The sequence below is a fragment of the Amblyraja radiata genome, chromosome 5 (assembly GCF_010909765.2).
Source record: "Amblyraja radiata isolate CabotCenter1 chromosome 5, sAmbRad1.1.pri, whole genome shotgun sequence".
Classification (NCBI taxonomy): domain Eukaryota; kingdom Metazoa; phylum Chordata; class Chondrichthyes; order Rajiformes; family Rajidae; genus Amblyraja; species Amblyraja radiata.
Window position 1 is genome coordinate 88,132,014 of NC_045960.1, and position 288,358 is coordinate 88,420,371.

A 288,358-nucleotide genomic window follows, 5' to 3' on the forward strand; every position below is an offset into this window, starting at 1 on the left:
ATTGTGTCTACCAGCCGTTCAGATGATAATCTGCCTCTTGTTCTTGTGGATAAAAAAAACATTTATCCAGATTATACTGCATCTGCCATGCATCTTCCCACTCACCCAACCTATCCAAGTCATCCTGCATCCTCATAGCATCCCCTTCACAGTTGTAACTTCACACTGCCATCCAGCTTTGTGTCATCTGCAAATTTGCTAATGTTTCTTTTAATTCCTTCATCTAAATCTAAATCATCTGTAGCCTCCCTTTGATATCTGTAGCCTCCCTTTGATCTGGTATTTTGTTGATTCACATGCTTGATCAATGGTGTCTTATCATTAATGTTTTATTATTATTAATGTTTAGTGTTTTCTGAGTCATTCGTAACTGTCACTGTATGTCATGTTGTTACTTGTAGGCGGAGCACCAAGGCAAATTCCTTGTGTGTGAATACTTGGCCAATAAACTTACTTACTTACTTAATATATATTGTGAATAGCTGCGGTCCCAGCACCAAGTCTTGAGGCACCCCACTAGTCACTACCTGCCATTCTGAAAGGGAACCGTTAATTCTTACTTTGTTTCCTGTCTGCCAACCAATTTTCTATCCATGTCAATACCCTACCCCCAATACCATGTGCTCTGATTTGCCCACTAATCTCCTGTGTGAGACCTTATCAAAGGCTTTCTGAAAGTCCAGGTACACTACATCCACTGGCTCCCCCTTATCCATGTTACTGTCTACCTGAACATAATTGTTAGGGATAACATTCATTTATTTTCATTCATTTTTGAATGACAAATAATTTCAATTCAATTCAAACTGTACACGTCTATTGCCAAGAAGATCTTGGAAAATTGTCAATGTTTGTCAATGCTCTGCATAGTCTACTCTTCTGCCTCACTTTCCCAAAGTTTACCTAAATTTAGAGCCTTGTTTTCTGACTCATCCTTCTCATTCTTAACTAGTATATCGAATACTATTCAATGGTGACTACTAGCCAAGCATTACTGCACCATTAACTAATTGACTAACTCAGACTATTTATTCATTATTTTTGTTAGCTGAAGGACATATCGTTCCGGAAAAATTGAACACAATATTCTAACTATGGAACAACCAATGATTTATACAAGCGGGCAGAGCGGGGAAGAGAGCGGAGAGCGGGCTGAGTGGGGGAGGGAGCGGAGAGCGGCAGAGGTAGGAGAGCGGGCAGAGTGGCGGAGAGCAGGCAGAGTGGCGGAGAGCGGGCAGAGCAGGGGGGAGAGAGCAGGCAGAGCGTGGGGAGAGAGCGGGCAGAGTAGGAGGGGGGAGAGCGAACAGAGCGGGGGGGGAGAGCGCGGGCAGAGCGGGGAGGGAGAGAGCGGACAGAGCGGGGAGGGAGTGAGCGGACAGAGCGGGGGAGAGAGCGCGGAGAGAGCGGAGAGCAGCACAGAGGCAGGGAGGCAAATAAAATAACGTGGAAAATAAAATAACGTGACTTTACCTGAGCCCGTGCTCGCGGTCCGGTAGCGTTGACCGTGAGTTCTCCCTTAAATTTTATTCAAAGGAACACAATAAAACACAATTACATTTACTGAGGAATGTGGATCAATGTATTGATGACACATTGTATAACTACTGTTAACTACTGGCGGTTAACAAGTGCTGACAGTGGCAGTTAACACATCGTTTTTGTCTGTGTTGAATAAAGTGAGAAACAGCTCGAATCTTTCTGCAGTAGTCATTAAACCCAAGCTGAAAATTAAAAACTAGGGGAACATCGTACCCCTGCGTACCCCCCCCCCCCCCCCCCCCATTTCCATCACTGGTCCAACCATAATAAACGCTGGCCAAGTGCTTTGTTTCGTTTTTATTTTGGATTTCCAGCATCCGCAATGTTTTCTCTTATTTTCATAATAAGCTCCCTTCCTCTTGATTCTCTTTCAATGCTTCTCTGGGGAAATACTCTAGAAAGGGGAGTTGCAGCCAGGTCTCATTTTATGCAGAGAGTCGTTGACATTGGACACATGGCAACAAAATTAAACAAGGACTTCTGTTCTATGAATACTTTTTTCACACAGAGAGTGGTGAATCTCTGGAACTCCCTGCCACAGAGGGTAGTCGAGGCCAGTTCTTTGGCTATATTTAAGAGGGAGTTAGATGTGGCCCTTGTGGCTAAGGGGATCAGAGGGTATGGAGAGAAGGCAGGTACGGGATACTGAGTTGGATGATCAGCCATGATCATATTGAATGGCGGTGCAGGCTCGAAGGGCCGAATGGCCTACTCCTGCACCTAATTTCTATGTTTCTATGTTTCTAATACCACATCGGTTTTGTATACATTACATTATTTCTTGGGGTGGACATTACTGATAGTCACACACACACACACTTGGCATTGTGCAAACCTTGATGTCTGAAACTAATTGTGTAACAGAGAAAGCTGGGAAGAATCAAGGAATAGGAGCCACAGAGGGAACTGAAAATATAGAAATCAGGAAGAGATATGAAATAGCCAAAAAATAGCCAGTATAGGAGTAAAGAGGTTCTTCTGCAGTTGTATAGAGCTCTGGTAAGACCACGTCTGGAGTATTGTGTACAGTTTTGGTCTCCTAATTTGAGGAAGGACATCCTTGTGATTGAGGCAGTGCAGCGTAGGTTCACGAGATTGATCCCTGTGATAGTGGGACCGTCATATGGGGAAAGATTGAAAAGACTAGGCTTGTATTCACTGGAGTTTAGAAGGATGAGGGGGTATCTTAGAGAAACATGGAAAATTATAAAAGGACTGGACAAGCTAGATGCCGGAAAAATGTTCCCAATGTTGGGCAAGCCCAGAACCAGGGGGCACAGTCTTAGAATAAAGGGGAGGCCATTTAAGACTGAGGTGAGAAAAAATGTTTTAACTCAGACAGTTGTGAATTTGTGGAATTCCCTGTCACAGAGGGCAATGGAGGCCAAATCACCAAATGGATGTAAGAGAGAGTTAGATAGAGCTCTAGGGGCTAGTGGAATCAAGGGATATGGGGAGAAAGCAGGCACTGGTTATTGATTTGGGACGATCAGCCATGATCACAATGAATGGCGGTGCTGGTTCGAAGGGCCGAATGACCTCCTACTGCATCTATTTTCTATGTTTCTATGTTTCTATGTTTATAAAGTAGTACCAGGATACCAAATCATTAGAGGGGAGAAATCTATATAATTAAAGGTCTAAACTAGACCACTTCCTGTTTAGAAACATAGAAACATAGAAACATAGAAATTAGGTGCAGGAGTAGGCCATTCGGCCCTTCGAGCCTGCACCGCCATTCAATAGGATCATGGCTGATCATCCAACTCAGTATCCCGTACCTGCCTTCTCTCCATACCCTCTGATCCCCTTAGCCACAAGGGCCACATCTAACTCCCTCTTAAATATAGCCAATGAACTGGCCTCGACTACCCTCTGTGGCAGAGAGTTCCAGAGATTCACCACTCTCTGTGTGAAAAAAGTTCTTCTCATCTCGGTTTTAAAGGATTTCCCCCTTATTCTTAAGCTGTGACCCCTTGTCCTGGACTTCCCCAACATCGGGAGCAATCTTCCTGCATCTAGCCTGTCCAACCCCTTAAGAATTTTGTAAGTTTCTATAAGATCCCCTCTCAATCTCCTAAATTCTAGAGAGTATAAACCAAGTCTATCCAGTCTTTCTTCATAAGACAGTCCTGACATCCCAGGAATCAGTCTGGTGAACCTTCTCTGCACTCCCTCTATGGCAATAATGTCCTTCCTCAGATTTGGAGACCAAAACTGTACGCAATACTCCAGGTGTGGTCTCACCAAGACCCTGTACAACTGCAGTAGAACCTCCCTGCTCCTATACTCAAATCCTTTTGCTATGAAAGCTAACATACCATTCGCTTTCTTCACTGCCTGCTGCACCTGCATGCCCACTTTCAATGACTGGTGTACCATGACACCCAGGTCTCGCTGCATCTCCCCTTTTCCTAGTCGGCCACCATTGAGATAATAGTCTGCTTTCCTGTTTTTGCCACCAAAATGGATAACCTCACATTTATCCACATTATACTGCATCTGCCAAACATTTGCCCACTCACCCAGCCTATCCAAGTCACCTTGCAGTCTCCTAGCATCCTCCTCACAGCTAACACTGCCCCCCAGCTCAGTGTCATCCGCAAACTTGGAGATATTGCCTTCAATTCCCTCATCCAGATCATTAATATATATTGTAAATAGCTGGGGTCCCAGCACTGAGCCTTGCGGTACCCCACTAGTCACTGCCTGCCATTGTGAAAAGGACCCGTTTACTCCTACTCTTTGCTTCCTGTTTGCCAGCCAGTTCTCTATCCACATGTTTGGGTGTTATATTGTTTTTAGAAAAAAACCCTGCCACTTACGGCTGTGATTTTTGGCCATCTTACTCACAGTCCCCCTCCGCTCATCAGGTGCAGAGGATTTTTCCCATCAATGAAAAATAAAAGACTTATTAATGTTTAAAAAATGTTGAGATTCTCTCTCTTGTCAATCACGCCATGAAGGCCACGTCCCTTCCGGTGGGAGGGGGAAGGACTATAAAACCCTGAAGTGTGGATGTGGTTCAGTCGCTGCAAGATGAGGAGGGAGAGGCCACGACTCTCAGTCTGAGCTGTGAATCAACTGAACACTGAACACATGTCGATTAAACTGTGAGTGTGGTTTTATGTGGTTTATTTGCACTTGTGTTAGGAAGGAATAAATGTTTTTATGTGCCTTTTAACTGTGCCTTTTAGCTGTGCCTTTTAACTCTGCGTTTTATCTGTGCCCTTAAACTGTGCCTTTAAACTATGTGGCTATTGGAAACGTGTGGATATTGGAAATGTGTGGCTAATTGAAAATGTGTGGCTAATTGAGAATGTGTGGCTAATTGAGAATGTGTGGTTATTGGAAAATGTGTGGTTATTGGAAAATGTGTGGTTATTGGAAAATGTGTGGTTATTGGAAAATGTGTGGCTATTGGAACTGTGGCTATTGAAATGCGTGGCTATTGAAATGGGTGGTTATTGAAATGCGTGGCTATTGAAATGCGTGGCTATTGAATTGTGTGCCTTTTACAACTGTGCCTATTGGAATGCATGGCTGTTGGAAATATGTGGCTGATGGAAATGTGTGCCTGTTGGAAATGTGTGCCTATTTGAATTGTGTGCCTTTTGCAACAGTGGCCATTGAAATGTGCGGCCATTGAAATGTGTGGCCATTGAATTGTGTGGCCATTAGATTGTGTGGCCATTGAATTGTGTGGCCATTGAATTGTGTGGCTATTGCAACTGTGCCTTTTGCAACTGTTTGGAAGGAATAAACGCTTTATTAGGTCCAACCGTGTTTACTGCAAAAGTCCCGCTCATTTCGTGATTTCCGCTTAGTGGACAGGTCACGCTGATTGCATCATTTCCGGTGAGTGCAGAAGTCGTGCTGAATGCGGAAGTGTTGCTGAGTGCAGAAGGCCCAAAGTACAGACGCCGTGCTCAGCCGTTTGAGTATTCAAAAAAGTTTACTTTTGGTGTGTGTGTGTGAATGTGTCTTTGTGTGTGTGTGTCTGTGTATGTGTGTGTGTGTGTGTGTGTGTGTGTGTGTGTGTGTGTGTGTGTGTGTGTGTGTGTGTGTGTGTGTGTGTGTGTGTGTGTCTATGTGTGTGTGTGTGTGTGTGTGTGTGTGTGTGTGTGTGTGTGTGTGTGTGTGTGTGTGTGTGTGTGTGTGTGTGTGTGTGTGTGTCTGTGTGTGTCTCTGTGTGTGTGTCTCTGTGTGTGAGTGTCTGGCTGTGTGTCTGTGTGTCTGTCTGTCTGTCTGTGTCAGTCTGTGTCTGTCTGTGTCTGTCTGTCTGTGTCAGTCTGTGTCTGTCTGTGTCTGTCTGTGTCTGTCTGTGAGAGTATCTGTCTGTGGATGTCTGTGTCCGTCTGTGTCTGTCTGTGAGAGTATCTGTCTGTGTATGTCTGTGAGAGTGTCTGTCTGTGTCTGTGCGTGTGTGTTTGTGTGATGTGTTGGCGTGAGTGTGTTGGTCTGTGTGTGTCTGTGTGTGAGTGTCTGTGTGAGTGTCTGTGTGTGTGTGTGAGTGTATGTGTGTGCACTCTGCTCAAAATGCTGTGAAATTGGACTTGCTGCCTGCACTCTGCTTGGAGTGCTGTGAGGTTGGACTTGCTGCCTGCACACTTGGGGGGGGGGGGAGGTTGAGGTGAGATGGACTGAATGCGTGGGGGGGAGAGGAATGGCAAGGAGCAGAGTGGGGGGTGAAGGGAGGAGGGGTGACTGAGTGAACTGCCACCACACCAGCCGTGAGTGACTGGACTGCCAGCCCACCAGCCAGGAGTAAGTGAACTGCCAGCCCACCAGCTTTAAGTGACTGAAGTGCCAGCCCACCAGCCATGACTTAGTGAACTGCCAGCCCACCAGCCATGACTCACTGAACTGCAAGTCCAATAATTCATTCAGTCCACAATGTCCATACTAGCCCTCTGTAAACCAGTCCCTTCAGTGCACAACACCCATACTAGCACCCCAGGGATCCATGCAAGGTTAGACCTTCCTCCTTCATTGCTGTGATTTGTAAAAAAAGATGAAAATGTCTAAAATTGATTGTCCACCCTCTCCCCCTTCTCTTTCACACAGTCTGTCACCTGTTTTTGGCAGAATATCTGGCAGTTTCTCAGCTGCCAGCCCACCAGGCACGGGTTACTGAGCTGCCAGCTTGCCTTGCTGAGTGATTGAGCTGCCTGGTGTCAGTGACTGAGCTGCCAGCCCAAGAATCCATTTGGCCCACAATGGCCATACTAGCCCCCCCCCCCCCCCCCCCCCCCCCCCCCCCACTCCACTGGCCAGCAATATTGGAATTGGTGGAGAGGTGGAATATTGCATTGGGGGACCAGCCCTCCCGTGTGAAGCTGGGACCCAACGGGTCCCACTTAGTCTAGTAATATTTTAAAAGTGCAACAAAAGTTGTGAAGTTATTTCTTAATTTGTTCTTATGGCAGATTCTGAACCAGCTTCAGAAATTGCAGCCACGATGTGCCCTTTCTAAAGTTATATTCGTTCTTGGGGTAATGGCAAGTTCTACCCATCCTTTCTCCACTCTGTCAATAATGTGCCAAGGCAATTTAAAGGCTTGAATTGATTACTTTGTACAGACTGGAGAGAAATGTCAATTGGCACATGATATATGGAGCTAGTTCAGCAAAAGCGAAACTAAGCCATTGCATCTTATCAGGTTACAAGTGAGGCAGGAACACATTCCTTTTATTAATACCAGGTCCTGTAACCTGGCCACCAGTGAATCACACATCTGCAGCAACACAGAGCAGGATATTTCATCTCTTTAATTTTCCCAACATCTGATTTATTGAATGCCAGTCTGACCATAACCAAATGAACATCCCAGAAATACCCATGTTCTTACTCTATGACACCAATCAGGAATACTTGTTCTTTGTGCAAATAAGCTTTGTTTCTAACCATTCATATTTAATAGTGTTTCCATGTATTTTGTTTAATAATGTATCTTACACTTATGACTGCACAGAAGTAGGTAATTTGGCCCATTGGATCTGTACTAGTCCCCATGAGAGCAATGCAATTAGTCTCAGACGGACGCATTAGTTTCCATTAGTCTCATTATTTCTCTCGTATCCTTTTAACTTATCTTCTCCCACATACATGCTCATCAAATCAACTTTGATTTTTTTTGCCATTAACTTACACCGAACAATAGTTGTTTATAGGAGCTAATTAATCTTTCCCTAGGAAACTGTAACACCCACACGGAGGTGGGAGAGAAAGGCAAGCTTCATGCTGACTACATTTGAAGTAGAATCAAAGCTGATTCCCTGGAGTTGTGAGCCAGTAGAACTAATCACGGTATCATTTATGCTTAAACACGATCTTAAGCCTTTGATCGAAAGAACAAATAGTGACTGGGGAAAGCATAGAGACTTGGCATTTCACCCCTCAGCCATGGCATGGGTGAGTTATTTAGCATTGTCAAAAGACATCCATGGCCCAACCATCCAGTGTCCCGCCCCACAGAGAGCCCAGGGCAGAAGTGAATTAATCAAGGATAGTCAATGCCTTCTGGAAGAAATGTCCTGGAGACCTTCTCCACCATGACTCTGTCCTTGATGTGAGCTCCTGGACTCTCTCCCTCAGCAGCCCATTCGGGGCCTGTGGTTGCCACACTTGACCAATAAGAAGTTGAGAAGACTACATCTCAACTCAAAAATAACAAGCCTCAGATGCAGTCAGTATCTCTGCTAAAGTTTTAACATTTTACAATTCCACAATCCCACCGTCTACATTGGGGAAAAGGAGCCTATATCAAAGGACCTCAGAGATTCAATATTCAAAACATGTTTGATTGTGATAAACATGAAGACATCTCCTTATTGTTGATAGTAGATAAATAGGAGTCTTTTTGTTTGGTTCTGTTGTTGACCAGCTGCCCATAAGCTGCTGTTAACTGGCTGGCCTCTAGTTTAGTTTAGAGATACGGTGCAGTTACAGGCCATTTGGCTCACCGAGTTTGCGCCGACCAGCGATCCCCGCACAATTACACTATCCTACACACACTAGGGACAATTTACAATGTTACCAAAACCAATTAACCCACAAATCTGTACATCTTTGGACTGTCAGAGGAAACCAAAGATCCCGGAGAAAACCCACACTGGACATGGGGAGATTGTACAATTTCTGTACAGACAGCACCCATAATCAGGATTGAACCCGGGTCTCTGGTGCTGTAAGTTAGGTGCTCTACCCCTGCGCCACTGTGCTGCCACAAATGATCACCACAGTGTGGAATATAGTCATAACTACAGCAATAATACATTCAATACTACACATGTTAAAGAGGCCAGATGACCATGTGGTAAAAGAGGTTCAGTGGCCTCCATACACATGTAAATCTTCAAAGCTTTTTATCCCACCATGCTGTGAGGTACTGGAATGATCTTCTAAAGCAAAAGTTGTAAGTTGAAGGAAATTCTGAGGAGCTGTTTGTACATGCAAACAGGATACAGTTGGCATTAACCATCTGTTTCCTTGTATAAACTCCTGTGGCGTGACTACCAATACAATTTACGCAAAGGTTGCACCCTGGGTTCCATCGAGTCTGGTTCTGATCCAGCAGCCTTCTGAAGTGTTAAATGTCACAATCATCACTAGGTTAAAACTCAGAGTTTTTCCCCATCAAAGCATTGAAACAAAATGAGCGGGTTCATTAAAACAACCAACTCATGGCCTTGAAAGAAATAAACAGAGTGAAGATGATTGCAGAATGACACGCAGTCATTTGTACCTATTCCTACCTCTAGCCACTCTCTCCCTTACTTTCAGTCTGAAGAAGGGTCTCGACCCGAAACGGCACCTTTTTCTTTTCTCCAGAAATGCTGCCTGACCCGCTGAGTTACTCCAGCATTTTGTGTCTATCTGTGGTCTCCTGATATAGTTCATGACATAATATGTAACTTATTGATTGATCTGTGATCTACTGAAGGTGTATGAAAACACACGTAAAGATGACATGAGATAAACAAGATCCTAGTGAATAGCTGAGTGAATCTCTTCCCCTTTCCAATTTAATGGCATCCTTCCTTTAGTTGGGTGATCAGAACTGCAAACAGTACTCCCGATGTAGTCTCACAAACTTGTACAGTTTCATCATGATGTGCTAACTTACATACTCAATATCCTTCCCAATGAAGGCAAGCATGCTAAAGGCTTTCTTCACCACCCTGTCCACATATACTCCCAGATCTCTGTCCTGCAACACTCTCCAGGGCTCCATCATTTATGTCACAATTCCTGCCCTGGTTTGACATTCCACAGTGAAAAACCTCACAGTTGTGAGAGTTAAATTCCATCTGCCATTTCTTGACCCACATGGTCTAGATCCTGTTCTTCATTTAGAGATCCTTCCTCACTGTCCACTACACCACCAATGTTTGTACCATCTTCAAATTTACCAACAATGTTAACTACAAATCATCTGCTTCTCTAATCACTTTGATTATTGGGAGGCCTCTAATAGAGTCTCATCAAAATTATCATTCCCTTAAGCCTCATTTGGACTATACCTCAAGAATTTCCTCTGTAGTTATGTCCTCCCTGATTATCAAGACAACTCCACCCTCTCTCTTACCCTCATCTGTATCACACTGGTAGCATCTATACCGTGGCACATTGAGATATCAGTCCTGACCTTAGGTTGGATTAAAGAAAAGGCCAGCATTGACATGGTGGGCCAAAGTACCTGTTTCTATGCTATACCACTGCATCACCCTATTACTCATTCTGAGTTTGGCATTTCCATTGTAGAGAAGACTACATTGTGAATGCAGAATGCAGTAAATAAGAAGGAGTGCAGGTGAATCACTGCCTCATCTGAAAGGACTGTTTAGATCCTTTGATGATGGGATGTGAAGAGGTGAAAAGACGGGTGTCATACCTCCTGTGGTTGAATGGAAACGTGCCTTCAGAAGGGGAGAGTGTGGTGGAGATGGAAGAGCAGGCAAGGCTGTCACAAAATAAATTGTCTTTTCAGAATATTGAAAGGTGAAAAGGAAAGATTTGTCCTGTGATGTTATCTTACTGAAAATTGTATAAACCTGTTGACTCTAAAGGGTGGTGAGTAAGAAAGTGAGTAGAGGAGATTTATATCCTTCCTCTGGCTGGGAACGGAGGCGTGGGTGGTGTGGATCTCCTGACTTTCAGAAAATAATTTCCAGCAAATCGTGTCTCTTCAGAACGAAACCTCAGTTAAATGATACAGAAGAAGACATGGGCTTTGTAATTGGTTTAGAGTAATAATCATAGGACCACATGGCATAGGAGCAGAATTAATCCATTCAACCCATCGTGTCTGCTCTGCCATTCAATCATGACCAATCCATCTTTCCCTCTCAACCCATTTTCCTGCCTTCTCTCTGAAACCTTTGACACCCTCACTAATCAAGAATGATGGTTTAATTTATCACATTGTAATGCGTAGCTAACGCTGTTAAAAAATATGGAATAACAGCTTAATAAATCTGTTTGTAATTGTGATTTGCCTTATGACAGGTAATACTTGTCATGTGACAGGACATCGTTTGATCATGTGTGTAAAAAGAGATTTTGCTTTAGTTTGAACTTCTTCGAACTGGAGTTAGAATGTTTCTAGGAACCAATAATGAAGGGAAGTGCCTACATTTGCAGTTGCCACGGTTTGGAAGAGCAGAAGCATGTGAGTGTTGTTTGGTTTTCTCTTAAGGACTGTTTGGTTCTCGGATTGGTTGAAGAAGCCTTGCCTGATACTGTACTTGTGGCTGACTGCTGTCAAGGCCTATTGAAGACTCATGCATTTGCTGTTTGCCAGGAATAGTAAAATGTAACGGGACTGCTTGATTGAATCGTTACCGAGTGCATTGAGTTCAATGATGTCAGTTGTGCAGGCTTTGTTGTTGAGCCCAAGTGTAGCTGGCAAGAGCAGCCCTGGAGGCACACGCTCACCAACACTGGCAGCATAGGAAAGATGCAGTGGTATATACAGATGCTGGGGCCTTTCTATGTTCTCTGGCTAAGGTGACTCAGTCCTCTTGGTAGCCTTCAAACTTGAGAAAGGCACTTTTGACTGTAGCACATCAACCTGTTCTACCCTGGACACCTAAGGTCATTGAGTTATACAGTCATACAATGTGGAAGCAGGCCCTTTGGTCCATTTTGCCCACACCGACCTACATATCCCACCTACCTGCCTGTGTTTGGCCCATATCCTTCAAACTTGTCCTATACATGTACCTGTCTAAATGTTTCTTATACGTTGCGATAGTGCCTGTCCCAGCTATCTCCTTCGGCAGTTCGATCCATACACCATTTGTGTGAAAAAGTTATGACTCGAGTTCCCATTAAATATTTCCCTCCTCACCTTAAGCCCATTCCTCTGGTTCCTGATTCCCCTACTCCTGGCAAGAGACTCTGTGCATCTAACCAATCTATTCTACTCATGAATTTGAACACCTCCATAAGATCATCCCTCAACCTCCTGCGCTCCAAGGAATAGAGTACTAGCCTGTTCCACCTCTCACTATAGTTCAGGCCCTCGAGTCCTAGAAATATCCTTGTAAATCCTTGTAAATCTGCTCTGCACCCTTTCCAGCTAGACTACAGCTCTCTTGGAGGAATGCCACTGTGTCTGAGGTTGTTTTCAATACAATCTCTTTCTTGGACATGACCTGTTACAAGACCTTTGTGGGCCGAAGGGCTTGTTTCCACTCTGTATCTCTAAAGTTTAAAGTATAAAGTCATTCACGTTGCACAGCCGTACAGTATGCAATGTGTATTGTATTGTACAACTGCATTGTACACCTTGATCTTCATCTTGAAGACCACCCTGGCCTGATGCCTTGTCAAAGCTGGTCTGACTAATTGCTTTCTTAACCTTGTGCAGATTTGGGAGTAGGTCAAGGTCATCCAGAGTTAACATCTGTGGCATGTCCAGCTCTGCAGAGTTAACAGTCAAGGGCCTATTTATGAGTCACAAGTGTTTTATTTGTCATATGTCTCAAAATGGAAGATCATGGAAATATACATCAATGATTTGGATGAAGGGATTCAAAGTAACATTAGCAAATTTGCAGATGACACAAAGCTGGGTGGCAGTGTGAACTGTGAGAAGGATGCTACTAGAATGCAGGGTGACTTGGCCAGGTTGGGGGAAGGGCAGATGCATGGCAGATGAAGTTTAATGCGGATAAATGTGAAGTTATCCACTTTGGTAGCAAAAACAGGAAGGCAGATTACTATCTAAATGGCGTTAAGTTGGGAAAAGAGGAAGTACTACGGGATCTGGGGGTCCTTGTACATCAGTCTATGAAAGTAAGCATGCAGGTACAGCAGGCAGTGAAGAAAGCGAATGGTATGGTGGCCTTTATAACAAGAGCAGTCGAATATAGGAGCAAAGAGGTCCTTCTGCAGTTGTACAGAGCCCTAGTGAAACCACAGCTGGAGTATTCTGTGCAGTTTTGGTCCCCTAATTTGAGGAAGGACATTCTTGCTATTGAGGGAGTGCAGCGTAGGTTTACATGGTTATTTGCCGGGATGGTGGGACTGTCACATGCTGAGAGAATGGAGCAGCTGGGCTTGTACACTCTGGAGTTTAGAAGGATGAGGGGGCATCTCATTGAAAGATATAAGATTGTTAAGGGTTTGGACACGCTAGCGGCAGGAAACATGTTCCCAATGTTGGGGGAGTCCAGAACCAGGGGCCACAGTTTAAGAATAAGGAGTAAGCCATTTAGAACGGAGACGAGGAAACACTTTTCTCACAGAGAGTGGTGAGTCTGTGGAATTCTCTGCCTCAGAGGGCGGTGGAGGCAGGTTCTCTGGATGCTTTCAAGAGAGAGCTAGATAGGGCTCTTAAAAATAGCAGAGTCAGGGGATATGGGGAGAAGGCAGGAACAGGGTACTGATTGTGGATGATCAGCCATGATCACATTGAATGGCGGTGCTGGCTACTCCTGCACCTTTTGTCTATTGTCTATTGTCCAATTAAATTCTGACTGGCAGCAGCACAACCGATATGTAAACATAGTTGTAAAACCCATAATGAACAACAAAATTTGGTAAATAAAAAAACAGACCTTTCCTCGTCTATTCCCTTATCTAGGATTCCCTAAAGAGTGATGATCCTCTCGGATGTCTGGGATGCTTGGATGCCCAGCATGCTGCCAAATCTCTTGGTGCCCTGAATTCAAAGAAAGTATAACCACTGGTCCTTGGGCCACCTGGATGCAGGTTCACAGCCATTCTCCCAGTAGTAACCTCTACCTGCACAAAACGCTGCTGGAGGAACTCAGCGGCTCATGCAAGATAAGTGGAGGTAATGGACAGATGACATTCCAGGTCGCGACCTTTCTCCATTTTGCTCGAGAGTCCAGCATCTACACTCTCGTGTTTCCTGTAACATCAACCTATCACTTTGCCCTTTCCCCATTGCTTGAGTAGTGTAAACTGTGTTCCTTTCATGAACTATGTAATGAAATGGCTTTCTTGTGCACATTAATTTCATCAGAACAATATTGTAATAAAAATGGTGTTTTGCAACAACTAGTTATTCCATTTGACAGTATAAAGGTTGCTTCAATGTTGTTGGGTGTGGCAGCACCTACAAATAGATTAGTTTAGTATATTGTCACGTGCACCAATGTGCGGTGAAAAGCTTTTTTGTTCTGATGAGCTATCCCGTCAACAGAAAGACTGTACATGATTACAATCAAGTCGTCTAGCGTGTACAGACACAGGATGAAGGGAATAATGTTAAGTGCAAGATGAAACATAGAAACATAGACATAGAAAATAGGTGCAGGAGTAGGCCATTCGGCCCATCGAGCCTGCACCGCCATTCAATATGATCATGGCTGATCATCCAACCCAGTATCCCATACCTGCCTTCTCTCCATACCCCCTGATCCCCGTAGCCACAAGGGCCACATCTAACTCCCTCTTAAATATTGCCAATGAACTGGCCTCAACTACCTTCTGTGGCAGAGAATTCCACAGATTCACCACTCTCTGTGTAAAAAATGATTTTCTCATCTCGGTCCCAAAAGACTTCCCTCTTATCCTTAAACTGTGACACCTGGATGATCAGCCATGATCATATTGAATGGCGGTGCAGACTCGAAGGGCCGAATGGCCTACTCCTGCACCTATTTTCTATGTTTCTATGTCTACTGCACATAATTTCATATCATTTAGCTACCGTACTATAAAAATATCAGCTTTGATGTGTTTCTCCTTCGATACAAAAGATGTGACCCTTTTAGAAGGGGAGGAAATTATTTTGGCATGATGAAAATGTTTCATTAGCAATCTCATGACCAAGCTAGCAACTGGGGTGTAGTTGGAACTGTTGCGTATGTTTCAGTTGTACATTTGAAAATTGCTGAAAGTAATCATCATTTTATTGCACATAGAAAAATATCATACAAGTGCCCTGAGGAAGGAAATAGAATGAAACTGTACTTTATAATCAATCTTTCCTTGTATTCCTGTAAAAGATATTACAAGTTTATCCTGTTGAGCGGGATAATGATGTCATAATTCTTCAGAAAAATGATATAATGACGTTAATAATTCTCATTCAAACTTGCTTGTTGCACTGCTTGCTGTTCCATCCACGATATATCTTTTCTCAAAACTTCACGCCAACTTCTGTCCATTGGGTCCTTGCTTAGGGACACAAACCTCTATCATATACTCGGTATTCATTGAACCAATGGGATATGATTCCCTGTATATTTTGTTGCAGGATAAACATGGTCATCAACTGTGAAACAAACCCCACATAATCACAGAGTCGCAGTACAATGTAGAACAGAAACTGGTCCTTCATTCCACTATGTCTATGCCGACCATCATGAAGGAAATCTATTGGAGAGGAATCTTTGGAATAGGATTTACTCGCATTTGGAAGTGAATGGGATAAGTAGGGACAGACAGGATGATTTTGCCCGTTACAGGTCATGTGTACTAACTTGTCTGAGTTTTTTGAGGAAGTGGCACGAGTGATTCATGATAGCGCGGTGGATGTTATCTGCACAGACTTTAGAAGGCATTTGATGAATTCCCTCATGATAGGCAGATACAGTGCATTCAGAAAGTATTCAGACCCCTTCACTTTTTCCATATTTTGTTACGTTACAGCCTTAGTCTAAAATTGATTAAATTCATTTGTTTTATCATCAATCTACACAGAGTTCCCCATAATAAAAAAGCGAAAACAGGTGTGAAGAAAATTTTGCAAAGTAATTAAAAAGAAATAACTGAAATATCACATTTACATAAGTATTCAGACCCTTTACTCAGTACTTTGTTGAGGCACCATTGGCAGCGATTACAGCCTCAAGTCTTCTTAGGTATGACACTACAAGCTTGGCACACCTGTATTTGGGTAATTTCTCCCATTCTTCTCTACAGATCCTCTCAAGCTCTGTCAGCTTGGATGGGGAGCGTCGATGCACTGCTATTTTCAGGTCCCTCCAGAGATGTTCGATCGGGTTCAAGTCCAGGCTCTGGCTGGGCCACTCAAGGACATTCATAGGGATTGGACAGGCTTTGATCTAAGATGGCGCCTACCTGCGTCAACATTTTGCCAGTGGCACAACAGAAAAACTTCAAATATAGTATTTCTGAGCTCACCTGTATCAAACCATCTGCAGAAATCAACGATGTAGGTAGCTGCTAATGCATTTAAATGCAATAGCGTTACTGCGAACTCCCGAAGATAGCGACGGTAAGGGAATCCCCGTTCGGAGGGGAATCCCCGACCTCGCGGAGGTGCGCAGGTATAGCAAGTACTGTACCTGTATACACCAGGGAGGCCTTCATGAAGTCCGGAATCATGGCCGTCAGGCAGGATCTCCCAGCAGCAAAGGAGCTGGAGGTGCCGACAGTATGGGAATCCCCGATCACAGGGGAATCCACAACCTCGCGGAGACTCGCAAGTACTGTACCTTTAAACACCGAGGAGGGCTTCATTGAGTACGGAAACGTGGCCGTCGGGCAGGACTACAAGTAAGACTGAAGACACATGACTTTGCCCCCTCTCCCTACCATCCTACTGGCCAATGTACAGTTACTAGAAAACAAAGTGGAGGTCTTATGGTCAAGGCTGCTTTACCAAAGGGAGCTGAGGGAATGCTCTGTGTTCTGTTTCACAGAGACATGGCTCACCCCCAGCTCCCCAGACTCAGCGGTCCAGCCTGAAGGGTTCTCCATCCACCGTATGGACCGTACGCAGGCATCTGGGAAAGGGAGAGGAGAGGCGTCTGCCTCATGGTCAACTCTGCGTGGTGCTCAGACGTGGCAGTCCTGTCCAACTCCTGCTCTTCACACCTCGAACATCTGGCGGTGAAGTGCCGTCATTTCTACCTACCGAGGGAATTCTCCTCCATCATCCTGACCGCGGTCTACATCCCACCCCAGGCAGATGTCCGTCTGGCACTGGAGGAGCTGCACGCCATGGTCAACAAGCACCAGACGGCTTACCCCGAGGCGTTTACCACCATAGCCGGGGACTTCAACAGAGCCAACCTAAAGAAATCACTCCCTAACTTCCACCAACATGTCTCCTGCAGCACCAGAGGATCAAACACCCTCGACCACTGCGACACGACCATCAAAGACACCTATCGCTCTATCCCTCGCCCTCACTTCGGAAAATCCGACCATACTGCAGTGCTCCTTCTTCCTGCCTACAGGCAGCAATTGAAGAACGTACCCCCAGAGGTGAGGACTGTACAGAGCTGGTCGGGAGGCAGAGGAACAACTCCAGGACTGCTTGGAGTCTGTAGACTGGGCAATGTTCAAGGATTTGGCAACAGACCTGAATGAATACGCCACAGTCGTTACAGACTTCATAAAGAAATGTGTGAAGGACTGCGTTCCAACAAAAACCTTCAGAGTGTTTCCTAACCAGAAGCCTTGGATGAACCATAAGATCCGCATTCTTCTGAAGGCAAGATCCCGGGCATTCAGGTCTGGCGATGCAGAGGTCTATAAGAAGTCCAGATAGGACCTTGGTAAGGCCATCAAAAAGGCCAAAAGGGACTCCTGCTCTAAGCTGGAGGATGAGACAGATGTACAGCAACTGCGGCAAGGCTTGGATGCCATCACCTCCTACAAGGCAAAATCAGGAGGCGGCTCAAACGACAGCGAAGCATCACTCCTTGACGACCTCAATGCGATCTCCGCACGGTTTGATAGGGAGAACACTGATGTGCCTCCCTGAGCCCCTATTCGCACTGACGATGTTACAGTCATCGTCACAGTGGCCGACGTCAGAAGATCCTTCAGGGGGTGAACCCTCGGAAAGCACCTGGACCTGATGGTATACCCGGGTGTGTTCTAAAAATCTGTACGGACCAACTCGCTGGAGTTTTTACGGACATTTTCAACCTCTCACTTCTGAGGTCTTAGGTTCCCACTTGCTTTAAGAGCAAGGTGATGTGCCTCAATGACTATCGATCAGTAGCACTAACATCTGTGGTGATGAAGTGCTCTGAGAGGTTGGTTATGGTGTATATCAACTCCTACCTCGACAAGAACCTCGATCAACTACAGTTCGCATACCGCCACAACAGGTCAACGGTAGATGCAATTACGCTGGCTCTCCACTCTGCACTGGACCATTTGGACAATAAAAACACCTATGTCAGCCTGTTGTTTATAAACTAAAGCTCGGAGTTTAATACCATCATCCGTTCCAAGCTGTTTACCAAGCTCTCGGAACTGGGCCTCTGCGCATCCCTCTGCAATTGGATCGTGAGATCGACCGACTGACCAAATGGTGCCAGCACAACAACCTGGGTCTCAACACCAGCAAAAGCAAGGAACTGATTGTGGACTTTATTAGGGGAAGGATGAGGACCCACAATCCTGTTTATATCAACGGGAAGATGGTGTAGAGGCTCAATAACTTCAAATTCCTGGGCGTGCATATATCAGAAGATCGTTCCTGGACCCAGCACACCGATGCAATTGTAAAGAAGGCACATCAGCGACTACTTCCTGAGAAGATTGTGGAGATTCGGCATGTCGAAGAGGATTCTCCTAAACTTCTACAGGTGCACGGTAGAGAGCATTCTGATTGGTTGCATCATGGCCTGGTTCGGCAACCTGAACGTCCTGGTGTGAAAAAGACTACAAAAAGTTGTGATCACTGCCCAGTCCATCACCGGCTTTGACCTCCCCACCATCGAAGGGAACTATCGTAGTCACTGCCTCGAAAGGGCAGCCAAAATCATCATCCTGGCCACACACTTATCTCACCACTGCCATCAGGAAGAAGGTACTCGAGCCTGAAGACTCTAACATCCAGGTTCAGGAACAGCTCCTTCCCCACAGCCATCAGGCTATTAAACACAACGAATAGCTATGAGCTCTGTACTGCAAAAGACTATATTATTATTTGTTATTTGCACTATATTCGTTATTTATTGAACTTTTTCTTTTTTTTCCCCGTTACATACAATGTTTAAATATTCACATATTCTGTTGTGCTGCAGCAAGTAAGAATGTCATTGTCCCGTCTGGGACATATGACAATAAAACACTCTTGACTCTTGACTTGACTTATCACGAGGCCACTCCTGCGTTGTTTGACTCTGTGCTTAGGGTCGTTGTCCTGTGGGAAGGTGAACCTCCGCCCAGTCCAGAACACTCTGGAGCAGGCATTCATCAAGGATCTTTCTGTACTTTGCTCCGTTTAACTTTCCCTCGATCCTGACTAGTCTCCCAGTTCCTGCCGCTGAAAAACATCCCCACAGCATGATGCTGCCACCAACATGCTTCACCATAGGTATGGCATTGACCAGGTGATGAGCGGTGCCTGGTTCCCTCCAGACGTGACGCTTGGCATTCCGGCCAAAGAGTTCAATCTTGGTTCCAACAGACCAGAGAATCTTTTTTGTCATGCCTTTTGGCAAACTCCAAGCGGGCTGTCATGTGCCATTTACTGAGGAGTGGCTTCCATCTGGCCACTCTACCACAAAGGCCTGATTGGTGGAGTGCTGCAGATATACTTGTCCTTCTGGAAGGTTCTCCCATCTCCACAGAGGAACTCTGGAGCTCTGTCAGAGTGACCATCAGTTTCTTGGCCACCTCCCTGACGAAGGCCCTTCTCCCCCGATTGCTCAGTTTGGCTGGGCAGCCAGCTCTATGAAGAGTCCTGGTGGTTCCAAAGTTTTTCCATTTAAGAATGACAGAGGCCACTATGCTCTTTGGGACCTGCAATGCTGCAGAGGTTGTTTTATACCCTTCCCCAGGTCTGTGTCTCGACACAATCCTGTTTCAGAAATCTACAGACAATTCCTTCGTCTTCATGGCTTGGTTTTTGGTCTGACTTGCACTGTCAACTGTGGGACCTTATATAGACAGGTGTGTGCCTTTCCAAATCATGCCCAATCAATTTGATTTATCACTGGTGGACTCCAATCAAGTTGTAGAAACATCTCAAGGATAATTAATGGGAGCAGCGGGGAGCTTTATAAAGCAGCCCTGAATATCCGGGAGTGACTAGTTGGTTCTTGTTGTGCATAAAAGGAAAGAAGTTGCGGAGTGGCTTTTTGGGAGAAACTGTGCGTTGAGGCGAAGAGCTGAATTCTGTCTGATTCATAAGTTCATAAGTTATAGGAGCAAAGTTAGGCCATTCGGCCCATCAAGTCTACTCTGCCATTCAATCAAGGCTGACCCATCTCTCCCTCTCAGCTCATTCTCCTGACTTCTCCCCATAACCCCTGACACTCGTACTAATCAAGAACCTGTCAATCTCTGCCTTTAAAATATCCATTGACAGTCAATCAGAAGTTTTAAATGTATGGTCACTCAATGCAATTTAGTGATTTATCGATTCCGCAAATATAAGGTCTCTTGTCCCTTTACATATGATGTAATAGCAGAATCTGTTTGCTAACAGCCTTATAGGCCTGACTCTTAACTCCAAACAATTGAATTAGGGTGAGGCTTGAGAGGATAATGAGGGAAAAAAAGTCTGTAATAGGAATCAAAACTTCCTTGAATCCACCATTCCTGCTTTGTGAACATGTAACAAGGTCTTCATAAGTTAGTATGTCACTTCCGGTGGCGCCATGCTGGACTAGCAGTCGCAACTTTTAGCTCCGCTGCTGTAAAATCGCGATTTTTCGCGTTAAAATCGGGTCTGGAGGTCGGGACCAATTCAAAAAACTCACCGGAGCCCCGGGACGTCGCACTGATGATGTCATCAGTAAGCGCTGTGATTTAAACGGAGGATAAAGGATTTTAAATGAAAAAAACCGTCTTCAGCTCAGAGCCCTCAGAGAACAATCTCAAAACTGCTGAAAACCCAGAAAACTGAAGAACAGACCTCTGAAGTGGATTCTGGAATGGCTACAAGAGCCAAGACTGAGATGGCTACTAAGGAGAAAAATGAAATGGAGGAGATAAAGAACTCGGTAAGAGAACTGAGAAAGGATATTGAGGCTGGAAACTCAAAAATGATGGAAAATATTAATGTTAAATTGATGGAAAATATGTCGAACATCAATGCTGGTAATCAAAAAGTTATAGACTGCATTGGCATTATACAAAAACGAATTGAGGATGTGCATGAAGAGCTAATGGGGAGAATTAATAAAGGGGAAGAGGTATCTAAGAAGAAGTTTGAGGCTGTGCATGTAATTGTTTCTTTACATGTAACTGAAATGAAAGACATGGAAACAATTGTTGATCAAATGGCTGAAGATATGCAGGGAATGAAGCTAGAACAAGACAGCCTCAAGAGTCAACTGGCGAAAGTCTCGGATAAATGTCTTGATCTCGAAAATCACTCATGACGCCAAAATTTACAAATACTGGGAGTAACAGAAGGGGCAGAGGGGAACAACGCTCGTGAGTTCACTGCCAACTTAATCAAAGATGTACTCAATTTACCTGTGGAACCGGAAATTGAAGTGGCACATCGAATACCTAGATTTAAGCCAAGATCACAAGCAGATCCAGCCCACCCACGACAGATCATAGACAAACTTCGGGACATTTCAGCACTTGAAGAGCTGATGAAAAAAATCAAATACGGAGTGAAGATGACGTTTGGAAATGACTCTATCAAACTCCTCCGGGATTATCCCAATGAGATCGTGCAAAAGAGAAGAAAGTTCTCACAGACAAGACAGATTCTCCATGGAGTTAAAGATGTCAGATGTGGCGTTTTTTATCCGGCCAGGATGCGCATTACTTTCAAGGGAAAAGAGAAAACTTTCACTAATTCGGACGCATCTTATAAATATGCCCAAGAGATTGTGACAGAAACAGAAGATTAATCAAGGCAGCGGGACGATATGGCCAATTTCTTTCCTTTTATTACTTCACAGAGAACACCTGAAGATAAGGGAAGAAACACCATTTTCTAAAAGTTTTAAATGGAAGAGCATTTCCACGTGCGCTGGTCTAGACACCTTATCTTCTTTGGACGCTTTGGAATTCAACTCAAGGACGTTCTTTGTTCAGAATGAAGGAAAGACTGATAAGCAACGCAGAGACGAACAGCAGAGCCGAATGTGGAAAACATCACAAGGACAAATGGCGGTTTAAGATCTTAAAACAGCTTTACAAAATATAGAGAATTAACAATAATTAACAATACTAATATAGAAATATAAATGGAAACTAACCTGAACTATATAATGGGCAAAATGTAATAATGTGCTAAAAAGACTGACTTGCTCGTGTATAGAGATAACAAATTTTAGAATTAAAGTAGATAATACTGAAAGTTTAAGTGTTATGAAGTTCGTGTGGAGAAGGGAGGAGACTCAGGCACCTGGCATAATTCCAGGAGCCTGTTTCTGGTTAACCCTTACAGCTAACAGCTTACTATTATCAAAGGTATAACTAATTATAAATAATTAGTAGATGAAAATGTTAGATAAATACATTTCACAGTAGCTGAACACAGATCTGATAAGTCTGAATGAAATATATATATATAAAGGTCAAAAAGGTCAAAAACTTTATTTGCCATTTGTGCTTACACACATAGGAACTCTTGTGCGGCTATTCAGAGAGTCAAGTCAAGTTAAAAATTAAAATTAAAAATTAAAAAAATTAAAAAGACACACAGAAGACACATAATCCATAAAAAACACATACCACTCCATAAATAAAAAAAAGAAAATGCCTAAAACCCTGTACAAAGGGGAAAGTGAGAGCATTGTAACTTGCACAAACCCTATATCAGGACATCAGTTCATTTTGTTTTGTTTTGGCCAAGAGTCTCACTGTTGCAGGGAAGAAGCTCTTAAAAAAGCATGTTCTGTTTACATATATATATATAATGTAATTGGGTGAAATATAATTGATTTTGAAATGGTACCGCCCTCCTAGGTTTAGAGTAATAAAGGGAGCGGAGCTAATTGTACAACATCAACTTCGGAAGTCGAATCGATGTCGAATCCCACAGTCGCGTGGGACACGCACTACAGTGTCGAATACTTCAGACACTGTAATTTTACTTGTTCAATTTTTTAAAATCACAATATGTCACTACTATGTGTTTTTTTTCAAGGACAATCGCAAAAGGGATCTACCAAGGAAGTTAGTAATATAAACGCCCCCCATATATCCAGAGTCCTGAGGTATGGATGCACCGTAATAAATAAGGGTATTAAAATCAGAGAAAATGCAAGATAATAAACAAAAGAAAATGGGAGGAATCACACTGTGTAGCTGGAATATAAGGGATATTAATGAACCAATTAAAAGGGGCAAAATACTAACTCAGTTGAAATCATATAACACGGACATTACTTTTTTACAAGAAACGCACCTTAAACATCAAGATCAGATGAGATTGAGGGCGAATTGGATAGGCCAAACATTTCACTCCTCATATACTTCGAAATCCAGAGGCACCGCAATTATTATTCGCAAAGGAATACCATTCAAATCAAAGAATATTATATCAGATAAGGAAGGGAGATATCTTATAGTTACAGGAGAGATCCATGCTACGCCAATCACTTTGGTAAACATATATGCGCCCAATTTTGATAAACCTCAATTTTTTAATAAAATCCTGAATACAATCGCAGAATTTAACTACCAAAATGTTATATTTGGAGGAGACTTCAACTGTGTTTTAGATCCGTACTTAGATAAATCGATGCAAAAACAAAGAGGTAATATGAAATCTAAAACTAGTGAACTCTTAAATACATATATAAAAAATACAAATATAGCAGACGTCTGGAGGATCGCGAATCCGACTGGAAGGGAATACTCGTTTTATTCAATGGTACACAAAACATACTCACGTATAGACTACTTCCTAGTGGATACAAAACTAATCCTTTATACTATGAACCCTAAATATCACACCAATACGATTTCAGATCACTCCCCGCTAACTTTTGTTTGCTCAATTTTACAAGAATTTATACACATCGAAAACGCTAATAGACAATAATAAAGTTTCAGAATTTTTGGACAATTGTAACCTTCCAAAACTAGAACAGAAGGAACAAGAGGAACTGGGAGCACAAATTACATCTAAGGAAATAGAAGACACAATAAACACACTTAAGAATGGAAAAACACCAGGACCAGACGGATTCAGTAATGAATTTTATAAATGTTTTTACGACATAGTTACACCACGTCTACAGAAAATGTATACATACGCTTTTAAAGAACAAATCTTACCTGAAACACTAGCAGAATCAACGATCACATTAATACTTAAAAAAGATAAAGATATAGAAGAACCAGGCTCATATAGAGCTATTGCTTTGTTAAATACGGATCAAAAAATATTAGCGAAAACACTAGCTAGAAGACTAAGTCAATATGTTAGTAAATTAATAAATGAGGATCAAACAGGATTTATACCTAAGAGACATTCATTTAATAACCTGAGACGTCTGCTTAACATAATGCACTCTCACAAACCTCAAGAACAGGAGTTATCTATCATTTTATTGGACGCAGAAAAAGCGTTTGATCAAGTAAAATGGGATTATATGATTAAAGTATTGCAAAAATTTCAAATGGGAGAGAACTTCATCGCATGGATAAAATTATTATATAACAAACCCATGGCTAGAATATTAACTAATAATATACTATCTACAAAATTCCAATTAACAAGGGGCAATAGACAAGGATGTTCATTATCACCGCTGTTATTTGCTCTGGTAATTGAACCTTTAGCTGAAAAAATTAGAACACACCCGGATATTTACGGTTATAATACAAAATATTCAAATAACGAAATATCCTTATACGCAGACGATGTATTACTGTATATCACAAAACCCCAAATCAGTATACCAAAGATATTAAATCTAATTGAGGACTTTGGATCTTTCTCAGGATACAGAATAAACTGGAACAAAAGTGAAATTATGCCGATAAAACCGAAAGACTCAACACATCTCTTGAAATTCCCCTTTAAAATAGCCACAGAAAAATTTAAATATTTAGGAATTGAAATCACTAGAAACTATCACGCTATGTTTAATGCCAATTATAGCCCCTTACTTAAGAAACTAAATAATCTAATCAAATTCTGGAAAATGCTCCCGATGCCTTTAATAGGTCGAATAAATGCTATAAAAATTATCTTTTTACCACAAATCCTATATTTATTTCAATCAATTCCAATATATCTTCCAAAAAAGTTTTTCAAAAAACTACTCAGACATTACAAATTTTATATGGGATTACAAATCCCACAGAATACAAAGAGCACACCTTAGTAAACCAAAAGAGATGGGTGGTCTAGCGCTCCCTAACTTTATGTACTATAATTGGGCAGTAAATATTAAAAATATGATTCACCTGCTGGACAACTCTGCCCAGCAAGTGGACTGGATTGTAATGGAGAGAGAGGAATGCTCTCCGTGTAATACAGGAGCGACTCTCCTCTCACCAATGAATCTGAATAACAAAAATTATAATAAAAATCCAATGATACATAGCATAATTAGAATTTGGAAACAAATAAAACCAAATCTAAAATTAAGAAATCTATCTCTTTTAATGTCAATAGTCAATAACCCGTCGTTTAAACCTTCAATTATAGATAAATCATTTACACAATGGGAAAGAATGGGAATCAAAACGCTCGGAGACTTGTATGAATTAGGAAAATTATTATCATTTCAACAATTACAACTGAAATATAATTTGAAAAATAATCAATATTTTAAATATCTTCAAATCCGTGACTATCTGATAAAATACACAAAAGACTATCATAACATGCCCCCAGACTTATTGGATGAAGCCATGAAGACAAAGGCTGAATCAGCAAATCTAATATCATACTTATACAACATTATTTTAAATATAGAAATACCTACAACCGATGGTATTAGAAGAGACTGGGAACAAGAACTAGCTATAAAAATTTCAAAAGATAGCTGGGATAAACACTTATTATATGTGCATAAATGCTCGATCAACGTACGACAAACTCTAATTCAATATAAAACATTACATAGACTATATTATTCAAAAAACTAAAATAAATAAACTTTTCCCCAATGTCTCACCCATTTGTGATAAATGTCAGTCACAAGAAGCTACCATAGCGCACTCTTTTGTTTTCTATATAAAAATCCAAAAATTCTGGAACGAAATATTTGAAATCTTCACAAAATTATTTAAAATAAAACTTGTACCAAAAGCAGAATGGATCATTTTTGGAATATCGGAAGGTAACCCCGAATTAAACGTGTTTCAAAAGAACTTACTTAATTACGGGCTAATAATGGGAAAAAAGCTTATACTCAAATTTTGGAAAAATGCTCCAATACCAACAATAAAAATGTGGATTTCAAACATGTTCGAAACACTACACCTGGAAGAGATGAGACTCCTCCTAGCAGGCAAAGCAGACCACTTCCAAAAGACGTGGTCTGCATTTACGGAACTATTACAAGCATAAGGTGCAATAGTAATTTAAAATATAAATGGTACCAGGATCTGGTAACGGGAGGTAAAATAAAACAAAACACGGTTGGTATATCCTTTTTTGCGGAGTTTTGTGTTACAATAGAGCGATTGTTTTTCCTTTTTTTTGCTTTTCTTTCTAGGGTCTTATTTCCTTTCTTTACTTCCTTCTCTAACTTCTTCCCTAAGGGGCTTTCTTTTCCCAACACTTTCCTGCACCTTCACGATTCTTGCTCACTTTCCTTACTTCTTTTATTTCTACCTTTTTTAAAGCTCGAAAAACGAAGTGGTACAACAAATGTAATAAGATATATGTGATGTGTATTACTGTAATTTACTGTACTTCTAATAAAAATAAGTTAGTATAACCATATAACCATATAACAATTACAGCACGGAAACAGGCCATATCGACCCTTCTAGTCCGTGCCGAACACGTATTCTCCTCTAGTCCCATATACCTGCGCTCAGACCATAACCCTCCATTCCTTTCCTGTCCATATAACTATCCAATTTATTTTTAAATGATAAAAACAAACCTGCCTCCACCACCTTCACTGGAAGCTCATTCCACACAGCCACCACTCTCTGAGTAAAGAAGTTCCCCCTCATGTTACCCCTAAACGTCTGTCCCTTAATTCTCAAGTCATGTCCCCTTGTTTGAATCTTCCCTACTCTCAGTGGGAAAAGCTTATCCACGTCAACTCTGTCTATCCCTCTCATAATTTTAAAGACCTCTATCAAGTCCCCCATTAACCTTCTGCGCTCCAAAGAATAAAGCCCTAACTTGTTCAACCTTTCTCTGTAACTTAGTTGCTGAAACCCAGGCAACGTTCTAGTAAATCTCCTCTGTACTCTCTCTATTTTGTTGACATCCTTCCTATAATTAGGCGACCAAAATTGTACCCCATACTCCAGAATTGGCCTCACCAATGCCTTGTACAATTTTAACATTACATCCCAACTTCTATACTCAATGCTCTGATTTATAAAGGCCAGCACACCAAAAGCTTTCTTTACCACCCTATCTACATGAGATTCCACTTTCAGGGAACTGTGCACAGTTATTCCCAGATCCCTCTGTTCACCTGCATTCTTCAATTCCCTACCATTTACCATGTACGTCCTATTTTGATTTGTCCTGCCAAGATGTAGCACCTCACACTTATCAGCATTAAACTCCATCTGCCATCTTTCAGTCCACTCTTCCAACTGGCATAAATCTCTCTGTAGACTTTGAAAATCTACTTCATTATCCACAACCCCACCTATCTTAGTATCATCTGCATACTTACTAATCCAATTTACCACACCATCATCCAGATCATTGATGTGCATGACAAACAACAGTGGACCCAACACAGCTCCCTGTGGCACCCCACTAGTCACTGGCCTCCAACCTGACAAACAACCATCCACCATTACTCTCTGGCATCTCCCATTCAGCCACTGTTGAATCCATCTTGCTACTCCACCATTAATACCCAACCATTGAACCTTCTTAACCAACCTTCCATGAGGAACCTTGTCAAAGGCCTTACTGAAGTCCATATATACAACATCCACTGCTTTACCCTCATCAATTTCCCGAGTTACCTCTTCAAAAAATTCAAGAAGATTAGTCAAACATGACCTTCCAGGCACAAATCCATGTTGATTGTTCCTAATCAGACCCTTTTTATCCAGATGCTTATATATATTATCTCTAAGTATCCTTTCCATTAATTTGCCCACCACTGACGTCAAACTAACAGGTCTATAATTTCTAGGTTTACTCTTAGACCCCTTTTTAAACAATGGAATAACATGCGCAGTACGCCAATCCTCCGGCACTATTCCCGTTTCTAATGACATTTGAAATATTTCTGTCATAGCCCCTGCAATGTATGTGTGGGATGCTCTTTATCAATTTAAATTTAAGAAGGCTTCCTTCACTTTAACACTTTAAGCTTTTACTTCTCTCATGTCAGCATAGTTTCCCATGCTTGGAAAAACTAATTAGACAAGAAGAGATGAATTCCTTTGTATGGACCTTGTATTGATGCTCATCCAGAACTAAGAAGTTACAAAGTAACATTTTTTCAATTATGAAATGTAACTAGAAATAATCACATTTCCAAAAATAGAATCATGGCTGTAGAAACACAAATTCAATTCAATTCAACTTTAATGTCATTGCACAAATACTGAGTATCGGTACAACGAAATGCAGTTTTGCGTCAGTCCGTAGTAGTGCAATATAGAAATTTAAAAAAAAAAAAAAAAAAAGAGGATACAGAACAATAGAAAATGCAGAATAATTAAACAATGGGGACGGAGGGACCGGAGGAATCTATCGGCGGGACTCCGAGTTCAGCTAAATACTCCTATTACCCATTATGTAGATTTGTATAGGTGGCATCATGAAGGAAGAAATTATTAACTTTACAGTGAATTTGTGTCACATCACCTGGACACACTAAAATCCATCAGTTGTCCAAGTATAAGCAATTTCTAAATTTCTACTGAAACCATTGAAGAACCTCTCATGGCAGTGGTCACACTGTATCTGACCCAGCCAGGTTATATATTGTTGTAGATAGACACAAAAAGCTGGAGTAACTCAGCAGGACAGGCAGCATCTCTGGAGAGAAGGAATGGGTGACGATTCGGGTTGAGACCCTTCTTTTTTTCACTTTAGTCTCTAAAGTAACGACGATGAAGGAAACAGGCTTCAGTCTGTTAGCTTCAAATCTTTCCTTCAGTGTCATTGACAATTGCAAATAAATGAGTGATGTGTACTTGACAAAATGCTCACAGAATAATTCACAGCAGTTGCACATGTGAATTGGATTTTCCTTACTGTCTAGTCAATGCACATTTGGCTATTGTATTGTAATGTAATGCATGTAAATAGATTTATTTATTGATATCATATTCTATGTCGCTCTTCCAGGGAGATGCTAACTGCATTTTGTTGTCTCTGTACTGTACACTGACAATGACAATTAAAGTTTAATCAGAATCTGAATCTGAATCTGTAAGGGAATTACCTTCTCAATTCATGATCAAGAATTATGAATAACAATGGATTTTGGAAGTTTAATGACATCTTAAATTCTAAAATTAGCATTATTGGTCAAAACAAAAAATATAAACAACAGTCTGAGGAAACAACAAAAATTATGAAAATGATATCTGAAAACATCAGTCACTCAGCATTGGAAAAATATAATTTGAGCGTTTCTTGCTGATTTTAATTTACTGCACATAATTTCATATCAATTAGCAACTGTATTATAAAAATATCAGTTTTGATGTGTTTATCCTTCGATACTAAAGATGTGACCCTTTTAGAAGGGGAGGAAATTATTTTGGCATGATGAAAATGTTTCATTAGCAATCTCATGACCAAGCTAGCAACTAGGGTGTAGTTGGAATTGTTGCGTATGTTTCAGTTGTACATTTGACAATTGCTGAAGGTAATCATCATTTTATTGCACATAGAAAAATATCATACAATGGTTGTCGAGTGCCCTGAGGAAGGAAATGGAATGAAACTGTACTTTATAATCAATCTTTCCTTGTATTCCTGTAAAACATATTACAAGTATATCCTGTTGAGAGGGATAATGATGTCATAATTCTTCAGAAAAATGATAAAATGACGTTAATAATTCTCATTCAAACTTGCTTGTTGCACTGCTTGCTGTTCCATCCACAATATTTCTTTACTCAAATCTTTCACGTCAACTTCTATTCATTGGGTCGTTGCTTAGGGACACAAACCTCTATCATATCATCAGTATTCATTGAACTAATGGGGTATGATTCCCTGTATATTTTGTTGTAGGATAAACATGGTCATCAACTGTGAAACAAATCCTACATAATCACAGAGTCGCAGTACAATGTAGGACAGAAACTGGTCCTTCATTCCACTATGTCTATGCCGACCATCATGAAGGAAAGCTATTGGAGAGGAATCTTTGGAATAGGATTTACTCACATTTGGAAGTGAATGGGATAATTAGGGACAGACAGCATGATTTTGCCCGTTACAGGTCATGCGTTACTAACTTGTCTGAGTTTTTTGAGGAAGCTAATGGAATGTTGGCCTTCATAACAAGAGGATTTCCGTATTGGAGTAAAGAGGTTCTGGTAAGATCACATCTGGAGTATTGTGTACAGTTTTGGTCTACTCATTTGAGGAAGGACATCCTTGTAATTGAGGCAGTGCAGCGTAGGTTCACGAGATTGATCCCTGGGATGGCGGGACTGTCATATGAGGAAAGATTGAAAAGATCAGGCCTGTATTCACTGGAGTTTAGAAGGATCTGGGGGGATCTTATAGAAACGTATAAAATTATAAAAAGTCTGGACAAGCTAGATGCAGGTAAAATGTTCCCAATGTTGGGCGAGTCCAGAACCAGGGGCCACAGTCTTAAACCCCTGTCTCACGGTGCGAGTTGACCCACGAGGTACCCCGAGTTTAAAACAAATTTAACTCGTGGTAACTACGTACAATTAACGTAGCGGAAACGTCGAAACTCGAGGACGCAACTTAGCGACTCGTGGCGCTAACGGCAGGTACCCATGAAACTTGTTAACTCTTGGAAAAATTCAAACATGTTTAAAGTTTTCCATGAGTAAAATGTACTGCTGAAGTTAAAAATTGAAACATTTAACCTCATTTTAAGAACGTAGTGGCCCGTGCGTTTACCTTAGTGTCTCGTGAGTCTACCGTGGGAACTCTTTAGGGATTTAAGCAAAAAGCACGTCGAGGATGTGTTTGTGTTTTCCATACTTTATAACCACACTGGAATTCATATAGAAATCTTCACAGAATTCATACTGTGATGATTTCTATAGATCAGGAAACCATCATTTTTGTTCAATTCCAATAAGCAAAATCATTTTGGGGGACCCCCCCCACCCCATCCCATGTTATATTCTTGTGGGTAGTGCAAATGACATTGGAAAATTAAATTGAACTATTTAAGCGTTGATTTTTAAAATAAGATTATCGAGGTGTGACAGGAGAATTGACGAATTTTATTTTCCGTTACTGTGCAAAATCATGTGATTTGAACACTGACACCACACAAACAGAAACAACCATTTGCATAGAAACATAGAAAACATAGAAAATAGGTGCAGGAGTAGGCCATTTGGCCCTTCGAGCCTGCACCGCCATTCAATATGATCATGGCTGATCATCCAACTCAGTATCCTGTACCTGCCTTCTCTCCATACCCTCTGATCCCTTTAGCCACAAGGGCCACATCTAACTCCCTCTTAAATATAGCAGATGAACTGGCCTCAACTACCTTCTGTGGCAGAGAATTCCAGAGATTCACCTGCATGCCTACTTTCAATGACTGGTGTACCATGATGCCCAGGTCTCGTTGCATCTCCCCTTTACCTAATGGGCCACCATTCAGATAATAGTCTACTTTCCTGTTTTTGCTACCAAAGTGTATAACCTCACATTTATCCACATTATACTGCATCTGCCATGCATTTGCCCACTCACCCAACCTATCCAAGTCATCTTGCAGCTTCCTAGCATCCTCCTCACAGCTAACACTGCCCCCCAGCTTCGTGTCATCCGCAAACTTGGAGATGTTGCATTCAATTCCCCCGTCCAAATCATTAATATATATTGTAAATAGCTGGGGTCCCAGCACTGAGCCTTGCGATACCCCACTAATCACTGCCTGCCATTGTGAAAAGGATCCGTTTACTCCTACTCTTTGCTTCCTGTCTGTCAGCCCGTTTTTATCCACATCAATACAGAACCCCCAATACCGTGTGCTTTAAGTTAGTATACTAACCTCTTATGTGGGACCTTGTCGAAAGCCTTCTGAAAGTCCAGATATAACACATCCACTTGTTCTCCCTTATCCACTCTACTAGTTACATCCTCAAAAAGTTCTATAAGATTCGTCAGACATGATTTACCTTTCATAAATCCATGCTGACTTTGTCCAATGATTTCACCACTTTCCAAATGTGCTGCTATCCCATCTTTAATAACTGACTCTAGCAGTTTCCCCACTACCGATGTTAGACTAACTGGTCTGTAATTCCCCTTTTTTTCTCTCCCTCCCTATTTAAAAAGTGGGGTTACATTAGCTACCCTCCAATCCTCAGGAACTACTCCAAAATCTAAAAAGTTTTGAAAAATTATCACTAATGCATCCACTATTTCTGGGGCTACTTCCTTAAGTACTCTGGGATGGAGCCTATCTGGCCCTGGGGATTTATCGGCCTATAATCCATTCAATTTACCTAACACCACTTCCCGGCTAACTTGGATTTCACTCAGTTCCTCCATCTCATTTGACCCCCGGTCCCCTGCTATTTCTGGCAGATTATTTATGTCTTCCTTAGTGAAGACAGAACCAAAGTAGTTATTCAATTGGTCTGCCATGTCCTTGTTCGCCATGATCAATTCACCTGTTTCTGACTGCAAGGGACCTACATTTCTTTTAACTAATCTTTTTCTCTTCACATATCTATAAAAACTTTTGCAGTCAGTTTTTATGTTCCCTGCCAGTTTTCTTTCATAATCTATTTTCCCTTTCCTAATTAAGCCCTTTGTCCTCCTCTGCTGGACTGAATTTCTCCCAGTCCTCTGGTAGGCTGCTTTTTCTGGCTAATTTGTATGCATCATCTTTTGTTTTGATACTATCCCTGATTTCCCTTGTTATCCACGGATGCACTACCTTTCCTGATTTATTATTTTGCCAAACTGGGATGAACAATTGTTGTAGTTCATCCATGCAGTCTTTAAATGCCTTCCATTGCATATCCACCGTCAACCCTTTAAGAATCAATTGCCAGTCTATCTTGGCCAATTCACGTCTCATGCCCTCAAAGTTACCTTTCTTTAAGTTCAGAACCCTTGTTTCTGAATTAATTATGTCACTCTCCATCCTAATGAAGAACTCAGCCATATTTTGGTCACTCTTGCCCAAGGGGCCACGCACAACAAGACTGCTAACTAACCCTTCCTCATTACTCAATACCCAGTCTAGAATAGCCTGATCTCTCGTTGGTGCCTCTGCATGTTGGTTTAGAAAACTATCCCGCATACATTCCAAGAAATCCTCTTCCTCAGCACCCCTGCCAATTTGATTCACCCAATCTATATATAGATTGAAGTCACCCATTATAACTGTTTTACCTTTGTTGCACGCATTTCTAATTTCCTGTTTGATTCCATCAACAACTCCACTATTACTGTTAGGTGGCCTGTACACAACTCCCACTAGCGTTTTCTGCCCCTTAATGTTTCGCAGCTCTACCCATATCGATTCCACATCCTCCAAGCTAATGTCCTTACTTTCTATTGCGTTAATCTCCTCTCTAACCAGCAACGCTACCCCACCTCCTTTTCCTTTATGTCTATCCCTCCTGAATATTGAATATCCCTGGATGTTCAGCTCCCAGCCTTGGTCACCCTGGAGCCATGTCTCCGTGATCCCAACTATATCATAGTCATTAATAGCTATCTGCACATTCAACTCATCCACCTTATTACGAATGCTCCTTGCATTGAGACACAAAGCCTTCAGGCTTGTTTTTACAACACTCTTACCCCTTATACAATTATGTTGAAAAGTGGCTCACATAATATAGAAAACTAATGTGTTTTAAACTGCTGATAATGTTGTTCCAGGCAATTTTCTGCTGGGTAGAGATACTACTCGCTATATTTCTAGTTGTATAGTTGGCTAGTAATTCTAGTTCGAGTGTTTTATTGTCATACATCCCAGACAGAATTGTGAAATTCTTACTTGCTGCAGCACAACTTAATGCAAGCACAATTTAATTATATACACACACGTAACGATACAAGTGAACAAGGAGGCTTTGGTGTGGAGGCAGAGGGAAGTTCTCTGCCCACCACCCTTTGCCTGGGACGGTGAAAGATAACACTCCCCACCCGCTGTAGTTGTGCCTCTTGTCCGAGGGTTGACATGACATACAACACGCACGCACTGCACCCCCCCCCCCACCCCCTCCCCTAATGCGTGATATGGTGAGACCGTTTGTGACAAGCCGGCGACCTGGGGGAATCGGAAGAATACGGTGGACGGAGCGAACCGCCCGTTGACAAACTGTCTGCCCGCACTGTGGTGCACACTAAACCATCTCTCTTAGATAACCCGGGCTTTACTTACAGATTAGATAGACACACACTCCGCTGGAGTAGCTCAGCGGAACAGGCAGCATCTCTGGAGAAAAGGAATATGCGACGTTTCGGGTCGAGACCCTTCTTCAGACTCCAGCATTTTGTGTCCATTGTCGGAGTATTTACAGTTTCTTCCTACAAATTCCTTCACTTGCAGTTAAGTCCCCAATGGCACACTATCCGCAATCATTTGTAAGAAGAACGGGTTCCAGGGGTACAGTTTTAATGCTCTGTTTAACTGCAACTGATTGTCATTCATTAATGATGTAGGTGAATGAATTTCCCTCTCACCTGACTCTCAGTCTGAAGAAGGATCCCAACCCGAAACGTCACCCATTCCTTCTCTCCAGAGATGCTGCCTGTCCCGCTGAGTTACTCCTGCATGTTGTGTCTATCTTTACTCTTTAATTGCCAATTTCCACAATGCATTGATGGTATCGATCTATGTGCCTACACCTCAAACCCAATAGATTAGTTTATTGCAATTTCTCGTGATTCTGTACCGCTCAGCTAGTCTAAACCTTTATCGACTGACAAAAAAAAACCCTACTTTTCACCAAATTCGATTCTATTTCTAGCAACGGGATTTTATTTTTTTAATTGTTTTCCTCTGAACCCATTTTAAGAAGTGTACCCATTATGTTCCTAATACACTGGCGATTATACCAGTATCGGTCTCTAATAAGTTAATTGTGTGCATTCCATGTTCTCTCTGCTGGTATTAGCCAAAATCGTCTCCGTGGCAAATCTCCAATTTAAAAAAAAAACTCCTGTCTAAGTCAAGACATGAATTTCAAATTCTGGAGGTAATTGTACGACTTTTCCTTGTTGAAAATGCATAACTAAAATGCGTAAGCTTCCCGTTTAAAATCTTGCGGTTGTTATTAAATCGAATTTTGCAACAAATTTGCCGCCCCCTCGGTCCAACTTGTTCATGCCAAGTAGGTCCTTCCTAGAGGGCTTGGGTGGCAAGAAGAAGGTGGATAGGTTTGAGTTTTGTTTTCTTTGCAGTGCAGGAGGCTGAGGGATGACCTCGTCTCACATTTGGCCTCTATCCCTCTAAACCTCTCACACCCACCAGGTTTCTGCAGAGTCTACAGTACAGCAAGGCTTGTGTTCCATTCAATATTTCCGCCACCATCTCCCACTACCCTGGTAGTTACTCAAGAATAACTCGGGAGAGGAACTTAGTAACTCGGGAGACGAACTTGGAACATCGCAGAAATGACAAGTAAACGGCAAACTTGTCATACCGTGGGAACTCGGTTAAACTCTTGATCATACACTTGGGATCTCATACACAGCCATGAGTCTTTCACTCGGGGTGCCTCGTGCGTCAGCTCGCACCATGAGACAGGGCTATTAGAATAAAGGGGAGGCCATTTAAGACTAAGGGACGACAGATGGCACAATGGGCTAAGTGTTCGGCTGGCGACCGGAAGGTAGCCGGTTCGAATCCCGCTTGGAGTGCATACTGTCGTTGTGTCCTTGGGCAAGACACTTCACCCACCTTTGCCTGTGTGTGAATGTGTGTGAATGTGTGTGAGTGATTGGTGGTGGTCGGAGGGGCCGTAGGCGCAGAATGGCAGCCACGCTTCCGTCAGTCTGCCCCAGGGCAGCTGTGGCTACAGAAGTAGCTTACCACCACCGAGTGTGACTGAGGAGTGAATGAATAATGTGATGTAAAGCGCCTTGAGTATTAGAAAGGCGCTATATAAATCCCATCCATTATTATTAAGGTGAGAAAAAACGTTTTCACCCAGAGAGTTGAGAATTTGTGGAATTCCCTGCCACAGAGGGCAGAGGAGGCCAAATCACTGGATGGATTTAAGAGAGAGTTAGATAGAGCTCTAGGGGCTAGTGAAATCCAGGGATATAGGGAGAAGGCAGGCACGGGTTATTGATTTGGGACAATCAGCCATGATCACAATGAATGGTGGTCCAGGCAGTGGGCAGTCGATGGCCGCACCAGTGTCAACCACCTGCCCCTTCTCTGGGCCCACGCCCGCGCGTCCCCAGAGAGGGAACACACGGTGTCCACGGGGACCCCGGAGGCCCTCCGCGTATACTGGTCGCCGCAGGAGATCGAGCGCTCCGTTGATAAAGTTGGCGATACATAAACTCGATGATCGCCTGCCTGCAAACTGTCAACATAGGCAGTCCCTGATTGTGTCAATACTCGCACTCGGCCGTCCGCAGCGCAGCGCCCCACACCTCCCCCCTCCCCCTACACCTCCCTCTCCCTTCCTTCCCCCTTCTCACCCCACTCTACCCACTCCTCCTCTCTCTCCCCCCTTCCCCCCACTCCCCTTCCACCCCTCTGCCCTCCCTCCACCTTAACCCTCTCCCCTCCCCCCTCCACATCCACCTCCCTCCCCCTCTCTCCCCCTACTCTCCCCCACTGCCTCCTCTCTCCTCCCTCTCCCCCTCGCTCCCCCTTCCTCTCTCTCCACCTCCCCCTTCTACCCCCAACTCCACCACCCCCTCCAGCTCTGAATGACATCCCTTTGCAATGGCTGTCTGTGAGTTCCTTTCCCATCTGGGTGAGTGTCTGATTGGAGACACCCAGAGAGTTGTGAATCTGTGGAATTCTCTGCCACAGAAGACAGTGGAGGCCAATTCACTGGATGTATTCATGAGTGAGTTAGATTTAGCTCTTGGGGCTAACAGAATCATGGGATATGGGGAGAAAGCAGGAACGGGATACTGATTTTGCATGATCAGCCATGAACATATTGAATGGCGGTGCTGGCTCGAAGGGCCGAATGATCTACTACTGCACCTGTTTTCTATGTTTCGATGTTATTGTGAGACTGTATCCCCAACCACTAGGTATATTCTCCCACTTTAGCATTCTCCCGGCTGTTTTGTGCCAGATTCTCCTGCAGCGAGAGGGAGAGTGTACTGCTGGGTGGTGCAATGGAAGTAGTTAGGCAGTTGGGCAAAGCAGCTATGTGAAACAGATGAAATGTATTTTAAGAGATGTATCTCTCTACCTTACTCGAGCACAGTCTGCATTGTTTGGCTTTAAAAATCTGGTTTATAGACCAGGGCGGCATAGTAGCACAGCGGTAGAGTTGCAGTCTTACAGCACCAGAGACACGGGTTTGATCTTGACTATGGGTGCTGTCTCTACGGACATTGTATGTTCTCCCCATGACCTGCATGGGTTTTCTCCAGGAACTCCGGTTTCCTCCCACACGCCACAGACGTACAGGTTTGTAGGCTAATTGGCTTGGTAACATTGTAAATTGTCCCCAGTGTGTGTACGTTTACAATTACAATTATAACACAAAGTAGTTGTGCTATAACTCCAGGATAAGCATTCAATTAAGAAAACCAAGCCCAAAACCAAAGTATTATCTAACTAAATACACTCTTACAATAAATGACTCCATATGCAAAAAAAACCCAACCAGTTACATATTAATTAGCTCTTTAAAAAAACGAAACCTGCAGATGCAAGTATATCATTGGGGTTATCAAGTGGGCACCTCCCTTCATTGGTGTTTCATTGAGTTAGACCCACGACACCTCAGGATAGCTGCAGCAATTGAGAGGAGGAGTGTACAGGTGAATTTCCCCCTCCCCCCCACCCATAGAAATATACATATTGCATGTCATACATTTCCCTTCTGCCCCCAACTGGAATTATTTCTTCTCCACCAAATCCACCTACTGCGTTGCTCTGCTGCCTCTGACATCTGCTTTACGGCCTGTCTCAAACTCCGCCTGCAAATTCCTAGCTCTCCAAATAGTGACGTGGTCGATCTCGCTATGAAGCCTCTACCACCCACCTCTACCGGATGTACTCTTGCTCTTCATCCTCGCTGCTCACTTCTGCTGCCAACTCTACATATCTAAGCCTTTTCCTTTCATAAGCCTCATCCACTATGTTCTCCCAAGGCACCGTTAGTTCTATAAAATACACTATCCGCTGACTAACTGACCATAGCACTATATCAGGCCTCAAACTAGTCGTAACTATTTCTGGCGGAACAACAAGCTTTCCTCCTAAATCTACCTGCATCTCCCAATCATTGGCTCCTCGTAACTGGCCTGACTCATGCCTATCTTCAAACTTCCCTCCTCTACCTTTCTCTCTCTCACGGACAAAATGAATCATTATATTCCCAGACCTGATGCTACTGCATTCATCTGTACTCTCCTCCTCTCAATTGCTGCAGCTATGCACTTCAATACCTGGCTATGCCGCCAAGTATACCGACCCTGAGAAAGACTAGTCCTACATCCTGATAAAATATGCCTCAACGTTGCCACCTCTAAACACAAGGGACAGGCCGGGTCCCCACCTACCCATTGTGTTAGTGTGCGGGGATCGCTGGTCAGCGAGGATTCGGTGGGTTGAAGGGCCTGTTTCTGCGCTGTATCTCTAAACTAAACTAAACTAAACTAAATCTTTTTTTTTTGCAATTGAACAAAGTGGTTTGGAACTACCTCCTCACTGGATATTCTTGTCACAGCTTATATTGAGCTATTTCATTTGTTTAGTCTTATGTAGATTGATGGATTCACTGACTGCATTGTTCAGCAGAGGTCATGCCCTTACACATATGGCAAGAGCTACAGTTTCATTGCAAATGTCCCAAGGCTGCCCTTCTCTCAGAAGTTGGTTGCTCAAGAGTGGCTTCAAGAGAGGGGTTGGAAAAGCTTATGTGCCCTCTTTCCATTTCAATTAAAAAACAGCTTATAGATCAGTGCGGCCCCCTCCACGAGAATGATTCAAATTTTAACTTTCATGTCAAGTCTAATTTTTCAAACGTTACACTTTGGAACATCAATCTGCACTTAGGTTTACAATGTTTATCTCTGCAGCACTGATCTGATAACACCACATTCCACTGTCAGTTTCACAGACAGTGCAGGTATCTTTAATTAAAATCACAGGAGAGGAATGGGTCAATAAATCCATATTAGGTAATGGATTATCCGGACAGAGTACACAAAGTTGGGAGAAAAATTATTCTCACAATCCTTTCTCTTATCAGTGGTGAGATTGATTGGGTTCTTAGGTTGGTTTGATATATTTGCTGAGGAGGATAATGTTTCTATAAACATATCAGTATCACTGGTATGATTAACTTTGCAAGGCATCTGTGTGAAAGAATGTCTTCAGACTTGTTCTAAGATGATGAAAAGTTAAGAAAACATCAGTGGTGCCCTGATTGTGGTCAAATGCTGAAATTCTAAAAAATATATAAATTTCTCAGGATTGATGATTCTCGAGATTGTTGAACATGAGGACATGGCAGAGAAGCAAATGAGGCCTATTGAACCCCATGTACCTGCTCTGCCATTTAATAACATCTGGCCCGATCCTTTGCCTCAGCAACATATTCCTGCATTAAACCCATAATCATTGATTCCTTCATTATTCAAAGATCCATACCTAGCTATATGAGCCCCCATATCTATCTTTGGTCAAAAAATCCAAAGACTCACCACATTTTCGACTGAAGGAGTTTATTTTTTGTTTCAATCTTGAATGGCCAACACATACTGAGACAATAATCCTGGGCTTTAGTTACCCCAGCAAAATGAAACATCATCCCTGCACCAGCCTTGGCAAGGCCAATAAAAAAATGTTTCTATGAAATCATCTCTTGCTCATCTCAACCTAAGAGACTACTGCTTCAGTCCCTTTTCAAAGAACAATTCCACCCATTCCAAAAATGACAAAGTGATGGGTAACTAAATAGTCAGGCAACATCTCTGGAGGATAAGGATAGGTGATGTTCAGGAACAAAACCCATCTTCAGACCAGAAACATTGCATTTCCATCTACTCCAGAGATGCTGCCTGACCCACTGATTTACCCCATCAGTTTGTGTTCTATGCAAGATTCAGCATCTGCAGTTCCTTCTGATTCCATTACAGGAATCATTCTTTACTTTATTTTGGACTTTAGAGATACAGCGTTGAAACAGACCCTTTGGGCCACCGAGTCTGCGCCAACCAGATCACGCCTGACACTAACGTTATCTAACATACTAGGGACAATTCGCAATTTGCAGAAGCCAATTAACCTACAAACCTATACGTCTTTGGAGTGTGGGAGGAAACCAGTGCACGTGGTCACAAGGAGAACGTACAAAGACTGTACAGACAGCGTCCGTTGTCACCATCGAACCTTGATGCTGTAAGGCAGCAATTGTACCACTGTGCCACTGTGCCGCCCTGTTGAACCTTTGCTACTTTCCCTCAATCATGTATGTGATTGCTTATGAAGGGAGACCTGAACTATACACAATATTCCAGATTCTGAGCAGTTTCATCTTTATTCTTAGTGTCTTGCAATTACATTTGCTGCTTGTTAACTTTGAGTCACTTATGTACAGACCCAACTACCAGCATTTTTTAATCTTTCAGCGTTGAAAAATGTTCTGTTTTTCTTAATATTTATTCAAGCAAAGTCAAAAAAGCTTCCCTTTCTGATAATTTCTTAGACATAAATCAGTGTTCGAGATTATTAAAAGGCAGTCTAACTGTAGAACATATTAAAAATACCGGCACCAAGGTGTTATAAGATACAAGTTTAAACCAAGGGTCTGATGAGGTGCAGAGATGAGTAGCCCAAGCAATTTTTGAACTGGGCATTAGTAAGCAATTTATTGGTGAGCAAGAGCCCCATGACAGCACTGTCGACGACAGCTTCTATGAGTTTACAGATGACTGTGTGCAGACTGGAGGGATCTTGGCACAAATTGATATGGTCTGCTTCTTGTAGACACAATAACATTTCCTCTTTGCACAGCCTGCAATCAAACCACTATAATCATCCAGAATTCATATCACTGTTATCCTCATATAATCACTTGGCCTTGAGTAAATTAGCAACACAATGGATAGGGGGTAAAGAAGGATTATAACATGTTCAAAAGGGAACTGCAGATGCTGGAATATCGAAGGTACACAAAATTGCTGGGGAAACTCAGCGGGTGCAGCAGCATCTATGGAGCGAAGGAAATAGATGCTGTCTGAAGAAGGGTTTTGGCCCGAAACGTCGCCTATTTCCTTCGCTCCATAGATGCTGCTGCACCCGCTGAGTTTCCCCAGCAATTTTGTGTACCAAGGATTATAACATGTTTGCCACCATCAGTTGGAACATTGAGTATAAAAGTTGGCAAGGTGAGATTGGTTTATCCTGGCATCATGCTTGGCACCTGATAGAAGTATTTCAAATTATGAGGGCCATAAATAGGATAGCTAGTCAGAGTTTTTTCCCAGGATGGAAATGTACGTCTGGAGGGTATAGCTTTAAAGCAAGAGGGTGGTGTGTGTGAAGAAGACTGATTGATTGAAAGATACAGCCTTTCCTGGAGTCGGGTCCAGAGCTTCAGCAGTGGGCGCAGTGCGGACTTTCCATCGCAGAGCCGGGCGATCCCTTGCCGGGGGTCGCTAGAAGAAGTGCTCCGATCGCTGGCCCGCGGACTACGACATCCTGAAGCCGCGTCTGCGGAGCTTCTAGCCACGGGCGCGGCGTGGACTTTAAGAGCTCTGACCGCCGGCCTGCGGCCCATAACATTTTAAAGCCGCGGTCTGCGGAGCTTCTAGCCACGGGCGCGGCATGGACTTTAAGAGCACCAAACCGTCGGCCTGCGGCCTATAACATCGTGATGGCCCGGTCTCCAGTAGGAAGAGGCTGATTCTGGACCTCCAAGCCGCGGAGTGTCCGTCTGTCTCGACGTCGGAGTTTCGAGCATCCCAACGAGAGGGCCTGTACACCTGACCATCCGTAGCGGCGACTGCGGATGGTTCATGGCCCCGACCACGGATGAACAAAGGAGGACTGACAAAATGATTCCCTTCCTCCACAGTGAAGAATGTTGATTCCACTGTGGTGAATGTTCATGTTATATTCTATTGTGTATTGTGCTCTTTTGTTTGTATGGCTGCATGGTAAGTCACATTCCACTGTACCTTAACTGGTGCACGTGGCAATAAATGTGAACTTGAACTTGAAGCATGAAAGTGTGTACCACCAGACTCAGGAACAGCCTCTTGTTCTCTGATGTCAGACCAGAGTGGTCCCTCCATCAGCTAGGGTACAGTCCGATTCTCCTCTTACCTCATTGTGGACATTGGACGTTGTCACTGGAACTATTGCATTAGTTTAGTTTAGTTTAGTTTAGAGATACAGCGTGGGAACAGGCCCTTCAGCCCCTCGAGTCCACACCGACCAGCGTCCCCGCACACTAACACTACCCCACACACACACGGGACAATTTTTACATTTATACAAAGCCAATTAACCTACAAACCTGTTTGTCTTTGGAATGTGGGAGGAAACTGAACATCTCAGAGAAAGCCCACGCAGGTCACGGGGAGAAGGTACAAACTCCGTACTGACACCACCCGCAGTCAGGATTGAATATTACAATCAGTCAGGATCAGCATTACAATGCTGAACTATATTCTGTACTCTGTACCCGTCCCTTCACTTTACCGATTGTACTTGAGTTTGCCTTGATTGTACAGTATTTATGTATAGAATTATGATTTGATTGTATAGCATGCTATACAAAGCTTTTTGCTGTAACTCAAAAGCCTAAACCTAAAATATCAGCTCAAATGGAAAGTGAAGCTTTTGCAAATCAGATTCAGAATGGGACCACAGTTCTTCTCTGAAGCAGGGCCGGTGCTAGGAATTGCGGGGCCCAATTAGAAAACTGATGGCGGGGCCCCTTCTCTAGAAAAGTAAAAATTTATGTATGTTTATATTTCGTGTAGTTTCGGGAATTTTAAGGCAAGCTGGTTGGTGATTGGATGCAACCCCCTTAGAGACAGCGTTTGATTGGCCGCCAAATAAATTTGTCAAATCTGTAACAAAAATCGCTGGTCGGTGCGAACTCAGTGGACTATCTGGTTGTATCTCCAAACTAATCTGGTTGTATCTCCAAACTAATCTGGTTGTATCTCCAAACTGATCTGGTTGTATCAACCAGACTATCTGGTGGTATCTCCAAACTAAACAGTATAACATGCAGGTACATTCATTTAAAATTAAATTCAGTGATTATTTCACATGATTTCTCATTGTGTAAAGCTCAATATCTGACCAATTTCTGTTTAACACGTTTGGTCTGCCGTGAGCATTTTTCATTGCATCTCGTTGCATCTCCCCTTTTCCTAATCGGCCACAATTCAGATAATAGTCTACTTTCCTGTTTTTGCCACCAAAGTGGATAACCTCACATTTATCCACATTATACTGCATCTCCCATGCATTTGCCCACTCACCCAGCCTATCCAAGTCACCTTGCAGCCTCCTAGTTTAGAGGGGTTTAAACGGTTTAGAGATGTTTAGAGTGCTTCAGATGGGTTCAGGTGTGTTTACAATTGTTTAGAGGGGAATAGAGGGAAATAGGGGGGCTAGAGGGGGTTTAGACGTGTTCAGAGGGTCCCAGAGGGGTTTAGAGACGTTATAAGCCCCCCGTGAGAAATTGTAATTCTCTAAAATTGAAGATAGACATAAAGCTGGAGTAACTCAGCAGGACAGGCAGCGCAGCGACTCTGGAGAGAAGACCCTTCTTCAGACCGAACTGAACTCGCGTCGATGAGAGTACTTGTGATTGTCTGAAGAAGGGTCTCGACCAGAAACACAACCCTCTCCCCAGAGCCGCTGCCCGTCCCGCTGAGCCACCTTCAACTTCAGAGCCAAACAAAAAACACAGAGTGCTGGAGGAACTCAGCGGGCAAGGCGGCTGCCTCACCCGCAGGGTTTCTCCAGCATTTTTGTCTACTGCAAAACGTCAATGATTCCGGGAATGCTGAGGGGACAGGGTGATAGAGAGGGAGTGGGAGAGCTAGAGAGAGACAATATGGGGAGCGGGAGAGAGAGCGCGAGAGAAAGAGGGAGGGAGGGAGTGAGCAAAAGACAGAGAGACACAACCAAAGATCCGCTATAAGATCTTTGGACACAACGTGGGTCGGCAGGTGAATGACAAACCTGCACACCAGGACGAAGCCCCTTCTCGCGGTCCGGGTCCCCTCACTCATGATGGTGAGTTAAATGAAATTCTCAACGTGTCATCGATCTACATTCCTCAGTAAATGTAATTGTGTTTTAAACAAGTATTAATGACGCCGCGTGAATTTTATTCAAAGGAACACGGCGTCATTAATACTTGTTCAAAACACTATAACATTTACTGAGGAATGCGGATAGATGCAGATTCATGACTTTGCATAACAAGGTGTTAAGTACTTACCGTTAAGAAGTGCTAACAGCACTAGTTAACAAATCGTTTGTGTATGATGGCCGTGCAGCGGTTGTTATACATGTTCGTTTAAAAAAAATCCGGATGGCGAATTTAAAAAAATCTTTATTTAACAAAGAGAATTCGTATTTCCGTACGAAATACTGAACATTAGTGCGGGGCCCCGCTTAGGCGCGGGGCCCAATTGGGAGCAATCGGTCAAATCGGCTTAACGCCGGCCCTGCTCTGAAGACCTGCTGCCCTTTTCTGCACACTAAGTGCTGCTATGTCAGGTATGTTCTGAGCCAATCTAATGCATTAATTATAGATAAATGTTTCCAAATGCAAATTCTAATTTAAATGCTGCATTTATCAATTGGACAGCTGTTTGGTGACACTATGTCAGGGACTTTATCATCAAGAAACGAAATTCCAAAAATATTAATTGGTGTTTTCTAAGCTGATGTGTACTTTTCCTGGGAATTTGACCCCCACGTGTCAGAGACCATTTACCTGTCCCCAAAAGTAAACTTGCACTGATTGCAAACAAAATCAAAGTCACAAATCTGAAATCCATATTATGCATTTATCAACAATTGAGCAAGTGGCTAGTTATTTCATATTTTCAAGGATATTGTAGAAAATTATATTATAATCAATTATCAAACACGAATACAGGCAGAGCAAAAAAACTGTTAATAGTAGTATACTAAAGTTCCTTATTGCTGTGACTATCTTAGTTTAGTCTTGTTGAGAGATACAGCACAGAAACAAGCCCTTTCGGCCCACTGACCACTGATCCGCGCACAATAACACTATCTACACACTCTAAGAACAATTTACATTTATACCAAGCCAATTAACCTACAAACTTGTACGTCTTTAGAGTGTGGGAGAAAACCGAAGATCTCTAAGAAAACCCACGCAGGTTACGGGGAGTACGTACAAACTCCATACAGAAAAGCACCTGTAGTTAGGATTGTACCCGGGTCCCGGGGCTTTGGCACATTAAGGCAGCAACTCTACCACTGAGCCACCGTGCCATCCTTAATTTTCATGCACAATGAATCTCCCTCTGACTACTGTGTAGGAAGGAACAACAGATGCTAGTTCATACTGGAGATAGACTTAAAATGCTGGAGCAACTCAACAGGTCAGGCAGCATCTCTGGAGAAAAATGATAGGTGACATTTTGGGTTGTTTATACCCAACTTTAAAGGGACGTTTTTGAGAAGGGTTCCGACCCATCTGCTGCAGTTGTACAGGGTCTTGGTGAGACCACACCTGGAGTATTGCGGACAGTTTTGGTCTCCAAATCTGAGGAAGGACACTATTGCCATAGAGGGAGTGCAGAGAAGGTTCACCAGACTGATTCCTGGGATGTCAGGACTTTCTTATGAAGAAAGACTGGATAGACTCGGATTGTACTCGCTTGAATTTAGGAGATTGAGGGGGGGATCTTATAGAAACTTCCAAAATTCTTAAGGGATTGGACAGGCTAGATGCAGGAAGATTGTTCCCGATGTTGGGGAAGTCCAGGACAAGGGGTCACAGCTTAAGGATAGAGGGGAAATCCTTTAGAACCGAGATTGGAAAAACATTTTTCACGCAGAGAGTGGTGAATCTCGAAGTTCAAAGTTCAAAGTTCAAAGTAAACTTTATTGTCAATTCAAATAATGCAACAAGTAGTTACACAGAGGATTGAAATTGCGTTTCCCCATACTCCAATGTGCAAGTAATATTTATAACACAGACAGACAATATACCAATAAAGATAGACAATGGACATATACATTATATAATATACACAGTGTGCCAGAGTGTAGTAACATTTTGAGGTATGTTATTAAGGTGCAATAATAAAAGGTGCAATATAGAAAAGTGCAAATAGCATACTGCAGACATTGAGTTAAAGTTAATTTGACAGTCAGTTGGTCTTTGTTTGTGTAATGTTCATGGAATTTTCTTGAGTGTGTTGAGTAGTCTGATGGCCTGAGGGAAAAAGCTGTTTTTGAATCTGGTGGTTTTGCTCCGCATGCTGCGGTAGCGCTTGCCGGATGGTAGGAGGGTGAACAGTTTGTGTGCTGGGTGGGTGGTGTCTTTGATGATATTGGTTGCTCTCTTGCGACAGCGAGATGGGTATAAGTCCTGGATTGCTGGTTGGGGTGATCTGGTGATCTTCTCCGCTGTCCTCACCACTCTCTGTAGGGCCTTCTGGTCAGCAGCAGAGCAACTGCCATACCAGACTGAGAGACTGCTGGTAAGAATACTCTCAATGGCACCCCTGTAAAAAGTGGTGAGGGCAGAAGGGGGGAGGTCGGCTCTCCTCATCCGTCGAAGGAAGTGGAGGCGTTGCTGTGCTTTCTTGACTAGGGAGATGGTGTTGGTGGACCATGTCTGATCATTGTGATGTGCACTCCCAGGAACTTGGTGCTTTTCACAGATTCCACTGCACTGCCATTTATGGTGAGTGGGGTGTGTGCTGTCTGTTTCTTCCTGAAGTCCACAGTTATTTATTTTGTTTTATTGACATTGAGTTGAAGGTTATTGATGTCACACCAGTTGATGAGTTGTTGTACCTCCTCTCTGTAGGCTGAGTCGTCATCGTGGCTGATGAGACCCACCACTGTTGTGTCATCTGCGAACTTGATGATGTGGTTCGAATTGTGTTTGGCACAACAGTCATGTGTCATCAGCGTGAACAACAGAGGGCTCAGCACACATCCCTGTGGGACCCCGGTGTTCATGATGGTGGTCTCTGATGAGTTTTTGCCAACTCTTACTGTCTGTGGTCTGTCGGTGAGGAAGTCCAGTAACCAGTTGCATAGTGGGGTGCTGATGCCTATTTCGCCGAGTTTATTCACCAGGTGTTGGGGGATGACTGTGTTGAAGGCGGAGCTGAAGTCGATGAATAGCATCCGCACGTAACTGTTATTGTTTTCCAGATGAGCCAGGCTTAGGTGGAGTGCTGTTGCTATGGCATCATCAGTGGAACGGTTGGGACGGTATGCAAACTGGAATGGGTCAAGTGTAGAGGGGAGACTGGATGTTATGTGGGCCTTGACCAACCTTTCAAAGCACTTCATCATGATGGACGTGAGTGCTATGGGCCGGTAGTCGTTCAGTGTTGCGGCTGGGGATTTCTTGGGTAGCGGTATGATGGTGGTGGCTTTGAAGCATGCTGGTATGATGGCTTGGCTCAGAGAGGTGTTGTAGATCTCCGTGAGAACATCTGTGAGTTGGTCAGCACAGTCTCTGAGCACACGCTGTTGTCAGGACCTGCAGCTTTTCTGGGGTTCACCTTGAGCAGGGTCCTCCGCACATCAGCTGGGTCCAGGTGAAGTGTTTCATGGTCTGGGCAGGGAGGGGCTTTTGTTGGTGTGGTGGTGTTGTCTTCGTCAAACCGGTTGAAGAATGTGTTAAGTGTGTTGAGGAAGTCTGTGTTGTCCTCGCATGGTGGGGGTGTTGGCCTGTAGCCGGTGACAGACTGGATGCCTTGCCACAGGCGCTTGGGGTCCTTAGTGTCTGTGAAGTGTGCTTGAATTTTCTGTCCATAGACACGCTTGGCTGTTCTCACGCCCCGGTTCAAGTTGGCCCTAGCAGTACTAAGGGCGTCTTTGTCCCCGGACTTGAAAGCAGCATTCCGTGCTCTCAGGAGCTCACGTATCGCCCTGGTGAACCAAGGTTTGTTGTTGACCCTCGTGGTGATGTTTTTGATGATGGTCACATCTTCCATGCATTTGAATATATATACAGTCACAGATTCAGTGTATTCCTTCAAGTTGACATGATGGTTGGTAGTGGCAGCCTCCCTAAAAACAGTCCAATCTGTGCAGTCGAAACAGTCTTTGAGAGCTGAGGTGGCTCCCTCTGGCCATGCTCTGATCTGCTTCACAGACGGCTTGTTCCTGGTCAATAGAGGTCTGTAAGCTGGAATTAGCATAACAGAGAGGTGGTCTGAGTTCCCCAGGTGGGGATGGGGAGCAGCTCTGAATGCCTGTCTGATGTTGGTGTAGACTTGGTCGAGTATGTTATTTCCCCTGGTTGCAAAGTTCACATGTTTGTAATAATGTGGTAGTACTGTCTTCAGTTTGGCCTGATTGAAATCGCCAGCGATTATGTAGACAGAGTCCGGGTTAGAGTTCTGCATTGAGCTGATAGACTGATACAATGTCGACAGTGCGTCCTTTGTGTTCGCACTGGGTGGAATGTACACAGCTGTGATGTTGATGGCTGTGAATTCCCTTGGCATGTAGAATGGTCGGCATTTAATTGTCAGAAATTCTATATCCTCAGAACAGTGGCTTGACACAGTTTCGGCGTTTGTACACCAGTTGTTATTGATGAAAATTCATATACCACCCCCCCGAGATTTACCGCTGAGAGCATGACTCCTGTCCGCCCGGAATGATGTTAGTCCGTCCAGCTGAATGGCATTGTCCGAAGCGGAGTTGTTGAGCCACGTCTCTGTGAGGATGATGGCGTTGCAGTATCTGACCTTTCTTTGTGTAGTTAAATCCAGCCTAAAAGGTAGTCCATTTTGTTTTCCAGCGAACAAACGTTGGATAGCAGAATAGAAGGAAGTGCAGGTCTGTAGGGGTTAGCTTTTAGCCTGGCGCTGATACCCGCTCGGCTGCCCCGCTTGCTAGGTCTAGCACACCGCTAGCGCCGCAAGCTAGGTCTCACACGCCACGTGCACCGCCTCCAGTGTCGCCTCCAGTATCGACCTGTGATGGGAGGAGAGTCCGCTGCCTTGCAGGCCCCTGGGTCTTGCCGGTGTAGGATGCCTAGCTCGCAGAGTGCCTCGGGTTCCAAAGCCAGTGTCACTCCAGAAAGGTTTTCGGAAAAGTCGAAGTTTCTTAGTCCAAGTAGTGTAGTTCTGTTATAGACTACTCTCGCACAAGACTGTGACGGTACAGACAACATATTAAACATAAAACGCACATCGCTATCGGGAGCTGGAGTAGCCGCTGCCGTACAGGGCGCCGCCCAGTGTTTAATCTCTGGAACTCTCTGCCACAGAAGGTAGTTGAGGCCAGTTCATTGGTAATATTTAAGAGAGAGTTATATGTGGCCCTTGTGGCTAGAGGGATCAGGGGGTATGGAGAGAAGGCAGGTACGGGATACTGAGTTGGATGATCAGCCATGATCATATTGAATGGCGGTGCAGGCTCGAAGGGCCGAATAGCCTACTCCTGCACCTATTTTCTATGTTTCTATGTTTCTATGACCCGAAACATCACTTATTCTTTTTCTCCAGAGATGCTACCTGACCCGCTGAGTTACTCCAGCGTTTCGTGTCCCTGTGAATACTGCCAGCTTTTAATTAAGCGATTGGCAACAAGTTAATAGCTTGCTCAGTGGACAGATAATTAATTCATTTTCTGCATTGATTTAGGCTGAAACTCAGTCGCTGGGAAACCACCAGCTAGACGTCATTGACCACACACAATCAGAACCATTTTAAGATTGTGGACTTTCGAAGGGGTAGGATGGGGACCCACAGCCCCATTTATATCAACAGGTGGAAAGGGTCAAGAACGTCAAATTCCTGCATATTTCTGAAGATCTCTCCTGGTCTCAGAACACTGATGTAATTATAAAGAAAGCACATCAGCGCCTCTACTTCCTGAGAAGATTTCGGAGAGTCGGTATGTTAAGGAGGACTCTCTCGAACTTCTACAGGTGCACAATAGAGAGCATGCTGACCGGTTACACCGTGGCTTGATTCAGCAACTTGAGCATCCACGAGCCGAAAAGGCTGCAAAAAGTTGTAAACACTGCCCAGTCCATCATCGGCTCTGAACTCCCCACCATCGAAGGGATCTATCACAGTCGCTACCTCAAAAAGGCTGCCAACATCATCAAGGACCCACACCATCCTGGCCACACACTCATCTCTCCGCTGCCATCAGGTAGAAGGTACAGGAGCCTGAAATCTGCAACATCCAGGTTCAGGAACAGCTTCTTCCCCACAGCCATCAACGCAACTTCAACTTCCAACGCAACTTCAAACAAACTCTGAACTATAACAGCCTATTGCACTTTATCTGTTTATTTATGTGTGTATATATATATTCTATGGTGCATGGACACACTGATCTGTTCTGTATTTTTGCCTACAATATTCTGTTGTGCTGCAGCAAGCAAGAATTTCATTGTCCTATCTGGGACACATGACAATAAACTCTCTTGACTTGAAAATAGAATGAAACCATGTGCCGCAGTGCTTTGGTGATTTGTAGATTTTAGGAAAGAACTTCTAGTTCTATAGCCCCTTTATAGCCCATGACAAGCTCTTGCAGAAAATAGAAAGATTAAATGAGAACTTACCGTTTGAAGTTTGATCTTTACTTCATGAGAAGTTGGAGTGAGAGACTACGTGAAGAACCTGCCAGCCCGCATGCGCGTCAATCTTCAAAGCAACTGTATGAAACCACAGACCACTTACACCAAATTAAACTACAGTGTAGTGGCCTGGTCAAGGTCAGGAAAAGACCGGACACCAGGCGGATTCAAAAGAAGCTTTTTAATTCCAGCAGTCCCAGTACACACCACGACACCCTTATCTATACCCCTAGGAAGTCGTCAGGAAACCCCGTGGCAGACCAACGCCCCTGTCCCTCAATCGGCGAGGGGGATGATCCAAGGAGTGGCCTACCCCCCAGGGACCGCCACAGGAGCCCCCCCCCCCCCAAGTACCCGAGGTACGAAACGGACAGGAGGGTGTACACGGCGGCCAGCCCGGGTGCACACAACGCTCGGCCCCGGAACAGGCGACTGGTCAACAAGTGCGGGGGACGAAGTAGCCAGAGGACGAGGTACCCTAGACAGAGGCCGCCCTCGCTTTCGGGGCAGCGCTACCAGCGCCGGCCGATCGATATCGATATGTGCTGGCTTCAACCGCGCAACTGAAACAGTCTCACGCCGACCCCCCATGTCCAGGACGAAAGTCGACGAGCCATGTTCCAAGACCCGGAAGGGACCTTCGTACGGCCGCTGTAGAGGTGTCCGATGTGCATCCCGGCCAGCGGTCGCCCAGGCCGTCCATTCTGAAAATGCGAGCTGCCCGCTCGGCGTCACCCAGGCCAAACCTCCTGATGAGAAATGCTTTAAGGCCAGTATATTTGTTTGTTACCGGGGGGGGCCCTGAGGAAAGGCTTAACTCGCCTCGCAGTTAGTTGGTCAAGCGAGCCAACCACGTAATAATATTTAGTCTCATCCTGCGTGATACCTCTCACAGCAAACTGTGCCTCTGCCAGCTGGAACCAGGTTTCGGGTTCTTCGGTCCACAGAGTTGGGAGCTTCAACGCAACGGCGTTATTATCCATCACGATGCGTGATGAATGACGCGGGGTCACCAGTGTAGTGGCCTGGTCAAGGTCAGGAAAAGACCGGACACCAGGCGGATTCAAAAGAAGCTTTTTAATTCCAGCAGTCCGAGTACACACCAAGACACCCTTATCTCTACCCCTAGGGAGTCATCAGGAAACCCCGTGGCAGACCAATGCCCCTGTCCCTCAATCGGCTAGGGGGATGATCCAAGGAGTGGCCTATCCCCCAGGGACCTCCACAATAGAAAGATTAATAACGCTTGACTTACCGAGTCCCGAATTTAGAATTTGGCACTACTATCATTCAAGTAACCTCGTCTTGAATTATCTTAGGAAGCATCTACTGATAAATACCCTGAGTCTTATATGTGGGTAGGGTCCAAGACATATCTGCAGAGTTTATGACAAAACCTAAATATGTAATAGATAATGCCGGTTCCAGTATGGATTTTCCTGGATGAATAACAAACCCTAGATATTCTAGGAGCGCCTTGGTTGCTGAAACAGCTAACTCTGTGACACCTGATCTCTACCCTACAATAAGCATGTTCTCTATAAACTCCATGACAAAATGCCCTTTAGATCTGAGTTGGGTAGCATTGACTTTAGAATCTTTGTAAATAGCCTGGGGCTGAAGTCAACACCTTAGGTACAGCCTAAAATTTCCACAACTGGCCCTGCCAGATAAACTTCAGATATATCATGTGACTATCATGTGCCTTTCAGATCGATTGAGGTCGTAAAGCAATCCCCTGTACTTAGCTAATTTGTTGAATGAAAATTATCCATCTTAAAATGGTCATTCCAAGCACATGTTCAGACTAGCCAAATCCTAGAATGATTTGGCATCCTGCAATTTTCTTCAACCTTGAGAAGATTTTAGAAATATACCCCTCTTGTTCATGTGCAGACTACTCATCCTTTTGTGAAATTTCTCTGTTTCAACTTGTTGCCATAGTTTCCTCTTTAGACCGTATGTACGGAATTCTAGGAAATTGATCAGCCAGAAACTGAATCTATGACCGTTTATGATTTATAAAATGGAAAGATCTGTCCCCACCTGTTGTTAAACTGTCTCAACCTATCTCCGACGAATATTGTCAGCACATCTCATGCGACTGATGGAATAATATTTGCATACCTCAACGGCCTCCACAATGTCGCTTTGCTGTCTATGACAAGACAGACGGTGGCTGTAGATTTGATCAAGGCAGTTTCTAAGAAAGCACCAAGGCTGCCAATAAAATAATAGACAAAAGGTGATTATCACCCCCTGCCACCAATATCCAGCAACCCCTGAGATTCACACCACCAAAAATGGCCTTAGGCGGATGATCAATAGTCAACTGACCCAAGACTTGGCTCAGGCATCGTGGGCAGCTGGGGAATGATACTGAGTATGTGGAGTGCGCTGCATCCATGGTAAGCGCTGAAAACCTGCAAATAAAAAAGCCATCAGGCTTGGTTTTAATTGTATAGGCCTGGTGCTCCAACCAGCCCCAGTGTAGGGGTATCTGCCACTAGTTTGGAAGGGATGATATGCGTGCAGGTAAACGGAAGTCTTACCCACAAAGGGTGTCTTTAACACACCCACCGCAGCCTTGAATTTCTCTTGCAAGTCTTTTACTTGCTAGCCCAAGTCTTCTCCAAAGAGATACTTGCAGACTGCACATACCAGCCTTGCATAAAATTAGCATATATTGGGTTGATCTCAGGCCTATACCATCTGAGCGCAATTGAGTTTAAACTGTGTATTCTTGGTGGGTTCTTCACGCAGTCTCTCACAAGACTTCGATATAATACTAACTTTGCACTGTAGGAAATCGGAAATCTGATCATACTACCAACGCAACAATTTAGTGGCAGTGTTATGTGGCAATGTCCATGAACAGTGCCAGGACAATGTATTAGCATTAGATATTTGGAAGCAGAGATTAATGTTTAAATTATAGGATTGAAAAGAGATTAACCAAGAATGACGAAAAAATATTTTGACAAACACTGAAGTTTAAGGGTAGAACTAACAGGTTTATACAATTTGTGCAATAGCTAATTTAACTAATTAAATAGATATGTTAACACATTGCTTCTCTTTGGGATAATGAAAATCAGTTTTAGTGATTGTGTATTGTTCAATACACCAGGGATGTCTCCTCCTCTTCCTCATAAGATTAATTATTTTTTACATCTTCTCAAGAAGTAATGTAGGTCTCTGATTTAATATCCTGTTAAATCGATGTCACCTCCTCCACCACTCCTTCAACAATGCATTACAAAACCAATCTATGGTTGGTGCACAAGTAGGGTTGTCAACTGTCCCGTATTAGCCGGGACATCCCGTTTTTTGGGCTAAATTGGTTTGTCCCGTACGGGACCGCCTTTGTCCCATATTTGACTGCTACTACTCAGGTCGAGAGTACTGTCGGATCAGAGGGCCGCGTCCGGCCCCGCCTCACCCGTCCCGACGTAGTGTAGCCCATGAAGTGCAGCAGCAGCGCCTCGCCCGTGGCACCATCGGTCGGCAGCCCGGCCAACTGTCCGACCTTCGGACTTTCGCTTACCGCCGACACCACCACCCATCCTTCTTATGGCCGATCATTGGTTCATGAGTTGGATGGGATGCTGGACTTTGCGTGCGACGTCGCTCACCCAGGCCAAAACTCCTCAGCTGGTCTGCCGGCTGGGCTTTATGTGCAGTCCCACATCCGGGCCAACTCATTATTCACCCAGCCACGGCCAAGTCGGTCAACGAATTGCCATCGGGAATTTGTCGCGTATTTTGACCTTTTGCCCTTATTTGGGAGTGAGGAAGTTGGCAACCCTATGCACAAGTCACTGCAATGGGCCTGAAACCTGGGCCTCTATTTTAGCAATATAGTAACGTGGCCACAACTGATGCCAAGCATTACTGGTTATATCAGAAGGCAAAGGCTTAGCACAACCATTAACTCGTTTACTTTAGGTACGGTGACACCAGCACTAAATTACTGCAAACGGAACAATTTAGCGGCAGGGTTACATGATAGTGCCCATCAATAGTGCCAAGAAAATTTATTAGCGTTCGATGTTTAGAGGCAGCGATTAATATTGACATAATAGGATTGAAAAGAGATTAAGCAAGAATGACACAAAAATATTTTGATGAACACTGACGTTTAAGGGTAGGCCTCAATGTTGTACAATTTGTGCAATAGCTAATTTAACATTAAATAGATAATTTAACACATTGCTTCTCTTTGATGTCTTTGCTGACATTTCTCGAATGCTTCTTTTTCCGGGATTTCAGATTGTAATTGGCACAAGGGTGTCCTCTATAACTGCTTTTGAATTATTACCTTTCCACTCCCAAAGTTTGAAATTGCTGAAGGTTTACATTGAATTTTGAAACCCAGATATAAATTGAAAAGAGTAATCCCCAATGCTCAAAATGCCTCCATTCCTCATTCTTAATGCATTCCTTTATAAAATTGTTGGTGCTTTTTTTTTAAACAAGCTTTTTTCCCCTAGATATATGTTCCCAAGTTATTCACTAAATTCCCACCATTTGAAACCTACACTGCTGAGTTCACATCAAAGACTTTTCATTTCGTGCCTCTTTGTATAGGGCAGTCTACAGTCCATTTGGAATTAATTATGCTTTTGGCTTTGGCTAGCTGCTTCATCACATTCACATTGCAAAGAATTGCTTCTGCAAGCATGGCAGTGTGAACTATGTTAAAATATAACCTCCTATGTGGCAAACCAATGCAGGAGGTAAAATGCCTGAACTGAAAAACAAATACCAAATATTGCTAACAGGTTTGCTAAATGTATTCAACTGACACTCTCTGAGGTCATTTCTACAGCTATTGATAACATTGACTGACTACATAAGTTTAAAATTGCTCTCTCAGGATGGTCATATAACAATTATTGCATGATAATATCATGGTCTTTGAGCCCAGAGCTTGGAGACCAAACGTTCTTGTATAGTACTAAAATAAATGAAGCATTAGTTAGGAATGTTGTAATAACCATCACCAATCAATACAGAAGGAAGTTTGGATATTTTCCGGACTCAAATGAAGAACAAATTGAAGAGGCCACGCACAAAAGCTTCCTCCATGGTTTTGCAGTCAAATAAGGTCATACGATTACTTTCACTTAATTGAATGGAACACATGTTTCTGATGAAAGGTTACATGTGAAATAAGGCACTCATGGTCAACAAATCTCACATAAGTTTTCTCTCCCCCCCACAGTCTGCAGGTTGTGAATTTAAGTTTCCATAGAAATCAAATCCAATGCAGAAACACAAGAGATTGCAGATGCTGGAATCTTGAGCAAAAAGCCAAGGGCTGGAGGAATGCAGTGCGCCAGACAGCATCTGTGGAGGGAGTGTGCAGCCAACATTTCTGGCTGGTTGGGCTGGGATCCTACTTCATACAGATCTAGAGATGAAGAGGCTGGTGGGGTAAAAGGTGAGGTCTAGGAAAACTCTACCCTTGCTCTGTTGGACGGTTCTGGGGAACGGGGGTGGGGAGTGAGAGCAGAACTAGAGGACACCAATGAGATGTGGATGCGGGCTCCAAAAACAACCACAGGGGAAACCATGTTTACTGATCTAAGGGAACATCCCTGATGTCTTAGAGTGGAAAGCCTCATCTTGGGAGTAGATGCAGTAAAGACGGAGAAATTGAGAGTAAGGGATTGTATCTTTGCTAGAGGTGGGGTGTAAGAAGGAGATGTAGTCAAGGCAGCTGTGAGAGTCAGTGGATCTGTGGTAGATGTCAGCTCCCTGTGATAAAGACAGAGTTTGAGAAAGGATACAGAAGTGTCAGAGATGACAGGGTGAAAGTTAATAGTAAAGCTGATGAAATCCATGAATTCTGCATGGGTGCAGGAGGCAGCCAGGTGCAATCATCAATTTGAAGACCGGTCCTGACTTCCCATTCTTTCCACAGATGCTGCCTGACCCACTGAGTTCCACCAGCACAATGCCTTTCACTCCATTGCAGTACCTATGGAGTGCTGTTTATTAATGATCAGGTGTGAAACTCTTGCAGATGACGATAAGAAATATCCCATGGCAATAAGTCAAAGAATTCCAAGAGAGATGTTCTGGCAAGTCAACATTACTAGATATCTGGTTATTATCACTGACTTTAGAGCTTATTCTTTACAGATACAACATGGAAACAGGACCTTTGGCCCACCGAGTCCTCTCCGACCAGCAATCCCCGTACATTAGCACTATCCTACACACTAGGGACAATTTGCACTTTTTTCGAAGCCAATTAACCTGACGCTGTAAGGCAGCTTCTCTACCGCTATGCCACAGTGCCGCCCACTGTACTGTCTATAGGAGCTTGCAGAGATCAAATGTCTGCTGCAGATATCAATAATAATGATTTGTTAGAAGTATGTAATCTCTCACAAAATGTTTTGGGATTTGGATAGAGTGCGGGTGGGGAGGATGTTTCCACTAGTGTGAGAGTCTGGGATCAAAGGTGATAGCCTCAGAATTAAAGAACGTTCCTTTAGGAAGGAGATGAGTCGGAATTTCTTTAGTCAGAGGGTGGTAAATACGTGGAATTCTTTGCCACAGAAGGCTGAAGTTGAAGTCGATGGATATTTTTAAGGCAGAGAAAGATAGATTCTTGATGAGTACCGATATCAGAGGTCATGGGGAGAAGGCAGAAGAATGGGGTTGAGGAGGAAAGATAGATCAGCCGTGATTGAATGGTGGAGTAGACGAGAATGGCCTAATTCTGCTCCGATCACTTATGAACTTGTGAGCACAAATACAATAATCAAAGCTTTTCACCCATGTAGGCAGTCAAGCATGTTTGGCCACCATGTATTTACTCCAGACTGATAATTGGTCCTGACATACTTCATTAAAGACCTTTGAACTATCTTAAAGCTGACTTTATCAGACTTTATCTAGCACTAACTGACATACTCTTTATCCTGTATCTGTACGTTGTTGATGGCGTGATTGTAATCATGTATCGTCTTTTCGTTGACTGGATAGCACACAAGAACGCTTTTCACTCTACCTCAGTGCATATGACAATAATAATGAACTAAACTAAATCTATATCGATGATTTGAATGAGAATGTACAAGACCTGATGCCACTTAAATAAGTAGTTTCGTAGAAAGTGAAAAAGGTTATCAAGAATTACAGCAGGATTTTGATGAACTGAACAAGTGGACCAAGGAATGGTAAATTTAGTTAAATTCAGCGAAGTATGTGATTTTGCATTTTGAGGTCAAACCAGGACAGTAAAAGAGATAGTGTGTAAATAGGTCCTTCGGCCCACTGAGTCTGCATCGACCAGCGATTCCCGCACATTAACACTATCCCACACACACTAGGGACAATTTACATTTCTACCAAGCCAATTAACCTACAAACCTTTACGCCTTTGGAGTGTGTGAGGAAACCGAAGATCTCGGAGAAAACCCACGCGGTCAAGGGGAGAACGTACAAACCCCGTACAGACAAGCACCCATGGTCGGGATTGAACCCAGTTTCGGGAGCAGAGTGATCCAGAAATGCAAGTATATTGCCCCCCTGAAAGTGGTATTGCAGCTAGTTTGTGTGATGAAGTAAGTGCTGGTGTAACTCAGTGGTGCAGGCAGCATCTTTGGAGAACATGGATGGGTGGCATTTTGGATCCTGTCTAAAGAAGGATTCCGACCCAAAATGTCACCTATTCATGTTCTCCAGAGACGCTGCCTGACCCGTTGAGTTACTCCAGTATTTTGTGCCCTAGCTTAGATGGAATATGCTAGTCGGTTTGGACGAGTTTGGACGAATATGCTAGTCGAAGGACCTGTTTCCATTATGTTTGATTCTAAGACTCTAAATGTCTGGCTAGATGTAATGCTCCACAGATGTAGACCTCTTCAGTATATGAACTTAGAAACATAGAAACATAGAAAATAAGTGCAGGAGGAGGCCATTCGGCCCTTCGAGCCAGCACCGCCATTCATTGCGATCATGGCTGATCGTCCCCAATCAATAAACCGTGCCTGCCTTCTCCCCATATCCTTTGATTGCACAAGCCCCTAGAGCTCTATCTAACTCTCTCTTAAACCCATCCAATGATTTGGCCTCCACAGCCCTCTGTGGCAGGGAATTCCACAAATTCACAACTCTCTGGGTGACATTTTTTTCTCTCACCTCCGTCTTAAATGGCCTCCTCTTTAATCTAAGACTGTGGCACCTGGTTCTGGACTCGCCCAACATTGGGAGCATTTTCCTGCATCTAGCTTGTCCAGTCCTTTTATAATTTTTTATTTTTCTATAAGAACACCCCTCATCCTTCTAAACTCCAGTGAATACAAGCTTAGTCTTTTCAATCTTTCCTCATATGACTGTCCCGCCATCCCAGGGATCAATCTCGTGAACCTATGCTGCACTGCCACAATCACAAGGATGTCCTTCCTCAAATTAGGAGACCAAAACTGTACGCAATACTCCAGATGTGGTCTCACCAGAGCCTTATACAACTGCAGAAGAAACCTCTCTACTCCTATACTGAAATCCTCTTGTTATGAAGGCCAATGTTCCATTAGCTTTCTTCACTGCCTGCCACGCATCTGCCCACTCACTGAACCTGTCCAGGTCACCCTGCAATCTCCTAACATCCTTTTCACAGTTTGCACTGCCACCCTGCTTTGTGCATCTGCAAACTTGCCAGTGTTGCTCCTAATTCCCTCTTCCAAATCATTAATATATATGGTAAACAGTTGCGGCCCCAACACTGAGCCTTGCGGCACTCCACTCGCTACTGCCTGCCATTCTGAAAAGGACCCGTTCACTCCTACTCTTTGCTTCCTGTCTGCCAACCAATTTTCTATCCACATCAACACCCTACCCCCAATACCATGCGCTCTAATTTTAGTCACCAGTCTCCCGTGCGGGACCTTATCAAAGGCTTTCTGAAAGTCTAGATACATAACATCCACTGGCTCCCCTTCATCCATTTTACTTGTCACATCCTCAAAATATTCCAGAAGATTAGTCAAGCATGATTTTCCTTTCATAAATCCATGCTGATTTGGACTAATCCTTTTACTGCTATCCAAATGCCCCATTATTACCTCTTTAATAATTGACTCCAGCATCTTTCCCACCAACGAAGTCAGGCTAACTGGTCTGTAATTCCCCATTTTCTCTCTCGCTCCTTTCTTGAAAAGTGGGATTACAATAGCTATCCTCCAATCCACAGGAACTGATCCTGAATCTATTGAACATTGGAAAATGATCACCAATGCGTCCACTATTTCTAGAGCCACTTCCCTACGGATCCATGGATGCAGTCCATCAAGTCCAGGGGATTTATCATCCTTCAGTCCCATTAGCCTACCCAATATTATTTCTCGCCTAATGAAAATTTATTTCAGTTCCTCGACCCTCTTAGATCCTCTGTCCTCCAGTACTTCTGGGAGATTGTTTGTGTCTTCCTTAGTGAAGACAGATCCGAAGTACCTCTTCAACTCTTCTGCCGTTCCCTTGTTCCCCATAATAATTTCACCCATGTCTGCCTTCAAGGGACCCACATTTGACTTTGCTACTCTTTTTTCCCTTAATATATCTAAAGAAGCTTTTACTGTCCTTCTTTATATTCCTGGCCAGTTTCCCCGCGTACTTCATCTTTTCAGCCCGTATTGCCCGTTTTGTTTCCTTCTGTTGTCCTATGAAAGTTACCCAATTCTCTAGCTTCCGGCTACTCTTTGCTGTGTTATACATAATTTATTTTAGTTTTATTCTATCCCTAACATCTCTTGTCAGCCACAGTTGCCTCCTACTCCCCTTAGAATCTTTCTTCCTTTTTGGAATGAAATGATCCTGTGTCTTCCAGATTATGCCCAGAAATTCCTGCCATTGCTGTTCCACTGTCATTCCTGCTAGTATCCCTTTCCAGTCTACCTTGGCCAGCTCCTCTCTCATGCCTTCATAGTCCCCTTTGTTCAACTGCATCACTGACACTTCCGATTTAACCTTCTCCTTCTCAAATTGCAGATTAAAACTAATAATATTATGATAACTACCTCCAACTACCTCCTTTACCTCGAGTTCTCTTATCAAATTTGGTTCATTAGACAACACTAAATCCAGAATTGCCTTTTCTCTGGTCAGCTCCATTACAAGCTGCTCTAAGAATCCATCTCGGAGGCATTCTACAAACTCTCTTTCTTGGGGTCCTGAACCAACTTGATTTTCCCAGTCTACCTGCATTTTGAAATCCCCTATCACCACAGTGGCATTATCTTTGTTACATGCCAGTTTTAACTCCTGCTGCAACTTACACCCTACATCCGGGCTACTCTTTGGGGGTCTGTAGATAACACCAATTAGAATTATTAGGTATTTATAAAGTATGTAATCACAAAATGCCTCCAGTTCTACCCAAAGGTTCAGCTGTCACATTTGCTGCTTTGTTTTCATTTCTCAGTATTACAACATGTCCAGCTATTTGCTCAAGCATTTGGAGTGGGAGTATTATCATATCTTCCAATTTTATTTTATTGACACAATAGGCAATAGACAACAGGTGTAGGAGTAGGCCATTTGGCCCTTCGAGCCAGCACCGCCATTCACTGTGATCATGGCTGATCATCCACAATCAGTACCCCTTTCCTGCTTTCTCCCCATATCCATTGACTCCGCTATCTTTAAGAGCTCTATCTAGCAAATACTAATGTTAATTTTTTTTCTGCGCAGTGGTTTGTTTAAAAGTATTTTATGAGCTCAAATGATATAAGGATTGAGCTTTAAAGATGCCTAGTTCCTGCTTTGAGTGCCTTAAAAGCATTTCAAATTGTTCATTAATGGTGTGGGAGCAGGTAGGGCATTCTAAATGAGCTATAAAGAATATAAAACTATAACAATTTAAGTACTGCAGGATATCTGTACATCACCAACATGACCATTGGTGGCCTTTGAAAAACTTACAGACTTATGAGTAAGATAACCAAAGTAAGCAATATTAAAGTGTCTGAAGGAACTGCAGATGCTGTTTTTTATCATCATGTGACAGAATTCCTTTCCAGATCATAATCTGGTGTTAATTAATTAAAGAGCTGCACAGCATCTCTATCGATAGATGATTCCTGTTCAGCATTCTTGATAAGAGATAAATTACCACCCACAGCATTTACTGCACAGATTCTTCAAATATCACTGAGCATGTATGCATTGGAATCTGACAATTCAGTGTGCCCACCATCATGATGCTGTTCTTTGTCACTGAGGGGAACTGGTACAGTCTTTGTGGCAAGGGGAATACTGTTAAGCATTGACACCTTGCAGTATTAGAAGACATTCAAAAACAGTCAATTTGAAAACATATATTGATTAATTATAGGTGCAAAATCACAAGTTATGACTCCGTAGCTACCCTTTACTCATTAGACTCGCCTCACAACTGTGCTAAAGAAATTTTATCTTGGGCTTAGATAGACACAAAGTGCTGGAGTAACTCAACGGGACAGGTGAGACCATTTCTGGTGAGAAGAAATGGGTGACGTTTCGGGTCGAGATCTCTTCTTGGGCTTGTCAGGAACATCACTCATGAATTAGACAAAGCTCAAAATTTTACCAATACATGCCAAAAGTCTTTTGATTTAAGTTCCACGTGTTTTTAAGAGCATGCATTTAATATCGTGCAAATGGAAACTAGCCACGGATTATTGTTTGGAAATTTCTGAATCTGCTGATAACAGGGTTGTGCGGGAATTTAAATGCTAATTTAAATATAAAATGTGCAAGGATCACTTCCTTGATCTCTTTTTGTGCAATTATCATTGATGGTCATTGTAGGCAGTCTGTGCCTTGCTTGGACTCTTCTGCATGATCCAGTAATGCGTTTTGTGTCTATCAGATATTTATCTGACCAAAATAAACATGTGCTTGTACGTAACTATAAGTATAGAACTTGAACACTGCAAGATATTGTATTATTCCTTGCACTCTGAATGCTGCCACTTTTCTATTATCACCTGATATCCACAACATGACGTGGCTTAGATTGGAGATCCACCCTGTGAAATACAGTACGCACAAATCCACCTCCCACTGATTTGCTGCAGAGTGCATTGAATCCGCAATCTATTGTCGAATGATGTATCTATGCTATTTATCGTCTTAATAGCTTCCGTTGAATCATGATTCAGCTTGCACAGTGCAGCAAATTGTAGTTTGACATACAGTCAATTGTCCGCTCTTACCTCTCTTTTACTCTTTATATATATCTGAAGAAAACTTTGCTCTCCTCTTTTATATTGTTGGCTCGCTTACCTTCATATTTCATCTTTTCTCATAGTCTGGCCTTTTTCGTCACCTTCTATTGGCTTTTAAAAGTTTCACAATCCTCTAGCTTCCCACTTACCTTTGCAATATTATCTGTCATCACTTTTAGTTTTATGCTGTCCTTGACTTCATTTGTGAACCATGGTTGACTCATTCTCCCTTTAGTATCTAATCTTCTTTGGGATTAAAAGGTCCTACGTCTTTGAATTATTCACAGGAACTACCATTGCTACTCCTCCATCATTCCTGCTAGTGTCCGTTTCTAATTAACTTTAGCCAGCTCAAACCTAATTCCTCTGTAATTACATTTACTCAACAGTTATATTGTCACATCTGATTTTATCTTCTCTCTCTCTCATAGAATCATACTAACATAGAAAATAGGTGCAGGAGTAGGCCATTCGGCAATTCAATATGATCATGGCTGATCATCCAACTCAGTATCCCGTACCTGCCTTCTCTCCATACCTCCTGATTCCTTTAGCCACAAGGGCCACATCTAACTCCCTCTTAAATATAGCCAATGAACTGGCCTCAACTCCCTTCTGTGGCAGAGAATTCCAGAGATTCACCACTCTCTGTGTGAAAAATGTTTTTCTCATCTCGGTCTTAAAAGATTTCCCCCTTATCCTTAAACTGTGACCCCTTGTTCTGGACTTCCCCAACATCGGGAACAATCTTCCTGCATCTAGCCTGTCCAACTCCTTAAGAATTTTGTAAGTTTCAATAAGATCCCCCCTCAATCTTCTAAATTCTAGCGAGTACAAGCCGAGTCTATCCAGTCGTTCTTCATATGAAAGTCCTGACATCCCAGTAATCAGTCTGGTGAACCTTCTCTGTACTCCCTCTATGGCAAGAATGTCTTTCCTCAGATTAGGAGACCAAAACTGTGCGCAATACTCCAGGTGTGGTCTCACCAATCCCTGCACAATTGTAGTAGAACCTCCCTGCTCCTATACTCAAATCCTTTTGCTATGAATGCTAACATACCATTCGCTTTCTTCACTGCCTGCTGCACCTGCATGCCTACTTTCAATGGCCGGTGTACTATGACACCCGGGTCTCGTTGCATCTCCCCTTTTCCTAATCGGCCACCATTCAGGTAATAGTCTACTTTCCTGTTTTTGCCACCAAAGTGGATAACCTCACATTTATCTACATTATACTGCATCTGCCATGCATTTGCCCACTCACCCAACCTATCCAAGTCACCTTGCAACCTCCTAGCATCCTCCTCACAGCTAACACTGCCCCCCAGCTTTGTGTCATCCGCAAACTTGGAGATGTTGCATTCAATTCCCTCGTCCAAATCATTAAGATATATTGTAAATAGCTGGGGTCCTAGCATTGAGCCTTGCGGTACCCCACTAGTCACTGCCTGCCATTCTGAAAAGGACCCGTTTACTCCTACTCTTTGCTTCCTGTCTGCCAGCCAGTTCTCTATCCACATCAATACTGAACCCCCAATACCGTGTGCTTTAAGTTTGTATACTAATCTCTTATGTGGGACCTTGTCGAAATGCCTTCTGAAAGTCCAGATATAACACATCCACTGGTTTACCCTTATCCACTCTACTAGTTACATCCTCGAAAAATTCTATAAGATTCGTCAGACATGATTTACCTTTCATAAATCCATGCTGACTTTGTCCAATGATTTCACCACTTTCCAAATGTGCTGTTATCCCATCTTTAACAACTGACTCTGGGAAAATAGCATTTTCCCCACTACCGATGTTTGACTAACTGGTCTGTAATTCCCGTTTTCTCTCGCCCTCCCTTTTTAAAAAGTGGGGTTACATTAGCTGCCCTCCAATCCTCAGGAACTACTCCAGAATCTAAAGAGTTTTGAAAAATTATCACTAATGCATCCACTATTTCTGGGGCTACTTCCTTAAGTACTCTGGGATGCAGCCTATCAGACCCTGGGGATTTATCGGCCTTTAATCCATCCAATTTACCTAAAACTACTTCCCGGCTAAATTGGATTTCACTCAGTTCCTCCATCTCATTTGACCCCCGATCCCCTGCTATTTCCAGCAGATTATTTATGTCTTCCTTAGTGAAGACATAACCAAAGTAGTTATTCAATTGGTCTGCCAAGTCCAGGGCTGGATTTAGATGAAGAGAGGCCCTAAGCTGTTCCACTTGTGAGGCCCCAATCCCCCACCCACACGACTAGAGGAAGATGGTCCACCAGATTGACACCGATTTGCAGCTGAGCATGGCCAATGTGATAACGGGCTGGAAAGCTGTGTTTTATTTATTTATTTATTTATTTATTTATTTATTGCCACTGCTAGTGTCGAGTTATTGGCTTAAAACACTATTATTCTGAAATGGAGGGCAAGGAAAATGACTGAAGGGTTTTTTAGAGACTTCAGTGCGTTGCGATAGCATATGTCAGAAAGGCCTATGACAGTGTCAAAACTATTATACACCTTGCAGGGCTCTCACTTAATTTTTTTCTCTGTTGTCAGCCGGGAAACCTTGACAGCTTTTTAAGTTGCCAAATGACAGTTTAGGTGGTCATTTAAGACAGCTTGCATGACGCGTGCGATAATGTGCTTGGACGAAGTGCATAGTTACCAGTCGGAATTATGCTCAATGAAGCACTCACATATTATTTCTGCTTCAAATAAAGCCACAAACTAAACATATTCACCAATCAAGACATGATATATACCACAATGACATGCAGCAAAATTATAATACAGTATCTCAACTCTTTTTACATGTTGCAATGAATGCAATTTCTATTATTTCTTTCTACTTCCAAACAAAAATGTGGTTGGATTATTCAGCGTATGATCAACCTCGGTGAGACCAAGCGCAGGCTTGGCGATCGCTTCGCACAACACCTCCACTCATTTCGCAATAACCAACCTGATCTCCCGGTGGCTCAACACTTCAACTCCCCTTCCCATTCCGAATCCGACCTTTCTGTCCTGGGCCTCCTCCATGGCCAGAGTGAGGCCCACCGCATATTGGAGGAGCAGCACCTCATATTTGCTTGGGTAGTTTACACCCCAGCGGTATGAACATTGGCATCTCTAATTTCAGGTAGCCCTTGCTTTCTCCCTCCTTCCCCTCCCATTCCCAGCTCTCCCACAGCCTACTGTCTCCGCCTCTTCCTTTCTTTTTCATGTCACCCCCCCCCCCCCGACACCAATCTGAAGAAGGATCTCGACCCGAAACGTCGTCTATTCCTTCGCTCCATAGATGCTGCCTTACCCGCTGATTTTCTCCAGCTTTTTTGTCTACCAATGGGATCCCACCACTGGCCACATCTTCCCATCTCCTCCCCTGTTGGCTTTATGCAGAGACCGCTCCCTCCGTAACTCCCTGGTCAATTCGTCCCTTCCCACCCAAACCACACCCTCCCTGGCACTTCCCTCGCAACCACAGGAAATGCTACACTTGTCGTTTTAATTAAGTTCAAGACTATGGGGCAGTACATTGGCCATAAAATTGCTGCCTAAAAGTGCCAGAGATCCGGAATTGATCCTGAATATGGGTGCTGTCTGTATGGAGTTTGCTCCTTTTTCCTTTGATCACATGGGTTTACTCCGGGTGCTCTTGTTTCCTTCCACATTCCAAAGGTGTGCAGCAACCTATTTCAGACCCAACCCAAAATGTAATATTTTCCTTTTGTCCAGAGATTCTGTCTGACCTGTTGAGTTACTCCAGCTTTTTGTGTCTATCTTCAGTTTAAACCAGCATCTGCACTTCCTTCCCTCCCTACACACACTATACTATACGATAGAACTTTATTAATCCCAGGAGGGAAATTGTGTGTGTGTGTGGGGGTATATATATTACACACACACACACGCACACACACATATATTTATATAGTTATATATTCATATATAAATTACACCGTTTTGTTTTCTCGTTTATAACGTTGTTTACAGAGTACAGGTGCACAACCTTTTATCCGAAGTTCCAAATAACGAAAAGCTCCGAATAGCGGATATTTTTTCGGTCCTTGAAGAAAGGTTCTTGAAGACGTTCACCGAGGGCGTCCCACAGAGGTGACAGCGGAACCTCCGGTCGGTCCTCGAAGAAAGGGGAACTAAATCCCCATTCATAAAAGAGAAGGTGAGGGTATATTGCGCGGGAGGGTTAATAATTGACAATCTGCTGCTGCCTGCCCGCTGAGTTAAAAAGTTCCCATGGTAGACTCACGATACACAGTGTATCGTGAGTCTTGCGTGGGAACATTTTAACTCAGCGGGCAGGCAGCAGCAGATTGTCGCTCCCTTTAGTTTCACCCCACCTACACCCCTCTGCTTCCCGGCCATGTGTGTGACCCCCTTCCCTCCCCTCTCCAGCTCCCCGCCCATTGCACCGGCGCGGGGGCTTAGCACTGTCTTCACGTCGGCGATGCCAGCAGGTCAGTGCCAGTCACCGGAGACGTCAGGACCAACGGGACACCGACCCCCAGGCCCACTGCAAGCACGGAGATCCCAGAGACCCACAGCCAGCAGCAGCCCAGCCCCATTCCAACTCCAGAGGAAAACTGCAAACTGGCCGGAGACGTCAGGACCACCAGAAGCCGCTCCCCGATGGGCCGCTACGGCGACAAGTGGCAGTTCGCCCACAGCCCGAGCTGCGCCCCCTCATCGGGCCACCAACCCCCAGGCCCACTGCAAGCACGGAGATCCCAGGTCAGCAACTCCAGCCCAGCCCCGCTCCAACTCCAGAGGAACACGCTCCCCGTAGGGGCAGAAGCTGATGGTGTGCAAGGTACGTCTTGTTCTTGGGGTGGCGGATGAGGGGGCGCAGCTCAGGCTGTGGGCGAACTGCCACTTGTCGCCGTAGCGGCCCATCGGGGAGCGGATTCCTCTGGAGTTGGAGGGGGAGGGGGGTATTGTGCTGTTTGATCGCCCCCTGCTATCCCAGGGACAGGGAGACACAGCGGCTTTTGAGACTGGTGGGCAATCACTTCCAAACTCTACCACTGAGCCAGCCGTTAAAATCTACGCTAAAAATCTTCCATTCCGAAGGCCGAAAAATTCCGAATTACAAAAAGTGTCTGGTCCCAAGGCTTTCGGATAAAAGTTTGTGCACCTGTACTATGTTTACATATTCTGGTGTGCTGCTGCAAGTAAGGATTTCATTGTTCTAACTGGGACGTGAGAGAATAAAACACTATTGACTCTTGACTTACTCCGCTAATGTGTGGAAAGAACTAGTGTATGGGTGATCAGTGGTCGGCGTGGACTTGGTGGGCTGAAGAGCCTGTTTCCACGCCGTATCTTTAAATTAAGCTAAGGACACTAAAACCAGAGGGAGTCTAAAGAAGGGTCTCGACCCGAAATGTCACCCAATTTCTTCTATCCTGAGTTGCTGGCTGCTCCATGGAGTTCCCCCGCACAATTAAAGCATGGAATAGTCTTCACCCTACCATAGTTACCCAACCAGATGCAACTAAATTTAAGGTACCTCTTTTTTCCCACAAGGACCCTTTTTTGCTTAAGTCCAAGTCAAGAGACAAGAGAGTTTTACTGTCATGTGTCCCAGATAGGACAATGAAATTCTTGCTTGCTGCAACACAACAGAATATATGAACATAATTCAGAACAGGAGATAAAAGTTCAGTTTGTTTATATACCATAGACCGTATATATACACAATAAATAAACAGAAAAAATGCAATAGGCTGTTAATGTTAAGCCCTCTGCCACCTCCAGTTTAAATTCCATTTAGAATATTTATGGAGGACCAGGAAACCAGAAGCAAGAGTTACTCCAGGGAGCTACTCCTGACCCAGGGTCAGGGAGTGATTCTGCGTTGGTTTTCAGCGTTGGCGACGGGGCAGCCATGGCGGCAAGATATCCCACAATGTAAACCGAGGGAGAAAGTGCCCATCGCCGACCAGTTGCCGTTGCAATGCGCATGCGCAGGACGACCGATGATGTGCTGGCCGTGCGCATGTGCAAGGTGGCCTGCCGTGCTGGCAGATGAGGAGCGAGCGGAGACCCGGCGGCCCGGATACGGATAGCGGGGGGAGACTGAGAGAGAGAGAGAGAGAGAGAGAGAGAGAGATAGAGAGATAGAGATAGAGAGGGAGGGGGGCCGCCCAGAATGAACGGCAAGTGTCCTGGCTTGGCCGGAGGCCCCCTAGATTTCAAGGCCCTAGGCTTCAGCCTATGAAGCCTAGTGGTAAATCCGGCTCTGCGAGGCCCCCTAGATCTCGAGGCCCTAAGCTTAAACTTGTCTAATTTATAGGTAAATTCGGCCCTGGCCATGTCCTTGTTCCCCATGATCAATTCACCTGTTTCTGACTGCAAGGGACCTACATTTGTTTTAACTAATCTTTTTCTCTTCACATATCTATACAAACGTTTGCAGTCAGTTTTTATGTTCCCTGCCAGTTTTCTCTCATAATCTGTTTTCCCTTTCCTAATTAAGCCCTTTTTCCTCCTCTGCTGGACTGAATTTCTCCCAACCCTCTGGTAGGCTGCTTTTTCTGGCTAATTTGTATGCTTCATCTTTTGTTTTGATACTATCCCTGATTTCCCTTGTTATCCACGGATGCACTACCTTCCCTGATTTATTATTTTGCCAAACTGGGATGAACAATTTTTGTAGTTCATCCATGCAGTCTTTAAATGCCTTCCATTGCCTATCCACCGTCAACCCTTTAAGAATTAATTGCCAGTCTATCTTGGCCAATTCACGTCTCATACCCTCAAAGTTACCTTTCTTTAAGTTCAGAACCCTTGTTTCTGAATTAATTATGTCATTCTCCATCCTAATGAAGAACTCAACCATATTATGGTCACTCTTGCCCAAGGGGCCATGCTCAACAAGACTGTTAACTAACCCTTCCTCATTACTCAATACCCAGTCTAGAATAGCCTGCTCTCTCGTTGGTTCCTCTACATGTTGGTTTAGAAAACTATCCCGCATACATTCCAAGAAATCCTCTTCCTCAGCACTCCTGCCAATTTGATTCACCCAATCTATATGTAGATTGAAGTCACCCATTATAACTGTTTTACCTTTGTTGCGCGCATTTCTAATTTCCTGTTTGATGCCATCCCCAACTCCACTACTACTGTTAGGTGGCCTGTACACAACTCCCACTAGCGTTTTCTGCCCCTTAGTGTTTCGCAGCTCTACCCATATCGATTCCACATCCTCCAAGCTAATGTCCTTCCTTTCTATTGCGTTAATCGCCTCTATAACCAGCAACACTACCCCACCTCCTTTTCCTTTCTGTCTATCCCTCTTGAATATTGAACCTCAAACTGAAGGTTGGATTTTTATAATATTATGGTCACTGCCTCCTAGGGGTTCCTTTACATTAAGCTCCCTAATCAAATGGGGTTCATGACACAACACCAAATCCAGAATTGATTTTTCCCTAGTAGGTTCAATACAAGCTGCTCTAAGAAGCCATCTTGTAGGCAGTCTACAAATTCCTTCTCTTGGGATCCAGTACCAACCTGATTTTCTCAGTTACCTGCATATTGAAATCCCCCATGACCACTGTAACATTGCCTGTCTTACATGCCATTGTATCTCCTGATGTAATTTGTACGCTACATCCTGGCTACTGTTCAGACGCCTATACATAACTCCCATCGGGGGCTTTTTACCCTTGCAGTTTCTCAGCTCTACCCACAAGAATTCTACATCCAAAAAGACAATACGGGAAGAAAAGATGAGGTACGAAGGTAAGCTAGCCAAGAATATAAAGCAGGATAGTAAAAGCTTCTTTAGGTATGTGAAGAGGAACAAATTAGTTAAGACCAAAGTTGGACCCTTGAAGACCCAAAAAGTGCATTTATTATGGGGAACAAGGAAATGGAAGATGAGTTGAACAGGTACGTTGGATCTGTCTTCACTAAGGAGGACACAAACAGTCTCCCTGATATAGTAGTGGCCAGAGGATCTGGGGTGACGGAGGAACTGAAGGAAATCCACATTAGGCAGGAAATGGTGTTGGATAGACTGATGGGACTGAAGGCTGATAAATCCCCAGGGCCTGATGGTTTGCATCCCAGGGTACTTAAGGAAGTGGCTCTAGAAATTGTGGATGCATTGGTGATAATTTTCCAATGTTCTATAGACACACGATCACTTCCTGTGGATTGGAGGGTAGCTAATGTTGTCCCACTTTTTAAGAAAGGCAGTAGAGAGAAAACGGGGAATTATAGACCAGTTAGCCTGACATCGGTGGTGGGGAAGCTGCTGGAGTAATTATAAAAGATGAGATAGCCGCACATTTGGATAGCAGTAACAGAATCGGTCCGAGTCAGCATGGATTTACGAAGGGGAAATCATGCTTGGCTAATCTTCTGGAATTTTTTGAAGATGTAACTAGGAAAATGGACAAGGGAGAGCCAGTGGGTGTAGTGTACCTGGATTTTCAGAAAGCATTTGATAAGGTCCCACATAGGAGATTAGTGGGCAAAATTAGGGCACATGGTATTGGGGGTAGAGTGCTGACATGGATAGAGAAGTGGTTGGCAGACAGGAAACAAAGAGTAGAGATTAACGGGTCTCTTTCAGAATGGCAGGCAGTGACTAGTGGGGTACCGCAAGGCTCGGTGCTGGAACCGCAGCTATTTACAATATACGTCAATGATTTGGATGAAGGGATTCAAAGTAACTGAAGATTTGTTATTGCATGTGAACCAATCATAGTAGAATAGCATCACTAACCCCACCTTACTGTATGATTCATACTAACACCCACTTCCTATACTGGTCAGTCTTGGAAGCAGTAACGATGAACTAACACCTAACAACCTGCTGTACCGCTATATATGAGTACCGATTAAAGATGATCTTGAACTCCAGATTGTACAGTTCGCTTATTTACAGTAACATTAGTAAATTTGCAGTGGACACAAAGCTGGGTGGGAGTGTGAACTGTGAGGAGGATGCTATGAGAATGCAAGGTGACTTGGGCAGGTTGGGGGAGTGGGCAGACGCATGGCAGATTAAGTTTAATGCGGATAAATGTGAGGTTATCCACTTTGGTAGCTAAAACAGGAAGGCAGATTACCATCTAAATGGCGTCAAGTTGGGAAAAGGGGAAGTACAACGGGATCTGGGGGTCCTTGTACATTAGTCTATGAAAGTAAGCTTGCAGGTACAGCAGGCAGTGAAGAAAGCGAATGGCCTGTTGGTCTTTATAACAAGAGGAATCAAATATAGGAACAAAGAGGTCCTTCGGCAGTTGTACAGAGCCCTAGTGAGACCACACCTGGAGTATTGTGTGCAGTTTTGGTCACCTAATTTGAGGAAGGACATTCTTGCTATTGAGGGAGTGCAGCGTAGGTTTACAAGGTTAATTCCCGGGATGGCGGGACTGTCATATGCTGAGAGAATGGAGCAGCTGGGCTTGTACACTCTGGAGTTTAGAAGGATGAGAGGGAATCTCATTGAAACAAATAAGATTGTTAAGGGTTTGGGCACGCTAGAGGCAGGAAACATGTTCCCGATGTTGGGGGAGTCCAGAACCAGGGGCCACAGTTTAAGGATAAGGAGTAAGCCATTTAGAACGGAGTGGAGGAAACACTTTTTCTCACAGAGAGTGGTGAGGCTGTGGAATTCTCTGCCTCCGAGGGCGGTGGAGGCAGGTTCTCTGGATGCTTTAAAGAGAGATCTAGATAGGGTTCTTAAAAATAGCGGAGTCAGGGGATATGGGGAGAAGGCAGGAACGGGATACTAGTTGGGGATGATCAGCCGTGATCACTTTGAATGGCGGTGCTGGCTTGAAGGGCCGAATGGCCTACTCCTGCACCTATTGTCTATGTCTATTATCTTCTGATCCTATGTCATCCTTTCTAAGGACTGAATTTCCTTCCTTACCAGCAGAACCACTTTGCCTCCTCTCCTCACCTGCCTGTCTTTCTGATAGGATATGTGGTCTTTGGTATTCAGATCCCAGATCCGATCGTCCTTCAGCCACATCTCCTATTACTTATGGAGACTTCAGTAACCTCTCCTGCATTCCCCTTCCCTTTAACTTCATACATACATTTCCAATGTGTTAACCCCTCCACCCCCACCCCCTCCAGACACACACAATTTCATTTAAAGCCCTGTCTGCAGCCCTGCTTATGCAGTTTGCCAGGACCCTGGTCCCAGCAGGGTTCAAATGTAGTCCATCCCATCGAGACAACTCCCTCCTTCCCCAATACTGAAGCAAATGTCCCACAAATTCAAACAATTGCCTTGATACTTCAAGGATCTCTTCATTCATTGTATTGACAATATTACATGTCTTACTGATGAGCAAAAGTATAATTAATTATGGATATTCAAACACACTTTAAAAAAGGCTGAGACATTCTATAAAAAGCAATTTCACTTTGGGGTTTGGGAATCTCTCCTGATTGGCATTATCCATTAGGAGCACATTTGAGAATCCCCAATTCTTTGCAACGTCATTGTACAAATTTGTTGACCCGTAAAGTTCATTGGTAGGACATTTCCATCTTAGACATAGAGGCTGCTATCCTCTACATATGTATTTTTGATCTTGTTCCAATGCATAATTTTACTTCGGAGTCACGTGAGTGACTACGTGAGAACCCCGCCAGGACGCATGCGTGTCATATCGCTACACGCATTGCAACAAGTCACAGCAAGGGGGGAACGTCGTTCCCCTAGCGGCAAAATTTGAAAACCAGGAACAGCAGGGTAGAAGACTGCGTTCCAGAATTGGAAAGTCGGGTACAGCAGGTAAGAAGACTCTGCGTTCCTTCCACTCACCTTTAGGTGGAAACATGGACCGGATCCATGAAGGCTGCGGGAAAGCTGGCAGGGGAGAACCGCGGAGTCGCGGGCAACCGACAGCAGCAGCCTAAAGGCACGCTAAACTCCCGTAATGGGAACAGCAGTGCCCAACTTTCGCTCCCGACTCGCTCCCGCACCGGGCCCGGCCGGGCGGGAGAGGGAAGCAAAAAATTAATGTTTCCCCGCGCTGGGTTTTTCCCACAGGAGGGGAAGCTGGACAAAGTGGTGTCCACAAATGCTGCTAGTGAAGCTGGCTGGGGAGGACCACAGAGTCGCGGGCAGCCGGCAGCAGCAACCAAAGGCAGGAGCCAAAGGCACGTTAATCTCCCGTAATGGGAACAGCTGTGCCTGACTTTCACTCCGGACTCGCACCCGCACCGTTCCGGGCGGGAGAGGGAGCAAAACTAATGTTTCCCCGTGCTGGGGTTTTTCCCACAGGAGGGGAAGCTGGACAAAGGAGTGTCCACAAGTGCTGCTAGTGAAACTGGCTGAGGAGGACCGCGGATTCGCGGGCAGCCGGCAGCAGCAACCAAAGGCACGCTAATCTCCCGTAATGGGAATAGCTGTGCCCGACTTTCGCTCCCGACCCGCTCCCGCACCGGGCCGGTCGGGAGAGGGAGCAAAACTAATGTTTCCCCGCGCTGGGTCTGTACAGGAGGGGAAGCTGGACAAAGGAGTGTCCACGTGCTGCTAGTGAAGCTGGCTGTGGAAGACAGCAGAGTCGCAGGCAGCCGGCAGCAGCTGAAGGCACGTTTATCTCCCGTAATAGGAAGAGCAGTGTCGACTTTTGGTCCCGCGCCGGCCAGAACACCACGGCCGGGCGGGAGACCATTCAAATGGGGCCGTTGACTTTTGACCAGTCAATAACGGCAGCAGACGGGATGGAACGACGCTCACCCGTAGCAATGATTTTAACTTGGACCTGCAGGGAAGAGCTGAGGTCTTTTTTGTATTTCCATGCTGATTGCAGGTGCAGAAACAACGGGCTGCGACAAAGCTGGTGGTCTAGATGAAATCAGCTGTGCCAGATGTCCTCCACACCGGCCATATCCACTCCACGGAAGGACAGTAAAGACAAAGCTGGAGAAGGAGGACCGTGGAGCAGCCAGCAGCAGCCAGCGGCACTTGGATCACCCGTAGTGGGATCAGCTGTGCCCGATGTCGCCTCCGCACCGGCCAGATCCACGCGGCCGGGCGGAAAGGCTAGACACAAAACAAACAAGGTCGTGGACTCGGAGGAGTCCGACTTTGAATAACCGCCGGCGGCCAGCGCCCGAGAGCGCTGGAGCGGGAAGAAGCGGTGTATGGAGCTTTGCTCCAACGTGACAGACACCGGGAGATGGAGTCGGGTCACTGTGGGCCCTATGATAAACCCACAGCAGTACCTCTTTGAGGGCTGCACAGTGCTTCTACCCCATCAGAGGGAAGCACTGCGGGTCAGTTCTGGGCTGACCTGGAAGAGGGGTCCGCAGAAGAAAAGACAAGTGTGCAGGAGGCCATGGCCCAGGCCGGCCTTCTTGGAAGATGCGGGACCTCCAACCCAACCAAACCGAAAATCCAGACCCCAGCGCTACAACAACTATGGAGGTAGGTGGGTCTGGTTCCCTACAATATACAATGGGCACGGAGATTGGGTGGAGATTACACTCTTTTCTGAATGCATGGAGCATGATAACAAACGATATCTACATCTTAAGCAGTATCCAGGGATATACAACAGAATTTATACACAAGTACAGCCCTCCAGTTCAACATATACTGAACTGAATGTTCGTGCCTTCTGATAAAGGGAAATCAAAATCGCAAGCTGAACTGAAGCGGCTTCACATAAAAGGTGTAATTGAGAAAATTCAACACGAACCATTAGAATTCGTGTCCAATATATTTATCAAAAACAAAAAGATGATGGTCATCGCATCATCATAGATCTGACAAAATAGATACCTTTGTTACTGCTTAACAATTAATTCCCAAAGGTTACTTCAATGGCCAGCGTCGATTTAAAAGATGCTTACTATTCAGTGCCTATACGAGGTGACCACAGATGTTACTTAAAATTCAACTGGATGGGACAACCCTGACAGTATAAAGCACTGCCAAATGGGTTATCATCAGCCCAGGCTGTTCACAAAAAATTTGAAACCAGCCCTAGCGTTTCTACGTAAACGTATACACATGGTCATGGCATATTTAGATGACATACTCATTATGGGAAAACTTTGGAATTGGCCAAACAAACTGTAACAGCCACAAAAAAGTTATTTGGAAAACTGGGATACATTTTTCATCCAGTTAAATTTGAACTAACGTCTTCCACTACTATGGACTACCTGGGGTTTCACCATTGACTCAGTTCACATGTCGGTAACTCTGCCTAAGGGAAAGGCTAGAGATTTGATAGAGGCTTGCAATAACCTCACTGACATCAGCAAACCATCCATCAGATTGGTAGCTAAAGTAATTGGCATAATGATGGCTGCCTTCCAGCCACACAATTTGGACCTCTACCTTACCAAAACATACAGAGAGCAAAATACAAGCACTCTAAAGTATGCAGGTCACTTTGACAGATCTGTGAAACTACCAATCAAGCTAAAATGGAACTAAAATGGTGGATAGATAACATCTGACTTTGTTCCTATCCAAGCATTGTCAGTAACCTTTCCATGGTACTACAAACTGATGCCAGTGCACTTGGGTGCGGAGCCACCAATACCATACCACCGTGGTAGCATACATTAACCACAGGGTGGAAACAAATCGACATCATGTGACACTCTGGCTATACAAATTGGCAATGGTGTATCCAGAGAGATATTTGGATATCAACCACTTACCTACCAGGAAGACTAAATTCAGTGGCAGACACCAGGTCAAGTATTTGCTGATATCACAGCAAAATATGGAACACCAGATATCGATTTATTCGCATCCAGACTTAACCACCAGTTATCAAGTTATGTTACACAGGAACCAGACCTTGGGGCAGCGGCGACAGATGCATTTTCGCTGCATTGGGGGGGGGGGGAGGGGGGGGAATTTGTTTATTTACGCATTCCCTTCTTTCCTGCCTCATCAGTCGGGTATTAAGGAAATACAACAAGACTCTGCATCTGGTATTGGTAGTACCCGATTGGCCTACACAACCATGGTTCCCAGTGGTATCAAACATGGAATCAGAGACATGAACATCCCATCTGTTCTGGAATATCTGGCAGGCCTCCACTATGATGAGGGGCTCAGTTACAGTGCCATCAACTGCGCCAGAAGTGCCCTATCGACTTACCTATGGCAGGGGACAGACCATTACACTGTTGGGACTCACCCACTGGTACAAAACCTATGAGGGGAACCAGATACTCCCAAATATGGGATGTGAGAATAACCCTGAAGATGCTCAGGAATTGGTCTCCAGCAACAGTTCTGTCCCTACACAGACTGACATTAAAACAGTCATGCTAATGGTATTGGTCACGGCACAGAGGATACAGTCGCTGCAAAAATTAGACTGGACAACATGACTTTCTCAACAGAAAATATTACGTTTCATATTCATGAGATAGTAAGCAGAACAGAAAAGGGATCAGCAGGCCTCAATATACAATTAGGTCATACCCAACAGATGACCGTCTGTGTATAATAAGACATCTGTCGTTATACATGGAGAAAACGAATATCCTAAGAGGCAATGAAAAGGCACATTTTGGTCAGCCACTAGCAACCACACCAAGAGTGACGGTCCAGACCATCTCAAGATGGCTGAAACAGTTGCTAACACAGGCTGGGGTGGGTACTAAACTTTAAAAATCTCTTTCCACCAGGGCTGCAGCTACATCGGCAGCGATACAGTAGGATGTACCAATGGACCAAATCCTCAAGGCAGCAGGATGGTCTGGAGGGGAAAACATTCCTATTATTTTGTAATAAACCAGTAATGAAACCTGGAACGTTTGCAGAAACAATTTAAGTTCTGTAAATTAATTTAAACCCATAAAAGGGGTTATAAACTTGTGTTAAAATTTTTTATGATTACAATGTCGAATCATGTCCAAATTATGTTAACACAATTCCTCCCACAGTCGAGGCAGACGTGATGCATGGACTCGTTTCCACGGCATGAAATCACAGAGCTTTAAAATCTTCACGTAGTCACTCACGTGACTCCGAAGTAAAATAGTAAGATTAAACGAGAACTTACCAGTTTGAAGTTTGATCTGTATTTTATGAGGAGTTACGATGAGGGATTACGTGCCCTCCGCTCCCACCCTGATCATATACTTAACTGGTACCTCTTCTCTAATCTTACTATGTTTAGTCATTACAGTTATCTGTGATTTCACACCGCTGCTTTGAAGAATGACACGCATGCATCCTGGCGGGGTTCTTCACGTAATCCCTTATCGTAACTCCTCATAAAATACAGATCAAACTTCAAACTGGTAAGTTCTCGTTTAATCTTACTACAGGTGCACAACCTTTTATCCGAAGATCCAAATAACGAAAACCTCCGAATAGCGGCCATTTTTTCGGTCCTTGAAGAAAGGTCCTTGAAAACGTTCACCGAGGGCGGCCTGCAGAGGTGACAGCGGAACCTCCGGTCGGTCCTCGAAGAAAGGGGAACTAAATCCCCATTCATAAAAGAGAAGGTGAGGGTATATTGCGCGGGAGGGTTAATAATTGACAATATGCTGCTGCCTGCCCGCTGAGTTAAAAAGTTCCCACGGTAGACTCACGATACACAGTGTTTCGTGAGTCTTGCGTGGGAACTTTTTAACTCAGCGGGGCAGGCAGCAGCAGATTGTCGCTCCCTTCAGTTTCACCCCACCTACACCTCTCTGCTTCCCGGCCATGTGTGTGACCCCTTCCCTCCCCTCTCCAGCTCCCCGCCCATTGCACCGGCGCGGGGGCTTTGCACTGTCACCGGAGACGTCAGGACCAACGGGACACCGACCCCCAGGCCCACTGCAAGCACGGAGATCCCAGAGACCCACAGCCAGCAGCAGCCCAGCCCCGTTCCAACTCCAGAGGAAAACTGCAAACTGGCCGGAGACGTCAGGACCACCAGAAGCCGTTCCCCGAGCTGCGCCCCCTCATCGGGACACCGACCCCCAGGCCCACTACAAGCATGGAGATCCCAGAGACCCACAGCCAACAGCAGCCCAGCCCAGCCCCGCTCCAACTACAGAGGGACCTGGGTTGCGGATGACGGGGCGCAGCTCGGGGCGTCGTAGGGGCCCATCGGGGAGCGGGTTCCTGTTGGTCTTGACGTCTCCGGCCACCTGCCATCCTCCGGAAACTGTACCGCCCTTGCAGGAGAGTGGGGTTGTTTGCAGTTGCAGAGGGAGGGGGCAAGGGCGGTACAGTTTCCAGTCTCAGCTCCAGTCCAGGGGGGTGGCCGGAGACGTCAGGACCAACGGGACACCGACCCCCAGGCCCACTGCAAGCACGGAGATCCCAGAGACGCACAGCCAGCAGCAACTCCAGCCCAGCCCCGCTCCAACTACAGAGGAACACGTAGGGGCAGAAGCTGATGGTGTGCAAGGTACGTCTTGTTCTTGGGGTGGCGGATGAGGGGGCGCAGCTCGGGCTGTGGGCAAACTGCCACTTGTCACCGTAGCGGCCCATTAGGGAGCGGATTCCTCTGGAGTCGGAGGGGGAGGGGGGTATTGTGCTGTTTGATCGCCCCCTGCTATCCCAGGGACAGGGAGACACAGTGGCTTTTTAGACTGGTGGGCAATCACTTCCAAAGTTCTGCCCACACAGTCAGTACACCTCTCCTACACTGCATTTCATACAAACGTTTATTCTGCAAGAAAAAACTACATTGAAGACTCAAACTCGCGACCGAGTTTACTGCCAGGATCAAGGCGCAAACTCGCGACCTTGCGGATATAAGCCGAGCACTCTACCACTGAGCCAGCCATTAAAATCTACGCTAAAAAAATTCCATTCCGAAGACCGACAAATTCTGAATTACGAAAAGTGTCTGGTCCCAAGGCTTTCGGATAAAAGGTTGTGCACCTGTATTAATCTTCACATAAAATTTACATCATTTCATATTCTGAAGCAGCTTAATTTACGTTCTGTCAGGTTCATCCATGAATAAACCATTTTGATGCCGTCTCGTAATTCTCCAAAGGGGAAAACCTAATTAGTTTGAAATGGCATTAGCATAACCCACATTCTACTCAAACATCCATTCAGAACGCAAATTCAAAAGTTCGTACTAAAACTTTGAAAATAAAATTTAATGACTGGCCATTTCCTTATATCAAGATTTATTTTATGTTATTCATATTGCTGCTGTATTTACCAATCTGAAGGGATGATAACCACAAAACAAATCTACTTTATTAATGAAGTGTTAACTTGTCCCAATTTGATTTAGTGAAAAGTAATTTAGTGTAATTTACTATGTGAAACTTTGCCATCCATTGTTAAACATTTCACCAACAGTTCCTCACAGTTGGGTAACAATAAAATCTTGGCATGCCAACTTTTATGTTGTTGCATGTAAAAAATATTATTAAAAGGAAACTGTATAAGGTTGGATTATATAATGTTTGAAGGATTGATGGATCAGATTAATGGTGCAAAACACGGAAAAGGCAAATGAATTAAATAAGAATTTGGATCAGTCTTCGCTATAGAGAATATTAGTAACATCCCAAGTGTATTTGTAAATCAGGAATTGGAAGGGGGTCCAATTGGAAGTGTGTCATAAGAATATGTGCTGAGGCCCCAACATTTTACTATTGAATTACTTCAATGAAGGTAGCAACTGCTACATTTGCTGGTAGCACAAAGATAGATATGTTATAAGGAAGACAGAAGAAGGCTACCGTACAATGGGTGGGAACATATGGAAAATGTGGTTATCTATACTGGAAGGAAAAATTAATCAAATATTAGTGCTGGAACATTATGTTAGCCTTGCGGGTCGATGAGGACGTGGGAGAACCAGCCTGGGGGGGGGGGGGGGGAGAACAAAGAGGAGCCAGCAGGGGGGAGGGGGCGGAGAACAAAGAGGACCCAGCAGGAATACTTTGTAACTTTGTCAGCACCGTTTATGTGGCGACTATTTGCATACCTTAGGTTTGCAAGCAAACAATTTCACTGGGCCTTAAAGTATTCCATTCCATGCTACAAGTTAATAAAACATTGGTCAGGCTACACCTGGAAAACAGTGTGCGGTTCTGGTCATCACACTATAAGAAGGACCTGATTGTGCTGGAGAGGGTGCAAAGGAAATTTACCAAGATGTCGAAACAAGGAACTGTTGATGCCATGTTACAATTGTACCAGACATTAGTGATGCCAAGTCTGCAATATTGTGTTTAGCTTTGGTCACCCTGCTATAGGAAAGAAGCTGTTAAACTGTAAAGACTGCAGAGAGGTTATACAAGGATGTTGCCAGGTCTTGAGGGCCTGAACTGGAAGTCGAGGATCGGCAGGCTACGAATTTATTCCTTGGTGCGCAGGAGGATGAGGGATTATCTTATAGGATCATGAGGGGAATAGAGGGTAGATGCACAGATTTTTTTTTACCCAGAGCAGGAGGGTTCAACAACCAGAGGACATAGGTTTAAGGAGAGAAAGGAAATATTTAATAGGAACATGAGAGACAGCTTTTTTTCACACAGACTGTGATGTGAATATGGAATGAGCTGCCAGTGGAGGTTGTTGAGGCAAGTACTGAACATTTTAAATACATTTAGACAGGTACATGGATAGGAAAGGTTAAGGGGGTTATGGGCCAAACTGGCAGGAGGGACTAGTGTAGATGGGAGCATCTTGGTCAGCATGGGCATGTTGGGCTGAAGGGCCTGTTTCCATGTTGTACAACTCTAAGAACAGATGGTAGTCATTTTGGCCTCTCCAGCCTGTTACACCGTTGGCATCGACTCTGGCTGCTCTTCAAACTATTCCGTAAACATTCATAAAAATATCGCTCTAGTTTGAATGTGAACAATGACAGACTTTTCAAAAGCTCTCTGGGGTAAAGAATTCCAAAGATTTCAGCGATAAGTAGCATACCCCTTGTGCTGAGACTTTCAGCACTACATGTATAAAATGCCCAGTACAATTTCATTAATGGTTTCACCAGAAAATATATCTTTACAATCAGCCTAGCTGCTAAGGCAGCTTCAACAAAGCAAAGTACATCCCCAAAAGCCCTCGTAGTGAGGTCTCCCCAGAGAAATAGAATCTTCAGCAGCTAGCTTTGCAACAACATCAAAAGGAAGCAATCTGCTGAAAAGTTAAAAAAATGGAGGTTGTATTGGTTTGCAAATATATTTTCCCTTTGTTGTTAGCAGCCTGCCCCAGGTGCACAAATTGCAATTCAGTGGCGAAAAGGAGAGCTGTTCTATTTATCTGTAAGATTTGATATCAACATGGGATTTTAAAAAAAGGACTAAAAAAAACATCCATTCATTTTCAGTGGAAAGTTGAAGATTATTTTCTTTCCCCACTTTTTGTTTTCCTTCTCCATATCAATGCTCTCATCTATCCACCGTCAATCCTATTTGCTGATCATTGCTTTTTTCTTTCATCAATTTTCTTTCAAACACCTTCCATCAGACTGCACATTTATCACTACAGGGTGAATCACTGCACTGAAATTTTGCAATCATTTTGCTATCAATCACAACCACAATGTAAATGCACCCATTAACCCATTTGAACTCATCAATTCAGAGATATTCCTTCTGTTCTTCGTGTCTTCCACCCGAAATCCCAAGTTAGTTTTCTTTCTTTCACAGTTCCGATGAAGAGTCCCAGAATTGAAATGCTAATTGTTCCCCTCTCCAAGATCTTGCCTGCCCTGCCACTGGTGCATTTTCTGCTATTATATCACATTTCTGTTTTTATTTGACCTTTCTAAGCTTTTACTTTTGCAACACATAGAATCACAAAGTCATGGCACACTATACACAAGTGCCCTGAATTTTCCATGCTTTAAGGTGAGAGGATAGAAATTTTAATGCAGATGTATGGGGCAAGTGTTTTACACAGAGAGTGGTGGGGTGGTGGTGAAGGCAGATATGATAGTGGTGTTTAAAAGGCTTTTGGCTAGGCAAATTGAGGTGCAGAGAGTAGAAGGGTATGGATCATGTACAGGAAGATGAGATCAGTGTAACTCACCATCAGGATCAACACAAACATTGTGGGCCAAAGGGCCCGTTCCTGTGCTGTACTGTTCTATGTCCTATGTTATTCAAAGACGTGTGAATTGTGAATCCAGAGGAAGGAAAATAGGTGGAAGGAGACACGAAAAGGAGGGGGTAGGTTGAGGGGGAGGGAGATGGGAGGAGGGGGGGGGGGGGGGTGGAATGGGGAAGGGTAAAAATGGATGTAAATTCAGGTGAGCCACTGGGAAGGGGGAGAGGGGGAAGAAGGTGCTGGGATGTGTTGTTTGGAGGTTATTTACCTACAATTTGCGAATTTGATGTTCATACCGTTAGCTTGTAAGCTGCACATGAGGTGCTGATCCTCCAGTTTACATGTGACCTCAATCTGGCAATGGAGTAGGCCCAGGACACATTCAGTATAGGAATGGAAAGGGAGTTAAAATGGATAGCAAACGACAGATCCAGCGGGCCTTGCTGGACTGAACGCAAGTATTCAACAAAATGATCGTCTAGTCCTTTCTTGGTCTTGCTGATGTACAGGAGGCCACATTGCAAACACTGAGTGCAGTAGATGAGGTTTGCAGAGAAGCATGTGAACCTCTGTCTCAACTGGAAGGACTGCTGGGGTCCTTGGATGGATATGAGGGATGAGGTGTAAGGACAGGTGTAACATCTTTTGCAGTTGCAAGAGAAAGTACCTGAGGAGGGAATGGTTTGGATGGGAAAGGATGAGTGAACTGAGGGCTTGTGGATGGGGCAGTCTCTGCAGAAGGTGGAGAGAGGTGGAGATGAGAAGATATGACTGGTGCTGGGATTTATTTTGGAGGCGGCGTAAATGTGAGAACCATGTTTACTCAGATGTCCTAGAATGGAAAGCCTCATCTTGGGGGCAGATGTAGTTTAGTTTAGTTTAGTTTAGAGATACAGCTTGGAAACAGGCCCTTCGGCCCACCAAGTCTGCACCGACCAGCGATCCCCGCACATTAACATTACCCTTCACACACTTGGGACAATTTACACTTACACCAAGCCAATTAACCAACAAACCTGTACGTCTTTGGAGTGTGGGAGGAAACCAAAGATCTCAGAGAAAACCCACGTGGTCACGGGGAGAACGTACAAGATTTTTTTTTAAAGTCTAGTTAATGTGATCCCTGAACATTGTACATGAAGATAAATGACTGTTATATCTGATCATGAGTGCAGTGCAAAAAGAAGAGGAAAAGATAGCTAAAAGATACTTTGGTCTAAATGTAAGCAACTTTCAGATCTATTTTAGGACACAAAAAACGATTAGAGATCTAGAAAATATACTCCATTTAGGGAATTACATTATATGGACTAAGGAAATGTTGAGTACAGCTGGGTGATATAAAGACTTCATTCCTGAGATTTACTCAAGCCATCTGCTGCTGAAACCCTTATCCAGGTCCTATTGCTATCATTCTTTCATTTAATTGAAGATTCACCCCAACACTACTCATAATTAAACTAATATATGGTGTCAATGCAGACACAAGCCCATTGAAAAAATACGGGGAAAATGTAGGGCAAGAAGTCTCGGGTTTATTTTCGTAATCAGTAGCAAGCAATATGGGCCCACTGCTGATGAATGAAAAAGCACCTTCTTCACTTTGTGCGTAGACCCTGTTGAGAAGTCGCTGCAAAGTGCTTTTCAGATTGTCAGCAGGTCCATCACATGCAAGTCTTGTCACTTTGCTGGATAACGTATTAGGCCTTGTGTATAAAACTGCCATGCAAACATTGACAAGTAGCGAAGCCAAGCTCGTGGTTTACTCAGCTGTTAAAACCATGAAAAAATGATTTTTTTTTTTGTTTTCCAAATACATTTCAAAAATAAGAATGATCAACCACAATATTTTACGGGATACTGAGTTGGATGATCAGCCATGATCATATTGAATGGCGGTGCAGGCTCGAAGGGCCGAATGGCCTACTCCTGCACCCAATTTCTATGTTTCTATGTTTCTAATATTAAAATGTAAAATTTCCAGACACTTAAAAGGAAAAAATGGTAATGCTTAAGTATCTGCAATTTTTACATTTTAATGCATTTTATTAAATATAATTTGACTATATTAAAGAGGCATTTAAATATTACAATATTAAATATTACAAATTGTCTCCATAAGTGCCTCTTAAATGTAGTAAAACCATGAAAAAACATATGAAAAAACTTTTATTTATTGAATCCTTTGAAACTGATCTCTTCCATAAGGCAGAAATAGATTCTTGATTAACAGTTGTCAGGGTTATGGGGAGAAGGCAGGAGAATGGGGTTAGCAGGGAGAGATATATCATGGCGGAGTAGTCTTGATGGGCTGAATGGCCTAATTCTGTTCCTATCTCTTAAGAATTTATGAACATTACGTTCAGGAAGAGGGAAAGGACAATCTTGATGATAGAGTGTATGTCATGGTGCTGAATTCATGTCGGGGTCAAATAAAACTGAGATTCAAAACAATCCAATCAAGTCTCAGAAACCGGCAATAGTCAAGGATGTCATGGAGCCAGACACTGGAAAATAGTTGCAGCAAGATGAAAATAATGGCTTCATTCTTCCCAATATTTCTTTGGAGGACTAGAAGGTGTGAGCTACAGGGAGAGGTTGAGTAGGCTGAGACTATTCCTTGGAGTGCAGGAGGATGAGAGGTGATCTTATAGAGGTGCACAAAATCATGAGAGGAATAGATGCACAGAGTCCCTTGCCCAGAGTAGATGATTCAAAGACCAGTGGACCTAGGTTTAAGGTGAAGGGGAAAATATTTTATAGGAACTGAGGGGTAACCTTTCCACACAAAGGGTGGTGGGGGTATGGAATAATGTGTATAGCTGGGACATGTTGGCCGGTGTGAGCATGTTAGGTCGAAGGGCCTGTTTCCACTGTATCACTCTATGACTATGAAACATAAGTATAATTTCTTAATGTAGTTCATTTCAGATGGCAGTACTAAACTGCTAAACCCACTGACACAGTTTTGCTGCCAAACTGGTAATGGGATTACAAGTTTCCAATGTGATGATTGAATATATGGTTCTGTCAATCATCTGACCCATTTCATTACTGAATAAAAGCTAGTGGAATTATTGAATACATTCTACAAATCTTTATCAACCATATATGCTATAAAGTATAAACAGTTGTCAAAGCCTAGATAAAAATGGAGTAGGGAAGCATTGTGATTACTGTTACTTTGAAGGAGGAAGCCAAATATGTTGGTCCCAGCATACATGCCAGCATTGCTAACCACGTTAAAACCAAACGCGGGAGAGAAATGGAAAAAAAACAAATGCACTTTCAGTCACAGGGTCTTTCATAATCCCTCTTTTTTTAAGTTTAGTCAGCACAGAAACAGGCCCTTCGGTCCACCGAGTCTGAGGCGACCAGCAATCCCTGCACATTAACACAATCCTACACAAACTAGGGACATTTTACAATTATTCAAAGCCAATTAACCAACAAACTTGTATGTCTTTGAAGTGGGCCATCACAATTTTTTTAATTCTTGAAGTAAAGATTTTGAAATATGAAGAATTTAGTTTAGTTTAGAGATACAGCGCAGAAACAGTCCCTTCTGATCACTGAGTCTGCACCGACCAGCGAACCCCACATATTAACACTATCCTACACACATGAGGGACAATTTTCACATTTATACATTTATACCAAGCCAATTAACCTACAAACCTGTACATCTTTGGAGCATGGGAGGAAACCAAAGTTCTTGGAGAAAACCCAGGCAGGTCACTGGGAGAACGTACAAACTCGGTAAAGACAGCCCTCTTAGTCAGGATCGAACCCGGGTATCTGGTGCTGTACCACTACGCCGCAATGCCATCCTTAAATTATTCATCTTAAATTGGGCAAGAATGTGGTAGGGTGAGGAAAAGGGCCTTCCACAGCTCACTAAAATAATCGGATGTGTAGCATTAGACTCACGAAGATTCAACCATGTGTATCTGAGTATGCACAACTGAAATAATGTAACTGCGATTATATAGGAATAACATTAATAACATAATAATAACATTATTCCACTAAGGCAGAGATAACATTGCTTCGAACACAGCTGAGTAGAGCATGACATTACTTCAGGAAGAGAGCTTAGAGAGAACGAATCAAGCCAGAACTACTGGACACTGTTCGTATTCACATTTTATGAGTTTTGGCAGAGGACATGTGTACCAGCAACTTAAATATTTTCCATCAATTTAGAATAATTGGAAGTGGCAGTGCTGCCTTGCAGCTGCAGCTCGCCTGCAGTCCGCTTGTCTTTCTGTTTTTTGTTTTCTCTTGTCCCGTTTTTACAGTTTATTTCTGTTTATTTAGTTGTGTATGTGTGGGGGTGGGGGGGGTGGGTGTGGTGTGTTTTTTGACTCTTCCTTCGGGGGGGGATGCGACCATTCCTGCCGTATCCCCTGTCTCCGTGTCCGTCTGCGCTGAGGCCTATCGCGGAGCTGGCGGCCTCCAACTGCGACCGACTTCGAGGCTGCGGAGGCAGAGCCAGGACTTACCAACGCGAGGCTGGCCGACTTCGGGGCTGTGGTTGCGGTGCGACCCAACTTCCGACCCGACTTTGGAGGCTCGGAGGCACGGCCGCGAGCCAGTGGACGACATCATCGGGAGCTCGAGTTCTGTTTTCCGGAGCTCCCGCAACTACAGCTGCGTCCGCTGGACTGGAAGACGGCAGCTTCGACTGCCCCGGGCCGCGGAGTTTGAACCGGCCCGTTTGCGGAGCACGGATTCACCTGTTGGACTTACCTACCATCACCCGGCGGGGTCACAACATCGGAGGCTTGGATTGCCTCAGCGCAGAGGGAGTGCAAGGAGGGAAGAGACAATGACTTTGGGACTTTAAACTGTGTTGAGTGTTTGTTATTTATTCTATGTTATGACTGCAGGCTAAACCATTTCGTTGCACTGAAAAGTGCAATGACAATAAATTGAATCAAATCAAATCAAATCAAATAATTGATCACATGTTTCCCTTGCCCCAGAACTGTGTAATTGGCTATTGCTGGTGATAGAACGTCATGTTTTTAGAGCTAACTAATCAATTATTTTAAACAATGGACAATAGTGTTTTGAAATGGAATTTGAAGTTTTAACATGAAAGAAAGTAGATTTCTAACCATGGAAACCACACTTATTCATTTTAGTTTCCAAATTCACAAATGAAAAAAATCAGGATCCTGGATATAGGAAGGGAATACAACACTATTAATTACACCATAGGCACTGTCCCATTATTCATTTGCCGAGCAGCCAATGAGGTAGTTGATTGCAATGTTTAAGTAACAATTAGACAGGTACATGGATAGGACAGGTTTAGAGGACAATAGACAATAGACAATAGGTGCAGGAGTAGGCCATTCGGCCCTTCGAGCCAGCACCACCATTCAATGTGATCATGGCTGATCATCCCCAATCAGTATTCCGTTCTTGCCTTCTCCCCATATCCCCTGACTCCGCTATCTTTAAGAGCCCTATCTAGCTCTCTCTTGAAAGTATCCAGAGAACCGGCCTCCACCGCCCTCTGAGGCAGAGAATTCCACAGACTCACCACTCTCTGTGAGAAAAAGTGTTTCCTCGTCTCTGTTCTAAATGGCTTACACTTTATTCTTAAACTGTGGCCCCTGGTTCTGGACTCCCCCAACATCGGGAACATGTTTCCTGCCTCTAGCGTGTCCAAACCCTTAACAATCTTATATGTTTCAAATGTGGGTCAAACACAGGCAGGTGGGACTAGTGTAGATGGGACATGTTTGGCAGTGTGGGCAAGTTGGGTCGAAGGGCCTATTTCCATGCTGTATGACTATGACTATTAATTCTTTTTTGCTCATTACATAGAAGGGCGCCATTTGGACTATTGAGTCAATGCAGGTTCTAAGAACAATCCAATCCTCCCATTTATTCCCATGCAAAGTTACACTCTTGCACAGGTTCATCAACTTCACCTGATTCTCTTGCCATTCACGTTGGAGAGACCTACACGCACTGGTACATCTCTCCCTGAGAGTGGTGATGCAGGCAGGCAGGGTGGTGAAGAAGGCATTTAGAAACATAGAAACATAAAAAATATGTGCAGGAGTTGGTCATTCGGCCCTTCGAGCCAGTACCGCTATTCAATATGGCTAATCATCCAAAATCAGTACCCCGTTCCTGCTTTCTCCCCATATCCCTTGATTCTGTTAACCTTAAGAGCTGGGTTTCTTGAATGCATCCAGTGAATTGGCCTCCACTGCCCTATGTAGCAGAGAATTCCACAAATTCACAACTCTCATGGTGAAAAAGATTTTCTTCATGTCAGTCCTAAATGGCCTACCGCTAATTCTTAAACTGTGAACCCGGGTTCTGGACTCCCCCAACCTCGGGAACATTTTTCCTGCATCTTGCCTGTCCAATCCCTTACGAATTTTATATGTTTCTCCAAGAACTCCTCTCATCCTTCGAAATCCTTCTAAACACGTTTTGACACATTTGCCTTTGGCATGCTTGCAGGTGGTACTTGCCTGTTGTGTTCTTCCAGCATCCCGGTGAATACTCTAGCATCTTCAGGATCTTTAGTATTCAACTTTTCTATGTTTCTCATGTCTTTAAGAATTCTACAATCTTTACATTGCATGCGCAAAATGTATCAATCCAACCCTTGAGTACAAGATTTGGGCTGTCATGTAAAAGTCATTTTACTGCTGTAAAAGTAATTGGAGAGATCACATTTGGAGTATTGTGTGTAGTTCTGGTACTCAGGTTTAGATGTCATTATACTGGAGCTCACAGACACGATTCACAAGGATTCACTGGGAGTGGAGGGATTGGGTTATAAAGATAGATTGGATAGGCTGGACCTTTTTTTCCTGGAGGTCAGGAGGTTGAATGGTGATCTTGTAGAGGTATAGAAAATCACCAGGAGCATGTGCATGTTCACAGTCTTTTTCCCAGGGTTGGGGAGTCTAAATCTAGCGGGCATAGATTTTAGGTGGTAGAGGTAAGATTTTTTCACACACCAGGTGGTGTATATATGGTGTGAGCTTCCAGAGGAAGTTGTAGACTCTGGAAAAATTACAATATTTATTAACAGTGGGACAGGTACATGAATAGAAAAGGTTTCAGGAATATGGGCCAAATGTAGGTAAATGGGTCTAGTTCAGATGGAAATCTTGGTCGGCATAGATGAGTTTGTCCGAAGGATCTGTTCCCATGCTGCTTAACTCGGTGATTTATTGACATCCAAGATAAATAATTAATTGTGTAAAATATGAACCTATAACATGATTTCCTGACCCTTATACTCAATGACCCAACCAGTGAAAGTAATGGGCCTGTCCCACTCAGGCAACTTTTTAACCAACTGCAGGAGACTATGCAGTCGCCACATGGCCGCCACATGTTCGCGGGTATTTGCCGGGGAGCTGCCTTCATGGTCGTGAGGAGTTCCATCATTCTGGGAACTAGTCGCGGCCTCATTATGGTCGCTGCAAAATGTTCAACATGTTGAAAGATTAGCGGCGACCAGAATGAAGCCGCCATGGAGAGTAGCGAGAATTCTCGTGCCGTAGGTGGGTCGCCAGGAGGTCCTAGTGGGTTGCTAGGAGGCCGAAGGTTCTCGTAGGTTCTCGTAGGTTGTAGCCGGTGTTGACCGGTGAAATTCATTGGCTCATTGGGGGAAAAAACGTAAGTAGTAGTTTTCAGAACCAAGGATAACCGACTGGTAATGTTAATGTCCACCGAGCTTCACAGCCGTGTATCTCTGGCTTCTAAAAGTTGTCTCCACTCCTTCTGCCCCCTTCTGCCCCATTCTGCCCCCTTCTCCCCCCCTCTCCTAAAGGGCTTACCGTACACTGTGCTTTAGCCGTCTTAATTAAAGCGCCAACCTTCCTGTTCATCGTGGTGGGTGTCTGTACCAACTTGGCTTTGCACCATGTGAATTCACTCAGACAATGCTCCCCCTGCTTGCCCTGTCTCCCGCCTGCATAACTGGCTGGTGAAGGAAGCGATGTGTGTTTGTGTGTTCTACTCTGACAGTCGCCGTTCCAGTTGCCGTTTTTTCAGGCGACTGCCTGCAACTTGACAGTCGCCAGATGTCGCCTGAAAAATCGCCTAAGTGGGTGAGGCCCATTAGCATACTAAACCTTTTTTACTATTCTATCTACTTGTGTGTCACTTTCAGGTACTTGGACCCAAGATCCCTCTGTGCATCAATGCTTTTAAGGGAAAGAGTTGTGTGAAAGGACTTAAGTGGATCAAGGCAGCTCAGAAAGAAACTGAGGTGGTGCAGGTCACCTGAAATTTGAGAACTCAATGTTCTTGCCATCTATACATAACTAAAACTCTGATCTTGTTATCTTCTGGTTTGGCGATCTTTCTATTTGCGCGTAAACGGTTCGCGATAGCGCTACGATTTTCACCAGCTCACTCGCCGTTTTCCTGTGCTGCAAGAGTGCAAATTTTGTTCTGATCGGTTAAATGTCATAAAAGCTAGTGAGGTTTTAAATCTTTAAAACCACGCGTGCACAGATCTGTTCTCCTGCCAGTCGGCGCCGCGCGGATTAGTCTCTTCCCCTGTCATTCCCGGGATGGACCGCCCCTTCCTGCATCATCGTGTCTTTACTGGAGCTGAGGATGGCCATCGGAAGACTCGAAGCGGACCTTCGGAGTGACCCGAAGCCCAGCCCCAAGCAGCCTAGCCCTGCCACGTGTCAAGCAGCCCTGCCCTGCCCCAAGCAGCCCTGCCTCAAGCAGCAGCCCAGGCCCAAGCAGCAGCCCAGCCCCAGGCAGAAGCCCAGCCCCAGGCAGAAGCCCAGCCCCAGGCAGAAGCCCAGCCCCAAGCAGCAGCCCAGGCCCAAGCAGCAGCCCAGCCCCAGGCAACAGCCCAGCCCCAAGCAGAAGCCCAGCCCCAGGCAGAAGCCCAGCCCCAAGCAGCAGCCCAGGCCCAAGCAGCAGCCCAGCATCGGAGACCCGACCCAGACCAGCCCAGCGTGGGAGACCCAGCCTAGCCCAGAGTCAGAGACCCAACCCAGAGTTGGAGACCCAGCCCAGAGTCGGAGATGTCGCCAATGTTGCCAAACGGAAAACGGAGACTCTGATCCCGGCGGAGGAGAACGACCGGCGACCAGCGCCCGCTGTCAACCCCCTCGCACCGCCAATTCCAGCCACTACCCACTCTTCTGAAGTCCAGATCCAAGGCATTCAGATCTGGAGATGCAGAGGTCTACAAGAAGTCCAGATACGACCTTGGTAAGGCCATCAAAAAGGTCAAATGGGACTTCTGCTCCAAGCTGGAGGATGAGACAGATGTTCGGCAATTGTGGCAGGGCTTGAATGCCATCACCTCCTACAAGACGAAATCAGGAGGCAGCTCAATTGTCAGCGAAGCATCACTCCCTGACGAGCTCAATGCGTTTTACACACAATTTGGTAGGGAGAGCACTGATGTGCCTTCCCGAGCCCCCATTTGCTGTGATGGTAGTTCAGTCACAGTCACAGAGGCCGATGTCAGAAGATCCTTCAGGGGGGTGAACCCTCGGAAAGCGTGGCTGGAGTTTTTACGGATATTTTCAACCTCTCACTTCTGAGGTCTGAGGTCCCACTTGCTTAAAAAGGGCATCAATAATACCGGTGCCCAAGAAGAGCAAGGTGACGTGCCTCAAATACTATCAACCAGTGGTACTAACGTTTGTGATGATGAAGTGCTTTGAGAGGTTGATTATGGCGCAAATCAACTCCTACCTCGACATGAATCTCGACGCACTGCAGATCGCTTACCGCCACAACAGATCAATGGTGGATACGATCTCACTGCCTCTCCACTCCGCTCTGGACCACTTGGACAACAAAAACTCATATGTCAGGCTGTTATTCATTGACTATAGCTCGCCGTTTAACACCATCATCCCCTCCAAGCTGGTTACCAAGCTCTCAGATCTGGGTCTCTGCGCATCCCTCTGCAATTGGATCCTCGACTTCCTCATCCACAGACCACAGTCTGCCCGTATTGGTGGAAATGTCATCCTCGATAACAATCAGCACGGGAACAACTCAAGGCTACGTGCTCAGCCCCCTGCTGTACTCACTCTATACTCATGACTGTGTAGCCGGACATAGTGCGAACTCCATCATCAAGTTTGCCGATGACACCATTGTTGTGGGACAAATCACTGATGGTGATGAGTCAGAGTATAGAAGTGTGATTGACCAATTGACCAAATGGTGCCAGCACAATAATCAGGCTCTCAACACCAGCAAAACCAAGGAACTGATTGTGGACTTTGGAAGGGGTAGCATAGCGACCCACAATCCTGTTTATATCAATGGGCCGATGGTGGAAAGGGTCAAGAACTTCAAATTCCTGGATGTGCATATTTCCGAAGATCTTTCCTGGTCCCAGCACACTGATGCAATTATAAAGAAAGCACATCAGCGCCTCTACTTCAATCGACAATAGGTGCAGGATAGGCCTTGGCCCTTCGAGCCAGCACCGCCATTCCTGAGAAGATTACGGAGAGTTGGTATGTCAAAGAGGACTCTCTCGAACTTCTACAGGTGCACAGTAGAGAGCATGCTGACTGGTTGCATCATGGCCTGATTCAGCAACTTGAGCGTCCAGGAGCAGAAAAGAATGCAGAAAGTTGTGACCACTGTCCAGCCCATCATCGAAGGGATCTATCGCAGTTGCTGCCTCAAAAAGACTGCCAGCATCACCAAGGACCCACACCATCCTGGCCACACATTCATCTCTCCGCTACCATCAGGTAGAAGGTACAGGAGCCTGAAATCTGGTACATCCAGGTTCAGGAACAGCTTCTTCCCCACAGCCATCAGGCTATTAAACTCGCCATCAAACAAACTCTGAACTATAACAGCCTATTGCACTTTATCTGTTTATTTATGTGTATATATATAGTCTATGCCAGTGGTTCTCAACCTTTTTTCAGTGATGTACCCCCTGTGAAATATTTTTTCAGCCAAGAACCCCCTAACCAGCGCAAAAATATAGGCCTACATATATGTAGGCCTATATTTTAAAATATCACGTACCCCCTGGAGTGCCTTCACATACCCCCAGGGGTACGCATACCCCCATTTGAGAACCACTGGTCTATGCTATATGGACACATTGAACTGTTCTGTATTTATGCTTACTATACTCTGTTGTGCAGCTGCAAGCAAGAATTTCATTATCCTATCTGGGACACATGACAATAAATTCTCTTGACTTGACTTGCCTTGACTTGACCTGGCCCCCTACTTGGCTCCTCCCCCCCTCCCCATGATGCCCCCCTCTCCGCCATGGCTCTTCCCCCGTCTTCTCTCCGAGCTCACTCCCCTCCCACCCACACACCCCTCTCCCCCACAACTCCCTCCGCCCAATCACCTCTCCCCCCTACAAGCCTCCCTGCCCACACACCCCCTCGCCCACACACGCACACACACCACCGCCCACACACCCCCCCACACATCCTCCCCATACACCCCCCACCCACACATTCCCACCCCCACAACACCCCCTCCCCACACACTGCCCCCCCACACACTGCCCTCCCCCCCCCAAACACACCCACCCTCGCCCACACACACCCTGCCCACAACCTGCCATCCCCACAACCCCTCCAACCCCCCCTCCACCACAATCACCCTGCCCCCAAATCCCCCACCCCGACAACCTGCCCCTCCCCCCACACCCCCCCGCCCCCACAACCCCCCACACTAACACCGTGCCTCCCCCCTCACACACATACCCCCGCACACGCACACGCACCCCCCGCCCACACACACCTCCCGTGTGACTGGCAACCAACGGGTCCCACTTAGTCTAGTTGGATTATAAACTTTCTTGCGGAATATGAACTGTTATTTCCATTGTATGCATTTGGCCTCACCCCAGCAATGGAGGAGGCTGAGGACAGGCAGGCTAATGAGAAGGATGGTTAAAATGGCTTGCAACCAGGAGCTCAAGATGAATATTATAGGACTTTGCTTAAGCTGAATTTGGAGTATTGCATACAGCTCTGGTCGCCCCCATTACAGGAAGGATGTGCAGGCTTCGGAGTGGGTAGAAGGGATAAAGTGAAATATGGATCATGGAAGAAGTGGTTGTGGAAAGCTAATGAGGAAGGAAATGGTTAGAGTCATAGAGTGATACAGTGTGGAAACAGGCACTTCAGCCCAACTTGCCTACACCGGCCAACGTGTCCCAGCTACACTAGTCCCACCTGCCTGCACTTGGTCCATATCTCTCCAAACCTGTCCTATCCATGTACCTTTCGAACTGTTTCGTAAATGTTGGGATAGTCCCAGCCTCAACTACCTCATCTGGCAGCGTGTTCCATACACCCTTTGTGTGAAAAACTTACCCCTCAGATTCCTATTTCATCTTTTCCCCTTCTTGAACCTATGTCCTCTGGTCTTCAATTCCCCTACTCTGGGCAAGAGTCGGCATCTACCCGATCTATTCCTCTCATGATTTTGTACACCTCTATAAGATCACCCCTCATCCTCCTGTGCTCCAAGGAATAAACACCCAGCCTACTCAACCTCTCTCTATAGCTCACACCCTCTAGTCCTGGTAACATCCTCGTAAATCTTCACTGAGCAATTTCACGCTTGACAATATCTTTCCGATAACACGGTGCCCAGAACTGAACACAATATTCTAAATGTGGTCTCACCAATATCTTATACAACTGCAACATGACCTCCCAACTTCTATAATCTATAGAAGGCCAATGTGCCAAAAGCCTTTTTGACCACCAGATCTACCTGCGACTCGACCTTCAAGGAAACATGCACCTGCACTCCTAGATCCCTCTTCTCCACAACACTCCCAAGAGACCTACCATTCATGTGTAGGTCATGTCCTTGTTAGACATCCCAAAATGCAACACCTCACATTTCTCTGTATTAAATTCCATTAACCATTCCTCAGCCCACCTGGCCAATCGATCCAGATCCTGCTGCAATCTTTCACAACCATCTTCACTATCTGCAAAGCCACTGAGTTTGCTGATGATTTGTATCATCAGCAAACTTGCTAATCTTGCCCTGTATGTTCTCATCCAAATCACCTCTGAGTAACGGGCCCTGCACCGAACCCTGAGGCACACCACTAGTCACAGGCCTCCAGTCCGAGAAGCAAACTTCCACCATCACCCTCTGCTTCCTTCCATGGAACCAATTTGCTATCTATTCAGCTGTCTCTCCTTGGATCCCATGCGACCTAACCTTCCAGAGCAGCTTACCATGTGGAACCTTGTCAAACGCCTTACTGAAATCTGTGTACACAACATTTACAACTCTGCCCTCAATGACCTTTTTGGTCTCATCTTCAAAAAACTCAATCAGATCTGTGAGACACAACCTCCCATGTACAAAACCATGCTGACTATCCCTAATCAGCCCTTGCCCATCCAAATGCCTGTATAACCTATCCCTCAGAATACTCTTTAGTAACTTTCCAACTACAGATGTTAAGCTCACTGGCCTATAGTTCCCAGCATTTTCTCAGCAGCCCTTCTTGAAAAGAAGCACAACATTTGCCACCCTCCAGTCTTCCGGCACCTCTCCTGTATTTAAGGACGACTCGTAAATTTCAACCACAATTTCCTCTCTGGTTTCCTACATAGTTCTCGGATTTATCTGATAATGCCCTGGAGATTTGCCTACCTTCATACACGATAGTACCTTCAGTACTTCTTCAATGGTCTCAAGACACTTCCATTGACTGCCCCAAATTCCTCCGTCCTACTGTCTTTCTCCTCGATAAATACAAAGCAGAAATACTCATTGAGGACCTTGCCCATCTCCTGTGGCTCCACTTAGAGGTGACTGCTTTGATTCCTGAGAGGTCACACTCTCTCTCTCGTTACCCTTTTACCCCTTATGTATTTATAAAATCTTTTGAGATTGCCCTTAATGCTACCCGCCAGACCTATCTCCTGGCCCCTTTTTTTGCCTTTCTGATCTCCTTTTTCAGTTTACTTCTTAGTTCCCAATTCCTTCAGGGATCCACTTGACCCCAGCTGCCTATACCTGTCCCATGCATCCTTCTTGTTTTTGACCAATGCCTCAATTTCCCGCATCAGACAAGCTTCCTTACCTTTGCCTGCTTGGCTTTGCCTTGATTCTATCGGGAACGTACGTATCATGAGCTTTTGTCAGCACACTTTTAAAAACATCCCACTTGGCCGATGTTCCTTTCCCTTCAAATAACCTGCTCCTGTCAACTTGAGCGAGACTCTCATACCCTCACATTTGCCCTTACCCTAGTTGAGCATATTAGCACATGGGCCCTCTCTGTCCCTATCATAACTATCTTAAACTTAATCGAACTGTGGTCACTGGTCCCAAAAGACTCCTCCACAAACACTACATTAATTTGCCCTTCCGAATTTCCCAATACTAGATCCAGCATTGCCCTCTCACATGTGGAGGCCTCTACATACAGCTTAACAAAACTCTCCTGAACACTTGAGGAATTGCATCCCATTTAAATCCTTCACACTATGATTTTCCCGGTCAAAGGTCAAAGGTTATTTTTATTGGTCACATACACCTAGGTGTAGTGAAATGCTTCTTGCCACGCAGCACATAAAGAAAGAATACAGACATAACAATAATAAATAAATTTAAACATAAAAACATCCCCCCACAATGGTTCCCATTATGAGGGAAGGCACAGTGTCCAGTCCCCATCCCATGTCCACCCATAGTCAGGCCTATTGAGGCCTCCACAGTTGCCTTTAAGGAGGCCCGATGTTCCAGGCCGTTCTCGCCAGATGATTGTACTCCGGCATCGGGAGAATCTCCTCGGCTGCATGGGAACCCTGGAACGGCCGCTTCCCTCACCGGAGACCACGGTTTCCGAATCCAAGCTCGGTTGGAGCTCCACCACTGGCGATCTCATCGAGAGATCCCAGGCTCCCGATATTTAAGTTCAGCGCTGCCGCCCGCAGCTGGCCGCTCCAAAGACCCGCAGCTCCGCGATGTTTATCTCGGCGGTCCAGCGCGGCGACCCAGGCAAGGCATCGCCCGCTCCGCAAAAGCGCTCCAGCGCTGTGCCGCCGCCGAAGCCGAGGTACTGGGCGGTCCCCTCACGAAAAGCTGCTCCAGGCCCGCTGGTAGGCCACGAGGACGGGTAAAAAATGTAGCCCGGAGAAAAGCTGCCTCTCCGATCAGGTAGGAACCCTGAAAAGTAGTTTCCCCCTCCCCCACCCCACCCCCCACATCAAAAAGTCTAGAACTCCATAAACAAAACACTAAAACTCAATACAATTTTTAAAAATGTGAAAAACGAACAGCTGCAGGCTGGGCAGCCATACCACAGGACAGCGCCCCCTAGGTGCAGGCAGGTGATTCTGCGTCAATATTGGGAAAGTTAAAATCCCCTACTACAACAACCTTATTTGACCTGCAGCTGTCTGCAATCTCCTGGCATATTTGTTCTTCTAATTCCCGTTGACTATTCGGGGGTCAGTAGTACACCCCCAACAAGGTGATCATCCCTTTCTTGTTCCTCAGCTCCACCCGTATAGCCTCACTCGACTAACCATCCATAATGTCACCTCTGACCACTGCCGTGACATACTCCTTAACCAACAATGCAACCCCCCCCCCCCCCCCTCTTTTTCCCTCACCCCCGTCTCTCCTGAAGCTCCTGTACCCAGGACCATTGAGCTGCCAGTCCTGTCCCTCCCTTAACCAGGTTTCAGTCTTGGCTACAACATCCCAGTCGCTCATACCGATCCATGCCCTAAGCTCATCTGCCTTACCCATCAGGCCCCTTGTATTAAAATACATGCAGTTTAAACAAACCACCCTGCCCGGCTCTTCGCCTTTCACTTGCCTATTCTATCCACTAACCTTTCCCTCACCACCTTCCATACCAACTTCTAGCCTCTCACGTGCCTCTGTCCTGTACGAGATCCTTCCTCCCTGCCATTCTAGTTTAAACCTGCCTGCCAGGATGTTGGTCCCCCTCCAATTAAGTTGCAACCCGTCCCTTTTGTTCAGGTCCCCCTGCCCTAAAAGAGATCCCAGTGATCCAGAAATCTAAATCCCTGCCCCCTGCACCAAATCGTCAGCCACACATTCATTTCCCCCATCTTCCTCTTCTTATCTTCACTAGCACGAGGTACTAGAAGCGATCCTGGAGAGTCTTTTACCTAATTCCCTAAACTCGTGTTGCAGAACCTCCTTCCTCTTCCTGCCTATATTATTTGTGCCAATATGCACAACAACCTCTGGCTTCTCCCCCTCCCTCTCGAGGATGCTGTGTAGCTGCTCCGAGACGTCTTAGGCCCTGGCACCAGGGAAGCAGCACGCCATCCTGGAGTCTTGCCTGTTTCCGCAGAATCTCCTGCCTGCACCTCTGACTATCAAGTCGCCCACCACTACGGCTCTGCCTGATGTCACTCTTCCTGTTGAGCCTCCGCACCAGGGTTGGAGTCACAGCCGTGGCTGCCACTCAAACTTGATGCAATGTCCGCCCCGACAGCTCCCCAAGAGGGTGTACCAGTCTTCAATAGCTACAGCCACCGAGGTCTCCTGCACTCCATGCTTACTTCTCTTCCTAATCATCACCCACCTCTGCTCATCTTGTATCCTCAGTGTGACAACCTCACTGTAGGCCCTGTCCAGGAAACTCTCGTTTTCCTGGATGGTCCTGAGGTCATCCAGCTGATCTCCAGTTCCCTAACACGGTCCTTCAGGAGCTGCACCTGGACACAATTTCAGCAGATGCTGTTGTCAGAGGCATCAACAGTGTCCCTGACTTCACACATCCTGCAAGGGAGACACGGTAACAACTTGCCTGCCATTACTTCGGTAGACAAATCACCAATTACAAATGAGACACACTCACAGAGCTGAGTGAAACCTATTCCCTTCTCTGCTGCCGATAGCCTCCTTCACTCTCAATATCGGAACACACGCAGAACTGATTCAAGTGCAGCCTCCTTGCCGAAGACTCTTGAGCCAAAGACTCACACTTTACCTCGCCAAGACACTTTACCTCTCCAAGACATTTCACCACTCCCAACAGGCCGCTTCATTACACATGAACTTAATTTTATCTAATAAAGTCAACTATCCACTTAACTCCCTCGCTGGTCTGGCTGCTGCTCCTCTGGACGTTCACGGTAATTGCTCCAGGCTGTCTCTTGGCACTCTTTTCAAAGCTCTCGTACTTTACTTAAAAGTCAAAAATCTCGAAACTTACTGCTCTCAGAGGCAGTAAACTGACGCCTGCATGAATTACATCATGCAGAAACCCTAAACGTTTATTGCCCCGAGGGTTTGTTAATCCAAGATCAATTTCTCACGCTTGGTGGATTCCCAAACTTTCCATCTCTGCACCAGGAAATCAATAAGCCCAAAGTAATGGACATCATCTTAGACCTGTCCAGTGCTCCAATAGCAGATTACTTTGAAATAGTACCCCAGCTCTTTGTGTGCAAAATACAAACCTTTAAATGTTGGGGAGAATAAAAAATACAAAACTTAAGATGTTGGGGAGAATAAAAAAAAGGGATTTATACAGAATTTGTGTAAATGGGTGGCTGACGACTCACAGTGGGCTGAATGGCCTGACGCCAGGCTCTATCTCTTTCCAACTTTAAAACTCAATGTTAGAAATTAAAAAGTAGTTTAACAAAGGAACAAATTCAAAACCGATGCAGCCAGAACATACTTAAAATAGTTCTGGCCATAAATTATTTTCCTCTAATTATTCAATTATCTCTCTTCCTGTGTTGAGCTATTCACAATTGTACTCTTGTAATCATGTACTGTCTCTCCGCTGACTGGTTAGCACGCAGCAAAAGCTTTTCACTGTACCTCGGTACACGTGGCAACTTACTAATTAGTAAAGATTCAACAGAGTAGACAACAAACAAATCAACTGATAAATATGGAGTGTAGATTGTTACTATATTTTGTCTTATTTTATTTTTAATAAAATAAAATTGGTCACCTAACATGCCTTTTAACATGGTGCTGCGGTGTACATCAGGTTATTAATTTTCAAATAAGTACTTATAATTTAGATTTGAGTTACAATTAAAATGTATCCAAGAAATTGAAACCAACACCTTTCCTCATTAGTCTCCAATGCGGTAGATGGTAGCTCAGGACTGCTATCTAGTTGATGGTAGGATGGTTCATTTGCCTGATATATGCCAGGAAGAAACTGTCTCTGAATCTAGAGGAGAGCGTATTCACACTTCCAAGTCAAGTCAAGTCAAGAGAGTTTATTGTCATGTGTCCCAGATAGGACAATGACATTCTTGCTTGCTGCTGCACAACAGAATATTGTAAGCAAAAATACAGAACAGTTCAGTTCAATATACACATAAATAAGCAGATAAAGTGCAATAGGCTGTTACAGTTCAGAGTCTGTTTGTTGGCGAGTTTAATAGTCTGATGGCTGTGGGGAAGAAGCCGTTCCTGAACCTGGATGTAACAGATTTCAGGCTCCTGTACCTTCTGCCCGATGGTAGCGGAGAGATTAGTGTGTGGCCAGGATGGTGTGGGTCCTTGATAATGTTGGCTGCCTTTTTGAGGCAGTGACTGCGATAGATCCCTTCAATGGTGGGGACGTCAGAGCCGATGATGGACTGGGCAGTGGTTACAACTTTCTGCATCCTTTTCCGCTACTGGACCCGCATGTTGCCGAACTAAACCACGATGCAACCAGTCAGCATGCTCTCTACTGTGCACCTGTAGAAGTTCGAGAGAGTCCTCTTTGACATATCAACTCTCTGTAATCTTCTCAGGAAGTAGAGGCACTGATGTGCTTTCTTTATGATTGCATCAGTGTGCTGGGACCAGGAAAGATCTTTGGAAATGTGCAGGCCCAGGAAGTTGAAGTTCTTGTGCGTGCACATACTATTTGCCTGATGGGAGAGGGGAAAAGAGGGAGTGTTGGTTCGGGGACAGTAAGGGTGGGTTGGACTTACAGAAAGATGACACCAAATTCACTCCTCAGCCTCAATCTGCAATGGACAATTATTCATCTGCAAATGATTGGTATGGTTCTTCATTATTGTAAGAATTGTACTAGGCACTAATGTGCTACGTCCCACTATCAAGGACGGTGGGGATGTTTTGAGACCCTTCTCCCTCTAAGCTGCCTAATTACCCACTGCTATTCATTGATCTGTGTAGTAGAATTCCAAAGCTTCAAAATTATTCATTGCTGGTAGGATCACTTAGCTCTATATTTTTAATGTAATTTTTCCAATTAGCTCATATATAATCTTGTGAAGATGATCAAACTTGACTACTGAGAGGAACTAAAAGTCGTAACAAGGTTTCTGTAGGTGAACCTGTGGAAGGATTATTTTTTTAATCACATGGCGGCACTGTGGTGCAGCGGTAGTGTTGCTATCTTACTGTGCCAGAGACCTGGGTTCGATCCGGACTATGGGTGCTGTCTGTACGAAGTGTGCATTTTCTCCATCTGACCATGTGCGTTTTCCCAGGCTGCTCCAGTTTCCTCCCACATCCCAATGTGTGTAGTTTGTAGATTAATTGACCTCTATAAATTGCCCCTAAGGTGTAGGATAGTCTTAAGGTATGGGGTGATCGCTGGTCTGCACTGACACGGTGGCAGGAGGAATATTCTTTTCTAATATTACGTATTTTCTATGTAATGAAGGCCTACTCCTGCACCTAGTTTCTATGTAAACTAATACAAATTAAGAAAGTTATTGCCACAATGCATTCTAACTTTAACAGCAAAAGGGAAAAAATTGGAAGATGGGAATATTTCAATGAAAATTAATTGCAAAATAAATCAGAAGAATGTTTGAAAAAAACAATTGCCCTCCTTAATTTTTGTTCTTATCATTATGTTAAACAATCTTCCTTGCTAAAATCGCAAACATAAAGGTAGGAGTGTATATGTGGATTGATACAACACAGCGACCATCTGTTCAGATTTTGCAGGAGATGAGACCACAATATACTTTCATGCAATCTGTCTGCTTTGTGTTATGTGAAGTGGCCTAAATAAAGCAATCAAACTGGAAAGATATGATTGAATAATGCGTAAATATAAACTTTAGATGTGCATGACCAAACAGCGGAACTGAAACTATCTCGTTCACAGTCATAATGTTGTGCTGCAGAAATGGGCCCTAGGGCCCTCGTGTCCATTGGAGACTTTTTCCCCATTGATTACGAATGAAGGTTTGCAAACATCATGAGATAATGGATTTGTAAACATATTCCACTGCCTACATTTTCTGCAGCATTTTAATAAGAGCAGAACCCAATTTATTTTAGACTTGCTGCTAATTTTATCCAACTTATTTACTAGTTTTACTTTGTGTATATTTATTTTGTTCCGATTGCTCTCACTGCCCCGTCATACTTTGTTTGCTTCCTGCATGACAAATTTGTCCCATCTTGTGACACTTAGTAATGCCTTTAAAGTATTGACAGTCTGAATTATTTCAATGGGTAAACTTAACATTTGTTTGCATTCCATACTTAGGATAGAATGTAATGTGCACAACGCAAGCAATACTATACCTTGAGTCACATTAATGCTTCAAGAATTTAAAATAGACACAAAGTGCCGGAGTAACTCAGTGCGCCAGGGAGCATCTCTGGTTAGGTGACATTTCATGCAGGGAACCTTCTTCAGATTGATTTTAAGGGGGGTGGGGGAGTAAGCTGGAACAGAGGAGGCGCAGGACAAGGCCTGGCAAGTAATAGTCTATAAAACAGGTGGTGGGGTTTATTTGATAGGCAAAGTGTTGGGTAAAGGCCAAAGATGGAAAGACAGAAGGTGTGAGACAAAAGGATTGAGGGTGTCGAATTGTGAAGCTAGAGGAAGGAATGTATGTGGAAAGGGAAGTCATAGGAGAGAAATAGGTGGGTCCAGGTGGGTCCAAAGGAAGAAAAGGGGTGGGGGAAATAAAGTGTGGGGGGGGCGGGTTGGTGGAAGAAGGGGCGTGGGTTTAGTTACCTTAAATTGGAGAATTCAATATTCAATGTTCATACTGTTGGGTTGTAATCTATCCAAGCAAAATATGATGTGCTGTTGGCTCAGTATGCATGTCACTCACTCTAGCAATGGAGGAGCTGCAGAACAGAAAGGTCAGCGTGCGAATGGGAAGACGAGTTTAAATGGTTTGCAACTGGTGAAATCCAATAGGCCTTGGCAGAACGAGCACAAGTCTGTGATGAAATGATCTTCTAATCTACACTTGGTCACGCTGATCTACTGGAACCCAATCTGGACTTTAGGTTTTACATGATACCACAGTAACATTCATAACCACATCCCATATTTGCCATTGATATAGTCATAAAATTAGGTGGATTTGTTCAAAATTTTGAGATTGGTAATTAAATAAATAATTGAAACCTAAACAGGGTTCAGAGACAGTATACCAGTTGGAAATGTTATGCACTAGTTCGATTTCTGGTGGACATTGTCATCTACAAACTAAACTAGTGACAGCAGCCAGTTGAGTACGAAGAAGTATCCAGACCTGAATCGTCACCTATCCGTGTTGTCCAGGAATTCTGCCTTGACTCAAGCAATTTGGGTCTCATTTTTGTAAAGCAGCATCTGCAATCCCTTCCATCTCATAGATTAAATCACTCACTCATTTGCAAAAGAATGAGATTATGCCCGTATATTTTGTCTGTGAACTGTAGTCCGATGCAAATCTTCCACACAGAAGCTTTAAAATGAAGCGTTACTGGAAGAGAATTTTGATTAATAAAACCTAAGGACCATTTGAGTTGGTTTCTTAAGAGAGGTACTGGACACATACATGTACCAGATTCAAGAGATAAACCGGCTCAAAAGAAATGAACACTTTCAATAAATGAACCCTAAGCAAAACCAAAATGAGTTTTAGAATTGTACATCTGTCACAAGAGATTTTTCTTAATTTTCTCTAAATGTAAACACAGCAGATTGGCATGGAGTCAATGCAATTGTGAACCAATTAAGTGAACGGGTGTAGAACAAATAAAGAGTAAGTTTTAAAAACAACAAAATGGTCACAACTAGATTAATTTGTCAGGATCTCTTCCAAATAAAACGATTTTAATGTAGACTTCTGTCAACAACATGCAGTTCAGATAGCCATGGGCATCAGTGGGTTTGTAGTAGATGTCGGTCAGTGGTCTGTTGCCTGTGATGGAGATGGTGAGGTCTAGAAACAGGAGGGAGATGTCAGAAATGGTCCAGGTGAATTTGAGTGCCGAATGGAAGTTAGTAACAATAGACAATAGGTACAGGAGTAGGCCATTCGGCCCTTCGAGCCAGCACCGCCATTCAATGTGATCATGGCTGTTCATCCACAATCAATACCCCGTTCCTGCCTTCTCCCCTTATCCCCAGACTCTGCTGTCTTTAAGAGCCCTAGCAAGATCTCTCTTGAAAGTACCCAGAGAACCGGCCTCCACAGCCCTCTGAGGCAGAGAATTCCACAAACTCACAACTCTCTGTGCGAAAAAGTGTTTCCTCATCTCCGTTCCAAATGCCTTACCCCTTATTCTTGAACTGTGGCCCCTGGATCTGGGCTCCCTCAACATCAGGAACATGTTTCTTGCCTCTAGTGTGTCCAAACCCTTAATAATCTTATATGTTTCAATAAGATCCCCTCTCACCCTTTGAAATTTCAGAGTATACAAGCCCAGCCGCTCCATTATCTCAGTATATGACAGTCCCGTCATCCCGGGAATTAACCTTGTGAACCTACGCTGCACTCCCTCAATAGCAAGAATGTCCTTCCTCAAATTTGGGGACCAAAACTGCACACAATACTCGAGGTGTGGTCTCACTAGGACCCAGAGATACAACTGCAGAAAGTAAGTAAGTAAGTAAGTAAGTAAGTAAGTAAGTTTATTGGCCAAGTATTCACATACAAGGAATTTGCCTTGGTGCTCCGCCCACAAGTAACAACATGACATACAGTGACAGTTACGAATGACTCAGAAAACACTAAACATTAATAATAATAAAACATTAATGATAAAACACCATTGATCAAGCATGTGAACCAACAAAATACCAGATCAAAGGGAGGCTACAGATTTTTGGCTGTTGAGTAGTGCAACTACTCGTGGATAAAAACTGTTTTTATATCTGGCTGCGGCAGCTTTGACAGTCCGGTGTCGCCTTCCAGAGGGAAGTGATTCAAAGAGTTTGTGGCCAGAGTGAGAGGGGTCGGAGATGATCTTGCCCGCTTTCTTCCTGGCCCTTGCAGTGTACAGTTCATCAATGGAGGGAAGGTTGCAGCCAATAACCTTCTCTGCTGATCGGACGATTTGCTGCAGCCTTCAGGTGTCGTGCTTGGTGGCTGTGCTAAACCAGATCATAATGGAGAAGGTGAGAACAGACTCTACGATGGCCGTGTAGAATTGGACTATCATTGCCTGTGGCAGATTGTGCTTCCTCAGCTGCCGTAGGAAGTACATCCTCTGTTGTGCCTTTTTGACTGTGGAGTCGATGGTAGCCCCCCACTTAAGGTCCTTGGAGATGAATGTTCCCATAAACTTAAAAGACTTAAAAGATGTGACTATGGTGTTGTTGATGGTGAGTGGGATGAGGGGAGGGGGAGCTCTCCTAAAGTCTACAATTAATTCCCTGATTGAATTGACACGAAGTTAGTCAACAAAATAGAGAGAGTACAGAGGAGATTTACTAGAATGTTGCCTGGGTTTCAGCAACTAAGTTACAGAGAAAGGTTGAACAAGTTAGGGCTTTATTCTTTGGAGCGCAGAAGGTTAAGGGGGGACTTGATAGAGGTTTTTAAAATGATGAGAGGGATAGACAGAGTTGACGTGGAAAAGCTTTTCCCACTGAGAGTAGGGAAGATTCAAACAAGGGGACATGACTTGAGAATTAAGGGACTGAAGTTTAGGGGTAACATGAGGGGGAACTTCTTTACTCAGAGAGTGGTAGCTGTGTGGAATGAGCTTCCAGTGAAGTTGGTGGAGGCAGGTTCGTTTTTATCATTTAAAAATAAATTGGATAGTTATATGGATGGGAAAGGAATGGAGGGTTATGGTCTGAGCGCAGGTATATGGGACTAGGGGAGATTATGTGTTCGGCACGGACTAGAGGGGCCGAGATGGCCTGTTTCCGTGCTGTAATTGTTATATGGTTATATGGTTATATGACACTGATTCCACTGACAGAAAAGGTTATTTCAAAGGTTATTTTCAAAGGTTATTTATTAGTCACATACACCTAGGTGTAGTGATATGCTTCTTGCCAATGCAGCACATAAAGAAAGAATACAGACATAACATTAATAAGAAATTTAAACATAAAGAACATCCCCCCACAATGGCTCCCACCATGAGGGAAGGCACAATGTCCAGTCCCCAACCCCAGTTCACCCATAGTCGAGCCAATTGAGGCCTCCACAGTTGCCTCTACGGAGGCCCGATGTTCCTGGCCGTTCTCGCCGGGTGATGTTGCTCCGGCGTCGGGAGAATCCTCGCAGCGGCCTGGGATACCTGGAACGGCCGCTTCCGTACTGGAGGCCGCGGCTTCCGAAGCCAACAAGGCCGCGCCGGTTGGAGCTCCACTACTGGCGATCTCATCTAGAGATCCCAGGCTCCCGGTGTACAGTTCGGCGCCGCCGCCCGCAGCTGGCCGCTCCTCAAACCCGCAGCTCCGCGATGTTTTACCCGGCGGTCTCAGCTCACTGGAGCTCCAGCGCGGCGACCCAGGCAAGGCATCGCCCGCTCCACGATAGCGCTCCAGCGCTGTGCCGCTGCCGAAGCCGTGGTTCTGGGCAGTCCTCGACAGAAAACGCTGCTCCAGGCCCGCTGGTAGGCCGCGAGGACGGGTCGAAGCTGCAGCCCGGAGAAAAGCTGCCTCTCCGACCAGGTAGGGACCCTGAAAGATAGTTTCCCCCTTCCCCCCCCCACATCCCCCACATAAAAAAGTCTAGAACTCCAGAAACAAAAACACTTTAACTAACTAAAAATAAAAAAAAGATGAAAAGACAGACAGCTGCAGGCTGGGCAGCCGCGCACAGGTCAGCGCCCCCTGTTGGTCGAGAAGGACCTCTTTGCTCCTATACTCAATTCCTCTAGGGGTGAAATGGATGAAATCTGGAGTATTGTGTACAGTTTTGGTCTCCTAATTTGAGGAAGGACATCCTTGTGCTTGGGGCAGTGCAGCGTAGGTTCACGAGATTGATCCCTGGGATGGGGGGACTGTCATATGAGGAAAGATTGAAAAGACAAGGCTTGTATTCACTGGAGTTTAGAAGGATGAAGGGGTATCTTATAGAAACATATACAATTATAAAAGGACTGGACAAGCTAGATGCAGGAAAAATGTTCCCAATGTTGGGCGAGTCCAGAACCAGGGGCCACAGTCTTAGAATAAAGGGGAGGTCATTTAAGACTGAGGTGAGAAAAAAACGTTTTCACCCAGAGAGTTGTGAATTTATGGAATTCCCTGTCACAGAGGGCAGTGGAGGCCAAGTCACTGGATGGATTTAAGAGAGAGTTAGACAGAGCTCTAGGGGCTAGTGTAGTCAAGGGATATGGGGAGAAGGCAGGCATGGGTTATTGATAGAGGACGATCAGCCATGATCACAATGAATGGCGGTGCTGGCTCGAAGGGCTGAATGGCCTCCTCCTGCACCTATTTTCTATGTTTCTATGTTTATAAGTCAGTTAGTTCTGCATGGGTGCAGGAGGTAGCACCAATGCAGTCGTCAATGTAGTGGAGGTAGGTTTCGGGGATAGAGCCACGGTACGCCTCGAACAAGGATTGTTCGACGTACCCTAGAAAGAGGTAGGCATAGCTGGGGCCCATACGCATGCCCATAGCTATGCCTTGGATTTGGAGGAAAAGGGAGGAGTCAAAGGAAAAGTTGTTGAGGGTAAGGACCAGCTCCGCTAGGCGAAGGAGAGTATTAGTAGACGGGGATTGGTTGGTTCTGCGGTCGAGGAAGTAATGGAGGGCTTTAAGACCCTCCTAGTGGGGGATGGAGATGTAGAGTGACTGGACATCCATAGTGAAGATGATGGAATGGGGGCCTGGAAAACGGAAGTCATGAAGGAGACGAAGAGTGTGTGAGGTGTCTTGAACATAGCTGGGGAGGGATTTGACCAGGGGGGATAGGAGGGAGTCGAGGTATAAGTTTGGTGGGACAAGATCAATCTTATTATGCTTATAATTTTTTATCATTTATCACCCGATAAGATGGTTTTCTGATGCCCCAGTTTTTTGCAGCACAACGTGAGTAACAGTGTCCATTTGGTCACGTGTGAAATGTGCGAATCAAAGGCAGAGCAACCATTTTTATATTGATTGTTTCTTTTTTTATTGTTTATTTTTTGTGTTTAAGCTTTCTATTGAAATACTTAATGAATAGAACTTCAAATCCTAAGATAATTATCTAGTTTGTTCACCTATTTTAGCGATCTCATTCTGTTGTCCCATTGAGCAACATCATGAATGCTATTTATCGCGTTATAACGGATTTTTTTTGCACGTCGTGATTTTAAACAACGCGAGTATAATGACCCTGGCATGAACTACAAGCCTTGTGGTGGGTTAGGTGCTGACATTTTGTAAGGGAGCTTAGAAATCAGTAAGTGTCCCAACATGTAGAGGAACCAACGAGAGAGCAGGCTATTATAGACTGGGTATTGAGCAATGAGGAAGGGTTAGTTAGCAGTCTTGTTGTGCGTGGCCCCTTGGGCAAGAGCGACCATAATATGGTTGAGTTCTTCATTAGGATGGAGAGTGACATTGTTAATTCAGAAACAATAGTTCTGAATTTAAAGAAAGGTAACTTTGAGGGTATGAGATGTGAATTGGCCAAGATTGACTGGCAATTAATTCTTAAAGGGTTGACGGTGGATATGCAATGGAAGGCATTTGAAGACTGCATGGATGAACTACAACAATTGTTCATCCCAGTTTGGCAAAAGAATAAATCAGGGAAGGTAGTGCATCCGTGGATAACAAGGGAAATCAGGGATAGTATCAAAGCAAAAGATGAAGCGTACAAATTAACCAGAAAAAGCAGCCTACCAGGGGACTGGGAGAAATTCAGAGACCAGCAGAGGAGGACAAAGGGCTTAATTAGGAAAGGGAAAATAGATTATGAAAGAAAACTGGCAGGGAACATAAAAACTGACTGCAAATGTTTTTATAGCTATGTGAAGAGAAAGAGATTAGTAAAAACAAATGTAGGTCCCTTGCAGTCAGAAACAGGTGAATTGATCATGGGGAACAAGGACATGGTGGACCAATTGAATAACTACTTTGGTTCCGTCTTCACCAAGGAAGACATAAATAATCTGCCGGAAATGGCAGGGGATCGCGGGTCAAATGAGATGAAGGAACTGAGTGAAATCCAGGTTAGCCGGGAAGTGGTGTTAGGTAAATTGAATGGATTAAAGGCCGATAAATCCCCAGGGCCAGATAGGCTGCATCCCAGAGTACTTAAGGAAGTAGCTCCAGAAATAGTGGATGCGTTAGTGATAATTTTTCAAAACTCTTTAGATTCCGGAGTAGTTCCTGAGGATTGGAGGGTAGTAATGTAACTCCACTTTTTAAAAAGGGAGGGAGAGAGAAAACTGGGAATTACAGACCAGTTAGTCTAACATCGTTAGTGGGGAAACTGCTAGAGTCAGTTATTAAAGATGGGATAGCAGCACATTTGGAAAGTGGTGAAATCATTGGACAAAATCAGCATGGATTTACGAAAGGTAAATCATGTCTGATGAATCTTATAGAATTTTTCGAGGATGTAACTAGTAGAGTGGATAGGGGAGACCCAGTGGATGTGTTATATCTGGACTTTCAGAAGGCTTTCGACAAGGTCCCACATAAGAGATTAGTATACAAACTTAAAGCACACGGTATTGGGGGTTCAGTATTGATGTGGATAGAGAACTGGCTGGCAAACAGGAAGCAAAGAGTAGGAGTAAACGGGTCCTTTTCAGAATGGCAGGCAGTGACTAGTGGGGTACCGCAAGGCTCAGTGCTGGGAGGCCAGCTATTTACAATATATATTAATGATTTGGATGAGGGAATTGAATGCAACATCTCCAAGTTTGCGGATGACACGAAGCTCGGAGGCAGTGTTAGCTGTGAGGAGGATTTTAGAAGGCTGCAAGGTGACTTGGATAGGCTGGGTGAGTGGGCAAATGCATGGCAGATGCAGTATAATGTGGATAAATGTGAGGTTATCCACTTTGGTGGCAAAAACAGGAAAGCTGACTATTATCTAAATGGTGGCCGATTAGGAAAAGGGGAGATGCAACGAGACCTGGGTGTCATGGTACACCAGTCATTGAAAGTAGGCATGCAGGTGCAGCAGGCAGTAAAGAAAGTGAATGGTATGTTGGCATTCATAGCAAAAGGATTTGAGTATAGGAGCAGGGAGGTTCTGCTGCAGTTGTACAGGGTCTTGGTGAGACCACACCTGGAGTATTGCGTACAGTTTTGGTCTCCAAATCTGAGGAAGGACATTATTGCCATAGAGGGAGTGCAGAGAAGGTTCACCAGACTGATTCCTGGGATGTCAGGACTTTCTTATGAAGAAAGACTGGATAGATTCGGATTGTACTCGCTAGAATTTAGGAGATTGAGGGGGGATCTTATAGAAACTTACAAAATTCTTAAGGGATTGGACAGGCTAGATGCAGGAAGATTGTTCCCGATGTTGGGGAAGTCCAGGACAAGGGGTCACAGCTTAAGGATAGAGGGGAAATCCTTTAGAACCGAGATGAAAAAAAAAATTTTCACGCAGAGAGTGGTGAATCTCTGGAACTCTCTGCCACAGAAGGTAGTTGAGGCCAGTTCATTGGCTATATTTAAGAGGGAGTTAGATGTGGCCCTTGTGGCTAGAGGGATCAGGGGGTATGGAGAGAAGGCAGGTACGGGATACTGAGTTGGATGATCAGCCATGATCATATTGAATGGCGGTGCAGGCTCGAAGGGCCGAATAGCCTACTCCTGCACCTATTTTCTATGTTTCTATGTTTCTATATCGTATATGTTTTATAAATCATTTTATATCCTCAGTTTTTTTCTTCAAATTCTGAAAGTATTACATTTTAGTCAAATTTTGGTTGAATTTGATCACAAATTAGCTGAAAGGGATCATAGGTAAGCCCATTTTTAATCCTGTGGTATTTCATTAGATTTACTAACTTTCAAATTTGGAGACCTATGTCACAGGTTGGGACCCTTATTTATGGAAACACCCATATACTCATTTTTTTTTTTGGTGTTTGTTATGGGTTTTATAGAGTAACTAGACTAAGTGGGACCCATTGGGTCCCATGTTCACATGGTCCCCCGACGCAATATTCCACCTCTCTAACAATTCCAATATTGGTGGCCAGTGGGGGGTGGGGGGGCTTTCTGGAGTGCTGGCATGGGTGTTGTGGGCTGAAGGGACTGGTCTCCAGGGCGCAAGTATGAACACTGTGGGCCAAATGGTTTCTTGGGGTGGCAGCTCAGTCCCTCAAGCCTGATGTGCTGGATGCTCACTGACGGCTGGTGGGCTGGCAGTTGACTCACGGTTATTCATCAATCCCTCAAGCAGGGTGCAAGGCCACCAAATTCAAATCCATTTTCCTACCATTTCAAGCAGGGTGCAAGGCCACCAAATTCAAGTGCAGTTTCTTACCACTTCGAGCAGGGTGCAAGGCCACCAAATTCGTACTGTTTCATAGCACTTCAAGCAGGGTGCAAGGCCACCAAATTCAAGTTCAGTTTCCTATCACTTCAAGCAGAGTGCAAGGCCACCAAATTCAAGTGCAGTTTCTTACCACTTCAAGCAGGGTGCAAGGCCACCAAATTCAAGTGCAGTTTCAAACCAATTCAAGCAGGGTGCAAGGCCACCAAATTCAAGTGCAGTTTCATACCACTTCAAGCTGGATCCAAGGCCACAAAATTCAATTGCAGTTTCCTACCACTTCAAGCAGGGTGCAAGGCCACCAAATTCAAGTGCAGTTTCATACCACTTCAAGCAGGGTGCAAGGCCACCAAATTCAAGTGCAGTTTCATACCATTTCAAGCAAGGTGCAAGGCCACCAAATTCAAATGCAGTTTCATACCATTTCATGCAGGGTGCAACTCCACCACATTCAAATGCAGTTTCATACCATTTCATGCAGGGTGCAAGGCCACCACATTCAAATGCAGTTTCAAGTAGGGTGAAACCACCATAAAACCACCATAAAACTGCACAAAACACCACACTCACAGTTCAGTAGACATTCAGTGTGTTCAGTTGATTCGCAGCTCAGACAGAGTCGTGACCTCTCCCTCCACCATCATGCAGAGACTGAGCCACACCCACACTTCCGGGTTTTATAATCCCTCCCCCTCCCACCGGAAAAGGTGTGGCCTTCATGGCGTGATTGACAGGAGAGAGATTCTCAACATTTTTTAAACACTAATAACACTTTTATTTTTCATTGCTGGGAAGAATCCTCAGCATCTAATGAACGGAGGGGAACTGAGTAAGATGACCAAAAATCACAGCCATAAGTGGTAGCGTTTTATCTAACATCAATATACAGTGCAAACAGGAAGTTGTCAAGTTTAGACAAACAACCATTTGTAGCAAAGATCCTATAGTGAGCAAGATAGTCCACTCGACGAAAAAGATGTAGTACGGTCATGGGCAGATTCATGGGTAATTTAAGGCCGCATTTCCGTAACCAGCATCCGTCTCCGCACCAAAGATCCCATAGGATAATAGTGCAGAGACGGAAGCCGGTTACGGAAACATCCTCGTAAAAATAAAAGTTATTTGGAGTGCTTTCAACCCCAAACCCCAAACAACCATTTGCAGTGCCCTTTACTTCAACCCAAACCCCCCCAAACAACCATTTGCAGTGCTTCAACCCAACCACATTTTCATTTTCAAAACACATTAAGGGCACTCAAGGTCATTAAAACCACACTCACAGTTTAGTAGACATGTGGTCAGTGTTATTCACAGCTCAGACTGAGAGACGCGACCCTCTCACTTCCCCCATCTTGCTGAGACTGATTGAGGAACAACACTTCCAGGTTTTATAGTCTCTCCCCCCCTCCCACCAGCAGGGGCAGCAGAGAGAATGTCAACATTTTGTAAACATTAATAATTCTTTTATGTTTCATCGATGGGGAAAATCCTCTGGTCCAGCTCAGAGGAGGGGGACTCTGAGCGAGGAGGCCAAAAATGATGACCGTAAGTGGCGGCGTTCTTTCAGAAATCACGAAACAAAATGCCAGAATGTGGTCAAGATCTTAGTTTTAGTAATATAGATATGTTTATGTATCTGTTGTGCTGCTGCATGTAAGAATTTCATTGTTCAGTTTCTGGACATATTACAATAAAATACTCTTGACTCTGCCTTCAACACGGCCATCCCCACCAAGCTCACCACCAAACTCCACCAGCTAGGCCTCAGCTCGTCGATATGCGACTGGATCCTGAATTTCCTGACGGAGCGACCGCAGGCAGTGAGACTGGGCCTGCACCTGTCCTCCACTATCACCCTGAGTACCAGCACACCACAGGGTTGTGTACTGAGCCCCATGCTCTAACCTCTCTTCACACACAACTGTGTTCCTGCATTCGACACCATTGTCAAGTTTGCAGACGACACAACGGTGATCGGGCTGATCACCAACGGCGATGAAACACACTACAGAGCGGAGGTGCAAAACTGGCGGACTGGTGCTCAGATAACAACCTGTCCCTAAACACCTCTAAGACCAAGGAACTGATTATCAACTTCAGAAGGACACATAATGGGGAATACACTCCAATCTTTATCAATTGGGACAGTGTGGAGAGAGTGTCCAGCTTTAGGTTTCTGGGCACACACATTTCAGAGGACCTCACATGGTCCACCAACACCGCTGCGCTGGTCAAGAAGGCACAGCAACTTGTTCTTCCTGAGAACACTGAAAAAGACTGGTCTGCCCCAAGAGCTGCTGACAACCTACAGAGAGCATCCTAACATATGGCATCTCTGTGTGGTATCCCAGCTGCACGGAGGTGGAGAGGAGAGCTCTTCAGCACGTCGTCCACAGAACGCAGAAGATAATTGGGATGCAGCTACCAGCCTTGGAGGGCATCTACAATACACGGTGCCTCAGGAAGGCCGTCAGCATTCACAAAGACTCCTCACACCCTTGCAATAGTCTGTTCGAACTTCTACCTTCCAGCAGACGTTACAAGGCCTTCTACGCCCGCACCTCCAGACTCAGGAACAGCTTCATCCCAGAGCTATTGCTGCTCTGAACCGACCCTGCTGAGTGCCCCTCCCCCCCCCCCCCTCCACCATGAACTGTCTCCCTCGGATGGTCACGTCGCACATCGACCCGGCACAGACCTATTTGCATTTTATACTGTTTTACTGTTTTTAATCTTGATTCTCAGGGTGTCTAAATTTTTAGTTAAGTAAGTTATTACATCGTATGGAAGCTGCATACCAAATCTCGTTGTACCTCTGTGCAAAGACAATAAAAGTTATTATTATTATTATTATATTATTATTATTATTATTATTATTATTATTATTATTATTATAATAATAATTATTATTGTTATTATTATTATTATTATTATTATTATTGAGAATTCAATCTGCAATCTTTTCTGATTTAGTTGACATTGACAGGGGCAGCAACAGGAGATATTCTCATTTGAATTTGTTTCAGAGCACGCAACATCCAGCACATTGCTTTTGGAAAGTGCAGGAATACAAATGGACGGGTGAAGGTCAGAATACAGAAAAACGGGGCCAATTGTGTGAGATTCATTGCAATGTGGCCAGAAGCTGAGGAATCCCTTCCCAACAATGAATCAAGCCCTTCAGGAAGGGAACGAGACAAATCTAATGAAACAAAATGATGTCAGGTTATCAGAGTTATAATGGAAAGATTACTTAATGTACAACTTGATCTTTAAAAAAGTAAACAACATCTGGGTGAATGCATCAGTTGCTTCTGAGCAAAAGAGATTTCTGTTATGATGCTTACATAATGTGACAGGAAGATTCCCCCTGTACATGGCTGATGTCGCAGCAGTGTTCTCTGAAGATAATTTTAGACGCTGTTTCGTAACAGATTATGAGAGAGATGCTCTCCCACAGCATCTCCATCTATTCAAAGCCTTTAGTGTTTCTTTGCTGATGTAACATCTGAATGTACTGTACATCCTCGGGAAAGAACTTCAATTAGAAAATAGGTCAAGCAGTTACGCTGGGGAAAGCACGTAGAAACAGAAAGACATTCTCCAAGGAAGGCTTTCTGCAATTCATCTTGCTCTTAGTTAGGTGTAAAAAAATAGTAAATCATAAGAAGCAAACTATCAGCAGCTTTTCAAATTCTTATCTTGATGGTTAAGTTACTTTGCCTTTTTAATGTTAATTTTATGATGAATTATTTGAAAGCTCAACTAGGCTGGAATTCCACAGATTCTTGCCTCTCTTGTTGCTTCTCTCTTGCGATTGGCCTCCAGCCTGTGCCTGCCTCTTCACAGGGCTAATAAGAAACTATTTATATCTGAAAATGGCAGTACAATCTATTTCCTATTAGGGCAGCACAGTGGTGCAGCTGTAGAGGTGCTCCCTTACAGCGCCAGAGACCCGGGATTGATCCTGACTAAGGGTGCTGTCTGTAGGGAGGTAGTACGTTCTCCCTGTGACTGCATGAGTTCCACCCACACTCCAAAAACGTACAGGTTTGTAGATTAACTGGCTTCAGTAAAATTTTAATTTGTGTCTAGTGCGTAGGATAGTGTTAGTGTACGGGGTGATCGCTGATCTTCATGGACTTGGTGGGCTGAAGGGCCTGTTTCTCTGATGTTAAAAGGGGAGCCGAGCCCCATCCTATCATTTGGGACAAATTCTATGCTTTGGGACTAGTTTACTTGGAAAACTGACATATGATGGGTTTGGAAAGACCTGAGGACCTCAAAATCATTCTACAAATAGTGCAGATGTGTTGGTTATTTTGCTTCTGTAAATTGCCCCATGTGTGTAGGATGTGAAACTGGGATAACATAGAGCTAGGGTACAGATGATCCACACACTGGATATCCGTACATACCTATGGATATGTAGATATGTATATAGATAACAACGTACATATCTACATATGCGGCCATGGTGACGCAGTTGTAGAGTTGCTGCTTTACAGTGCTTGCCACGCCGGAGACCCGGGTTCGATCCCAACTACGAGTTCTGTATGCGCGTAGTTTGTACGTTCTTCCCGCCACCGTGTCGGTTTCCTACGAGATCTTCGGTTTCCTCCCACACTCCAAAGACGTACAGGTTAATTGGCTTGATATAAAGGTAAATTGTCCCTAGAGTGTGTAGGACGGGGATCGCTGGTCGGTGCGAACTTGGTGGGCTGAAGGGCCTGTTTCAAAGGTATCAAAGGTATCAAAGGTATCAAAGGTATTTTATTGGACACATTCACATACACCTAGGTGTAGTGAAGTGAAATGCTTCTTGCCATGCAGCACATAAAGAAAGAATACAGACATAACATTGATAAGAGTTTTAGACATAAAGAACATCCCCCCACAATGGTTCCCATTATGAGGGAAGGCACAAAGTCCAGTCCCCAACCCCAGTTCACCCATAGTCGGGCCTATTGAGGCCTCCATAGTTGCCTCTACGGAGGCCCGATGTTCCAGGCCGTTCTCGCCGGGTGATGTTGCTCCAGCGTCGGGAGAGTCCTTTCAGCGGCTTGGGAACCCTGGAACGGCCGCTTCCGTACTGGAGGCCGCGGCTTCCGAAGCCAACAAAGCCGCGCTGGTTGGAGCTCCACAACTGGCGATCTCATCTAGAGATCCCAGGCTCCCGGTGTAAGGTTCAGCACCGCCGCCCGCAGCTGGTCGCTCCACAGTCCCGCAGCTCTGCGATGTTTTCCTCAGCGATCTTCAGCTCACCGGAATCCCAGCGTGGCGACCCAGGCAAGGCATCGCCCGCTCCGCGATAGCGCTCCAGCGCTGTGCCGCCGCCGAAGACGAAGCCGAGGTTCTGGGCGGTCCCCGACAGGAAACGCCGCTCCAGGCCCGCTGGTAGGCCGCGAGGACGGGTCGAAGCTGCAGCCCGGAGAAAAGCTGCCTCTCCGACCAGGTAGGGACCCTGAAAGGTAGTTTCACCCTTCCCCCCCCCCCCACCCCCCACATAAAAAAGTCTAGACCTCCAAACAAAACACTTAACTAACTAAAATAAAAAATAAAAAGATGAAAAGACAGACAGCTGCTGGCTGGGCAGCCGTGCACAGGACAGCGCCTGTTTCTGAGCTGTATCTCTAAACTAAACTAACCTAAATGTATGTAGATATATGTGGATATGTACATAGATATCTACGTACATATCTACATATCTATAAATGTGTACAGATTTCTAGAGTATGGATCATCCGTTGGTCAACGTGGGCTCGGTGGGCCAAAGTGTTTGTTTCCACACTGCAAAACTAAAGCTAAAAAGAAAATGAAATGGGTGGCAGCGTGAACTGTGAGGAGGATGCTGTGAGAATGCAGGGTGACTTGGACAGGTTGGGTGAGTGGGCAGATGCATGGCAGATGCAGTTTAATGCGGATAAATATGAGGTTATCCACTTTGGTAGCAAAAACAGGAAGGCAGATAACTATCTAAATGGTGTCAAGTTGGGAAAAGGGTAAGTACAATGGGATCTGGGGGTCCTTGTACATCAGTCTATGAACGTAAGCATGCAGGTACAGCAGGCAGTGAAGAAAGCGAATGGCATGTTGGCCTTTATTACAAGAGGTATTGATTTATTGGAGCAAAGAGGTCCTTCTGCAGTTGTACAGAGCCCTAGTGAGACCACGCCTGGAGTATTGTGTGCAGTCAAATTAGTTTTGGTCCCCTAATTTGAGGAAGGACATTCTTGCTATTCAGGGAGTTCAGCGTAGGTTTACAAGGTTAATTCCTGGGATGGCGGGACCGTCATATGCTGAGAGACTGGAGCAACTGGGCTTGTACACTCTGGAGTTTAGAAGGATGTGAGGGGATCTCATTGAAACATATAAGATTGTTAAAGGCTTGGACATGCTAGAGGCAGGAAACATGCTCCCGATGTTGGGGGAGTCCAGAACCAGGGGCCACAGTTTAAGAATAAGGAGTAAGTCATTTAGAACGGAGATGAGGAAACACTTTTTCGCACAGGGAGTGGTGAGTCTGTGAGTCAGAGGGCGGTGGAGGCAGGTTCGCTGGTTGCTTTCAAGAGTGAGCTAGATCTGGCTCTTAAAAATAGCGGAGTCAGAGGATTTGGGGAGAAGGCAGGAACGGGGTACTGATTGGGGATGATCAGCATGTTCACATTGAATGGCAGTACTGGCTCGAAGGGCTGAATGGCCTACTCCTGCACCTATTATCTATTGTCTTATTAAGTGTTGTATGAGGTAATTTGTTTCATTTCTACAAATACCTATTTGGGGAGAAATCTGTCTGATTATCAATATTTGGCCTGATATAGAGATGAAGAGGCAGGGACAAATACAACTGACAGTCAGAACCCACCTACAGATTTAGTGTAGCAACCTATGACAAATGTATCCCCCATTGTCTCCATAAGATTCCTTGCTGTGTTAATTATATGTATAAAAGCTGCATGTTTTCAAGATTCTTCTCAAAAATAACATTGATCGTTGCACAATCTTAATAGGAATATACTTTTACCTAACTGAGAAGTGATAGGCACACTGTAAGTAGTAGCTACTGTTAACCTTTCAGCCTGTATTACAGTAGTAAATATTCCCTTTAAATATTTTAAATAACACAATGAGCTGGAGTAACTCAGCGAGACAGGCATTATCTCTGGAAGACATGGATGGGTGAGTTTTGGGTCAGGACCCTTCTTCAGATGGCTATAAGAAGGGTCCTGACCCAAAACATCATCTATTTATGTCCTCCAGAAATGCTGCTTTCACCCGTTGAGTTACTTTGTGTCTAATTTTGTAAACCTGCATCTGTAGTTCCTTGTAAAAGTATGTTACTATAAAGTAATATATGTATTATAATATATAAATAAATTACAACTATAAATCTGCTCTGGAAGGTTAGATCGCATGGGATCCATGGAGATCTAGACTGGATAGAGAACAGATTTCATGGAAGGAAGTAGAGGGTAATGGCAGGGATGTTGTTTTGGCAAGGAAGGTTGTTTTTCAGACTGTTGGGCTGTGACTAATGGTGTGCCTCAGGGTTCCGCAATTGGCTCTTTGCTGTTTGTGGTTTATATCAACGATTTGGATGAGAATGTTCAAGGTACGATTAACAAGTTTGCAGATGACACGAAACTGTTCAGCGAAACGATTGCCTCGCCGATTGGTCTCTCCGATGTACAGGAGGCCACATCAGGAACATCTGATGCAGTAGATGAGGTGGGCTCATAAGGTCATAAGGGATAGGAGTAGAATTAAGCCATTCAGCCCATCAAGTCTACTCCGCCATTCAATCATGGCTGATCTATCTCTCCCTCCTAACCCCAATCTCCTGCCTTCTTCCCATAACATCTGACACCTGTACTAATCAAGATCAGGTTAGAGGATGAGCACATGAACCTCTATCTCACCTGGAAAGAATGCTGGGATCCAATGGAGATGAGGGGGGAGGTAAAAGGACAGGTGTTATGTCTCCTGCAGCTGACGGTGGTTTGGGTGGGAGGGAATATAAGAACCAAGGAGTTGCGGAGGGAGCTGTCTCAGTGGGAAGCAGAAATTGGGTGGAGATGGAAAGATGTGACTGGTCGTGGGATCTTAATGATGGAAATGTTGGAGGATGATGTGTTGGATGCGGAGGCTGGTGGGGTGAAAGATTTGTCATCTTACATGTCATCAGAATACCATTAGTTTCAATATAATTATGGAGAGGGACAAAACTGGACCTAGGGTTTAGATTTTTCATTGGAGAAAGGCTAACTTTGAGGAGATGCGAAAGGATTTAAAAGGAGTAAATTGGGACAGTTTGTTTTATGGGAAAGATGTGGAAGAGAAATGGAGTACATTTAAAGGTGACATTTTAAGAGTACAGAATCTTTATGTCCCTGTTCGGTTGAAAGGAAATAGTAAAAATTGGAAAGAGCCATGGTTTTCAAGGGAAATTGGACACTTGGTTCGGAAAAAGAGGGAGATCTACAATAGTTATAGGCAGCATGGAGTAAATGAGGTGCTTGAGGAGTATAAAGAATGTAAAAAGAATCTTAAGAAAGAAATTAGAAAAGCTAAAAGAAGATATGAGGTTGCTTTGGCAAGTAAGGTAAAAGTAAATCCGAAGGGTTTCTACCGCTATATTAATAGCAAAAGGATAACGAGGGATAAAATTGGTCCATTAGAGAGTCAGAGTGGCCAACTATCTGCAGAGCCAAAAGAGATGGGGGAGATATTGAACAGTTTCTTTTCTTCGGTATTCACCAAGGAGAAGGATATTGAATTATGTGAGGTAAGGGAAACAAGTAGAGTAGCTATGGAAACTATGAGGATCAAAGAAGAGGAAGTACTGACACTTTTGAGAAATATAAAAGAGGATAAGTCTCCAGGTCCGGACAGGATATTCCCTAGGACATTGAGGGAAGTTAGTGTAGAAATAGCAGGGGCTATGGCAGAAATATTTCAAATGTCATTAGAAACGGGAATAGTGCCGGAGGATTGTCGTACTGCGCATGTTGTTCCATTGTTTAAAAAGGGGTCTAAGAGTAAACCTAGCAATTATAGACCTGTTAGTTTGACATCAGCGGTGGGAAAATTAATGGAAAGAATACTTAGAGATAATATATATAAGCATCTGGATAAACAGGGTCTGATTAGGAACAGTCAACATGGATTTGTGCCAGGAAGGTCATGTTTAACTAACCTTCTTGAATTTTTTGAAGATGTTACTCGGGAAATTGATGAGGGTAAAGCAGTGGATGTTGTGTATATGGACTTCAGTAAGGCCTTTGACAAGGTTCCTCATGGAAGGTTGGTTAAGAAGGTTCAATGGTTGGGTATTAATGGTGGAGTAGCAAGATGGATTCAACAGTGGCTGAATGGGAGATGCCAGAGAGTAATGGTGGATGGTTGTTTGTCAGGTTGGAGGCCAGTGACGAGTGGGGTGCCACAGGGATCTGTGTTGGGTCCACTGTTGTTTGTCATGTACATCAATGATCTGGACGATGGTGTGGTAAATTGGATTAGTAAGTATGCAGATGATACTAAGATAGGTGGGGTTGCGGGTAATGAAGTAGAGTTTCAAAGTCTACAGAGAGATTTATGCCGGTTGGAAGAGTGGGCTGAAAGATGGCAGATGGAGTTTAATGCTGATAAGTGTGAGGTGCTACATCTTGGCAGGACAAATCAAAATAGGACGTACATGGTAAATGGTAGGGAATTGAAGAATGTAGGTGAACAGAGGGATCTGGGAATAACTGTGCACAGTTCCCTGAAAGTGGAATCTCATGTAGATAGGGTGGTAAAGAAAGCTTTTGGTGTGCTGGCCTTTATAAATCAGAGCATTGAGTATAGAAGTTGGGATGTAATGTTAAAATTGTACAAGGCATTGGTGAGGCCAATTCTGGAGTATGGGGTACAATTTTGGTCGCCTAATTATAGGAAGGATGTCAACAAAATAGAGAGAGTACAGAGGAGATTTACTAGAATGTTGCCTGGGTTTCAGCAACTAAGTTACAGAGAAAGGTTGAACAAGTTAGGGCTTTATTCTTTGGAGCGCAGAAGGTTAAGGGGGGACTTGATAGAGGTCTTTAAAATGATGAGAAGGATAGACAGAGTTGACGTGGAAAAGCTTTTCCCACTGAGAGTAGGGAAGATTCAAACAAGGGGACATGACTTGAGAATTAAGGGACTGAAGTTTAGGGGTAACATGAGGGGGAACTTCTTTACTCAGAGAGTGGTAGCTGTGTGGAATGAGCTTCCAGTGAAGGTGGTGGAGGCAGGTTTGTTTTTATCATTTAAAAATAAATTGGATAGTTATATGGATGGGAAAGGAATGGAGGGTTATGGTCTGAGCACAGGTATATGGGACTAGGGGAGATTATGTGTTCGGCACGGACTAGAAGGGTCGAGATGGCCTGTTTCCGTGCTGTAATTGTTATATGGTTATATGGTTATATCTTTCCATATTTGTTGTCTGTTTGATGAATATTAACAGCATTTTGTTTTTATTTCAAATTTTCAGTGCCTGAAGGATTTAGATTTTTGTGGTCTCCCAGTGCTTTGCTGAATGCCCCATAAGTGGTAATAATTGCCTAAACATTTCATAGGTTTCAGAGTAATGTTTCATTTTATGCTGGCAAAGGTCTGCAAGCACGAACATCAGGAATGGTGCAAATTATGCTGGAAAGTATCAGAAACTCTAAAATGAAGTGCCTAATCCTATTTCCTGAGAGGCACAAAGTCATCTGGAAATGATTGCAAGCACAGTTTAACCACAGTAAAACGATTGCGATTTGCACATTTTTAAAAAAGGGCAGCCTACCTGGGGGCAGCGACAGCGGCCGGGCCTCTGGCACAAAGACCGGTCCTGTTGCTCAGAAGGGTAAGGAAAAGAAGAGGAGGGCAATTGTAATAGGGGACTCTATAGTCAGGGGGTCGGATAGGCGATTCTGGGGACGTAGACAGGAGACCCGGATGGTAGTTTGCCTCCCTGGTGCCAGGGTCAGGGATGTGTCTGAATGTGTCCAAGAAATCCTGAAATGGGAGGGAGAGGAGCCTGAGGTTGTGGTACATATAGGTACCAACGACATAGGTAAAAAAAGAGAAGAGGTCCTGAAAGAAGAATTTAGGGAGTTAGGTAGAGAGTTAAGGAGAAGGACTGCAAAGGTAACAATCTCAGGATTACTGCCTGTGCCACGCGACAGTGAGAGTAGGAATGGAGCGAGGTGGAGAATAAATGCGTGGATGAGGGACTGGTGCAGTGGGTATGGATTCAAGTTTCTGGATCATTGGGACCTCTTTTGGGGAAGGTGCGACCTGTACAGAAAGGACGGGTTGCACTTGAACTCGAGGGGAACCAATATCCTGGCGGGGAGATTTGCAAAGGCTACTGGGGAGACTTTAAACTAGTATGGTTGGGGGGAGGGACTCGAATTGGGAAAGCTAGCAGTCAGTGTGTAAGGCAGGAGGCAGAGAATGGTAGCACTCTGACCCAAAATGTAGGGGAGAGAGAAGAAAAAGACAATAAACAGAGAATAAGAGATGGTGGGTTTCTTAAATGTGTATATTTTAATGCTAGGGGCATTGTAAGAAAGGTGGATGAACTTAGAGCCTGGATTGACACCTGGAAGTATGATGTTGTGGCGATCAGTGAAACATGGTTGCAGGAGGGCTGTGATTGGAAACTAAATATTCCAGGATTTCGTTGCTTCAGGTGTGATAGAATTGGAGGGGCAAGAGGTGGAGGTGTTGCATTGCTTATCAGGGAAGATATTACAGCAGTGCTTTGGCAGGATAGATTAGAGGGCTCGTCTAGGGAGGCTATTTGGGTGGAACTGAGAAATGGGAAAGGGGTAGCAACACTTATAGGGGTGTATTATAGACCGTCAAATGGGGAGCGAGAATTGGAAGAGCAAATATGTAAGGAGATTGCAGATATTAGTAGTAAGCACAAGGTAGTGATTGTGGGAGATTTCAATTTTCCACACATAGACTGGGAAACACATTCTGTAAATGGGCTGGATGGGTTGGAGTTTGTAAAATGTGTGCAGGATAGTTTTTTGCAGCAATACATAGAAGTACCTACTAGAGAAGGGGCGGTGCTGGACCTCCTGTTAGGAAATGAGACGGGTCAGGTGGCAGAGGTATGCGTTGGGGAACATTTCGAGACCAGTGATCACAATACCATTAGTTTCAATATAATTATGGAGAGGGTCAGAACTGGACCTAGGGTTGAGATTTTTGATTGGAGAAAGGCTAACTTTGAGGAGATGCGAAAGGATTTAAAAGGAGTAAATTGGGACAGTTTGTTTTATGGGAAAGATGTGGAAGAGAAATGGAGGACATTTAAAGGTGAAATTTTAAGAGTGCAGAATCTTTATATCCCTGTTCGGTTGAAAGGAAATAGTAAAAATTGGAAAGAGCCATGGTTTTCAAGGGAAATTAGACACTTGGTTCGGAAAAAGAGAGAGATCTAAAATAATTATAGGCAGCATGGAGTAAATGAGGTGCTTGAGGAGTATAAAGAATGTAAAAAGAATCTTAAGAAAGAAATTAGAAAAGCTAAAAGAAGATATGAGGTTGCTTTGGCAAGTAAGGTGAAAGTAAATCCAAAGGGTTTCTACAGCTATATTAATAGCAAAAGGATAACGAGGGATAAAATTGGTCCATTAGAGAGTCAGAGTGGACAGCTATCTGCAGAGACAAAAGAGGTGGGGGAGATATTGAACAATTTCTTTTCTTCGGTATTCACCAAGGAGAAGGATATTGAATTATGTGAGGTAAGGGAAACAAGTAGAGTAGCTATGGAAACTATGAGGATCAAAGAAGAGGAAGTACTGACACTTTTGAGAAATATAAAAGTGGATAAGTCTCCAGGTCCGGACATGATATTCCCTAGGACATTGAGGGAAGTTAGTGTAGAAATAGCAGGGGCTATGACAGAAATATTTCAAATGTCATTAGAAACGGGAATAGTGCCGGAGGATTGGCGTACTGCGCATGTTGTTCCATTGTTTAAAAAGGGGTCTAAGAGTAAACCTAGCAATTATAGACCTGTTAGTTTGACGTCAGTGGTGGGCAAATTAATGGAAAGGATACTTAGAGATAATATATATAAGCATCTGGATAAACAGGGTCTGATTAGGAACAGTCAACATGGATTTGTGCCTGGAAGGTCATGTTTGACTAATCTTCTTGAATTTTTTGAAGAGGTTACTCGGGAAATTGATGAGGGTAAAGCAGTGGATGTTGTATATATGGACTTCAGTAAGGCCTTTGACAAGGTTCCTCACGGAAGGTTGGTTAAGAAGGTTCAATGGTTGGGTATTAATGGTGGAGTAGCAAGATGGATTCAACAGTGGCTGAATGGGAGATGCCAGAGAGTAATGGTGGATGGTTGTTTGTCAGGTTGGAGGCCAGTGACTAGTGGGGTGCCACAGGGATCTGTGTTGGGTCCACTGTTGTTTGTCATGTACATCAATGATCTGGATGATGGTGTGGTAAATTGGATTAGTAAGTATGCAGATGATACTAAGATAGGTGGGGTTGTGGATAATGAAGTAGATTTTCAAAGTCTACAGAGAGATTTATGCCAGTTGGAAGAGTGGGCCGAAAGATGGCAGATGGAGTTTAATGCTGATAAGTGTGAGGTGCTACATCTTGGCAGGACAAATCAAAATAGGACGTACATGGTAAATGGTAGGGAATTGAAGAATGCAGGTGAACAGAGGGATCTGGGAATAACTGTGCACAGTTCCCTGAAAGTGGAATCTCATGTAGATAGGGTGGTAAAGAAAGCTTTTGGTGTGCTGGCCTTTATAAATCAGAGCATTGAGTATAGAAGTTGGGATGTAATGTTAAAATTGTACAAGGCATTGGTGAGGCCAATTCTGGAGTATGGAGTACAATTTTGGTCGCCTAATTATAGGAAGGATGTCAACAAAATAGAGAGAGTACAGAGGAGATTTACTAGAATGTTGCCTGGGTTTCAGCAACTAAGTTACAGAGAAAGGTTGAACAAGTTAGGGTTTTATTCTTTGGAGCACAGAAGGTTAAGGGGGGACTTGATAGAGGTCTTTAAAATGATGAGAGGGATAGACAGAGTTGACGTGGATAAGCTTTTCCCACTGAGAGTAGGGAAGATTCAAACAAGGGGACATGACTTGAGAATTAAGGGACAGAAGTTTAGGGGTAACATGAGGGGGAACTTCTTTACTCAGAGAGTGGTGGCTGTGTGGAATGAGCTTCCAGTGAAGGTGGTGGAGGCAGGTTCGTTTTTATCATTTAAAAATAAATTGGATAGTTATATGGATGGGAAAGGAATGGAGGGTTATGGTCTGAACGCCGGTGTATGGGACTAGGGGCGAATACGTGTTCGGCACGGACTAGAAGGGTCGAGATGTCCTGTTTCCGTGCTGTAATTGTTATATGGTTATATGGTTAAATGGTTAAATCGGAACACTTTCCAGGTATTAGGTTTAGTTTGCTGTAGCTTCAAGTAAAGAAAGAAACCAACCAGAAACCACAGTGGCTTCACCAAAAAGACATTTCGCCTCTCTTCAAATAAGCATACAATAGCTTTCAAGAAAAATACCAACCAAAATCCCAAATATTATGAATTTGGGGAAATAAAGGAAAACAATTATTTCTCCACATCAATTGATCAATTCTCTTCATTGTTGATACCACTGACATTTGCGCGCTCTGTTCTATTGTCAGCATGCCTGACATTAGTGTCCTGTCTAGCCTTGACTCTAATATTGATGCCCTCTTCAGCTCCATAACAGTTCTCCACTCATCTGCCTGTACATGATCCATATCCCCCTATTCCCTGCACTTCCATGTGCCTATCTAAAAGCTTCTTAAAGCCATTATCGTGGACCAAGTGGCCTGTATAGAACCTGGTGGTGTGTGACCTCAGGATTCTGTGCCTCTTGCCCGATGTTGCAGCAAGATATGATATGGGTCACATGATGGGATCCATTTCTAGTTTCAAGTTTCAAATATGTTGGCATGGACAAGTTGAGAGAAAGAGTCTGATTCCATGCGATATTGCTCTACAACTCTATAACTCTGTCTATTAGAAACATAGAAACATAGTAAATAGGTGCAGGAGGAGGCCATTGGGCCCTTCGAGCCAGCACCGCCATTCATTGTGATCATGGCTGATCATCGCCAATCAATAACCCGTGCCTGCCTTCTCCCCATAATCCCTTGATTCCATTAGCCCCTAGAACTCTATCTAACTCTCTCTTAAATCCATCCAGTGATTTGGCCTCCATTGCCCTCTGTGGCAGGGAATTCCACAAATTCTCAACTCTCTGGGTGAAAAAGTTTTTTCTCACCTCAGTCTTAAATGGCCTCCCCTTTATTCTAAGACTGTGGCCTCTGGTTCTGGACTCGCTCAACATTGAGAACATTTTTCCTGCATCTAGCTTGTCCAGTCATTTTATAATTTTATATGTTTCTATAAGATACCCCCTCATCCTTCTAAACTCCAGTGAATACAAGCCTAGTCTTTTCAATCTTTCCTCATATGACAGTCCCGCCATCCCAGGGATCAATCTTGTGATCTCAATAGGTTCTTTCTTGCTGGAGACAGTAACTTGTGCAGCAGATGCTTTACTTCCTGATTATCAGCCTGTATAGATGTTATTCCGGCTGCATGGGCATGGATTATTTCATTATTAGAGATGCGAATGGACGCAGATTCTATGCCGTCAATAACCAGTTCCATTTATCATGGATGGACGACCATTGCAAAGCTTGTTAAGAAAGCGATTTTTCTTGGCCCAGTTTACGCAGGGTTTAAAAGTACTGCATTATCTGGGCCAAGGGAAATTGCTTTCTTAACAAAGCAATTTTTGACCTCTGATTCTCAATAAGCATATACTTAATTATATCAAATACATTATTTTAACTTAGACAACATTTAAAGGCCAATCATGCAAATAAAAATATTTGTAAATAAAATGAAAATGTACATTATATTAACATTCAAGTGGAAAACGGAGGCAGTAAGCACTCATCAACATGAAGAGCGGTGACTGGGGGCAAGTTTTCCATAAACAAGATGTAGAATATGGCAAGGCAATGTGACAGATAAAAAGGTCGAAAGGTAAAGGATAACCCTAGTAGAAGCTAAAAACTCTGATCATGATGTGTGGAACTTTGACTGAAGGGCCTGTCCCACTTGGGCGAGCTAATCCGCGAGTTCTGGCGAGTTTGCCCTCGACTCATACTCGCAACATGTTCGACACGAGGTCCTAGGAGGTCTTTGTAACTCTCCTTCATGCTCGAGAGTGGTCTCTGCGTACTTGAGGCCTCAGCTAGGTTGCGGCATTTTTTTCCAATATGTTAAAAAAAAAACCCGCGAGTAAAAAAAGGTCGCCATGGAAAAAAACGATATTTTTTTTACTCGTAGGTTTAGACGTAGTAGGCCGGCATGTTAGTCGTAGGTAACCAAGGGTAGTCATCTTCACTCTCCACTGTTCGGTGTCCAATCTTCCTGAAGTTAGTCATAGCTAGGCGTAGCTAGTCTTCAACATAGTCGAAGGAGGTCGAAGGAGGTCTACAACATGTCATTTTTTTAAACTCTTCTAAATTCAGCAATTAGGTCGCCCAAGTGGGACAGCCCCTTAAGGGGGTTCATATGTTAATAATTAGAAAGACACTTCTAAGGTGTCACATCATCGTACATTTCAGACCACATCTACCCAGTCTCTCTTTCTCCTACGCCCTCCTCCCAACCTAGTGAACACACACTTCTCCTTCCACCTCCCACCACTCTAGTCGCCCTGTTTCGTTCATCTCCTCCATTTGTCTACCATAATAGATAATAGATGATAGACAATAGGTGCAGGAGTAGGCCATTCAGCCCTTCAAGCCAGCACCGCCATTCAATGTCTGCAGTTGTACAGAGCCCTAGTGAGACCACACCTGGAGTATTGTGTGCAGTTTTAGTCCCCTAATTTGAGGAAGGACATTCTTGCTATTGAGGGAGTACAGCGTAGGTTTACAAGGTTAATTACCGGGATGGCAGGACTGTCATATGCTGAGAAAATGGATGAGCTGGGCTTGAACACTCTGGAGTTTAGAAGGATGAGAGGGGATCTCATTGAAACATATAAGATTGTTAAGGGCTTGGACACGCTAGAGGCAGGAAACATGTTCCCGATGTTGGGGGGGTCTAGAACCAGGGGCCACAGTTTAAGAATAAGGGGTAAGCCATTTAGAAGGGAGACGAGGAAACACTTTTTCTCACAGAGAGTGGTGAGTCTGTGGACTTCTCTGCCTCAGAGGGCGGTGGAGGCAGGTTCTCTGGATGCTTTCAAGAGATAGCTAGATAGGGCTCTTAGAAATAGCGGAGTCAGGGGATATGGGGAGAAGGCAGGAACGGGGTACTGATTGGGGATGATCAGCCGTGATCACATTGAATGGCGGTGCTGCCTCGAAGGGCCGAATGGCCTACTCCTGCACCTATTGTCTATTGTCTATTGTCTATAATGTGATCATGGCTAATCCACAATCAGTACCCCTGAGTATTTCTCTTTTATACGCTCCACTTTCCATCTCCACCCACATCCCTTCCTCTGGATTTATATTTCACCCTTCTTCTTTCTTTATTTGATATCCTTTTGTTTCCTTTTCACCTCTGTCACATTTCACCCATCGGCTAATGAATCCTCCCATGTCTGCATCCACACATATATTTCTTTCCTGTCACCCTCTTACCCCTCACTCTGGTGTGTACCCATTATCCTGACTAGTGATTGATCATTAATATTAGTGCTCATCCGCCAAAATGAGCATTAACGTTAATCCTATTAAGATGTACAGTTTGCACAATTTTCTACATTTGTTTCATAGCGTCATATAGCATGGAATCAGGCCCTTCGCCTCAACTCTTCCCTGCCTAACCAAAGACCATCTAAGCTAGTTGTATTTGCCAGTGTTTGACCCATATCTCCATTACTTCCATGCTTTCAACGACCTATCTAATTACTGCTTTTTTTCAATCATAAATTATGGGTGGTACAGTTGCTGTAGAGTTGCTGCCTCACAGCACCAGAGATCCAAGTTCGATCCTGATTACAGGTGCTGTCTGTACAGAGTTTGTATGTTCTCCCTGTGACCATGTGGGTTTTCTCCAAGTTCTCCGCTTTCCTCCCACGTTGCAGGTTAATTGGCTTCGGTAAATTGCCCTTGGTGTGTAGGATATGAATGACCATTGGTCGGCAAGGATTTAGTTGCCCAAAGGGCCTGCTTTCATGCTGTATCTCGAAACTAAACTAAAGCAAATACTGGTGGTATAAAGCCTAGCATTCCTCTGAGTTACAATGTCTCTCTGCTCTTTTTCCAATCAGTTAGTGTGGGAGATTTATTTTACCAAAATACAACAAGAAATTGAGTAAACGGCAATATTTTTCTTGCATGTTTGCTACAGAATAAATTAGGGAAATATTATTTTGTGCTTCAAGGAAGAACACAAGCCTAGAATTTCCTAAATTATGTGCAAATTTGATGGAAACAGCTCAATGGAAATGTTTATACCGTCACACGCTGCTGACTCCGGATGTTCTGCATTTGAATCCTTAACATATTCAGCATGAAATTCTGCTTGCAATCTGAGCTACTTGAAGGTGTGTCTGCATGAGGTGAACAGCTGACAGTAAACCACAGAAAACCAACAGCCACTAAAGGGTCTCCCATTAATTGACCTGTGAAGCAGGCAAAGTTCTGTTATGCTATTGAACTCCTGAATAATGTTGGAGTCTCATCCTCTCACACCCACAGCACATTTAATTTGAAAAAACCCGTAAAGTGAGAATGGATATTACTCTACTTTGCACTGAAAAGCAAAGATCCTATAGCCGAGCAAGATAGATCACTCCTGCTAAATGCAATGGGCTGACGTGTAGTACGCAACGGAATGGAACGTGGACCTTTTTTTCATCCATTTCCGTAACCCGACCTGACCCAACCCGACCCGACTCGCAGTGTAATCAACGTTGCAGGGGAACAGTTTGTGTTAATAAATTAAAATTCTGAAAATGAGGAGAAGATTTTTACCAAATACATTTATTTTTACGAGGATGTTTCCGTAACCGGCTTCCGTCTCCGCACTAGTTATCTTTGCTCCGCTATGGGATCTTTGGTGTGGAGACAGAAGCCGGTTACGGAAATGGGGCCGAAAAGTACCCGTGAATCTGCCCATGAACGTACTACGTCTTTTTCATCGAGTGATCTATCTTGCTTGCTATAGGATCTTTGCTGAAAAGCACCTTCCATGGGAGAGATCGTGGGCGACCCCTCCATGTTTTGAGAGGTGGGGGATAATCCCCCCCATGTTTTGTAATCCGGATTTTGAAAGTCGGTGAAAAAAAATCTATTCAAAATCTCCGCTTTCCGCGAGACAGTGTGGGTGGGACTGCTGATCGAGGGTGCCAATTGGACGAGAGAGACGTCGGTCAGCAGGCAATGGGGGGGGGGGATATGATGATTCAGCACGATGATTGGAGGAGGGAGGTGTCAGTCAGAGGCGGAAGTAGGAGGGTGGGACTGAGGATTCAGCGCGGTGATTGGAGAAGGGAGACATCCTGGTGGAGCAAAGATCATAGAGCGGAGCTTGAATGGACCCATTCACGGGGCCTTTCATCACCCGGCACGACTTAAAATCAAATTGCTGTATCGAGGTGATCGAGGCTCCCGATGTTCAATTCCCCGCCGGCTGATTTTAAGCCGTTCTGGGAGATGAAAGGCCCCGCGAATGGGCCTATTCAAGCCCCACGATTCGGGGAAGACGGAGCTGCTGGAGTTTGGAGTCGGTCGCCAACCAGGTCAGGTCCCGATGTTACCGTCCACAGGGCTGAAGCCTCCGAAGCCTCGCACGTGCGTGTGTGTGTTTGTGTGACCACTAAGAAATTGTGTGTGTCCCCCCCCCCCCCCCATGTTTTGATAACGATTACCGTCCCGGTAGAGATTAATGCAACAAGCCTTGCAAGCAAAAAATGCAAAAAAGGGTGTTGATCTAAGGAAAGCAATGCCTCAGATTACCACAACGTAGCTACTTAAATATGCCTCCGAACTTTGCATCCACAACCATTGCCAACTTACAACAAATGTGGATTTGTCCAATCATTTACATGCTTAAATTGAAGCAGGGCACATGGAAACAAACCCAAATGTTCCACAGATTTCATTGTCACATGTTAGATGTGGTCAGCACTCAAATCAAGGCACTTAAACAGGCTCAAAGCTGGTGGAACTTACAATTATGAGAGTCTTACACAACTCCTATATAAAAGCATAAGGCACGCACTAGGTAGTGCTAAAAACTGCAACACTTATAGCTTTACTTGTGTGATAATTGTTTAGGCTGCTTGTCTACAAATTCTTTAATTTATTCTCAATGTCATGAGTATCACTGACAATTTATTGTCTGTTGTTCAAGATGTTATGACATCTGCCCATTCTCTCTCTATACAAGTGGGAAAGAACACAGCAGACAAAGGACGGACTCAGGCAACCTAAATCACAGTACAAATTGAAACACATAGAGATCTGCCTCAGAGGGATAAACGTTACTTACTCCTTATTCCTATGCTTCTCCCATTGATAAACAAGAAATATGTTTGCCCATATTCCAGGAGGGTCTTTGGCATGGAGGGGTAATGAGGGAAGAAACATAATCATAGGTTAGAATGCAGAAATTGGATTTGTTATGATGCAGGAAAAGTATAATGCCATTATACTTTTATACCTGAATTTTAATGTTAACCCTTCGCCCCGCGTTTGACTCAACTGACAATTCGGCCTTTACACACTTTAAAACTTTTAATATAATTTAGTCATTTGATATTTAGTTGGCTTGTAAATGAGTTACAAACACATTAAGTTAATTTGCAATTTTAAAATACAATCTGAGTTTAATAGAGTCATAGTCATAGAATGATACAGTGTGGAAACAGGCCCTTTGGCCCAACTCGCCCACAGCGGCCAACAATGTCCCTGCTACCCTAGTCCCACTTGGTCTTGTGCTTGGTCCATAACCCTCCAATCCTGTCCTATCCATGTACCTGTCCAACTGTTTCTTAAACAATAGGATAGTCCCAGCCTCAACTACCAAAGGTTCAAAGGTTCAAAGGTTATTTAATGGTCACATACACCTAGGTGTAGTGAAATGCTTCTTGCCAATGCAGCACATAAAGAAAGAATACAGACATAACATTAATAAGAGATTTAAACATAAAGAACATCCCCCAACAATGGTTCCCATTATGAGGGAAGGCACAGTGTCCAGTCCCCATCCCCAGTTCACCCATAGTCGGGCCTATTGAGGCCTCCACAGTTGCCTCCACGGAGACCCGATGTTCCAGGCCGTTCTCGCCGGGTGATGGTGCTCCGGCGTCGGGAGAATCCTCACAGCGGCTTGGGACACCTGGAACGGCCGCTTCCGTACTGGAGGCCGCGGTTTCCGAAGCTAACAGGGCCGCGCCGGATGGAGCTCCACAACTGGTGATCTCGCTGAGAGATCCCAGGCTCCCGGTGTAAAGTTCAGCGCCGCTGCCCGCGGCCGGCCGCTCCACAGTCCCGCAGCGGACTGGCAGCTTGTTCCTCTGGCAGCTTGTTCCATACACCCATCACCCTCTGTGTGAAAATGTTACCCCTCGGATGCCTATTAAATATTTTCCCCATCACCTTGAACCTATGTCCTCTGGTCCTTGATTCCCCTACTCTGGGCAAAAGACTCTGCATCTCCCCGATCTATTCCTCTCATGATTTTGTATACCTCTATAAGATCTCTCCTCATCTTCCGAAGCTCCATGGAACCCAGCCTATTCAACATCTCCCATAGCTCACACACTCTAGTCCTGGCAACATCCTCGTAAATCTTTTCTGAACCCTTTCAAGCTTGACAATATCTTTCCTATAACATGGTGCCCAGAACTGAACACAATATTCTAAATGTGTTCTCACCAACGTCTTACACAACTGCAACATGACCTCCCAACTTCTATACTCAATACTCTGACTGATGAAGGCCAAAGTGACAATAGCCTTTTTGACAACCTTATCTACCTGCGACTCAACCTTCATGGAACCATGCACTTGTCCTCCTACATCCATCTGCTCTACAACACTACCCAAAGACCTACCATTTACCGTGTAGGTCCTGCCCTTGTTCGACTTCCCAAAATGCAACACCTCACACTTCTCTATATTAAATTCTATCAATCATTCCTCCACCCACCTGGTCAATCGATCCAGATCCTGCTGCAATCATTCACAACCATCTTCACTATCTGCAAAACCTCTAACTTTTGTATCTTCAGCTAACTTGCTAATCTTGCCCTGTATTTCCTCATCCAAATCATTGATGTAGACGACAGACAGTAACGGGCCCAGCACCGAACCTTGTGGCACACCACTAGTCACAGGCTTCCATTCTGAGAAGCAACCTTCCACCATCACCCTCTGCTTCCTTCCATGGAGCCAATTTGCTCTCCATTCCTTTGGATCCCAATGACATCTAACCTTCCAGAGCAGCCTACCATGCAGCACCTTATCGTACGCCTTACTAAAGTCCATATCTACAGCTCTGCCTTCATCAACCTTTCTGCTCACGTCTTCAAAAAACTCAATCAGAAATGTGAGACATGACCTCCCACATACAAAACCATGCTGACTGTCCGTAATCAGCCCTTGCCCATCCAAATGCTTGTATATCCTATCCCTCAGAATACTCTCCAGTAACTTACCAACTACAGATAGTGCGTTGAAATCTTTAGGAGCTTCGCATTACAGTCATGACTCCAAATATTGTGATATTAAGATTGTAAGTAGTAATCTCTAAAACCTTATGGTTTATATTTAGATCAAAGAACAACTAATGAGCCTGTCCTACTTAGGCGATTTTTCAGCGGACTGATGGCGACTGTCAAGTTGCCGGCAGTCGCCTGAAAAACCGGCAACTTGAAAGGCGACTGTCAGAGTGGTACACACAAACACATCACTTCCTTCACCAGCCCATTATGCAGGCGGGAGACAGGGCAAGTGAGGGGAGCGCTGTCTAAAAAATTCACACGGTGCAAAGCCAAGGTGAAACAGACACACACCGCGATGAACAGGAAGGTTGGCGCTGTAAAAAAGACGGCTAAAGCACAGTGTACAGTAAGTCCTTTAAAAGAGGGGGGGGAGGGGGGGAGAGGAAGGGAGAAGGGGGGAGAGGGGGGGGGGGAGAAGGGGGAGAAGGAGTGCAGACAACTTTTAGGAAGCCAGAGATACACGGCTGTGAAGCTCGGCGGACATTTAACATTACTGATCGGTTATCCTTGGTTCTGAAAACTACTGCTTACCTTTTATTTTTCCAATGAGCCAATGAAATTCACCGGGCAGCACCTGCTACAACCTACGAGAACCTTCGACCTCCTGGCAACCCATTAGGACCTCCTGGCGACCCACCTACGGCTCGAGAATTCTAGCTGCTCTCCATGGCGGCTTCATTCTAGTCATCGCTAATTTTTCAGCATGTTGAAAAATTCACTGCGACCATAATGAGGCCGCAACTAGTTCCCCAGCAACCACCCGCAGACATGTGGCGACTGCATAGTCTCCTGCAGTCGCCTAAAAAGTCGCCTTAGTGGGACAGGCCCAGTAAGTATTTACTTTCCTTGCCCATAGGATCACAATTTGACCAAAATTAGTTTGCTCCATCTGTCAAATATTAACTGGCCCAAATTATATTTATAATTGCATGATAAACTATGCCTCAGAGCACAAGCGTACATTTGATTCACAGTTATATTTTTGTCAAAGAGGAAATCAGGCAATTAATTTGTTCTAGAATGATGAAATAAAATGTGAAATCGGAACCATCTGCCCTCGCCTGTGAAATCAGATATCGCACGGCATTATTCCAAAAGCTGCAGTCTTTTTACAAACATTTGTTTTTCACCATCAAAACAAGATTATTTGGATTTTACTCTTATGGGGAAACTTGATGTGAAACTGTTTGGTGCAATTTATTTTACATTAACAGTTCGCGACTAAAATAAATTGATATATTGCTCAGATATGCGGCAGAACATCTTGAAGTCTAAACAAATGCATATTCTTTATGTGGTGCTATGTCCTCCCCGTATACAAGCTGGTTTATTATTCTCACTAGGGATAACTTTCAACTTCAGTTACAATGAACAAAAATAACAGTTTAGGATATGCATTATTTTTCTTTCCATTAAATCCAGCAATTGTTGGTCTAGCCCCGACACAAGGTAGATCGCCCGCGCAGGGGGGGCTGTGATTCCCCCCCTGATGCAGGAGCTTGATCGCCCCGATGAGGAGGCCTGCTTCCGGCTACGGGAGTAAAATCGTCCCATCAACGGAAGGTTAGAGGCCCCCGACCGCTGGAGGACAAAGAAGGGAGAGATTTAACTTTTTTTCGCCATCCATCACAGTGAGGAATGTGGAGGAGTCACTGTGGTGGATGATTATGTTAAAATGCATTTTATGTTTCTGTTCCTTTCTATTGGTAGGACTGTATGGCAAATCAAATTCCTCGTATGTTGCAAAACATACTTGGCTAATAAAGTATGATTATGATTATGATGATTATGATTAAAAATGCATATCATCCACTAATATGTGTTCCATTGCAACTCGGTCTTTTCCACAAGTCTTATCAGAACAGCTGTATCATGCAATCTTCAGTAGTGTTGACCAATCAGTTACCGTTACACATCAGAGGTGTCAGCTTTACAAAGTAAGAGACATTATAGTTATCTCACCACATACACTGTCTACTTAGTCCCATCCTCAACTTCTCTCATCTTCTTTAAAATAGGAATATTTATTGACGAAAATACACCCACAACAAAGTGGTTAAAAAACTTGGGAAATAGAAATTGCAAGAGCTTTGTTGAATAAGAGAAGGGTCATTTATTAGAAAAGCATAATGAGTGCATGATTATTACATTCAAATTTTGCATAATGTAAATTTCAGTTTCAAAGTGTAATTAACCCAAATAATTCCACTTTGCTACCCATTATGATAAACTAGTCGAGAAGGTAGACACAAAGTGCTGGAGTAACTCAGTGGGTCAGGCAGCATCTCTGGATAATCTCGGTTGATGTTTTGGGTCGGAGTCCTTCTTCAGACTGAAAGTAAAGGGATGGTGAGGGGGTGGGGGGGGGGGGGAGACTGAAGGTAGGAAAAGACCAGAACAAAGCAGGACCAACAACAGATGACCAAGGAAGTTGGCTGGGGAAATGGTGATACAGGGATGCGAAAAGAGGAACTTTTAGAAATTTTGGAATTACTAGGGTGCGAGAGGGGGAGGGGGAGGGAATGCAGGGGTTATTTGAAATTAGAAAAATCAAAGTAGATACCGCTGCATATGTAGATACATAGAAGATCTCCTTTTCATCTCTAGCCTTTGTCACTGACTCCACCCATCTGATCCACTTATCATTAGCCATGCGTTCACATGCCCCTACCTCTTTTCCAACTTTCTTCCCCCAACTCCACCAGGTTGAAGAAGGGTCGTCAGACTTAGCAGCCGAGGCAGAACAATGCGGCTGGCTAGGTGCTCCCTGTAGAGACTCCTGAAGGGAATGGGAGTTCGAGGACAGGCCTTCCGGCAAGCTGTCAGGTCGCTGTCAGAGGCTGCTGGGCGAAGCAGCAACTGGTGTGGCTCAAGTGGAAGGCCTCCAACTGGGTTGCAAAATGACCAGCAAGAGGGGTAAAACAGAGGGGAGCGCACCTGGGATGACAGGTGTTGCTGGCGAGCCCTCTGGAGGTGTCGTGCGCCTATCAACGAAACACCAAGGAAGAAGGGTGCCCACCTGATGATCCCAATGAAGTTTTTACCCCTACCCCCATCAAGATATTAAGAAGGTGCCAATTATAGTAGGGATTGTAATATCAAGTCCTATACGCTCAAGTGTTCTATTGCTTAACTCTGTCTTTTCCACAAGTCTTATCAGAACAGTTGTATCATGCAATCTTCAGTAGTGTTGGCCAATCAGTTACCATTACACATCAGAGGTGTCAGCTTTACAAAGTAAGAGACAGTTTAGTTAACTCACCACATACACTGTCCACTTAGTCCCATCCTCAACTTCTCTCATCTTCTTTAAAATAAGAATATTTATTGACGAAAATACACCCACAACAAAGTGGTTAAAAAACTTGGGAAATAGAAATTGCAAGAACTTTGTTGAATATGAGAAGAGTCATTTATTAGAAAAGTATAATGAGTGCATGATTATTACATTCAAATTTTGCATCATTTGCATTGCAGTCCCAACGTGTAATTAACCCAAATAATTCTACTTTGCCATCCATCATGATAAATTAGTCGAGAAGGCAGACTCAAAGTGCTGGAGTAACTCAGCGGGTCAGGCCGCATCTCTGGATAATCTCTGATGATGTTTTGGGTCAGAGTCCTTCTTCAGACTGAAAGTAAAGGGGTGGGGGGGAGACTGGAGGTAGGAAAAGACCAGAACAAAGCAGGACCAACAACAGATGACCAAGGAAGTTGGCTGGGGAAATGGTGATACAGGGATACGAACAGAGGAAATTTTAGAACTTTTGGAACTACTAGGGTGTCGAGAGGGGGAGGGGGAGGGGGCGGGAATGCAGGGGTTATTTGAAATTAGAAAAATCAAAGTAGATATCGCTGAATATGTAAATACATAGATATCTCCTTTTCATCTCTAGCCTTTGTCACTTACTCCACCCAACTGATCCACTTATCATTAGCCATGATTTCACATGCTCCTACCTCTTTTCCAACTTTCTTCCCCCTACTCCACCAGGTTGAAGAAGGGTCCCGACGTGAAACATCGTCTGTCCATTCTCCCCCTAGAGGCTGCCTGCCCAGGTGAGTTCCTTGTTTCTTGTTTCAGATTCCAACATCTGCAGCTTCTTGTGTCTTCCGTTATCCTGACTAATTATATTCTGGACCTGCACATGAATCTTTCACTAATGTTGAACTTGAACATTCGATTCCTTCTGAAACTCACAACTCTGAAATCTCTCACCATTTGGATAATGTGCCAGATATTTAGGTGTTGACTTAACCTATCCATATTCCATTGTAGTCTCCATTTGTCCTCTTTGCAACCTACTTTCTCAACATCTTGCCCTACTTTTTGTGGTGAAACTATACCTGGACAATTTACCATCATCCACAATGTCTTTGCCATTCCAATCTAAGTTAACCTGATCAGAGGAAGCCTCGAAACGTCACCCATTCCTTCTCTCTGTCCCGCTGAGTCACTCCAGCATTTTGCATGTACGATCAGTGGAAGAGTTGCATTGGCAGAGACTTTATAGCAAGGCATCACTCTTTCTGAGTGGTATTTGCCTGCAAGGAAATTACAGTGTGATAACAAAAACATTTGGATTGATCATTAATATTAGTGCTCATCCACCAAAATGAGCATTAACGTCAATCCTATTAAGATGGCCTGTTTGCACAATCTTCGATATTTGCTTCATAGCGTCATATAGTATGGAATCAGGCCCTTCGCCCCAACTCTTCCCAGCCGAACCAATGACTAAGCTAATCGTATTTGCCTGTGTTTGACCCATATCTCTCTTACTTTCCTTGCTTTCAATGACCTATCTAATGACTGCTTTTTGTTCAATCATAAATTATGGGTGGTACAGTGGGTGTAGAGTTGCTGCCTCACAGCACCAGAGATCCAAGTTCGATCCTGATTACAGGTGATGTCTGTACAGAGTTTGTATGTTCTCCCTGCGACCATGTGGGTTTTCTCCGAGTTCCCCGGTTTCCTCCCACATGGCAGGGTAATTGGCTTCGGTAAATTGCCCCTCGTGTGTAGGATATGGGTGACAGTTGGTACGGCAAGGATTCAGTGGCCCAAAGGCCCTGCTTCCATGCTGTATCTCGAAACTAAACTAAACCAAATGCTGGTGGTATAAAGCATAGCATTCCTCTACATTACAATGCCTCTCTGCTCTTTTTCCTATCAGTTATGGCCCTGTCTCACGGTGCGAGTGATCCCGAGAGAAAGAAAAAATCAAACTCATGGTTGTCTACGGGATTCCAAGTTTATGTTCACGAGTTTAAACGAGTTCCCACGTGTATGTCTAAGTTCGCCGTTTACTTCTCATTTCTGCGATGTACCAAGTTCCTCTCCCGAGTTACTCTTGAGCCAACAACGACTACCGACATGTGGAACAATAATCACATGGATAAAAATGATGTCATGCAGTTTTTTTTACTATAAAAGCCTCCCATGACCATGGACAGAACTGCCCCGATGATCAGCTTCTCCGTGTCTCTTATGTAGCTGCATGCTTCTCTTGTCATGTAATTAACCGCTGTGTGTTTGCAAACAAAATAAGCAGATTTAACTTTTTATCAAATTGTTGCCTATCATTGCTACAATGCAATAAATGGCGTTTAAAGTACTTGGCTGTCAAAAAAAGCGCAAAACATAAAGGTGTTTAAGAAACGGACTGCAGGGAGAACATCAAAGCTTTTGTAAATCGATTAAATTCAGGTAGAAGTTGAACTCAAGATTTAAATCCCCTGAAAGTTAGGTTTCTTAACACATTCACAGATCACAGTCTGTTCGTATTGGTGGAAATGTGTCAGCCTCGATAACAATCAGCACGGGAGCACCTCAAGGCTGCGTGCTCAGCCTCCTGCTGTACTCACTCTATATTCATGACTGCGTGGCCTGTCACAGTGCGAACTCCATCATCAAGTTCGCTGATGACACCACTGTTGTGGGATGTATCACTGATGGGGATGAGTCAGAGTACAGAAGAGAGATCGAGCAACTGTCCATAAGGTGGCCCTCAACACCTGGCACAATAAGGTGGCACAATAACCTGGCCCTCAACACCAGCAAAACCAAGGAACTGATTGTGGATTTCGGAAGGAGTAGGATGGGGACCCACAGTCCCGTTTATATCAACGGGTCGATGGTTGAAAGGGCCAAGAGCTTCAAATTCCTGGGCGTGCACATCTCTGAAGATCTTTCCTGGTCCGAGAACACTAATGCAATTATCAAGAAAGCTCATCAGCGCCTCTACTTCCTGAGAAGTTTACGGAGAGTCAGTTTGTCAAGGAGGACTCTCTCTAACTTCTACAGGTGCACAGTAGAGAGCATGCTGACCGGTTGCATTATGGCTTGGTTTGGAAACTTGAGCGCCCTGGAGAGGAAAAGATTACAAAAAGTAGTAAACACTGCCCAGTCCATCATCGGCTCTGACCTTCCTTCCATCGAGGGGATTTATCGTAGTCGCTGCCTCAAAAAGGCTGGCAGTATCATCAGAGACCCACACCATCCTGGTCACACACTCATCTCCCTGCTACCTTCAGGTAGAAGGTACAGGAGCCTGAAGACTGCAACAACCAAGTTCAGGAATAGCTACTTCCCCACAGCAATCAGGCTATTAAACCTGGCTCGGACAAAACTCTGATTATTGGTGGCCCATTATCTGCTATTTGCACTTTATCAGTTTATTTGTTTATGTGTGTATATATTTGTATTGCGGTATATGGACACACTGATCTGTTTTGTAGTAAATGCCTACTATGTTTTGTGTGCTAAGCAAAGCAAGAATTTCATTGTCCTATCAGGGACACATGACAATAAACTCACTTGAACTTGAGGATAGATGTTCTGCCAGCTAAAATCGTCTCCCGTTTTCCACCGTTTCTTGAATGACCTCGGCTTGCCAGCTTTATTTCACACTCCGTGATCTGTGTAATGTATATAAATGTAAAATAATAAACTGACCAAGAAGGTCCAGTGTTCTCCCCTGTTAGTTTAGTTTAGAGATACAGAGCGGAAACAGGCCCTTCGGACCACCGGGTCCGTGCCGACCAGCGATCCCCCCACACTAACACCATCCTACACCCACTATGGCCATTTTTACATTCACCAAGCCAATTAACTTACAAACCTGTACGTCTTTGGAGTGTGGGGGGATCTCGGAGAAAACCCACGCAGGTCACAGGGAGAACTTACAAACTCAGTACAGACAGCAACTCTACCGCTGCACCACCATGAATGAAGGCCTGTTTTAAGTATCAAATGGAGGAGCAAGAAGGTGATCAAGGTGGAGAAAGTGTAGAGGCCAATGCCCAGGCAGTCCAACTCGCAGGAGTGCAGGTCCACCATGACGACGCCGTGGACACGGTGGGCTTTGGGGGAGGTGCAGGTGACATCGGTGACCATGCGAGGGATGTAGACCGTGGTCCGATTGATCCACCACACGAACCACCTGGCGTCGCAGGTGCAGAGAAAGTGGTTGCCGCTTAGCCACAGCTCCCGAAGGTGTTTGATGGCACGGTCCGGGAAACTGGAGGCCTGGATGGGCTTCAGGTTGTTGTAGCTGAGATCCAGGTCAGGGAGGTCACGTCCCGCAGGAAGTCCTTGGTCAGCTTGGAGATCTGGTTGCGGGTGAGGTTGAAGACGCACAGGGTCTGGGTGCAGTTGGACAGCATGCGAGGCACCGTGGTCAACAGGTTGCTACCGAGGTCCAGCAGCTCCAACCAGCCTAGCAGGTAAAGCCTGCCCCAGTGCAAGCTCCGCAACTGGTTACCGCTCAGCACAAGCTCCTTGAGTAGCGGGAGCAGGTGGTCAAACACGTCGTGCGGCATGAACGCGAGTTTCTTCCCCTAATAATCCGCTGCTATCTGTGTTCCAGAGCGAAAACTTGCAACGGGCAGGCACGGTTCCTCGCCAGCGAAGATGGACACAGAATGCTGGAGTAACTCAGCGGGACAGGCAGCATCTCTGTAGAGAAGGAATTGTGACGTTTCGGGTCGTGACCCATTACTTCTCTCCAGAGATTCCACAACAGCACAGCACAAAACCAGTCTGAAGAAGGATCTCAACCCAAAATGTCACCAATTCCTTTTCTCCAGAGATGCTGTCTGCCCCGCTGAGTTACTCCAGCATTTTGTGTCTATATCCCATGGCTTATAATGTCAACTCACATTGAAAAATCATTATCTGAAGAAATGTCTCCTCGCTGGCTCAAACATAATCTATGTAGAACTCACGTTTCTCTCTGCTTCATATACGTGGGAATTCCCTCAGTCACTTTTCACGCGTCCCGCACGGTGTTAACCCTTCCCATCAATGCTGGAGCCCCCATCTTCGCTCTGTACCTTCAGCTTCATCGGCGGCTCTCTCCCATCAAAAGTATCCAAGTTAATTTCAGACCCCTATATCCATCCATCCATTCATTCATTTTCCATGAAGATCTGACTAATCTTCAGCATTTCACTACTGGCACTCAGGTCAAACCCACGAGTTACTCACGAGTCACTACGGTAAACTCACGGGCTACTACGGTATTACAACGAGTTTAAAAGTTTCAAATTTTTCCTTCAAGAATAAATTTGACTCATGGAAATCTTTCAACATGATGAAAAATGTTCACGAGTTAACAAGTTTCCCGAGTACCTGCCGTTAGCGTTACGAGTCGCTAAGTTACGTCCATGAGTTCCAACGTTCCCACAACGTTAATTCTACGTGATTATAACGAGTTTGATTTGTTTTTAACTCGGGATCACTCGTGGGTGGACTCACACCGTGAGACATGGGTTTTAGTGTGGGAGATTTATTTTACCAAAATACAACGCAAAATTGAGTAATTGGCAATATTTTTCTTGCATGTTCGCTACTGGTACTCCCTAATAATTAGGGAAATATTATTTTGTGCTTCAAGGAAGAACACAAGCCTAAAATGTCCTCAATATGTGCAAATTTGATGGAAACAACACAATGGAAATGTTTTGTACCGTCACATGCTGCTGACTCCGGATGTTCTGCATTTGAATCCTTAACATATTCAGCATGAAATTTTGCTTGCAATGTGAACTACTTGAAGGTGTGCCTGCATGAGGTGAACAGCTGACATTAATTCACAGAAAACCAACAGCCACTAAACGGCCTCCCATTAATTGACCTGTGAAGCAGGCAAAGTTGTGTTATGCTGTTGAACTCCTGAAAAATGTTGGCGCCTCACCGTTTCACACCCACAGCACATTTACTTTGAATAAAACCCGTAAAGTGAGAATAGATATGGCTCTACTTTGCACTGAAAAGCACCTTCCATGGGAGAGATTAATGCAACAAGCCTTGTTAAGAAAAATGCATTAAAGGATGTTGATCTGAGCAAAGCAGTGCCTCGGATTACCACAACGTAGCTATTTAAATATGCCTCTGAACTTTGTGTCCCCAACCATGGCCCACTTACACCATTGTGCAATTGTCCAATCATTTACATGCTTAAAATGAAGCAGGGCACATGGAAACAAACCCAAATGTTCCACAGATTTCATTGCCACATGTTAGATACGATCTGCACTCAAATCAAGGCACTAAAACAGGCTCAAAGCTGGTGGAACTTACAATTATGAGAGTCTTACGCAATTCTTATATTAAATCTTGAGGCACGCACTAGGTAGTGCTAAAAACGGCAACACTTATAGCTTTACTTGTGTGATAATTGTTTAGGCTGCTTGTCTACAAATTCTTTAATTTATTCTCAATGTCATGAGTATCACTGACAATTTATTGTCTGTTGTTCAAGATGTTATGACATCTGCCCATTCTCTCTCTATACAAGTGGGAAAGAACACAGCAGACAAAGGACGGTCTCAGGCAACCTAAATCACAGTACAAATTGAAACACATAGAGATCTGCCTCAGAGGGATAAACGTTACTCCTTATCCCTATGCTTTCCCATTGAGACACAACAAATATGTTTGCCCATATTCCAGGAGGGTCTTTGGCATGGAGGGGTAATGAGGGAAGAAACATAATCAAAAGTTAGAATGCAGAAATTGGATTTGTTATGATGCAGGAAAAGTATAATGCCATTATACTTTTATACCTGAATTTTAATGTTAACCCTTAGCCCCATGTTTGACTGAACTGACATTTCAACCTTTACACACTTTAAAACTGTTTAATATAATTCAGTTATTTGATATTTAGTTGGCTTGTAAATGACTTACAAACACATTAAGTTAATTTGCAATTTTAAAAACAATCTGAGTTTAATAGTTCGCTGAAATCTTTAGGAGCATCGCATTACAAATTCAACTCCAAATTTTGTGGCATTAAGATTGTAAGTGGTAATCCCTAAAACCTTATGGTTTATATTACGATCAAAGAACAACATAAGTATCTATTTCCCTTGCCCATAGGATCACAATATGACCAAATTTAGTTTGCTCCATCTGTCAAATATTAACTGGCCAAAATTATATTTATAATTGCATGATAAACTATGCCTTAGAGCACAAGCGTACATTTGATTCACAGTGATATTTTTGTCAAAGATGAAATCAGGCAATGAAATCGTTCGAGAATGATGAAATAAAATGTGAAATCGGAACCATCTGCCCTCGCCTGTGAAATCAGAGATCGCACGGCATTATTCCAAAGGCTGCTGCCTTTTTACAAACACTTGTTTTTCACCATCAAAACAAGATTATTTGGATTTTACTCTTTAATGGAAACTTGATGGGAAACTGTTTGGTGCAATTTCTTCCACAATAACAGAGTTCACGACTAAAATAAATTGATATGCTGCAGGACATCTTGAAGTCTTGACAATTGCTAAACAAATGCATATTTTTTATGTGGTGCTAGGTCCTCCCCGTATACAAGCTTGTTTATTATTCTCACTAGGGACAACTTTCAACTTCAGTTACGATGAACGAACACAACAGTTTATGAAATGCATTATTTTTCTTTCCATGAAATCCAGCCATTGGTGATAAAGATACATATCATCCACTAATATGTGAATGTGTTCAATTGCTTAACTGGGTCTTTTCCACAAGTCTTATCTGAACTGTTGTACCATGCAATCTTCAGTAGTTTTGACTAATCAGTTACCGTTACACATCAGAGGTGTCAGCTTTACAAAGTAAGAGACCATACGGTTATCTCACCACATACACTGTCCACTTAGTCCCATCCTCAACTTTTCTCATCTTCTTTAAAATAAGAATATTTATTGACAAAAATACACCCACAACAAAGTGGTTAAAAAACTTGGGAAATAGAAATTGCAAGAGTTTTGTTGAACATGAGAAGGGTCATTTATTAGAAAAGTATAATGAGTGCAAGATTATTACATTAAAATTTTGCATCATGTAAATTTCTGTCTCAAAGTGTAATTAACCCAAATAATTCCACATTATGATAAACTAGGCGAGAAGGTGCTGGAGTAACTCAGCGGGTCTGGCAGCATCTCTGGATAATCTCTGGTGACCTTTTCGGTCATAGTCGTTCTTCAGACTGAAAGTAAATGGGTGTGGGGGGGGGGGGGGGACTGGAGGTAGGAAAAGACCAGAACAAAGCAGGGCCAGCAACAGATGACCAAGGAAGTTGGTTGGGGAAATGGTGTGAGATGAAGAGGGAGGGAATACAGGGTTTATTTGAAATTAGAAACTGGTTTTCCGCTGGGATATCAGCTCACCCAAGCGAAAGATGAGGTGCTGTTCCTCCTCATATTCTTCACAGGAACAGCACCTAATATTTCAGTGCAGAAAAATCAATTAAGTTAATGAGGCAGGATTTCCCCACTATGCATAGAAACATAGGTACAGGAGCAGGCAATTTGGCCCTTTGAGCCTTTGATCATATAAACATAGAAAATAGGTAATCAGCACCCCTTTCCTGCTTTCTCCCCATATCCATTGATTCAGTTAGCCCTAAGGGCTATATCTAACTTTCTCTTGAAATCATCCCATGATGTTGCCCTCCAATGCCTTCTGTGGCAGAGAATTTCACAGATTCACAACTGTCTGGGTGCAAAAGATTTTTTCTCATCTCAGTCCTTATGCTTAAACTGTGACCCCTGGTTCTGGACTCCCCCAATGTTGGAAACATTTTTCCTGCATCTAGCCTGTCCAATCCCTTAAGAATTTTATATATTTCTATAAGATCCCCTCTAATCTTTCTCCATTCCAGTGATTATAAGCCCTGTCAATCCATTATTTCATCATATGTCCATCCCGCCATCCCAAGAATTAACCTGGTGAACCTATGCTGCACTCCCTCAATAGTAAGAATGCCCCTCCTCAAATTAGGAGACCAAAACTGCACACTATACTCCAGGTGTGATCTCACCACAGCCCAGTACAACTGTAGTTGGAATTCCTTGCTCCTATACTCAAATCCTCTCGCTACGAAGGTCAACATGCCATTTGCTTTCTTCACTGCCTGCTGTGCCTGCATGCTTACTTTCAGCCATGCAGACGTTCCCCGATAAGCCTCTTCCTTTCTAAATACAAACCCTATTCCCTACGTTTTTCTGGCATGAATGGTAGTTTTGATACCTGGCTAATCCCTGCTGCACTTCTTAAATAAAGCAACAACGTAGCTCTCCTCTAATTTTCTGGCACCTGATCTGTGGCTAATAAAGATGCAAAAATCCCCAATAGGGCTCCAGCTATCTCCTCCCTTACTTTCCACATCAATTTATAATAGATCTCATCTGTCCCACAGGACTTTTCATCCACAATAGAATCAAGGAGTCATAGTGCTATACAGTAAGACATACGTCCTTCAGCCCAACTTGTCCATGCAGACCAAGTTGCCATTCTGGGCTAATCAGAATTTTCTCCTCTCCCCTCTCCCCTCTCCCATCAGGCAAAAGATACAAAATCCTGAAAGCACTTACACCATATTCAAGATCACATATTCCCAGCTATTATCAATCTCTTGAACTGACCTCTCAGTTGTTAAGGATACATCCCTGATTTTCAAATCGACATTGTTGTGGCATTTACATTTTTTTATCTGCACTTTCCCTGTAGCTGTAACAATATATTCTGCATTTTGTTTATTTCCTCTTTTGCACTACTTGTTGCACTCCTGCATGGTATGATTCGCCTGAAGAGCATGCAAAACAAAGTATTTCACTGTATTTAGGCACATGTGTTCATTAATAAACCAATACCAATGTTTATGGGGTTTATGCTGCTAGTAAAAGTGACAATTTTCATTCCTTACCTATCAATAAATTCCCACCTGATATTTCCTTCATCTGTGTCAAGCAAAGTCTTGAAGTCTCGCCGAATGCCAGAGTGTCATGATCAATAAGCTTTGGAAGTGCTTGGTTTGGCACGAAGAAAACAATTTGACACTGAATAAATAAATGTAGTGAATCGACTGGGCAATAAGGCATGATCGATTCATCACTCAAAATCTCCTTGCACTCGTTATATACTGCAGAAGAATTGTGACAAGAAAAGGAGTGGTGAAGTCAGTTGCATGACTCCCAGGTTGGCCAGGTTATTATTTGCTAGTCTTTTCATAAATAATGCTGATGATCCTACAAGTGTATGTTTACCTAGTTGAATTCCTATTCCATACTGAATTACTACAAAGATATCTATAATCTGAGGAAGTAAATCTTGAGGTAGACAGGCGTTCCATTCGGTGTCACGTGACAACACTCACCTCTGACTTGTCATTATGGTGACATTATGGTGACCTGGTCCTCAGAAGAATGTGGATCTCCTGGTTCATCCAAGGCTTCTGGTTAGGAAACACTCGGAAGGTTTTTGTAGGAACAGAGTCCTCCACACATTTCCTTATGAAGTCTGTATTGATTGTGGCGTATTCATTCAGGTCTGTTGCCGAATCCTTGAACATTGCCCAGTCTACTGACTACAAGCAGTCCTGTAGTTGTTCCTCTGCCTCCCCAGACCAGCTCTGCGCAGTCCTCGCCTCTGGGGGTGCGCTCTTCAATTGCTGCCTGTATGTAGGAAGAAGCAGCACTGCTGAATGGTCGGATTTCCTGAAGTTAGGGCGAGGGATACAGAGATAGGCATCCTTGATTGTCGTATAGCAGTGGTCAATGATGTTTAATCCTCTGGTGCTGCAGGCGACATGTCGGTGGTAGTTTGGGATGGATTATTTCAGGTTGGCTTTGTTGAATTCCCCGGCTGTGGTGGTAGAGGCTTCGGGGTTCTCCAATGCTAGGCGGACATTGGCCTGGGGAGTGATATTTACCGCGGTCAGGATGATGGAGGTGAATTCCCTCGGGAGGAAGAAGGGGTGGCACTTCACCGCCAGATGTTCCAGGTGCGGAGAGCAGGAGTTAGACAGAACTGCCATATCAGAGCACCACGAAGAGTTGACCATGAGGCAGATGTCACCGCCTCTCCCTTTCCCAGATGCCTGCGTTCAGTCCAATTCTTCAGGGTGGACTGCTGAGTCTGGTGACGCAGAAGTCTATAAGAAGTCCAGATACAACCTTGACAAGGCCATGAAAAAGGCCAAAAGGGACTTCCGCTCAAAACTGGAGGATGTGGCGGATGTTCGGCAATTGTGGCAGGGTTTGAATCCACAGGCGAAACCAGGAGGCAGTTCAAGCATCAGCGAGGCATCACTCCCTAACGAGCTCAATGCGTTCTACGCACACTTTGATAGGGAGAACACTGATGTGCCTTCCCGAGCCCCCATACTCAGATTCAGATTCAGATTCAATTTTAATTGTCATTGTCAGTGTACAGTACAGAGACAACGAAATGCATTTAGCATCTCCCTGGAAGAGCGACATAGCAAATGATTTGAATAAATAATAGTAAGTGTCCGGGGGGGGGGGGGGGGGGGGGTGATTGGCAGTCACCGAGGTACGTTGTTGATTAGAGTGACAGCCGCCGGGAAGAAGCTGTTCCTGGACCAGCTGGTAGTGCCTCCCGGATGGTAGGAGGGTAAACAGTCCATGGTTGGGGTGAGAGCAGTCCTTGGCGATGCTGAGCGCCCTCCGCAGACAACGCTTGCTTTGGACAGACTCAATGGAGGGGAGCGAGGAACCGGTGATGCGTTCGGCAATTTACACCACCCTCTGCAATGCCTTCCGGTCGGAGACAGAGCAGTTGCCATACCATACTGTGATGCAGTTGGTAAGGATGCTCTCGATGGTGCAGCGGTAGAATTTCACCAGGATCTGAGGAGACAGATGGACCTTCTTCAGTCTCCTCAGGAAGAAGAGACGCTGGTGAGCCTTCTTGATCAGAGTTGAGGTATTGTGGGTCCAAGAGAGGTCATCGGAGATGTTGACTCCCAGGAACCTGAAGCTAGAAACACGTTCCACCTCCGTCCCGTTAATGTGGATGGGGGTGTGCGTGCCGCCCCTGGACTTCCTGAAGTCTACAATGAGCTCCTTGGTCTTCTTGGAGTTAAGGGCCAGGTTGTTGTCAGCGCACCATGCTGCTAAGTGCTGGACCTCCTCCCTGTAGGCCGACTCATCGTTGTTGCTGATGAGGCCAATCACCGTTGTATCATCTGCTTACTTGATGATGGTGTTAGTACCATGTACAGGTGTGCAGTCATAGGTGAAGAGGGAGTAGAGGAGGGGGCTCAGCACACAGCCCTGTGGAACGCCGGTGTTCAGGGTGAGGGTTGAAGAGGTGTGCTTGTCTAACCTAACAGACTGGGGTCTGTTGGTTAGAAAGTCCAGTATCCAGTTGCAGAGGGAGGGGTCGATGCCCAGGTTACCGAGTTTGGTGATCAGTTTTGATGGTATAATGGTGTTGAATGCTGAGCTGTAATCGATGAACAGCATTCTTACGTAAGTGTCTCTGTTGTCGAGGTGGGAGAGGGCGGAGTGAAATGCCGTTGAGATGGCATCCTCCGTACTCCTGTTCTTGCGGTAGGCAAACTGATAGGGATCCAGTGTGGGGGGTAGGCAGCTTTTGAGGTGTGCCAGGACCAGCCTCTCGAAGCACTTGGTGATGATGGGGGTAAGTGCAACTGGGCGGAAGTCGTTGAGGCTTGCCGCAGTGGAGTGTTTTGGCAATTAATACCATACGCCCTGATGGTATTAATTCATAGTCACAGAGGCTGACATCAGAAGATTCTTCAGAGGGGTGAACCTTCAGAAAGCACCTGGTCCTGCTGGTATACCCGGTCGAGTTCTCAAAACCCATGCAGACCAACTGGCTGGAGTTATTGCGAACATTTTCTTTTTTTTTTAAATTAATTAATTTTTAAAAATTGTATTATTAGAAGCAATTGTACCAGGATAAAACGTTCGGCATCTACAATTATACAATTATTGTACAGCTTCATTTTTAACCTTAGAACATAAAATGAAAAAATGGAAAAAAAGGAAGCAAACGGAAAGCAAGAAAAGAAGAAAGGAAAAAGTGAAGGGATAGAATAGAAAAGAACAAGAAAAAGATCCCTAAGCTACCAAAGCAGTGCAGCAGAGAGAAAGAGGAATAGGAAAAGGTGGATATATACCTTGCCCCTCCCCCACCCAACGTAGCATTGGATTTAAATTTAAATTTGTGTTCACCATACTATTGTTGTAAAAATTCAGTAAAGGGTGTCCATGTCTTAAGAATTTGATCTGTTTTTTCCGCCAAGACAAGCCTAATGTTTTCCAAGTGTAGTGTCTCAGACATATCTGTAATCCACATCTTCACTGTAGGGAATTGCGGACATTTTCAACCTCTCATTACTGAGGTCTGAGGATCCCGCATGCTTTAAGAGGGCATCAATAATACTGGTGCCCAAGAAGAGCAAGGCGACGTGCCTCATCGACTCGACCAGTGGCACTAACGTCTGTGGTGATGAAGTGCTTTGAGAGGTTGGTTATAATGCATATCAACTCCTACTTCGACAAGAACCTTGGCCCATTACAGTTTCCCTACTGTAACAACAGGTCAACGGAGGATGCGATCTCACTGGCTCTCCACTCTGGACCACTTGGATAGTGCGGAGTGGATAGACAACTTGGATAATAAAAACATTTCCGTGAGGCTATTGATTATAGACTACAGCTCGGCGTTCCAAGCTGGTTACCAAGCCCCTTTTCCGAGTTATGTCCGTGCCTGGGTGGTGTTAAAGAGGGACTATGCACTGTCCACGGGCATCCTGGGTGATTTCCGGGACTGCTGGGTACCGCGGGGGAATGAATGCATCCTTGACAAGGATTGTAAGACAGTAGTATAATAGTTTATCATTTGTCGTGTATTATGATGGTGGGTTCTGTTTTGTTTTTTTACTGTACTGTATATATTATTATAATATTTGAATAAATATTTTTGATTATAAAAAAGTTACTAAGCTCACGGAACTGGGTCTCTGCATATCCCTCTGCAATTGGGTCCTTGACTTCCTCATCCACAGACCACAGTCTATTCGAATTGGCAGAAATACTTCTTCCTCATGAATAATCAGTACAGGAGCACCTCAAGGCTGCGTGCTCAGCCCGCTGCACTACTCACTCTATATTCATGACTGTGTAGCCGGACACAGTGCGAACTCCATCTTCAAATTCGCTGACGACACCACCACATAAATATTGTTTTCAGTGTACTATGTTTACATATGCTGTTGTGCTGCAGCAAGTAAGAATGTCATTGTTCTATTTGGGACATATGACAATAAAACACTCTTGTCTCTTGATACCTGTGTGATAGGTTGTTTTAGTAAGGTTTGGGTAGTAGGGGTGTCTGGTGTTATGGGGAATAGGCAGTAGAATGGGGATGAGAGGGAAAGAAAGATCAGCCATGACTGAATGGCAGAGTCGACTCGATGGGCCAAATGGGCCTACTGCTCCTATAATTTATGAACTTATGAACTCATGAATACTGCCTGTGGCTGTACTTACTGTACGTAAGCACGAATGACAGAAACTATTCCCTGCAAAAGTGACAAAAACCTTTTACATCCACAAAGTGAAGAAAAATATCTGTCACAACCTTTAAAATGAATACATCTGAACATCATCAATAACACAAGAAAATATGAGCTGGGGTAGGCTACTCAGCCCCTCAAACCAGTCAATTCCCATGCAACACTCTTATTGAAACTCTGCTTGCATTACCTTATAATGGGATGGACATTGGACATCTTTGGTCATTTGTAGAGAACGAGGTTAAAAGAGTAGGGTGGGACAGGGAAGGATGAATGAACCATGTAGTCATTGAGTGAGCGGCAAGATAAGCTAATGACATCTGCCTGCACACGAACCAAACCACTCCATTCCCAGCTAGGCATGTGCTTATCTAAAAGCCACTTAAATATTGCATCTGCCTCCACTACCATCCTCTCTGTAAAAACCTGCCCCCTTACCTTAAAGCAATGCCCTCTTGGATAGTTATATGGATGGGAAAGGAATGGAGGGTTATGGTCTGAGCGCAGGTATATGGGACTAGGGGAGATTATGTGTTTGGCACGGACTAGAAGGGTCGAGATGGCCTGTTTCCGTGCTGTAATTGTTATATGGTTATATGGTTATAGTCTTTGACATTTTTGCTCTGAGAAAAAAGATTCTGACTGTGCCTGTCATAATTTTACACATTTCTATTAAGTCTACCCTCAACCTCCAGCATTCTAGAGAATCAACCTTTCCTAGTAACTTTTACCCCTTCATCCAGGCAGCATTCTGGTAAATTGCTAAACATTACATGAAATAATTTGGCCTATCTTTACCAGTTTCTATAATGTATTCGATATCAAGCATGAAATAAGTGTGTGCTTTAGTTGAGAGTGAAAATAAACAATTCTTAATACCACTTTACAAAACCTTTCACCTTATCCCGAAAAACAATAAAACCGTCAGTAGTAGCTTTTTATACTTTAAAACCAATAATCAATGATTACTTAATAAACCAAAACAGTCTAAAGTGCAATCTTTTCAATTTATGTTTAATGATTTCCCTTCTAATAATAATAGCCTGATATTCTTCCAAAGCAACAGCAAAGTTACCTCAAGTGACTAGAATTTGCTTTTGGGTCCAGCCTTGAGATGAGTAAAGTTAACAAAGCTGATTTTCAGAAAGTTCACTTGCAGTGAGCAGCTTTGGCTTCTACATCAGTACACAAATCAAGAATTTACACAATGAAACCTCACAACTCTTCATCCAGAAATTGTGTCTACATCCATTCTCTAATCTTACATCCATTAAATACATCAGGCTTGAGAACGGTCCTTCCCTAAGCCAAGATACTGTCCGATTCACCTCCACCCTATTGCTGATTTTGAACTTTGTCTCTGGAACTAGTGCACGACAATGCTGAGAACTATATTCTGTAATTTAGAGCGGTACAGTGGCGTAGCAGTAGAGTTATTGCCTTACAGGGCCAGAGACCCTGGTTCAATCCTGACTATGTGTGCTGTTTGTACGGAATTTGTACCTTCTCCCTGTGATTGCGTTGGTTTTCTCCGGGTGCTCAGGTATCCTCGAACACTCTAAAAACATACAGGTTTGTAGGCTAGGTACACAAAATTGCTGGGGAAACTCAGCGGGTGCAGCAGCATCTATGGAGTGAAGGAAATAGGCGACGTTTCGGCCCGAAACGTCGCCTATTTCCTTCGCTCCATAGATGCTGCTGCACCCGCTGAGTTTCCCCAGCAATTTTGTTTACCTTCGATATTCCAGCATCTGCAGTTCCCTTTTGAACACAGGTTTGTAGGCTGTTCGGTCTGAAGAAGGTCTGAAGAAGGGTTTCGGCCCGAAATGTCGCCTATTTCCTTCGCTCCATAGATGCTGCTGCACCCGCTGAGTTTCCCCAGCAATTTTGTGTACCTTCGATATTCCAGCATCTGCAGTTCCCTTTTGAACAGGTTTGTAGGCTAATTGGCTTTGGTAAAAAAATGTAAATTGTCCCTGATGTGTAGGATAGTGTTAGTATATGGGGTGATTGCTGGTTGGCGCAGACTCGGTGGGCCGAAGGGCCTGTTTCCGCACTGTATCTCTAAAGTCTAAAAAAATATTAAACTGCAGTTATTTAAATAAAGAAAATGAAACAGAAAAACAACTGACCTCAGCATCTTCATTCAAATGACTGAACTATACTGCAGGTACAATTTGAGTGGCACGATGCAAAATTTACTAATGCCCTTTGGTGCAGTGACATTCCATGTTCGCACGAAAGCTTGCAGAGTAAATAAAATACATACAATAATGATAAATACATGCAATAATGAAGTGCAAAACAGCAAAATAGATTTTTAGTGCATGAGTTAGTCCACAATGGAACTGTCTTCCAGCCATTATATATACATTTTTATCATTAATTCTGATTTTCCTGTCAACATTTTGATTTCTCATGTTTAATTTAGTCTTTGCTTTGAATCCAAGGCTTTTGCACAAACCAGACAATCAAGCCTGAGAATTGAAGGATGAGCAGACAATGACTCGGGAGGACACAGCGCAAAGAAATTGAAGAAAGGAAAGGATGGCGCTTAACGAGAGTCCACGTACAACCATTGCTTTCAGGGAGATATTCTCCCACTTGATTCTGAATGAGCAAAAGTGAATGAGTCATCGGGAATAGAATTAGGTGGAAGATGACTTTGAATGATTCAGGCAAGCATGAAACACAATTAGTCTATCACATTGTGTAGGAAGAAACTGCAGCTGCTGGTTTAAACCGAAGATAGACACAACATGCTGGAGTAACTCAGCTGGACAGGCAGCATCTCTGGAGAGAATGGATGGGTGCGTTTCGGGTCGAGACCTCTGAAGAATGGTCTTGGCCCGTCATCCATTCCTAGTCTATCATATTGTTGGGCCTCCTGTTGCTGTAAGACCCTGCTCTAAAGGGATTTAGTAATGTAGGAAGGAACTTTGTGATATACCCGTTCCCTGAATCAGGCTTTACTTGGGGGCCAGCTCAAATAGGAACAGACACAAAATAAAACATCTCGTAGATCTGTGGCGAGTTTCTCGAACAAGTCGGTTCATTGAAGGCCTTAACAGTACGCATTGTGAAACACTCTGTGAGAACCCGAAGTGTTTCAAAGATTCACAGCACCTACAGCATTTTATATTCTCATGACACAATGGTTACTTGTGGACTCGAAGGTTTCAAAATAAGTCATCATTGATCAATGTCTCTGTAACCTTTCATCTTTGTCTTTCCCCAAAGTTATCTTTAAGCTTATGCTCCCTGTGACTTTAAAAAAACACTCTTCCCATTTGTACAACATAAACACCATAAATAACCATAAATAACCACATAACCATATAACATATAAAAATTACAGCACGGAAACAGGCCATCTCGGTCCTTCTAGTCCGTGCCGAACACTTCTTCTCCCCTAGTCCCATTTACCTACACTCAGACCATAACCCTCCATTCCTTTCTCGTCCATATACCTATCCACAGCTCACTCCACACAGCTACCATTCTCTGAGTAAAGAAGTTCCCCCTCATGTTACCCCTAAACTTCTGTCCCTTAAATCATGTCCTCTTGTTTGAATCTTCCCTACTCTCAATGGAAAAAGCTTATCAACGTCAACTCTGTCTATCCCTCTCATCATTTTAAAGAACTCTATCAAGTCCCCCTTTAACCTTCTGCTCTCCAAAGAATAAAGACCTAACTTGTACAACCTTTCTCTGTAATTTAGGTGCTGAAACCCAGGCAACATTCTAGTAAATCCCTTCTGTACTCTCTCTATTTTGTTGACATCTTTCCTATAATTTGGCGACCAAAATTGTACACCATATCCCAGAATTCGCCTCACCAATGCCTTGTACAATTTTAACATTACATCCCAACTTCTATACTAAATGCTCTGATTTATAAAGGCCAGCACACCAAAAGCTTTCTTTGCCACCCTATCTACATGAGATTCCAGCAGGGAACTATGCACAGTTATTCCTAGATCCCTCTGTTCAACTGCATTCCTCAATTCGCTACCATTTACCATGTACGTCCTATTTTGATTTGTCCTGCCAAGATGTAGCACCTCACACTTATCAGCATTAAACTCCATCTGCCATCTTTCAGCTCATTCTTCCAAATGGCCTAAATATGATCAGCCATGATCATATTGAATGGCGGTGCAGGCTCGAAGGGCCGAATGGCCTACTCCTGCACCTATTTTCTATGTTTCTATGTTTCTACTTACTAATCCAATTTACCACACCATCATCCAGAACATTGATGTATATGATAAACAATAGTGGACCCAACACAGATCCCTGAGGCACCCCACTAGTCACCGGCCTCCTACCTGACAAACAGACATCCACCATTACTCTCTGGCATCTTCCATTCAGCCACTGTTGAATCCATCTTGCTACTCCACCATTAATACCCAACAATTGAACCTTCTTAACCAACCTTCCATGTGGAACCTTGTCAAAGGCCTTACTGAAGTCCATATAGACAACATCCACCGCTTTACCCTCATCAATTTACCAAGTAACCTCTTCAAAAAATTCAAGAAGATTAGTCAAACATGACCTTCCAGGCTGTTGACTGTTCCTAATCAGACCCTGTTTATCCAGATGCATAAATATATTATCTCTAAGTACCCTTGCCATTAATTTGCCCACCACTGACGTCAAACTAACAGGTTTATAAACAATGTCAGTACTCCTGATCAGTTTTATTACCCTTAGCTGTTTACAACCCCCCAATGTTTATTTTAACTAAACGAGCTGTTCTCTGGAACCTAAACACCATGGCACATCTATTTATTGCCTCCCTAACATGCTTAAGTTCCCTATGTTGGCCAATTCCCCGTCATGCTTCCCCAGTATGGAAGCTCTAGGGTTAAACTCATGTTCCGTATAATTTTCTAAATTTACATCATCAATACTGAATGCATGCTGTAATAATGCCACATCAGAGGTAAGTCAAAAATTCACATTGCCTGCATCAGGTGCAACTTCAGCCAATGTTACTAGCTTTATGTCTTTTTTAGAGCTATTGATTTAGCAGTTTCAAGAGAATAGCACATAGAACAGTACAGCACAAGAATGTCCATGCCAAAACATGATGCCAAGATCATTACTTATGTACCTGCACATAACCCATATCCCTTCATATCCTGCACATCCCTATGTTTATCCAAAAGTCTTTTAAATGCCTCTATCATATCTGCTACCACCACTGACAGCGCAATCCAGGCATCCACCATTCTCTGTGTGAAAATGTTGCCCCACACATCTCTTTCAAACTTCACTTCTCTTACCTTAAAGCTATGATATTTCTACCTGGTGAAAAAGCTTCTGACTGTCTACCCTATCTATGCCTCTTATAATTGTATATACAGTATTGTTATCAGATTTCCCCACAATTCCAGCATTCCAGAGAATGCCCTCGCATTAAACCTGCCCTCTGATTCTTGATTCCCCAATTCTGGGTAAAGGACACAGTATCTCATGTACACGTTTATATGATCACCCCTCATACTCTTATTATCCAAGGAATAAGGTCCTAGCCTGCTACACCTCTCTCGATAGCTCAGGCCTTTGAGTTCTGGCTATATCTTTGTGGATCTTCTCTGAACTCTTTCCAGCTTAACATCCTTCCTATAATAGGGTGACCAAAACAGAACACAATACTCCAAAAGAGGCCTCACCAATGTCTTGAACAAAAATATAATATAATCACGGTTTGAACATGAATATATTCAAACCATCCACAAATATCACAGGTACTGTATAGAGAAAAATAAAGAGTGTAGAATGTAGTGTTACAGCTACAGAGAAAGCACCATTTTTTTTAAATGCGAGAGCCACAAAAAGCTGGTCAGGTACTATCTTATGGAGTTTGTATGTTCTCCCTGGGTCTGTGTGGGTTTTCTTTGAGATCTCCAGCCCCCCCCCCCCCCACACACACACACACAGACTCAAAAGATCTACAGGTTTGTAGGTTAATTGGCTTGGTATAATTGTAAAAATGCTCCCATATGTGAAGGATAGTGTTAGTGTGCGGGGATCGTTGGTCAGCGTGGACTCGGTGGGCCAATGGGCTTGTTTCCACACTGTATCTCTGCACTAAACTAAACTAAACATGCATTTGTTACCTGGCCAACTAAGACAAACCACCTATAAGGAGATTTGAACATGGACCCCACTATCCTTCTGCACATCAATGCTGTTTAGGGTTCATGCCAAAGTGCAATATACACACTTGCTCGGATTAAACTTCATTTCTCATTAAACTGTAATTTCTCTGCTCATTCATAGCCGCATAGCAGGGATGCAGGGCCTTTGGCCCAACTTGCCCATGCCAAACAACATGCCCCTTCTACGCTATCCCACCTGCCCATGCTTGGCCTATATCCCTCTAAACATTTCCTATCCATCTTCCTGTCCAATATCTATTAAATGTTGTTATAGTATTTGCCTCAACTACATCCACTGGCAGCTTGCTCCATACACCACCACCTGGTCTTTGCTTGGAAAGAGTAGTTGATTCTGTAGTTGATGTATATATGTGGGATGCTTTCACAGCCTTCTTCACTGTCGCAATGTTGGTGTCAAAGGGACTGTTCCAATGCTGTATCTCTAATAAACTAAACTAATTAAATAGCTGAACAATTGATGACAAAAGTGATATAACTTCAGTCTGCACCCTGTGTACAAAACTTTGCTTTGTTGTTATCCTGTGAAAGATTACAATGATTTATAGTCCTGTCCCACGGTACAAGTTCATTCCAAGAGCTCTCCCGAGTTAAAAAAAAAAGAAACTCGTGGTAAGCACGGAGAATGAACGTAGCGGGTACGTCGGAGCTCGGGGACGTCTCTTAGCGGCTCGTAACGCTAACGGCAGGTACTCAGGAAGACTCGCTAATGGCAGGTAAGGACGGGTAGACTCGTGAAGATTTTTCAACATGTTGAAAAATGTCCACGAGAGCCCGGAGTACCGACGAGTGGCCATTACCATAAATCTCCGAGTTCGAATCAGGGCAAACTCGGGAGAACTCTTGGAATGAATTCATACTGTGCGAAAGGGCTTTAAGGAAGATTAGGAAACACTATCAGAGTTCAGTCATTATTATATGTTTGCTTCTTTGGAATGCTTATATGGAAACCCCCACACCGGGTCCCCCTTTGTTCTTCACCCCATTTGTTTCCCCCTCCCCCCTCACGAACATCGACCGCATGGCCCCACAACCACCTATGTAACAGTAGTTAGTTTTAGTTTAATTTAGTTTAGAGATATAGCTCGGAAACAGTCCCTTTGGCCTACCGAGTCTGCACCGACCAGCGATCCCCACACATTAACACTAACACACTAGGGACAATTTACACTAACAACAAGCCAATAAACCAACAAACCTCTATGTCTTTGGAGTGTGGGAGTAAACCGAAGACCTCAGAGAAAACCCACGCGGTCACGGGGAGAACGTGCAAACTCTGTGCAGACAGCACCCGTAGTCAGGATCTAACCCGGGTCTCCGGCCCTGCAAGCACTGTAAGGCAGCAACTCTACCACAGCGCCACCGTGCCACCTTTCCAAATTTTCTTCGAAAAAGAATACATTTGTAATGGAATGCTAATGCCACATACAACCACTACTTGCAGTGAGTCATGTTACCAGTATTGACAAATAGTCTGCATACAAGGCAGGTGGAAGACTTAATTATTGATAAATTCTGTTTTCAATTAGATTTTGGTCAGAACATCGAGATAAACCGTGAAGACCAGCGATGCTGTGTAATTTTATTAAAGAATGAATTAACTGTGGCAAGGAAGTAAATGTCAAGCACACTAAGAGTAAGATGTTGGAAAGTCATTGTTACTTGATCCACGGAGTTTTAATTTTTGCAAAGCTCAATTTGGAATTCAGTCGAATCTATATTTCTGTGTTAAAATGCAATGATTTAATATTTAGCAGGTATCTTTCTATCGGTAAAAATATTAAGTTTGTATTTACTGAATAATCAACAAGAGGCTTAAGGAGGGTTACGAACAGAAACATCATCCATTCTTTTTCTCCAGAGATGCTGCCAAAACCATTGAGTTCCTCCAGCATTTTGTGTTCATCTAGATAAAATGTAAGAGTTTAAGACTCATCTGAAACTGGGAGTATAATTATTAATCTCTAATTAAAAAATATTTTAATAATGATCACTGTGTGAAAAATGCATCTGTTTATATGTCGCAGTGGGTGAAAACTACAGGATATTTAAAGCGTAATTGGAACAGCAAATATCTATCATTTAAGAAGTTCTAATTCAGCCTTTTACGGGTATTTTATGCTGCATAAGTAAACCACAGGGTATTTGGAACAAGGGTGGGTATTTGGAACAAGCTGCCAGATGGGGTTAGATGAGGCAGGTAGTATGACAACACTTTTGGACATTTGGACAGGTACATGAAAAGGAAAGGATTGGATGGTTTATGGGACAGCCGCAGGCAGGTGGGACTAGTGTGGATGGGGCTTCTTGGTTGGCATGGGCAAGTCGAGTGGAAGGGCCTATTTCCGTGCTGTATGACTCTGACTAGATGAATGTCCTCTTAATATAATTTTAGTTATCAATTTGCACACAATTTATCCTGACAAATGAATTTTAAATCACTTTCTAGTGCATAGGTTTATAGAGGTGACAAACAGTATGATTCATGTCCTGCTGAAAGAACGACTTTGCTACAAATGATATGGAGTACACAGCTTACTCACTTAAAGAAAGTTTTCAATAGTTGTTTACAGCAGAAACAAGAACATTTCACTTCCTCCAGTTATTGACTGACTTACTCATTTGCCAGATTTCAAACAGTAATCCTAGATGCTGCCAGGAATAGCAAAGTTTGGGCTCAGAGGGAATATTACATTAGCCATGTACTATAACAGTTTCCTCTGTTCGTTGTGCAGTGTCTTAAGGTCAAGTTCAAGTTCATGCAAGTTCACATTTATTGCCACATGCACCAATTAAGGTACAGTGGAATTTGACTTACCATGCAGCCATACAATCAAAACATAGAAACATAGACAAAGAAACAAAGAAAATAGGTGCGGGAGTAGGCCATTCCCGCCATTCTACATCTTGGCAGGACAAATCAAAATAGGACGTACATGGTAAATGGTAGGGAATTGAAGAATGCAGGTGAACAGAGGGATCTGGGAATAACTGTGCACAGTTCCCTGAAAGTGGAATCTCGTGTAGATAGGGTGGTAAAGAAAGCTTTTGGTGTGCTGGCCTTTATAAATCAGAGCATTGAGTATAGAAGTTGGGATGTAATGTTAAAATTGTACAAGGCATTGGTGAGGCCAATTCTGGAGTATGGTATACAATTTTGGTCGCCTAATTATAGGAAGGAGGTCAACAAAATAGAGCGAGTACTGAGGAGATTTACTAGAATGTTGCCTGGTTTCAGCAACTAAGTTACGGAGAAAGGTTGAACAAGTTAGGGCTTTATTCTTTGGAGCGCAGAAGGTTAAGGGGGGACTTGATAGAGGTCTTTAAAATGATGAGAGGGATAGACAGAGTTGGCGTGGATAAGCTTTTCCCACTGAGAGTAGGGAAGATTCAAACAAGGGGACATGACTTGAGAATTAAGGGACAGACGTTTAGGGGTAACATAAGGGGGAACTTCTTTACTCATAGAGTGGTGGCCGTGTGGAATGAGCTTCCAGTGAAGGTGGTGGAGGCAGGTTTGTTTTTATCATTTAAAAATAAATTGGATAGTTATATGGACGGGAAAGGAATGATGGGTTATGGTCTGAGCGCAGGTATATGGGACTAGGGGAGAATACGTGTTCGGCACGGACTAGAAGGGTTGAGATGGCCTGTTTCCATGCTGTAAATTGTTATATGGTTATTCGGCCCTTTGAGCCTGCACCGCCATTCAAAATGATCATGGCTGATCATCCAACTCAGTATCCTGTACCTGCCTTCTCTCCATACCCCCTGATACCTTTCGCCACAAGGGCCACATCTAACTCCCTCTTAAATATAGCCAATGAACTGGCCTCAACTACCTTCTGTGGCAGAGATTTCCAGAGATTCACCACTCTCTGTGTGAAAAATGTTTTTCTCCTCTCGGTCCTAAAAGATTTCCCCCTTATCCTTAAACTGTGACCCCTTGTTCTGAACTTCCCCGACATCGGGTACAATCTTCCTGCATCTAGCCTGTCCAACCCCTTAAGAATTTTGTAAGTTTCTATAAGATCCCCCCTCAATCTTCTAAATTCTAGTGAGTGCAAGCCGAGTCTATCCAGTCTTTCTTCATATGAAAGTCCTGACATCCCAGGAATCAGTCTGGTGAACCTTCTCTGTACTCCCTTTATGGCAAGAATGTATTTCCTCAGATTAGGAGACCAAAACTGTACGCAATACTCCAGGTGTGGTCTCACCAAGACCCTGTACAACTGCAGTAGAACCTCCCTGCTCCTATACTCAAATCCTTTTGCTGTGAATGCTAAGATACCATTCGCTTTCTTCACTGCCTGCTGCACCTGCATGCCTACTTTCAATGACTGGTGTACTATGACACCCAGGTCTCGTTGCATCTCCCCTTTCCCTAATCGGCCACCATTCAGATAATAGTCTACTTTCCTGTTTTTGCCACCAAAGTGGATAACCTCACATTTATCCACATTATACTGCATCTGCCATGCATTTTCCCACTCACCCAGCCTATCCAAGCCACCTTGCAACCTCCTTGCACCCTCCTCACAGCTAACACTGCCCCCCAGCTTCGTGTCATCTGCAAACTTGGAGATGTTGCATTCAATTCCCTCGTCCAAATCATTAATATGGAAAGAGCACAATACACAATAGAATACAACATGAACATCCACCACAGTGGAATCAACATTCTTTACTGTGTTGGAAGGCAATAACGTTCAGTCAGTCCTCCTCCTTTGTTCATCTGTAGTCGCGGCCATGGACCCTCTGCAGTTGCCGCTATGGATGGCCCGATGTACAGGCCCTCTCGTCGGGATGCTCGAAACTCCGACGTCGGGATAGACGGACACTTGGAGGTCCAGAATCGGCCGCATCCCACCGAAGACTGGGGCTTTACAACGTTATAGGCTGCAGGCCGACGGTCGGTGCCCATGGCTAGAAGCTCCACAGACTACGGCTTTAGGATGTTATAGTCCGCAAGCCGATGGTCGGAGCTCTTCTCCGGCGATCGCCGGCGAAGGATCCCAGACTCCACGATGGAAAGTCCACGCCGCGCCCGCTTGAAGCTCCGCAGACCACGGCTTTGTAAATTTCTCGTTTCTAAGCTTCTCCCCAGTCTAGTTTCAGTAAAAACACTGAATCAAGCACTTGAAACAACTACATTTTATTTTAACAAAATCGCATTACAGTTCAACTACTGTACCCATCCCACCATGGGTTCGATCCTCGTATCTGCCTGTTCAAGCCCTCTAGGCCTCACGCAGACAGACACTCCAGAGGTTCATGCAGTCCCAAGCGCTCTCCCAGAAGATCAACGCTAAACCTCGTGGTAGCGGACTTTTATATGTCCCTTGACCTCGAGGGGATGAACCACCTGAGGGTGGTCTCTTAATAACCCAATTACAGATATCAATTAGCCCCATACATAACGGACATTTCCCTAACCAAATAATACAACAGCTCAATACATTGTATTCAAAATGGACTTCATAAGGAAGCCAACTTAGAAACATTTACCCTGATCTACAGGAAACCCAGACAAGGCTTAATACCTCATCCAATCAACTCTCAGCAAAGTCAAACTCTGAAACATTATTTACAATTATTTACAAGGTGTATGTCTGGTTTGCAGCCATCCAATCCATTATATGCATTTCGCACTTAATTGACACGGCTGGCAGATGTTCTCATTCTTTGCTTGCAAATTGTATCTATGCTCCAGACACACTGGCACCTCTTCGCAGCTTGTCCCAGCTCTGCAGATAGCAATTCCAAATTGACCAAATCTCCCAGCTGCCCAGAAGTGTTTACCCCATTTTGAAGTCCTAGCCTCTCCAATTTAGCCAGAATTAACATTCCTTCCTTTTTATCATATATGATAACCCATCATTTATGATAACCAAATGCTAACCAGATATACATACATGTGCTTTACATTTTCCATCTATCAGCAACACAAGATGATGATGTTTCTTCCCAGAATCTTGCCAAGCGTCCCAAGTTTTCATGGGCATAACTTCACGTTCTGTCTGAGGAGTCTTCACTTCCCGAGTTTTCATGGGCGCGAATTCCCTCCATACGTGTTGCTGCCCAGTCTTCCATCACCTTCCTCAGTCGAACCTAAAACCTAGAAATTATACTTGGGGTAAAGTAAATTAGCATCATGCACTTATGCTTTCCCACACCTTCGCAATACTATCCCTATTCGAACCTATTATATTCCCTAGTCCGATTCTGTTCCATAATATACTCTTTTATTCTAGATCGACACTAATTAGCCTTCTTCATTCTCACACGATGTTATAATATGTATGTCTGATGACGGTAATCATATAAATTTCAGCTGGGTTCAGTCCAGATTTCCCTACATGCGTGGCTCTAATTTAAAGCAAACCATGATATATGTTCCAATTTAACCAAATTCAGTCTCAGCCTTCAATTTACTATTTCAAATATCAATGCCCATTTCATCCTTCTCTTTCCACAGCATTGTAGCCGATAATACAATTCCATTCCAATTCCTGTGGAATTCCCAGCTGTGCAAAATTAAACAATCAATTTCCTTTGCTATTAATTTTATCCTAAATCCAATCAAGAATGCCAAATCCAGGAACAATTTCTTTCCACCTTGATAATAGAAGCCACTTTACCGTCAAGGGTTAAACAATTCAAATGCATCGCGCAAATATGCATCGGCTCTGCTATTCTCAATACAATTCAAGTTTCTCCCTACAGTTTACCGTCTTTCCTCCAGTACCTTTTCCTATTTATGTATGCATGCCTCAATATGGTAACTCGTTACTGTGTTGATTCTCTACTATGTTGGCTCTTTACGATGTTAGCTCCTTACTATGTTGGCTTGGTTCTCTATCTAGGGCTTCTCGCTTTTACTCTATTGGCTTTGTTCTTTGTCCGGAGGCTCTCGCTTTTACTAGTTCTTCACTACTGAGTAATTCCTTAGTCCGGTCTTTTAAAGGAAAGTCCTGCTGCTAACAGTTCCTCTTTTGACCAGTTTCCAATTCCACTCCAATTTCAATTTCAATTCCCATTTTAATTTTCAATTTTAATTCCAGTTTTAATCCCAATTCTAATTCCAACTCTCATATTTCCTAAGTAATTCCATGTCCGGAAGAGGTGGCGCTGTTAACAGCTGCGGCTCACCTGCAGTCCGTCCGTCTTTACTTTTTTCTGTTGTTTTTTTTGTCTTGTTTTGGTTAAGTTTTAGTTTGTTGGGTTGTGTTAGAGGGGGTGAAACATGTTCTCTGTCTCTTCCTTCGGGGGAATGCGACTTTTTCGTGTCGTATCCCCCTTCTCTGCCTCCGTCTGCGCTGAGGCCTAATGGCAGAGCTGGCGGCCTCCAACCTGCGACCGACCCCGAGGCTCCGGAGGCAGAGCCAGCCAGGACTTACCAACGAGAGGCTGGCCATCTTCGGGGCTAAGGCAGCGGTGGCCCGACTTGCTGGTGCGGCGTTCTGGCTTTTGGCGGCGGCCTGGAGCTGATGCTGCGGGGCTCGGAGCTGGGGCGGCTGCCCGGAGCTGGGGCGGTGGCCCGGAGCGGAGACTGCGGGACCTGGAACGGCGACTGCGGGACCCGGAGCTGGGGCGGCGGCCCGGAGCTGGGGCAGCGGCCCGGAGCGGAGACTGCAGGACCCGGAGCTGGGGCAGCGGCCCGGAACGGAGACTGCGGGACCCGGAGCTGGGGCGGCGGCCTGGAGCGGAGACTGCGGGACCCGGAGCTGGGGCGGCTGCCCGGAGCTGATGCTGTGGCGGGCTGTCTCGGAGCGCAGACGGCGTTCCGGCTTTCGGCGGCGGCGACATCACCACGGAGGTCCGCTGGACTGGAGAGCGGCATCTTCGGCCTGGATCGATCGCCTCAGCGCAGAGGGAGAACAAGGAGGGAAGAGACGGAGACTAAGACTTTGCCTCCATCACAGTGAGGATGTGCTTGGTGAACTCACTGTGGTGGATGTTTAATTTGTGTTTATTGTATGTTTTGTTATTATTGATTCTGTGTATGGCTGCAGGCAACATAATTTCGTTCAGACCGAAAGGTCTGAATGACAATAAAGGATCTATCTATCTATGTTACCAGATATTCCCAAGTTCCATCACTCTTGATGCCCTTTGAACAATCCTTTCCATCTGTGTCTGCTTTTCTGAGGATGAGATAATAAGTGTCAGTTAATAATCAAACTCCAATTATTCCCGTCAGTTTCCACAAGTCTGTTCCAAATCTCAAATGTTTTAACCTCAGCAGCCAAACTGAGGAAAGGTCAGTTCTTTGAATGGGAGGTTTATCCAGGCCTTGAGGTCTTCTTCCTCCTTATCCTCGTCTGTTCTTATTTCTTTTATTCGAACCTCTAATTTCTGGGCTGTCGTTGAACCAGGCTGCCTTGATGTCTGACTCTCTGTGGTCTGAGGAACATTTATACCTAACTGACTAAGTGGGACCCATTGGGTCCCAGCTTCACATGGGAGGGCTGGTCCCCCAATGCTATATTCCACCTCTCCACCAATTCCAATATTGCTGGCCAGTGGGGGAGGGAGGCTTTCTGGAGCACTAGCATGGTGTTGTGGGCATGGTGTTGTGGGATAACATGCGAAGAATGTACAAACTCCGTACAGACTGACCCATAGTCATGATTGAACCTGGGTCTCAGGCGCTGTAAGGCAGCAGCTCTACCACTGCGCCACTGTTCTGTCTTAATGTGAGCTATGGCAGACAAATGGAATAAATCCAAGCCTTATGAAGCTGAGAGTGACTGTCATCAACATATTGCAGACACGTGCAGTGCCCCGTGACTGAGGTTGTAGGAGGTCACAGACCTCAGCGAGGACGTGACTGAGTTACATCTTTCCGAAGCATGGTATCAGCGAAAACAGGAACAGTAAACCCTTCCTGTTCTGTGAGTGCACAATAACAGTTATTTTTAATTCCAATTAATGTGAATCCATTCTATTTTTGTACATTTGCTTCTAATAAATAAAAATAAAAATAACATTAAAAAAAACTTTTGTATAGTTTTGATTCTTCAAATGTGGAACTGAATGTGAATACCTGTGCTTATTAAAAATAGTGTTCAAGGTTTAATTTTGGCATGAAAGAAACTTGCCTATAAAATTGATGCTATGCTGAAATTCACATTGGTCAATGCTTTAGATTATATATTTCCATCTTCTTTTTCTATGTCATCCCAGAAAGGAATGCAGTTTGAAGTTTAACAGGCTTCCAATTATTTGCCAGCAAACCCAAATATAATGTTGACCTAGAATGGTGGTTAATGCTTTGAAAATAAGATCAATGTCGATTTTTTGATGCACATTTTACGGAATTATCACAGAGACCCACTCCAGGTCCCATGTTCAGTTAATAAATAAGCAGGAAAATAACCTCTGATCTGAACCAAAGCCTTCTTTCACTGAGACTCCCTTTTGATCTCAAATGGGAAACGCGTGTAACTAAACTCATGATTATCAAGGCTAAATGGTAATTTTGATATACTTTTAGTATTCTGAGACTTGCTTATGTATTTATTGGTTACATAATATGTGAGAAGTTCATATCACAATGGATAAAGTAACGAAAGATATATGGCATATGTCAGAAAAAAGGGGAAAAAAGTTAGAACTTGTCATGATGATTTTCTATTTATACTCAATAAACACTCAATATAATCTCATAATCCTTGAGCAAATTTCCAGCAGTTTACATGTTTTATCCAGTAACTAGAAATACACTACTATTTTATTATTGTGCTTATTTAATTACATTTTACAACACCATAACTTGTAATCCTATTTATTTTATTTATTTGACTACTTGATTGTGCCTTTCCCAATAACGTTTATGTGAGAAAATAAAATAGATGAGTTTATGAAGATTAAGATTACTAACTGATGACAAATAAATTATATTTACAATGGAATAGCAATTTGTTCAATCTGAAATATTTAAGGTAAGATAAGATCCCGCTTATGTTTGCTTCAGACATATCATTGTATATTGTTTAATTGATCAAAATAAATATATTTTGTTGTTGAAAGTATTATTAATCAGCTGTACTGACTCCCTCGGCCTGGCATTGTGCAAATGTGCGTTTTGATGAGAATACTCAGAAGCTTAAAATGTACGGGATTCACGATGAATTGGTCACATGGATTCAGAACTGGTTTATTAATTAAAGATAGAGGGTTGTGGTGGAAGGAAGATATTTTGGCTGGTGGTCTGTGACCAGTGGAGTTCGGCAGGGATGTGTGCTGCAACATCTGCTGTTTGTAATATATATAAATGACCTAGACGTAAATGTGGATGGGATGGTGAGTACGTTTGCTAACGAGTTGGGAGGAGTTGCTGATAGTGAGGAATCCTGTCTGAAGATACAGTGGATGTAGATCAGCTGCAGAAACGGATGGAGAAATGGCAGACGGTGTTTGATCGAGCAAGTGTGAGGTGCTGCACTTTAGAAGGTTGTAAGTTGTAAGTATGAAGACCCTTAATGGCGTTGATGTGCAGAGGGATCTTGTAGTCCAAGTTCATAGCTCACTGAATATGGCTGCACAAGTAGATATGGTGGTAAAGAAGGTGAATGGTATGCTTGCCTTTATTGCTAGAGGCATTGGTTCAGCTTGAGTTGCTTACAACTTAACAGTATGAACACTGAATTCTCCAATTTTGGGCACCTACAAATCCCTCATCTCTCCAACCCCACTCCCTCCCTCCTCGCCATTGTTCCATCCTCCACCTGGATTTGTACCCATCTCTTCCCTCCCCTTCCCTTCCCAACCATATTCCGTCCTCTAGCTTCACAAGGGGCATCTCTTCAACCATTTTGTCTCGCACCTTCTGTCTTTTCATCTCTGGCCAACCATCTTCACTTTTCACTTTTATCAACCTTTTACCAGCTAGGCTTTGTCCTGTCCCCTCCCATTTCTTCCAGCTTTCTTTACCCCCTACAATCAGTCTCACGCAAAGTCTCAACCCGAAATGTTACGTAGCCATCCATGTTCTCCAGAATGCTGCCTGACCCACTGAGATACAGCAGCACTTAGTGCGGCCTCTATTCTTGTCTCCCTGCCCCAGCTGATGAAGACAAGCATAGCAAATAACATCTTCACCATGCCCTCGATCCATGTTGCTACTTTCAGGGAACTGTGGACCTGACCCCCAAGTTTGCACTGTCATTCGCATTCCTTAGTACACCATCCTGGCCACAGTTTCATTTCACCCCTGCCATCAGGAAGAAAGTATAGGAGCCTGAAAACTGTGAGGTCTAAGATCAGGAGCAGCTTCTTCCCTACACCTATCAGGTTATTAAACACTACAACTTCCAAAAAAGCTCTGAACTACATGGACTCGGGGGCATTGTTTTTGCTTTGCACTGTTATTGTTTGTTTTATTTTTTAAATTATATATGCTGAACTTTTTTTGATGTTTATTATGGTGTGCTGCTGCAAGTATGAATTTCATTGTTTCGTTTCGGGACATATGACAATACAACACTCTTGACTTGATTAATTCACATGTCGTGAGTACGCTCAATACTGCTATTTTTAATGCTGTATAAAGAAAGATAATGCTGAAATTCCAGAAGTTAAAGCTCAGTGAGTTAAAAGAGCACACCAGATATTGGGACATTGCATTAACAGATGTTGTTTTATTCAATTTGTTTTCAATTGAAGAGGTATCTATCTCTTTAAAAAAACAGCTTTGTATTAATTGCATGTTGATGGTACAATATAATTACAATGCTTAACTAGAGGAATTCGTCAGAGAGACAATAACAATCAGCGTAAGTCTATAAGGTGATAATTTTACAAATAAATTGAGTTAAATGGTATCCCAACAGTGGCCTAAAGAGGAATCATTATGGCTCTAATAGTACATAGAAGGGTGGTCTTTAGACTGAGCGTGATTTTCTTTATTGTTCCTCAATTGCACATTTCTCCCATTCGCTTTGTGCAGGTGTGTATTTTAAAATATAAATCAACTAAAATGGAAAAAGGACATGTAAATGAACAGATAATTACCCATTTCCAAAGACAACAGTATTTTAAAGTGAAGTGTCAAATGATAGTATGCTTAGATTACGTTGGCTATATTATTAATTGCACAATAGAAACTACAGTACATATCTAGCATTTAAATTTGGAAACACGATTAATAACTGACACCAATAAGCTTGTCATGTACCCAAAAGGATTTTGCTTTGATATTCTGTTAGGTTTATCTTTTTTAGTCAGCTTGTGATCTAGAACACTTATTCTTAGAAGTCACATAATGGGATAATGATCCATTTGGCTGGCGTGGGCACAGGGACTTTTGAACCAGCTGCATTATTGGACTCACGAGAAACTGCAGATGCAGGAATCTCAAACAAAACACTAAGTGCTGGAGGAATCAGAGGGGCAGGCCTTTGTTTTACTGCACCCATCTGCAGATCAAGCCTCCTTCACTTCTATCCACCTACCACCTACCAGGCTTTGTCCCAGCCCCATCTCTCTTTTCCAGCTCTCTCTCCAAAACTACAGTCGATCTGGAGAAGGGTTCCAACCCATAACATCGCCTGTCCATTCCCTCCCCAGATGCTGCCTGACCCAGCTGTGTTATTCCAGCACATTTCGCTATATAGAACTCTCAAGGTAATGTTCATAAAATTGCATTCACTTTTGAAAATGATTAAATATTTTGTTTCCCTGCATTGAAAGGTACACATGCTTGAATAAATAGTTCAGTAGAGGTTCAATGATTAAGGCATGGATATTTTCATCGCCCAATTATAGTCATAGTCATACAGCGTGGAAACAGGCCCTTCGGCCCAACCTGCCCATGTCCCATCTACACAACCCCATCTGCCTGCGTTTGGTCCATAATCCCTCTCAACCTATCCTACCCATCGATTGGCATAAATATATTAACAAGATACCCCTTTGAGATATTTTAGCAAGATGACAAGTACAGTTGGAAAGTAAAGCAAAGAAGTACCATTTACTTTATCAGGATTTGATGCACCTATTTATTGGTAAAATCTTAACTGTTAAATGCTTTCACATTTTAAACAAAATATTGTAAAATTCAAAACCCTGAATGTGTATCTGCATGAACTTGCATTCTTCATTGAGGCATAAAGATATACCATATATTGAACTTTTTTTCTCTCTTTCTCAGTTAGTATTGCTTCTCCAGATGGAAAGACAGGCCATTGCAACTTCAGCACCTGAGCTACATGATAACCCTCTGGTGCAGCACTGAGGAGCAGCGTGTGAATGGAGATAGTACACCCTGCTTGAGAGTTGCAATCACAAATCTGTTGTTATGGTCTATATTAAATAGTTCTGAGCGATTTTAAAAGATCAGATGTTAGAAGTCATGTCATAAGTGATAGGAGCAGAATTAGGCCATGCGGCCATCCGTCTACTCCGCCATTCAATTATGTCTGATCTATCTCTCCCTCCAAACACCATTCTCCTGCCTTCTCCCCATAACCCCTGACACTCATATTAATCAAGAATCTATCTATCCCTGCCTTAAAAATATCCATTGACTTGGCCTCCACAGCCTTCTGTGGCAAAGAGTTCCACAGATATGCCACCCTTGGACTAAAGAAATTCCTTCTCATCTCCTTCCTGAAGGAAAGTCATTTAATCCTGAGGCTATGACATCTAGTTCTAGACACTCCCACTAGTAGAAACATCCGCACAACATCCACTCTATCCAAGCCATGTTCTCTCATTGTCCTGCTGGGCATTTCTCCCCCATTTAGTGAGACATTTAACAAGGTCCCACCTGGGACGCTAGTCCAGAAGGTGAAGGCACATGAGATGCAAGGCCAGATGGCAAAGTGGATCCAAATTCGGCATGGTAATGAAGATGACATAAAGATTTGTGGTATTGTGGTTGTCTAAGGCTACGGCTGGTTATAGATCAGATGGAAATTTGGGTGGAGCATTGGCAGATGGAATTGATTCCTGATTAACTTGATCCATTTTGGCAATTCCTAGAGGGGTAGGCTATATACAATAAATAGTAGTGCCCTATGGAATCTTGACGAAATTTAAAGTGTGGCTTTGACCAAGCAAGGATCATTTATGAATGCGGAAATGTTTCTTGCAAATACTCAGGATGTTCATGAGCATGATCAAGGACCCTCACCCTCTTGGTTAAGCTCGCATTTCACATCTGCCATCATGAAGAAGGTACAGGAGTCTGAAAACTGTGCTCTCCAGGTTCGGGTACAGCTTCTTCCCTACAAGCATCAGCCTCTTGAACACTACAAACACCAACTAAACTACGAACTGCAAACTGTCTTGGTTGCACTTTGGGACTTTGGGCTTTTGTTTTCACTAAAGTTTTTTTTTAATTTCTTGAACTTTATTTTGTTATTGTGTTCTCTATGAGTACAGTGTTTACAGACCTGTTATGCTGCTGCAAGTAAGAACTTTATTGTTCCGTTGACAGTAAATATGATAATTAAATACTCTTGGCTCTTGACACTACACTGAACGCTTGTGATGTAAGATCCAAGCATCTTTTAAATGCTATTCTTGTACCTGCCCCCAACTACTTCCTCTGGTAGCTGATTACTTATACTCACCTCCTTAGGTTCCTGTTAAATCTTTCCCCTCTCACATTAAACCTCTGGTTCTTGATTCCCAGACTCTGGATAAGAGTATACATTCAATCACTCTCATGATTTTATACACCTCTGTAAGATCACCTCTCAGCTTCCTTCACCAATTAATAAAGTCCTAGCCTGCTCAATCTTTCCCGACAGCTCCGGCCTTCGAGTCCTGAGCGGTACAGTGATGCAGCAGTAGAGTTGCTGCCTTACAGCGCCAGAGACCTGGGTTCGATCCTGACTATGGGTGCTGTTGACATGGAGTTTGCACGTTCTCCCTGTGACCATGTGGGTTTTATCTGGGTGCTCTGGTTTCCTCCCACACTCCAAAGATATGCAGCTTTATAGGTTAATTGGCTTCTGTAAATTGTAAATTGTCCCTAGTGTGTAAGATAGTGCTAGAGTACAGGGTGATCGCTGGTTGGTGTAGACTCGGAGGGCTGAAGGGCTTGTTTCCATGCTGTATCTTTAAATCTCTAAAGTCCCGTGAAAATCTTCATAAATATTCTCGGTACTCTTTTCAGCTTAATGACAATCTTCCTAAATCAGAATGAAGAAAAGCACAGTGCCGCAGCAGTAGAGTTGCTGCCTTAAGGGTCTGCCCCCTGGGGCGTAATTTGCGCATCATTTACGTGACATCATTTACGCATCACGACGCACGACGTGCCACCTGCGTGACCCGCAAATGACGCCCAAGTGGGACAGGCCCTTTATAGCGCTTGCAGGGCCAGAACCCTGGGTTTAATCCTGAATATGGGTGCTATCTACACAGAGTTTGTTCATTTTCCCCGTGACCGCGTGGGTTTTCTCTGAGATCTACGGTTTCCTCCCACACTTCAAAGACATACAGGTTTGTAGGTTAATTGGCTTGGTATAAGTGTAAATTGTCCCCAGTGTGTGTAAGGTAGTGTTAATGTGCGGGGATCGCTGGTCGTTGCGGACTCGGTGGACCAAAGGGCCTATTTCTGCGCTGTGTCTCTAAACTAAACTAAACTAAACTAAACTAAACTAAACTAAACTAAACTAAAAAAAATGCAGCTTCCTTTATTCTTTATTTCTCCTTTATGTATTTCTCTCATACATTCAAAGTGCATTTCTCTGTGCATTCCCATCAGCCATATTCTGTATCTTGTCCTTACACAATCATCCACTGAATACTCTCCAGGAGAATATCCAGCTAAATAGCTAGCACTGGGCCACCCTTTGCAGTGTTTCCTTAACTGAGTGTCTGTAACTATGTGGTTTCCCCTTCACATTTGTTTGACCTTTAACCTCCGCCCCTGATGTCTCTGTGAGCTCAGTCTTCTGAGGCTAACATTAGAGCTCCCTTTTAGAGGGCAAATCCACAAAAACCATCCAGCCCAGACATCATACCTGCCCAGTACAAAAGACCAATGCAGACCTATGGGCGGCACAGTGACAGTGTGTTAGAACTGCTGCCTCACAGCACCAGAGGTCCGGGTTGGATCCTGACTATGGGTGCTGTCTGGGCGAGTTTGCACCTTCTCCTTCTGATTGCATGGATTTTCTCCGGGTGCTCTGGTTTCCTCCCACATTCCAAAGATGTGCAGGTTTGTAGGTTAATTAGCTTCTGTAAATTGTCCCTAGTCTGTAGGATAAAACTAGTGTACAGGTGATCGCTGGTCAGTGCAGACTTAATTACCAAAGATTTGATAAGTACATTAAGGGCAAGAGGGTAACTGGAGAGTAAATGTGCCCCCCGCCCCCCCCCCCCCCCCCCCCCCCCCCCCCCCAGAAACCAAGGGGATAAATTCTGTGTGGAGCCGCAAGAGCTGGGCAAGGAGTATTTCTTCTGTTTTTACTATGGAGAAAGACATGAAGACTAGGGAACTTGGGACAGTTAATGGAGATGTCTTGAAGACAGTCTGAATTACGGTCAAGGAGGTGCTGAATGTCCTAAGGTGTATAAAGGAAGATAAATCTCCTGGGACTGATAAATATCCAAGGACTCAAGGAGGCTGAAGAAAAATGTTGTGTGCGCCCTGACTGAGATTTATGAATCATCATTAGACACGGGTAAGGTGCCAGAAGGCTGGAGGATGGTTAATGTTGTCTCTAGATGGAGGAGATGTAAAATAACGTTAACAGGGGACGGTTACCCCACACCCAAAACCTCAAGGTATTTAACCACACCACATGAATTAAAACTAGCAAAACTAATTAATGGCCAGTTCTCACGGTGCGACCTGAAGCAAGATGTCACCCAAGTGAAGTGGTCGTGGTCCAGCACGAGTTCCGCACGATAAAGTGTTCCCACGATAAAGAGTTCCCACGGTACTCGGCAATTCTGTCATTTGTGCGACTGACTTGTCCGTCTCCCGATCTTTCCCGTTAATCGTGAATGAACATCATGGACTGTAGTGTAGTTAATCACGTGGCACAAATGATGTCACTTTTTTTCACACGCTATATAAATATCCTCCGTTCGTAGAATTGGCTAATTTGCAGACATGCCTATACAACGTTGGTTCGAGTACAGGCTGGTTGTTATTTTCATTGACGTGCTGTATGCATTAGCGCAACATGTGCATCGAAAACGCTTGCGTGAAGGCAGAAGGCTGAGATTAATTAAAAAGATAATTAAGAGGAAGTCTCACTGGGTTAAGCCCATGTTTCAACGGAGACCTCAATTAGGACAATATGAGGAACTGCTTAATGTGCTGTGCGAAGAGGATAAAAGTGCATTCAAAAACGTTGTCAGAATTTCACCCGAGCTCTTTAATGAGTTAAAGAATAATTTGGGACCTCTGCTGAAGAAGACTGACACTGTAATGAGAAAGGCACTGGAACCAGGGTTGCGCATAGCAATCACCCTCCGCTACTTGGCCTCAGGCGATTCTTATAAAAGTCTGTCTTACAACTTTCTTGTCGCCACCAACAGCATCTGTGGTATTGTCAGAGAAACCTGTGAGGCGATCATCCAATTTTATTCAGCTGAAGTGATGGAATGCCCCAGTACACCAGATGCGTGGAAGAGAGTTGCACTGGGGTTTGAAAACAGGTGGAACTTTGCTCACACATGTGGGGCTTTGGATGGCAAGCATGTGGCAATTCGTAAACCACCCGGAGGTGGCTCAAATTATTTCAATTACAAGAAATTCCACTCAATTGTACTCATGGCGGTGGTTGATTATAACTACAACTTCCTGTATGTGGATGTGGGCACACCTGGAAGTGTTGGTGATGGCCGGATTTGGAAAGAAACCTGGCTTGGAAATAAAATGGAAGGTGGAACAGCAGGCATGCCTGATCCAGAACCACTGTCAGGAGAAGACAGCCCGGACTTCCCATATGCGATGGTTGCTGATGAAGCCTTTGCACTACGGCCCTGGATTATGAAGCCATATCCACAGAGGAATCTAACTAGGGAACAGAGGATCTTCAATTACAGGCTGTCAAGGGCCAGGAGGGTAGTAGAAAATTATTTTGGCATCTTGGCAAACAGATTTAGATGCTTGCTCAAGACAATGGAGCAGAGGCCCAAGAATGTGGAGAGTATAGTATATGCAGCATGTGTTCTGCACAACCTGATCCGAATGAGAGGTGCAGCTGCTGGATCAGCAACATCCATCCAGGATGGTGACATAGTGGACAGTGACACAGGGGAAGTAACACTAGGTGCTTGGAGAAGTGGTGCGAACAAGTTGAAAATGGTCTCACTGCAGCGTTTGAAAGGTAACTCGAGCATATCCTGTGTGAAAGAGCAAAGAAACCATCTCTGCGCTTACTACAATTCACAATTGGGGAGTGTGCCGTGGCAGGACAGCTATATTGATGGGTAGCCGACCATGGGAACACTACTGCATGTTATAAGCTGACTTCCTAGTGTTGTCCTCTGAAAATTGCTTCCTCTAAGATGTCCGTCCGCAAAACCTGCCGTTTAGAACATTGCATTGTCCCTTTAAATGCCTGAGTTGACGCTTGTAGCGGAGGTTGATGGATATAATGTGTTTTAAATAATCTGGCGTGCCTCATTTGTTGTATTTCGTGTTTGCGAGGCCCTTTTACAGACAAATGTATTGTGTGATGCATCTCCTCTCAATATGTGACAGAAGTCGTCTTCTTATATTTTCAAATAGGAATAAAGACTTTGTATCACATTTACCGTGCTGATTGTCTTATTTTATATTCTACCAAGAGGTGAAGAACACGTTTAAAAAGCTGGACATTTCAGTGTCCTGCACACTCAGAAATGTTAATGAGTCAAAATGTGAGAATATCACCTCCATTAAGGTCTTTTGTGTTTCAGCATGAGAGGGATTATAACATTAGAGACATTCGTCTTGTAGTGATGTATTAATGACGATTTGCAGACATCAAGCTGATAGTAAAAGATAAGTTTATTTTAAACAAGCAATGGCAATGACAATCAAAATGCAGAGGTAAAAGCTTTATCACACTTCAGGATATAATAAAATGTGTAGCCACCAACAAAAAGAAAATGCACAAGAGTAAAGGACACATAAATTAACATACAGACATTTACAAAGGACTACAGATGTAACACCAAATGGTGAGTGGCCAACAAATTAAATAAACGAAAACTCAAACTGTCATTTGAAACACCACAAAAAAAATCTACACACACAGATTTTTCACAGCTTCCGAGGGTTAACTGGGGTAGTTGACGTCAGCGCAACCTGCTGCACTTTCTTGAAAAGGACTTTTTGCACGGACCTCTCCGTAAACAACAGGCAAAGGTGTATTTCGAGCAGGCTGCAGCTCTGCAAACATCAGAGGTGATGTTGAGTGTCTCTAGAAAGGAAATTAAGAGGTACATGTCAAAAATTTCTCACGGGGGCCTTACAATTGCGGGACCTTTCATTAAAGTACCCTTTGAAGATCAGAGTTCTTCTCTTGAATCTCATTAACACAACTCATGAATAAGTTGTTGTCCATATGCGCATGGTAATGTTTATTTTTTAATTTATATTGCACAAAACACAATAGTTTACCTGTTCAGCACGGAATGGTGGATGTCCCCCCATTGCACGGGGCAGTCCATAGGGCCTGTCTGTGGACTTTAGAATCACAGAGTTATGTATTAGTCAATGTAAAAAAAAAACACACATTATGAATCAAGTTAGGGAAGCGCACATTTCTTTGTTAATACCTGGTCATAGAAGTAAGGCGGGCGAGGCTGAGGAACCAGTGGACGCTGCGCCTCAGGTGCACGTGCTTCCATTAACTGCACAGACAACACCACACATTAAAACTATGTTGCTTTATGATGTGAGCAGAGACGCTGAATTAAGGGAATAATTTTAGGAATCTATCTATACCTTGTTATTTCTATAAGTCATCGCCCCATTTATCATATGCCATGCAAAATCCCATTGACCATCACTTATTTCATCTTCCATCATTGAGTGACAGAAGTCGAATGTCCTGTGCGTGAAGCCCATTGGTGTCATGCGTCCTTCCTGCAACAATCTTTCGCAGTCTCGAATACTTTTATGGAGCTGGAAATTCAGAGCGCAAATATAAAAATCAGCAAAATGCTGGGTGGGTGCATTGTCCAATAAGCATCAGGTTTATATACTCACACTACTAATGCTGTCTACACCTGTCCCTTCTTCAGCACCTCTGGATGTGGTGAGGTCGATGCTAGCACTGTGCCTACTGCGGTGCTGTTGGCTGGTGGATGGGCTCGGTGTGGAAGTCCCTTCCAGAGGATCATCCAACGCCTGTTCAATTATGTGTTTTTCCTGTAGGAATTACATGAAGTCATTTACACATGGTGTCCAGAGCCTCAAGACCTCAAATATCTTTTATAATAAAATTACCTTGGGTGCGCTAGTCCTGGTCACTGAACGCACAATATGCCCTGATAGGAAACGCCACCTCTCCTCTATCCACCTATTCCTCTCTGTCTGTCTGTTTCCAGCTGACCCTGATCTTGTCCCAAGTGCGGTGATTTTCCCGTACATGGTCCTCTGGTTAGCGAACCATTGCAAAAGTTGGTCATCTGCATTAAAGTAGAGTGCTGGAATTAAATGGAACTTCAAGCATTGGATCTATTCCGTTAAATTAAAGTTTTGGTCAGTAAAGAGAGGCCTGTTTAAGAGCATGCCCTCCGCATTTAATGTGCTATTTATTGTTCTTCTTGGATAACAGAGCACAAGTTGGTCAATACAGATGGCCTTTTTGAAGACAAGAATTACAAGTGAAAATTGCCTGCCCTCATGCATAATTTATTTTATGGCTCTAAGAGACATGATTCCTACTTCAAACGAAGAGGGTGTAAAATCTGTCTGCCACTACTTTTACATTGCAGCTGCAGGGAACAGACAGACTTATAAGATGAATTAAAGGTGACTGCAAAAACAGCACTTTTACATCTGTAGCATTGTATGTTTTAAAATCATGGATAACATTAAATTGTTCTCCTGTACATAAACTAATATATTGTTATAGTTACTCACATGAGCACCGGGGATACTCAGCAGCCTTCGTCTCCAGCAGGTTGCGCTTTCTCTCCCTATTTCTATAATCCTCTCTGGATTTGTCATAGAGAATCTCATTGCATTGGTACCACTCCACCAGTTCACCCTCTTGTTCCCTGTTGAAGTTATATGGCCTTACCTTCTGCCATCTAACCTTTATGTTCTCGTCTGCTGAGAATATTGTGGAGGCAACAGCTACTGGGGAGGCAATCTCAAATACACCCTGATCACCCTCTCCCTGCTCCAAGGAGCCCACAGGCAGTGGTATCTCTGGCATCTCCTCTTGCCTCTCCACCTGTCTCTCTTGCTGAGTTTCCTCCTCGTTTACCTGCATGGCTAAAAACTTTCCGACTTTCTTTGACCCCTTTCTTTGCGATTTTCTGAGAGGCATCTCTGCAAGTCTTACTGTGAAAAAGATTCTCAAACAATGACAATTAGGTGGGACGTCCTCGATGGACACGTGGTCCATTGGCGATATTGAGACCACCTTTTTTACTCACCTTATGTCCCTTCTGTCAAGCTTCCGGGTTTACCGTTCGCAGGAGTTCCCACGGTATTCGCAAGTGTCATTACGGATATCGCACGGATATCGCACTGGCATCTGCGTCCATACAATGTTGCAACGCTGCTCAAGACACTCTTGGAGAAATTCAAAAATGTTTGAATTTTCTCCCGACCTTACCAAGTCACACGACTACCTGCCGTTAGCGCCACGGAGGTCCTCAGTGGTCCACGAATGCCGTACTGCTATCGCAGAAGGTTCCCACGATGTTAAATCTTGTTAAGTCTTGCTTCAGGTCGCATAATGAGAAAGCCCTTTAAGGATGCAAGACATTAGGGGAAAAAGAATTGGAGGAATCACATTTTGTAGTTGGAACATTAGGGGTGCGAACGAACTGATTAAAAGGGGTAAGATTATGGCTCAATTAAAATCTTTAAAGGTGGATATTGTGTTTTTACAAGAAACGCATGTGAAATTACAAACACAGATGAGACTAAAAGCAAACTGGATAGCCCAAACTTATTATTCGTCATTTACTTCTAAAGCTAGAGGCACGGCTATTATTATTCGGAAAGGTATACCATTTATATCAAAGAACACTATATCTGATAAGGAAGGAAGGTACACTATAGTGGCAGGAGAAATTTATTCTACACCACTGACTCTGATAAATATTTATGCACCAATTTTTTAAGAAAATTACGGATATAATAGATGAGTATAATTACCAAAATGTAATATTAGGGGGGGGATTTTAATTGTGTTATAGATACATATTTAGATAAATCTATAAAAGTAAGGAAGAGTAAGGTTAAATCTAAATAGTGAATTTTTAAACATATATATAAAAAACACTAATATAACAGATGAATGGAGAATAGTCAACCCTACGGGAAGGGAATACTCATTTTACTCAGCGGTACATAAAACTTATTCAAGAATTGATTATTTCTTAGTGGACACAAAATTAATTCCTTATACGATTAACCCTAAATATCACAATAGTATTATTTCTGATCACTCACCATTGACCTTTACTTTAAAACTAGAGGGAACGCCAGGTATAAAATCGTTTTGGAGATTTAACACACAGTTAATTAATAATCCACAAGGTTATGAGTATTTAAAACAACAAATGAAATTCTTTTTTGATACAAATGAGACACCAGGCATTTCACCATCTTTATTATGGGAAACTTTTAAGGCATTTATACATGGAGGTATAATCTCATATCAAAGTTACCAAAATAAAAAGAACTCCATAGAACAAGAGACTTTAGAAAAGGAAATTAAAATATTAGAATTAGATAACGCAAAAGACCCAACTATAGATAAACATAATAAGATCACATTATTGAAATTTAAACTTAATCGAATATTATCGGCAAGAGTAATAAGATTATTTCAGATCACAAAACAGGCACAGTTTGAATTTGGTGATAAACCACATAAACTTCTGGCTAGACAATTGAAGAAACAGGAGAAGGAAAAGACGATTACTAAAATCAAATCAGAGAATGGGGAACTATTAACGTTACCCCTGGATATTAATAAAAGATTTGCCCAATTTTATCAAAACTTATATATGTCTAAAATTAAAATAGAAGACAATAAAATTGCAGATTTTTTAGATAATTGTAATCTACCAAAATTGGATATTTTGGAACAAGAGGAATTAGGAGCACAGATCACAAGGGAAGAAATAAGTGAAACAATAAAAGAGCTGAAAAATGGGAAAACGCCAGGACCAGATCAGAATCAGAATCAGAATGCTTTATTGTCATTGCATGTGTCACATACGAGATTACTGCGTCTCTCCATTTAAAAGAACTTCAAACATTCACATACTCATACTTTTTACACTCCCTCCCTCCCCAAACCCACCCATGGATTCACATTTACATAAATTAACACTGTCTCCCACCCCCCCTCCTTCCCCATAACCCGCTCCCGAGACAGAGTTCAGTTCCAAGATTGCTGATGGGTAAAAGCTGTTCTTGAGTCTGGCAGTGCATGACTTTAGCGTGCTGTACCTTTTTCCTGAGGGCAGCAGTGTGAAAAGGTGGTGACAAGGATGTGTAATGTCTTTCACGATATTACAGGTCCTGCTGCGGCATCTGGAGTGGTAAATGTCCTCCAGAGGGGGCACGGGGAGTCCTATGATACCCTGGGCAGTTTTTATCACCCTCTGGAGAGTTGCTCTGTCAGCTGCTGAACAGTTCCCAAACCAGGCAGTTATGCAGTAAGTCAGTATGCTTTCTACCGAACAGCGGTAGAAAGACTCCAGCGGTTTAGCAGACAGATGGGCCTTCCTCAGTGTTCTGAGGAAGTAAAGTCTCTGTTGCGCATTTTTTACAACTACAGCAGAGTTCACAGACCATTTAAGATCCTCACTGATGTTGATCCCCAGAAATTTAAAACTAGGCACCCTCTCCACCTCCTCGCCCCCTATCTCCAGTGGCCTGAGCTCCACTCTATGTCGCCTGAAATCAGTGATGATCTCCTTTGTCTTTTTAGTGTTCAGAGAGAGATTGTTGTGAGCACACCACTCAGAAAGTCTGTGCACCTCCTCTCTATAGGCGACCTCGTTCCCATTTGAGATGAGCCCCACCACGGTTGTATCGTCCGCAAATGTTATGATCCTATTTGCGGGGTGATGGGGCAAGCAGTCATGTGTGTATAGGGCGTAGAGGAGCGGACTGAGCACACAGCCCTGCGGTGCTCCTGTGCTGAGGGTCAGGGATGTCGAGGTGCAGGGTCCAAGTCTCACCGTCTGTGGGCGTTCACTGAGAAAGTCCAATATCCACCGACACAGTTGACTGCTGAGGCCAAGGTCTAGCATTTTTGTGATCAGCTTGCTGGGTATGATTGTATTAAAAGCTGAGCTGTAATCAACAAAAAGCATCCTGACATATGATCCCTTCTCCTCTAGGTGTTGTAGTGCAGCATGGAGGACATGAATTCTATAAAGGTTTTCAGGAGTTAATGGTACCACGGTTACTTAAATTATCTATGTATGCCTTCACCGAAAATAAATTACCAGAAACATTATCCGAATCCACAATTACGTTAATACCTAAAAAAGATAAGGACTTAGAAGAACCAGGCTCATATAGAGCCATATCACTCCCAAATACAGATCAGAACATTTTAGCAAGAACTTTAGCAAGAAGATTGAGTAAATATATTAATAAATTGATAAATCCAGACCAAACGGGGTTTATACCTAAAAGACAATCATCTAACAATTTGAGACGCCATTTTAATATAATGTATTCATACAAAACGGAAAAGGAAGACTTATCAGTTATATCTCTGGATGCAGAGAAAGCATTTGATCAGGTAGAATGGCAGTATTTATACAAAGTACTCCAAAAATTTAATATGGGAGAGAATTTTATCAGATGGGTTAAATTACTATATGATAAGCCAATGGCAAGAATACTAACTAATAATATATTATCTTCAAAATTTCAATTATCGAGGGGCAATAGGCAGGGCTGTGTTTTATCTCCCTTACTATTTGTAGGTATGTTGCAAAACGTGCCTGAAGCGTCGCTGAAAATCTTTCCCAGCCCGTGTGCGCGATTTTGGCGCCGTTTAGAGGGGGGCGGGTTTAAAACGCGATTTTCCCTAGACTGTTCAAATCGAGGTTTTTCAGCCTAGTTAATTATTAACGAAAAATCGCTGGAAGATTCCCTCGCTTGAGCTATTATTAGTTTTAAGGGCGTTATTTAATTGTTATAGTAGGTTAAAAATTAACCTCTAAACCCGCGACCGCCGACAACGGGCCAGATTTCATACAGGGGAAAATGGAAGGTAGGCTGTTTATTTTTACGTTAAAAAGGGCTTCTTAAGATCCCTTTATACAAAGTTTAATGTTGCGAGTAGCTAATTTTGGGCCCATTATATCCTGCAGTATTTTTCTGGGCATTTGAGGGCACAAATCTACCGCAATGTGAACGTTCTAAACCAGCGCGTTCACAGGAACCCACTAGAAAGCTGATTTAAATGGACTTTAATTTACAGCAATTGAACACTAAATTCCTTCCATTTGGCCTATAAATTAATGTAATTGAGATTTTAAAATCATGTTTTATTGTGAATTATTTGTGAATATTATTTGGACACTTAGGCTATTTAAAAATGTTAATCATTTATTAAGAAATGGATAGATGTTTAGATCTAGTAATTGAAGTTTGGAATTAGATACAATTGGGTAACTAACTAATTATATGCTTTAATTTCAGGTCATCCAAGTAAGATTCTTTTATATTTGTTTCAGAATGCTTCAATCTATGATAACTGAAAATTTCATTCAGTTCTCTTAATTTTTAAGAAAGTTATGGGCTTTTGACTGCCCACGATCACAGCTTTTTTGTTATGTCCATAGAAAATCAATAGGGAACAAGATGCTAATTTCCGAGTATGAAAATGGCCATAATTTTTTTAATAATTGAGATATGAAAGTGAATTAGGTGTCAAATTAAACTTATTTTTATGCTTTATCTGATGGGATAAATTGCAGACTTGATTTTTAAAATCTCAAAATTTTGTAACATTGCTACTATTTGCACTTATGATAGAGCCGCTTGCTGAAAAGATAAGAAGGCATCCGGATATTCAGGGATACTAGTAATAAAATATCACTATATGCAGATGATATACTTTTATGTATTACAAACTCCCAAACGAGCATTCCGAATCTATTAAATCTAATAGAGGAATTTGGCTCTTTCCCCGGTTATAGAATAAATTGGAATAAAAGTGAAATTATGTCATTAAAACCCCAGAAAGCGAATCACCTATTAAAATTTCCATTTAAAATTGCAACGGAAAAATTTAAGTATCTGGGTATTCAAGTTACTAGAAGATATAAATCATTACTTAAAGCTAATTTTATACCATTATTAAATAAATTTGATTCCCTGATTACATTTTGGAGAACGCTCCCACTATCACTAATTGGCAGAATAAACACTATAAAAATGATAGCGCTACCACAAATAATATATTTATTCCAATCTATACCGATATATTTACCGAAACACTTTTTTTTTAAATTAGACTCGAATATTTTTAATTTTATTTGGGATTATAAAGCACATAGAATTAAAAGAAATCACTTGTGCAAACCCAAAGAGGTGGGGGGGTTTGCACTACCTCATTTTCTATACTATTATTGGGCAGTACATATTAAGAATATAATTTATTGGTTGTACAGTTCTGCTCAACAGTTGGAATGGATAAGAATGGAGAAAGAGGATTGCGCCCCCTACGATCTAGGAGCGATCATCTTTTCCCCCAATAAAGCTGAATAATATGTTATATAAGAAGAATCCAATTATACAAAATACAATACGAATCTGGAAACAAATAAAATTAACTTTAAAATTAAGACATTTCTCAGTGCTAACACCAATAGTGAATAACCCAGTATTGAAACCATCTGGTATGGATAAAACATATAAACAATGGGAAAAAGTGGGAATTAAAAAGGTAGGTGATTTGTATGTATTGGGAAATTTATTTTTATTTCAACAACTAAAATTAAAATTTAAATTGAATAACAATCAATATTTTAAATACCTACAGGTATGTGACTTTATGAAGAAATATATACCAAGATACCAAAGTATAATTTTAGACCCACTGGAAGCAGTAATGAATATCAAGGCGGAGTGAAAAAAATTAATATCATACTTGTATAACAGTATATTAAACATAGAATTACCATCAACAGAGGCAATTAGAGAAGACTGGGAAAAATAATTAATGATAAAAATCTCAAAAGAAACATGGGAAAAATATTTGATACATATACATAAATATTCGATCAACGCTAGACATAATTTAATTCAATTTAAAATATTGCATAGATTATATTATTCCAAAACTAGGTTGAATAAATTTAATCCAAATATTTCTCCCATTTGTAATAAACGTCTTTCTCAAAATGTCAATATTACGCACTCATTTGTCTCTTGTACAAAACTTTATAAATTTTGGTGTGACATATTTGATATATTCTCAAAGCTATTTAAGACATAAATGGAACCTAATACTGAAATGATTATATTTGGAGTAAGTGGAGATGGGAACAAATTAAATACACACCAAAACTCATTTTTCAATTATGGGTTAATAACAGCAAAAAAGCTTATACTTAAATTTTGGAAAAATGCTAATATACCAACATTTAAAATGTGGATTAGTAATATGCTGGACACAGCACATTTGGAAGAAATGAGACTCCTCCTAATAGACAAACAAGACCAATTCTTAAGGAGTTGGTCCCCATTTATTGATTTCTTGGATTGATGTCATAGTATCATGAAAACTAAAAGTTTCAGGTATGGGTGAAAGATGATTTAGAATATTTAAAAAATCATCTCATTGTGACGATTGAATAATCTCCCTCCTGCTTTCCTTCTTCACTTATTCCTTCTCTTTCACTTTTTCTTTATCTGTTTTTCACTCACGCTCACTAGTCTATTCTTCACTTTTCACAACCTCTTTTTCTTCTCTCTTTTCTCACTTCTCTCTTTAAAAAAAGGGAAGTTGTACAGAGAATGTAATATGTTAACTAATTTTTGTACCAATGCATTGTACTCACTTCTAATTTAAAAAAATGGAAAAAAAAATAAAAAATGTTGTCTCTACATTTAAGAAGGTAAACCTTAGGAACTATAGAACAATGAGCCTAATATCTGTGGTAGGCTAGTTACTGGAGAGTATTCTGAGCGATGAGATATATTTGCATTTCGTTAGACAGGGACCAATTAGTGATAGCCAGCATAGTTATGTATGCTGATGAGAACAAAGCCACAAATGTTGTCTATATGGACTTCAGCAAGGAAGTTGATAGGTTTCCACATGATATGCTGTGCTGGAAGATTATATCACATGGGATCCAGGGAGAACTAGCCAATTAACAGTTCCTTGATATCTGGAGGAAGAATGGAACAATGATTAATGTATCTGTATTTAAGATATTTGCATCTTCTGTGGCATGCAATTCAGTAGGCACTGAGGAGTGATGGAGAAACAAGATGCAAGAAACAATTATTAGATCTGAAGATCTTGTGATCTCCAATGGTCTTTTCGTCACAGCCCACCAAGTGACAGCATTCCCTCTCTCCCCAGGAGGAAGGGGATGTAATAGGAATGTTCTACTACAGTTCTCCTGCCACAAATAGCTTTCGTTTGGTTTATTGTCACGTGCACCGAGGGACAACGAAAAGCTTTTGTTGCATGCTAACCAATCAGCGGGACGACAATACGTGATTACAATCAAGCCATCCATAGTGTGCAGATACATGATTAAGGGAATAACATGAATAACGTTCAGTGCAAGATAAAGTCCAGTAAAGTCCAGTCAAATATAGTCTGAGGGTCTCCAATGAGGTAGATGCATATTTCCCTGCAAGACAGACTAGGTGCGGACACGAATTTCATGCAATGTGTTTGCGCCGTTTTGACTGCCACGAGTGAAAAACTGGCAATGTGCGTTTGATTAACAAAGGTATTGAGTACTGCGTGAAACCAATGGGTTGGACATGGCACTTGAATATGTATGTATGATCTTAACAACTTGTTTATGCTCACTTAACATTTTACAGTGTAGCATCAATGACCCATTGGCTAAATGCATGCCATTGACCTCTACAACTGTTTGCTCTAGCTTTTGAAAACATGCATGTCTGTGGCCTCATCCAGATTCAAGACATCACTGTTAATCCTGGTCAAATTTGAGAGGCTAGGACCCTAAAATTGAGTAAAGGCTTCTGGGCTGCTAGGCCATTTGGTCACTTTAAAAGTGCTTTCTGTAGAAATGGGATGAGCTGCAAAATGGTGCCAGTTTGTCTAGAGCTTAGATCAGAGCTGCAGGAAGAGAATGGGAACATCTGTAGACCCTGACAATTAGGTGCAAAATGCATAGAATGGATTGGATGAATGCAAACCAGACATACACATTTTAAATAATGTTGCAAGGCTTTACTTTGCTGGATGTTGATTGGATTAGATATTGAGCCTTGTCTGGTTTTCTTGCATATCAGGGCACATGTTGCGATGTTCGTTTCCTCTGAGAAACACTGTTTGAATACAATGTATTAACCACTGTATTATTGGGTTTGGGAAATGTCTGTCATGTGTGGGGCTAATCGATATTTGTTATTGGATTGTAAAGAGACCACCCCCATGTGGTTAGGCCCCTCGAGGTCCGGGGACCTATAAAAGTCTGCTACCACGAGGTCCTGTGTCGGTCTTCTGGGAGAGCACTTAGGACTGCGTAACCTTCTGGAGTGTCTCTGTTTGAGCGAGGCCAAGAGGGCTTGATCAGACAGATATGAGGATCGAATCTGTGGTGGTTATGTACAGTAGTGGGAATTTTAATTGTGTTTTGTCAAAATAAAGTTTAGATGCGCAAGTGCTTGACTCAGTGATTTTTGACTGAATCCAGACTGGGCGAAGGTTAGAACGATCAATTTACACCATGACTTTATCCAACAAGACTGCAATGTAGTGCCCAAAAGATCAGGCAGCTATTGGGTGTACTTAGTCTCTTCATTGTAATCATCATTACAATGACCTTGAACTGGTACTTGCAACTCATGAAATTGTGCACCCTGCTGGTACATTAAGGCAAGCTACAACATGGCCAGTACTGGCTAAATGCTAAAATATTTAGAACGAGCAAACAGTGTGTGTTCCATGCACTGTTGGCACAATGTCACCCAGTGATCACAACAACTGCCTTTGGGTGCGAAACGACTCAGTGTATATGTGCCTTTGATTTTTGCTGATTAGCAACTATTTGGCTTGGGAATTTCCTCCAGAGAACCTCAATTTTGAATTTAAAATGGTTATCTAATAAACTGAATATTATCAATATTGAATCAACACGATCAACTTAAATATTTTCAATTTAAAACTAGTCATGTGCTTTCCAGCAACCAGTAAGCCAAATAAATGAAAACACAAATATGTTAAGAAGGGTGGTTTGGGTAACTAAGAATGTCTTTACAACGTAATGAAATTGTATGTATGATCTTAATACTTGTTTAAGCTCACTTAACTTTTTACAGTGTAGCATCAACGACCCTTTTTTCAGCTTTTTTCAGCTTTTTCAGCTTTTTTTCCAGGCTACTAGTTCTGTAATACAGGTTGAAGCTTCAGTTTGGAAATAAATATAAATGTTAGAGATATTCTGATCATGTCTTCACTCCTGACAAAACATTCGACAGGTTGATCAATACGTCACAAATAACAGTAGACTACACAGGAGATTGAGAAGTTTAATCGAGAGGGCCAATCTCATCTTTGAAAGAAACTGCATAACTAAACAAAGGAAGACGAAGAGTTTAATCATAGATCCTTCTTCACTGCTCAATCGCGTCTTGAGCAAAGCTGAAGCTGCGAGTGGGCTGGTAATGAGTGATCATCCTATTTTGTCACCTTAGGCTTCTGCCTTCCGTTAAATTTCATTAAAATTCTCACATGCAAGTTCAATGCCTCATCTAAAGTACCAGGGAGGCTTCTTTCAATCAGTTCAGAAGATGTGACTGAAATCCCAAGTAGTACAGTTTTGTAATGGCAAACCTGAAGGAAATCTCTGAGTTGAAAAGACGGACTTTGGTATTATTGATAAGCTTGGACGGTAAACGAGATACATAGATGGCATCTGGCCGACCAAGTCCACACCGACTCTCCATCACCTGAACACTAGTTCTATGTTATCCCACAAGGTTATACACATGAGGGGCAATTTGCAGAAGCCAATTACACTGCAAACCTGCACATCTTTGGAATGTGGGAGGAAACCGGAGCACCCAGAGAAAAGTCATGCGGTCACAGAGGAGGTAGTTGAGCCAGGTATAATAACAGCATTTAGAGATTTGGACCAATGCAGGTTCATGGGCCTAGCTTGGATGAAGCCAAATGCTGTATGGCTTTATGACTCTAACTCTAACTTATCTTTCAAGTCACATTCCAAATTAGTACCTACAAATTATATTATGTAAATATATTGGACAAATCGTTGCAGACTTGATAATGGTGAAAATGGCAACATGCACATATGGAATATTGGGATCTTGATCAGTTGAGCAAGCTGAGGAATGATTAATGGAGTTTAATGCAAATAAATGAGGTGTTTCTTTATACGAAGTTTAACCAAGGCAGGGCCTTCACAGTAAATGACAGGGCTATGGGGAATGTTGTATAGCAGAGGGTTTAGGAGTGCAGGTACATGCTTGAAAGTGGTGTCACAAGTCGATAAAGTGATCAAGAAGGCTTTCAGCACATTGGCCTTTACCAGTCAGCGTATTGAATATAGAAGTTGGGATGTTATGTTTCAGCTGTACAAAGCACTGGCGAGGCCACATTTAGAGTCCTATGTTCAGTTTTGTTTACGCTGCTATAAGAAAGATGTTGTTAAGCAGGAAATAGTGCACAAAAGATTTGCAAGGATGTTGCCAGGACTTGAGGGATTGAGCTGGAGGGAGAGGTTGGGCATGCTCCGAGCATAGAGGATGAGAGGTGATCTTATAGAGGTGTCAAAGATCATGCTGGAGTAACTCAGTGGGTCTCTGGAGAAGAGGAATAGGAAGAAAAAGGATGAGTAACGTATCTTCAGACTGGTTGGCGTATCGGGTCGGGACTTTTTTTCCAGAGATGCTGCCTGACCAGCTGAGTTACTCCAGCACTTTGGTATATACCAGCATCTGCAGTTCCTTTCTGCCTATATTATCAAGCTTTTGGTCGCTTGTCATAATATCTCAAAAAAATTTGTTTGATAATGCCTCCTTGAAGAACTTCAAAAAGTGCATTTGCAGTGTTCTACAAATAAAAAGTATTTGTTGTTTGTTGTGTTGTTAAGTAGAAAGAAATAACATTAATTGTCACCAATATAAACATCAAATTTCCTCAAACCCACCTTTGTCAACCTCTGCTGTGGCTTTAACAGACTACATTGTTGCCATGATCAGATTCGCTTTGAATGAATCTCTGCACAGCCTGGGGCAGCTGCTCTACTTTGAAGTGTACGTAGTGAAATCCTCCATCCTAGTTACCGTGGAGGCTGCTTCCACCCACGATTACCCTCTGGACTTGTTTTTTTGTAAAAGCTGAAAGGATCACCAAATGCCTCAAACTGATTAACTGTGGTTTGTAGTTAACTAGAAAAAAGGTCATGTTAAATATTAATTTCAAAGCAAACCGGTTTCTAAGGTTCAAATTATTTTTTTTTTAAAGTTCAAAAATGTAATCTTAATGAGCACACTGCAATTGCTTATTGATTGAAATAACACGTTAACTGGGTAAGAAAAAATATCTAATCACAAAAATATTCCTTAAAGTCAGTGTATCCCCCCCCAGTTAATTTTACCCGAGCACCAATTATTGAGTTTAACCCTTCAACTAATTAGTTCATTTGAGTTATGCCTCGACAGTCTGATGACTTTTTCCTCTTATTTATACCAGGTCACAAGGTATTAATGATAATTAATAAGAAAATAAAGTATCATTCATTGATTGATTCATAATGACATCACTAAATTTGCACTATCATAGTGGTACTAACAAAATGCAGAGATAAAAATCTTACATTAGAAGCTCACTTAAAAAGTTTTATTTCTTTGTCAGCTCTTGACCTTTATTCTATCTTTTTTTTACCAGGCGTTTATTTTAATGGTATGATAGATGGACTCATCCCAACTAGTGTGAGGGGATGCATTTTAGGTAGTCACGTAGGGGTAAGATATAAACAGTAAATGGTAGGGTTCAATGTTGGTAGGGCTACTTACCACTGAGGAATAGAGAGATCTAATGACCTAAAAGAAGCCACAGTGGGTAATAGGGCACCAAAGAGGATACACAACATGGCTTTCCTTCATAGTTTGTGGTACCACATATAAGGGCTGGAACTTCAACTCCAACTTCACAAAACACTGGTTAGGCTGCACTATTCTGATCATGACACAGGAAGGATGTAATTGCGCTTAATAGAGAGCAGAGGAAAGTCACCAGGATGTTTCCCGGTTTGAATTATGGGGAGAGATTAGAAAGGTTGATCTTGCTTTCCCTCCTTGAGTGAAGATGGTGACTGGTGACCTCAAAGAGATGTATAGGAATATGAGAGACATAGATTCTACATGGACTTTAGTAAGGCCCATGACAATGTACTGCATGGTAGGTGTTAAAGGTTAGATCACATGGGATCCAGGGGGAGCTAACCAATTGAGTATAAAATTGGCTTGAAGGTCGGAAATAGAGCATGGTGGTGGGGGGCTGTTATTCCAATTGGAGGCTTGTGGTGTGCCACAGGCGTTGATCAGGTCTACAGTTGCTCATTTTCATTAACTTGTGATTTTGGGTGAGAATGTTGGGATAATGGTATAGTCGACAATGAAGGAATGTATCAAAGATTGAAACAGGATCAAGGAACAATACGCCGAGGAACAGCAGATGGAGTTTAATTCAGTTCAATGCAAGGTTTTGCAAACCAGGACAGGATTTATACAGTAAATGGTAGGGCTTGAGGAGTGTTGTAGAACAGGCAGACCAAGATGTGCAGGGATATAATTCCATGAAAGTGCCAACACAGGTGGAGACGGGTGGTGAAGAAGGAGTGAGGGGTGACAGAGGTATTTAAAATCATGAGGGGTTTAGATAAAGCGAATACCCACAATCTTTTCCCCAAAATAGTGGAATTTAAAACTAGAGGGTATAGATTTAAGAAAAAGGGGAAATATTTAAAAGGGATCTGAGACAACTTTTTCACACATAGGGTAGTGCATACATGGAACAAGTTGCCAGAGGAAGAACCAGAAATGGATGCAATCCTGACACTTAAAAGAAATGTAGACAAGTACATAAATAGGAAAGGATTGGGGATACGGGCCTGGCACAGGCAGGTGAGACTAGCAACAGGTGTGGCTAGGTGGTTGGACAACTTGGTCAGCAAGGCCAAGTTAGGCCAAAGGTCCTGTTTCCGTGCTGTAAACCTCTGTGACTTTATGACTCTTGGAGGGAGGAAGGAGTTTTAAAGGAGTTTTGACGAGTGACATTTCCTTTTTTGGAATAGGAATAGGAATAGGAATACTTTATCGTCACATGTGACTAGGCACAGTGATATTCTTTGCTTGCATACACAATGTATACAAATAGCAGCCACCTACGGCGCTGACAAAGTTACAAAGCACGCAGGCTCCCCCTTTTGTCCCTTCCCGCACCTCTCAACAATTTTGATCTATACCTCAAATATTTCACTATTCAATGTGGAGTCAGATGTACCATGCAGATGTATTTTAGTTGTTTAAAGTGCTCATTTGTTAATGTAAGTCCCTTGGTTTACAACTTTAATGGAAGAATTAGCATAGCAGATAGAGTCTTAAAATGCAAATTAACTGCATCTCTAACCACACTTCTTCTTCTTGCGTTTGAGGCAGCAGAGGTTATGTAATACCCTCCAGGCGCTGTAGCCAGTTCAATGTCCTGTTGTCGAGGGCGGTGAAGTCTACCCCTCCACCAGGGGGGCGGAGGACAGCGCAGTCGAAAATGACATGCTGCGCCCTTTGCTGGTCTGCTCCACACATGCAGGCTCATGAAGAAAGCAGCCCCCAGCGATGCATGTTGGCGTTGAACCGGCCGACCCCTGTACGGAGCCGGTTCAGGGCAACGCACTCATTGCGGCGCAGGTCCGAGCCGGGTGGGGCTGCGTTCGGTGCAACAGTGAATTGAGGAGGTCGCGAAGTCTGTTCCCAGCTCGTTCTCCGTGCTCCTAGTGTGTTGAAACCGGAGCCATAGAGGGTCGCTGCGTGACATAGAAACCTAGAAACATAGAAAATAGGTACAGGAGGAGGCCATTCAGCCCTTCGAGCCTGCACCGCCATTCATTACGATCATGGCTGATCGTCCCCAATCAATAACTTGTGCCTGCCTTCTCCCCATATCCCTTGATTCCACTAGCCCCTAGACCTCCATCTAACTCTCTCTTAAATCCATCCAGTGATTTGGCCTCCACTGCCCTCTGTGGCAGGAAATTCCACAAATTCACAACTCTGAGTGAAAAAGTTTTTCTGACCTCAGTCTTAAATGGCCTCCCCTTTATTCTAAGACTGTGGCCCCTGGTTCTGGACACGCCCAACATTGGGAACATTTTTCCTGCATCTCGCTTGCCCAGTCCTTTTATAATTTTATATTTTTCTATGATCCCCCTCATCCTTCTAAACTCTAGTGAATACAAGACTAGTACATGGGAGAAGGGGCGACGAGATGACAGACGTTGAGGTCCCAGTTGCTGTGAGTCCTGGGCGAGGTGGTGCAAAGGATGTTAGGCGTCCAATGGGGCCTTGCACACCAGCCCGAGGGTGAAGTACTCTCTGCAAACCTTGATAGGTGCGATACCTGCGAGCACCGGCAGAAGATCCGCCGGAGTAGGACGTAGGCAGCCGGTGATGATCCGCATGGTGTCGTTGAGGATGGCGTCTAGCTTGCTAGTATGAGCTCTGCGGCACAATGCTGGGGCACCATGCTGGGACAGGGTACTCAGTGGTGCTGTACATGAGTGCAAGAGCACTGGATTGGATAGTAGATGTCCTGGCGCCCCATGACGATCCAGCCAAGCAACGCAGGAGGTTGTTCCCAGCCAAGACTTTAGCACGAAGAGCTTCAAGGTGTTGCTTGTAGGTCAGCTGCCAATCTAGTTTCACCCCGAGATATGTAGGAAATGGGTTATAGAGCCACTAGCAGATTATCTCCCTTTTTTCATGTGTGGCTGCGTTGATGTCCTTTGTTTTCTGGTGCGACTTGCCAACATCAGGGAGATCACTGTTCCCTGTGCAATGCAATCACCTCTGATCACATACTTTTCCAGTTCACCAACCTATCTATATCACTATTGCTGCTTTACTTAGATACCCCATTTCCTTTATCCCATGTTTTATCACATCCGTACTATTTCCTGTTTCCTGTTACTATTACCTCTGACCAATGTCCTGTATTCATCGCCAATATAATGTATGTAAATTCTTCGATATGTCAATATACAGCAAGATAAATAACCAGGGAAGGGTTTCTAGCCAAAAATACTTTATTGAAGATACTCAACTCAACACAAGTTTGCGGCTCATGCAACAATGCTTTAAAATCCATACATATGAAACAAAACGTTTTGTATGTACGCACACACAATATAAACAATTGTAAGAAAAGAGGAGGAGGGAATAGAGGTTTAAGGGAAGAAGTGAAGAACTGTGAAAGTAGTGAATGGGGACAATCATCACAGGGTCTCTTTGCAACTTATTAGGAGGGGAAAAAATTAAAAGTCCAATAAACTGGACAGATTTATGCATCGTGAGCATGAGAGAAATGGCAGAAGAGTTGAACAGGTACTTCGGATGTCTTCACTAAGGAAGACACAAAAGAAGTACTGGAGGACAGAGGATCTAAGGGGGTCGAGGAACCGAAAGAAATTTTCATTAGGCGAGAAATAGTATTGGGTAATGGGACTGAAGGATGATAAATCCCCAGGGCCTGATGGACTGCATCCCAGGGTCCTCAGGGAGGTGGCTCTAGAAATAGTGGACGCGTTGGTGATAATTTTCCAATGTTCAATAGATTCGGGATCAGTTCCTGTGGATTGGAGGATAGCTAATGTTATCCTACTTTTCAAGAAAGGAGCGAGATAGAAAACGGGGAATTACAGACCAGTTAGCCTGATTTCAGTGGTGGGAAAGATGCTGGAGTCAATTATTAAAGAGGTAATAATGGGGCATTTGGATAGCGGAAAAAGGATTAGTCCAAGTCAGCATGGATTTATGAAAGGAAAATCATGCTTGACTAATCTTCTGGAATTTTTTGAGGATGTGACAAGCAAAATGGATGAAGGGGAGCCAGTGGATGTAGTGTATCTGGACTTTCAGAATGCCTTTGATAAGGTCCCGCACGGGAGACTGGTGACTAAAATTAGAGCACTTGGTATTGGGGGTAGGGTGTTGATGTGGATAGAAAATTGGTTGGCAGACAGGAAGCAAAGAGTAGGTGTTAAGAGATCCTTTTCAGAATGGCAGGCAGTGGCGAGTGGAGTGCCGCAAGGCTCGGTTTTGGGGCCGCAACTGTTTACCATATATATTAATGATTTGGAAGAGGGAATTAGGAGCAACACCAGCAAGTTTGCGGATGACACAAAGCTGGGTGGCAGTGTGAACTGTGAAGAGGATGTTAGGAATTTGCAGGATGACCTGGACAGGTTGAGTGAGTGGGCAGATGCGTGGCAGATGCAGTATAATATAGATAAATGTGCGGTTATCCACTTTGGTGGCAAAAACAAGGGGGCAGATTATTATCTCAATGGGGTTAGGTTAGGTAAGAGGGAGGTACACCGAGACCTGGGTGTCCTTGTACACCAGTCACTGAAAGTTGGCGTGCAGGTACAGCAGGCAATGAAGAAAGCTAATGGAATGTTGGCCTTCATAACAAGAGGATTTCAGTATAGGAGTTGAGAGGTTCTTCTGCAGTTGTATAGGGCTCTGGTGAGACCACATCTGGAGTATTGAACAGTTTTGGTCTCCTAATTTGAGGAAGGACGTCCTTGTGATTAAGGCAGTGCAGCGTAGGTTCACCAGATTGGTCCCTGAGATGGCGGGACTGTCATATGAGGAAAGATTGAAAAGACTAGGCTTGTATTCATTGGAGTTTAGAAGGATGAGGGGCGATTTTATAGAAACATATAAAATTATACAAGGACTGGAAAAGCTAGATGCAGGAAAAATGTTCCCAATGTTGGGCGAGTGCAGAACCAGGGGCCACAGTCTTAGAATAAAGTGGAGGCCATTTAAGACTGAGGTGAGAAAAAACTTTTTCAACCAGAGAGTTGTGAATTTGTGGAATTCCCTACCACCGAGGGCAGTGGAGGCCAAATCACTGGGTGGATTTAAGAGAGTGTTAGATAGAGCTCTAGGGCCTAGTGGAGTCAAGGGATATGGGGAGAAGACAGGCACGGGTTATTGATTGGAGATGATCAGCCATGATCGCAATGAATGGCGGTGCTGGCTCGATGGGCCGAATGGCCTGCTCCTGCACCCTTTTTCTATGTTTTTATGTTTCTATGAGAGTTTTGAAGAGAGAGTTAGATTTAGCTCTTAGGACTAATGGAATCAAGGGATATGGGGAAAAAGCAGGAAAGGGGTACTGATTTTGGATGATCAACCATGATCATATTGAATGGCTGAATGGCCTACTCCTGCACATATTTTCTATGTTTCTATATTTTCAAGATGACTTGTTCAAAGGCAGATTGCACAACTTGGCAAACATTTGGCAGCTGTAGGATAAATCTGAGGCAGTGAAAACAGAAACATGGTTGTTAATGAAATAGGTTTAGGCTCTGAAATGTTAATAGACAAAGACACAGAATGTCCTTGTACATCAATCATTGAAAGCAAAGGCAGGTGAATCAAGCAAGTGTAAATTATATATTTAGTGAAAAGGACTGCCGTACAGGAGCAAGGATGGCGTGTGTAATTAAACATGGTTTTCGTGGACTGTACATGAACCATTCTGTCTATTTTTGGGCTCTTTATCCAAGAAAGGATATACTTGTATTAGGGATAAATTAAATGGTGAATGTTAATTGACTCTATTGCAGTGATGGTGTTTGAATTGATTGGAATATGGGAAGAAATTACTTCCGGGAAATCTAGTGAGGGAATGGAACTGAAATTAACTGTATATTCTCCCCTCGCATTCAACCTCCCAAAGTGCAACACCTCACACTTGCTGGGATGAAACTCTAACTGCCATTTTTCTGCTCATTTCTGCAGCTGATCTATATCCTGTTGTCCTAATTCCTCATTGTCTGCAACTCCTCCAATTTTGGTGTAGTCAACAAACTTACTCACCAACATATCTGTGTGATGATGGTGTATGGTGCATATTATCTCCAGCTTTCCAGCCAGCCTTGATCTACTGCCGTTTGCTTACTGTCGCAACATGCCCACAGCATGTGGTCTGCTTGTCCACAGTAGATGCTATTGCCCTGGTTCTACACTCATCTCTAGAGTACCTAGACTATATGGACCTACCATAAACTCATATCCAGTAAGGAGGAAGGATAATGATCACAAAAATTAAGGGAACCTTGAATGACCAAAGAGGTGGTAAATTTCGTCAAATAGAAAAAAGGAAGTGTATGTAAAGTTTAAGAAGTTGGAATCAGACCGGGCCTTTGAGGAATATAAAGAGAGGAGGAAAGAACTCAAGCGGGTGTTTGGAAGGGCCAAAAGGCACCACAAAATGGCTTTGCCTCGTCACATTAAAGAAAGTCCCAAAGCTTTTTATATCAAAGTTAAAACATGTTAACCTGGGAAAAGGTAGGGCCGCCCAAGGATAAAGGAGGGAATTTGTTTTTGGAGTCTGGGGATGTAGGTGTGATATTAAATGAGAACTTTGCACCAGTTTTCAACACGGAGAACAACATGGAGAACAGTGACCTCAGTGTGGAAAATGCTAATATGCAAGGGCAGCCTGAGATTATGAAGGCGGTGGTGTTGAGGCTCAGGTGTTGGAGTATTAAGGTGGATAAATCCTATAGAACTGATGGGATTTATCCCAGGTTATTGTGTGAGGCAAGAGAGGAAATTGCAGTGCCTTGATGAAGATCATAGCATCTTCTCTAGACACAACCTTTTCTTATGGTGGAAATGTCAAACACTAGAGGACATAGCTTTAAGATTAGAGGAATGTTTAAAGGAGATGTGAAGGTTAAGTAGTTTCATACCACTTCAAGCAGGGTGCAAGGCCACCAAATTCACATGCACTTTCATACCATTTCATGCAGGGTGCAAGGCCACCAAATTCAAATGCAGTTTCATACCATTTTAAGCAGGGTGTAAGACCACCAAATTCAAGTGCAGTTTCCTACCGCTGCAAGCAGGGTGCAAGGCCACCAAACTCAAGTGCAGTTTCCTACCGCTGCAAGCAGGGTGCAAGGGCACCAAACTCAAGTTCAGTTTCCTACCGCATCAAGCAGGGTGCAGGGCCACCAAACTCAAGTGCAGTTTTATGCCGCTTCAAGCAGGGTGCAAGACCACCAAATTCAAGTGCAATTTCATGCCACTTCAAGCAGGGTGCAAAGCCACCAAATTCAAATGCAGTTTCATACCATTTCATGCAGGGTGCAAGGCCACCACATTAAAATGCAGTTTCATACCATTTCAATAAGGGTGAAACCACCATAAAACCACCATAAAACCATGCAAAACACCACATAATCACCACACTCACAGTTCAGTAGACATTCAGTGTGTTCAGTTGATTCGCCACCGAATTCAATTGCAGTTTCATACCACTTCAAGCAGGATGCAAGGCCACCAAATTCACATGCAGTTTCATACCACTTCAAGCAGGGTGCAAGACCACCAAATTCGTGCAGTTTCATACCACTTCAAGCATGGTGCAAGGCCACCAAATTCAAGTGCAGTTTCATGCCACTTCAAGCAGGGTGCAAGGCCACCAAATTCAATTGCAGTTTCATACCATTTCATGCAGGGTGCAAGGCCACCAAATCCACATGCACTTTCATACCATTTCATGCAGGGTGCAAGGTCACAAAATTCAAATGCAGTTTCATACCATTTCAAGCAGGGTGCAAGGTCACCAAATTCAAGTGCAGTTTCCTACCACTTCAAGCAGGGTGCAAGGCCACCAGACTCAAGTGCAGGTCCCTACCGCTTCAAGAAGGGTGCAGGTCCACCAAACTCAAATGCAGTTTCATACCACTTCAAGCAGGGTGCAAGGCCACCAAATTCAAGTGCAGTTTCATACCACTTCAAGCAGGGTGCAAGGCCACCAAATTCAAGTGCAGTTTCATCCCATTTCATGCAGGGTGCAAGGCCACCACATTCAAATGCAGTTTCATACCATTTCAAACAGGGTGAAACCACCGTAATACCACCATAAAACCACACAAAACACCACATAATCACCACACTCACAGTTCAGTAGACATTCAGTGTGTTCAGTTGATTCACAGCTCAGACAGTCATGATCTCACCCTCCCCCATCTTGCAGAGACTGAACCACACCCCCGCTTCCGGGTTTTATAATCCCTCCGCCATCCCACCTGAAGGGGCATGGCCTTCATGGCTTGATTGACAGGAGAGAGATTCTCAACATTTTTAAAACACTAATAACACTTTTATTTTTCATTGATGGGAAGAATCCTCTGCACCTGATGAGCAGAGGGGGACTGAGTAAGATGGCCAAAAATCCCAGCCGTAAGTGGTAGTGTTTTATCAAAAATCAATATACAGTGCAAACAGGAAGTTGTCAAGTTTAGACTTTTAATCATTTGCCATTTCAAACTAACCACCACCAACCATTTGCTGTGCTTTATTTCAAACCAACCACCACCAACCACTAGAAGGGTTTCGGCCCGAAACGTCGCCTATTTCCTTCGCTCCATAGATGCTGCTGCACCCGCTGAGTTTCCCCAGCAATTTTGTGTACCACCAACCATTTGCTGTGCTTTATTTCAAACCAACCACATTTTCATTTTCAAACCACATTAAGGGCACTCAAGGTCAGTAAAACCAAACTCACAGTTTAGTAGACGTGTTATTTAGTAGACATGTGTTATTCACAGCTCAGACTGAGAGACGTGACCCTCTCTCTCCACCATCCGACTGAGGCACTCAACACTTACGGTTTTATAGTCCCTCCGGAAAGGGCGTGGCCTTCAGGAGAGATAATCTCAACATTTTTTAAACACTAATAACTCTTTTATTTTTCATCAATGGGAAAAATCATCTTGTCCTGCACAGTGGAAGGGGACCCTGAGTAAGATGGCCAAAAATAACAGCCGTAAGTGGCAGCATTTTTTTTCAAAAATCAATATACAAAACAACAGGAAGTGGTCAAGATCAGACTTTTAATAATATAGGTATTTTTTGGGTGGCACTGTGGCAAAGCATTAGAGTTACTGCCTTACAAAGCCAGTGAACCGGGTTCAATCCTGACTATGAATGTTGTCAGTACAGAGTTGTCCATTCTCCCAGTGACCTCTTGGGTTTCCTCTGGGTGCTCCCGTTTCCTCCCACTCTCCAAAGGCGTACAGGTTTGGAGGTTAATGGGCTTCAATAAAATTTGAAAATTGTCCCTAGTGCGTAGGATATCGCTAATGTATAGGGATCGCTGGTCGGCGCGTACTTTCTGAAGGGCCTGTTTCCACACTGTATTTATCTAAAGTAAAGTATCTAAATGAAGATGTAGCTTCTATTTGTCCATCAGCCAAAAGGAACAAACTTGGTCTGCCTCACCACTCTCCTAAAACTACATGTGTTATATAATACAATTGGTAATACTAGTTACTTACTCCAGCGCTACAATTTCTTTAAATATAATTTCATTACGTGTCATTATTTAATGAAGAAAGTATGTATGAGAGGCATTTAAATTTGTATTCATTTTTCTTGGTGAACTCACAGCAGAAATCTAAAATGTTTTGTTAGAACCAAGCAAAATGTTGAGCTTTTTACAGATTGCCCGGCTAGTTCAGTTGGTTGAGCATGAGACTCTTAATCTCAGGTCATGGGTTCGAGCCCCACATTCTTTTTGGCGCCAAAATATGGCCACAGTGCAAGAATTTCACTGTGCAGTACATGTGACAATAAAGAAGCATAGAACCATTGAACCATTGAGTTTAACTTGTTGAATGGGCAGCAATTATTCACCAAGACATGTTTCACACTTAACTTAGGGCTTCTCAAAGTACAATTAAATACAACAAAATACAACTGTTTTTCCCCATTGGCTAGTTGGTCAAGCAGCACAGTTGTCAAGTTTTATTGAGAAACTCAGTGGCTTAGCAATTACTTGCAATGTGGTATACTGTTAAGAGGGGTGGAAGTAATACATTTATTTGGACTTCAAATACTTTGTGTTTTACAAGCAATTGTTTCACAAGCAATTGTACAACTTTCTGTGTACTTTGTACTTTTTCTTTGAAACTCATACACTTCCATCTAATCTATGCCAAAATCAAAATAAAGTGGAATGAAATATAATATTGTCTCCCATCGAAAAAGAATGCTGAATAGTTTCAAGGAATTCGTTCACAAAGAAGCATAAACAAATACAAAATAATATAAAACTAAAGGTTCTCTATTATTTTGCATAGAGATGGTGATAAAGTAAAATTCCTATTAATTTGGTGTTGTTCTGCAAATATTATCGCCCACTGACACAATTCATTGGAGATGGTATATTTAGTAACAACTGCAGACAAACAAAATAATTGCAAATGGAGTAGGTAGAATGTATTTAATGAATGGTTAAATAATAACAAGCATTACGTAGAGAAGTTGATGCTGGACAATGGCTCAGACCATCCATTGAGGAATTAGAATTTGTGAGTCAGAGATGAACAAGTTATTGAAGGAATCTAGAATTAATACTACAAACAATAGACATGACAAATATTGCTCAGAGCAAATTAATTACAGATGGAAGATTTTGAGCTCTAAAGATTTTTTAGACTGATGGATTGGAAATGACTCCCATATGCCTCCAAGGAAAAGCAGTCTCCGTTAAAAAGCAACCCCAAATGAACATCTCTATGAGAACCATTGTTAAATATCCTGCTATTAAAATAGTTATAAAACACAATAAAGTAAGAGAAAAGATACAGCCTTTTAAAAAAAGGAAATGAAAATGTAATAACAAATTGGAAGACTGAAATATTTCTGAAAGTTTCCATTTGGAGCTGATATCTCTGAAAATCCTGTCACAGCCTGATAGTTATGAGAAGCACTTCAGCCTCCTGATTGTTTGCAGAGCCAAATTTATTGCTCATTCAGAAAGTTACTTGTCATAATTAAATCAAGTAATATGATATTTGACAAAGGGAGACCTTCATGCAAAGCATTTAAATGCTGCTGAATGTTTCAAATTAAATGAATTACTGTTCAATAAATAAAACAAATTCCGACAACCCCATGAACCTGAAATCTAAATGTGTGTGATAATAATGCACTGTTTAATGTTCGGATGTACTGTATATCCCTTATTATTTGTATGGTTAAATGTTCCGTTCAAATGTAACAATTCTTATTAGCTTACCATCTATCTTTAATGCTGTTTAGTTTTGTCTATTTAACCACTTTCTGACTGAATTTGAAAAGACCCAAAACTTCTAATTTTGGAAGAATTATTTAAAGATTTATATGTTTGCTCCAATCATACTAGACTAAAAACCTTTTAGAAGATAAGTTAATGCTATAAAAAAGCACTTAGCACTGCCCAGAGTGTGGGAATTTGAGATAGACAGGCAAACAAATTGCATCAAAATGCTGCAGTAATACAACAAGAACAGATCGTGGAAAAGATGCTTTAGTGACGAAAAATGAAACACCGATGAGACATTTTTGTTCATTAAATAGTAAAAATAGTCTGCAACGTATAAGATTTGCCAGAAAGGTAGTAAGTATTCTGGCTTAACTAAAAATAAGGCAACATGCAGGAAATCATTCTTAACATAGGATTATGTCACTTATGTGTTAGGTTTAGGTTTAAAAATAGGTTCATGTTTATTATTGTCACATGTACCAAGATACAGAGAAAACCTTTGATTTTATTGCTATCTGAACAGAACAGGTAACACTATACATAAATAAAATCATCAAACTCAAGTACGATAGATAGAACGAAGGGGAAGATGTGGAAGGCAGAATATAGTTCTCAGCATTGTAGCACATCATTTCCACAGATAAAGTCCAATGTTGTGTAAAGAATGAATGAATAAATGAATGAATCATTTTATTGGCCAAGTATTCACATACAAGGAATTTGCCTTGGTGCTCCGCCCGCAAGTGACAACGACATACAGTGACAGTTAGGAATGACGCATAAAACATTAAATATTAATAATAAAACATTATTGATTAAACATGTGAATTAAATAAAATACCAGAGCAAAAGGAGGCTACAGATTTTGGTTATTGAGTAGAGCTACTACTCGTGGAAAAAAAGCTGTTTTTATGTCTGGCTGTGGCAGCTTTGACAGTCCGGAGTCGCATTCCAGAGGGAAGTGAATAAGCCAGTACCCTAGCTTGTGGAAGGACGATTCAGAAGCCTGATAACAGAGGTGAAGAAGCTGTTCCTGAGTTTGCTGATGCGTGCTTTCAAGTTTATGTACCTTCTATCAGATGGGAGCAAGGACAAGAAGGAATGACCGGGGTGGGACAAATCTTTAGTTTAGATTCATTTAGTTAAGTTTATTGTCATGTGTACTGAGGTACCGTGAAAAGCTTTTTTGTTGCATGCTATCCAGTCAGGGAAAGGACTATACATGATTACAATCAAGCTGTCCACAGTTTACAGGGATATAATATTTAGTACAAGATAAAGTCCAGTAAAGTCCTATTAAAGATAGTCCAAGGGTATCTAATGAGGTAGATGTCAGGACAGGACCGCACTCTAGTTGGTGACAAGATGGTTCAATTGCGTGATAACAGCTGCGAAGAAACTGTCCCTGAATCTGGAGCTCTACCTCTTGCCTGATGGGAGAAGGGGGAAAGAGGGAGTGACCGGGATGAGAGTCCTCCTTGGTTATGCTGGTGGCCTTGCCAAGACAGTGTAAAGTATAGATGGAGTTGATGAAACTTCATGCAGTTTCTTGCGGTCTTGGATGGGGCTGTTCCCGAACCATGCTGTGATGCATCCAATAAAATGCTTTCTATGGCGCATCTGCAGAAGTTGGAGAGAGTTGTTGGGGACATGCCAAACTTCCTATGTGTCCTTCTTCTGCTTCTTGCGCATGGCGTGCACAGCCTAAAGTTGTAAGACAACTTGTTCTGTTTGATCTTCTGTTTGTGCACGCCAGGTTGATTGCATTCGTTGAAACAGGGTGGACCACGTGAAGGTTGAAATCTCCCACCCCCTATGTGTCCTAAGGAAGTAAAGGTATTGGTTGCCCTTTTGCCCTCCTAATTGGCCTGTTAAGTGCATTCCTACTCTTTAAGGGACTCGTATGTCTCCTTCTTTTATCTGACCTGAACCTCATTATCCCTAGTCAACCAGGGTTACCTAATCCCATCAGATTCGCCCTTCACTCCACCAGGAACATACGGCCCTGAACTCTGCTGTCACACTTTAAAAACTCCCACTTGCATTTAACTGCAAACAGCATCTCCCAATCCACCTTTACAAATTAGTTTAACTTGACATCATGTTCGGCATGAATATTGTGGGCCAAAGAAAAGCCCTGTGCTGTATTATATTATCTGTTCTATTTTATCATGCTTTACATTTTCCCAAATAATAACTAGCATTGCCTCCGCATTAAAGAATCAAAGCAAGCTGAACGTGTTATGCGTCCAATATACTAAGGGTAAAAGAATAACCAAAGAAAAGTAGTTTCTAGTGGGGGCAAAGGGGACAATCTGTGTGTATGGAGCTAGAAAGTACAGATTAAACTTTTCCTTGGTCTTCACAAAGTGAACAGATTTCATAGTTGTAGAACTCAGTGAAGCGGAAGGTGAAAGGTCAAGTGAATATCTCCATAAATAAAGAGTTGCTTGATGTCTTTCTGGTTGTAATCATGGAAAGTCCTTCTGTTGACTGGATAGCAAGCAACAAAAAGCTTCTCCTTGAGGCTTAGTACACGTGAAAATAAACTAAACTAAACCAAAGAGAGTTTAACACTCCTTCCCATTACCACACTGACCATTCCATCCAGGGCCTCGTCACTGTCAGAGTGAGGCCACACAGAAATTGGAGGAACAGCACCTCATGTTTTGCATTTACAACCCAGCTGTATAAAAAATGATTTCTCTAATTTCAAGTAACATTGCATTCCCCCTATCTCTGTCCCACCCCTACCCTAGTTGCCCTACTAGTTTCACTGGTCGCAGCCATACATCCCTTCGTTATCATCTCTTCCACTGCCAACAATGGACCATTGTGTGCTCGTCTTGTTCTTGGTTATCGGTGCTGGCTGAACGTTTGTTCTGAACCTTATCATACCTCTAGTTTCCCTCTCCCCTGACAGTCTGAGGAAGGGTCTCAACAACGAATTGTCAACCATTCCTAAAGACTCTATCCCCTACTCCCAATACCTCCGTCTACGCCGTGTCTGCGCCCAGGATGAGGTGTTCCATACCAGGTCATCGGAGATGTCCTAATTCTTTAGGGAATGGGGGTTCCCCTCTTCCATCATCGATGAGGCTCTCACAAGGGCCTCCTCGATATCCCGCAGCTCCGCTCTTGCTCCCCCTCCCTCCATTCATAACAAGGACAGAGTTCCCCTTGTCCTCACCTTCCACCCCATCAGCCATTACATACAACATGAGCCTCCAACATTTTAGCCATCTACAACAGGATCCCACTATTAGCCACATCTTCCCATCTCCACCCCGTCCTGCTTTCTGCAGAGACCGTTCCCTCCCCAACTCCCTGGTCAACTCGTCCCTTCCTACCCAAACCATCCCTTCCCCAGGTACTTTCCCCTGCAACCACAGGAGGTGCAACACCTGTCCCTTTACCTCCCCGCTCGATTGCACCCAAGGACCCAAACAGTCTTTCCAGGTGAAGCAGAGGTTCACTTGCACCTCCTCCAACCTCATCTACTATATCCGCTGTTCCAGGTGTGGACTCCTGTATATCGGCGAGACAAAGAGCAGGCTCGGCGATCGTTTCGCTGAACACATCCGCTCAGTCCGCCTAAACCTACCTGATCTCCCAGTTGCTCAACACTTTAACTCCCCCTCCCATTCCCACACTGACCTTTGTCCTGGGCCTCCTCCATTATCAGTAAGGCCCAGCGCAAATTGGAGGAACAGCACCTCATAATTTTGTTGGGTAACTTAACACCCCAGAGCTATGAACATTGACTTCTCTAACTTCAAGTAGTCCTTGCGTTCCCTCTCTCTACATCCCCTCCCCCTTACTTGTTCTCCCACCAGTCTTACTGTCTCCAACTACATTTTATCTCTGTACCGCACACTCCCAACATCAGCCTGAAGAAGGGTCTCGACCCAAAACGTCACCCATTCCTCTCTCCAGCGATGCTGCCTGTCCTGCTGAGTTACTCCAGCATATTGTGTGTACCTTTGATTTAAACCAGCATCTGCAGTTCTTTCCTACACCTTAGACCTTTAGTCCTTTTAATACTCTCAAGTCTTTACACACTGGTTTTCAATTGAAGATTTAATAAGAAATTAGAGCGGAGAAAAAATTGCATCTATCTGATTTCAATGTTTCTATAGCTCTCGGGGCTAGTGGAATCAAGGGATATGAGGAGAAGGCAGACACGGGTTATTGATTGGGGATGTAAGTTATTGGGGCCAATCCGGACTTGGATAAGGACATGGATATTTTAAAAGACAAATTTGCTGGCTGCAACGGAAAAACCCCCCCAATCCACAGAAAGAATCAAACCCGTCTGGCCTGTGGACTTGGACATCACACAACGGTGTGAACAGGAAAGGCTGAGACGGAGATAACGAGATTCTCTTGGATACACAAAGGAAGGAACCAAGCCTCAGCAGACGGTGGTAAACAGGCCAGCAGAAGCACAATCACCATCGGGGATGATAACGATCAGGCTGAGGGATCATGACATCAGCAAACCCCTTATCATCGGAAGCCTATTGTTCATGCCAGATCAAAACTGGGAAACATCAAAAGAACCCCTTTTATCCAGAGGACCACCTGGGGGTTTCAAAGGAAGCTCAGGTATAAAAGTCGAAGTCAAGCCAGAACTCTCTCTCTCTTCCTGCTCTTCCTGCTCTGCTGGACAGCTCGTGGGCCTGCATCGACTTAGCTGTGAGTATCCTGGTGACCTGGTGAAGTTCCCGAAATAGGAGGTTGAGGGGAGACAGGTAAAGGGGGAGTATGCTTGCAAGTAAAATTGTGTTAAAGTAAGTTTTACGACGTGCCCGATAGTTTTCCGTCCATAGTCTTAGTTTAAAGCATAAGTTCAGCCACGTATTGTGTAGTGTTGGTGAGATTCGATTTCTCATTGTTTAATAAAGCCTGTAAATTTTAGACTTGCTTTGAGTCCATCTTGGTTTCTGTTTTCTCTCATCGGCACACTCTGGTCAATTCAACCTTTTATCATATCCCACCATAATTCCGAGGTCTAGAACCTAGGGGAATCCTTTTTGTGGAGTAAAGGGAAACGCAAAACCCCTACAGAATGGCGACCATGGCAGGACCTCGGTGGTTTGGGATATGTGATTTGCCAGAGGGGGTGAGAGAACGTAGCAAGATGGAGGAGAGAATCTCCTCTTATCTGTTTAAAAAGATCAATCTCACCAAACAATGGGTGATAGCACTGTTGAGAGCAGAGCAGCCTGCAGAAGCTGCAGCTCAATGGACGGAAAGCAAAGCGTATAATAAAGGGCAGGAAAAGGCAGTTTGTCTAGCGTGCCTATCACAGCAGGTAGCAAAAATGCAGAGACAGGTAGATAGACTGGAAGAGCAACTGAGAGAAGCTAGGGCCAGTGCTGAAGAAAGCGCTGGAGAAGGGGAAGGGCTATCTGAGGAATGCAGTAAAGCCAGGCAGTGTATCTTGCAGGCGAGGGAGTCCCACAGAAATGCCCAGGAATTCCTCCAATGCCAGGTGGTAGAGGCAAAGGAGAGGGAATGGAACGCCCAGGAACTCCTGGCTCAGAGTACACAGAAGTGCAGGGAGCTGGAGGGAAAGTTCCAGGATATACAAGCAGCATACAGGGTGGCCCGTAGCGAGCTAGGCGATAGTGATCACGGGCCTTGCCAGGCAAGGATAGCGCAGCTGGAGGAGACTCTGTCCAAGACTAGGGGACGGGTTCACCTGGTAGGACCAGGGGGGTCCCCCGGGGGCAGAGGGCTTCCCTCAGCAGATGATTCCCCAGGGGCAAAGGGGAATAGACCGCCTCCTGAGGCGCCGGGGATAGGACCGGGTCGGCAGGTGGGGTTCGGGTTGTCCGGGGAGGGACAGGCCCAAGGAGGGGCGGGAGAGCACCCTCAATTAGCGGCTTCCGCGCCATGTGTAGCACACCACGAGGTGGTGGGGTTACCGATCATAGTGGGAGAGCCGGGGGTAAAGGGGCAACAGCCCCGAGTAGGGCAGATGTGCCCGGCACGGCAAAGGAAATATGGTCCCCCGGTAGGGCAGGCAGATAGGGGGCCCATAGAGAGTGATATCATCATTCCCCATGGGGCACATGTGCTGAGGGGGATGGTGGCTCAGGTTCCCAAGTTTACCAGGGCAGGAGACCCGTCATTGCATTTTATGGAGGTGCAGCAGGCAGCCGACATAAACGATTGCGATGAGGTAGAACGGGTAAAGCTGCTACTGATGACCCTAGATTCATACCTATGCAAGGCGGTGACCTCCAGGGAAGGGGGAAGACCTGAAACATGGGTAGCGGCACAGACAGCGGTTCTGGAGGCCATGGGGTTGAATCAGGGTAGTCCTTTCACCAGGGTGGGGGAGACGAAGCAGCAGGTAGCTGAGTCCCCGGACATGTTCGCAGACAGGCTGTGGGCAGTGTATGAGGGAGCGTGTGGGATGCCTTTAGATAGGCAGAATTTAGATGGGAGAACAGCTCACTGGCTGAAGACTCTGGTGGCGAATTGCCTCCCGCGAGTTAGGGCAAAGGCCGAGCACTGGTTCGACCCAGCTGACCCAAACCTTAACGAGGCGGTGGTGATCAGGAAGCTCACCCTTGCGTATCGCAATTGGGAGAGAAGTGAGGAGGAGCCTTTTAAGGGCAAGGTGCACAAAATAGTACCGGCACCCCCCAAAGGGAGGCAGTGGAAACAGGAAGGCAGCCAGACCTCTTCCGAGATGAGGCCGGTGTGCTACGGGTGTGGGAAGCCCGGGCACTACAAGAGGGAGTGCAGAAACCTAAGTAGAGCAGTGGGGGATAGGACCCCGGTAACAATAGATATAAAAGATCTAATTACCTATTTGCAGTCAAAGGCGGGAGGGTCCGGACAGGTAGCCATGGCAACAGGCCAGGGCGCGCCCGTATCCGCACCCCCGGCACCCCCATGACTGCCAGCGAAACAGCCCACATTTCTATGCCCGTTAGAGTATGGCCCATGTGGGAGACCCTGGGTCAAGATGGAGGTCCAGGATGTGGTCGGGAGTTATCTGCTGGACATTGGTGCATCCAGTAGCATTGTCCACACGGACAACCCCCGTACATCCCCTCTATCTAGTGGGGCGCCCTATAGTCAGAGGGCGGATTGCTTGGCCAGGGAAGGAGCCAGGAGTGGGAAAGCATGGGATCCCCATGAGGAAGGGCTGGTAGCTGCAGCCAGGGAGCAGTCTCGAGAAAAGGAGAGTGCGGGAGTGGTTTTGGCCCCGGACCTGACCATGGTCCAGGCACAAGACCCCATTTTAAAAGCTGCCTCAGCAGCCATTTGCAGGCAGGAGAAGATAGAGGGACCGTATGGGGATAAAGATCAAGAACAGACCCGGGTTGATGTGGAAACCGTAGGGGAGCCAGGCGAGTCCACAGGTAGTCAGCCTGAAGTAGCCGGCTGTGTTCCAGGCGAGGACTGGAAGCAGCGGAGAAGGAGGCTGACTCCAGCCCATCCGCAGGCAGGTACCGTAGACTGCCTAAGAGAGGCAGAACTAGCAGAAGCAGAGGAGATGGAGGTATCACCTCTGGTGTGGGAACCCCCGGTCAGACGTAGGAGTGACAGGGTCCCTAAACCCCCAGTAAGGTGGTCCCCATCCCTAATTAAACCTAGGGCTGGGGCCGGCCACAGGAGGGCCGGGAAGGAGAGTTGCCGAAACAGGGCACTACGGAGTGCAGCAGGAGGGAGCCCAGTCTCCACAGGGAATGTAGGGGTATCTCGAAACCTCGTAGTGCACAGGGAGGTGAGGGGCAGTCAGGCCCCTCGACAGGAGGAGTTCTGGCCTGCACGGGTGGGCCCACCAGAGGGGTGGCCCCAGCGTGACGGGGACCAGTTATGAGTTGGCCACCCGGAGACGGGTGGCGTTGTATATAGCCTTGGTTTGTGTGTAAGTAGATGTAGTTAGCGTAATTAGATAAGGTTTTGTATAGCTACAGGGGAGTACAGGGACAGACAGTACGGGATCGAAGGGATGTGCTGTGGAAAAGTAGACCACAACAGACAAAATCAAAACCCCAAATGCCATTTTAGGCGGATAGCTCTGTGGAGGCAAGGAGGTGTTTTGCTTTGTTTTCCAGATAAGTAGCCCCGCCATATGGATGATGGCACCGATGTACCTCCGGATGTGAGTGGCGCGTCGCGGGGTCACGGAGGAGTCCGTCGGATTTGACTGAAGTGCGGTTACCCACATGGTGCCCCCGCGAGACGGAATTATTATATCAGGCCCTGTTAAAAGACATGTTCCAGAAATTCCACAACCTGGATTTTGGGGACATAGACATAGAAGAGATGTACCGCGGGGGAGGGGATTTCACTTTGGGGTCCTGTAGGCAAAGACGAGGGGTGGTTCACAAACACTTCTTCTCCCTGGAACAAAAGACTCTGGATATCGCCAGGGATATCTAAGAGATCAAGTCTCCAAGTTGGTGGGACCTGGAGTCCTGGATCATAGTACCAGCATGGGTCCGCATCGTGTCCCATGTTCTGATCATCTGCCAGATGATAATTGTGGTGTATTTGCTATGCATTAATTGCAAATTTAAAAGGCGGAGGAGGATGGCCAAATTACAACGGCTGGTAAATCGAGCCGCCCGACGTCACCGTAACGACACCCCATCACTGTAAAAATGTCTGTACTCTAGTGCAATAGTTTTTGTACATAAATTGTAATCCCTGCATTTTCAGGGAATGGTCGTGAGGGTACTGTATGGTTTGTGGGATTGATGTAAAGTAAAAGGTGTATAGTGTAAGTTAATGTGCTTCGAGGGCCTAGTTTAGCGATTAAGGGGGCTTTCGGGCTACATAATTTCACCTTCTCACCAGGAGTGTTTACAGCTCTTGAGGCTGGAGGATTGCCCACTAACTTTGTCAATCGACACGGTCCGTGCAAGCCTGGACGTATCGTAGGGGCATGTAAGTTATTGGGGCCAATCCGGACTTGGATAAGGACATGGATATTTTAAAAGACAAATTTGCTGGCTGCAACGGAAAAACCCACCCAATCCACAGAAAGAATCAAACCCGTCTGGCCTGTGGACTTGGACATCACACAACGGTGTGAACAGGAAAGGCTGAGACGGAGATAACGAGATTCTCTTGGATACACAAAGGAAGGAACCAAGCCTCAGCAGACGGTGGTAAACAGGCCAGCAGAAGCACAATCACCATCGGGGATGATAACGATCAGGCTGAGGGATCATGACATCAGCAAACCCCTTATCATCGGAAGCCTATTGTTCATGCCAGATCGAAACTGGGAAACATCAAAAGAACCCCTTTTATCCAGAGGACCACCTGGGGGTTTCAAAGGAAGCTCAGGTATAAAAGTCGAAGTCAAGCCAGAACTCTCTCTCTCTTCCTGCTCTTCCTGCTCTGCTGGACAGCTCGTGGGCCTGCATCGACTTAGCTGTGAGTATCCTGGTGACCTGGTGAAGTTCCCGAAATAGGAGGTTGAGGGGAGACAGGTAAAGGGGGAGTATGCTTGCAAGTAAAATTGTGTTAAAGTAAGTTTTACGACGTGCCCGATAGTTTTCCGTCCATAGTCTTAGTTTAAAGCATAAGTTTAGCCACGTATTGTGTAGTGTTGGTGAGATTCGATTTCTCATTGTTTAATAAAGCCTGTAAATTTTAGACTTGCTTTGAGTCCATCTTGGTTTCTGTTTTCTCTCATCGGCACACTCTGGTCAATTCAACCTTTTATCATATCCCACCATAATTCCGTGGTCTAGAACCTAGGGGAACCTTTTTGTGGAGTAAAGGGAAACGCAAAACCCCTACAGGGACGATCAGCCATGATCACAATGAATGGCGGTGCTGACCTGGGCCGAATGGCCTCCTCCTGCACCTATTTTCTATGTTTCTATAACATCAATCCACCTATATTTGCTGCTTGCAGCCCTTGCCAGAGTATTTTTGTAAATCGCAAATTGCACAATGTTTTTTTAGAACTTTGATCCCAATTTGTATTTTTCTTCAGCTGAATGTGTGTTAATTATTGTTTTCATGAGCTTCCCTCAAGTAAAAATAACGACCATGAGCTTTCTCAGCTTGATAAGTACTGAATTAAGGTACAGTCTTGCTCTGCAATAGGAGGTCCTATTAAAAGATTCCCACTCTGTAATTTAGCCTTTTAGATGTGTCTGGAAACTGCAATTATTAGTATTAATGAAGCTTATTGGGTACCTACTTTGGTGTATTATAATTTATTGTACAACATACTACCAATAAGTCACAATCTTGTATTTTTCATGAGAAGCTAAAATTGTATAACTATTTTTGCATAATTATCTGTTTCTGTCTGAGTATTTTCTTTGCGCTTTTCAGAATACGTGCTTATTTAATGTTAGCTGTCATCTGACAAAAATTGCTATGCAAATGTGCAATTATTTAAAACAAAAATAAAAACTGCAGAAAAACAGCTGTAGGATTGTTCCATGCAGCTGTTAAGGCTATTTGATGTTAATGTAGGCAAATAGTATGAATTTATGAGCTGGACAATAGAAGACTATTAACAAATTAACTGGTATAAATTTAATATTCGTAGAATGATAATTGTCCAGGCAATACATTTCAAACAATAAAAATAAAACATGCTAAAAATACTTGGCAGAACTTGGCAGAACTTAGACTTTGCCCCGAAATGTTATCTCTGTTTCTCTTGCCATGTTGTCATCTTACTAAATACTTCCAGCATTTTCCGTTTTTAATTAAAATTTACAACCTCTGCAGATTTCTTTGCTTTTCAAATACATTTGCAATGCTAGTATTAACTTGCAAAAACTGTACTTTCACTTGTGACCAACATGGTAGGTTGCAAGTGAAATAGGTGCAGTAGTAGGCAATTCGGCCCTTCGAATCGGCATCACCATTCAATATGATCATGGTTTATCATCCAAAATCACTACCCCGTTCCTGCTTTCTCCCCATATCCCTTGATTCCATTAGCCCTAAGAGTTACATCTAATGGCCCTGTCCCACGGTATGAGTTCATTCCAATAGCTATCCTGAGTTTGCCCCTGATTCGAACTCTGAGATTTACGGTAATGACCGCTCGTCAGTACTCGGGGCTCTTGTGGACATTTTTCAGCATGTTGAAAAATCTTCACGAGTCTTCTGGAGCTTACCTGCCTTTAGCGAGTCTCCCCGAGTACCTGCCGTTAGCGTTACGAGCCGCTAAGAGACGTCTCCGAGCTCTGACGTACCTGCTACGTTCATTCTCCGTGCTTACCACAAGTTTGATTTTTTTTTAAACTCGGGAGAGCTCTTGGAATGAACTCGTACCGTGGGACAGGGCCATAACTCTACCTTGAATACATCCAGTGAATTGGCCTCCACTGCCTTGTGTGGCAGAGAATTCCACAGATTCACAACTAATTTGGGTGCAAATGTTTTTCCTCATCTCAGTCCTAAATGTCCCACCCCTTATTCTTACACTGTTACCCTTGGTTCTGGACTCCCCAACATCGGGAACAAGATTATGGGAAAGGATACTTACCCTCACACAGGTTTGAGTTGCAAGAGAGTAAGTTGAGAACTCACAACTCATCTGGAAAGAGATATTGATGTACTTCACTGCAATCTCCTGCAAATGAAAAGCTTACAGCCAATTATATCAAAAATACGTGTCTCTGTTTCATAATTAAAAGGATGAAGATCTCTTATTCTGAAATAATGGGTTCATTTGATAGTGTAACGTGGCAATATTGATTCAGCCAAGTTTGCTGGTGCATATGGTTAAGGGAACAGTTCTTCAAATAATAATTTTCCGATCTTGAAACATACTCCTGCCAGCAAACAAATAGCATTGGTAATCAAAACTAGAAATGAAAGTCACAAATTCTGATCACGTGATCAGGAAATAATAATCTGTATGCAAAACACACCTTTGAAAGTTCGACCTCACTCTTTGATATCAAATAGTAAGATTAAACAAGAACTTACCAGTTTGAAGTTTGATCTTTATTTTATGAGGAGTTACGATGAGCGATTACGTGAAGAAGGCCGTCAAGGCGCATGCGCGTCAATCTTCAAAGCAGCAGCGTGAAATTTCAGATAACAGTTGTTGAACTAAAATAGTAAGATTAGAGCTGACTAGAAATTTGAGAAAGATCTTTATGTTACGAGGGTTGGGAGCGGAGGGCACGTAATCACTCATCGTAACTCCTCATAAAATAAAGATCAAACTTCAAACTAGTAAGTTCACGTTTAATCTTACTATTTTACTTCGGAGTCACGTGAGTGATTACGTGAAGACTTTGAAGCTCTGTGATTTTTTTATGCCTTGGAAAACGAGTCCATGCGTCACACACTGCATTAGTTGACCAGGATGAGTGAAAAATAATTAATGCTTTCAAACATGACATAGATAAAAATGCTGATGCTTTAATAAACAAAGAAAAACTAGTGACCCCTCTCACCCAGGGGGAAACTATAAAACAGAACCTAAAACAGAATTAGCAAAAGTCCCCGGTCTGGCAATAGGTTTGTTGTAAAACCTCTGGTACGTCAGTTCATTAGACCATCCCGCAGCCGCTAGAATGTGGTCGAGAGGGACGTCCATATCCCTTGCTGCTGATGTAGATGCAGCCCTGGTGGAATGAGGTTTAAAAGTGTCAGTGTCCACTCCTGCACATGCCAGCACCTGTTTTATCCATCTTGAAATGGTCTGCACTATAACCTTCCTATGAGGTTTAGTGTAGCTGATGAATAAGGATAATTTCGAGCCTCTGAGTCTCTTAGTGATCTTAATGTATTGTAATATGTGAGATACCACACACAACCGTTGGTCTACGGGGTAAGCCATAAAACTTAATTTGAGCCCCGACATCCTGGTCTGCTCTGCTTTAATAGATCATGAACAAAAAAGGTGATGTTGTCAACAGATGTAACCATGCTGTCCAGTCTAAGTTTATTTAACGTCTGGACCCATTGCGCTGAGACCAGCGCCATGAGCATGACTACCTTAAGTGTGAGATTAGAGAGAGACAGGAATGAAGCTGGTGCCCACTGACGGAGCAGCGTGAGGACCATGCTCACATCCCATATCTGTGAATATCTGGGCCTAGGAGGAGTAGAGTTAAAAATACCCTTCATAAATCTAGTTATTAAGGGGTGAGATCCGACAGTGTGGTTCCTTGACCCCAGCCATAAATAAGATGACAAGGCGCTCCTAGCACTATTTATGGCACTATAACTGAGTTTCTGATCATAAAAAAGTGTAGAAAGGAACTCCAAAACATCCATAATGGAAGTCGTGTTATATGAAATATTCGATAGGGAGCAGTACATCTCCCATTTCCTTATTTGAGAAATGTATTGTTTCTGGGTGCTCTTCCTCCAGGCCGCAGTGATCACATCTACCGTACGATCTGAAAGACCGAGCCCCAGGAACGGTCTCCTCAGAATCTGCAAACCAATAAATTTATTCGGTCATGAAGAGGATGGCTTTCCCCTGTCACAGGATGTACCAGCAGCTTTCTGCTTTTGGGAACAACCATAAACGGCTGTGTAATCATAGCTAGGATGAGTAGGAACCAATGTTGAGTAGGCCAGTCTGGTACTACCAATATGCCAGAGGCGGAGTCTTGCTTGATCTTGGCCAAGCATCGACTGATGAGGCAAAATGGGGGAAACGCATACAAGAACTTCCCACCCCAGCGTAGCGAGAATGCATCTACTGCTACTGTCCCTGGGTCTGGTTCCCATGAAACATAATTTGGTAACTGATGATTTAGTCTGGATGCAAACAGATCAATGTCCGGTACACCATACCGAACGACAATGTCGTTAAACACTTCATGATTCAACATCCACTCTTTGTTGTCATTGAATTCTTGTGACCTGTTGTCCGCCACCATATTATATCTACTTGGTAAGTAGATAGCTGAAACCCAGATGTTTCTCGCAATACACCAGTGCCAAATGAGGTTAGACAATTATCACAGAATACAGACTTACTTCCACCCATGTGATTAGTGTATGCCACTGCTGTAGTGTTGTCAACCTGAAGTTGAACATGCACATGATGCATATTGCTTCAATAAGCTTTTAACCCATAGAGTGCTCCCAACAACTCTAAGTAGTTAATACCATGAGACTGAAGCATCGATGATTCCTGCAGATTCCATCTGCCACCGCAGCTTGAGACAGTGTTGGTAGCACCCCAACCTAGAGCACTGGCATCAGTTTGCAGGATAACTGATGGTGTATCAACTAAAATAGTACTAGAGCAATACCGAATATTGGTCACCCACCAATGTAACTCAGCAATGGCATCAGCTGGCAACTGCATGGGTCTTTCGAAGCGACCTCTATGAAATTTGAGTGCCTGCTCCTTTGCACGTTGTAAGTTTTGATAGTGCAAAGGCCCGAACTGAGCAGCTGGGAAAGCAGCCACTAACTTGCCAATTATACTAGCCACATGTCTAATAGAAGGTTTGTTCTTAACAATGAGGGTACTGCAGGCTTCAATTAACTCTAATTGCTTGCCGGAAGGCAGTCACTGACATGTGAATTGAGTTAATGGTGAATCCCAAATAATAAATTACTCTAGATGGTACCAATTTTGACTTAACTGGATGGATTAGGAACTCCAGTCTCTCAAACATGAGTTTGGTAGCTGACACAGATAATTCAGCTAATTCCATAGTCTTCCCAATGATTAAGATATCATCCAAGTATGCCATGACTATATGATTCTGTGCCCTGAGTAGCCCCAGGACTGGTTTGAGCTATTTAGTTAATAGTCTGGGGGCTGAGGTTAATCATTAGGCAATGCTTTAAACTGTCACAATTGCCCCATCCAGCTAAACTTCAAATATTTCCTGCGGTCTACATGAACGGCCACCGAATAGCAAGCATCTTTGAGGTCGATGCATGCCATGTAACACCCCTTGGAAACCAGTTGTTTGGCAGTAACAAAGTTTTCCATTTTGAAGTGTTTATACTGCACAAATTAGTTAAGCTCAGTCAAATCCAGGATGATTCGGCATCCTCCATCCTTCTTTTGCCTAGTAAATATATTGGACACAAATTGGTGAGACTCATGATTCGACCTCAATTACCCCTTTCTTGAGTAAAGATTCTATTTCAGCTTGTGTATGCGCACAATCCTGTTGTGAAGGAACAAAAGTGCGGCTCGGTGTATGCTGTGTGGGTGGAGGCGAATTAAAAAGGAACTCAATTTGGAAACCTTGTATACTGCGCAGTATAAACGGGTCAGATGTTATCCAATTCATTCATGTAAGAAAAATTGTAATCTCCCCCCAACTGGTAACTGATCCATCGAAACTGTTTAACGGAAACAACCAGACTCACTTACCTCAGTAGTTATCGGCGGTATGGGGTTTGTTTCTGCCCCCGAGGTCTGGGGGTTAAAGCTGGTGGCGGACACCCTCCGCACATCTTGAACATGGCCCGGCTTGGGCCCTGCCCTAAAAGAGGCCTCTGTGCCTGTTGAACGTGATACCCATCATATCCGACGAACCGTCCGGTGTTGAGAGGAGGATAGGGGTACTGCCGCCGAAAGGATGAAGACTTGGAAGGTGTTGGGGCCTTGATAAGGCCGACAGTTTTAGCCTCATCATCCAGCTCCCTGAGCTGCTTAGACAGATCTTCCCAGAACAGTAGGTTTGGTGGCTGGATGTTCCCAGCCTTGCACAATGCTGCAAATTTTGGGTTCAGAGCAAGACGGATGGCATTCTTTCAGAGGCAATTAATTTCAAAATGTGCATTGCACATTCATGCCATGGCGTCCTGCTGAACATCAGAGAAGGGCCCCCCATCCACCGACCTGGCAAAGGCCGTGATGCCTGAGGTAAGTAATCTTAAATTTTTTTGTAGTTTTACCTCCTGGGCTCTGACGCCCCCTCCAATGTGTCCCCAGATGGAGTGATTCACTGCCGGGACATTTAATGAGGCACAGTTTACTGGGGTATGGTATTTGGTAGAGGTTTCCTCCATGGACTGATCTTGGAGCTGGTGAGAGGCCATTTAATTAATGTTACTAGCTAACTCCTCTCCCAGTGTTTCTATTTATTGGGAAGAGATGGCAAATTTGGATACCATGGGGGGGTACTCCCGAAGCTTGCCCCTCATGCCTTGTAGCATGCTCCCCAGCTGTGCCTCCGATATCTGAGTCAGTGTAAAACTGGCCTCTTACGCTCCCCTCCACAGAGAGGGAGACATCAAGCAGCCCTGAGACAGGTGCCGCTGCCGCGGGTTCTCCATAATACCCAGGCTCAGATAGCTCCCTTCTTTGGAGCATATCGCGTTGGAGCAACCTCTCCATTAGGTGCTCCATGTGGGTTAGTCTCCCAAAAACACTGCCCATAGAAGGAGGAGAATCCTCCTGGCCCGACTCATCCGAGTCCAGGACCCTGACAGACTTCCTAGTGGCTTTTCTCCCCTGCGGGGTAGCCAAGGTGCTTACTGTCGGCACCAAGTCTGTAGCCGCTGGCTCCTCTGCTAGCGGCCCTGAAGGCGAAATCGGCGGCAGCCCGCTACCCGCAGGCCCGCGGTCTTCAGAAGCCGGCTTCGCTGCAGCCCGCCTCTTTTCCTTCGACATATTCTCCGCAAAGTTCGAGTACTCTGTTGAACAAAACGGTAAACAAACCCAGAGCAACGACCTCAGGTAAAGTATAAACACTCACCTGAGCGTTTTAAACTTACCGCTGGAAGGAGCGATGCGCCCACCAGTCAGTCGTTGCGCAAACGTCAGACGTAATGACGCACATGCGCCTTGACGGCCTTCTTCACGTAGTCACTCATGTGACTCCAAAGTAAAATCATAAATATGTAGGATAGTGCTAGTGTATGGTCGGCACAGTGGGCTGAAGGGCCTGTTTCGCCACTGTATCTCTAAACTAAACTAAACTAAACTAAACTAAACTGAGACTTCAATCCACAGTCCTCAATTTCTTTACCATGATGCAGATTTAAAATTTTAAGAAGGTTATTAGTTTTGTTCCTTACCCATGTCTGGCAAAGTCATCATTGCCTTTTCATTCCTTGTGGTATCGCCGATGTCTATTCTCCACTGAAAAAGCATCTGGGTTTAAGAACAGAACGGAAAACATCATCAATCAAGCTCTGATTAGAGGAATTGCACAGATATGTTGCCAACACAACCTCCTTTTCTGGAATAACTGCCACTCTGTCTTTAAGAAAATCAGTGATGTAGGAAAAAGGTCTTCAAAAGCTCCAGGTGCAACTGAAGAAGATATCTGGAATCAAGGATCTGCAGATGCTGGTTTACAAAAAAAGACCAAGTGTTGCAGTAACTCAGCAAGTCACACAAGATCCCTGGAGAACATGGATAGGTGATATTTCATATTGGGACCTGTCTGAAGAATATATCTAATTGGCTTTAAGCATGTAGCCCCAAATACACTAAACAATGTTTGATCTCAAACTGGTTGTTGAAGATACATGAATCATATCCCACAATTCCCTGCATTTCCATGTGCCTTTCTAAAAGCCTCTTAAACACCGCTATTGTATCTGCCTTCACAATGCGTTCCAAGCCCCCACTACACTCTGTGTAAAAAAACATGCCCCACACATTTCCATTGAACTTTCCCCTCTCACATTATAGCTCTGCCCTTTGGCATGGGACATTTCCATCCTGGAAAAAAGGCTCAGACTGATACGCGATCTATGGCTCATAATCTATCATTCCCCCCTAAACATCTGACGTTCCAGATAAAACAATCCAAGTCTATCCAACCTCTCTCTGTAGTTGAAACCCTCTAATCCAGGCAGCATTCTGGTAAACCTCATCTGCAACCTCTCCAAAGCCTCCACCAGAGGCAACTAGAACTGCATGCAATACTCCAAATGCGGCCTAACCAACAACCTTTAGAGCTGCATGATGTCTTCCTAACTCTTATATTCAATTACCCTATCAATGAAGGCAATCATACCTTACGCCTTCTTTAACACTCTGAATGAGATTAGTTTAACGTGGCATCATGTTCAGCATAGATATTGTGGACAAAGTGCCTCTTCTTCTTCTTCTGTCGTATGTCTTTTAGACCTGCAGCTCCGTTGAGGCGAGCCAGGCCAACGTGTCAATGTCCAGGTCAATCAGACCGGTGTTTGGGGCAACTAGTGACTATGTGCTCCACTGTCTGTGTTGGGTCCCCACACTCGCAGGAGGCGCTGTCCACGAGGCCCCACCTCTTCATCGCTACTCCATAGCGTCCGATGCCTGTCCTCAAGCGGTTGAGGGTTATCCACTGCTTTCGGGCAGGTCCTGGCCAGGGACGTCCATGGGGTCATTGTGCCAGTCCTGTGCTATGCTGTTTTATGTTCTTTGTTTGATGATGGAGCAGTGGTAATTTTGTAAACGTGATGCTGCATGTGATAGCTGTGACTACACTGACCCAGACCTCATGAGCTAGACAATTGAACATCATACCTCACCAGAACCAATGTAAAATAACTCAAAGAACAGATTTACCTCTCTGGTCACCACCTCTCACTGCTGCTCCAAGTGGGCATATTTCTGAGGATCTGCTCCATGTGCTGTTGAATGCTTCCTCTGGAACATCAAGGTTTACATCCATAAATCTCAAGAGTTCTCACCAATCTCTTTACTTATTTGTGTGCATTCATTCCCTTCAGCTGTGGTTAACAATCTATACACTGATTTCCAGGATATAATTGAATTGGATGTGAGGTACTTGAATATTGTCAGAAATGGTGGAATAGCAAGATGGATTCAACAGTGGCTGAATGGGAGATACCAGACAGTAATGGTGGATAACTGTTTGTCAGGTTGGAGGCCGGTGACTAGTGGGGTGCCTCAGGGATCTGTGTTGGGTCCACTGTTGTTTGTCATATACATCAATGATCTGGATGATGGTGTGGTAAATTGGATTAGTAAGTATAGAAACATAGAAACATAGAAAATAGGTCCAGGAGTAGGCCATTCGGCCCTTCGAGCCTGCACCGCCATTCAATATGATCATGGCTGATCATATCATGCAGATGATACTAAGATAGGAGGTGTTGTGGATAATGAAGTAGATTTTCAAAGTCTACAGAGAGATTTAGGCCATTTGGAAGAGTGGGCTGAACGATGGCAGATGGAGTTTAATGCTGATAAGTGTGAGGTGCTACATCTTGGCAGGACAAATCAAAATAGGACGTTCATGGTAAATGGTAGCAAATTGAGGAATGCAGTTGAACAGAGGGATCTAGGAATAACTGTGCATAGTTCCCTGAAGGTGGAATCTCATGTAGATAGGGTGGTAAAGAAAGCTTTTGATGTGCTGGCCTTTATAAATCAGAGCATTGAGTATAGAAGTTGGGAATTAATGTTATAATTGTACAAGGCATTGGTGAGGCCAATTCTGGAGTATGGTGTACAATTTTGGTCGCCAAATTATAGGAAAAATGTCAACAAAATAGAGAGAGTAGAGAGGAGATTTACTAGAATGTTGCCTGGGTTTCAGCAACTAAGTTACAGAGAAAGGTTAAACAAGTTAGGTCTTTATTCTTTGGAGCACAGAAGGTTAAGGAGAGATTTGATAGAGGTCTTTAAAATGATGAGAGGGATAGACAGAGTTGACGTGGATAAGCTTTTTCCATTGAGAGTAGGGAAGATTCAAACAAGAGGACATAATTTGAGAATTAAGGGACAGAAGTTTAGGAGTGACATGAGGGGGAACTTCTTTACTCAGAGAGTGGTAGCTGTGTGGAATGAGCTCCCAGTGGAAGTGGTGGAGGTAGGTTCGATTTTATCATTTAAAAATAAATTAGATAGGTATATGGACGGGAAAGGAATGGAGGGTTATGGTCTGAGTGCAGGTAGATGGGACTAGGGGAGAATAAGTGTTCGACACTGACTAGAAGGGCCGATATGGCCTGTTTCCGTGCTGTAATTGTTATATGCTTATATGGTTATATGGTTAACTGGATGTTTGTAAATAATCTTGATAGAAGTCACGCCTCAGATATTTCTTGAGAACGATGAAGAAACACAAACAACTCTCATCTAATCTGAAGCAGGGTCTCGACCCGAAACATCACCTATCCCTTTTTTCCAGAGATGCTGCCTGACCCGCTGAGTTATTCCAGCATTTCGTGTCTCTCATCTGTTCTTATTTCTTAACCACAAAGGAAGAAAATAGCATTTTAATTTGTTAGTGGCACTATCGCTACAAGGACCAACGGATCAATTCTGTTCAATGACAGGACCAGCAATTGTTATAGAGAATCAATATTCAAGACCTAACTTCGGGTTCCTTTACTTAATTTTCCCACATTCTTGTGACTATTATTAACTACTAAACCGATTCTTTGCTATGCCACCCTGCATCATCAGTAAATGTAATTACATTGTAAACATTGTTCTCCAAACAAATAATTCAATCTACAAAACAAATATCTGTGCAACTACCTTTTCTAATTATCTTCTCGTTAAAACTATGTTATTTTATGCCTTCTGTTTTCTACAGCCAAACAAAAAACCAAGTTGTTAATTTGGCATGAGTTCTGTGAAGTTCATTTTGCAGTGAAGCATTGAAATTAGTTAAAACAATAGTGAGTCTGAATTCAACCAGAATGACCTGCTTATGAACAGAAGGGAAACATGGAACTAACGGGATGTGTGCAATGGACATGGGGTCATACAGCATGGAAGCATGTTCTTCAGCCCAACTTGGTCATGATGATCAAGGTGCCATTTAAGCAAATCAAATTTGCTGTGTTTGGCACATATCCCTCTAAATCTTTCATTTCCATGTACCTGTGTCCATGCCTTTTAAATGTTGCATTTGAACCTGATTTTACTACTTCCTCTGGTTGCTCGTTCCATTTACCCATCACGTTCTGTGTGGAAAAAACTGCCCCTCAGATACCCCTTTTATCTTTCTACATTCTGTATCATTACGTTCCAACTCTTGAACTCGATGCCATGGCTAATGAAGGCAAGCATGCCAAATGCCTTATTCACCACCTTGTCGTTCAAGACATTATAGTCAAGAGCCAAGAGTCAAGAGTGTTTTATTGTCAAAAGTCCCGAAACGGAACAGTGAAATTCTTACTTGCAGCAGCAAAACTGATATGTAAACATAGTAGTACTCTGTAAAACCCATAATAAAAAAAAGTTCAGTGTATATTAAAAAAGCAGACAAATAAATAAACAATAATAGTGCAAAGTCAAAATTAATACACCAAATTCTAAATAAGTTTGAAGCCTATTTGGAGGTAGTAGGAATTCACGAGCTTCCATGTCTCGCACCATAAGGGTGAGAACTATATCTGGTTTGTACATGAACTCAACATGATTGAGTTAGAATGTAGATAGAACATAGAACAGTACAGCACAAGAACAAGCTCTTCAACTCACAATATCTGTGCCAAATATGATGCCAAGACCAACTCTTATCTGCCTGCACACAATCCATGTCCCTTCATTCTCCTCAAAACTCTCTATCTTACTCCAGGGTCAGGAAAAAATCTCACTGTATGTGTTGGACAATTTCTCTCCCCTCCCTAATCCTCATCATTCAACTCTACAGCCTCAATGCCTCTTTCAGTGAGCAAGATTATTTTGTATGGAGTTATGGAGTCATTTGGTATAGAGTGATACAGCATGGATACAGGCCCTTTTGCCAACCTTGTCAGTGCTGAACAAACTAATATACAGAAACCAGTCACATTTGTCTGCATTGCCCCACATTCCTCTAAGCCTTTCCTCTCCATGCAATTGTCCAAATGTCATTATATCTGCCTCAAACCACTTCCAAAAGGGACAGTTGCACGTATATACTTGTATCAGATCTCTCCGCAACCTTTGGCGTTCCAGGGAAAACAATCTAACTCTGTCTAACCTCTTCCGGCAATTATGAGAGGCATAGATAGGGTAGACAGTCATATCCTTTTCCCAGGTTGGTAAAATCAAATGCTAGAGAGCATAGCTTTAAGGTGAGATGGACAAAGTTTAAAGGAAATGTGTGGGATGTTTTTTTTTTTTACACAGAGGGTGGTGAGTTTCTGCCACGCACTGCTGGAGGTGGCTGTTGAAGCAGATATGCGTGGCATTTAAAAGGCTTTTGGATTGGCATTTGTCTATGCAGCAAATGGAGAGATATGGGTTATATGCATGTAGATAAGTGATGGTCTTACCATCATGATGGACACAGATATTGTGGGCCTGAGGGCCTATTCTTGTGCTGTAAAGTTCTATGCCTCTCATAATTATATATGCTTCTATCAGGTCTCTCTCTCAACCTCAGGTGTTTGAGAGAAAACAATCCAAGTCTATCCTACCTCTCCCTCTGGCTAATACCCACTAATCCAGGCATAATTCTGGTAAACCACCACTGCAGCCTTTCAAAAGCCTCCACATCATTCCTGTAATGGGATGACGAGAACTACACACAATACTCCAAATATTCTTACTATTCTTTTTGAATAAGGGGACAATATAAGTTATCCTCTTGTCTTCCGGTACCTTACCGTGTCTAACAAAGATACAACAGATATTTAGACCCGGAAATCACCTCCCTTGCTTCCATTAGCAACGTAGGATAGATTCAACATCATAATCCAATCCAAACTCACCTCCACAATATTTCTGTACACTGGTGCCCCACAAGGATGCGTTCTCAGTCCCGTACTATATTCTCTATTCATTCACAACTACGTGGCCAATTTTGTCTCTAACTTGGGGCAGAACAGTGGCGCAGCGGTTGAGTTGCTGCCTTACAATGCCAGAGACCCGGGTTCGGTCCTGACGACAGGTGCTGTCTGTATGGAGTATGTATGTTCTCTCTGTGACCATGTGGGTTTCCCCCGGGTGCTCCTGTTTCTTCCCACACTCCAAAAACGTGCAGGTTTGTAGGTGAATTGGCTTTGATAACTTTGTAAATTGTCCCAAATTTATAGGATCGTGTTAGTGTAACAGCGGGATTACTGATCGGCACCAACTCGGTGGGCCGAAGGGTCTGATTCCGCACTGTATCTCTAAGGTCTAAAGGTTAAAGTCTAAAGTTCATCTACAAGTTTGCAGATGGCACCATTGCGATGGGCTAGATTATTAACGATGACGAAACTAAATACAGGAAGAATATAGAGAATCTAGCAACATGGTGTAAAGATGACAACCTCTCCTTCATTGTCAGCAAGATGAAGGAGCTAGTTATTGACCAGGGAGTATGGTGGAGTACATGACCAAGTCAGCTTCAATGGTGCTGAGTGAAAATGGTGAGAGCATCAAGTTCCTTGACATAAATATCACCAATGATCCGTCATAGACCAACCACATTGAAATGGCAGTGAACAAGCACACCAATGCTTCTACATCTTCAGGGACTGAGGAAATTTGCCATGTCTACAATGACTCTTGCAAACTTCTACAGATGCACCATAGAAAGCATACTTTTGGGTTGCCACAGCTTGGTTTGGGAACAGCTCTGCCCAAGACGGCTAGAAACTGCAGAGTTGCTTGATGTGGCCCAGTCCATCACACAGACGAGAGTCGCCACCATTGACTCCATCTATACTTCCGGAAGTGGCGGCGCTGGTGAACGGCTGCGGCTCGCCTGCAGTCCGTTTGTTTTTACTTTTTTGTGTTGTTTTTTTCGTCTTGTTTAGTAAAGTTTTTGGTTTTTAGGTTTGTGTTATGTGTGTGGGGGGGGGGGGGGGGTTGAAACAGGGATTTCTGTCTCTCCCTTCGGGGGAATGCGACTTTCTTGTAGTATCCCCCTTCTCTGCCTCCGTCTGCGCTGAGGCCTAATGGCGGAGCTGGCGACCTCGAGGCTCCGGAGGCAGAGCCTGTCAGGACTCGCCCTGGGCTCGCTCCCGTGAGGGCGGGCCGGCTCGGGGCTGGAACGGCGCTCCCGTGAGGGGCTGAGACGCTCCCGTGAGGGCGGCCCGGCTCGAGGGTAACGGCGCTCCCGTGAGGGCGGCCTGGCTCGAGGGTAACGGCGCTCCCGTGAGGGCGGCCTGGCGCGGGGCTGAGACGCTCCTGTGAGGGCGGCCTGGTGCGGGGCTGAGACGCTCCCGTGAGGGCGGCCTGGCTCGAGGGTGGAACGGCACTCAAGTGAGGGCGATCCGGCTCGGGGCTGGAACGGTGCTCCGGTGGCTGAGACAGCGTTCTGGCGGCGGCGGCCTGAGTCCGGGATTCAGCCGCGGGCCAGTGGACGACATCGTCAACAGCTGCGTCCGCTGGACTGGAGGGCGGCAGCTTCGACCACCCCCGGGCCGCGGAGTTTGAACCGGCCCGTTTGCGGAACTCGGTGAGCCGCGGGACTGACTTACCATCGCCCGGTGGGGTATCGCCTCAGCGCAGAGGGAGAAGAGGAGGGAAGAGACAGCAGCCCTAAGATTTTTTGCCTCCATCACAGTGAGGAGGTGCTTGGTGGACTCACTGTGGTGGATGTTAATTTGTGTTTACTGTCTGTTCTGTTGTTTATTATTGTATGTATGGCTGCAGGTAACGACATTTCGTTCAGACCGTAAGGTCTGAATGACAAATAAAGGATTTAATTCTAATTCTAATCATTCATGCTGCCTCAGAAAAGCAGCCAATATATAGTACTGATTAACTTTGATACTATGATGATGTTTCACTTTGTGTGATACCAAATACACAACTGCATTGTTGCAGTTATGATAGAGAATCATAGAGAATGCAACAGTACACAAATGCAAGAATGTATTTCATAGAGAAAGCATGATAACTGCAACAATACAAAAATTCTTAATACAATTTGATCTCCCTACATTATCTTTAGATCTTTAGTTTCAATTGTTTCCCGCTCTCTTTATGCATTGTAACTTCTTTCTAAGTGCATTAAAATGTTCCATTTATTTTTTTCCAAATTTAAATATAACGGAATTGGCATTAGAAAAGACCCATTTCCCGAATCATAACCCAAATTGGTGGATCTACTGGTAATTGATAAACGATTGCAGGTTGTTTTAAAAGTGAAGTTATACTAAGCACTTCCATGAATACAGCTTCTTAATTACAGTATTATCATTTAATGTGATTGAGTTTATCAGTTTGATCTTAAATGGGCTCTGCTCTGCTCTTTTCCAGGAAGCTCCTCCTTTGCTGGAAGTGGTCAAATGCATTCACATGAGCTGGTGTGCACTTAGAGTGTAAATGGTTGATGGTTGGAAATGTTTGATGAAATCTGCGAAGGGCTCTGAACAGAGAATAATCATTATACATCATCCATGGTAATGGCTCTAGTGAACTGTCAACACATTCAAAACAAAATAAACTGTGATAAATAATTAAAAGTTCCATATTACTTAGTTATTCTGTTTGTTTATTCCATATTCAATGCACTGCAAAGCATTTTTTCTTTGATTCTACATTATAAATTAAGTATAGAACTGTGCAGTAGATTTTCCAGCTTATTTTCCCAAATGCCAAGCATTTTTACGTTCTGGATCCTCTGGAAAATGTTATAGGGCAACATTTGATCAATTAAAATGATTAGATTTGAAGAACATAGTTGGGGGAGGGGGAAAGCAGGGAATATTTGTAGTTTGTGATATTTAAATTACTTATGCGCCCTCCTAGATTATTTTCCTAGTTGCTCCTTACCATTCTCCAATGTTCCTTCGATGAAGGGTTGCTCCATGGAGCCCATCAGACAGAAACAGGAGAGACACAATCTCGCTGTGGTGGAGTTAGGCAGAGGCAATTCTCTACTATTCTCCAATCCCTATGCACTCATCTGTTTATAGGCTGGTGTGGCACACTCCATTCTTTTACTCCAGTTGTTGCATTGAGATTTCCAGTATTTAAATTAATAAAGCGGCAACCAATGGTGCCTGGAAGGCGCCCTCTATGGAGATCAATATGCCATGCCCATTTTATGTACATGCCTCTCACAGCAACAATGCAGCCTTCATCTGCCAACTGCCCACGAAAGAACTGCAAGACAACAAAGGGCAGGAATGTGCAGATCTTTCTCTGAGTGGTAGGCTATAACCGGTGGCTACCACAGGGATTGTTGCTTAGACATCAGCTCATCACAAACCATGTCAGCTATTTGGCTGAAGGAAAATTACTTCATATTTCCAAGTAAACTGATGATACAAAAGTAGGTAAATTATGAAAAGAGAAGAGTTTAGTTTAGTTTAGTTTATTAATGACATGTGTACTGATGTACAGTGAAAAGCTTTAGTTTGTGTTCTATCCAGTCAAAGAAGATCTCACATGATTACAATCAAGCTGTCCACGAGCACAGAGAAGGGATAAAGGGTACAACATTTAATGCAAGGTAAGGTCCTATTAAAGATAGTTGAAAGGTCTCCAGTGAGGTCAATGGCAGGTCAGGACCACTCTCTAGCTGATGAGAGCCAAGTTCAGTTTGGTTGCCTAATAACAGCTGGGATGAAACTGTCCCTGAATCCGAAGGTATGTATTTTCAAACTTCTGCACCTCTTGCCTGTTGGGAGAGGGGAGAAGAGGGAGTGACCAGGGTAAGACTGCTCCTTGATTATGCTGGCGCCTTAGTGAATGAATAACTAACATGGCAGGTGGAATATATTACAGAAAGATGTGAGTCATGTCAAGTCAACTTTATTTGTCACATACACATACAAGATGTACAGTAAAATGAAAGTGGCAATGCCTGCGGGATTGTACAAAACAACAGAACAACAGAACAGATCCAGTATTTACATTTAAAAAAGACACAACAGTAATTACGTCCCGGTGAGATTAAAGTTTACAGCCCTTGTGGGAAGAAACTGCATCTAATCCTCTCTGTTTTCGCAGTGTGACAGCAGAGGCGCTTGCCTGACCGTAACAGCGGGAACAGTCTGTTGCGGAGGTGGTAGGGGTCCTTCATGATCTTGCTGGCTCTGGATCTGCACCTCCTGGTATATAGGTCCTGCAGGGGGGGGGGGGGGGGGGGTGTAATTCCCATGGTGCATTCGGCTGAACACACTACTCTCTGCAGAACCTTCCTGTCCTGGGCAGAGCTGTTGCCAAACCAAATCAAAATGTTTCAGGATACTTTCTACAGCACAGGGTAGAAGGATTGAAGGATCCTCAGAGAGACTCTGAATTTCCTCAGCTGCCTGAGGTGGTAAAGACGTTGCCTTGTCTTACTCACCAGTGTGACAGTGTGTGTTGTCCATGTCAGAACCTCTGTGATTTGGACTCCCAGGTATTTAAAGCTGCTCACCCCATCCACAATAGTCCCATTTATCCCCTGCGGCGTGTACGTCCTCGGATGTTGTGCCCTTCTAAAGTCCACAATCAGCTCCTTAGTTTTTGTGACATTCAAGAGCAGGCTGTTGTCCTGACACCAGAGTGCCAGATCAGCCACCTCCTCCCAGTAGGCCTTCTCATCGCTATCGGAGATCAGGCCCACCACCACTGTGTCATCAGCAAACTTGATGATGGAGTTGGAGCTGAACCTGGCCACACAGTCGTGTGTGTACAGGGAGTACAGTAGGGGGCTGAGGACGCAACCCTGGGGGATTCTAGGTTCAGAGTAATGGGGTTGGATGTATGTCTCCCCATCTTGACCACCTGAGGCCTGGTGGTCATGAAGTCCAGGAACCAGGCACACAAGGAAGTGTTCAGTCCCAGTTCCAGAGGCTTATCAGCAAGTCTGGTGGGGAGTATGGTGTTGAAAGCTGAACTGAAGTCAACGAACAGCAGCCTCACATAGCCCCTTTTCTGGCTATCAAGGTGTGAAGAGAGAGCGGTGTGCAGAACCTGGGAGACCGCATCATCCGTGGATCTGTTTGGACGGTTTGCAAACTGCAGCGGGTCCATGGTGCGAGGGAAGAAGGCACAGATGTGGTTCTTGATCAGCCTCTCGAAGCATTTCATGACCACTGAGCTGAGGGCCACTGGTCGGTAGTCATGCAAGCAGGCTGGAGAGGCATTCGTAAGCACTGGTACAATAGTGGATCTCTTGAAGCAGGCAGGGACCACGGACGGAGAGGCTGAATATTTTGGTGAACACTGGAGCTAGCTGATCAGCACAAGTCTTTAGTACTCGCCCAGATAAACCACCTGGGCCTACAGCTTTCCTCGTGTTCACACGCATCAGAACCCTCTTCACGTCGTGCTCGGACACCGAGAATGTGTGCACATCCCCAGCGGTGTGCCTCACTCCAGCCTCGCTAGCCAGCACGCTGACAATGTTGTTGTTAGCCGGCGAGCTAGGGGTGTTGTTGCCCATCTCAAATCGTGCATAAAAAGAGTTCAGGTCATCAGCTACGGAGGCGCCGGCACTCCCGGTTGAGGGGGAGCTGCTCTGGTAATTTGTTATAGTCCATAGCCCATGTCATAGGCACCTGGTGTCCCATTGCTCCATCTGCGACTCCATCCTATCCTTGTACCTCCTTTTTGCATCCTTCGCAGTCTGTAGGACTCTGCCTTGTAGTCATCCATGCTGCCAGATGCCAGGCCGGAATTGTAAGCTGATCCATCCTGATGCACGACAGAAAATATGAGATTTTATTGAGAAACATTGATGTTCAGAGGGGTACACGAGTAGCAAGTATTTAAGCACAAGGTACATTAGCTTTTATTTATGAGCAGGAGCAAAGATGTCTTTCCATAAGTCCAGCAAGCTTTGATGAGTCCGTAACTGGAGAATTATGTACAGTTTTGGTGTCCCTTAATCTGACAAATTATATACATGCCATAGAGGGAGTGCAATAACATAGAATAGAAGCATAGAAAATAGGTGCAGGAGTTTGGCCATTCGGCCCTTCGAGCCGGCACCGCCACCAATATGATCATGGCTGATCATCTAAAATAGTAAGATTAAACGAGAACTTACCAGTTTGAAGTTTGATCTGTATTTTATGAGGAGTTACGATGAGGGATTACGTGAAGAACCCGCTCAGTGCGCAGGCGCGGCATACTTCCAAGCAGCGGTATGGAATCACAGATAGACACAGTTATTTTGAAGTAAACATAATAAAGATAAGGAGACATCAATTTATTAGTTTGATCCATGTAATGAGGGTGGGAGCGGAGGGCACGTAATCCCTGATCGTAACTCCTCATAAAATACAGATCAAACTTCAAACTGGTAAGTTCTCGTTTAATCTTACTATTTTACTTCGGAGTCACGTGAGTGACTACGTGAAGATTTCAAAGCTCTGTGATTTCAAACCGTGTAACAGTTTCATTTCACTCAATGCCGAAGTTCTTGAGGGAGGAAGTGTTATCGTAATCAACCAATGAGTCAATTTGTAGAAAAACACCATGGTATTTTTTAAACAATAACAACAAAGAATTAAGTTGCTCCCCTGGGCTTAAATTAAATATTTGCAGTTCGTAAATCTTTACTGCAAATAAACCAGGTTTTGCCAACGGCTTATTATAAAATTTCTGAACGGTCTTTTCCCCCCCCTCACCATCCTGCTGTAGCCAGGATGTGGTCTATAGGCATGTCCATTCTTTAGCCGTCGACATGGATGCTGCCCTGGTGGAATAAAATTTGTACATGTTAGTGTTTATCCCAGCAGTTTCTAGCACCTGCTTGAGCCATCTCGCAATGGTTTGGCTCGTCACCCGACCATAAGGTTTTTGTGACTGACCCACAAGGCTTTTCATCTCCCTCGAATATTTTGGTTGTGTCTATGTAGGATAGTAGGTGGGTCATGGCACATAACCGTGGTTCTGGTGGGTAAGCCACGACTGGATTAGGTGTTCCTGGTCTGCTCTGTTTGATCAGTCGCTGGATAACGACAGATCTGGTCTGGAGCTGTGATCATGTTGTCCAGTCGCAATAGGTGTAGTGACTGGACCCTCTGAGCGGATACAAGTGCCATCAACATGAGCGTCTTTAGTGTAGCTTGCTCGAGGCCGGGGGATCTGGCTGGTGGCCATTCCCTGAGATATGTCAGGACCACACTGATATCCCAAATATGGGTATACCTGGGCTTAGGGCTTGATATTGTAAATGCCCTTCATCAGTTTTACCACCAGTGGATGGGATCCCATCGCCTGTTGTCCTGGCGCTGGTTTGAGATAAGCAGAAAGAGCACTCTGCGCTGTGTTGATGGCACTGTAGCTGATCCCTACATCGTTGTGTAGATAGGCCAGGAACTCCAGTATGTTGGTGGCTGTAGCTGTTGCGTATGTTGTCCCTGTTTCCTGGCAGTACTTCTCCCTTTTTTGATGCTTGTTAAGTACTGCCTCTTGGTGGATGTTCGAAGGGATGCCGACATGGTGGTGATGATTTGTTTGGACAATCCCAGTTCCAGGTAAGGTCTGTTCAAACTTGCAACCCAGGCGTTTAATTTTCTCATGGCATGGGTGTTTAGCTTACCTGGTAGGTAAGTAGCTGATAGCCAAATATGTCTTTCGACACACCATTGCCAAATCATGTTGACCAATTTGTCGCATGATAATGATTTTATGCCACCCATATGGTTAATATAAGCCATCACCGTAGTATTTATCAATTTGTAACCGAACATGCAAGTGCTGCATATTAGATACATATGCTTTTAAACCATAAAAGGCGCCCAACATCTCTAGATAGTTAATGCCCAGTGTAAGTAGTAATGATGACTCTAGGTTAGTCCATCTACCACCTGTGCTGGATATGGATTTAGTCGCTCCCCAGCCTTGAGCACTGGCATCTGTTTGAGTAACTAAAGTAGGGTTAGTGATAAAGATAGGGCTGAAACTATGCCAAACGTTTTCTGCCCACCACTGTAGCTCTGATATTGCTTCAGTGGGTAAGTTCATGACACGATCATAGTGACCTGTATGTCGTCTTATTGCCTGTACCTTTGCTCTCTGTAAATTTTTTGATAGTGCAAAGGTCCGAATTGTGTAGCCGGAAATGCTGCTACCATTTCCCCAATTACTCTTGCTACTTGTCGAATAGTTGGTCGCTCGTTGAACATTAAATTGTTGCATGATTGTGCTAATTCAACCATTTTTGCCTTTGGCAAGGTAACAGTCATATGGACTGAGTTAATTGTGAAGCCCAGGTAGTCCATGATAGTGGATGGCTTCAACTTAGATTTATCTGGATGTAGGACAAACCCCAGAGTTTCGAGGAGCTGTTTTGTAGCTGATACTGCTGCCACAGCCAATTCCATCGTTTTCCCTACTATCAGAATATCATCCAGATATGCCATGACAATATGTTTTTGTTTTCTTAGTATTGCCATGGCTGGGTTCAATATTTTGGTGAATAATCTTGGGGCTGAAGTTAGCCCATAGGGCAATGCTTTGTACCATCCAGACAAATTTTAGGTATCTGCGATGATCCTTGTATATGGGTACTATATAGTAAGCATCTTTAAGATAAATGCTTGCCATGAAGTGTCCTTTGGAATTCAGTTGTTTGGCAGTAACATATGTCTCCATTTTGAAATGTATAAACAAATTTGTTTAGTGATGTTAAGTCAATGACAATGCGACAGCCACCATCTTTTTTGGTTTTAGTGAATATATTCGATACAAATTCCAAAGGTTCATGTTTGGTCTTTTCGATGACCCCCTTTGTGATAAGTCTCACCAGTTCAGCTTGTCCCTCACGTTTCTCTTTGACGGAGGGAGAAATACCCTTTGGGGCCAATGTTGAACTGGCGGCGTTTTTTCTGACATGAATTGTATTTTATATCCACTAATGCTGTTGAGTATATACTTGTCACTCGTGACCATACCCCATACTTCTTTAAACAAGTGTAATCTCCCCCCTGTTAATAAAGCACCCTTATTCTCTATATGCTGGTAGGGACCAGACCCACCTACCTCCATGGTTATTGGCGATTCTGTTTCTTCATTTTCCTGAAGATTTTGTTCTGACGTGCTGGCGATGTTGGGGGGAGGCGCATTTTCCAGAGGGTCCGCTGCGGGCCCTGATCTAAAAAGATCTTTGGGGATAATGTGCGGACCCCAAGCGTTCACTAGTCCCATATTGCGGTCGTCGACTGGTGGATGCCGTGGGGTGCTGCCGCTTGGGTATCGGAGGTCTTGGTTTGCTCGTCCCGGGGCATGCCCTCATTAGGCCGAAGGTTTTTGATGCTTCCTCCATCTCCTTCAGTTTTTTATTGAGATCTTTCCCAAATAGCAGCGCGTCCGTCTCCGCAGCTGGGGCTTTACACAAGCCAGCAAATTTGGGATTGAGGGCAGGTCTTATGTTTCCCTCCGGAGATTGTTGATCTCAAATTGTGTGGTACACATTAATGCCAGCACATCCTGCTGGCTGGTATCCATCTCCGTGGTCTCCACGGAACGAGCAAAGGCTGTGATGGCCGACGTCAGGAGCCTTAGGATCCGCTGTAGCTTGAGTTCTTGGGCCGGATGTGTGACCCCACATGCCCCCAGATTTGGCTGTTGACACTTTTTACTTTGAGGGCCTCACAGTTTTCTGGTGCTGTGTGTTGTTTCAGCACCTCAGCGAGCACCTTTTCCAGTAATGGTTTATTGGATAGATGGTTGATGCTGGCTGCCATTCTTGGTTCCAGCGGTGCTCCAGCCCATGGGGTTGCTACAAAGCGGTCCATCACACCCAACAGCTCTTCCTGTTCCTGCACCCCTGGCATACTCCCGAATTCGTCCGCCTGCCCCTGTTCCAGACCAGCCCAGCCCTGGTCACCAATGCTAGCCTCCAGTAATGAGGGAGCAGAGGGCAGTGCATGAAACACTGTGGAGGGGGTGCCTGACCTCCCTCCGCGAGAGCGCTCTTTCTGCGCATCTCGCTGGAGCTGCTCCAATAGCTGTTGGATGCAGCTCAGGCGGCTGTCTCTCCTCCATTTAGGTGGAGACATGTTCCCGTCCGACGAATCGGACGCCACCGGCCGGATGCCTGTTCGGATGGCTAGACATCCAGCCCGCAGTTCAGGCACTAGCGGGACTGGGCTCGGCGCGGTGATGGGGATAGCGGAGCGCCCGGTAATTGTTTCTACCGCCTTCTTCTGGAGCTTTTGTGCCTTGTAGTAGCGAGAGCGCCCCTCAAGCAGCGCGTCTCGCAGGCACCTGCTCCGTGAGCCGCTCCAGCGGCTCAGGCAGCCCTCTCTCCCCCCGTGCGGGTGGAGAGACGTCCCGTCCGAAATCGGGAACACCTGCCGGATGCCTCTTCGGGTGGCTATGCATCCAGCCCGCTGCTCAGGTACTAGCGGGCTGGGCTCGGCACGGTGTCGGGGAATTGCGGAACACCGGGTCGCTCCTACCGCCTGTTGCTGCCCCCTCCCCGACGGGAAACGTTCCTCCTTCAACGGGGGACAGTTTTGTTCCAGAGCCTTTTTCTCTGCCTGTAAAAAACACAAGCAGAAAAAGGCTCACCTGTAAAAGAAACCCGACCTCAGGGTACTCACCTGACGGTCCGTTTCATTCTGTAGCGGGAGCACCTAACTCCCGTTGCAGCCGCTGTTGCACTGCTGGCGTAATGCCGCAACTGCGCACTGAGCGGGTTCTTCACGTAGTCACTCACGTGACTCCGAAGTAAAATCAGTATCCTGTTCCTGCTTTTTCCCCATATCCCTTGATTCCTTTAGCCCTCAGAGCTAAATCTAACTCTCTCTCGAAAACATCCAGTGAATTGTGCTCCACTGCCTTCTGTGGCAGAGAATTCCACAGATTCACAATTCTCTGGGTGAAAAAGTTTTTCCTCATCTCAGTCCTAAATGGCTTACTCCTTATTCTTAAACAAGCCATGGCCCTGGTTCTAGACTCCCCCAATAAAAATTCAATAGACTGGTTCCTCGGATGGTACATTTGCTATATGAGGAGAGATTGGGTAGAGTAGAACTCTCTACTGTACCCATTTGCATAACGAAAGAAGCTCTCCATTAAATTTGCAAAACTCCTACAGAGCTCAACAAGATCTTTTCCCTGCTTGAGTCATCTAGGACCAAGGGTTATAATATCAAAATGGGAGACAGTCCATTTAAGACTAAGGTGAGAAATGTCATCCCTGAAAATTATGGTGAACCTGTGAAGCTACTTTCAAGGAACCATGTACCTGCACTCCTAGATCCCTCTGCTCTACTTCCCAGACCAAAATGCAACAACTCTCATTTATCTGTATTAAATTATTTCAGCCATTCCTCAGCCCATCTGCCCAACCAATCAAGATCCTGCTGCAATTTTTGACAGCCACATTCACTGTCTACCTTACCACCCACTTTAATGACATTTGCAAACTTGCTAATCTTGCTTTGTAAGTTTTCATTCAAATCATTGATATAGATGACAAACAGGAATGGGCCAAGCACCAAACCTTGAGGTGCACCACTAGTCACAGTCCTCCATACCAAAAAGCAACCTTCCATCATCACCCTCTACTTCCATCCACAAATCCAGTTTTCTATCCATCCAGCTACCTCTCCTTGAATCCCATGCAGCTGCAAGATTATTGCAAAACACACAATCAGCATCTTCTAGCAATAATTCCACCTCTCTGGCAGAATCACCAGAAGTCTTCATACTTCGGCAAAGAGATTTAAAGATACGGGATGTTCTGGTGCTTGCTGCACCAATGATAAGAGATCAATGTGGCTGCCTGGTGATGGGTAAACAGCAGAGTTACAGGTGAGCACTAGTAAAAGTAAGGATAAAAGCAATGTTGTTGCAATGCTGAATATCTGAGCGTGAGATGTGTTCTGATAGATTGTTTATGGATGAGTGATGTTACTGTGATGCATTTGCTGAAGGTGGTAGTGAAGTTGATAGGATGTGGGCTTTTAACTTACCATCACAGACTGTAAATACAAAGCCATTGAGCCCCTGTGGCATTTGTTTGAGAGCCTCAAACCTTGAACACTAGCACTGAGTTTCACTGATATCTCCTCCCACTAGCTTCTGAGGGAGGACACTTGAGGGAGACTTTAATTGGACTCTTGGACCTCATGGATAGTTCACTGCATTGTTTCTCCTCCTCCATCAAACCCTTTAGTGCAACACAAGAGCCTGTTATCCCCATTTCGTGCCATTCTTCCCTATTTCCCCATGTTATATTCACTTGCAGAACAAGTGTCTGCACGTGTTCCAGCCTTCTTTTGTAAGTGATGGAGGCTAACTTTAAATGGTACAGAGATACTCAACCATAAGGTGTAGGAAGGAACTGCAGATGCTGGTTGATACCGAAGATAGAGACAAAATGCTGGAGTAACTCAGCGGAACAGACAGCATCTCATGAATGAAGGAATGGGTAACGTTTTGGGTCGAGATCCTTCGTTAGACTTCTGAAGAATGGTCTCGAACCGAAATGTCACACATTCCTTCTCTCCAGAGATTTTGCCTATCCCGGTGAGTTACTCCAGCATTTTGTGTCTATGCAACTATAATGATGGTAGACAAGCATTGTCTATATCATTGTAAGTGTGGGGGTTAACCACGTGCACCAATCCTGAGCCAGTTCATCAAATTTCTTCTTAAACGATTTCCACTGCGCTCTTCAGCAGTCCTTCCCAGTAACTTGTTCCACAATCTTATTAAGAAGATGTTTTCAAGGCCCACATCAGTAGTAAGACCTTGTACGTAGGCTTATCTTACCGGAAAATCACAGGCACATTGCCTCAAATTTTCCACCCAGTAATGCAAATGGATGGAAAATCATTGGTGATGTATCTATAATTGTCCAGCAAATAGCTTGCACTGAAATATTCAGTCTGTTTATTCTGGATGAAGAAGTTCAAGTTAACTTCTTATTTCCTCTTTGTAACATATGTTCTTGGGATTTTAAACACTTCAGCATAATGAGCTGTTTAGCTGGATCAGTTTTCGTCGAAGTGACAAGGCACAGCATGGAAAGCTGACTCTAGCAGAGTAAAAAATTCACTGGATGACAAATCTTGTACCAATATGGTCTCCAGAACAGTCTTACAGCTGACTGGAGGTACAAGGAACTGCAAATGCTAGAATCCTTCCCTCCCCGCACCCCCTGTCTCCCACCCTCCCATCCCATTCACCAACATCCCTCCTACTGGCTTTACATTTCACTCCTTGTCTCTCTTCATCTGCAAACCTGTTTTCTCCTTTGTCAGTTTCTCCACCCTTCTGCAAGTTAACCCCCCTCACCTGTATCCACCCATTACTTGCCAGGCTTTGTCTTACCCCGCTCCCACACCCCCTTCCCTGACCTCTCTTTTCCAGCTTTCTTCTCCAAACTGCAACCAGTTTGAAGAGGGATCCTGGCCTGAAATGTCTCCTGTCCATTCCATCCACACATGCTGCCTGACCCATTCAGTTCCACTAACACTTTGTGTTTTGCTCATAGCTGACCTAATTGGGGCGGCACCTCAATTGGATGTAAGTTGTCTCAAACTGAAATGAAGGAAATATCTAAGTCACTAATAGATGGCAGGATAGTATTATGCAAACATATTGTACAAATTTGATAATCCTGCCCAGAAATTGAGGAAGAATTAAACAAATTTAAACAACCGAGAAATCAGCAGCTTTGCTGACTGACGTGTTCTCTTGTGTGCAACTGAAAACCCGTAACACTAATGAATTCCCTTTAGATTTTCAGCAGCAACGTCAGGCTTACTGAGTTCCTGCCTAATGGATCTTGCTACACAAAATGGACTTGCAGGGTTTTATTTATCCCACAGGGAAATGTCACTGGGTTATAACCAGTTTTTTTTTTCCATTCTTATCTATTATTTATTTGGTGAAACATTCCTGCTGCCATTTTCTGAAAATGGCTCAATGTTCCTGGAAATGTGTTATGGAAAGCTATGGAAACTTTTCCCATAGAACCCTTTTTTGCAAAGGGATACGATTAAAGGAATCATACAGCTTCCCTTTACTTACAGCATAATTGGCATTTTACTGAAGTAAAATAAATTATGCCATATCTATGAAAGCTGCAGGAATTGTAAAGAAACTCATACCTCGAAATTGCACCCCTGTTACATTGTCATACCAGCTGTGTAGTCTACTTTGTTCGTATAATTAACAGTCTCTGGAATTTTGGATCATGCAGCTGCTAATATCTCTTGCATTTAGTCAATTATTAATCATAATAACCACTAAGCTCCATCTGAAAAATGTTTCTGTTGAATTAAGTAATTTGGTAATAACTAGATCATATTGGTCTGATATTTAACACGTATCTCATTAGTGGTAAGTAGAATATCACTTCCAGATGAAGCTTGAAAGCAGGAAATAAATAAGTCTTCAAATTTCCTGCTTTTGAATTGGCAATTTTCTTGAGAAAGGCGTACTTAATGATCATGCAATGGCAGTATGAGTTGCTGTCAATGGGAGAATGAATTGTTGATTCCAAATTGCCCTCGTGGAGGGATTGTTGAGCCATCTTCTTCAAGCCAGTCCATCGGTTGAAGGGCACAACTTGCAGTATATCCAACAAAGCTGTTTCAGCAAAGGCTGATGCATTCATTCACACGAGGTTCAGCCTGGGTAGAAGATCCATCTCAGCTTCATCTTACCATCATAGAAGTCATTCCTCAGCCAATAAACGGACCTCCGTGTGTTTAGTTTAGTTTAGTTTAGTTTCGTTTCGTTTAGAGATAAAACATGGAAACAGGCCCTTCAGCCTACTGAGCCTGCACTAGTTCTATCCTACACATTATGGATGATTTTTTTTAACGGAAGCCAATTAACCTACAATCCCGCAGGTGGAAACCGAAGCACCCGGAGAAAAAAATCCATGCAGTTACAGGGAGAAGTGCAAACTACTGACAGCACCCGTTGTCAGGATCAAACCCAGGTCTCCGGCGCTGTAAACAGCAGCTCTACCGCTACGCCATTGTGGTCTGCCTATGTGATATCAAGAAATGGCTGAATGGACTAACTGTAGACCATCCTGGTTGTCGTCCTGACGATCAGGGCTCTATAAATACCCAGGCCTCAGGCCAAGCTGTTCCAGTATAGTTACAATTCTGTGCATTTCCCCAATAAAATGGAATTTTAACAAGATATGTCCTATTCACAAAAAGCAGGACAAATCCAATCTAGTTAATTACAGCCCCACTAGTCTACTCTTGACCATCATCAAAGTGATTGAAGTGATTGACAGCGTTATCACGCAGTATTTACATTAATAACACTGAGACCATTGGAAGGAAAATGTGCATCTTTAAATGTAATACAATTTGTCCCTCTATTTACCAGTTTCTATGGCATTACCCATGGTCAGGCATTGTTCATGAGACTTTGGCAGGGACTTTAAAGGTTGTGACATTTTTTCCATAACAAATATTTGGTTGGTGTGAGTAAAGGGGCTGTCCCACTGCAGCGACCTAATTGACTAGTTTAGAAGAGTTTGTCCTCGACTCATACTCGCAGCATGGTCGACACAAGGTCCTAGGAGGTCTTTGTAACGCTCCTTCATGCTCGAGAGCAGGCCCTGCGTACTCGAGGCCTCAGCTGGGTTGCGGCACATTTTTCTACATGCTGAAAAATGCCCGCGCATAAAAAAGTCACCAAGTCACCGTAGGTTTAGTTGAATTAGGTCATAGTAGGTCAGCATGTTATTTGTAGGTAATTGAGGGTAGTCGAAGGTAATCGAAGGTGGTCGAAAGTAGTCGTAGATAGTCTTCAACATAGTCGAAGGGAAGTCGATGGAGATCGTAGGAGGTCATCTTCACTCTCCACTATTCGGTGTCCAATTTTCCCGAAGCTAGTTGAAGCTAGTCTTCAACGTAGTTGAAGGAGGTCGAAGGAGGTCTTCTACATGACACTTTTTCAAACGCTCCTAAACTCTTCTAAACTCGCCAAATAGGTTGCTGCAGTGGGACAGCCCCTCTTAATAGTGAGATGCCATGAATATGTTGAGTTTGTGTTGTGAATTATTAGATGCCCGCCTATATTAAATGACTGCTTACTACCGTAAAATATGAACTGAACTGATTAATTAGTAAGTAGGAATGAAATGCAGACACTGGTTTATACTGAAGATAGACACAAGATGCTGGAGTAAATCAGTGGGTCAGGCAGAATCTCCGAGCATCTCTGGAGAAAAATAATAGATGACGATTTGGGTTGGAACGAATGTTCCCTCTAAACTTTAGTATCCGTGTGCGCAAAAATCTTGTATTGTGCATTTTTTAATGCTGTTACAAATGTGTGTGCGCACTGAATTCTTGTGCAAATATATGAACCCATGAGCTTTTGGTGTAGCAGTTTTTACTATTTCGTTAAGCCATTCAACTTTAAACCAAAATCAAAATGTCTTTCAATAAAAACTCTGCTACAGAATTCCCCACGAAATGCTACACTTGTCACTTTACCTCTCCACCTCTCCCCTCTCTCTCTTTCTCCCTCTCCCCCTCTCCTGCTCCCTCCTCCCCCCTCTCTCCTCCCCCTCTCCTCCCCCTCCATCCCTCCCTTTCCACATTCACTCTCCATCCATCTCTCCCTATCCCCCATCACCTTCCTCCCCATCTCTCTCTCCCTCCTCTCCAAGGTCCAGTCCCGTCCATTTACTGCTGGGTTCCTGTCAGCAGTGCCGCTATCTTTGACGAGGACGGCTCTGGCCCTCTCCTGGGTGAAGCGCAGGGACTGGAGGCGGCGCCCGCGGATCAGATACAGCACCCGCGGACCAGGTTTCCCCGATGCAGAGCGGGCTGCAGCTGACCCCGGTGCCGGATCGGGCCGCAGATTTTGAAAAAAAAAATTCAGAATTTGAAAATCCTTTGAGCGCACATACATTTTCTTTGTGCATGATTTCAAAACTTGTGTGCACGCGCACACACGCACAGCTTAGAGTGAACATTGGTTGGACCCCTTCTTCTGAATGAGAGTAGAGGTTGGGGGGTGGATATAAACTGGAAGTAGGATGAGGCCAGCAACAGATGTGAGCCTTAGGGGAAGAAATCTGCAAATTTGACCCAATCTAGTTTCCTCATGACTGTATTAAACATAGAAATATAGAAACATAGAAAATAGGTGCAGGAGGTGACCATTCGACCCTTCGAGCCAGCACCGCCATTCACTGTGATCATGGCTGATCGTCCCCTATCAATAACCCGTGCCTGCCTTCTCCCCATATCCCTTGAATCCACTAGCCCCTAGAGCTCTATCTAACTAACTCTATTCTAACAATGATATGCACTTTGTAAATAGCTCATTCTAAGCTTCCCCCAGTCTAGTTTCAGTCAAAAATCACTGAGTCAAGCACTTGCGCATCTAAACTTTATTTTAACAAAATACAATTACAGTTCCACCTAACCACCGCGGGTTTGATCCTCGTATCTGCCTGATCAAGCCCTCTTTAGCCTTTCTCAAGCAGAGACATTCCAGAAGGTCATGCAGTCCTCCCAGATGATCGACACAGGACCTCGTGGGAGCGGTCTTTTATAGGTCACCAAACCTTGAGGGACCGAACCACATAGGGGTGGTCTCTATACAGTCCAATAACAGATATCGATTAACACAGTATTTGATAGACATTTCCCTAACCCAGTGAATAATACAATGTATTTGAAATAAAGTTCAAGAAGGAAGCAAACAAGAATAAATATTGAAACATGTGCCCTGAGCTTCAAACAGGGGTGGGAGATGGCAACCTTCACGTGGTCCGCCCTGTTTCAACAAATGCAATCAACCTGGCGTACACAATCAAGTAAGATCAAATAGAACAAGTTGTCCTACAACTTTAGGCTGTGCACGCCATACGCAAGAAGAAGAAGAAGCTCCAAACAGTTTCTCCAAGGCTCAACAGTTCGACCAATCATCGATTAACAGGATGACCATCTTGCAACATTATTTATACTATTTACAATGCTTTTGCAGTGATCCAATCGAAATGATACATTTAGGGCCTGTTTGCAAAACTGCTATACATTTTATCAATTTAGGAGAAACAAGTAGAGCACCTGGAGCCCTCACCATCCTGCATACTAGTCTGAGCCTAGACTGGCTGGCGCAATTCAAAGCCTGTAAAGTTCAGCTGACAAGGGTTAAGCAATTCTGACATGTGCAGGGATCCTCCATTTTATGGTGTCTTTAATTTGGCCAATATAAACATTCCCCTGTTTTATCATTCATGATAACCCTCATCATAAATGATAACTCCAGAATACAATGATGACTGCTATACTTTAACAAATGTTCTAACAGGAAGATGTTGATGTAGCTTCTCAGAATTTCATCGAGCTTCTCGAGTTTTCGTGGGCGTAGCTCCATGATTTCTGTCTGATGAGTTCACCTCCCGAGTTTTCGTTGGCGCGAATCCCATCCATCAATCTTGATACAGGTAGTTCATTGGTCCTTGATTCGTAATAGAGTGGAGAATTTCTAAGAAAACCTGGGAGGAAACAAGTTAACCACTGATACCTTCACTAATACTTTTACAATGATGAAGATGCACCCAGGCACTCCTTCCCTCTACTGTTACTGCTGTCGGAGTCATTAGAAGAACTTGGTAAGATCCTTCCCAACAAATTCTGACCCTTTCCTTACCCAATTATTCACTAAGACGTAGTCTCCAGGTTTTACTTTAATTTGAGTTACTAATGAAGGCATACCACCATAGGCTGTTGTCTCTCTACAATGTAAATCCCTTAAGGCTCTGGTCAAGGCTAAAATATAGTCGGTCATCTCTGCAGTCATATGGTGGAAATTAACTATTTTCATCGCATTCTAGTTCCAATTAGTTTTTAAAGGCCTACCATAAATAATTTGAGCTGGGCTTGATCTAGATTTCCTGCACGCGTGACTCTCATCTGAAATAGTGCTATTTGGAGTAATTTAATCCAAGTCTCCACCTTTAATTTGGCTAATTTAGTTTTAAGGGTCTGGTTTTCTACAAGTCCAGCAGCCTGTGGTCGATAAGCACAATTGCTGCTGGATCCCCAGCTGTTCAAAAAATTCTTTATTGATTTGTCCAATAAAGTGTGGACCGTTATCTGAGCAAAATTGAATGGGAATGCCGAATCTAGGGACAATTACTCTCATTAGCACCATGACAACAGTAGCCGCTTTATTGTCAAAGGTTGGGTATGCTTCGATCCACCGACTGAATATATTTACTATGACAAGAACATATTTATATCCTTGGCATCTTTCTAATTCAATATAGTCCATTTGCAATGTCTCAAAAGGACCCATAGGCAATGGTGTTTTCCCTCCCTCACATCCTATTCCTCTCCATGGATTGTATTTCTGGCAGACCAGACAATTACTGCTTACCTTTTGAGCAAAGGATTGTAATTTTGGATGCCATCAAGTAGCCAATAGAGTGTCCCCTGCTGCCCTTGCACCACAATGGGTTGCATAGTGCATACACTCTATAACCAATACTGCTAATAGGTCTATCATGCCAGTTTGCCCTGCTGGAGTGGTCCACAGCCCAGTCATACAATCCAGTACACATCCCAGTTGTCTCCATGTCTCCTTATCTCCTTCAGTGGCCTCTTGTAATCAAATGATTTCTTGGATGGTTGGCATCAGTTTCTCCAAGGTGGACTTATTAGTTACACTTTTAGTCTGCCTCATCATTTTAGGTACCATCACCTTACATTCCCATGATACTTTCTTAGCTACTAAATTGGCATTACGATTTCCAATAGCTACTGGGGTCTGTCCTTTAGTATGAGCGCTACATTTCATTACAGAGATTTGTCTGGGTGGCATTAAGGCCTTCAATAAATTTGTCACCAATTGTTTGCGTGATATTTGGGTTCCGGCAGAAGTTAGAAATCCTCAATTTCTCCATAATTGTCAAAGATCATGCACCACCCCGAATGCATATCGAGAATGAGTGTAAATATTCACTTTTAGATTTTCCCCAATAATACAAACCGGAATTAAAGCGAATAATTTAACTGCTTCTACAATCTCTGTCTTTTGATTAATAATTGCATACCCAGACAACCTTTCATCTCGCGGTCCAATGGATGCACTCCCGTCCACATAGAAACATAGAAAATAGGTGCAGGAGTAGGCCATTCGGCTCTTTGAACCTGCACCGCCATTCAATATGATCATGGCTGATCATCCAACTCAGTATCCTGTACCTGTCTTCTCTCCATACCCCCTGATCCCTTTAGCCACAAGAGCCACATCTAACTCCCTCTTAAATATAGCCAATGAACTGGCCTCAACTACCTTCCATGGCAGAGAATTCCAGAGATTCACCACTCTCTGTGTGAAAAATGTTTTTCTCATCTCGGTCCTAAAAGACTTCCACCTTATCCTTAAACTGTGACCCCTTGTTCTGGACTTCCCCAACATCGGGAACAATCTTCCTGCATCTAGCCTGTCCAACCCCTTGAGAATGTTGCAAGTTTCTATAAGATCCCCCCTCACTCTTCTAAATTCCAGCGAGTACAAGCCGATATAATGTGATGTCAGGATCTTCCATGGGTACATCCCTCAAGTCCTCTCTCACTGATGTTTCTTCCTCTATAACAAATAGACAGTCGTGTCCTGCGTCTGATTGCTCTTCTGCGGGTGAAATAAGAAAAGAGGCTGGGTTAATCAATGTACAATGTTTGGACTGCAATTTCGGATTGTTCAACAGATAGATCTCATACTTATTTTGGCAGGCCATTGTCAAGTGCTGGGTTTGAAGCTGCCCCATCAATGCCGATACCGAATGTGAACTGTACACTACAATTTCCTGCTGAAGTGTCAAATTAGCAGCTGATTGTAAACTATTGTAGATTGCAGTTAAGATTTGAGTGCAAAGACGATGTCACCTAGCTACTAGATCTAATTTGGAGGAGTAATAAGCAACTGGTCTATGTCTATCCCCATGCTTTTGTGTTAGTACCGAAGTGGAACAGTCAGATAGAATTGTACAATACAGTTGGAAAGGACGATCATATAATGGCCTTCCCAATGCCGGGGCTTGCATCAATGATCTTTTTAAGTTCTCAAATGCCTTCTGTGCTGCCTTTGTTAATTTAAATTTGCCCTCCTTGCTGGTATATTGTGTTAGCTCCTTGGTTTCTAGAGCTATATTTGGAATCCAGGGTCTGCAATAATGAACCATGCCCAGCCATTGTATCATTGGTTTGGCTTCTTTGGGGACTAGAAATTCGCAGAAAGGTTCGAGTCTGCTCTTCTCAAGGCTTCTTTTGGTGGCCGAAATTATAATTCCTAGAAATCTTATTTTCTCCTGAGCTAACAGTACTTTTGATGGTGAGACCACATATCTTAGATCGGCTCGATGATTTGGTAGTTGTGCAATGTCTTTCCGATTACTGGATTCATCTTTACTGGCCACTAATACCATTAACATGCTGCACTAAAGTTGAATTCATTTTGAACTTCAAAGTACTTAGGTGATCCTGCAGACACCTGGAAAATAAAGTAGGCGAGTTGACAAATCCTCGAGGCAACCTGGTCCAGGTATATTGTTGGCTGCTATATGTGAAGGCAAACAAATATTGGCTGCCCTCATGAAGAATAAGAGAAAAGAATGCATGTTGCAATTCGACTATCGAAAAGACTTTTGCTTCAGCCGGTATTTGGGCTAGGATATGGGCAGGGTTTGGCACTAGGGCATTAGGTGGTTCTACAACAGAATTGATTTCCCTTAATTCTTGTACGAGTCTATATTGAACCTCCTTTCCCGGTTTTGGTACGGCAAGAATAGGGGTGTCTCAAATTGATTTGCACTTCACCAATATTCTTTGTCCTTCGCATGATTTAAAGAAGGTTTCCAGCTCACTGTCCTTTCCACTCCTATCGTAAGCCAGTGTAATGTGAAGTGGGGGTTCTTTGTCCAGATCTAAGGACCACCATTGAGGGGTCACTATGGAGTAACATTGTCGTACGGCAGCCCAGGAGGTCACTATTATGCCTCTTTTGCAATTATCAAGAAAGCTCATCAGCGCCTCTACTTCCTGAGAAGATTACGGAGAGTCGGTTTGTCAAGGAAGACTCTCTCTAACTTCTACAGGTGCACAGTAGAGAGCATGCTGAGCGGTTGCATCATGGCTTGGTTCGGCAATTTGAGCGCTCTGGAGAGGAAAAGACGACAAAAAGTAGTAAACACTGCCCAGTCCATCATCGGCTCTGACCTTCCTTCCATCGAGGGGATTTATCGCAGTCGCTGCCTCAAAAAGGCTGGCAGTATCATCAAAGACCCACACCATCCTGGCCACACACTCATCTCCCTGCTACCTTCAGGCAGAAGGTACAGGAGCCTGAAGACTGCAACAACCAGGTTCAGGAATAGCTACTTCCCCACGGCCATCAGGCTATTAAACCTGGCTCGGCCAAAACTCTGATTATTAATAACCACTTTCTGTTATTTGCACTTTATCAGTTTATTTATTCATGTGTGTATATATTTATATCATGGTATATGGACACACATATCTGTTTTGTAGTAAATGCCTACTATGTTCCGTGTGCTTAAGCAAAGCAAGAATTTCATTGTCCTATACAGGGACACATGACAATAAACTCACTTGAACACATGAACACTTGATCTATTGCCACATTCTATTTTTAGTTGGAAAGCACAGAGTAAATATCTCGCCATGAGGTTGCAATCTAATCTGGTGGTTATCACAAATCTATGTTTGATTGCCTTTCCTCCATATACTACTTCGACTGGCTCAGAGATGGGATACTGGCAAACTTGTCCTTGAAACCCGGACACGTTCTGAACTTCTCTTGATTCTGGTAAATTATAAATTGGTTGAAGAGATGACATGGATGCGCCTGTGTCTACTAGGAAGGTGCAGATTTTACCTTCAACCTGTAGAGACAACATAGGTTCCTCATCAGAATTGCATCCAGTCACTACTAGGTTCGCTAATCATAGGTGTGTGAATGGGTTATTCGGAGAAAGGGAGATTTGTCCCCTTGGCTCTTGATTTTCCTGCCAGTTCCCTCTGTGCTCTCTTGGATCCCGTTGATCCCTCCATTATCTTTGATCTTGGACATTTCTTCTGTGACCCCCTCTTTCGTTCCATTATTTATTTGGGCACCCCCTACTCCAGAGACCTATCCTTCCACAACTATAACACTGGCCCATTCCTGATGGCCGACATGTCCTCGACCCTGGTCTTTGGAGGACTGGCTCTAGGGCAGATGCTTCTCTATAATATCGGTCGAGATATTCCAGGACTCTAATTTCTCCCAGTCCATACTTTGCAGGTAGTCTGGGGATCCATGGTTCAGGGTCGAATTTTGGTACTTCCTTTCTGATCACATATTCAGTTTTTTGTTTTACTGCAGATGGGCTACTCTGCTTCTTTATGTCCCTCCAGTGATATCTTACAGCCCTAACCATTTGACAGGCACTATGTTCTGTCCAGTCCATGTTATTAGACTTAATGGCTTCTGCTACGTTGGTGGGAAGGCAATTCAATAGGATGGCACAATATTGAGGGGAATTTACTCAATTTCTGTGATTTAAGTCACCCAATTGGTCCATATATAATTCTCCCCTTTTTGGTCTTACATCTAGTATTCTGGTCAAATCGATTGGTGTTTGAAGGGTGTATGCAAGGGCTGTTAAAACAGCTTCTTCCTTTGCACCATTGTCCGCTATTATATTTGCAAGAGCTTCATACGACGGATGCCCTAAATTTGTTAGGAATCTGGTATGCTCACTTGGGGTAATTATTGCTGGATCACCGCCCATAAATCCCGGGATTCGGCGTGATAAACATGCATTGTAGTTCTTAAGTGATCCACAAAAGAAGCTGGTGATTTTCTACGATTGGGCATTGGACTTAAAATAGCCATCATCTCATTCGCTTTCCATGGGGAATAGGCTCTAATTGTACGGGGATTATTTGCACTCACTGCATTGGTTGCATCAAAAGAAGGGTTGTTTGTTTAGCTTCAAGATCTACCTCGGCTTCTTCAATTGTTGTCAATTGTATCTTCCCCTTCACCAGGGGGTTCACGGTACTTCATAAATGATTTCCTTCCTTCTCTAACTGCTTGTTCAACCTGTCTAGGGGTATGCTCTTAATTTTTATTAACTAATTGAGTTATTTTTCTGAAGAAGGGTTTCGGCCCGAAACATTGCCTATTTCCTTCGCTCCATAGATGCTGCTGCACCCGCTGAGTTTCTCCAGCATTTTTGTGTACCTTTGAGTTCTTTTTCTAGTCTGGCTTCTGGTACCGTGAACTCCAGGTCAGGTTTAACGTAGTCTGTGCCATGGAATTTGATTGTCTATTCCGTCACGAGCTTCGCGATGTGCATCTAATGTATTGGGATCGTAAGATGTAGAAGGTGGTGGACATGAATTCCTAATTTTAACGCTCTTCCAATCTTCTAAATAATCATCGTCATCCCCCTCGTAACCCGTGCCAACCATCGGATCCTCACGCTTAAAACTTATCGATGACAATTTTTCTGTGAAAGATTTTCTTCTCCCTTTATCTTTAATACTCTCAGGCTCTTCCCTTACGTTACCTGGAGGTTCAAAGGCTTCAGTATCTTCTAATTTTATCCCCCGCTTTAGAGTTGCTTCCTTCCAACTTGCCATTCTTTCCTCTGCTCTACTCGCTTTCTGTTCCTCATAATATGTTCTCCACAATTCAATCAATTCTTTAGCCTCAGCACTATCGTGGCATTGCCAGACAATCTGCTCAATGTATTTCAATCCCTTTACTGTAGCTATGCCCCCTCTGGGCCTTAATTTGCTCCCTAATTCTCTATTTAATAATCCGGAAAGAATTCGTAATTAATCAGCTTTTTGTGGAAATTCAATGCATATTTATTGTAAAGGACTTTCCGAATCAGCGGCTTATCTTTATTTGCATGGTTCCTCATTCTATTGGATATGGAAGCAACCCTAAAGCTACTCGCACCTCTTAACAATTTCTCTTTCTAATTCCGAAATTACTAAAGTCGTTTTTAAACAATATTCAAATCAAAATGCTCCAGGAAACAACCAACCACTATCACACACGTTCTCGCAGCCCATTTCCTATCCCGACCTTAATCTAAACAAATGCAAATGAGCTCCAAACATGTAAGCAAAATTGAATGCAGAAAATAAATTATTCCACTTATTATAAGTATGCCTAACCACATTCCTGTAAAACCATAAGTACTCGTCTAATAGAGCATTTGTTAACTATTCAGTCTCAGATTTATATTGCAGTATTCTCAATCCCTCCTTGTCGTGGGCTCGGTCAACGGAATGACTCCTCCCCGACACAGCGATTGAAAGAATACGAACCCTGATCAAACCACCACTAATCAGATTCTAACAACACTACAATCTAAACAATTACAAATATTTAATTCAAACACACTTTTACTTAAAATTATCTAACACCCAAAAATCCTTAAGCACTCACACAAGCAATACAAATAGCAGTCCGCGAACTTAACACGCTCTAAATCTTTTTGCATACACAAGTATTTATACAATTCGATCTGATAAAGATGCTAAAAAAGACGATTCTGGATTTTTACAATTTACAATAATAATTTAACACGCTAGCGCACAGTTTACAAACACTCGATCTCAATGCCGCGTCACGCTGTTATCAATCAGTGAACCTCTCCCGCTGATACCGAAGATTTTCCCCTTCCTAGGTTACTCTTTGCTGAGGGGTACTACTTCTTGAATGGACTACTTTTCCTCCTAAAGGTTACTTTCCTCCTGCTAAGACTGGACTTCTATAGGGGGACCTCTATCCCTCCTCTCTAAGTTCTACAGAATTAGGGGTACCTTTCGCATCCGGGTACTTTTCACCAAGTAAACCAGGTTCCCATCTCTTAGTTACTGTTCGCTATCAGGTTCTAATCAACAATCGACCAGAGGGTTACTATTCACTGTTGATCAGCCGCTATTCAGAATCAATCTCAAACATGCACAAACTCCGAAGTTCTATACACAGAATTCGAATTCTACCAAATGGGCAGAACTTCAATGTGAAATTCTGTATTTGGAAATTTGATTCTGCAAATCTAGACTAGTTTTGGTGTGTATCCCTCCGCATACGCGGGCTCTCGAATTCAAACTAAGTTGCCCAATGAAATCTCAAATGGACTAGAGTACTCCCAGCCAATCTATACACTAGCCACGGAGCCCAATGCCTTTACGAGGTTCCTCGTCTGTCACTCCAGGGAGGGAAGGTTGTTGGCGGCGCGACTCACCCGTTGCAGCGGCCCCTACAGCCTGTCTGTCTTTTTTTATTTTTTGTCTAGTTAAATGTAGTGTTGGTGTTTTTCTTAATACTAGTTTTAAATGTGTATATGTGGGGGGCGGGGGAGGGGGAGGGGGAAACCGTTTAAAATCTCTTCCCTGTCCGGGAGACCCGACCTTTTCCTTGTCGGGTCTCCGTTGTCGTTGGGGCCTAGCACCGTGGAGCGGCCTCCAACCTGAACGACCCGGGGGCTCGGGAGACTGCGGAGCTGCGGACTACTCACCATCGTGGGGCTGGCCGGCCTCGGAACGTGGGGAGCGGTGGTGACTCGCTGCTGTGACTCGACTCCTGGGGCTCGGAGGCTCCAGCAACGCAGCCGCAGGCCCGGTGGACTGGGACATCGGGAGCTCGCGGGTCCGGGGGAAGAGAGAGACCGCTTCCCGGAGCTCCCGGAACTCGACTTCTCCAGCCCGTGTCGCGGGGTTGGAACGACCTGGAGCGGGGACGTACATCGCCCGGCGCGGCTTCATGGCCGTGGGACATTCCAGCGCCCGCCGGGGGCTCCAACTTTGTGACTTTTAGACCGGGAACGGGGCCGTAAATCGCCCGGCACGGCCTAAAATGGCCGTGGGACTTATCATCGCCCGCCTGGGGCTTGGATATCGGGAGAGACATGGAGAACAGGGGAGATAAAAGACTTTGCCTTCCATCACAGTGGGTCCACTGTGATGGATGTTTGTGTGAATTAAATTGTGTCTATGTCTAGGAATTGTCTTTGTTTGTATGGCTGTGGAAACAGAATTTCGTTTGAGCCTCACTGAGGCTCAAATGACAATAAATTGTATTGTATTGTATTGGACTCAGCCACCCCTCTCTGCTGGGCACTGGGGATTCAGCGACTAACCTCTTCGCGCTGGCAGTCGATGCTGATTTTCAGAACGCACCTTTCCAATCACCGCTCCCGGCAAAGATAGATCAATACGTAGACCAGACCTGTGTTTGAATACCCCACCAATTGGACAATGGGCCAGCCCTCGCCCTCGAAGTGCGTCAGGCTCTCGTTAAAGCAGCTGCAGTCTGCCAACTATGACCAAGTTTTGGGCCATGCCTCACCCTGTTTTATGGGCCCCTAACCCATAGGAGTGCTAAACACCCCCCCCCCCCCCCCCCCCCCCCGTGCTTGCAAAACTCTGTTCTGTAAGTAGCTCGTTCTAAGCTTCCCCCCAGTCTTGTTTCAGTCAAAAGTCACTGAGTCAAGCACTTGCGCATCAAAACTTTATTTTGACAAAACACAATTACAGTTCCATTACTATACCTAACCACAGTGGGTTCGATCCTCGTATCTGCCTGATCAAGCCCTCTTTAGCCTTGCTCAAGCAGAGACACTCCAGAGGGTCACGCAGTCCGAAGTGTTCTCCCAGAAGATCGACACAGTTCTTTTATAGGTCCCCGAACCTTGAGGGGCCGAACCACATAGTGGTGGTCTCTATACAGTCCAATAACAGATATCGATTAACACAGTATATGATAGACATTTCCCTAACCCAATAATACAGTGATGCAATGTATTTGAAAGAAAGTTCTAGCAGGAAGAAAACAAGAATAAACATTGAAACATGTGCTCTGAGATTCAAACAGTCTCTCCAAGGCTCAACAGATTAACAGGATGACCGTCTTGTTTGCAAAACTGCTATACATGTTATCAATTTAGGAGAAACTAGGTGAACACCTGGATCCCTCACCATCCTGCATACTAGTCTGAGCCTAGACTGGCTGGCGCCATTCAAAGCCTGTAAAGTTCAGCTGACAAGTGTTAAGCAATTCTGACAAGTGCAGGGTTCCTCTATTTTATGGAGTTTTTAATATTATTACAATATTAACAACTTCATACATCATCAAATTAGCTCAGGTAACCCAAAGATTTAAAAGCTCAGATAACTATAAGTGAATAATATGTTCCAGTCATTACCATCAGGGCTCACCTGCCACTGAAAAATAAAGAGGTACAGATTTTAGTGAACAAAAGACTGGCATAAAATGAGCAACCCATGGTATGTCAGAATGTACACTATTATTGTTTGTTTTTATGTGTATGTATGTTATATGTGTGTGTGCAGGGTAATCTATATTACTAAAAGTCTGATCTTGACCGGTTTTGGCTCACTTTGCTGCGATGTCCGAGGGAACGCCGCCACCTACGGCCGTCATATTTGGCCACCTCGCTCAGAGTCCCCCTTCCGGGAACGGAGGATTTTTCCCATCGATGACAAATCATAGAGATACAGTATTAATGTTTTTAAAAAGATCACCATTCTCTCTGCTGCCCCTGGTGGAGGGAGGGGGAGGGACTATAAAACCAGGAAGTGGTGTGCCTCACTCAGTCTCTGCAAGATGGATGAAGCGAAAGGGTCATGTCTCTCTGAGCTCTGAATAACACTGAACAAATTTCTACTCAACTGTGAATCCCCTTAATGTGTTTTGAAAATGAAAATATGGTTTGTTTGAAGCAAAAAGGCACTGCCTGCAAATGGTTGTTTGGGTGCTTTGGCCTGAAGTTAAAAGGCACTACTTACTGCAAATGGTGGCTTAGGTGCTTTGGCTTAAAGTTGAAAGGCACTACTTACTGCAAATGGTGGCTTGGGTGCTAGATAAAACGCTACCACTTACGGCTGTGATTTTTGGCCATCTTACTCAGTAAGAGAATTCTTCCCATCAATGAAAAATAAAAGTGTTTAAAAAATGTTGAGAATCTCTCTCCTGTCAATTACGCCATGAAGGCCACACCTTTTCCAGTGGGAGGGGGAGGCGTTATAAAACCCGGAAGTGTGGGTGTGGCTCAGTCTCTGCATGATGGGGGAGGGAGAGGTCACGACTCTGTCTGAGCTGTGAATCAACTGAACACACTGAATGTCTACTGAACTGTGAGTTTGGTGTTTTGTCTGGTTTTATGGTGGTTTCACCCTGCATGAAATGGTATGAAACTGCATTTGAATTTGGTGGCCTTGTACCATGCTTCAAATGGAATGAAACTGCACTTGAATTTGGTGGCCTTGCACCCTGCTTGAAGTGGAATGAAACTGCACTTGAATTTGGCGGCCTTGCACCCTGCTTGAAGTGGTTGGAAAACGCATTTGAATTTGGTGGCCTTGCACCCTGCTTGAAGTGGTAGGAAACTGCACTTGAATTTGGTGACCTTGGACCCTGCTCAAAATGGTAAGAAACTGCACTTGAATTTTGTGGCCTTGCACCCTGCTTGAAATGGTAGGTAAATGGATTTGAATTTGGAGACCTTGCACCCTGCTTGAAATGGAATTTCAAGGAATAGTCATGAGTCAACTGCCAGCCCACCAGCTGTGAGTGAGGTGCCAGCAGATCAGGCTTGAGGGACTGAGCTGCCACCCCAAGAACCCATACCAGCGGTCCAGAAAGCCCCCCCCCCCACCCCACTGGCCACCAATATTGGATTTGGTGGAGAGGTGGAATATTGCGTCGGGGGGCCAGCCCTCCCGTGTGAACATGGGACCCAATGGGTCCCACTTAGTCTAATACTTGTCTTTTTCTTTTTTTCACTTTTAATTTAATTTTAATTTTAATTTCAAGTTTCGTGGACCTTGTTGTGTGTTGTGACTGTTGGCAGACCAATTTCCCACCGGGGATGAATAAAGTTTTATAGTATTGTATCGTATAATATAATAAATGATAAAAAAAGTGATATATATATAACTTTTTTTCTCATTTATTATATTGTTTACAGAGTACTATGTTTACATATTCTGTTGTGCAGCTGCAAGTAAGAATTTCATTGTTCTATCTGGGACACATGACAATGAAACATTCTTGACTCGACTCGTGAAGATTTCAGATCCTGCTATGTGGATGAACATGCACAGAGATGAAGGCTATTCAACGATGCTGGCCTATCTTGTTATACAATTCACTTGAGTGCTGTGACTTGTGAGTGTTACTCATCTTCTGTTTACTTCTCAGACTCACTGAGGGATTTGTTTGCAAATAATATTAAATGAAGAGGACTATTAATGAGGTTTGCACGTAAACCAACACTTTTATCCTTTCGCAAACATCTGCAGACCCAAAAATAAGCTACTCAATGTGTCTGCTCAGACTGTGCATCATGTTATCTACGCTGGACGCTGCTTTCACAACAAGTGCTTTGACTTGTGCCATTGCAGTGGAGGCCAATCCAGCATCGTCTTGGCAGATGAAAATTGTGTTTTCCAATTCATTACTTTTCCATGATGTAAGTTACAATGCTATTTGTAATTTAATAACAAAACTGAAAATTATGGAAATGCTCAGCAGCTCTTGAGATATCTATGGGGGGAGAAGCAAAAGCAATACTTCAGGTCAATGACCTACCATCAGAATTATTATTTACACTTCTATCTTAATGCTGTATTAATGTTAACACATTAGGCTTCTTAGGATTATTGTACCAAGGTTAATTCAATATTATGGAGACACATGTGTAAGAAAGAACTGCTGGAAAAATCGAAGTTAGACAAAATGCTGGAGGAACTCAGCGAGTGAGGCAGCATCGATGGAGAGAAGGAATAGGCCACGTTTCAAGTCAAGACCCTTCTTCAGACTGATGTCGGGGGGAGGGGGGGTGGGCATGAAAAAGAAAGGAAGAGGCAGAGACAGCAGGCTTGTGGTAGAGCTGGGAAGAGGGAGGGGTAGGAGGGAGAAAGCAAAGACTATCTGAAATTAGAGAAGTCAATGTTCATACCGCTGGGGTGTAAACTACCTAAGCGAAATATGATGTGCTGTTCCTCCAATTTGCGCTGGGCCTCACTCTGGCAATGGAGGCGGCCCAGGACAGAAAGGTAAGATTCGGAATGGGAGGGGCAGTTGATGTGCTGAGCCAGGTTGATTAGTGCGAACTGAGCGGAGATGTTGATCAAAGCGGTCGTCGAGCCTGTGCTTGGCCTTGCCGATGTAGAGAACATAACACCTGCAACAGCGGATGCAGTAGATGAGGTTAGAGGAGATGCAAGTGAACCTCTGCCTCACCTGGAAAGACTGATTGGGTCCTTGGGTGGAGTCGATGGGGGAGGTAAAATGACAAGTTTGTTTTGGAGATTTCTTTAGCTTTTCTATGTGGGGGAGAGGGGTAGGGTAAGGTGGAAACCATTTCCCAGTCACTTCCTGGTGAGGACGTGATTATTCCCCGAGTCATGTCCTCGCCCCCCCCACTCCTCGCGGCCTACCACCTGGATTGGAGCGGCCATTCCTGCCGGGGACCTGGACCAGAGCTTCAGCAGCGGCGGCGCAGCGCTGGATACATCGCGGGGCGGGCGATTGCTTACCTGGATCGCCATTGAAGCTCTGGAGTGTTGGGCCTGCTGCTTCAACATCGGAGCTGTGGTTCATGGAGCTTCCAGCGTGGACGGTGCTGACTTCAACATCGCAAAGTCCTGGGGCCCTTTGCCGATGGCCGCCAGTGTTGAATCTCTACATAGCGCGGCCTGTGGACTTCGGGAGCCGCAGACTCTGGTAGGAGGTGGCCGATTCGGATGTCCAAGCCGCTGCGTATGTCCTCCAGTCCCGACGTTGGACTTCCATCACCCCGGCAAGCGGGCCTGAACATCGGGCTGCCCGCAGCGGCGACAGCGGGGGGGTTCGGGAGCCCCCCGACCACGGGAGGACAACAGAGGAGGATGACTGAATTTTGGAACCTTCCGTCACAGTGGGAAACTTTGATCCCGCTGTGTGGGGATGTCTGTGTTAAAGACTATAGTGTTCTGTGCTCTTTATTATTTGTATGGCTGTATGGCGACCACACATTTCACTGTACCAATTGGTACATGTGACAAATAAATGTATCATATCCTGTATCTTGTAACATTTCCTGCAGTTGCAAGGGAAAGTACCTGGTGAGGGGGTGCCAATTCCTTCGTCTACACCGCATCTGCACCCAGGATGAGGTGTTCCAGGCCAGGGCATCCGAGATTTCCTCATTCCTTAGGGAACGGGGGTTCCCCTCTTCGACTGTAGATGAGGCTTTCACCAGGGTCTACTCTATATCCCACAGCTCCGTTCTTAATCCCCATCCCCCTACTCATAACAAGGACAGAGTCCCCTCTGTCCTCACCGTCCACCCCATCAGCCATCGCATACAACAGATAATGCACCGACATTTTCGCCACCTCCAACGGGATCCCACCACTTCCCACATCTTCCCATCTCCTCCCCTTTTTGCTTTCCACAGAGACCACTCCCTCCATAACTCCCTGGTCAATTCGTCTCTACCCACCCAAACCACCCCCTCCCCGAGTACTTTCCCTTGCAGCCACTGGAAATGCTGCACTTGTCGCTTTACCTCCCCCCTCGACCATCCAAGGACCCAAGCAGTCTTTCCAGGTGAGGCAGAGGTTCACCTGCACCTCCTCCAACCTCATCTACTGCATCCGCTGTTCCAGGTGTCAACTTCCCTACATCGGCGAGACCAAGCGCAGGCTCGGTGATCGCTTCGCCCAACACCTACGCTCGGTTCGCAATAACCAACCTGATTTCCCGGTGGCTCAGTACTTCATCTCCCCCTCCCATTCCGAATCCGACCTTTCTGTCCTCGGCCTCCTCCATTGCCAGAGTGAGGCCCAGCACCTCACATTTTGCTTAGGTAGTTTACACCCCAGCGGTATGAACATTGACTTCTCCAGTTTCAGATAATCCTTGCTTTCTCCTTCCTTCCCCTCCCCCTTCCCAGCTCTCCCACAAACCTGCTGTCTCTGCCTCTTCCTTTCTTTTTCACACCCCCCCTCCGACATCAGTCTGAAGAAGGGTCTGGACCCGAAACATCGCCTATTCCTTCTCTCCATAGATGCTGCCTCACCCGCTGAGTTCCTCCAGCATTTTCATCTATTATGGAGACACATGGTAGCAAAATCATCACCTGTTTATTTCCTTTCCAGATACTGCCCGACCAATTGATTACTTGCAGAATTTTGTGTTTAAATCAATATTAGATAATCACATTAATGTTTTTGTTTAAAAAAATAGCAGATTTATTCAGCAGCGAGCTGATGAAATCCATACAAGCATTTTGTTCCTGATATCACACACTGCAGGTGTAAAGGATATAAAGGATAATATATTAAGAATCAAGATTTGAGTATATTTTATTGCCATTTGCACTGGGAACAGAAGAATGAGATTCTTACTTGCTGTAGTTTTACTGACACATTAATACAATACTCGTAGGCCCCCCTCGGTCATGACAGACCATGGGTGATGCATCCTAGTTGTTGGCTGCTTGCTCCAAACCTCGGCTAGAGCAGCGTCGCTTGTGGCTGAAGAGACCAATGCGGGTCACATTTGTGTGTGTGTGGTCTCTGGTTTGTTGAAGTTGCTGCGCTCCTTTCTGCGTGTCCACTTGTCTGCCGCTGCGTTCAACAGCTGCTCTTCCTCCGTTTTGAGATGTTGGTTCCGGGTGCCTCTCCACCTCGTGCGGTCAGCTGTAAGGCTCTCCCAGGACTTCACATCGATGTCAAGCGCCTTAATATCTCCTTTGCAGACATCCGTGTTACGTAGCTGGGGGCGGCCGATGGTTCTCCTCCCAGAATTCAGTTCTCCATAGAGGATGTCTTTTGGAATACGGCCATCCTCCATGCGGTGAACATGGCCCAGCCACCGCAGTCTGCGCTGCCTGAGTACAATGTACATACTGGGAAGGGCAGCGCGAGAAAAGATCTCAGCATTGGACACTGTCTGAGATCTTGAGGATATTCCCAGTCTACGGCAGATGCTTCTCAGGTGGAAGGTGTTGAGTCTTCTCTCCTGCCTGGCATATGTAGTCCATGTCTCACTGCCGTACAGCAGCGTGCTGTTGACACAGACATTATAGACTGCTCTCATTGTCTTCACTGCCAGATTTGGGTTGGTCCACACTCGAGTTGTGAGGCGAGTGAGAGTTGTAGCTGCCTTCCTGATCCTCTTATCAATCTCTGTGCCCAAGGAGAGGTTGTCGGTGATGGTGGAGCCGAGGTACATGAACTGATGGACGGCATCATGTTCGTAGTCGTCGATGATGATGACAGGCCTCGCCTCTGTATCCTGCCCCAATACGTTCATCTTCTTCAGGCTGATGGTCAGCCCAAAGTCCTTGCATGCCCAATAGAAGCAGTCCATCAGTGACTGTAGTTCCTGCTGGGTGTGGGACACAACTGCAGCGTTGTCGGCATACAACATGTCTCTGATGAGAGTTTCACGTACTTTTGTCTTTGCTCTGAGGCAGGTTAGGTTGAAGAGTCTGCGATCTGATCTACTACGCAGGTAGATCCCCCATGCAGTGCCGAATGTATGTTTCAGGAGCAGAGCGAAGAAAATCCCAAAGAGTGTGGGAGCGAGGACGCAGCCTTGTTTGATGACACTACAGATGTCGAAGGGTTCCGAGAAGCTGCCATTGAACTGCACTGTCCCTTTCGTGTTGATGTGGAAGGATTCTATCATGCTCTGCAGTTTTGGTGGGCAGCCGATCTTTGGCAGAGCCTTAAATAGGCCATCTCTGTTGACGGGGTCGAATGCCTTGGTGGGGTCAATGAAAGCAACATACAGGGGCATCCGCTGTTCTCTGCACTTCTCCTGGAGCTGGCGAAGGGAGAAGACCATGTCTACTGTTGACCTTCCAGCTCGGAAACCGCACTGTGACTCTGGGTAGACACGTTCTGCCGGCTTCTGCAGGCGGATTAAGACGACCCGAGCAAAGACCTTGCCGACGATGTTGAGGATGGAGATACCTCTGTAGTTGTTGCAGTCGCTTCTCTCGCCCTTGTTCTTGTAGAGAGTAATGATGGCGGCATCCCTCATGTCCCGCGGTACAGCTCCTTCTTGCCAGCACTGGCAGAGGACTTCATACAAAGGAAGCAGTAAGGTAGTCTTGCAATGCTTGATCAGGTCAGGGGGAATCTCATCGCTGCCTTAGGCCAGGCTGTCAGCAGCCTTGCTGAGCTCTTCTACTGTCAGCTCTGTGTCTAACTCATCCATGGTCGGACGGCACTTGAAGACATCAAGGGCTGAGGGGGACACAGTGTTCTCTCTCGAGTAGAGGTCAGAGTAGTGTTCCACCCATCTCTCCATCTGCTGGGATTCGTCTGTGATTACTTCCCCAGTGGAGGATTTGAGGGGGGCTGTCTTGCTCTGGACTGGTCCTCGTGCCTTCTTAATGCCATCGTACATTCCCCTGATGTTCCCCTGTTTTGGCGGCCATCTAGATGTCCTCACTAAGCTGTGTCCAGTAGTCATTGGTGCAACGCCTGGCAGTCTGCTGAACCTTGCATCCGAATACAATAACACAGCAAATAGATATACAATAATCAATGATACAATAAATTATAAGTTGTGCTGGGTAACTAGATGGTAATAATACAAGCCAGGGATGTAGTGCAACCAATAAAATGTCCATAGAGATCGTTGGTGAGGCAGAGTTGTGGTTGGGTTTGTGCGGTGTGGTTCAAGAGCCTGGTAGTTGCTGGGAAGAAACTGTTCTAGAACCTGCAGGTAGTGGTTCTCAGGCTCCTGTACCTTCTTCCCATTGGTAACAGTGAGATGAGAGCATGACCAAGGTGGTGTGGATTTTTCACCATTTCCAACTGAGTATGTTGAAATTCTTCTCAAGGTAAGTTTCAACTACTATATACAGTAGCAGTAACTCTATAAGTACTATTCATAGCGGTTTTGAGCACCTTTCTTCAAGGCAGTGGCACAATCTTTTATGTGTAACTTGGGAACATTATTATTTCATTGCTCAATTGTACATGTTCAATATTTTATTTCAAATGAAAAATAATTTGTTGCCTGCTTTTGATTGTAAATCCTTTTGCAAAATAATTGAATCAAGCATAAACTCAGATATAACAAATCAATATATATGTCGCAGGGCTTCATTTTAATCATTATCATCACACCATTATGTCTTTACTACATTATATGTCCACCGTGGTTCATTATCAAGTCTTAGACATGAGTTGGCATGGAATCGACCTGATTCTGACAGTTTCCGATGATTTTCTCAACTCAATACCACTGATGCCTTCTACGCCCGAACCTCCAGACTCAGGAACAGCTTCATTCCCAGAGCTATAGCGGCTCTGAACCGGCCCTGCTGAGTGCCCCCCATCCCCCCTGGACTGTCTCCCTCGGATGGTCATGTCGCACAGACACATCTGCACTTTAGTCTGTTTGAATTGTTTTGACTATTTTACTGTTCTTTTTACAATCCATGTTCTCGGGGTAACTAAATCTAAATTTTATTAGTTATTTATGTTATGACATTGGATGGAAGCTGCATACCAAATCTTGTTGCGCTTATGTGCAATGACAATAAAATATATTATTATTAATATTTTTATTATTATTATGAATAATGGCCTCAATGAGCTTCGGTCTCTTGTGACAGTCCTTTCCTTTCAATCTCTCATTGATAATTGACCATAAATTCTCAATCAGATTCAGGGCAGATGAGTTACCATGCCAGTCCAAGACACCTATTCCCTTTTGCGGGAAAAATTGGGTCACCATCCTTGATGTGCAGTACAGTGCAATGTTTTGCTGGAATATCCCAGATCCATCCGGAAAAGTCCTCGCCATCTCCGGCACCATTCTTTGCACTAAATCAATATCTGGCAGTGATCTCATCCTTCGACAATGGATGCAATGGGTGCAGCGGACCAACACCATAGTAGCTGAAACAAATCCAGAACATCTTTTAAGGAATTTAATAAACCGGTCGAAGAGACATTTTCACACCGGCTCTACAACTGATCTCCAAACATGTTGCTATGTTAGCCTTGAACCAGGAAATAGCTTTTAACACTTAATAACACCTTTCTCCATTACAATCTTTATACATTAAGGCCTGCTGGTATTGTTTCATCTTCATCACGGCAGTTAGAAGTTGTTTTTTTACAGGTCTTCTGGATATACGACAGATTTCAATGGGGCTTTGGTGCAAGCTGCTTGAGCATATTGAGACTTGCAGCCAAATCTTTCTTCAGGGCATCAGTTGTCTTTCTCGGATCCTTATTACTTTCCTGAATCCGCAAATCCTCATCTCTTGAAGTCATCTTCCATTTCTGGCTGCACCTGCCCATCCTCTTGGGAGACTGTGACCTGGTTTTGGACCCTTACTTCACAGGGCTGGATATAAAAGCTTGGCTCACCCTTATCAACTTTGCGACCTCTTGCTGTGACCGAGCAATATTGATCTTTGTTCACCCCCTAGGAATGAAATCCACTTTGTGAATTGCTTGATCTCTATGTTATGATTGTTTGACAATGAATACCCAGAAAATGAAAAAAATGACCAAAATAATGGGCCTGTCCCACGAGCATGCGACTGCATGCGGCAAGCGCGACCAAACCGGAAGCGGGGGCCGTGCGGAGGTCAAGTGATCCCCGTACATGGCCTGTCCCACAAGCATGCGACTGCATGCGGCGAGCGCAACCAAACCGGAAGTGGGGGGCCACGCGGAGGTCGAGTGATCCTGTACGAGTTGACGTGAAGTTCGAGCGAAGTCCGCGGGAAGTTCGCGTTAGGCGTACGCTGTCAAGATGCTGCGTACTGCGTCAAGATACTGCGTACAGCGTCGCGACGCTGTGCACGCCTGTTGAGGTGGTGCGTATGGCCTCAATGCGGCTGCGGGCTGGCATGCCGTTGCCGCGTGGAATTTTTAGGACAGAGTCAGTTTTTCGGAGCCCCGCGCAATGTCGGGTTCGTCTCCGCTTCTCCATACGGCTCCGGCGATCGAAGTGGGACCGGCAACGCGAGGCCGTACGGCTCAAGCGACCACGTTAGGTCGTGCTTGCCGCACGCAGTCGCATGCTCGTGGGACAGGCCCTTAACTTTTTCGGTGATATTTATAACATTTCAAGAAAAATATAAGAACAAGTGGTGGACATAAAAGCTCATCACATTAAATAATTCATAAAATTAGCCCATGTTTCAATTAATTTTGCACAAGAATGTCATTTACAGCTACTAACATAATAAATACATGTTGATGATATGTGCCTACTTTGGACTGGACCTTCTTTAGCAGTAGTAAAATTCAGTAGGAGCAGGGAGGTTCTACTGCAGTTGTACAGGGTCTTGGTGAGACCACACCTGGAGTATTGCGTACAGTTTTGGTCTCCAAATCTGAGGAAGGACATTATTGCCATAGAGGGAGTGCAGAGAAGGTTCACCAGACTAATTCCTGGGATGTCAGGACTTTCATATGAAGAAAGACTGGATAGACTCGGCTTGTACTCGCTAGAATTTAGGAGATTGAGGGGGATCTTATAGAAACTTACAAAATTCTTAAGGGGTTGGACAGGTTAGATGCAGGAAGATTGTTCCCGATGTCGGGGAAGTCCAGGACAAGGGGTCACAGCTTAAGGATAGAGGGGAAATCCTTTAGGACTGAGATGAGAAAAACATTTTTCACACAGAGAGTGGTGAATCTCTGGAACTCTCTGCCACAGAAGGTAGTTGAGGCCAGTTCATTGGCTATATTTAAGAGGGAGTTAGATGTGGCCCTTGTGGCTAAAGGGATCAGGGGGTATGGAGAGAAGGCAGGTACGGGATACTGAGTTGGATGATCAGCCATGATCATATTGAATGGCGGTGCAGGCTCGAAGGTCCGAATGGCCTACTCCTGCACCTATTTTCTATGTTTCTATGTTTCTATGATATGGCTATAATAATGATCCCATAATATTCTTAACCAGGAATTTTGGAAGGAAATGGCCTCGCAATAATTGAGAAAGATGTAATTAACCTAGCGGTCCTGATAGCCATTGTTATGGTCTGTAATAAAGAAATGTAAGCAGGTTATTAGCGAAGGAGAACAATGCCCAACCATGCAAATGTGGTAGTAAATATGAGCGAATTGATCACGGTGATCTGGCTGGAGATTTTCTTGAAGAAGAGCATTAAGTACAGGTACGACAACCTTTCATAAAAATGCCATTATTTCTGAACTATTTGCATCTTAACCAAAAATTAGCTAACCTAGTGCCTACATTAGGTGGGTGTATGGAACGAGCTGCCTGAGGAGGTGGTCGAGGCAAGTACTGTAACAATGTTTAATAGACATTTTGACAGGTATGTGCAAAGGTTTAGAGGGATGAGGGCCTAATGCCCCCCCCCCCACCAGCTATTTTTCCTCCATGTCATTTATCCATTTCAGATTCAGATTCAGATTCAGAAAACTTTATTGTCTGTCGTAACAGAAAATCTTCTTTGACATGGCTCAACATACAACCAGGACAATGTACTGATAAGCAGTCATACAACACAGATTTCTGCGAGCACACCATATAATATAACCATATAACAATTACAGCACGGAAACAGGCCATCTCGACCCCTCTAGTCCGTGCCGAACACATAACCTCCCCTAGTCCCATATACCTGCGCTCAGACCATAACCCTCCATTCCTTTCCCATCCATATAACTATCCAATTTATTTTTAAATGATAAAAACGAACCTGCCTCCACCACCTTCACTGGAAGCTCATTCCACACAGCTACCACTCTCTGAGTAAAGAAGTTCCCCCTCATGTTACCCCTAAACTTCAGTCCCTTAATTCTCAAGTCATGTCCCCTTGTTTGAATCTTCCCTACTCTCAGTGGGAAAAGCTTTTCCACGTCAACTCTGTAATGAGTGTGTATAGATCTTAAAAGCAAGTATAAAGATTAGAAACTGTAAAAATAGACAAGATAAAAGTTGTGGATACGTGTAAAGTGACAGTGCGTCAGGGTTAATTTGTCCCTTGTTCATTTTTTATTTAAACTGTTTATGGCAATGGGTATGCATGAGTTTTTGTGGATGTTTTTCTTGGATAGGGGGACTTTATATCGGCGGCCTGATGGCAGAAGTTGGAAGGACTTGTGCAGGGGGTGGGTGGGATCCTGTGTAATGAGGTTGGCTTTCCTTTTAACTGCCTGGGTGTGGAGTACTGATAATTGATTTTGAGTTTTGCCAGTTATTTTGCTTGCTTGATTGATGATCCGGGAAAGCTTTGATTTGTCTTTGACAGAGGTGAGGGTGAACCAGGATGTGATGTTAAAGGTGAGTACAGATTCTATAAGTGATTTATAGACAGCTGTTAAAATGTCCTGTCTGACATCAAAGCTCCTGAGTTTCCTCAGCAGGAACAGGCGTTGCTGTGCCTTATTGTACACAGAGTCTGTGTGCTGGGAGAAGGACAGGCGGGTGTCAATCTCTGTGCCCAGGTATCTAAAGGCCTCTACCTACTCAACTGTCTGCCCATTCAGCCTCAGAGGTTCAAAGAGAGGTTGGGGGGAAGATTTCCCTCTGTTATTGCTGTATGACTTGCTGAGTTCCTCCAGCATTGTTTTCTGCCAATATTGCAGGCAGCATTCAAATTTTTGCCCAATATATGACGTGAAATTTGCAACTCCATGCATGTCAGGAACATTTTTCACATCAAAAGACCAATGCAGAGGGTTAAAAACTCAAGACCAAAAAAGAAAATTCACAGAGAAACATTTCATAAAGAGTGCTGCAACTTATTATCAAACATTTACTATCAAAATTAAATGTATTTTACTTAAATATACCTCATGCTTCATCGTCTGTGTAAGGATATCATTCCTTTTGATTTAAGTCATCTCCAAAACAGCAATACCATTGTTTCATTACTCAGTTTCTTTTAACTCTACAAATACTTGCAAGTTTATTTTTAACCATCGTGTGAATGATAGATGCATGGGATTCACAGTGACTTGGTCGAATGGATTCAGAACTGGCTTACTCATAAAAGACAGAAAGTGGGTTGTGATTGCTGGAAGAGAAGATGGAATGGAAATCGGAAGAATCATATTTGGTGGGCCAAGCAATCTGAAACAATTGACCTGCCCAGATAGTGATGCTTGTGGATCTTGTATAGGAGGTAGAAGCAGGCTGTGAGAGATTTGGAGGCTACAAGCCTGGAGGATGGGAAGGGAACATTTCCTGAGGAAATGAGGCATATATAAGTTGGAAGAGACCTGATGCCACATATATAAGTTGGAAGAGACTGGACAAGTGGTGATAGGATAAAGTCATGGTAGAGAGAAATAGGTGTTGTTGCTTCTACACTTTCTGCACACTTCGACCAATATCTCTTTAACTATGTTTTACCCACATGCTTTTACATCTGAGCCAAACGAAAGGACAGATGTTCTATCCTTGTGCTGTATTCACACTCTCACACACACACAATTAATCATGCACTATTGAACTTAAGTTCTATCGTTCTGAGTCCCAATCATCATCTATTGTGTTTGAGGCCGGACACAGGCAACTTCACTGGGCTCCCAGAGTCCAGGGTTCTCTGCTCTTCTCGATGGTTGGTTTTCAGCCTTGGGCCGTGCTGGTGCCACCCTCGTTCCCTTGGATGGAGCAGGCCTTCACTTTTGGCTGATAGGGGATATTAAAGATGGCAGCTCATCACCTTCACCGCAGGGGCTATTAGGGTTGGGCCATTAATGCTGATTTTGTCAATGGTGCCAACATTATCTATAAACGTTGATAATTTTTGAAGAAAGTTTTTTATCTTGGTGCTTCCATCACAGCTCATATCTAAAAAAAAACTCCATACTGATGTTTTTCCGTGCATTAAAATGTAACCACATTGACTATTGATCAAGCCATTGAATATTTTTAGTAAGAACATTTAGTTACGAGAATCTTATGTATTTTTAAGGTTGTTGGGAAGTGGCTGGCATTGTCATGAAAGAACATCAAATGAAGCTTCTTAATTTTAAGTGATACTCATAAGGAAAAAAATATGTTGTTCTCTACATTTAAAGCTCATTTCATAGAATATGGCACGATCAGAACTAACAGAGAATCAAACGGATCATTCCTTGGATATCACTTTTCTTGTTACTACTCAAATACTAATAAGTTTCTCAAAGTAATGATTCAGTGATGAAAGGATTTATGTTAATCTTGTTTAAGATGTATTTGATATATTTTAAGAATTCCATTACCAATGTTGAGAGTATTTGCAGATTTTTTTTAGTTCTATACATTCCAAAAAGCATGTTCCCATCTTCACGCTTCTGATTATTTTTGCAGAACCAAAGATGTTAAAGGCACAGTTTGAGTCTGCTGACACCAGAACAAATGTCATTCAAAGCAAATTGTTAAATTGGAATGGGTGGTAAAACTTTGGATAGAATTACAAAATGAAACAAAATCCTTCATTTTCCCTTGCAGAAAATGCCCCACAGGAAAATCTGCCAGAAGTTTATTCATGACTCAAAGACAAGGAAATATAGATATTTGATGCAGATGCCAGCAGGTATGATGATGCGTTTAGTTCTGGATAATCAAATTCACCATGGAAGATGCCATTGACAAAACTCATTCTGCTTTGCCACAGTGAAAATGTTAATCAAAAAATAAATTTAAGAAAAAATACAGAATTTTTGGCTTATAGTTGAATGAAGCATAACAGAGTATGTTCAAATAAGATTTAATAAATCAAAAAGAGTCCATAATGCAACAAGTTATAATCGTAGAGTAGAAGTAGAAGAAATTAAAACACAAATGCTGGTCAGAGACATCATACGTGGAACGAGAAACAGTTAAAGTTTCACGTCAAAGACCCTTTATTAGAAGGCTCAGCAGATCAGTGGGCAGAATGATTTGTTTATTCGTGTGCTTTACCTGTTTATTCTCTAAGTGTCCAATGGATAAAGTTAAAAGTGTATGAGGCCCAGTAATCTACCACAATGTATCAATAGATAATAATAGTTTAAAATGTGACTCAAAAAGCATCTCTATCAAATGTAGTTTAACCATGAATTATCATTATTATGTTACCAAAATGCATTCAAATAGTTGAAAAAAATCTAAGAATAAATATCCAAAGAGAACTTAAAGAAACTTGAATAAAGTAAGGGAAAATGTAAATGATGGTTTAGTTTAGTTTAATTTAGTTTTGTGTTGTTTAGTTTAATTTAGAGATACAGCATGGAAACGGGCCCTTCGGCCAACCAAGTCTGCGCCAACCAACAATCAACCATACACTAGTTCTATCCTACACACTAGGAACAATTTACAGAAGCCAATTAAACTAGAAACCAGCACGTCTTTGGAATGTGGGAAAAATCCGGAGCATAGGCATAAGGCTGCGATTCTCTCGCTACGCCACCATGCTGCCATCAGAAATAATTATTGCTGCACAAAATATAATTCACCAATGTAAAAGATTGTCTTTGGAAGCATCAGATTAATGGGAAAACATTTTTTGGCACTGAATGGGAGTAAACTCATTAAGAGAATAAGTAGAGATAATAAATAATATAAGGTACACAAAAATGCTGGAGAAACTCAGCGGGTGCAGCAGCATCTATGGAGCGAAGGAGATACGTAACGTTTCAGGCCGAAACCCGAAACGTTTCTAGGCCGAAACCTAATATAATATTTGTTACAAAATATTATAATATAAAAGAAGGTTACAGTGAAAAAGGAAGGGGTAAAGTTAAAGAGAAATTTGAGCACAGTAAATGAAATTTAAAAGCATGTTCTAGATATGAACTACTCTGCAAAAATTCTTACCCAACAGTTGTTATTTAAAATGTATTCCTCTCATGTTAAATCAATTTCATCTTGTTTCAGAAACCCCACCATGGAAAATGTTTATCTAAGCCACTCTTTGTGGAATAGAGTTCCACATTTCACTACATTTCAGAAGGTTGTTGAAAAGAGCATAAACATTTTTAATGGGTTTTGACTGCTTGTAACCATTCAGGGTCTTGGACAGTGTTGACACTTGACTGAATAATTTTGACAAGAATATAGAAGGTGACACAAGATAGCTTCACCAAAACAATCCAGCTGAGGCATTAGTAGCGATCTTTCACGAATCGCTAGTGTCAGGAGTGGTCCCGGAGGACTAGAGAATTGCGAAGTTGTTCAAGAAGGAAACGAGAGGCAAAAGAGGGGAAACTATATGCCGGTTAGCTTTATGGTTGGTAAGATTTTACAATCCATTATTAAGGATGAGGTTTCCGAGTACATGATAAAATAGGCCAAAGTCAGCATGGTTTTGAGAAGGGGAGATCTTGCCTGACAAATCTGCCGGAGTTCTTTGATGAGGTAAATAGCAGGATAGACAAAGGAGAGTCAGTGGATGTTGTTTATTTGGATTTTCAGTAGGCCTATGATAAGGTGCTACACGTGAGGCTGGTAAACAAGATGAGAGCCCATGGTATTAGAGAAAAGATACTAGTATGGATAGCAGTTTGGCTGAATGGCAGACAGCAAAGTGTGAATAAAGGGAGCTTTTTCTGGTTACCTGCCAGTGAATAGTAGTGTTCCACAGGGGGGTTGGTGTTGAGTCCGCTATTCTTCATGTTGTATATTAATGATTTGGATGATGGGATTGATAGCTTTGTGGCCACGATTGTGGATAACATGAAGATAGGTGGAAGGTATTATAGAGGAAGCAAGGACTCTGCAGAAGGACTTGTAGGAACAAAGGCAAAGACTATTTTCTTGATCAGAATCAGAAATCTGAGATGCAACAGGACTTGGGAGTGCTGATGCAGGATTCTCAGAAGGTTAATTTGCAGGTTGAATCTGTAGTAAGGAAGGCAAATGCAATGTTAGCACTCCTTTTGAGAGGCCTGGAATATAAAAGCAGAGACGTAATGCTGAGGCTTTATAAGGTACTGGTTAAAATGCACTTGGAGTAATGTGAGTAGTTTTGGGCCCCATATCTGGGGAGGAATATGTTGGTTGTGGAGAGGATCCTGAGGAGATTTATAAGAATGATCCTGGGAATGAAGAGGTTAATGTATGATGAGCATTTGACAGTTCTGGGCCTGTACTCACTAGAGTTGAGAAGAATGGGTGGGGGGGGGGGGGGGGAGTTCTCATTGAAATTTACTGGAGAGTCAAAGGTCTGGATAGAGCAGATGTAAAGAGAATGCTTTCACTCATGGGAGAATTGGGTATTTTTAAAGCGGAGACGAGACTAAGTGGGGTCCGTTGGGTCCCATGTTCACACGGGAGGGTTGGTCCCCCGATGCAATATTCCACCTCTCCACCAATTCCAATATTGCTGGGCAGTGGGGGGGGGGGGCTTTCTGGAGCGCTAGTATGGGTGTTGGTGGCCGAAGCGACTGGTTTCCAGAGGGCTAGTATGGACATTGTGGCCAAATGGATTTTTGGGCTGGCAGCTCAGTCACTCAGGCCTGGTGGGCTGGCATTTCAGTCACTCAGGCCTGATGGGCTGGCAGCTCAGAAACTGCCAGATATTCTGCCCAAAACAGGTGAAAGACTCTGTGAGAGAGAAGGGGGAGCAGTTGGAGAATCAATTTTAGACATTTTTCATCTTTTTCTGCGGATCACAACAATGAAGGAGAAAAGACTATCCTGGCCTGGATCTCATAGGGAGCAAATGAAGGGAGGGGGAAATATACTGTGGTGAGTTTTAATACTTGCACGGGGAATACCTACTGATGGTCTGAAGGGACTCCTGGGCTAGTACAGGCCTGATGGGCCAAAGGAGCTCTTTAAAAAAAATCTGAGTGAAAGGAACTTTTTCTGGACTTTTCCTGGCCTGGCATGTGCATTTCGGGCCAAAATGCTCCACCTGGGCTATTACGGGCATTTTGGGCAAAAGGGACTGGTTTCTCGGCTAATAGGGCCATGTGGGCCGAAATTAGTGGTTTCAGGCAGGCCAAACAACTCATTTCATTTCATTTCCAATTGCATTGCAGTTTCAAGCACAGGGCAGGCCAAGCCAAACAGCTGATTGCATTTTCACTTAATTTCCATTGCCATTGCACTTTCAAGCACAGAGCAGCCTCAATTCACAGGAGAGAGAATCTCAAGAATTTTTAAACACTAATAAGTCTTTTATTTTTCATTGATGGGAAAAATCCTCGGGGCCTGCTCAGCGGAGGATGACTTTGAATTAGACAGCCAAAAAATCACAGCCATATGTGGTCACATCTTTTCTAAAATGAAACTACAACGCAAACAGGAAGTGATCAAGATGAGAGTTTTAATTATATAGATTGACAGGTTCTTGATCACTAAGGGTGCCAAAGGTTACGAGATGAAGGCAGAAGAATGGAATTAAGAAAAAATATAGATCAGCCATGATTGATTGGCAGAGTAAACAATGAGCTGAAGGGATTAAGTCTGCCCCAATGAATTATGGCATGATTTAGCCTAATTGCAAAGTTTTGTTTCACAATTTCTCCACATGAGATTTGCTTTGACCCCACCATGTGCTGTGAAGTCCCTGAACTGTGCAAGACTCACCAACATGTTCAGGACATGTTCTCTCCATGAAATCACTGTGAAGAAATCTACCAAAGGAAAGTTTGTCGACATACAGTAAACGAGGCATAGGTGGCTCGCAGCTAGGGTATAAAAGGCATAGGTTCGTGATTCAACAAATCCCAGCAAATCACTAATGGGTGCTTCTATTTGGATTCGTGCCATGGGGCGGAAATCCCGGGGGGGGACATGTCTCCCCCCTGTTTTGAGAGGTGGGGGACGATCCCCCACCATTTTTCGTAATCTGGATTTTAAAACATGGTGAAATCTTTACTTTCTGTGATACAGTGGGGGTGGGACTGATTATCGATTGGACGAGAGAGACGTCGGTCAGCAGGCAATGGGGGGGGGGGGGGGGTGGGACCATGATGACTCAGCGCGAAGATTGGAGGAGGGAGGTGTCGGTCAGAGGGGGAATTAAGAGGGTGGGACTGAGGATAGAGTGCGGTGATTGGAGGAGGGAGATGTCCTGGTGAAGCAAAGATCATAGAGCGGAGCTTGAATTACATGCCCAGGTCCTAGGATCACAATTCAATTCAATTCAATTCAATTCAATTCAACCTTAATGTCATTGCACAAATACTGAGTATGGGTACAACGAAATGCAGTTTTGCGTCAGTCCGTAGTAGTGCAATATAGAAATTTAAAAAAAAAGAGGATACAGAATAATAAAAAATACAGGAGGAATCTATCGGCGGGACTCCGAGTTCAGCAATGCGACGGTATGATTGTAGAAGCTGTTCCTCATCCTACTGGTACGAGACCTGAGGGGAGGAGGGCAAGCAGTCCATGGTTGGGGTGGGAGGGGTCTTTAATGATCTTCCCAGCCCGTTTCAGACACCGTTTTTCGGTGGAGGGCATCCATGGCAGGGAGCGGGGCACCGATGATGTGCTGCGCGGTTTTCACCACCCGTTGTAGTGCCTTCCTGTCCGCAACAGTGCAGCTGCTGTACCATACCATGAAGCAGGCGGTCAGGATGCTCTCGATGGTACACTGGTAGAAGTTGGTCAGGATCTGGGGGGACAGGTGGGCTTTCTTGAGCCTCCTCAGGAAGTAAAGGCGCTGCTGTGCCTTTTTGATCAGCTTGGAGGTGTTGAGGGACCAGGACAAATCCTCCGAGATGTGTACCCCGAGGAATTTGTAGCTGGAGACGCGCTCCACCTCAGTCCCGTTTATGTGGATGGGGGTATGTCTGCCCCCTCTGACCTTCCTGAAGTCGACAATAAGTTCCTTCATCTTCTTGGAGTTGAGGACGAGGTTATTATTGGCACACCAGGTTGTCAGGTGCTGGACCTCCTCTCTGTAGGCTGACTCATCGTTGTCACTGATCAGTCCTACCACCGTGGTGTCGTCAGCAAACTTAATGATGGCGTTGGATCCGTACTTAGGGATGCAGTCGTGGGTGAAGAGGGAGTAGAGGAGAGGGCTGAGCACACAGCCCTGTGGCACGCCGGTGTTCAGTGTTATAGTGGTGGAGGTGAGGTTGTTGACCCTAACAGACTGTGGTCTGTTGGTGAGGAAATCCAGTATCCAGTTGCAGAGGGAGGTGGAGATGCCAAGCCCGCTGAGTTTGGTGATCAAGCTGGCGGGGATGACAGTGTTGAAAGCGGAGCTGAAATCAATGAACAGCAACCTGATGTAGGAGTTGTTGTTGTCCAGGTGGGTCAGGGCAGAGTGTAGGGCCGCCGATATGGCGTCCTCTGTAGACCTGTTGGCCCGGTAGGCAAACTGATGTGGGTCCAGTGTGGGGGGGAGGCTGGCTTTGAGGTGAGCCAAGATCAGCCGCTCAAAGCACTTAGCAATGGCAGGGGTGAGTGCCACTGGACGGAAATTGTTGAGGCTCCCTGTGGCTGACTGTTTGGGCACTGGCACGATGGTTGATGTCTTGAGGCAAGTGGGGACAACACCCTGGGCCAGTGAGTGATTGAAAATGTCGGTAAAGACTTGGGATAGTTCTCCAGCACATGCCCTAAGCACCTGGCCAGGGATGCCATCGGGGCCGGCAGCTTTGCACTCATTCACCTTGCTCAGTGCATCTTGTACAGCAGAGGTGGAGAGACTGAGGGGTTGTTCATTTGGGGGTGGAGCAACTTTGATGGCTGGGGTTTTGTTATCTCGGTCAAAGCGAGCATAGAAATGGTTTAGCTCGTCCGGAAGGGTAGCGTTGTCTGGGGGAGGGGTGTTAACTTTATGGTAATCGGCAAGGGATTTGATTCCTTGCCACATGCGCCTGGGGTCAGAGTTGTTTTGGAAGTGCTCCTCAATCCGCCGTTTGTGATTGAGTTTGGCATTCCTAATTCCCATTTTCAGATTGGCCCTGGATGAGCTGTATCCCTCAGCGTCGCCAGATCTGAAAGCGGCATCGCGAGCCTTCAGTAGGAGTCTGACCTCCCTGCTCATCCACGGTTTCTGGTTAGGGAAGGTCTTTATTTCTTTGTGTGTAGTGACATTATCGGTGCAGAATTTTATATAGTCCATAACTGTTGAGGTGTATGAGTTGATGTCCACTTGTGAATTGAAGGTGGACTGGGTAGCAAACAGACTCCAGTCTGTCTGCTGAAACTGCTGCTGTAAAACAGAGACAGCCCCCTCAGGCCAGACCTTCACTGTCCTCGTGGTAGGTTTCACACGTCTGATCAGAGGTGTGTATTTGGGGAGCAGGAACAGAGAGAGGTGGTCAGACTGACCAAGGTGGGGGAGGGGGAGGGCTTTGTAGGCTTCAGTAATATTAGTGTAAACTAAGTCCAGAATATTGTTTCCTCTGGTTGGGCAGGAAACATGCTGATGGAACCTGGGGAGTACAGTTTTAAGGTCGGAGTGGTTGAAATCACCCGCAACAATAAATGCCCCCTCTGGGTGAGCAGATAGATGTTTGCTGATAGCAGCTTGCAGCTCTTCCATTGCTAGCCTGGCATTAGCGTCCGGGGGTACATAGACTGCGGTGATAACAGTCGATGAGAGTCCATGAGTTGTTCACATAGATGCACAGTCCGCCACCCTTGGTCTTACCGGAGTCCTCCGCTGTTCTGTCGGCCCTGAAGACAGTGCGCCCCTCCAGCTCGATGGCGTTGTCCGGGATGTTGCCGTTGAGCCATGTTTCAGTAAAGACCATGGCGTTGCAGTCAGCGATCCGTCTGTGTGTGGTGATCCGCAGCCTTAGTTCATCGATTTTACTCACCAGGGACCGGACATTCGCGAGGAAAATGCTGGGCAGAGCTGGCTGGTGAGGATTTAATTTCAGCCTAGCTCGATGTCCTCCCCGCTTCCCACGTCTTTGTTTGCGGTCCCTGCGCCGCCTCCGGGCACTACCTGTCGGGGAAGCTGGCCCGCTAGACCACGGTGTCTTGGCGATCTCCGGCGGCAGTTGAAAGTCGCTTCTGGGGCTCGTTACGCAGAGACGGCCGAGCTCTAATAGCTCCTGACGGCCGTATAGAGTCTTCGCTCCGGTGCTCCGGGCGAAAACTAAGGTAATGATTAACAGAAAAATAACTAAATTACAAAAACTACGGAGACGCAGAGCCTCGCGTTGTGCACAAGCGAAAAACACTCTCGGCAGCCCTGGACACAGACGTCTGCCTCATCCGCAGCCAGGATCGATCCCGGGTCTCCAGCGCTGCAATCGCTGCCGAACCGCCACTGGACCATCCCCGTTCCCCCCACCCCCCCCCCCCAGCATGCCCGGGAGTGGCCAGACACGTCGGTAGTCAGACGGGAGCGGTGCCCCCAGGCCCACAGCCAGCGCAGAGAAGCAGCACTAAATCCATCTCAACTCTGCCTGTCTCGCCGGGTTAATCTACAGCCCTGCTTGAACTTATATGAACAACGGCCCAGGCTTACAGTAAGCGAGGAGAAGCAGCGCTAAGTCCAGCTCAACTTCTCTCTCTAACTTCTACAGGTGCACAGTAGAGAGCATGCTGACCGGTTGCATCGTGGCTAGGTTCGGCAATTTGAGCGCCCTGGAGAGGAAAAGACTACAAAAAGTAGTAAACGCTGCACAGTCCATCATCGGCTCTGACCTTCCTTCCATCGAGGGGATTTATCGCAGTAGCTGCCTCATCCTGGCCACACACTCATCTCCCTGCTACCTTCAGGTAGAAGGTACAGGAGCCTGAAGACTGCAACAACCAGGTTCAGGAATAGCTACTTCCCCACAGCCATCAGGCTATTAAACCTGGCTCGGACAAAACTCTGATTATTAATAACCCATTTTCTGTTATTTGCACTTTATCAGTTTATTTATTCATGTGTGTATATATTTATATTATGGTATATGGACACACTTATCTGTTTTGTAGTAAATGCCGACTATGTTCTGTGTGCTGAAGCAAAGCAAGAATTTCATTATCCTATACAGGAACACATGACAATAAACTCACTTGAACTTGAACTCTGCCAGCGAACCCACCAGCCCTACCTGGACTTACGGGAACGACGGCCCAGGCTTACAGCCAGTGCGGAGAAGCAGTGCTAGCTCCGTGGCTCTGGACTGGTGTCAGTCCAGGCAGGGCTGTTGGTTAACCCGGTGAGACAGGCAGAGTTGAGCTGGATTTAGCGCTGCTTCTCTGCGCTGGCCGTAAGCCTGGGTTGTCGTTCCCGTAATTACCGTCCACAGGGCCCACGGCTGAAGCCTCCGAAGCCTCGTGTGTGTGTGTGTGTGCGTGTGCGTGTGAAATTGTGATTTCACGTCAAGAGTGAGTCAAGAAAGTTTAACTGTGGAACAAACATAATGTTACTTGCAGCAGCACAACAGGTGTGTAGACACACCTCCCCCCTCGACTCCGACCAAGAACTCTGACAGTCTTTCCAGGTGAGGCAGAGTTACACTTGTACCTCCTCCAACCTCATCTACTGTATCCGCCGTTCCAGGTGTGGAGTAGTATATATCGGTGGGACCAAGCGTAAGCGCGACGATCGTTTCGCTGAACACCTCCACTCAGTCCACCTAAACCTACGCAAACTCTCGGTTGCAAAAAGCTTTAACTCCCCCTCCCATTCCCACACTGATCTTTCTGTTCTGGGCCTCCTCCATTGTCAGAGTGAGGCTCAGAGGAAATTGGAAGAACAACACCTCATGCTTTGCTTGGGTAGCTTACACTCCAGCAGTATAAATATTGACTTCTCTAACTTCAAGTAACCCTTGCCTTCCTTCTCTCTCCATCCCTCCTCCTTTCCAGTTCTCTGATGAGTCTGACTGTCATTGTTTACATTTTACCTCTATTTGCATTGTTGTTACCTTCCCCTAGCAATCAACGATCTATTCTACATTTTCCTTGAACTACATCCCCTTTGTCTCGTTTTCACACCTTACACTTCCTTATCTCTGTATCTCCCTTCTGTATCTCCCTCTCCCCTGACTCAGTCTGAAGATGGGTCTCGATCCGAAAGGTTCTTACTACTGTAGGAAAGTTTCTTACTATTTATCATATTTATGCCTCCCATAGTTTAGTGGAATTCTTATAGGACTCCCATAGCTTCCTCTACTCCAAAGCAAACAACACCAGTCTATAGTCTTTCCTCATTACTGACACAATCTAACCCAGGCAATATCTTGGTGAGTCACCCTCTTCAATACGAGCACATCATTCCTTGTCTCCTTCAGACAAGCAATAAAAAAATCATAGAAAGTGCTGATTTACAATATCAAAAATCAAAATCAAAGTACAATCAGACATTTGTTTAACAAAAAGCTGGTTTAATGGACGAACTAGCATTTTTGCAGTACATATAATATTAAACAGTATCAACATGCTTCTTTGAGTAATGCATTGAAAATAAACATTGAGCTGGATGGGGGAAGATTAGAATGGCTTATCAGCAGTTCAGTAGTGGGTTTTGAAGAGAAGGTTTTAAAGCAGAGTTCAGTGAAGTTTGGGAATGGAATATATTGGGTCAGATATGGTTGTAACTGGGAATATTGTGGCACCTGCTTTTAGATATATATGTCTCGTTATTTATCACATTGTCTCCCCATCTAATTGCTGATAATGCAAACTTGTACTTATCACATCAAGGAAAATTCCAACCAGAATGAACAAGCAAACAATAGTGCAGAAAGGAACTACAGATGCTGGTATATACCGAAGATGGACGCATCAGGTCAGGTCGGGGGGAGTTGCCCTCACCACGAGTGCCATGTAATCCCGTGCTACCTGCTCCATGGTCGGATAATCTCCCCCACCTAGTTCGCTAGGTGAGGAGGGGGCTGTGGACCCCCAGCTGGACCAAAAATAAGTCCTGTCAAAGGGTGGATGAGCTTCTAGGGAGCTAACGGCCATCCACACTACAGTAGAAGTTGTGATCATTGTCCTACATAGCATTGTAAGGAGTGAATAAAAACATGAAATGTAATTCTTCCCTCTCCTTGCTTCTCAAAAGAGAAGTTGTAAATTAAATGAATTAAATTAAGACACAAACTGCTGGAGTAACTGGGTCATGCAGCATCTCTGGAGAAAAAGGATGGGTGACATTTTGGTGTTTCACTTTAAATACTCGGTTTGAAGGATGTTGAAATAAACTTTGTAAGATGTAAGATAATAATGGTTCAGTCAGAATGGGTGAATTCAATATCAAGTCAGATACAGAAAGAAATAGCAAATGGAGATAAAAGATGATTAAGAGAGACTAAAGACATAGAAAAACTAAAAGACAAAATAAGAAGTTTTTTTTTAAATCTCTTACGATAGAAATGTTGGGAAATGAAACATAGTTAATTTAGTTAATGTACCAGAGCTTTTTTAGCAGTAATGAAATGTTATTTGAACAATGTATTTGAATTGAAATGAAAAGAGAGCTATTTACAGTTACATTAGTACATATCTGTCCCACAAATAATGCAAATTCGTGCCGTTTAATGTGATGACCAAATGGTTCATTGTAATTTTCATGTATGCAAGGTGATCCTTGTCTACCATTGCAACAAAAATCATTGCAGTTTTCAAAGGAAAAACAGCTGCTCTGTTTTTACTGCAAATGAGAGATATATATGGAGATAAATATGTGTGTGTATTTGGGACAAACTAAACCTCATCATATATAAGAAGGAATTGCAGATGCTGGTTGCAAAAGAGTGATTGCTTTAATTGACTGTGATATGCTTAAGAATCTCCTGAAGGTGATGTAAAAGGCATTATACAGATTGTTTATTCTTTCTGTTATTGGTCTAAAAAGGACAATGTTTTGGTTTTAGACATAAAGTGCTGGAGCAATTTAGCATCTCTGGAGAAAAGGAACAGGTGATGTTTCAGATTGGAACCCTTCTTCAAAGAAACGTCATTGAAATGTCAACATTTCCTTTTACTGTGTTGCTCCAACACTTTGTGTCTATCTTCGGTATAAACCAGAATCTGCAAATCCTTCTTATACATGATTAGGTTTAGTTTGTCTCAAATACACACACCTGTTTCAATTAACCAGTTGAATCGTTTTAACTAGTTTTCTCTGAGCATTTTAGTAATGTTTGCTCCTGTCATGAAGGTCAAGTTCAAATTGGTCTACCACTGACAGCAACTACCAAACACCTCATAATTTAGCTCCAAAGTGAGGATATTTCCACACATTTTAGTTATTTATGGCTGCTTTGTTTGAATTGAAGGGACTATTTATTGTTAAGAAACGTAAATTATACTGGAGGCAAATCAATGACATTTCCCTCCCCCAGTTTTCTGCATTTCCTATCACCCTCTCCCAAAGATGTGAGCAGTTTTCCCGGGATTATGTCAGACTCGTATAGCCATCCTTTCGGAGCTATCCTGATTGCAAACTTTTAAACTGCTGGTCCTGCTCCTTTCTAGATTTGGGCTTCTCTCTCCAGTGCATATTTATTCTTGTTGCAACCAGTAAATGGCTAATCTGCAAAGTCATGCTGAAACATACTGTTTCCACATTACTGGAATCATGCTTTTGGCATTTCTGATGGATCCTCTATTTGAGGACCCATTCATTTTAGCAGCATTACTGTATATCAAGGAAATCCTGACCATGATTATTCGCCAGGATTGTAGAAGAGAACCCAAACCTTCTCAAGACCATGCCCTTTACTAATAATCATAGTTAGTTCAAATACCTGTGTTACAAATGAGTGTACAGAAACAATGTCGGGATATCTCACAATGATATTCTACTTCTTAAGTTTAAGTTATTGTGGCATCCATGAATGTGAATGTATCTAAAATTAACTCTTAGTACCCTGTCTCACCACTACTCCTTCCAGTTGATTGATCATTACCTTTAATAAGCAACATTTGTTAGTAGAAATAAGGAACTGCAGTTGGTGGTCTATACCAAGGATAGACACAAAGTAATTTTGTGTCCATTTACAGTATGTGGAATTTCCAGATCTTTTTAGATCTGGAACTCTGAGATTATTTGCTCTGCAGGTTGCATTTAAGAGAATATATGAAAAGCTAAACAGCACAAAAACTGCCAATATAAGATAGTCACCAAGATATTCAATAGAGAACTGTGAAGAAGCTTCAATACTCAAAGTGTGGTGACAATGTGAACTTTCTACCACAGGAAAAAGTCTATTATGTAAACGCTATGATTCTACAACTTGGCATGTGCCTTTCTTACATTGATATTCACTCTGTGGCTCCCCACAAATGGAAATATTTTCTCAATATTCCACCAGGAAATGTTGCATAATTCTTATTCTATCACATAGCCCTCTGTCTTCATTTGTCAAGAGAAGAGACCCTGTCTATTCATCCTTTCCTGACATGTATACACTCACATTTCATACTTAGAACATGGAACACAGAACAGTACAGCATAGGAAATGGGCCTTTGACCCACAATGTTTGTGCCAAACTGATCTCATCTACCAGTACAAGATCCTTATCCCTCTGTTCCCTGCACTTCCATGTGTCTATCTAATAGCCTCTTAAGTGCCTCTATTGTATCTGCCTCCAGCACCAGGCAACACGTTCCTGGCCCCCACTACTCTCTGTGTAAAAAGCTTTCCCCCCACATCTCCGTTAAACTTTACCCCTCTCACTTTATAGCTATGCCCTCTCATGTAAGATATTTCCACCCTGGGAAATAGGTTCTCAATATCTACCCTATTTATGCCTCTCATCATTTTATATACTTCTATCAAGTCTCCCCTCAACCTCCAACATTCCAGAGAAAATAATCCAAGTCTATCCAACCTCTTCTTGTATCTGAAACCCTATAACCCAGGCTATATTCTGCTAAAGCTCCTCTGTGCCTTCTCCAAATCCTCCACAACTTTCCTGTAATGGGGCAATCAGAACTGCACGCAATACCCTAAATGCAGTCTAACCAAAGGCCTATAGAGCTGCATTTCTGGTGACATCTTGTAAATCTTCTCTGCATCCTCTTCATTGCCTCTACGTTCTTCCTATGTTGGAAACAGAGTTCATTTCTGGTATTATTCCTTCTGATGCTCAGTGCCTAATTCTAAGTTCAAGATTCAAGAGAGTTTATTGTCATGTGTCCCAGATGGGACAATGAAATTCTTGCTTTGCTTCAGCACTACAGAATATTGCAGGCATAAATAAATACATAACAGATCAGTGTGTCCATATACCATTGAATATATATTTACACACATAAATAAGCATAAATAAGTATATAAAGTGTATCCATTAATGGCTCCTCTGTGGTATTTTCACCTTGATGATTCCATTGAAATTCCACCTAAATTTAGGCTTATGTTGTATTTTGACAAAGAGGATTTTCACTATATTTTCAGTAAATGGTGACATTCAAGTTCATTTTTGGATAAACTTCAGTCATCTAAAAATAAACTGCTAACATCAAATATATATTTAGGTATCCTTGAAAGCTTTTGTGAATGTCGGATGTTAATTACTAACATTAGTTGAATGGTTCTTACTCTAAAATAAAGCTCTTATTTTTGCAAATAAATCATTTACCATTATAAATCAATTTTGATCCATTTCAGCAATAGCTTTTTAAGATGCAAAATTATTTCACATCTTACTGAGTGATTTATTTTACACATTAACATAACTGGTGTCTTTTCCAGCCAACCAGGAATAACAGAAATGCTAAAATTGTACATTGGCCTGTTAGGCCTATTTTGCAGCCTGCAGTCTCATAAAAAAAAAATTCCGTTGCATATTTAGGTAAAAGTCTGAAGAATTTTAATGGTGTTTCCAGGATTTAGATGTCGACTGCTGCTCAGTCTGAAGGAGGTCTTAACCCACAAAGTCACCTATTCCTTTTCTCCAGAGATGCTGTCTGAGTTACTCCAGCTGTTTGTCTATCTTCGGTTTAAACCAGCACCTGCAGTTCCTTCCTACACATTTCAACTGCTTTTTGCTCTGAAGTGTCACTTTCCAAAAATTAGATTCATGGCAATTTTATGGAAAAGTATAGGAAGTGGGCTGTTTTTCCACTCAATCATCAATATTTTGTGCCCTGCTCTGCTACTAATCAAAAGATTGTCCTGATTTATTTATTTATTTATTTATTTTTAAAAATGTATTAGAAGTAGACATATTATAAAATGTAGTTACATATTATAGTAAAAAAACTTTTCATATACATCAGTCATACATTATTAAAATTTTCCATTATCAATTACTTCTGCTTCTAGTGTTTTTATTTTTTATAGAAAGAGGGAAAAAGAGAGGGTAGAAAGTTACAAATAAAAAAGAAAGAAAAAAAAAAAAACACAACAGAAAAACAAGGGAGGTGGAATGGGTTACCTGTAATACGTCAATGGAGATAGGTTCGTAGGTTATAAAGTATAGCTTTTCATCTGTTCCTGAGTTCAAGTTTCAGTTGGGTCCTCGTGCTGTGAGATTGTCCTGATTTAGAGAAGCATTTAATAATTTACTTGATTCAATGGCAGCTCTGGCAACCTCTTGTAGATGTTACTCACCTTGGTTCAAAGACAAAACTGATGGTTCTGATGCAAAGGTGATAAAGGAAGCAAAGGAAATTTAGATTTTTAAAATACATCATTATAGCATCCATCATTTGATCAGGATGCTATATGAATTTTACATGTAATTAAGTACTTTGTGAAATATTGTCATTTTTGTAATGTAGGGTGTCAGGAAGTAGGCTCTTAGCCCTGGTACCGGGGGGATTCAACCTGACTCACTTGTTCAAGTCCCTGAAGTGGGTAATGTACACCTGACCTTCTATCTCAGAGGTCAAATGAAATCCATTAAGTGACAACATCCCATGGAAGCAATACCCAAAATATTATGACGCACACCACCTCTTTTATTAAATTTCCATGCATTTTATTTGTATATGGATTGCAAGATTCCATTGTATGTTTTTCATATTCAGTGTTTGAGACAGAAACATAGAATGGAGCAGAAGAACAGACTCGTTGCCCCACAATGTCTAAGCCATCAAACTAATCTCCTTTACCTGCATGTGATCCATAACCCTCCATTCCTTGCATATCCATGTATTTGTCTAAAAGACTCATAAACACCACTTCCATATCTGCTTCCACTACAACCCCTGGCAGTGTGTTTCAATCATCAATACTCTGTGTAAAAATGTTGCCCCACATATCTCCTTTAGACGTTCCACCTCTGACAAACCTGTGCACTCTAATCTTCAACATTTCCTCCTTGGGGGAAAAAGGTTCTGACTGTCTTCCGTATCCATGCATCTCATAATGTTATATACTTTTATTAGGTCTCCCCTCAAATTCCAATTCTCTAGTGAACGTAATTCAAGTTTGTCTAACTTCTTCTTGTAGTTAATGCCCTCTAATTGGTTTATACTCTCTAGAATTTAGGAGATTGAGAGGGGATCTTATAGAAACTTACAAAATTCTTAAGGGGTTGGACAGGCTAGATGCAGGAAGATTGCTCCCGATATTGGGGAAGTCCAGGACAAGGGGTCACAGCTTAAGGATAAGGGGGAAATCCTTTAAAACCGAGATGAGAAGAACTTTTTTCACACAGAGAGTGGTGAATCTCTGGAACTCTCTGCCACAGAGGTTAGTCGAGGCCAGTTCATTGGCTATATTTAAGAGGGAGTTAGATGTGGCCCTTGTGGCTAAGGGGATCAGAGGGTATGGAGAGAAGGCAGGTACGGGATACTGAGTTGGATGATCAGCCATGATCATATTGAATGGCGGTTCGGGCTCGAAGGGCCGAATGGCCTACTCCTGCACCTAATTTCTATGTTTCTATGTTTCTATGTAATCCAGGCAGCATTCTAGTAAATCTCTTGTGCGCCCTGTCCAAAGCCACCTCATCATTCCTGTCATTGGGCAACCATAACTGCACACAATACTCTAAATATGGACTAACCAAAGTTTTATGTAGCTGCAACATGAGTTCCTACCTTAATACTCAATGCTTTAAATAATGAAGGCAAACATACCATACGCCTTCCTTAACCTTCCATCCACTTGTGTTGCCACATTCAGGGAGCTACGGATTCCTTTATGTCCCTCTACACATCAACTACTGACTGAATATATGAGGTTTCTTGCTGTGTTTCTGTATTACTTTCATCAATTTATTACAAGTATAATATGGTGCAATATAACTCTGGTAATTAACCGTTTCAGAACTAGGTGTGGGGTGTGGAAAGATATGAAGTAGGTATATCCCTTTTCTTTTCTGTTCTGTTTTTTCTTTTCCCTTTTTACTTCTTCTTTTCTCTCTCTTTTTTGATTTTTTTTTAATATATTTCTTTTTTTTTGCTCTTCATTTCTGGGCTTATCTTTTTTTCTACATCTCTATGGGCTCTTTCTCTCTATCTATCCACAAACTACCAATTGTTAACTTTGGGGCCTACACATCACTATCTTCCTTAATCTCTTCTTCTTTCTGTGATTGAAAGCATGTTACTCGTAGTGTCCTCAAAGATTGGTGCTGGGTCCTCTGCTGTCTGTAACATATGTGACTGGGTCTACAATGACATAAAAAAGTCATTTCGACAGGTAAATAGATAGGAAAGATTTAAAAGGTTATGGGCAGGAAAGGAGCCCTCTGATTGTGAGATTGAACTTCGGAAATTTCGGTAATCATTAATCGTAAGTGACAATTCCTCTCCTGTTATGGAATTATTTATCACTATAACCTGCATGTGCAGCAAACTATGAAAGAAAATAAAGGGTTTGTGCAATGTGACAGGGAACTTAAATAAAATCAATAAACATAACGGGAATGAACATGGAACATAGAGCATTCAGCACAGGAACAGGCTCTTCGGCACACAATATCCATGCCGAACATGATGCCGTTAAACTAATCGCTTCTGCATTCATGTGATCTATATCCCACCCTACCCTGCATATGCATGTGTCTATCCAAAACCTTTGCAAATGTTGCTATTGTAGCTGCTTCCACAACCATTGCTGGCAGCACATTCCAGGCACCGTTTGCTCTCTGTTTAAGTCATTTATACCATAGCTCTATCAACTTTGCTCCTCTCATCTTAAAACGATGTTTTTTTTAGAGATACAGAGTGGATACAGGCCCTTCGGCCCACTAAATCCACGCCGACCAACGATTACCCTGTACATCACAATACTGTGCTTTCAATGAGTAAGCCAGTTCTGAATCTAAACAGCCAAGTCACCATCGATCCCATGATTTTAATGTCCCTTGACATTAAGGGACGCCATTAATTTTATACTTTCCTCTTGCAATCGACCTCCCAAAGTGCAACACCTTACACTTGCACATATTAAACCATATGCCATTTCTCGCCCATTTCTGAAGCTGTGCTATAGACCACAGTACACTTTGATAACCTTCCTCACGGTCCACAACCCCAGCAACATCCTAAAAACATTTGGAAAGGTACATGGATAGAATAGTTTTAGAAGGATATTTTCCAAATGTGGGCAGGTGGGATTAATGCAGGTGGGGCATGTTGGTCGGTGTGTGCAAATTGGACTGAAGGGCCTGTTTCCGCGCTATATGACTATGACTATCCACATTGAACTTCATCTGTGACTTATCAATCAACACATTGATTTCACGCTGTAGCCAAAGACTACTCTCCAAACCATCTGCGAATCTTTGCATCATCTGTGAAGTTACTGATTATGGCTTCTATATTCAAATCTAAATCAGTCACAGTCATGCAGCAGGAAAACACAACCTTTGACCCAACTTGCTCAGCCAACCAAGATCTTTTCTTCCCGTAAGGACTCCATCCCCTACTCCCAATTCCTCCATCTACGCCGTATCTGCTCCCAGGACGAGGTATTCCACACCAGGGCATCGGAGATGTCCTCATTCTTCAGGGAATGAGGGTTCCCCCCTTCTACCATAGATGAGGCTCTCACCAGGGTTTCTTCGATACCCTGTGACACTGCTCTCTCTCCCCATCCCCCCCACTCGTAACAAGGGCAGAGTCTCCCTAGTCCTCACCTTCCACCCTACCAGCCGTCACGTACAACAAATAACCCTCCGTCATTTTCGCCACCTCCAACATGACCCCACCA